This window comes from Coloeus monedula (genome assembly GCF_965178545.1).
Source record: "Coloeus monedula genome assembly, chromosome: 2".
NCBI lineage: Eukaryota > Metazoa > Chordata > Aves > Passeriformes > Corvidae > Coloeus > Coloeus monedula.
This window is the reverse complement of record NC_138782.1, coordinates 82,379,403-82,618,777: the sequence shown is the minus strand read 5'-3', so window position 1 is coordinate 82,618,777 and position 239,375 is coordinate 82,379,403. Positions and strand designations below refer to the sequence as shown.

The following is a 239,375-nucleotide window of genomic DNA, read 5'->3' as shown; positions in this document are numbered from 1 at the left end:
AGGCAGAGCGAACGCAGTAGTGGGAACAGGACTGAAACCATGCACATTTCTCTCGGGTACATCACAGATGCAGGGTACCACTGGCCTGGGCACGGGGCGCCAGCCACAGCTCCCAGCACGGGGCAGCTGCTCCCTCCTCTGCCCACATCCCAGAGTGTGGGCTCCTCTGGCTGCAGGGATGAGCCCACCGTCGACTGCAGCCCCTGCTTGGCTCCCTCCAAAACGGGGGGGAGTCATTTGGGTTTGTAGCCTGGGACGATCTCTGCTTCTAAGCAATCAATGAAATCAAACACTGCCAGTTGCCATTTCTATTTTGGGATGCTAGTTTTTTTCTGCATGCCCTTAATTAGCCAAAAGGGACAACAGTGGCACTGCATGAACCACACAGTGACTTTCACTTACGGCAAGGGCTCTGCCCACAGTCTCTTAAGTTTGTACAAGAACAGGAGTCATCTAACTGGCTTTTTAGCAGTTGTTTGGTTGGGGTAATGAGCTCATAAAAAGATATTTTTATTATTCTTTCCTGCCCAAAAGTGATTTTGTTTGCAAAAATGGCAATATTATCCATGTAATACCTTAAAATGCATATCAATAATTGACTTCGATATAAATAATACCTATCTTGGTGGAGTGTAGGAAAATACTGTACACTTAGTCTTTGCAAGTAATGCCATTAAAATTTTGAGAGTAAAGGGAATAATTATTCTACAGACCACCAACAATAGATCTTTTAAATATACACACAGTATTTGAACATATGCATATACACATATATTGTATTCTACAGCATCAGACCTGATGCCTGAGTCATAAAATACTCTAGGGAGTATTATAAATATACATATATGTATTATAAACAGGAAAATACACAAACACACACTCTGACTAGAATTATAGATGTATGTGTACATACATACACATATCTTATATATGGATGCAAAATTAGCTTGGACTGTGTTGGCAGAGACAAAACTGAAATGAAGTAAAAATCTGTTGAGAAAATTTCTAACAGGAAAGAGAGCAGAAATTCTTTATGTTAATAGTTTAAGTTTCACCTCACTTCTGATAAAAATAAAACTGCTCCATACTTAGCAGATCCCCTCCTTATGCAAAGATGCTGCTCATACTGAGCTAAAACTTCTCAAGGCAGCCCTAAAATAGAGACTTTTAAAATGATGTAGCCATGGGCTACAACATTCACCCAGAGGCACCTTCAAAATCATCTCAGATCAGGAAAAAAAAAGGTGGAAGCAGCACTCCATGCTGCAATGGTAGAGGATGTGAAGTGGAGCAAAATGTAAGCCTGTGGAAACCTGGCAAAAGTTCACTTTATCTCACTGCAAAATTCACTGTGGGTCTCCTATTCTGCAAGTGCACCCCTTGCTCTCTCTTCACCACCACAGCAGTGGATTACAAGACACAGGTGAGGATGTGGTGTTGATTCTGGAATTGCAACACTTCACCATGCTTTCTCCTCGTGGATCAGTTTTCATTTTATTACAGGATTATAGTGAGTCCAGCATGCAGATTTGTTTTATTTACTAGGCAATCATGAAGTCACATATTAAAAAAATTAAACATATATCTAGGCATTTTAACTTCTATGTAAGCACTCTTTAGGATACAGACTTGACGAAGTGTCGCATTCCAGATTAACAACCACACTATCAGAATTAATCATTTCTCTGGCAGGACTTAATCCACTTAGCAAAGTTACATATCTCATTCCCACTCTCCTTTTTAAAGAGAAGTAGCAGTTAGCATACTAATCACTGTGGCTTGCTTTTGCAGCACATTTTACTTCCTTGGGAAAAAAATAATACAGGGATTAGATCCAAAAATATAGTGCATCTTAAAAGCAGCATATACCCTTAGAAAGACATTTAATAAATTACTTGTACAATATATAAAATAATAGTTTTATACTGCAGCATCAAACTCTTGACGCCTGAGTCATCACGTTAGGAAGTCAGTGATATAAATACTGGGATCTCCTGATAACACAGCCAACATTTTTGCTTTTGTTTTGCTTGTTTTCTGTTTTGTTTTCCGTTTTGATTTTCCTCTCTCTCTCTTTTTTTTTAAAATATATTTTTTCACTACCTTTTTGTTCCAGAATCAGCTTGCAATGAGCTTTAATTGTGTTCAAGGCACCCCCAGAGAACGCAGAGAAACAAACACATTATATAGTGTAGTACTCACCTGACAAAGCATAACAAGCCTAAATGAAATGAGGTTTCCTGGCAATACAAGTATAGCAATAGCAGAGGAAAAGGAGGACTAGATACAGACTGGACAGAGCTCCAAGGACTCACATGCCCATGGGAGCAGTACAGTGCTCAGCGGGGAGATGGGGTCTCACCACGCCATTCCCAAGCAACGCCCGGCAGGACAGATGCTGCATGTATCCTCTTGGACAAATGCAAAGAGATTCTTAAGATCACAGTGACCACTGGCCAAACTCTTAAAATTCTGCTGTCAGATTTTTTTCGCTCTTCCAAATGATATTTTGTGGTCACTTGGTTTGTCTTTGTGAGAAAAGAATGGTTGGGTATGTAAACTGGCGTCCAGGTCTGAAACTAATTCTCCCAGTATCTTCCTTTTATGTTAGCCCAGTAACTGCTTTGAAAGCCACATGGTTCAAAATAGCAAAAAAACCCCTCAAAACAAAATAGAAACAAACAGCAACCACCACCACCACCAAAAAAACCCCACTGAAAAACCATGATACATGTAAATATAGGAAGCAATGACACAAAATCAGCCACTTCTAATGGGAAAGAATGAAATCAAACATCCAGAAAAGCTTGCAGGGGAGGGAAAGAGAGAGACGAGCGAAAGGTTGAGGAAGAGACACTTATTTGAGCAGTGGTTTTAAATATCAGTTCCCAAGGTAGAGGAAATCAAGAGACCCAGCACCAGTATGAGGCCAGGTCAAACCTAAGAGCTGCAGCGCAATGGGTTGTGTGGGTGGGTTTTTTAAACCGTTGGAATGAGGTCAAGAGTACCAGTTGCACATGAGTTGTTAGTAGAGTAAATCTTCATGTCAGGAAGCAAGTTAAAACTTGGTTTTATACTCATAAAACATTCTATCTATTCATATATATAGGAGGTCACTTAAAAATAAAAAAGGCAACAGAAAAACATCTTTAAAATACTGTGTCAGTTGACCCTTCCCTCCCGCCCGCCCCCAACCCCCCCAAGTAGCTATGACTCTATAATGTGATTCACATTTAGTTTTAAATTCTAGCTTTCAACATGGTCTCATAGAAACAAAACTTCTCTGCGAAGCACAGAACTGCTTTGCAACGTCAACGAATTCAAAGGAAAATCAAATCCCATCCCCCTGCCAAAGAGCTTCTCAGTGAAGTTACCTGCAAAGGATGGCTGGGAGGGGGTTCAGATATTTTTAGGTTAAGCTCTTCTAAAAAGATAGGACAACTCCTCCCCCTTTTTCAACCATGTGAACTAGGAGTTTATGGCATTTGTATATTTTTGAACATTTAAAGGTAAGGATTTTGTACAGTAATGATTAATACTTAAACATAAATATTTTCCTACATTATATACTAGTTTTTCTTTGTACATGCGGGGAAAAAAGTATTTTCAACAAACATGGCACATGCTATATGCATTTCCTCCTCAGTAGCTTGGCTACAATAGTTTGGATGAAGAGGATAAAAGCAAGACTTTGTGGCGAGTGGGCGACAGTCCATGAGCACAGTCTGAAGATGGAAGAAAGTGGAGAGAGGGAGCTGATTCCTCCTCCAGGGTTCAAGATGCTGATCTACTTGAGTGCCTCAAAAAACCACCAGCGCACACCTCTAGTGTAAACGTTAGCACAGAAGACCACATTATCACTTAGTGCTTCTGAGAAGCTGCTTCCCCACACTTTCTTTTTTTTTAACAGGTGTGAACAGCTGGTCATTTTTTTTTCAGCGAGAACAAACAATATCAGCCAATAAAGCACATGACAGTTGTCGTCGATAAAGCCACACAACCTGGCACACATAGGGCAAAGAACCACAAAATAAAAACTCAGTACACTTAGAATAGTAATAATTATTAAAAAAGCATTAGGAGGTTGTTCTTCTGTCTACACTGTACATACAGATGTTATGCTTGGAAAGCTGCTGTCTCACACAGTCATAACATGAGTCAACATTAAGATACAAGTCCAATACAGTTACAACTAAGCCAATTCACTGAGTAGTCTCCTTTGAGACAGCATTCTTTTAGCTGCAGCTTGTGCTGAGGGCAATGCTGCAGGATGAGAGGATCCTGGAACACAAGAATTTGATGGGTAAATGACCAAATCGGGTGTTGGCAAACGTATGTTTTGCTCTTAGAGGATACAGTGCTAGCTGGACTTCCATAAGGAAGCCAAAGTTAACAACTAGGGGTGTGATCCTGCAACTCTGCCTACCTAGGCAGGGTCACAGACTTCACCAGACCCACCTCTGCAACTTGGGTCTGGTGGGGAGAACAGGTAATGTCTGAGGACAGCTGAGGTCAGGCTCTGGGGACTAGCCGGAGCAGCAGTTGCTTCCATGAGTAAAGGATGCAGAGTGGGGCTGGAGAAAAAGCCCCCAAGTACATTGATGAGATCTCTGTTTGCCTTACTTCGTGGAACATATGATGAATTGATCCAGTTGTCAAATACACTTTTCTCTAAAGAGTGAAATATACTTTCCCCTATAAGACTCCAAAAGCATCATTAACAGCACTTAAACTTGGCTTGTGAAACAGAAAGAAGTCTAAATATAAAAATAATTCAAGCAGATTCTCTTTACAAATTGTATAGTGAATTCAGTATTTGGCAAGACCGTTTTTACTACATAATGAGCTCCTGAGTGTTTGTCTATTAGCTAAAAATTTTCTATTTCCTTTAAGCCATAAAGCAAAGAAAACCATATACTCAAGTTATTCTGAAGTCGTGACTTCATTTATGAAAAGAGGTTTGACCAGAAACTCAGTGCAAGTGGCAAAGTTGACCATTACTGTACAGTATCTGCAAGAAAATAAAATAACTCCACATTGCTCAAGTGGCACAAAATGGCTGTGCCAAAAAAATTGTCTATAATAAAATCTCAAATAAGTTTCCAACATTAAAATTTTATAAATAAGTACAAATTGAATGCTATTGCTGAACTGCGAACTGAGGAAAAAATTATCATGTAACAAGTTACCAAACTAGTTCTAGCATCGAAGACAAAAAGGAATGTTGGAACTTGTTTATACAATAGAAATGAAAGCTTCCAGTTTGTAGGATGAGAAAAACTGAGGCATGCAGGGACTCTTGCATATGGATATATATATTTTATATATATTATATATAATATGTACAGTTTAGCTATAAAACTTTGATGTGTAAAGAAGCTGTCTTCAATGAAAAATTGAACATTCAGAGGAAATTCCTGAGTTAGGGTTTTGTGACATGGGCCACTGAGAAAAAAGCTGTGGTTGGGTCCTCAGAGGTGTTATGTCCATCCCTGTTAAGATTGAAATCAACATACAAAAACAGACAGTGTTGCCACTGCTTCGTTCCCTGCCTGAGCAAGGGATAGCACCATTGTGAAGAGAACTCCTGCTTGTAGAGAGGAGGGAATACTTAAAAACAGTATTGCTGCTAAGACCACTGTAGTGTGCACCAAATACGTTCTTCTAGACAACAAATGAACACTGCCACTGGCTGACTGAAGAACACCTGACCAGGTGTAATGTTAAGGTTACGAGTCACTAGGTGTAATCTTTCCTAGGCTGCTCATCTGTTGTACATTTATCAGTCATTTCCTGACAGAAGTCTACCGTGACCGTTTGGCTGCTCTGCTCTGGTGGAAGCTCTCTCTCGGGGTAAGTACCTGCGTCGGCTCCATCCAACCCCCCGCCAGCTGAACAATTTTCTGAGATGTTGTTGGGCAGCCAAGGTGCTCCCAGTTGCACTGAGCCTTGCTCCGAGCAGCACTGCATGCTCTCCCCGACGCACTGGGAGGTCACCAGGCTCTGCTCCACACCAGCTGGGGCGGGGCTGATGGTGGTGACTGGCTGTAGATCCATGGGTCTGAGAACGGGGCAGTATCGGTGGAGAGCTTGGATCTGTTCCGGGCTCTGCATGTCTCTACACACTTCTTGGGAAAGACACGAGAAGTTGTCTAACAATTCTCCCATGCTTGCTTTCAGCTGGTTCCTTTCGGAGAGCAATTTCTCTTTCTCACACACCTGAAAAAGAAAGAAGGCATCTTAGGCTGGGAAAGGTACATCCACTGCATGCTCATTCTGGGCATGTATGAACAGAACCCAAGAACACCAACATGTCACAGTTGTTTTCATATGGCCAGAAGAAAAGTCACAAATACATCAAGTATTTGACCACCATGAGGTCTGCGTGGACTGTAGTTTGGGAAGCATCTGGAGAAAAACATTTGAACTGGAAGAGGATAGAATCACAAGTTATTCCCACAGAACTGTTCCGTGTATAAACTAAGGCTGCCTGACAGATGATACAAAAGAACTCTGAAAAAACCATTTTGATGGAGAAGTGCCATTTCCCATCTAATCAGCAAGAACACAGGGGTTAATTCCTGAAGTGAGGATAAGCTGCCAATGTTTGGTTCACCCCTGAACTGCTGGGTTGGCTGCTTAGGCTGGGGTGCACCCTCTGGAGCCCTGTTACCACTGAGAGAGGTGAGTTTATTCAGAAGAGAGGACCTAAGTGTGCTCTGTGGACTGCACCATGGCTCGTTTTCTTACGTCCTGGTGCTCAATGGTTTGGGCTTGATCTAATACAGATATTTTTATGATCTAATACAGATATTTTTATGAACCCAGCTTAAGGTTTCACCTCTAAAAAATGGTGTTGACTCAGTGTAGACTGACTGGGATGGTTCTGCTGCGTCTCCTTCTGTCTCAGGCAGGTGGGGATACTGCTCAAGAGAGTCGATGAGATTTTGTAGAGTACCAGAACTATTTCCAGAGCTGAGCTGGCCCCAAAAGCAGCACAGCCACGTATCTCACCTAGTAACACTGCTAAACCCAAGATGTCTCGGCATCTGAGGTGTGAAAGCTCCACAACTCAGATAATCCAGCTCTGGGTAGTTGTTGACAGCTGATAGTATTGTCCTGGGTCCAGAGCCCACACTGGAAGCATACAGCTGTGTGAATGCGAAAGAGAGCAGTGCACATGAAAAGAACGAACTGCTAAAATATTGATAAATCTATCAAGAAAGCATAAAAATAATAAAAAAATAAACAGATGCTCAAGTACATCTTGAGATGATGAATTATGGAGGAGAATATGCTGTGAGTTTGCAGGGAAAAAAGGGAATGTGAGTGGGTAGATGAATGAGTGAGAGAAAGCAGGCAAAAAATATTACCTATCAAACTCTGAGGATACAACCATTTCACTCACTGTCTGCTGTGAAACCATCTGTGTCAAGAAGATGGGTGACTTACAGTAAGTAACTACAGGGGGAAAAGGGGTCTTTCATAAAAAAGACCCAGCCAAGTGAAAAACCCTTAAACCACAGCACCTTTATATAATTCATGAGACTGGAAACTGCTGATCACAAAGTGAACAGAAGATAACAAAGGAAATTCCAGTGATCACGTATTGTGTGTTTATTCTTCTCCCTGTCCCTGTCTTCCAGCTCAGGGGGCTGGGTACCCAGAGAACAACAGGTCTCACTATTGAGTAAGACGGAGGCAAGGAAGGCATTAAGCACCTCAGCCTTTTCCTCCTTCTTTGTCACTATGTTTCTCCTGCATTCAATAAAGGATGGAGATTCTCCTTGGCCTTCCTTTTGTTACTGGTCTGTTTTTAAAAACATTTTTATTGTCTTCTACAGCAGTAGTCAGATTAAGTTCTAGTTGGACTTCTACCCTTCTAATTTTCTCCCTGCATAACTTCATGACATCCCTGTAGTCCTCCTGAGTCGCTACACCTTCTTCCAAAGATAATAAACTCTTTTTTTTCTTTGAGTTTCAGCCAAAACTCTCCGTTCATCCAGGCTGGTCTTCCCAGTGGCTCGTCTTTTGGCGCATGGGGTCAGCCTGCTCCCATGCCTGTAAGATTTCCTTCTTGAAGAATGTCCAGCCTTCCTTGACTCCTCTGCCCTTCAGTACTGCCTCCTTAGGGATTTAGTCTCCTAAACAGGCCAAAGTCTGCATTCTGGAAGTCCAAGGTGGCAGTTCTGCTGACCCTCCTCCTTAGCTCTCCAACAAGCAAAAACTCCATCATTTTGTGATCACTGTGCCCAAAAACGCCTCCAGCCATCACTTCACCCACCAGCCCTTCACTGTTTGCAAACATGTCCACTGGAGTGCCTTCTCTACTTGGCTCACTCACTGCATATTGCCACATATCCAAGTCCCTTTCGCTAAATAGAAAGTCAGTGTTTTTTTGGGAAAAATCCTGCACCTCAAATGGTTTTTGATTCCTCAAAAGCAGGGATCAAGCCCACAAGGCCACTCATATGCCATTCATTCATTCATTTCCCTGAGATGCATGTTTGTGCTGGGGAGAGGACTTAAAATTTTTATTTTCTCTATCCACAGTTGATTACGTCAGACAATAAAGGCAATGTCACAGGATTGCATGAAATCAATGAACCCAAATTAATTTTCAAGTGAAGGCTACAGGTTAAAGGCTGAATCACCCCTTGCTGCTAGTCCAGCCCTGGGAGAGCTGCTCCTGGGGCTCTGGAGAGATGGGAACTCCTCCCCATCACCAGCTCAGTGCAGAGGGACAGGCATGTGCAGCTAAGACTGGACCTGCTTCTTTTGACAACCTGATGAGAATCCATCTACTCTTTCACTGTGCGGAACCTCTGACTCATCCTGTACACACTGTGCATTATACTCAGCGCAGGAAACAGTTGCTCACTATTTTGTTTATCTTTGTTATGTTGTTTGTTTTGCATCAGTGGAGCACTACTCTGAACAATGTTTTGATTTTTCTTTTTTCCCCCCAGGGCTTCAGCAGCACAGCATCTGAAGGCTTCACAAGCCTTGATGATTTAAGCCTTGCAACCATCTTGCGAGGTCAGTGTCATCTCCCTGTTACAGACAGGAAGCAGACAGGCACAAGGAGCAGTGAGTAACCCAAAGTCACGCAGCTTTCTGCCATTTGTGAGGTGATGGCAACTCAGCTTCTTCCAACAGATCCCTGCTTCTTTCACACTATGTTTGCTACAGCTTGTGCAGAGAACAAAGCACCATGAAGCACAAAAAAACACACCTGAGTTGTCCATACCATGATTGAGAGAGGAATTTTCTGAGCAGCCACTTGGCCTCACTCCAGTCACCTCACTCCCTTAAAATGTGGTAGCACTGTCTTACTGTACATTCTGCTTATGAATGTACAAACTGACTGAACCCACTGAAGTCTGGAGTGGAATTGCTGTCAATGACCTGCAGGCTGCAGTGGGCTGAGCTGGGCTGCGGCGAGAGCACGGAACTCACCAACTTGCGGATTTCACATTCGAGGTTCTGAATACAGTCCAGTTTCCTCTTGCGGCAGCGCTGAGCTGCAATCCGGTTCTTGCTGCGCCGACGGACATCGTGGATGAACTCGAGCTGCTCTGAGGTTAGCTTGTGCATCTTTATCATCATCTGGAAATCATTCCTTGGAAGATCTGTGATTTGATCAACAGGAAAAGGAAGTTTCACCTAAAACAAACAAAGACAAGAACAAAGAGTCATATTTTGCTTGCTCAGTACAAGCTGAACAACAGTGAGCGGAAGGACGATCATCTTTGCTGCCACCCCCTCAATAAACAACAAACCAAGTTTTACATTGAGCAAGTTCTTAACACTCCCTTGTGGCACACTGTGGAGGTCCAGATGGTAAGGATAAGATGATAATTGTACTTAAAGCAGCAACATATACGAATCTCAGACAAAAATTTCATCTTTCAACAAAGCCCTAATAACTGATGTCATTGCATTAAAAGAAGGTTCTGTCCACTAGGAGACATGGCCTTTTGGAAAGAGTGAAGTACCTTGCTGCTATTAAATTCAAACTAGTTTCAAGGAAGGGGCTATTACCACAGCAGGAAATGTGTCTCTGGTTGGACTGCAGGACTGGAAGTTTGATTAAGTGTGAGGTTAAAAATGCAACCTGACACCTCAAGTGGATGAAAAATACTGTATTGCAATTAGGAAAGGTCACCTAAGCAGCATTTCAACTGAACAGTACACCACGTAAGAAGAAAGGGTCAGAGGAGTGTGATGCAGCGTATCCTACCCTGCTAAAATATATACATTTTAAAATAAACCAATATACGTTGACACTGTAATCTTGCAGATTTTAAGAGCACTGAAATTGTATTTCTTGAAAAAGTCAGGGTCTGGCTTCAGGAATCCTTCCAATTATGCATTAAAGCAGAGCAAAATACAAAGCTCCCAGCAGTCTGAAGCAATGAACACACACTGTGTCAAAAGCTGGAGAAGGGTGGATGTGCTCAAAGACTTTAGCTTTTTTTCCCAAAATCTATCAGCTTTCTCAAATCAAGGTAAGCACCTCTCCTTAGAAACCTTGCTCGATGTAGATGATGTAGAGCCTCGGACTGATAACTATCAAAAAACTGATGTTCCTCGGCCAACTGTTATATTTGGTGGTCAAATAAGAATCAGCTGACAAAGCAGAAGGAGATGCAGAGTAATTCAATTGACCCCTTCTTTTTATGAGTCATACCCTCACTGCCCAAAAGATGGCAGTAAATATTTATGTTTCTGTCCCTGTTTGGTACAATCGAACCTCTGGAACAAGGAGACTATTCTGCACACGGGCTATCAAAGAAGGTAAAGTTGCTCCAGCCAAATGAAAGATATGGGTTGAAAATGTTCCTTTGATATTTAAAACGTGCATTGTCTTCAAATGGTGCACTTCAAAATTACTTGGAGATAAAGAAAGTAACAACATGGATTATAACTAAGTTATCTTTATCAAAGAGCTGAGTTGTTCAAGCAGAACAGTTTGCTGAGGACACACGTACACCAACACACAGCGGTGGCCTCTGGCATCGACAGTCATGGACCCTCACCAGGCACCTGAACCTGCCAGTAAGCAGCTCCTCACCTTGTCTATGAGTGTTCTTGGGTGTTTTCTTGTACCCTCCTATCATTGCCCTGTGCATTGCCAAGCCTGAGGTATGTAAAGTTCCGTGCAAACACGTGCAAACACCTACCACATTCTTTCAGATGGCTTCATGCCCTGAATGTTCATTCATGCCCCTCTGCCCCATGTGTCCAGGCACTGCTTCATAACACACTACTTGACAGGTCAATTTATACCAGCAAGGAATGCCAAACACTGCCCAAACCCTCCCAAATTCTTGCTTGTACACACAAAGGCTGACCTTCGGCACAGTGATGTGGACTACCTTGTTTACAGACTGCCAGCTAATGACATGAAACCTGTTTGATTTCCCCTCCTGAACCTTTGGATGGTCAACATAAACTCAGTGTCACCTGCTTTTCTCTCAAGCTTCAACCAGGGTCTGAAAATGAAAACAGCCCCTGCTTTCCTCTGAAAGACACCACAGTTTCACTGCAAAACCAGCCCTTTCATGTTTCCAGTTTTTCCTTATTTTTTTAAGACCAAACCAGAAAGCAGCATTACCTTTATTTCTCCCTACCTCTCCCTTTCAAAACATATTTACTTGCAAGGAGGAGATGTGCTTGCAGCTGGAATGGGAATGAAAGAGAAGCAACTTAAATATGTCAGGTAGAAGTTGCTGAAGGGAAATGGGAAAATAAATAAAAACAGATTCATTAAAAAAAAAAGGGATTGAAAATAAAACCATCTACACAGCAGACCAGAGACTGCTATCAGTAATCCCAGCATAATCCCACTCATGTCACAGGCAGCACTGCACAGGATTAAAAATGTGAAAGGGAAAGTGGAAGTGAGTCAGACTCATTTCCTTCACCATTCACAGCATTTTTATTGCCTGTCTCCCTCTTCGAAATCAGCTGTCAACTGAAAAAAAAATACCAACCCACCAAGCTTTTGGCACGGACACAGTGAATAACTGCACCAGGGTGTTGCTGCAGCGAGAGGCTAAAGTGTTTTACATCTGCACAGGGCAAGACTCTCAGCTGGTATTTATCATAACAGAGTGGTGAGTCATTTTGCAAGAGCCTGCAACTGTGCAGTGGGTGGGATTCATGTGACTCACCCAGAGCTGCCTGAAATGATGGGTTGGGACTACCTAGTGTCTGGGTCCCTTCAGATGGCAATGCATCCTGTGTGGCTTCTCCCCGCTTCTGGCTGCAGAAGGAGTGGACTTAAGACTCAGAAAAGATTCTGCATCTTACATTATCTATAGGAGGCGAGAGAAACCTTACCTGAGGTGTCTGAAAAAGACAGTCTATCTTTTCTAAGATGCAAAAGAAAATCCCAGCGAGTACACTTTCTCGAAAAGTTTTCTTTCTAATAACTATGACTTTTTGGTTCAAACTATTTCAAGTTAAAAATATAAGAGGGATCCCTGCTCCTTCCAGGAGTTACTCCAGCCAGAGCTAACCTCACAGAGCTCCAGAATCTTCCCTTATCAGCACAATTACTCTTTCCATGCATTTTTACACCAGCAGCAAAAGCTCATTATCCACCACACAACAAACAACCTGGCACCTTCTACCACCACTGCAGACTCTATTGCCCCAACTCTGGCTGATGACACCCAATCCACCCTGGTGAAAAAGGAAATCTGGTTAGGATTTTGTGGCATTTTCCCCCCATATTAACATTAGGATACCAGTGTAAATGTCAATGCTTTGAGTGGCTAAGTCAGAGCAGCGATGTAGACAGACAGGGACAGTGACTGACTCAGCACTTGCAAGGCCCATATATAACCAATTAATTCCTTCAAGCTTCACTAGTTAGTGCCAGCTTGGATCATATGCTAGTTACTGCTGTCCTGCTCATCTACTGTACTAGTTACTGCTGCTGCTGCTGCTCTCCTGCCTCTCCTTTTTGTCTGGAATAAAGGAAGGAGTCTAGGACCTGTATTCACTCACATTAAAATATAAATGTCAACTGTTGGGAATTTCTTTATCCTATGCCTAACCTTAGCTTTTTCATTCTTCCTTTGTATCTATATTAAGACATCATCTTCCCTGAGCTGCTAAGTGCTAATAAAGGCAATGAACTTTCCAAGCCTGACTTTAACATCACAGAAACTAAAAGGACTAATATATTATCCATAAGACAAAGCAACCATTATGCAGTGGGCATGGGAAGGTGGAACTCATCGTACCAGTTGGTCAGGTGCTCCAGAGCTATAAGAAAAAAACCTGCTGCCTTAGTGCCCTCAAAACCTGAAAGCCTCTGACACTTAAAATTGCTGTCCTTGGAAGGCTCTCAGGACCCACCCAAGCCACCCAGCACAGGGGCTCAATCATACTGATACCTTTTTTATATGCAGAAATGGGTACTTTTCTTTGCACAAAAGAGCCCAAGATATCAGTGTTGTTTTTCCAAGTACTTTCCTTAGCATGCAAGTCTGTCTTCCACAAACACTCAAGAAGAAATTAATTCCAGGACAGGAGCTGAGGTATGTCCACCTGCATTAGGGGCTCAGTTGTCTACATGGTATTTCAGGCACCACTTGTGGTCCTACAGAATAGGGACCTATTCCTGTCCTGGTTTCACTTGGACAGAGACTATCTAAGAAGCACAAAGACAATGGGCCATAATTTGTGCAAGAGATAGCCAAGATGCCCTCCCACTCATTTTCTTATCCCGCTGTCTACTGGCACAGGTAAAGCCTTCAAAACACCTCCTTTTTCCAGGTGTCAACTACACCAAGATGGCAAAGGACTGCAAAAGGAGAATGGTGAGCCCAGGCAGTGAAGATCTACCGTTCTGTCAATAAACCAGGCTCTAAATTGTCCCATTTCAGATCAGCAGGTCCCACTGCAGACAGTGAGTGCCATCTGACACAAGACACCTGATGGCCCTGTAGTGGCATGGGGTCAACTCCAGCCTCACCTTGTGAGGGCCATGAGAGGCATTTGGGTCAGCAAAAGCTGCCTGAGAGGGCACTGCAACGGACCTAGTGGAGGCAGCCTGGGTAACCTTTTGATTTGCTACCTGCCTCACAGACATAGGGGACCAGGCTAATCCCATGGCTGAGTGCTTTAATGCAACAATCAGGAGATGTGGATGGGGTTCTCATCCTTTAGCCCGTGACTTGGACTTGTATTCAGATCACACACTGCTGGTGCTCAGAATGCTGGGCTGACCTCTTCCCATTCACGTCTTGCAGTGTCCCCAGCTTTCAGCTCTTCAAAGGGCACAACAGTACCATACTTCTGCCCTTTAACAGGCTTCTCTGAGACCAGGGATAGCACAGAAACACAGACAGAAGCCACAGGTGCACTTAAGAATGGAAGATCAGGCAGTGAAATGAGAGGGGTTAAAGTACAGTATTTCTCTGAAAGGTTTGCTTTTGCCGCTCAGGAACTGGAGTCCTTTAAAAGCTCATGCAAGGTCTTCAGATCAGGATATAAAAGAACTGGTTGTAGGGCTCCATGAAATAATACAGTGTTTAAAAGGACCCTCCTGAAATTTCAGGCTCTCGGTGTTGTTGTAATCCAGAAATTCTTTGCTACCAGTATGGAGACCATTCCTACTGAAGAGAGGAAAGAAAACAAAACTCCCATGAAGTTTATCTTACAAGACTGATGTTTGACAAACCCCATTTAAACAGACATTGAGAAACAATTCCCAGTGCTCTGCTGATGCCATCCTAGTCAGGAGAACATCTACCAGAAAATGATCTGGAGACCAATTTTTCTCACTTTCAAATTTGCAAACCTAGTAAAATCAGGAATGCTGGCATGACTGCTCATCAAATTCTGGGGAGGTATCACATACCACAGCAAATTAAACCCTTCACATGTATTTTTCTTGGTTGCCCTTCTTTCCGTGTAACATTCTTCACTGGGTAGGAATATTAAGCAGTGAAGCAGACTCAGATTAGGTAACTCAGCACAGTTCCAGTAGATTCCTGGTGGAGCAACATTGGTTTACTCTTTTCTGGGGCTCTGACTTGCAGTATTTTGCTAAGCACCAGCAGATGAACAGAGAAAGGGTGACTGCCTGTCACTTAACATGGAGGGGTTTTGACTCCGCTGAAGGTTATTTACCAACAATATCCTCAAAGGTCTAATTGCATTAGCTTTGCTTTTATGAAAATTTCCTTTGAAAAGTGAGTCACTAACCCAGGCGGGAAATTCTTTTGAAATATGGATGAAAAGACATTGAATGCAATTCTCTAGATAGTTCTTGGAAAACTCCACCTCTTACCTCCTCTTGCCCTTGTTTATTTTTTTCCTCAGAAAACTCACTTATCAGATTAGACTGAGCTGAGATTTCTTTTTAACTGGTTTAGTAGTACAATATTTTTTACAAATTTTCTATCAGAAAATTAAATACTCTTAAGTACTTGATGAAGAAAAAGAATACCAAGAAAAGTAGGTAGTGCAGAAGTTTCTGTTCCTAAGTAGGTTAACAGATTGACAGACTACTTCCTTCTCAACAATTCATTATTTCAGGGCTTATTGTTTTGTTGTTGCTATTTTAAGCAGGATTGTCAGAACCTGCCTGTAAGCACTGAGCTTTAAGTCTTCTCTCTAGTATTATATCTCAGTAATTGATTTTTCACAACCTGTGGAGGCCTGAGAGAGCTGAGTGAAAAGAGCAACACAAACTATTAAATATTTCTGTGAAGTCCCAATAGCTCAAGGAACAGCCCTGTTCCTGCAAGTCTGTACCATGGGTACACCCCACACTGCACTTGCTGCCTCTATCAGGAAGCCTTAACAAAGGGAGATTGCAGAAGAGTCTTGGTGGCTCCAGGAAGGGAAGCAATAGGCAAGCACATCCTGGAGAGGATTTACCAGTGGTGTTACAAGGACTGCCACCTCCTCTGACAGTTGTGACTGCCATCTGCACTCCCAATAAGACGGAGGCTCGTCACAAGGTGGGGTCACTTTCACCCACATGACATCATGCTGAGCCCTAGCACCCCATTTCTGGCACCAAACAACTTTGTCTATGTGCTCCTGAATAGCATCTGACTGTGGGAATGCAGAATGCCTGAAAAAAGCAGAGAGAAGCCTTTTACCTAGTTCTCACACAATCAATACATCAGCAAATGATGTTTTGTGACATTAATTCTGGCAGCGACAGCACTCTGGGAGCCAAATTAAGACCAGCTAGGTCCAAATTCCAGGGGAACTGAGCAGCCCTGTGAGATAACTGATGGTCAGAGTCCGCCAGGCTTATTCCCATCAGGCCATCCCACCCCGATGGAAGCTGACCTGCAGCAGAAGAACCTGCATGGCCACTCTCCAGAAGGGCAAGCATGTCACCCCCAGATATCTTATCAGGTGCTTTTTGAATAGAAGCCCAGAAAACACTGTGTGTTCTGATATGGAGGGGGAAAGGGACCCCATCTGTGAAGTCATCAGGACAGGAAGGGCAAAGCAACAATTTCAAGAATGGAGAAAGATTCCCATGCAGCTTGCAGAGAGGTGAAGAGCAGAAAGCTGTCCATTTCAGACAGCTGTGAGTCTCTCCTGCTGTTTTCATCACAGCCAAACTGCTAAAAGTACGTAGAGCAAGTTATACAAGAACTTCCTGCTGCTGTTACATATTTTCTAGTGTCTGGTTTAAGATACCCTTTACTGAGGTCTCCACAGCAGCAGATCTTGCAGGATTGCAGGATACACACCCCAAGTCACTGTGTAAATACAGTATTGTTTAATGAGGCTGCAGTCTGTTCTTGTATTGGTAACAACCTTCAAAAGATCATTTTTGAGACAAAATCTCTACCAAAGTACTGGTGTGATCTGTTTACCCTGGGCTTGTTCAGGATAGTGCAGTGCAACCTCATGGAGCATTAATTCCTCACCACATTTTTAATGCCTAGCAGTTCTAATCAAAATGCCCCGGGGTAAAAAAAAAAAAAAAAAAAAAAAAAAAAAAAAAAAAAAAAAAGCCTTATCAGCAGTCCCAGGGAGAAAACTTGCTCAGCACAGTTCAGAAAATCTTCCCCAGAGGAAACCAGCAGCAAAACCAGGAGTGGCGCAAACCTTTCCTAGCACTGTCTCAGAGCCAGATGTCTGCCTGCCAGCAGCACACCCAGATGGCCTCCTGTAGCTGCCTGTTTGCTCCTTCTGTGTCCTCCCTCTCATCCATGGTCTCCTGCACATATTCACATACCTTTTTTCTGGGAAACCACCACCAGTCCCCTATAACCCTCTAATTTCACTCTTCCAGGCTCATTTCTGCTGCAGCATATCTCTGCACAATTAGGTAATTATGACAGCTAATTAATTATCAAACCTCAAAAGACTCACCTCTGCCCTCTGTGCTGCCTCATGCTGAGCAAGCAGCACACATGGGTGGAGATGGATGGTCCCTGGTCCCTGCTGCCCTCTGCCCCTTGTAAAAGCAGGACTTCACTGAGAACCCAGCTGTGGCCAAACTGAGCTGCTGCAGAGCTTCCCAAATGAGATCTCCTGCACAGTATCCCAGGCAGCCTCCCAAAGAGACTCCTCTCCCTTCTGCATTGTCCCCTGCTTACGACATGGGGATGAAGAAGAACTGTCCTCTCAGAATCACTGGTCCAGTGTTACCAGGGTTTAGGACACCAGAGGCTCCCCAGGCTCTTCAGCCCTTCCTTAAAGCTAAGCAGCTAATTAAAGGAAGCACCCACATCCGTTGGAAAAAAAAAAGCCTGGAATGTAGCTGGAATAAAGACTGAGGGATAGAATTAAGTTCAGTCTTTTCATCCCTACTCCATAACTAAGCCCACATGGCTCTGAACTGGGTGCTCTGAGAATATGAACCCCCCAAAGTTGCACTCGTTTCTCCCCACACTGAAGCACAAGCTCTCAGTGGAGTTTTTCAGCATTATTAGAGGAACCTGATATGTGATTTCACCCAGATGTTCTCTAGGTCATGCAGTTTCCTAATGAAACCCTGTGAATCAACAATAAACAGCCCAGCCACTTTCTGGGCTCCACAAAACATCTCCTTGATTTAAGTCTGCCCTCTCACTAGTGACTTCACACAGACGGTTAATTTGGTTATGGTTAGCCAGTTATCACTGCAGCATCTTCAGCTGGCCCATCTCTAGCTTTAAAGAGGGCCCCTCTTTCTCCTGCCTCTCCTGGCAGAATGATATGGAAATTGACAGCTTGCTTTTCAGCCCCAGATCATTCTGTTGTCATTCCCTTAACAGTCCTGGAAATTAAAGGATAAGTTCTCTCTGAAACCATTTGTGCCATGGCTGCTAGAGCTCACCACCAAACCAAATGTCACAGGCCGGGAACATGATCTCAAGCTGTCACATAATAGAGGCAAAACCCAGTACCTGAACATGCAACACGCACACACACACACACACACACACACACACGAAGATGACTTGAATGCCATTCCCACAGCACAGGGTGGCCAGCTATGCAATTGTTTAAGTAATTTTACACCTCTGCTGGCAACATGCAGCATTGGCTCTTCGAGTAGGCTGCCCAATCCTCCGTGTCAGGAAAGGCACAGCTTGAGGTTGCTCCAACACACCCGCAGCAATAACGAGTGGAGCAGGAACCACCTCAGTAAATTAAGAATAGGGAGCAGTGCTTTGTGCCACGAAAGTAGGTGAGGGAGGGAGGAAGACAGAACATTGCTTGGAGACTCCTAAGCACATCAATGCACTCTCATCATTCAGCAGTTTGCTATTTTCCCATGCCCAAATTTTTACAAGTGCAGAACATCTCAGAGGTCAAGCAGACCTATTAGTCAACCATGTGCACTCAGCTGATGAGGGAACAACCAGAAGTTACTCTTTTCCTTTATAAACAAAGAAAGTGCTGGGGAAATGCACAGTCATTTGAGAGAATCAAGGAGTGATTAATTGGGTCATAACAACTGTGATATATGTACTTATCTTAAATCCCTACCTCATGCCCTCTGTCTTGCACAGGACATGATTCACTGTCTGCTTCTGAGAATGACCCAGACTCATCGCTGGAGTTTGTTCCATAGGATGGCTCACATTTAATCTGGGCTCGGACTGGGTTGTACAATCCATCCCCCACCACGCCGGGCTCCTGGTGCTCGGGCGCCAGGAATCGAGGGCCTTGAGAACAAGGGGAAGAGGAGAGCTCACAAAGACGCAGACTGCAGGGAGAGCCGCCGCTGCCATCCTCTGCGTACGAGTAGGAAGAGCATGAGCTGGAGGTCCTGGTTCTGGTTTCCAGAGGAGGAGAGCGAGGGCAAACTTTAATTGGCACTGGACAGCTGGTGTTCGGCCGCATTCTTCCCGGCAAGTGATCAGCTGTCAGTCCGCTGTGCGAATAGGTCTGAGAGCTGGGGAGAGACTGGCTGCCACCAGCCCACAGACCCTTTGGCACAGTCTCAGTGAGGTCTTTGTCCAAGCTGCTCACACCAGAATATGAATGCACTGAAGTGTTTACTTGGTCACAAGCATTTGAAGAGAATATAACACTCCTCCTGTCCAGTTCCCCTTCTTGCTTACAGAGAGTTTCAAAGCCGGGCCCCCTGAGTGGTGATCCCACTGTGAAGCTGGAAGCATCCTTCTGCATGGCATGGGACTGTCCATAGTTCCCTGTGAAAGGGACATAATCAGTTTTGTGGTCACCCTGAGTTGTCCCTTTTTCAAAAGGGCATGCTGGACTCCTGCCAAAGTGCTGTTGGGAAGTGCTGGGGAAGCCAACCAAATCTATGCTTTTTGTTCTGTTGAAGAAAGACCGCAAGCAAGAAGGAGAAGACCCACTTTTTGGCCTGTCAACACAAGTGGGGCTTGGCTGTTTCCTGTCCATTTCAACATCCCCTTCTTTATCCCTGATGTCAGGTTCATCTCCAGACAGGCAAAGTGTGATGCTTTCTTCATCGTTCTCTTCATTCTGAGGCTCACTTTTTATCTGCCCCATAGCAAGTCCTGATTTGAGGCCATTTCCAGAGCTCTCTTCGCTGAATGTGCTTGCAAAACCTGAGGTACTGATGTGTGATGTGTTGTAGACATTCTTGGTACAAGCAAGCTGGTATTTCTTGTATCTGGGGTACCGTGTTACTGCATCTTTATCCAAATTGTCCTTGCTATCTCTCAGCATGTCAGAGTCAGGCAGCATCCCTTCACCTTTTTCTGCTCCAGCAACAGTGGTTTCAAAATTGAAGGGCTCTTGGTGCATCCTCTCCCTTGGGCAAGATATTTTTGACGTCTCCGATTCCATCGTCTCCTCCTCGTCTCCATCGGAGTTCTCCTCATCGTGCATGCGCTGACAGGTGGTATCTTTCTTGCACAGAAACAGGCCATCTTCGTTGTTCAGCAGTTGTGTCTGAAGGAAGCTGAAGCAGGAGTCCTCCAGGTTGTGCATGCGCAGGAATTCAGCGCAGTGGATGACCTCCTGGATGTTTTCTCTGCTGAGTAACAGCTTAGCAGTGTAGGCGAACTGTAACAATGGACCAAATCCCCTGACAGTGACCTGCAAAAAGAGAGAGGGAAATTGCCAGCATTACCATCAGCTCTTGCTATCATCCCAAGTCCTTCATCATGTGGTTAGATAAACTAACAGATCTGGCATTCAGAAATAAATGCTGCTCAACATCAGCTGTTCTTCTGTCACACCAGCAATGATGCTACATCCAGCAACTAGCACTGCTCCCTTTATGTTGCTCCTGTACATCACGGCACAGGTTGAACAGAGCACTATTTTTCCCATGTATCTTGAGGACCTAGGAACTAAGTCTCTGCCCTAATAAAAGACTGACAAAACCAGCCTGGTGTGGACACTGCTAAGTCTTATGTGGATCTCATTTCAACTGTGCTACAGCACCCTACCATGAAAGCACCAGTAAAATTTTGATTCTTCTGCCCTGATGGAAAATCCAATGAACAGTGGTTTCAATCTTAAGACATCACTTAAATCCAGAAAGTGTTTTGGGAAGGAAACACTTAGTCTTACAGCAAAATTCAACATAAAGCACCTTTCTGCCTCTTTCGAAAGCAAACCATTTCCTTTTTTTCTTCTCAAATTTTTTTGCAAGCCATTGCTGAATACATAATAGGTAAGTACTGATTGCATAGCTTTCCTGCATCCCATGGAGATTATTCTCCTCATACTGTTCCTGATTTTAGTGAGCCTGAGGTACAGCTAACAGAAAATAAATTAATATTTATAGTTCAAATGATAGAAATTATGCTGAGTCCCACCTCAGTACTTAATTTTCCACCATTTTCTTTGTAGAAAGAGTAAAAACTATTTCCAGGAGAGTGATCTCCAGTCAGCTGTTCCAGGTCTGAGTTATGCACTGCTACTCATCTTGTTTTCTTACCATAGCATCTATGATTTACATTAATATGCCATATATTTAAAAATACACACTTTCTCCCCCTCCCCATTTTTTCAGTGGTATCTTTACATACAGCTATTAAATAAGTTGCCACATGGTAAACTAAAGATATTGTCTGTCTTTGACAAAAATGCACTGCCACTAACTTCCGTTAAAATTTTTTCTCCCAATGGGCATGAAACAAAGGGATTGGAAAAACTCTACTCTTCAGCAAGAGGCTGCTTCAGAACCAGAACTCAGCATCGAGGATTAAGGTTTCTGCACAAGAAAATTCAGTGGTTTGGCCACAAGGTTGAGATTTGGAAGACCACAACTCAATTTCCCATTGCACCAACCATCTACTACATGACCCTGCTAAATCACTTCAGTGTCAATTCACTGAGATGCTTTCTTGGCTTTCTTGCAAGTAGCACTCATTTATCCGAGTTCCCTGTGCTTTGCTTACCAGAGAAAGGCCTCTAGATGGGATTCAGCATGCCAACACCTGCATGCCTGTGTGAGGTTGGGATGCACGGCCTGCAACCTCCTTCTGGATGCAGAGGTCTCTGGCAGGCATCCCCAGCTCAGTTTCTTCTTTTAAAACAAACAGGAAGAGGAAGCACTGCTGTCTCCTTTTTTTGCAAAATGGCCTAAACACTAGCAAGTAGGAGACCAGGTCCCTTCCCCGGGCTGTGGGGACTGAAACTCCCATTTCCCAGCTCCTCAGAAGGGTGTATCTGGGATGGCATGGGATACGCTCAAGGTGAGTTGCTTTTTACTATTCTTCCAATTGAATTAATGCCACCGAGCAAAGAAGCTGCTCAAGAGGCTGGTGAGCCATGAGGCCACAAATTTGCGATGGTCTAATTCATGACTAGTGTGTATCTGAGTGAATAATTTGGTTCATCTCAATGAAAAGCCTATAAATCCCTATACTGCCTCAGGAACAGTGGTGGAGTTCCCAGATTTTTATAGAAAATCCTGACTTCCAGAAACAAGCCTTTGTTATTCATAGATCTGTACTTATGATGGCGGATTATGAAGACACCACAAGTGGTGCAGATTTTGATGGGGAGAAAAATATTTTAAAACACCTCTAAAATTGCTCCCACTAGCTATTCCATCCATAACATTACTCTCTATCTGCTATTTTAAGAAGCAGTGCATTTTCATGCACATACTTACACACTTGCACGTTCCTGTTTTACAATACGCCTCTGGTACAGAACTGCCAAGATTTACAGCTGGCTATTAAACCAATCTCTGCTTTATCTGTGTTACACTTTCTGCCTATTTGTTAGATTATCAGCTCACTAAAGGCCTATCTGCATTTTATCTATGCAGCATGATTAACAAAATTGCTCGGGAACTTAATGAGCTACTCGCAGGCTGATGGTAAGATCTTCAGTGTGGGGGCTTACATATTGCCGCATATCTTGTAAGCTCGGCAGCAGCATAGGTCTGCAGGGGCTCTGGAGCACAAACCCAGCTCTCCTGGCAGTGGTGTCACTTGGCCACTAGGTGGAATGGCTGGAAAGCAAATTAAAATAATATCCTGTGCTGGGCCAGGGTTTCACCTGCCTGCCTGCCACCCCAGCGCAGGCACTCTGCACAGCCTCGGGCTGACTCATACAACCCCACAGCAAGGCTGTCTCCCACGCTGACACAGGCTTTTGCTCCAGGTAAATCACCACGATAACAAACAGCAGCAAGGCAGCTGTTGGAGCTGCTCTGCGCTGGATGTATTGGAAGCAGAGCCTGAGACTGTGCCGTGGGCTCCCCACGATGCCCAGCAGATGCCTCACGTGAAGGACAATGAAAACACCGAGCAAATGTGTGCCTTGACTTCCTTAGGAGATATTACCCAGTGACACAACCTTCACTCTCACAATCTTCAGATCCAAAGGGAGAAAGTTTCTTTTCAAGCACCCGGCGCTTGTCATTGCCCTCAGGCAGAAATCTCTCAAGTGCCAATTCTTGAAACTGCACAAACAATAACTTTGGAAACAAACGGGTGCAAAGCTTGTTGCCAAGTGTGAAAGCCAGCGCAAGCTCTGCAGCCTGAAGCTGTCTAAATATTGATTCGGCTCCCGTGGCAGGTTCCCTGCCTCGGCCCCACCAGTTTTGGGACTGCTTGCATCTGATGTATTCTGGCAGGAAGGCTGCAATAGAGCCGCTGGAGCGTGACTATGAACACCGCACACTGGGAAAGAAAAGGCTTTGAAGCTGCATGTACTACCACCACACAGGCATTTCTCTAGGAACAGATAAGGACAGTCTTTTAAAATTATTTAATCTCACTGATGCATCCCAGTGAAAAAAGTTAGTGAAAACAAGTTGATCTACGTTTGCAGAAGGAAAGAGGTAATTTCTCTGATATAACAGTCTTCATTTACATGTGACAGAGAGTTTTGTTGGATGTGTAAAACCCATGCCAGCAACAATCCCAGGGTTTTTTTTTCCCTATTGAAAGTAAGATGTCCAAGAGTTGTTTGCTTTTAAACCTTATTTTCTGTCTAACTGATGTTTAAGCAGGCAGGTCAGTTTGTGGGAGCCTCCACTGGGCACCCTGTCCAAGCTCATATGCCAAGTCACTGTCTTTCAATCCTTTGCCTTATTCCAATTTCTAGCCATCTCTATTGTTTAAATGGAATTGACTGGCTACTAGAAAACTGGGCAGAGAAAACATAAAGCATACATATAAAACAATGCCCACACAGAGAGAAAAGCAAAGCAAAGATCACAGCTTCTGGGAGGTTTGATTTCTTTCCCTTATGTTTCAAGGCAGGGTAGGAGAGGACTTCTTCTGTGTTCTTGGAGCATTCCAAACAGTCCACCAAGACTAAGCATAAAGAACTTTATTTGTCTTGTTTCTGTCCCCAGCTGGTCTTGTAGGCATTAAAACCCGTCTAGTGCACAGAGAGCATGGGTACTGCAGCCCTACCTAAGGAACCTGGCACACCTCCTTGCTCTACAGCAATCTGAGACCAAGTCCATGTGCAGCTTCTGCCTCTGCTATGCTGCCATAGGTACGCCGTGCTCAGTGTGCAGCAGGGAGGTCTGTGTCAATTCAGCTTTGTGGCGATAACAAGCCTGACCACTGCTAAGGTGAGAGAAAACAACTCCTGCCCTTTATCTCCTTGTCTTTCAGACTGAGCTAGCTGAGCTGGGGGATTTGTGTTTTGTATGGCCATGCCCTTGTGAGTTTGTGATATTGAGGAACAGGCTGGAAACAATGCAATGATATGATCACCATCAAGAGATGTTAATCAGCATTAGCCATATTGAATTTACCAGCAAAATACAGACAGCAGCCCTGCAGAAAATAAGCACGCAAAGTCTATTTTAGTTCAGTTTGACATTGCTTTTCTCCTTACAGACTCCCGGGGAGTGCAATGCTCTGGTTAGTCCTAATTGATTTAAGTGACCAGACTTCCACTACTTCCTTTGGGAGATCATTGCCAGACTCTACTTAAAACCTCCTTGTGAGGAAATATTTCCCTTATTTTCCTCCATCATCTCTCATTATATTTCCTTGATGCATTCCGGGTAATGCTTTTTCCTTTTGGAGAAATAGTTGTATTGTTTTTAGACTCTCTGCCTTCCCTTTTTGGTTGGTCATTACCGAAAAACTGGCTAATTCAAGGAAAAGAATATTGATCACTGTCAGATGGGAGAATAAGAAGCTGAGAAGACAGTCAGCAATAAATGCTAGTAAAGGAGGCAGCATTACAGATGCAAACAGAGCATGTTTAGCAAAGCATTCTTCTAGTTCTGTACTATTCTAAAATTAGGAGGAGGGTTAGCTCGCTTCCACATTGGGAACAGCATCTTTTTGTAAGGGACTTCTAGGTCAGAAATTCTATTTTAAATGTTGCTGTACACACACAGGCACCGTGGGAGACACAGTACCATGGGTGAACTTCCTCTGGCTCCCCACTGTATCCGTGTCCTCAGTGAGGGCTGATCAGGCATGCCATGGAGGCCTCTGTGCTGTTCTGAACACACGGGATGTGGCCTCGGAGCACACGCAGAGGGCTGACATTTCTGCCAATGGGCCGGACTCACTGTGCGCCGCAGAGTTCATCAGTGCACGCTCATTAGTGAGCTGCCCAGACTTCCAGATGTCTCAAAATCCCAGACAAATAGACAAAATCCTCCAATTCTGCACAGACAGTATTTCTTATGGGGGGTGGGAGGGAAGGTTATTTCCAAAGGAAACACGGATGTCTGGTAACCCTGCTTGGAATGGCATCTGTATGAAAGGCTGCATCTGGAGCAGGGAAAGTCAACCCCTGCAAAATGCCAGCAAAGTCTGACTTCAATTTAAAGAGGGGAAGAGTGACTAAGGGCAAAAAAAGATCACTGTAAACATGTAGGAATGTAAAACTTGGCAAGGCAATATCTAAAATGGAGCAAGGGAATGTTTACAGTAATCTGATGCAAACTAACATCAAGAACAGAGAAGAACTGTCTAGTTTGCTATGGGACGCTATTGGCATTTGCAGTGAGAAGAAATTAAAATGTAGGGATTTTTTTCCTGACTCTTAACCTAACAGTCAATTCAGAGTGATCTTGGAAGGCTTTCCAGGGAAGATGATGGATACTTTATGTCTGAGTAGTGCAAAGGAAAACTAACAAAGCGCAACCTTGTTCTGGAGAGCTGGGCTCTGGGCTTTAATTTAGTAGACTTTTCCAGGGCTAATTTCCGTGCTAATGAGGGCACAGTGCCAATGATCTGCTAGAAAAGAGCAATAAAGTTCAACAGCAAATGTACACGCAATTGTTCCTTTCCAAATAAAGCATACCTGGGGCACATGCAAAGAACAAGCTCATTGGTGGTGGTGTGAGAGGGCAGAACCCTCTCCTCCCCTCCAGGGATATAACAAAATCTGCAGCACATTAGTTGCTAAATCCTACTGAATTGGGGGTAATTTAGGTGGTGAGACCTTCAGACCCACTGAGAATGCACAAGTCCTGACAGAGCAGCGCAGGCGCACGTTATTATCTTTAAACATATGAGTAGACTTCTTAAAACTCAGTAGGAGCACTGATAGGTTTGTTGTGAAGCACGCAAGCTGCTTGTAGGTTAATGGTTTATATTTTTAGTATTTTGGTTTTCAGGTTAAATTCACCATCAGGTGCCTAAGAACAGTTAGAAACCCTTCATCTCTAATTTCCAATCATGGATTCAATTAAGCCATTTCGTGGGGAAGGAAGAAAGAAAAATTGAATCAAACCTCACATGCTGAATATCAAATCTCTTAAAACAACTGGGTAGAAACATAGCAGAAATGTAACTGTTTCTTGCAGAACTCCAAATGAATCAGTTATTCGCACACTGTTTCATAGCAGGTCTACTGTGGCACCCCCTTTACTGGCCCTTTCAGAATTGCTACTGTAGTCTAAAGGCACGTGTAGAGCCTTTTTAATCCATCTCAGCCCTGACGTTGTCTAATATGCCCAAGCATGTAGCCAACAAACTACCAACTTCTCACTCAGCCAGCATGTTCCCAGCACTACAAGTTATATAATCAAACACATGCTAGAAAAATAAGAGATAAGATTAGTGACAGTTAACTGCTGCTATTTTTTTTCCACAGCCTGAAGAAGGTCTCTGGGATTAAATATTAACTCTAATCTTATTTGCTAAAATTAGCACATGGTGTATTCTTTTTCTTCTACAGCCAATTGCAAGTATAGCACAGGAGTTTTTTTCAGAGTGTAATCTGATAACCAAAATCAGTTGCCAAAGCTGTTATTCCATTAAGAATTAAGAGACTTCCTGGTTATTTACTTGGTTATTTTTACCTGGGATGGTGAAGCCTGGCTTTTTCCTAGCTTGGGCTTCCTTGGTTTTGGAAAACTATCTAAAAGATTTAAGTATATTACTAGGCTCAAACAGGTCAGTCACATGTGCAAAACCAACAGTGTTAAGACATCACAGTTTGTTCCTATATATGCACACAGGCAGGAATTGTTTTGAAACCCTGATCCTTTTACATAAGGTGGGAACATGCAGGATGCAGGAAAAAATCAGAAGAGATGATAAACAGCAGAGTACTTTTGTAAGGCAATGCTACATCAATATTTTACTGTATTTCCCCTCTTTGATTTAACAGCATTTAAATGTTCTCTCGCCAACAGCTTATAGATGTATTTCCTTTGTTTGCTCATAAGGCTGTGGAGCTCCTAAAGTGAGTGATCACTCTTTAAAAATTCCACTTGGGTGAGAAGCATCAGATGCTGGTATTTGTATTATGTAAGCTTTTAAACAACAAAGGAATGTACAAGTTGCTGATAGAGAAGACCAACAAAGAGAGGACTTTGTTTTCACCCTAAAAACACTTTTAAAATTAAGTGGATACCCTGCCAGCCCTAGTTTAACATCCTGCCTCTTCTGGTAGTGCATACAAATTTAGTGCAGGAGAGTAACCTGAAGTCCAAGTGGCAGTGTGGCCTCTCTCACATGGCATCACGTTGCAGGGGTGGGAGGCCACCACACCATCACCATGCATTCCCTGGGCATGAACCAGGGGAACAGAGAAACTGGACACACAGCTTCTTTCTTTAGGAGGCCCATTACCTAATCATTAATTTCAAAAGTCCCCCTGGAAAAACTGCCATCTGCAAAGCCACACCCTGAGTGGTCTAAGGGGTATCCTGGTATCTTTCCAGCGCATCTTCCACAACAGCCTCTTGAGGCTGTCAGACTGAGAGCTTCAAGAAGATGCTTACCTGCCCTTAGTGGTACTTTTACAGAATATGTCACACTGGAAGTGTTTGTCCAGCTTTTGATTTTGTGCTTTCAAAAGATAAAATCCTATGAGTGTCCCCCTCAGCCTTCCCCCCTGAAATCCCAGCTGCTGGCCAGACAACAAATTTACACTAGAAGCCCTGATTGCCTGTGTGAGTGTAGAGGGAAACCAAGTGACTTCTCATTTTCCTCTCTCTGGCATAATGAACACGTCCAGGGGCACCACGAGCACTTCAAAGAGCCTCCTCCCTCAGCACCCAAAAGGGCTGCAGAGACCAATATCCCTTAGTGCCCACAGAGCATTCCAATGTGGCAGGTGTGACTGCAGGAGGTGAGCCGGGGAGGAAGGAGAAGTCATTCATGCTAGACTCGCCTCGAGGATGGGAAGCAATAATTGCAAACTGTGTCCAGCGCTCCGTGAGAAGTGCGTCAGTGCTGACGGTGGGGCAAGTGGCTTGGAATTGATTGCCAAGGGCAAAGATGGTGTAAACAGCCGCTGGATCGATGACCATGTTATCGGTTATGTCAGCGTTCGGCCGCACGTGATTCATGGGTGGAGTGTGAGAGTTGAGGCACCCACATACTTGGGCTTGTCTGAAACAAATTCACCGTGGCAATGGCCCCAGCTTTGAAGTATTCTCAAAACCCCAAGGCCTTAAGCCTGGGGCCAATAATGTCAGAGGAACCAAAGGGGAAGAGAGAATCAGAACATATTTAAGATATTTAAAAAATAAACTAGAGTGTAATAGAAGTAAAAATAGTCTCTGATCCAAATGCAATGCTTATTTTAATCCACAACTTCTAGTTTTATTTCCTCTCAAGAGTTACTGAAGCCAAATTGAAATTCTTTCAACCTTTCAAAAGTGAGACTGGTTTCAAATCAAAGCAAAGAATTTACTTTTGGAAATTATGACAGTATCCCTGCACATTCTCAGCACCTCTGAAAATTCTGAGGGGAAAGTAATTTTCTGAATTTGCCACACCTTTCAGAGAATACACTGTTTATTGAGAAGGAAGGTAGAAATCATCAGGCACAAGCCTCAATGCTTTGCTGCAGACACATCTCAGTGCAGGAAACAGCAGGCGTCTTACCAAACATCGAGGAATACACTTGGAAAACTGAAAGGTTATGGGACTGGAAGATGCAGTGCTCTTCCATAGCAGGGATGCACTGCCTGCATCACATCTGCTCTGAACACTGGTCACTGCCAGATGCACCCACTGGGGAGCCCTAGGTTTTACCATTCACAGCAGTCTTCTGAGCAGAAGGGTACATTTGCCTGCATGGCTGCTCCTCTGGGCCACAGAGAAGCTCTGTCATGAGAAGCTGGGCAGCTAAGGGAGGCAGGTCTGTGCTTCACCTCCCTCTGCCACCTCACAGCAGCACAACACCTTCAGCAAAACAGCTCTTGGACTGGAGGGGGAAACCTCTTAAACTCCTGCAAGTAAACCTGCCACATGATACCTGTCAGAGTCCTTATTTTAAAATCTCACTCAGTAACATGTTTTGAAGTCAAATACAATTTTGTTATTTTTTCCTAACTAATTCTGTGGCTTGGGGTATGTTGTTGATGTCAGAGGATGTCTGGAGCATAACAAGAACACAGAAAATTCCAAGTTATGGCCAAGAGAGTTCTTGAAGGCAAGCCTAGGTGAAAAGGCTTTGGGAGAAGAACTTGGAGGCTGCTAAGGTGAGACTCTGGGTGAAGGTGTTAAAAAGAAAATTAGAGATGAGGGTGTTTCAAACAACTGTTTCTCTAAAGGGACAACATGGCCATATTACTCAATCAACAAAGAGCATGTAAAGAAGTGGCACTAATTAGCAGTTTAAACACTCACGCATGAACTGGAAGATAAAGAAAAGGGAGACATGGCTGTGATATCTGGCTGTTTCAAATACTTCTGTTTTTTCCAGTGCTACGTGCATCTTAAGAAACCTAGAACACAGTAACAAAGGATGACACAAGAAGGTGGCTCAGCAGAAATGCTGCCTTCTCTCCCTGGGAGCCTGTGCAAGCCATGCTGAAAACAGTGGGGAAGAAACAATCAGAAATGAACAGATTTTAACTGAAAAGAATCATCAGAATTAAAGTACAACTCTAATTTAAAATTAAAATTAGTCCCACATTTTTGCAAAAGGAAAATTAAACTGACCCCAAGATTAAAAAAGAAAAAAAAAAAAAAAAAAAAAAAAGAGAGAAAGTGTTAGCAGTAAGGAGGGGTGAGGAAGGAGTGGGAAAGCTTTCACAGAATATAAATTGTGAGAGAAGGGTCTGTGAAAGATCTGTTTAGGTGCATATCGTGAGCCAAAGGGGTAGAAAAAGAGAAAACAAAAGCAGTTTAAGAACTTTTAGAATGAGGAAAGAATCTCTAAAAGCCTCCAAATTACATTAGGAAATATCAAAATAGGCAGAAAATGAAGATGCATGTAGAAATTTGCTAATTCAGAAGGTGCTTAGAGGAGTGGTTCAGAGTTTTTGAAGCTGTAATTAATACACAAGTAAACACAACAACACTGAAAAATTACCAAGATTTGTAAACTTACCAATACTCCTCTTTCCCAGGCATAGCAGAATGTATTTATTTATGCACACGAACTATGTAATAGTGTATTAAATACACAGTGCATTAAATACACTGTAATTACTTTATAAAAACAAGGAGTACTTCACAGCAAGCCACCTCACTACAAGCGCTACTATTATACTCCATGCAGTGTAGGAGAGGAAGAAGCACGCTCTGTCAGATATGATTTAAAAAACCACAAGGTTGCACTCTGAGGAAGAGCACTAAATCAGAAGACAAAGGAGCTAGAGGAGAAGCAGGCTCAGGAGACCGGGCTGGGTAACATCCGAAGCAGCTCGCGGGTGCTCTGCCATGGTTTCCACGGGGCTGACAACACCCGTGCTTCTGGCACTGCCTGTCACCATGTGCTGGCATGGCACAGCAGATAAAATCACTGGCATCCTTACATTGGGGCAGCAGACAGTGCTGCCCAGCAAACACCATAACGCTTCAAATCCAGAGATGCTCTTGCTGGGCTGTGGATGGAAATGAATGTAAAAGGCTTTACTATTGCAATTCATGAGGTAACCAAGCAATTACAACTATTAACTGGTAGGCTGAAACCCTGTAAAAGTGACCCAGCTTCCTACAAGCACCTGATTTTTTAAAACAAAACCCTGCCAAATTCTGCATTTGTTCCAGTTTTCCTTCTCCTGCCCTGCCTTGCCATTTAATTTCCGGTATTCAGATGTGCAATTTTTCTGCCATCACCTTGTTTTTGTTCTTGCATGGCTACAACAGATCTGAGGATTATGGTGGCTTTTGTTCCACTGCTTGGTGTTCACATTTCATCAACGACATCTGCTCAGCTCAGCAATGCAGGTTTGCAAGGAGAACCAGCCACTGCTGAGCTGGCAAAGTTGGTCCCCTCCCATCCTCCACAAGGAGCAGTTAACTCTTCTCTCGGTGGCCCCAAAGGTTAACTAGGCCCTGTAAATCCCACCAGAAAAAATCATAGGCATTTGCCTTCTTGCTGAGATTTCATGTCTGCTATGAGCAAAAGGTAAATGGCTCTTTTAGTCCCTAAAGAGTGCAGGCTTAGCAGGAGTGACCCATAGTAAAGAGGTCAAAGGCAGGGAAAGATGGGAAGGTTGGGCAACAGCATCCCAGTGCAGCCACAACCTTGTGTCCAGCTCTAGGCTGTCCCTAAGGACAGGACTTGCCCCTTTCTGCTTCATACATGATATTTTTAAGATCTACGCAGAAGCCAAGGGGTAGAAAATGCCATCTACCCTAGAAGCCCCAGAAAGACTCTTCATACAGAAAAATTATGGCATTTCCAGCATGACTTCCTCAGAGGGTGGAAGGTGGGACTTCACAGCTATTTGTGTGTGTGTGTGTGTGTGTGTGTGTGACTACATATGCTCACGTGCACCCACGCATGCTAGTGTGAGAAAGAGACTAGATAACGTGAATGTGTGTGAAAGGGATTGAATTAGCCCCATCTGCTCTGAAAAGATCGTTTTTTCCTTGGATTTCTATTACCATCGTATCATTGCCACACTGGAGTGATTCTAAAAGGCTACAACTCTGGCAGCCAGCATCATTACAGCTGCTCAGATTATTAACAGCATAAATAAACTCTCAGAGACACTACTAAGAAAATATTAACTACAATTATCACTGTCTGATAAAATAATGTACAGCAAAGTGTTACTCTGCTGCCTCAGTCACCAGCGTGTATTTATGTGTGCTGTGAGCAACAAAAACCAGTTTATGTGCATACGGAAGCACTCTGGAATTGTTTCTTGCTATTTTATTTTATTTTACTTGTATTTTTCTAAAGATCAAGCAGCACAGGCTGAAGCTCTGTATTTGCAGGATTTGGTGTACCCCGCCTCCTTTCCCGCTGTATATAATCCCATTAATTCCAAGTGAACAGAAAGCCATGCCTGTAGCCATGCACACGTCTGTTGGAGGAGGGACATGGGCAGCGTGCAAGCTACCAGCAGCAACTCTAAAACCTCTTGATGGATTTTTACTCTTGGGCCTCGCCCTTTTTTTCCCTAGATGAGGAGCAAGGGCCCACACGATGTCAATGCTGTGTTTGGTGCATAGATACTCCTCACCTTCATCTTTTCCACTGGCCTGCACCACTTTGGCTTTGTGAGCTTGTTTTTCCTCCCATTCCTCAATAATACTCTTGAGTCCTGTTCTTTCTTGAGTGCACTGGGGAGATTTGGCTTGGTTTCTAATTAATAGAAATTATTAATTCCCTGCAAGCACTGGGGAAAAAAGTTTTTAATCGCATAGAAAGAAGGACATGGGAGAAGGAGCCTCTTGCCCCATGTCCCCAGGCTGGCCTCCAGCCCCAGCGCCCAAGCAACACCCTCCTTAGCAGTCATCTCATCTTCTTCACTGTCTGTTGTTTGTTGGAGCTCACCAAAAAGAGGAGAAAGAAGCTACTTGGTCCTGAAACCAGTCACTGTGGGGCAGACAGGGTGCTGAAGCTTCAGCCTGGGCAGATGGTTCTCATGGCCCCAGGGCAGGAGAGGCTGCCCTCTGAGTGGGATCCTGTGGGTCAGTGACCACCCTGCCCTCCGACAGCTTCGATGTCTTCCCAGGAAGGAAGGGTGATGGTGGCAGTGTGACACAGGAATAACAGGCATGCTACTGAGCTGAACACGCACACTGGGACCTTTCTGCCTGAGCATGTGAGGCCAGGCCAGGGTGAGAGCTTCTGTCAGACTCCTGGGAAAAGGGCCACATCCCTGCCAGGTGTGAAGGAAAATTAGAAAGATGATGGAGAGGGCAGCTGCAACTAAATACAGCTAGAAAGGAAGGCAAAACTGCTATGCTGGGTGAGAGAAAAGGGAAGGGGGAATTTTCTAAAACAGCTTCCCTCAATCTAAGACAAAAACATCATGCACTGTACCTTTAGTGTTTTTATCCCACTGCCCTTTTTAATAATTTCTGCAGCATCTCACACTCCTTGCCTGCTCTCTTTTTCTCCTCTGCAAGCCTTTTGTTCCACCAACCCCCACTCCAGTGCTTACTGCCAGCTTCCAGCAGCCACGGCGGGACCACCTTTTCATTTGTGCACCCCGGCGCTCTCCCTGCCTGCATTGCCACGACAGTGACAGATGAAGAAAAGTGGGGTGCAGAGGCAGGAGGAAACATCATCTTCGAGTGTCTCTCTGCCAGCTGTGAGGGAAGGACAGCAAGGAGGAGGTGGCCTTCTCCCTTCATAGAAATCACTGTGAGAATGAACCTTTGCTCCTGGGAGGGGAAGAGTCGAGCCACAGCCCTCCTCACTATTTTCCCTCCAGCATCCTCCCTCTCTTCATTCTCAGCAATTGGCCTCTTCTGGCCACCAAAGCAGGTTAGCTGTGGCTTGCCCTGAATAAGTGACCTACATTAATTTTTCCTCTGTAATTAAAGTAGTCTTCTGTGAAACAATTTATAAGAACTCTGGGAAAGAAAACAGTGTATTGTTCCATACACATTTTCAAAGACAAATTTGTTCTCTTCAAATGAACTTTGTCCCCCAAAAAGCCTCTATGGAAGGTAAAACACAGAGAATGGTAAAGGATTCGTTGAAGAAGAACTGAAGTTCATTTTAAATCAGTGTACCATGTACAAATGCTGTCTTACAAATAGGATTATTTAACTTAAACCTTAGATCTGTCAAGTTCCATTACTTCAAATGGAGCCTGTCATTTCTTGACTTCATTATAAATCAGGATTATATTACAATTTATGTTAGGTAAAGTCTCTGCTTCCATAGGAGACGGTGAAAAAAAGAAAATTACACAGCAGTCAGTAAATAGAGCAAAGTCACTGCACTGTTCTTGAAAGGTAAAAAGTCATCTTGCTAAATGAGGGTCCGAGCTGTCCTGTACCAAGACTGTTCCTAATAAATAAAAGACCTCTGGGAAAAGTGCTGAGCATACGCTGGATCTATTTTCAGCTTGCATCAGCAGCTGCTGCCCCTGGGATCGCATCCTTGCTCATACCCTACACCATATGTAATCACTCCAGTGCTGCAACCAGTAAGATAATGAAAGAGCATGGCATAAATCTATACTTGAGTGGAATGCTAAATGAGAAAAATAATACAAAAAAGGGGGAAATAAACCACATTTTCAAGTCATTAGGAAGAAAGACTTTGACATATGAAGTGTTGCAACCATTAATAGCACTTATCATATAGAGTGGAGACAAAGAGACAAATTAATCAAACTGACAGAACTGGGACATTTTATGCTAATGCAGGCTCCTGGGTTTTCGTTTGTATTCCTCTGTGTCTGGAAAACTGATACCATTACAGGGCAGGAAATTGCATGAATAACATGCAACAGATCATAAAAATTCGCACACCAAGTGCAGAAACACTGCCAAAAGCACTGTAAAAACAAGGGTAGAGACCTCAACAGAGGAGCTCCCAACAGCTAATGAATGCAAATAAGTATAGGAATATTTCCCATCCATGCATAACAATGAGACATAGGCTGTGACTCCAGAGTCTCCAATAGTGTAGGTAAAATAAATCCTGGAGAGCAAACATGCAGATAGCTGGGGGGAACTGCTGGCCAAGCCAGGGTCTGAATGTGTTTGCAGTATTGCAGCCAGCAGTTTAAAGCCACCAGGGAACTGGCACAGCCAAGTGTCGCCTCCATCTGAAAGTACTGCTATGTTAGATTTAATTTAATGTTTCAGGTACAAGAGAGAGGGAAGGAGAATGTAAGAGGAAATAAAACAAAACAGCACATAATCACACAAACCAAAAATCCCCCTGCCCCTGTGCAAATGCATTGCACACTGTAAAACCCTCACAGATAAAGACATTTAAAACATTAGTTTAGGAAATACAGAATGTGCTTGCTGTCCAAAGCCACAGCCATGTTGTAAGAGGCAGGAAATAGAAAGAACTACAGGAATGCTGGGCAGGGCATGGTGTAATGCAGGATCTTGCCAAGCTTCCTTCATTTGCTGTAGAGGCTTCCCAGGGACCTTTAAAAACCCCTGGCAAAGCAGAGCACTGCTGAAGTGCAGAGAACTCCTCAGCCATATAAACTCCAAAGGACAAATGCTTTCACTTGATGGGCAACCATGGCATTTCTCATGGCTGTTCTCTAAAAAACTGATGTTTCACTCTTGTACGGTAGCTACCGCACAAACCTAAAGCAAGGAGCAACTCTGGGGGGTAAAAGGAGTAAAGCTGATACCTTTTGGAGCTGAGTCATTTCCAGCACTGCTTTCACCTTCCCCAGAATAGAATGATATGCAGCTGACAGGATTGAGCAAGAGCATTTATGTGCCAGTACTATGTGCATAAAGAGGGTGTGGAAATGCCAGCCTGTCCAGGGGCTGCTTCTTTCCCAAGTCCTTCCCACATTTGGTGCTGGAGAACCCCATGTTCAGAGGTGGCAGGGTAGCAGCTGGTTCACCTCAGCAGGGATGGGCATGGGGAGCACACAGTACAGAGCCCAGCTCTCCATCACTCTCCAGCAGATCATTGTGGTGGTTTTACAGAGTTTTAGCCATGTGAACAGGTTTATCCTCAAAACTCCTTCTGTTCCTTTGGTCACTACTAGAGCCCCAACAGGGTACTCAGCATTGTACCAAAAAAAGGGCACACACACCCCAAAGCAAGCTAGTCCAAAAGCTCCCTGAGGACAATGACAGAGTGACCTTTGTTTTAGCAGGAGAAATCAGAAACAGGCATTCATCTTGTAAATACACACCCATCTGACAGATGGACAAGGGCTGCAATCTGCAAATGGAATTACTTTCTCCCTTAAATGTAAAAAAAAAATGATGGCACAGACAACTAATTACAGAAAGGCCTCATGAAAACCTTGGCTTTAAGAAAACAGTAGTATTAGAAGGAAAACAGTTTGGTCAAATTGTTATAACCATTTATATTTCTTCTGCTTTTTACAATAGCAAAGACACCTTTGAAGTCTCCTGAGGACATATATGACACTGACCTTTTCTTTTCCTTTACCCATAATCAGAGCAGTTTGGGAAAAGAAAAGCCTAGATATGAGTAAAACATCCATTCCTGAAAGAGAATATTTAGAGAGGTCTTTATTACCACCTTATCATTCAACCAAGGGGTTGAAAGCACAGTGACAAGAAACAACCATAAATTCTCACAGCCTTTTAGCTAAGCAATTCCTCTGCAGAAAAGCAGTTCTAAAATCAAACTGTAACTTGGTCAAGTAATTCAGATTAAAACCATATCTGAGAACTAAGATGAGTGCAAGAGCAGATGATGCAAACAGTCTGGTTCTCCAAGGCTGGGATTGACTTGAAACCCCCTGAAGAGCAGTTTATGTGTGCAGTGCCTGTCTGCCCTACAGAGCTGCTTGCAGAGGTCCAGTGCAGCTCCTGCTAGGATCACCATACCTGAATAACACCAGCTAAAGACAAAGGCCAGAAACACGATCAAATGTTTGTCTTTAATGATTTACCTGCGTAGGCCCTCTCAACTGAGTTTTCCAATTGGATAGTTCATGCATAATAGTGAAATAAAACCTGAATAAAAGGGAATAAAAGGGAAGGATTAGGCTCACATTTGAAAAGGAAGCAAAACTAAACCAAGTCTGAGGTAGCCCTTACTGGGTGGTCTTCTCAGTCCTCCAACTGCAAGATACATTGAAGACAAGGAAAGAAGTAAAGGAGCTAGTGATTTAAAGGCTTCTGCCACTACTGAAAGCAATTCTTTCTGCTTTTTGAACGCTATGATGACTTTGTAAATGTGAACAAGTTTCTTTGTAGAATGCCCAGTGCTTATATATGCCAGGGACATCTCTTCATTCTTCACTTCCTTGGACAATGGTATAGATATTATGTGACCTCAATGGCTACTGCTTATATAAATGGAGCAAAAATGACAAGGGTAGATGGCTCTTACAAAAGTCAGGCAACTCTCCATTTTTTGTGCCTTGCATTTGACAAATCAATTCTGACATTTAAAACATACCCATTAAAACGTGGTTTGATGTGTTCAGTCTCCTGAAAACTAGCAAATTCAAGGAATAGACAGAAACTGCTTGATTTGGCTTTATGTCCAAACAAAAGTGCCATATGCAGAAAGCCATCCATGGTACAACAAGAAAATCTGCAGTCAGACAAAAATAAGGTTAAAAGATAGTTGAATTCAACAGGCAGATGGAATGGCTGCAGACCTATCCACCTCAAGTCCAGCTTCCCCTTCCAGAAACAGAAATGAGCACTAGTCCTCTACGGAGATCAGACGGGAAGTTGTCAGGTTTTGTGTCTCCACAGCTTTTTCCTGTCTTGAAAGGTTACTGGCTCCAACATCATCCTTTGAAGGAAACAGGAAACAACTCAAACCTCTTCTGTTTTTACTTGACCAGGAATCCTCTGACAGGCAAATTTTCTCTGAAGGCTGCCTGTGTATCTGGGGAGAGAGGTGGCTAGGCATGCTGTGTGGTCAGAGATGGAAAGATATTTTGCTTTCAGAGTTGTTTAAGACTTGTTTCTTACTAGCTGCAGGCCCTTGAAACAGAGAACCACAGGTCTGAATTTCAAAGGTAAGCGAAAACCCAAGACACTTCTCAGATGCAAAAGTTTTCTTTACACAGTCAGAAATGTACTCTCAGCCTCCTAGATGACAGTCTCACAAAAATCCAGGACCACTTCATCAAAAGTATTTTTTCCAGAAACTAAGAACTGTACTGGTAAAGTTTGCACAGACAATCCTTTTTTCTTTTTATCTACTTTCTACACCTTGAAACATCAACACAAACTGCATTCCCATCCATTCTGGAAACATAAAGTAAGAGGTATATGCAGAGATGAGGAAATTTGGTCCTATCACAATTCAAAGCAAGCAAATTTCAAGCAGAGTATTACCATGTGTTTGAAGTACAATACAATGGATGCCCACGCGTCTTCGAACTATTATCCCTGTTCAGGTCCCTTTCTGGGCCAATTCATTTATTTAGATGGTCTCCTTTCTCTTTTACTACCCTCTTAAACCCACCTCAGCCCTGGCTTTGGGAAGCACATCTAACACTGCAGGAACAGAAGGAAGCACTGAGAACACAACAGCACCCATGAATCCATCCTGGCTCACACTTGCCAAATCTCTCTGCTATCCTTACAGTAAGTCTGTACACTTCCATTTCTCTGAAGTGTTGCTCTGAAATGATGAGCAGCTGCTGCAGGGAATGATGTGGACCAGGTGCACTATATACTCAACTAAATATGGTTCCTTCAACACTAAGAGAAAGATGCCTTGTTTTTGATGTCCTGAAAACCTACAGCTCCCATTTGCCAAGAATGATTAGCTCTTTTTGGAAGAGATTAAGTCTTGCTAGGAACCTGCTCACCTATTGTTTGGGATATATGGAATGGTCTGCAACTGCTGTGACTTAAGCAAAATTTCCTAATTAAGCATCCCCAAATTGTCCCTGGTGAGGGACAAGAAGCCTGTAGCAATTCACAGGCTCTTTCTGATTTGCTCCATGCCTCCAAGTCTACTTTCTTCTTGGATGTGGTAATTTCAGCAGTTGTTGTCAATGGCAGTGCACAGGACCTCAGGAGTGATGAAAGAGGAACAGACAGAGGACACAGAGCAGAGCCCATCTGTCACCCAGGACCAGTCACCCAGGTAAGGTGAGCAGCTCCATCCTATCCTGATCATCCTGAGAAATGCTGCAGCTAGTCCAACAAGATCCTCAATGCCTTGTACAGAGGGAAGGAAATGAGACTGAAGCTCTGGGTCAGGTGTGTGAGCTGGTCCGGGACCAGCAGCTGTGCCAGCAGTGGGTCAGTCTGTTCACCTCCATGTGAGGTAATGTGAACCAGAGCATTTAGAGAGAGGTAAACATTGCTGAGGGGTTCACGCAAGGTGATTTAATCTTCACTGACCTGATGCACAGACCTGTGCTGTAATTCCCATCTGATGCATCAACTCCCACTCCAGCATGTGCAGAGAGGTGATGACAGTATTTTATCTGGTCACAAGAGACCTCAGAAATCTACATCTGAAGGTTTTATATTACCATTATTTAACTTCAGAGCTGATACCTCTCAATTCCAGCTGTTTGGTGACACCTTGTTTATATATTGGTTTTACTGAAAGCTTTTGTATTGCAGTTTTCTGCCATTCTGAGTTCAGCTATGATTATTTTGACTGTGGACCCGCAGCAAGGAGCAGGGTGCCATTTCAATTACAAATCAACCTTCTCCACAACGTCTTTTAAAGGCTTCTAAATTAAAAAAAAAAAAAAAAAAGGGAAATATTTCAACTACTTTTGTGTGCGGGAAACAGACAATTACACTTGAATGCACACTTTGATGCCATCAGCTCTTAGAAGGTCAGATTAAACAAAGCGAGAGAAGAAAAGTTTATTAGCAAATCTGATCCATCTTCTTCTAGGATATTAAATTCCATTGAACTACATCAGTACTGAGCACCAAATTTCTTAAACGGGTGCCTAAATTTTGTCCCTCTCAAAGGCCATTTGCCTTACAGTTATGAAACAATGTGCAGTCATACATATATCACTGAACAGTTTGTTGCTAAAAACCCATGCCAAATTTTTCAGTTGATTTTAATCTGGCTTCAAAACAACTGCCAGTGGCTCTCTTGATATCTTTCCCCAGTAAATTACAACACGCTTCCTAGAGATATGCCTGATACTTTTTTTTCATTTAAGTCTTTAAACAACCACACAAGCCTCCACTCAAATTCTTTCAGAGAAATTAAAACTCACTTTTTAAAACAAACCAAGCCTGGGCTAGACAGAGCTGTAGTTTGACCAACTACAGCTGCTCCTATTTATTTATTTTATTAAAGTAAATAAAGTGCCCAAGGACAAAGCTTTTAGTAGTGTTAGACTGCACTGGGACTCAGAGGTGTTTGCTGGCTGTCTCTTGTCAAAATGGGATAGATGAAAATTCATTACAACACAAAAATCCTGGAATAAACCAACCATTTTGCTCTTCAGTTAGCATCAAATTTAACAGAAGGTGTGTGTTTACTTCTTCCTCTAAAAAAACAACCCTGTAAAACTCACAAAGAGCACCTCATTCCCACATCCTAGTACCATTCAATTGCCTTCTGCTCACCTAAAACCCGTACTTCACTTCCAAACTGAACCATACTTCCTAGGCTTAATGTTTGTTGACTGCTGCAATGCATCATTTGAATACATAGCATATTCCACCCCATAACATGCTCAATTTCACTAGTAGCTGAGAAAAACAGTCAGTCTGACAATATTCACCAGGGAATCCTTGTCAGAAAGTGCTGTATGAAGAGTAAAATTTTTTTTTTTTTTGGGTCTTGGGAACAAAACTTGGTATTGGAATCAGAAAGTCTCTTGAAGGTTGTGGTGTCTGATACTGTGAAGCTGACAGGTGTCTTCACTGGACCTTACCTGTCTGTTTAGTCAAATGCTCAGCCTGTATTTCTGGACTCTTTAAAGAGCAGATACCTGGTTTGAAGTCATTAAAGAAATTGAAAGGGATTTCTTGAGAGAGAGAAAGCAAAGGTAAGAGAATTCTAAGTGTAGAGGGAGGAGAGGGAGAGATCTTTCAGTCTGCAGGGCCAGAGTGCTCAGAGAGCTGAGGCACAGTCATGGCTCAGCCATCTCATTTTCATTAATATATATTTGAATACAGCAAATAAAACCAAAAAAACTAAAAAATCCCAAACACAACAAACAAAACCAACCCACCTCCTGTTACACATCCTTATTGCTTCTTCTCATGCCCTTAAGGTAGGACATACTATTCAAGATATCTTTTACAACTTAAATTATGTTTTTTATATTTGACCAAGAAAGTTTCCACGCTGCAAACTGTCTTTACACCAGCGAGTGCAATCACAGTCAATCAGGCCAATTGAACAGTAGAGGCAGGCAGGGGTCTAACAAAGGCAACAAAATTGAGTCCACTTATTGCAGTGGTGAATTTTGTTCTGCACATTCATCTCCCTATCTCCTTTGACAGTACACTTTTATATGCCTACTTGAATAAATAAACATATTGTACAGCTACTGCTGAAGGGGGGGAAAGGAGCTATTGCAAGATTTTCTCTACTTAACATGCATGTATACATGACTTCTGTTTTGCTTTTTGAAGCCTAGCTCTCACCACAACATAGAGGTTTTTTGCTTTTCTCCACCTGAAAAGATCAGAGAATGTTATAAATAGCAAGACAGCCCTCATCAGAAAATAATGGAAGTTACATTATGCAGAATGAAAAGTATGGGGCTAGTTTCTTCACCACACTTGAGGCATGAAAAATTAAGCAGTGCTGGAAGCCTTTGCAGTGATACATGGATGGAATTTCATATCACATCTTGAAGATCTTGTTTCTATTTTATTGCTCACCTGCTAGAAACAAAGTACATCATTTGCACCTTGTACGGTGCTACATAAGCATCACACATAAAACAACATCCAATTCTGCCTCATGGTTTCCCCTGAATTAGTGTCCTGTCATGTCAGACTTCAAAGAGTACCCAAATGCTCAGTCTTAGTCTCACTACTAAGATGACTACAGAGTCATCCCTCTGTGTGGTCAGTGTTGGCACTGTGAGGCAGCATGAAAAATAACACATTCCCTAGGAGGAATTTAGAAAACCAAAGACCCAACCTTCTATCCATATGGACTGACTGAAGTGGCATTACTGAGGTAAGGTTGAAGCATGAGTAAGTTTGAAGCTCGACTTTATTAGAAGCCTGATGGATATAACCCTTTGCCACTACAAAAAGCTCTGCAGATGAAGGGAATAATGGCTTTCAGGTTCTTGCCACCTCCTGAGCCAAAGCAGAAATAATTCTGGCCAGTGCTGCAATCTGTGAGGAACATCAATGGCCAATACAGTCATATAAAGAGAAAACCACATTACGCTTTCCATTCTCTAAGAGCTAGCCTTAGCTACTCCTAATATATCTCCAGGATGCCAATGAAAAAGGGTCTTTTGTTGTCCCCTACTGTGTTAAACATCCCTCCAGCTGGGAAAGAAACTTCTTGCCCTCTTGCTTCTCTTTTCCACATTTATCACCTCTTTCACTCTATGCTCCTGTGCAGAGCACTCCCAGCTCAGTCCCTGTACTCTTCAAAGATATTATATTTATATACACAGAGAATACAAAGAAAGGAAAAAAGACAAAGTAAGAGAACACTGTTTATTTTTAGGGAGATAAAAAGGAATAGTAAGTGCCTTTATCCAGCAGAGTATATAATAGTTGACCTCCTGCATCCTGCCTTTGATTTTCTCCTCATCACAATCATCTCTCGTTGGCTAATTCCCAGCATTTTTCCCTCAGGCTGGCAGGTTGGCATGGATGGTTAGCAGCTGCCAGTATTTCTCCTCCCTGTCAGCTACGAACCATGCTAATGTTAGATGCCTGGCTCAGTCCCACCCAGGGTGCTGCTGCGTGCCTTCGCTTCCAACATACTCAGCTTTTGCCAGCCTTGAATCCCAGATCTGAGGTCCTGTCCTGCCTTTCTCCCTGCAAAGCTTAACCAACTGTGTGAGGGAGTTAACCCATGCCAACCAAAGAAGCAGATGACAAAATTCACAGGACTAGACCCTGTGGGGAAAAGGGAGGTTTTGCAGCAGTAAAGGTGATGCCTTAGGTTTTAACTTTTATATTTTTCAAATCCTGTACTAGTGCGTAACTCTGAAGTTTCTTGGAGCCTGTTAACTTATCCTCTCTCATGCTGGTTAGACATAACAAAGCCTCTCCAAGCTTGCTCTCCAAGGACACCCAGATTGTCCTAGACCCAAAATGTGTAAACTAGCATCTTAAGAAGGGGGGTAAACTTGGGGAAATTGCATAATTAACTGAAGTTTTAATTGGAGAATTGATCCTGATATGCAAATGAACCAAACTAATAAAAGTGTGAAGCACTCGTGACGGGGGGTCCATCTTGGGTGTAGCCTTCTTGACTGCCCAGGGTGTACCTCTGAAGGCCCTTCAAATAAATACCTACCTCTGTTCCCTTATTCTTGTCTAGCCTCTGTTTTTAGGTGGCCACCCCAGGCATCAAAGGAGAGAGAACGTGGAGAAATTCAGCCTTTGGTGTGTGCTTACATCTACTTTGAACATCATTCTCTTAACAGCAAAGGAAAGAGCTGTGTGGATAAATCCCACAACCTCATCTTAAAAGAGATGCTGCTTCCTTTTGCCCCTTGGAAGGCTTGGACACCACAGATAGCTCAGTTTAATCCTTTTGGAAGAAAACATTTCCAGCAGACAGTTCATTGCACTAAAAAAAGGTCATCACTCTGAAACAGATTCATGAAATCTGAGCGCTACAGGTAAAACGAACCAACCTACTGGAGAAGCAAGTTTCTAAAACTTGAAACAGAAAAGCTGGTATCAGACCAGTGCTAAACAAAGCTTGGTCTGCTGTTTCAGAAGACTTTTGATTAGCTTCATCTGAGAGGAAGGCATTTGGTGCTCTCATGGATGGTGAAAGTTCTTTTCAATTGTAAGCCCCCAAATCAAAAAAATGCAAGCAAGGTTGAGAATCTCTGTTTCCAACCTGTAAGAATCTAATGCCACTGAGGAGTTTTACTTGTTGCTGTTTCTATTTCTGTCTTTTCACCATGTAACTGCACCCCCAGCTTTCAAAAGAGTGAGTGAATAAGGTGTTTGAACAGAAGATGTTCCCCTGTTCGGTGCCCAGTTTTCAGCTTGCCCATGCAGACTCACCGTGCACTTCCATTAGCAGAATTAGGCAGGTAATAATAGCAAATAAAAAGCCCATTCGATGAAGCACTGGCTCCTTCTCAAGTAAAGTTGAGTACCACTACAGCATGAATGACTCAATCATCTACTCGAGAGCTATTACTTGCAGCGATGAAGCAATGTTAATTGGATAACGGCCTGCTGCCAGCTAATATTGGCATGACCTACAAAACCCCTGGCTGACAGCCGTGTCTCTCTCCATCACACCTTTTTTTGTAGTCTGGATGGGAAGTGGAAACCATTAAAAAAGCCTCATAAGTGCCATTTAACTTCTTATCATAAATTAAAAACTTAATTAAGTGCCTTGTTAGAGGAAGGAAGACCAGTTTTTGTGATTAAATAAAACAAAACAACAGTTAGGGGTATGGAGTGAATAACAAACTTTACAGCTTCAAACTCAGTTCTTTGAAAGTATTAATTCTGGGTTGCGTTTACCAGCACCTGCTAGAGGAAAACTGCATAATTGCTGAAAAATACCCCGGGTGAAAAGCAGGCAAGGTTCTAGTTGTTTGGCAAAATGCAAATGAAGAAAAAAGCATAGAAGTTAAGAGCTAATGGGGCCCTCTTTTATGAGCTGTAGGCAGCTGAAACACTCCATTCCTCTAACTGGATCTGAGGGTTGATAGTTCACACACCACTCTGAGTTCACATCAGATAGTTCGCAAGGCCACATCTGAGCCCTTGCTATTATGCAGCTGTTCTGTGCAGCTTGTCTACACACTGAAATATGTTGCTTTAACAAAAGGTGTGGTATGAAATCAAATTACCAAGACCAGCACAGAAAGGTTTATGGAAACTCTTCAATCAGTGCAGAATTAGCTCCATCCTGACTTTGTTTAAGTTGATTAAGGAAAGGTTTGAACTGAGGCACATTAAGACATGCTTGAACTAACCTGAAATGTCTAACACAAGGTTTTGCAGTGGTTTAAAACCCTCTAAAATCCAACTAGTTCCAATTCTGTGTGTGCACAATATCTCCCTACTGAAATGACTGGTGTATTGTAAGGACTGCTCTCACTTGTAACTGGATATAAACAAGAAATAATGTAAAAAACATCTGTTCCCTGTTTAGCTAGACAACAGTTAACAATGTCTGGATGCCAGATTAACGAAATGACCCCAACATGCTGTGAAGTAAAAAAAAGTCTGCAGTTTAGACTTCAGAGGCAGATTTACTGCTTTGAATAATCAGAAATAAGTTATTTTCTTTGATGTTAAGCGTCCTCACACCAACATAACATGAATGTAAAAGCTTTATATATAAAGCTTTATCCAGATCCAACATGAAACCTTTGAGAAATAATAGTAACAACAGTGCCCTTTCTCTGCAATGTACTTCAACAGTTTTCAAACTATGCCAGAATTTAAAATACAGTGTTTTTGTGGTTGACTTAAAAACAGCTCTGTGAATTTATGAGCGATTGTCACCTTCAGAAAAGTTTTGAACAGTGAAGACTATATTTAAAAATTATTTTCAGTATCTGTTTTTCTATAATATTACACACCAACATAAATTGTGTCTAAGCACAAAAAAAAGTATTCACTCAGGATATTCACTTTCAACTTTTGTTTGAAATTTTTCCACTGGAAGAATAACCCCTACATGACAGAGTAAGTCAGTTTTCACAGATACCTTAAGAAATAACTCATTGCTGCCAGAGGTCTGCAGACCACAGACTGAAAACAGTAGCCTTGGGAAGCGTCCTTAGCTTGTGAACCAAAGATGACCCTGCTAACTTCTTTAAATGCAGTATAACTAAGATGGTGTTTCCTCTGTTTTTCAGCTCTTAAAAACCAGGAGTGTTTCAGTTCCTCTTGCAGGGAGCTCTGACACTCTTGGAGGCACTTCCCGTATCTCTGCACAGGCACCTACCGAAGCGCCCAGCGCTGTGAAGCCAAGTAACACTAGAAGCAGAGATGTGCATCTTAACCAAGAAGTAACTGAGAAACAGCAAGGTGCATCAGGCAGCTTTCCTTATCCCAAGTGACTAGCTTTGTGAGGAAATTATTTAGCTGACCACCTCACACACAGCTGTTCAAGTAAAGTAGCCACCAAGAAAACTAAGATGCAATGCATTTAGCAGCAATTAATTTGCATGTGGAAAATATCTGTACAAGTAAGCACTGGTAACTGTCATTATCTTTTTAATAGGCCAAGAGAGCTCTTTTCCAGGATGAGAAAGTTAAAGCCCTTGTACTCTGCAACTAATAGAAGCACATGGCAAAGTAGCAGTGGTGGTCTTAGGAGAGGCATAACAATTTCAGAGCTCTTGGAAAAAACATAAGAACTAGATTCACTACTTCTGCAACTCCATGAGCTTCACTGGAGCCATAAGAGCAGCCAGTGTAACCCTAAGTCACTAAAATGTTTTGATCTTTCATTGAGATGCATTCTAAAATGTAAAACTCCAATACTTCATTTATTCAAAGGGGATTTGCTTAAATAGAAATAATTTATGGTTGAACTGGAGGATTTTTTCTTAGACAGTATCTCATATAAAACACATAGAAAGACAAACCTTTGTATTTTAAATCTTTAGTGTCATATTAATATAGGACTGGGTGACCAAGTGCAGACACATCATGACCCCTCCACTGTCCAGCAGCTCAGCACCTCACTGCTGCTGAAATTAGAAATCTTCTAATTTTCAATCTACTTTTACTGAAAGCCAGTTGAAACCAATCAGTGCTTGAGTCAACAGTGTCTTTTAGCATTGAAGAGAAAATCCTCCATTCAGCTGTTTCAGCTCCTCTGCCTAACTAGAGCTGCAGCACACTCAGTTGTCATACCAGCAGTATGAACCTGCCATGGTCCTTTCTTCTCCTCCTTTAGGCCAGGCTCATTCTTCTGAACATCTCAGTCACTTTTCTACATGCTTATTTGAATTTCTATTATTTTTCTTTATGTAACAGGACCTGAATTATATATAGGCGTTTCACTAAGGCTTCGATAATCTCCTGCCATTTCATACCTGTGTACCCTTGGGCATGTTTTGTCATCTCTCTGCTCCTACCCCTGCTTTGTGGCAAGAAAGCAATGTGACACTGACTGAGACTCGATTCTTCCACTGGAAATTATTAGCGGACAGTGCAGAATCAAAGTGCGCATCCTAGTGTGTCCTCTGCGATATCTCTAAACTCCTTTGTCTGGGTTGAAGTGTCTTCATGAGTAATATCCAGTGTCAGGACTCATGAAGTCACAGCCAGTGACCTACTTCTAATGCTCTCCAACTTGTGCTGTGACAACATCACGATGCTGCTGAAGTCTCTGGAGAACTAAACCAGAGGGGGAAAAATGATGTGTGACACTTTGGGACCTGTCATCATTTAAAAACCCACCATGCCTCTTCAAGGGCATTTAGCAAATGATGGTGAAAAACCTTCTGAATGCCAGAGTACCTTCCCACTGAGCAACTGCTGTGCTGTGCCCTGGGTACATTGCTGCTCTTCTCATGCCACCTTTCCCAGCTGGAGACACCAGGCAGGCAGTGCCGAGGCAGCAGGTGATGGCAGCCCTAGCCATCAGGCATGCACCTCCCCTCTGTGGGCAACAAAGCCACCAGCATGCCCTACGGTAGCTGTGCTGTCATGGCTGTATGGCTGTGAGGAAATTACAGTGGGGGTGGAAGCCAGCCAGTGAGATTCTGTGATAAAATAAACTTTCCAGTGAGGTATGTGTTTTCTACGTCCCTTGGCTTCCTGCTGTGGGAGTCACACTGCATGACAAAACCTCTGCTTTCTGACAGACTGTGTTCATGGTTTCTCAGTGGAAAACACAGTTAAATCCCAAACTCTTTATGAGGGGAGGTGTGAGGAAGCCAGTCTGAATAAGGTGCAGGAGAGCGTAAAGAAGTGGAATAAAGATATGAGCTGCCAGAGAGGGGTGGACAGCAATGAAACTCCCAATAACATGACAGCTCAAATGATTTTTCAACAATAACCTGCCATGTAGCTGTCGCATCACTCCTTTTAAATTTCCTGTCTAGAAGAGCAGAGGAATATCAGGGTCCTAATACTGCCCTGAATGAGGCTATGGTAATTAAACGTTTGGGTACAATTCCTTCAGCAGCAGTGACAAAGGCGAGCTAAAGCATCTTAAAGCTTTGCCTCCATAATAAGGCTGGCGTGGTGTGAACACGTCCATCCTTCAGCGATTCGCAACCCACCCAAACACAAAAAGCACATCCTGAGCCGTGCTGGGGCAGCCTCCGACACCTGTGCCATGCTCCCTTTGGCCACCACGCGGGAAGAAGGGGCGCGTTGTTACGGCGGGGGCACGGCGACATACTGTACCTCTTCCGGCAGGCTGACCACCAGGTCATTTTCCGTCTGCCCTACCAAGGCCTGCAAGAAGTACTCGCTGCAGGCAGCCAGCACAGCCCGGTGGGCGCGGAACTCCTTCCCCTCCACAATCAGCGTCACGTCACAGAGAATGTCCTGCTTCCGCTGGTCATTTAAGCAGAGGAGAATATTGGTACAGTGCACCGTTGACTCATACACATACATGGGGGAGTCAGTCTTCTCATCCACAGACATGCCGTTCACACCCTGCAGGGGACAAGGGAGAAGAAAGCAGAAACAAGGCGGTGAGAAGCAGCACGGTCCCTGCGTGAATGCGGTATGGTGAGATTCAGCCCAATATCGGGATAACTCAGGACCTTGGCCAAGCAGCCCATTAATGCTTAAATCCAAGAAAGTTCCTAGGGAAAGATATCGCGATTGATACTGGTTTGATGCCACCAGATTTCACCCTGTCATGCTTGGATTACCTACTTGCCTCACCAACTTCCCCCCTCAAAACCAAAAAAGGGTTTGGACGGGCTGCAAAGTGCTTTTCTTCGACCACCTACTATGCGTCTCCAATTTCCAATTTAGTAATGGCAATAACATGGGGACATTGGAAATTTTAGAAGATTTTAGAAAAAAAAGAAGCTAGAGTTACTGTTGGGTTTTCTAATGGTGAAAAAAAAGGGCTTTGCGCTTGCTTCTGATATTTTCAGATCAAAGGGAAAAAGCCCTCAACCCCCCCAGCCTACTCTCTGAAGACCTTGGCTCAAGTAAAAGGCAAGGTGGAACTGCACCTGATGAAGACAAGCCAAGACTAACTACAGCAACTTAATTTCTCAATCAGAATTTTAGGCCTTAAGAGGGAGAGATATTTAGCGGCTCCAGAAGAAATCTGTTTCCATGTATGGCTAAAGCAACACACCTTCATCAGTAGCTTAACGCCGTTTACAGAAGAGTAGATGTTTCTGAATTCCACACCCACAGACCCAAGAAAATCCCTTGACCTGTATGGATGTCTGGCTCCAGGCAGCACATGGGTGCTGGGGCTACTTCTGCCTGCAGGTCTCCCCCTCCTTCTGACAGTAAAGCAGAGGTTGGAATGATGTAAGACACCCATTACACACCCATTACTACTGTCTGAGTCAGGGAAATTCTCTGCCTGATGTTCTGCAATTTCTGACACATGTAGAACTGGGAAAGCCTCTGAACACTGGGACTGGATTTGTGATGGTGGAAGGAAACACCTTCCCCCAATACCCCACAGTGCATGAACCCCCTTTGCACCTGAACACATTGAAGTAATTAATTTACCCAAAACTTCTTCCCTAGTGTTAGACTGAATCCTCTTTTCATTATTTTCCCTTTTGAACTTCTCTGAATAGGAAGGTGTAAAAGCCTGTGCTGTGACTGAACATACCATGTATCCCAAACCAAACCCTCTTGTTTTCAGGCTTACATGGGGAAAAGGATTATTTGTATGTATTACTCTATCTGTTGTTGAAGGGAAAGTTCTGCAAATGCACAAACCTGCAGTATTTTTAAGGAATTATTTCTCCTTCTTGAGAACAACAACTGCCTTCTGAGAGGTAAAATTCAGAGGCATCAAGGGCTAAGGGTAAGATGATGGTATTTTGGTATAGAATTGCTGCATTGCAAATATCTGACTACTGTATCAAGTAAAAGCAAAATTCCTCTTCTGCTACTTTCCAATGTGGATCATTGCAGCATTCTCCTTTGCTAGTGCAATATACAGGCACATTGCTAGACCCAACATGACTTCAAACTATTTCTCTTGCTGTGAGTTCAAACTAGGTTACCATTTTCCTACAGTGCCATTTGAAAGACACTAGTCATCTAGACAAGAATGGACTTAAGAGGACACACTTGTTACTTACATTTACTAGACTTCTCAACTGTAACTTCATCTTCCCACCTTTATACAAGTATTTTTAAGCCAGTGGCTACAATGACTCTGTACAAAACAGGTATTTTTGCTAACAGTGCAAAACTGTACTGTTACTGGAAGTCTTAATGGAATGCTTACAGATTCCCTTTTACTGGTATTTTCAATCTTTATGCTGACTCATGCTACACTTTTGAGCACTCAGCTGAAATGCTTACATGAACAGAAAAAACCCCACAACCAACCAGCACAGATTAGCCCTTCAACAACTTAACATCTAGACAGAAGATACATAGCTGCTAATTGATCTGCATACAGGCAGGGGAGGGAGACATTTCGGGGGGTGGGTTATACCAGCTGGATTTCTTGACTAGAAAAAAAATTTTTTTTTTTCTCTGTATAAATTGAGACTAATGAGGAGAATTGACAGCAATCATGTTATTAGCACTCCACCAAGGTAGAAAAGAAAATGACACTTAGCTCATCTCACTCACAGCTTTCTGTATAACTAAACCCCGATGCTAATGATAGCGCTATAATGATGTTCTAAGTGGTCACTCTTGCGTGCTATGAAATGAAAGAGTTTACAAGAACAATCTAGTGGGAAAACCTGAGAGTTGCAAATGACAATGCAAAGGGGAAAGCAGTAAGCTTTTTTTTCCCTTTATTTTCCAGGCATGTCTTATGCCTGTAATATCTCAGATGACAAAAAAAAGGACAAGAAACCTGAAACCCAGCAGATAATGAATAGAACATCAATTATATTTTCAGTGCCTTAGAAAAATCCCACCAAACCCCAGCTAGCCTGAAATTGCAATCCTCTCTTACAGTAATAGTGCAATTTGTGTGAATCAAACCCTGAATTACTTGGTTACTAATTAGTAATTTCTCACTTTTTAACTACAGCTCTCATCAAGTGTATTTTTTTAAAAAATTTGCTGCATGGGCTGTGAAGTGCTGAAAATACCATGATGTATTTCCCCGCTGCTGAGCAAGCCTGCCTTCTCTGCTAGGAAACCTGAGCGGTGCAGTCCTGGGCTGCTGGGGCTATAAACTGCACCATCCTCTCCAGCGGATCCCCACCTGCGCTCTCGGGAAGGACCTCCACCCAGCTGCCTATAACATTGTACTTTCCCAAGGCTACTGTTGTGACTCCAGGGGCTTCCTGAAGGTGGACCCATGCTGTTCCCCTTCCCACAGCCCCTGAGGATCCATGTGGATGCCCTGTCTGGCAGCTGCAATCTCAGTCTTCCACAGACTTCCCCCTGACCATGCCCCTGACCCCTTTAGGAAGCACCTCAAGCCCTGCATTGCGCACAGGGAAACTGGGTCTGGGCTACAGCTCAGGACCACCTATTTATCAGCTTTTAATGTTTCAACACAAGTGATTTACAGTCTTTCCTTTTCCACGATCTGCCATCAACCAAATGACCTCCAGACATGAGGTGTTTCCTCTCCAAGAGGGCTTTATCCTGAAGGAAAGGCGCAAGATGGTGAAACCCTTCACTGGGAAGTATATTGTTCATTTTCACAGGGAAACCGTTTAGAGGGCAAAGAGAAAAGGTCACTGTAGGACTTTGGCATGTAGTAGCACGAAAATTACCAGAATTCAACTCTTTTTTTTCCCTCTCCTTGGAAGAAAAAGACCCAGGGATCTGGTATTATCTCTGAACTCTGAGGCAAGCTGGGCTGCAAGCCTTTTACACAGTGTTAATTCAAACTGCATCATTTTTTGCTGAATTCAGTATTATGCTGAGTTTGCAGAACCTTATTCATGGAAATCATTGCTACACACTTGGTATTTCTTCAGACTGAAAAGAGAATGTCTTAGCAAGCCTTTCTCTGGCTCAAAAGAACATGCTGTGCATTTGTTTGCATATAGGTCACCATGCTGCCAGAAAAAGCCTCTATGAAACAAAAGTTTCCAGAAACTGGCATGAGCTACTGTGGGCAAGAAAAGCACCATTGAAACCTAGGCAGAAAAGTTGCTGGTAAAGGCCAGCAACTGCAGTGAAGTGAACTGAAAGGTTGCTTACACGTTCCTTCCAGGGTGATGGGTGGAAGATCCCACCAAACCCTTCTGCACAGGCAGCATGGAGGAAGCATGCAAAACCTCAGGAGACCAAAAATGTTGCTCATGGAACATCCGAATCACTCTGTGCGCGCTGTCTGCACTGGCTGGCGCTCATCCAAAACTCTCCAGGAACTCATGAACACATTGACTGAGCTGCTACCAAAAATACATTACCTATCACAGAAAAACAGCTCCTGCCTCACAAGACTGGAGCACACGCAATGTGGTGTCTGTTTATAAAGGGAAACGTGAGGGGAGAGAAAATCTTATCAAGACAGACCAGAAAGTCCTGCATTAGAACTGGGCTAATTATGTGAAAAGGTAAATCTCTATCATGGCAGAGCTACAGAGCACTTAACCAGGCAAATTATCATCGTGACAAAGCATCATGGCTTCTTCAAGGGGAAGTCATGTCTCTGATGGGCTCTATTAGAATTCCTGAAGTGTGTCAAATTAGCAGTGAGGAACACTGGTAAGTGTAATTAGTGTTGACTTTCAGAAATCCTTTGAAAAAACCTTTAAAAATGGCTGTTAGAGAAACTCAGTTGTCATAAGCTGAGAAGTTGCATCAGACTGGAAATCACTTAGGATAAACTGTATTCTACAGAGGAGGAATGCAGGGGCAATTTTCAGCAGGTTAGCAGTGAAATTTCTCCAGAAACTGGCTTACATCTGGCTGTGGTCACACTGTTCAACATGCCTGAGTTCCTCTGATCTCTGGAGCTACAGCAAGGCTGGGCACACTTAGCTCTTGCATGGCAGACTGCCTGTATGTACAGGCAGGGTCCTCACAGCAGCCTGCCCACTCTTCCTGCAATGTCATTGATAAGGTTGAGCCAGACATTGGGAACAATTTGAAACAACAGAGGTTTAGACTGAACATAAGGAAAAACTGAGGAACAGGATGCCTGGACAGGCTGTGATTCCCGACCATTGAAATGAACCAAAATTGTACCCTGTCCTCATAGCAGGATGCTTGTTTTGTTTTCCTTGAGAGTTCACAGTCACTGCAATAAACCGTATATACAACTGACCACTGCTGCATGTTACTGGGCAAAGAACTCACTGCATATGTCAAAGGATGAATTACTTCTAATAAAAATATCCAGAGCCACATTACTGAGAGTACAAGTTTACATGGGATGAATATTTACACGCTGCAGCATGTATATTCCACTGTCCAATATTCCACAGACAGTATTCCACTGTCCAACAACAAATGTGCTTATATTATCCTTCCTGACCTACTAACCAGGGCCTCAGAAACAAATTATTTGATGGATGTCAACGCAGATAAAACTCCAAATCGATTGTTTTCTAGACCTCCTCAACCCCTGCGTCCCCAGCTGTGGGAGACAGCAATGGCCATGCTGTCTGGTGCTCCCCTTTCTTGAACGGAAACTGAAGTTGTGTGGGACCAAGTTGCTGCAGGCAAGAAGTAGAAAACATCTGTCACCAATACCAGGGACTCCTGCTCCCACTGGTTCCAGCAGAGCAGCTGGTTTAGGACATGAGAAGCCACACAATGCTAAATTCAATTCATAAAATGTGCATAAACTGCAGCAGAAGCATCTTTGTAGTCTGTCCATGGCAAACCACCAGCAAGGATGGGAGAAAAGAGGGACCCAATGGCACCATCTCATCCCCCTCCTTGTCCCCTAGGAGATGTTAACAGGACATCACATCTACAACAGTGCACAGAGGACTCCCAACAACTTCACTGAGAAGGCCTAAAAAGGTTTATCCGTATCTCCTCATTATGCCTGTAATGCTACATTGTAATAAAGAAGCCAACAGATAATCACAACTGTGATTCCTCATTTAGGAATTGCAGTACCTGACCTGTTGTAAAATGAACCACAGGTTTTGCTTGGAAGCATAAGCTGGAGATCACATTTTATATTCTACTACTCAAGGTGACTCCCTTATTGCGTTAAGAGAGGATCAATACTCAACTGGGACTATTTTTAGTTCCAGTTCACATTCTCTCAATCATCTCCACTAACAGTAAAAGAAATATTCTTAGGAATAGTTTGAAGTGGCCAGCTTGAACACATCTAAGGCTCTTTGGTCAGCAGTAGCTGGAGTCTGCATCACAGATTTGCACGTAAACATCTCACAGAATTTCTGTTCAACAGGATTCAGGCAGAGAAGGTGAAAAAATGCTCTTTTGTTCTGACATTTTCTATTGTTTTTTCCTCCTAACAATTTAGCAAAAGGTACTCAGAAAAAAAATGGGGAGAATGATGATAAAATAATGAAAAAAAGTTCAGAGCAACTTGTCCTTCTGACAAATGGCAGCAGAAGCACATCAGACTTGACAGTTTTTAGGGATAAACATGCACTGTTTTTAAGTGGCAAGTGGGAGGAAAATAATTTTCCAGGCTTCCTTCACCATCTCCTAATATTTTTTCTACAAAAAGACTTGTTCTGTGTAATCAACACTTTGTTTTTAAAGAAAGTTATCAATAACTGACACTTCAGAGCTCCTAAAATGACCATGATTGTAATTGGTTATTACATTCTCTCAATTATAGCTATAACAACAAAGGATATGATTATATTGTCACTGCTTTCCTTTAAAAAGAAACTATTGAAAGGCCTAATGATTAATTCACCATTTTTGAGAGCTCATTGTAATGACAGCAGACTATATACAAAGGTCTCTTCAGTGAGCCCATTATTCAATTAATAAATGTTGAATACTGAGCAGTCATAGTCATATGAAACTCCCAAGAATTCTGTGAATTTTTAACCAATTAATTATCAATTACAACATCATAAAACACCAGCACAAAAATAGAAACAACGAAATTTAATTATAGCTTATTCTTCTTAGTTGCCGCAAATACTATACAAGACTGATTTTGATTAATAATTCATACAGCAATAAAGTATCAGGAAAGATAATTATACTGTGCCACAATTCTCACACTGATTTCTGTAATTACAGATTACAACAGTGTTAGCAATTTAAAAAGGTTAGGGAGCAGTAGTAATTTGCTATGTCATCCTCAGCAATATTAATGTCTTCTCCTCTGAGCACCCCAGATAATTGAAAATAGACTCGCAGGCCACCAGGCTACATGGACTTTCCTCCTGCCAAACATACTGTGGGTGCCAGGGCCATTAGAAAGATTGTCTTAAGAAATGAGCTCTTCACATTGATCAAGTAGCTTCTGCTGTAAAGCAGAAGGTACATGGACAACTGGAAAAGACACTGTAGAGCATTCCTGGCTGGCAGCTGCAGACGTGTTGCTGCCAAGAGTGATGGCTGGTGCTCCTGACCATAGTGCCTTGAAGCACGACCTTCATTGGACTGTGAGTGGGAAAGGGGACAGCTAAGAGAAAGCCAAGGGAGAATTAAACCACAGGCCTTCTAGACAGGCAGGTCTGGCTGGGCGCACAGCAGGGCCCTGCAGACATTTGCTAACATCTCCTAAAGGCAAGAATTCCTGTTGCTGAGGAGGCTGCATGGCTCCAACACATTGAGCGTCCACAGCCCAGGGAGTACCCTTGGAAATGCTGAGCAGCTGCACGTGGTTCAAGGGCCACAAACCAGTCCCCATGAGTTACACCACAGGGACTGAGCAGAAGCATCAGTGCCTGGGCTGGCTGCTGGGCTGGGCCATGAGCCCCTTTTCTGGCAAGCTTCAGGTGGATTCCAAATGGAGATGAGAACACTGGAAATTCCTTCCTTAGCTAAACTGACAGGAACAGGGATGTATCCTGCAGACTGTTTTTGAACAGCTCATATGCCATCACAGTGCAGAGGCTTTGATGTTGGAATTAAGTCCCACTGCAAAGTCACTCACTGCTTTTGTTATACTGGACCTAGACCCTACAGCACAACTGGATAGATACTGGGCAAAAAAAAAAAAAAAAAAAGAATAAAAAAAGAGGGACTCTGATCCTGCAGACCTTTAAAGAGAACTGCTGAATATAACTTCAATCTGTAGCATTTTGGTTACTCACAATGATTTTGCTATTGGCAGAATGCACACATGAGCAAAAATGTACCACAGCTTCATTTCTACAATGAAGGTTGTTTTTTTTAAAAGTACTGTCAGGATGCCCGTAATCTCCATGATGAATGTTTATTTAAACCCCAGGTGTCTACTCTAAAGAAATTGTGCTTCAAGTTGTTCAGAGATCGGTACCACAAGGAGTCAGGGATTCCCAGTGGAGGTTGCTTTGAAGAGTCCAAACAGATTTATGCTCCACATAGAGATAAAACCTATTTCTTGACTTCAGAGGGTTGTGTTGCTATTGTTTCTTGAGAGAGTAACCCAGATGAACAAGGTAATGAGTGCTCACGTTCTTTAGGGACTTTAGTTAACATGCAAATAATGCTTACACATGGCACATGCATTGACATATACATTCTATACAGGCCTACTAGGCAAAGAATACACATGAATATTTTTATGACTCAGTAAAAATTATATAATTATACTACTAATTTTCCTACACTGAGTGAATCACGCTTAGTTTAACATGCATTTTCAATGTTCTGTAAATAAACTGATGATGCCCTCAGGAAAGAGGCATGGTAGATGCGTGGAGGAAGACAGATTCATAGAATGGTTTGGGTTGGAAGGGACCTTAAAAATCATCTAGTTCCAACCCTCCTGCCATGGGCAGGGACACCTTCCACATAGACCAGGCAGGAAAACAGGAGGAACAACAGAAAAACTGTCCTCTATCCTTATTTCTCAGGAGCTACTTAACTGACATATATGAACATGGAAAATAAGAAACGCAGAACTCTTTCCTGACAAAATCTCCTCTCACAGTTTTCACATTGCTCTTTACAGTAGTTGGCTACGGTGAAGGGGACCGGAACTAAGTCTGCTACTCAAAATAGCTTATTCAAAGCAGAATGGGGAATGCCCAACACTGAAACACTGCCAGGAAACCACCAAGCACAACAAACAACATATTATGTTCTTCTGAAGCAGTCAGTGGTTTCAGGACCTTTTGGATTGTTCTTGGGTGAGCTGAATTGCCGGATTAAAGAAACTGAGAGGGAAAAATGAAGTAGTAATTTGTCTTTATTTTGCCTTCCAGCTTGGTAAACTCTCTGAGAAAGTTAAAGGTCTCCACACAAACAGGGGCTGGAAATTCTGGCAAAGGCCCACTACATTCCTTGCTTTAATTGAGTGTTTTGGGGCTGGGGGTTTGCTTGAGGAGTGATACAGTGTTATGGCTCCTCCCTTTTTCCTAAAACACTATATACTTTATGTGTACCTCTGCGGGCATATGTGTACATGATATTGCCCTAATGCCACCAATATTTGGAAGCTACAAATTATGAACAACAGCACTGTGCAGCTCCTTTTAGCAGCCTTTGAATGTCAAAGATCATGCTAACAAGTTATTTGAATAAAAGCTATTAATTCCCTTTATGTTCTCTTCTCAACTTTAAAGCTCCAGTGGAATTCAGTGCTGAAGCTCTGTACTTGAAATTTTGGTTGCTATCAAATGAGCATTGCTTTCACTTTTTAAAAAAAAGAAAAAAAACACCAAACACAAACACCCCCCCCCCCCCCCCGAAAACCAACAAAAAAACAACCCCACAAAAAAAGCAAACAGGAAAGTTCTCTCTCAAAATTGTATTTTTTTTTTCACTAAGGTGTACTAATTACTGCTTTTCCAGCCTATCTGCAGAACTGGTGGAAGCAGTTCTATCTGCTTGAGAGGCTATGGCCAAAACCATGCAAACATCTTTGACTACACAAATTGCAGAGGCTGTGAAAGCAACCCAATTCCATTTTCTCCTGTCATACTGCATAGCTGTTATGGGAAAAATCTGCTCTCTTTGTTTTACACCCTAAAATGCAAGCTTTTCATCTTTCCTGCAAGTTAGCAGGTGGTCAAAACATCCTTCATCTTTCCTTGGGACACAAACTGGCATGTCCTTTGGAACGTGTCTGTTGTGATTAATGTGTGAAGAGCAGGGACGCATGCAGTAGGTCACTGGGTTAAATTTGGGACAGACTTGTGTAGGGTGTAACTTCACACCTTCTGCTCTTGGGAAAGAATACAGGTGTTGCCTTCTCCTTGGAGAGTGGGACACTATCTGTCTGTGCAGCATTTTCCACAACCAAAGGGATGCCAACAATAATGTTCTCCTTTGAAAACTGAAGGAAAAATGTTTCTTTACAGCTAGATCATAGATTTTGACTGATCTATAACTAAGTAACTAAACAAACGAATAAATAAATATATTCTAGTGACAACTGCATTATGACCCCCAGATTTACACATCTGAATCTTGGAAGTACTATTAATACATGCAAAAAGCAATTTTCACGTGTTTTTCTAGTGATCAAATGATCAGAAGATCACTGAAACGACTATTTAGAAACTCAGAGCAAGTGTCAAGGGGATACCTGGATTACATCAAGGGATTCTGACTGTGGTTTTGATCCTGCAAAGATCTGAGAATTTCCCTTTTGTTATCAGAAGGTTTAAGCAGGAATTGCAAGCCTTTCCACTATTCTCAGAGTCTGACATATGCCTAGATGCCTATTTAAAGTCCCTTTATCCATGGACTGGCCCTTATTCTGGAACCTGACTGCCTTTCCTGTTGTAGACAATAAATCGTCCCATGGAGAAAGATGCACGGAAAGCAATCAATTCTGCTGCCAACACCTACCAGACTACAGCCAAGGTAAGGAGAGGATGTGAGACAGGAATGGGCAGTTGGACTCAGTACAATTGCAGTCTGAAGGAGTCCAGAGAAAAAGAAAAGATTTGATGTATTTGGGTAGTGGTTCTGAGGACAAGTAAAACCAATGTAGCATTTGCATCTGTAGTTTCTTTCAGGTCTGCAAAGACAGCAGAAGGCAAACACGCAAGCTTTCCTTCTCCTGTAAGATCCAGAGGAGCTTATGAAATCTTCTTTGCCATGGTAAAGAACAAGGGATTAAAGCTACAGAGACTGCTATAAGAAGAACTTGGATTTTATCTTTCTTTGAGAACACTTGTATTATTTGTTGAGCTTTTCATGAAGCTTCTCGAAGCTTGTTTTTTTCTTTACCCCCACAGAACTACAACGTACTCAAACACACTTAAAGCTGCAAAAGCCATCAAATCAAATCAAATAGGAGATTAACACCCCAAACTCAAAACTAAGCCATGCTTTATCCCAGGGAAACAGAGTGGTTTGATTATTTCTGTTTGAAACTCTGTCATGGGAGCTTTAATCTCAGGGCATTCCTTATATGGTTCACACACCCGAAAGGCAGAAAGGACCACCTACTCTGGCCTCCTAAAGGCAAATCAACCACTGCCTTTATCACACAGACTTGCAATCCTGACAGAGCAATGAAATCCAGTGGGTTTTTTTTTTTTTTTTGACAAGCTCTCTCTTCGACTGTTACTGGAATTATCTGTACCTTTAGCCTCCAAGTTCTCTTTTGACAGATTCTGAAATAGCTGTTCCACTATTTTACCCTGGACTGACGTCAAGCAAAACCAGCCATCAGTTCCCCGGGACATCCCTTTTATCTTTTTGAAATATTGGAAATACAGTTGGCAGCCCTCCAATTTTCTGGAATTTCCCATTTCCCAAGATTTATTATAAATTACCAGCCACTTAACAGAGTTTTTTGGCTACTTCCTTTAAAATTCCTGGATGTAAAAGTTAGTAGGATGTGAGAATGTTTAATTTCAACCACTCTTGCCTCTCAGATCCTCCTCTGCTATAAGCAGCAAACTTTCTCTTCTTTCCATATTACTGCACAGGATGGACATATCTTCTTCCACAGTTTCAAATACAAAAAACACCTGGGGAACACTTCTGCCTTTTCTATTTTCCCTTTTTGGATATTAAATTAGTAAATGTTTTATCATGACTTGTATTTCTTCATTTAACCAGAATGGCTTCTCATTAGAGTAACTTTTTTGTTATTGATGGCAGTGTAAAATCATAATTTTGAGAGCTGGCAGAATATTCTTCAACAATTCCCAGTGCGTTCAATGCTTTTTACTTTAAATGCAATGTTATGCCAACACAACAGATTCTAACTTTGGAAAACATCTTTTTCAATTCTGAGTACAGCGCATGCATAAATTCATAATCTCCTAGTATATGATGTACCCTGATTGCACAAGGTCACTGTATGGGATTTGAGACCCCGTGATTCATGTTATTTAAGACTGTCCACAAATAATACTGTTTGACAAATTGCTTCCCTTCTTGCTTCATTTTCTCATGCATCAAGTTGCAAAGTTGTATTTTCCAGTCCATTTTTAAGAGAACCACTCCCACTGAAAATCTTTTGGATTCCCACTCATGTACCACTCTCTCCAATGCCTCTGCTATAATGCTAGAAACCTGGCTAATAAAACGTCAAACAATGTGATTCTTGTGCAATCCTAATGGTTTAGACTTACATATACCGGTTTAGAGTTACACCAGACTTACGCAAGGCTGGTTGATGTGGTTGGGTATTCACTGATGTCACTCTCTCCCTCTATGGTTATTTACAGCCCCCGTCTGCTCATTTGTCTTCAAGAGGAATGTACTGTTGGTAGAGAAAGAGGCCACTGAAACCAGACATTCCCACAGTCTCTGCAGACCTTAGCTTGGAGATACACAAAATCCCAAGCCTTGTCCACCCTCAGCAGCATGGTGGGTGCCACCTGCTGCTACTTTCTCCCTTTCCTCTCCATTCACAAGGGGACAGACACTCCAGGACACCTTGGCTGTATCATATCTGAGGACAACACAAAAGAAATTAATGAGGTCCTTGTCTGCACAGTGGGAATCATCACTGCCACGCTACCTTCAGGACCGTGGCACATTTGGTCAGGGCGGCAGCAAGTGACCTGAGGAAGCTTTGCCTGGCTGATGAGATGTACGCCCATACCTACAGTCTGGACAATCTTTAAGAGAGAATGCTTTTTTTTCCTGAGAAGAAAAGTCTGTATGATTTTTCTGATGTGAATTGAGAAGCTATATTCTCCACAGATCTTGGAGACATGCAATTAAAGACTGTCAAATTTGCATGCACGCAGGATTCAATTGAAGGCTGAGCAGGCGATGTTATAACATTTCTCACTTGACTTGACAACCTTATATTCTTTTAACAGCTTTTGTGCATAATTTCCTTGCTTTAAACAAACTGAAGGTGCCATTGTATAACCTGACCCCTGAGCCCACAAGGGTGAGGATGAGGGTAGTAGCCAGGAGATTCCTGCTTCCCAAGCAGAACTGGCTGACAATCACTGGTCTGCAAAATCCCACCTGAACAGTCTGCAGCACCGCACCAAATGCAGATGGAGCAAGCAGAGCACAGCTCTGCAGGTCCCCCTGTTTTGTCAGAAACCTGACTTTCGAGAAAGAATTGAGCAGAAACTGCTAGCTGCCCTGGGCTTTCCTCAGCAAACTTTCTGGTTGGTCAGATGGATTTCCAGCAACGGCTGCAGCATGTCCCCAGCCCACTCTCCAGCTGAGATCTCATGTCTTTGCTCCACAGCATGAGGGCACCAGAGCTTTAGAGGAGCTCAAAAAAATGTTGAACATTGGGAAATCAACACATAATTTCAAGCTTTATTTTCCTTTTTATTTCCCCCTCAGCTGAAACATTTCAGCGGTGGTTTTCCAACGACAGTCTGAGCAAACATCACAGCAAGAAAACTACGACTCTGTGCACCTGAAGTCTGGCAAACCTGCTGTGGTTCAAGATAAGGTTTCATAGAGGGAAATTAGAAGACACGAGACAGCCAGTCCTGTTTCTGCTGCACACATAGAGTAAGAAGCATCAGGAGGTCTGCATGCAACGGGACGTAGCTTGCACATTCCAGCACTTACTTATGAAGGTGTTGAGTGCCATTAATCCACGCTCTTTAATTAGATTTGGGATCGCCTGCAACAAGTGGGATCAAGCCATAAAAGCATGAGGACAAGGAGATTAAACTACAGATTAATAATTATATAGTATAAACAATCTGGGATAAAATAAAACTCTTACACTCCACTGGAAATTGGCATATGTCCAGTTTAGGTATAAAGCAGGAGATCTATAAAGCTCATTGATTAGTATTTCAAACAAAACTAATCTAAAAGCATTACTAATTATTAACTGAAATATGTAATACAAACAGCATGCTAGGAAACAATCAATACTTCTCTGTGCTTGCAAACCCCTACAGCAATTTTTGTGCTATAAAGGGGACCAGACTAGATGGCAAGCTCTAGTGCTTGCCAGGGAGTTTGTCTCATGGAAAAGAGAACAGTCCGCAATGTAAAAACAAGCATGCTTTTTTCTTACTTCTTCCCCCTCAACTTCTGCCTAACCTAAATGTACCTAACCTATATTGTAGACTGCAATAAAAAAAATAAACTAGTTAAAAAAATCACTCCACAAGTCTTTCTAACTAAATCAATGAACTTTGTTTCTTGGACTGTCATAAGAATGCAATCATTGTTATGCAGGACCCAATCCAATCTTTTTAGACAAACTTGACCACATGGAGACATAGCTTCAGAAAAGGAAGAGACAATTTTCAGCTATCAGACTAAATGAAGATTTTGCCATTAGGACAATTCAAGTCTTGTAGAAATAGGCTCAGTTAATTTGTATTTATCAGAGGTCAAGATCAGGTAAGTCCATCCACAGATTCATGCCATTACCTCAAGAATTTAAAGTGCTAGTAAGACACAGTTTGGTTATATGTCCAAGGGAATGTCAAAATGCTTTAAATAAATACCTGTTGCTTGATGAAATACAGGACAGCCACCACTGGATTATGAATGACATGATGCTATTCCATCACAGCATACTGTTCTCCAATATAGTGTCTTTACAGCAGACACATATGTGCATGTGCCTATAGTTATAAATGTGTGTAATGCATATACACACACATATATATGTGCATACCTATATGCACACATATACACATGTATCTATATACCTGTGCAAACATATGCACAACATTCAATTGCTATCTCTTAAAAAATATGTATTATTATCATTGTGTGTTTCGTGTCACCTGGCATGAGCTTTTCAAACATTAAAAAATGACATGTCTCTGTTAAGAGTCCTATCAACAAAGCTACCCATCCTTACATCAAGAAAGAAGTGCTCCTTTTACTCTACAAATTAGGTGTCTCAGTATTATTTGTAGCCTTTATACCATGCATTTCTCACCTGAAGTACATATGCACACATGCATTCTTCTCTGCTACATGTGGCAAGAATTTTTTCCAAAAAGAGTACAAGAAAGAGAAGAAATTAAAATCCTGAAAAAGATGTTTGTGCAAATGTTTTTAGTAATAATAAAGGAGGATAGAGGCATGAAAAAACCCTCTGAAATGGGACAATGCAGAAGCGATGGTGAAAAGTTGAAAGGATAGGGAAGAGCCAGGAGCAACATCCACAAGGATGTTAAGAATTGTGTTATTATGGATGTATGGAAGGGTTCAAGAAAAAAGAAGAGAAAGGACCTGGGTTACTTTGGAGAAACAGAGTCCTGAAGAGGCTAGGGCTCATGGATCAAGAGCTGCTCAGACGGAAAGGCAGAGGAGGGATGGCTGGAGACGTTTCTAGGGAGAAAAGTCTGTAGTAAGGGGGCAGGAGCCCAGTCCTGGCTCCATTGCTTCCAGGGAGGCAGAGGGGCTGGAGTGAGAAGAGGGAAATGAATGGTGAGAAAGAGTGGCTATTGTACAGTGTTTTCAGTGAGCAAAGAGAAATTGAAGAAGCTGAAGATAAAGCATTGCATACTACAGTGAGTATGTAAGGCTGTTGGGAGGGAGCAGAAGAAAAGAGGGCGCAGGCGGCAGAGAGAGAAATGTTTCACTGCCCAGAACAGAGAGGGGAGCGACTGCCAAGGAGCTTGAAAGAACAGTGGGAATGAAGGCAATGCCGAGAAAGAAGATTCATGGAAATTGTCTGTTCTCCCTCTGGGAAGTAGGATGATGCTGGGAGGTGAGGGGAGAGAAAAGTCTCAGGCGCTCAGAGAAGCAAACAGGGAGAAGTGTCAGAGTGGAGAAGAGATGAGAGGGGAGAGGTAATCACTGGTGAGAGGCTAGAGAGTGGGTGAGGACACGATGCCAAGAGATGATAATCCATCTGATTAGAGAATTAGGCACAAGAGATGTCAAGCAAAAGGCAGAGAACAGAAGAGGCTACGGATGTGGCAAGAAGACCCTGAGCTTAAAATAAAACTGTCAAGCAGTCCAAATACACCAGCCATGCACTTCCCCTCTGCCTGCCCCCTTTCTCCATCGCACCATCAGGGATCAACTACCTTATTACTGCAGGGAACAAACAAAAATCCAGCTGCCCTCAGGCTGATCCTGGAGGAGCAACAGAATAGGAATGAGGAGAAATAAAAGCTGGCTGGCAGTAGCTGCCCATGGATAAAAAGGAGACCTTTATCAGAGCTGTGCGGCTGTATTTGATTTATGAGGGCTTCTTCTTGCAAAACAGAGGCACAGCAGTGTAAATGGCTTCCTAAAGAAAGCCTTGTGGACAGCACCTCCCACAGATCAGAAAGAAAGGAAACGCGGATGTCCTGGGCTAGCCCGGGATGGCTCGGGAGCTGGGGCTCCTGGCTCAGGCATTCAGCACAAAGCTACTGGCACTGCGCCGTGCCCACGCAGGAACAGCTACGCCCCACGGCACCAGGATTCGGCTACATTGCGCCCCCAGCACTTTCTAAGGCGGCTGTCACTATTTTGATTGTGAATGTAACATCCCCTTGTAATGAAAAGGCTCGGCTCCTCAGGAAAAGGACTACCAAGCACTGTAAAAATCCCTCTCTTTTTGACAAAGATGTCTGCTTCCAATTTAAGGAACAAAACACTGTAGTTTGGATTGCACACTACACATTTTTGTAAAATGTTCTTTTGTAGTAGCAAGTAATTAATCTTGTGTTAGCACCCAAAAAGTGCCCACGAGTTTTTGAACTTGCAACAGCTGGAAAATGCCTACTTAGCCTAGTGTGCACATCTTTGAGTAATTCCTATTTGTTAATTACTCTTCCAGAAGCTGCCAACAGCTATTCTAACATTTTTCTAACCAGGGAGGGATATCACATCACATAATCATGTGAATTAACAATGAGACAGTGGTGAAGCAATGGGATAAAAATCAGAGAGTTGAGAGAGAAATTAAAGCTCATTGATTTGCACAAAAAAAATTTGCAGTATATAAACACCATTTCAGAAACAAAGGACACTGTTGGGGAACAAATAAACAAAAGTGAAACCAGCATTTGCAGAAGTTGTCAGAGTAGATTCCTTCTCTCGGTGACAGATGAGATGAGACTTAAGCCCAGGACCCCTTACAAATGAGACTTGCTAGTACTCCACTAACCCACTGCAACCAAAGCAATATTCCCCTCTGCAACACAACAGATGTGATTCAAACTGGCAAGCCATGGCACATAAAAGCATGATGCCCTCCCCTGCTCAGTGCAGTTGTTTGCAATATTCATTGCAATGACCCAGAGGGAATTCCAGCTCACAGTGTGCAGAAAGCTCGCTGATGCTCCTGCACAGCAGAGTGGACCCCCACATGGCTGAAGGGGCACCAAAGGGCAACAAGCAGCGCTGTTGGAGGAACTACCTCGAGATGGAGCTGCTGATGAGCCGATGTGGCTCCCTTGGGCCTGTGTGGGAGGCGGGGGGAGGCAGAAGAGGAAAATCAAAGAGGTACCTTTAGATATGTGTGTTCACATTTAACTGTGGCAAGCTAATGCAGGATTTGCAATAGAACGCCTGCTCTGAAAATGGCAAAGGCAAGTTATTACCAGGATGAACATCCTTATTCACCATCTCAGGGGAAGCTCTGGCCATCTTCAAGCAAATGTCTTTTTCTTGGAATGCTGTTAAGCTGTGGTCATCAATCCTATTTAAGGAATGGGAGGAATGGCTTCATATCACTGCTTCCCCTCCTCACTCAATGTGACATAAAATACCAGCACATTAGAACAGGCAAAAGAAATGGAGCTTGGCTGGTAATGGCCACACTCGTGTATTTATTAAGCCGCTCAGGGAAGGAGGCACCAGGCTCAGAAGGCGCAGCTCCTTCATCGAATGCCTAGAGCAGCAGCTTCCTGCTACCAAGAGGTTCCTTGAAATCCCTCCAGAATCACTCTGAAACCCAAGTGTAAAAGAAGCCACTTGCTGTGCTCTGATTGCCCACTTGAACTTTTTGAGAAGGTTGTGTGTATTTACCGTCAATCTTCAGCACTGTGTTGCCAACTGACTTGTGGTGGAAAGGCCGCAAAACCGGATGGTTGCACTTACACGACCCACATGCTGCTCTGCCCCTATGCCTCAGAAGGGCATGTAGAGAGATGGGGCAGCACCCTCATGTGCTGGTGGGCCACAGGGGCACAGGCAAACCCCCTGATTTAGGAGCTTGTGCTGCCACTGCTGCGGCAGTAAGAAGAAATGATTCCCCTGACTTGGCTGCTCAACCAGATTGGCAAAATCTGTTAAAAGACAAGGTGATTTTCCTAATCACTACAGCCTAGACAGGAGCCGGAATTTGGCTCACATTGGCTGTTCAAATGCTTCACTACTGGGCACTGCTAGAGGGTTTAGCATCACCGCCTTCGTTATCTCTCCCTGGCTTCATCTTGTCTGTGCTGTGTATACATAAGGACACATGGACCATGAGACTCCCAATGAACTCTTGTAATACCAGCTGTCAGCAGCCACCTCAGAGTCAGGAAAAACATGCTTCAGCAAGAGATTGTGTCTATAAACATGGCAAAACTAATCATCCCAAGAAGGGTTCCCCTTCCTCTTAAAATTAGTAGTGTATACAGTCAGATAGCTCAATGTAAACACATCACTCTGAATTTCACCAGCTTCACTATCAAGCACTGTTGCACTGCTATGGAAGGAAAAATATGAATCCTGTAGGAAGTCTCTGCTATAACAGATACTAAATCTGACACGTGAAGAGTTTTATTGTAGTGTTTCTAAAGGAGTGAAAAGGGAGAGAAAACATGTGAAGACTAAAACCATCAACACACCAAAGGTTACAAGAGAACTGTTAAATGCGTGTCCCTGTGAGAAATGGAGAGGATAGCTGAAGCCCCTCCTGTGACTAAGGCAGTGGACAAGCTCCAGTGAAGAGTCCAGGAGAGAAAAGAGGAAGGTAGTCATTAGATAGGACATCCCAGGTTTGAGAACAGGAAGGTTTTCCAGAAAAACTGCTCTAGGTAATTTAAGCAATCATTTGTAAAACACAGGACAAGAAAGAGCCCCCAGGACCAGCCATGGTCTGAGGACTATGCAAGCCACATCTCTCAAGCCAGAAGAGCTCAGATGGTTTGAAGTAAGTATTTCAATTCTTACAGATATTCTTAAATCTCATCTAGTTGTCCCTTTTTCCAGAGACAAAAGCAAAGTACTACATTCAGTTAAGTATGGTTGTTCCTCAAACCAGTGAACAGGACCCCTCCCGCAGTGCCCAGTGGTGCTACACAGCTCAGCAGCAGCACCAGGATAATGGGATGCATACACCCTTGTATTCTATGAAGGAGCCTGTACAAAAGAGATGTCTTCAGTGACCACTGCAAGACTGGAGACCCCTGTAGCATGAAATAGGAGGGTGGAAAGAAGGGCTGAATGAATCATGAGCTAGGAAAAAAGGGTTGTGGCACACCCCCACACTTTTCCATTTCAAGTCTGTAAAATTCAGCTACATTGAGGTGATGCTGCTGACACCAGTGCTCAGAGAGAAGCAAGTCTGAATCAATCAGAATCTGTCTAAGACCTGAGCAAAACCCTGCAGCACAACAGAGGACAGAGAAGTTGTCATCATTTACACAGGAATAACAAAGAGAGGTGAGTCTAGCAACCTTACCCTGAGCAAAGGAATCATCAGGAAAGCCTCGCCCAGTGCAGCTGCTGAGAGAAAAGGTCAGGAAGAACACAGCCAGATTTCGAGCAAAAAATCCACTCATCTTGCAAACCATTTCCATGTCCATGGGTGCAAAGGCACTGCAAGCTTCTGCAGACACAGCCTGCCCTGGAGCCCCACTGGAGCAGAGGGGGAACATGAAAAGTGCCACAGGCCAGTCTTTCAAGCAAAGGAGCAGCAACCATTTAACGGATGCAAAGCGACAGCCTCAAACGCTCGCGCAACAACGAAGCATCAGCAAAAGCCAAATGGAGATGAACAGAAACATGCTCTCGTATCCACAGCCATCTGTCCCTCTTTGCTCGTTGTTTTACAAATTGACCTACTGTTCCAAATCCCAGATTTTCAGAAATAGCTCTGGATGAAGGTATTACCAAGAAAAACGATCAGTGTCAGCTAACCAGTGTAACTGAGGAGTTCTTTCCAGGAGGCTGAGGCAGTGATGACAGAAGCTGGAAAACCAAAATCCCAGAGAGGGGGAAGCACAAGCCACTCAGATACATAGGCAAGGAGCAACAGCAGCAACATTTGACAGTGCAAGTGACGTTCTCTTCCGCCAAAAGCAGGTGAGAAGCTTAACAAAGACCTTTTCTGTTTTCTGGTGCAAATGATGCATCTCAGAGAACAACCAACCACACTGGCCTTGGAGTAAAGGAGACCAGAAAACCAAGGGGATTCCTAAAATCTATTACTGTACCAAATACACAGCTAGCATTCTCCCATGAACTGAAAATCCCTTCAACTACTCCCAAACAACTACTGCCTCCTCATTTTGTACAAAGATAAATTTCCTCTCCAATATAATTTTTAATACTATAAGTAGGCTTGGTAACACAACCCCGTTAATTTAATATCCTCCGAGATCTTTACCATCCCTCCCTGTTGAGGTTTTCTGCAAAGCACCATCCTCATAATTTTTCAGTCTTTTGAGCCCTTAATTTCCGATTAACTTGGCATATTTGTACTGGCCTGACTGGTTTTATTGTGTGCTTTCACCAGTGGTAAGTGAATAACCTCCTCACATGGCTTTTGGGGGGGATTTCCTCCCAGCACTGCCAAGGGAGCCACGACTTGCCATGTGTCCTCCCCCACCTCAGCGCTCCCTCTCCCTCTGAAATGGGGAAAGATGAAAACTAGAAAACGCAACAGATGGTCTGAAATCCTCTTTCTGCGAAACCCATCACTACGGCACCGAGCTTAGGCAATATTTCAAATATTTCTGCATGTGCCAACAGCAGTATCCATGACTAGGGATGATGAGGAGACTGCTTGTGAAACTCCCCCATAGACACTGTTTGCAACAGCCTAGTCCTCTCGTTGAAGGCTCTCTTCCCTACTCCAAATCCAATGAGAAAACTAATCTTCTCCAGATTTAAAGCTGACAGGTGGTACATGCATAATTAAAGATGACCTAACAGAGAATGCTCTCATTTCTGGCATATTATCAGACACTTAAGCAAAGCAATTATCAGTAGGCAATCTTTTCTGTCAACAGAGATTGGATGAAACATTTTGCCAGTCAGGAAGATATTATAACGATGATACATATGTATTTGCAGATACTCCAGCAATATAATATAGACTTAAATCACTCCTGTCTCAGACAAATGTCTTCATCACCTGTGGAGGACCACATCTTCTCACATTTTCATGTTCCCCTGTGCCATTTCCACAGACTCACCAGACAAAGTACACAGACTCCACCTTGCTCCTACTCATGTCAACCTTTTCCTTCAATCCATCTGGACTAGAGGCCCTGCCACTCCTCTCCACCTAGGGAAGGACAGTCTTACTGTCCTCTCTAGCTCCTGCACTTTTTCCACCTGCACTACCTGGTAGATGGCTGATCTGTGGGCCAGGAAACCTTGTTCTTCTGCCTTTTTTCCCCTCCCAAAGCAAGCAAAACCCCAGGAAATGTGTCCTCCCCCTTTCTTACTCAAACACCAACAAGAAGTCAGCTCCTCCAACACAACCCATCCAAGCCTCCCCCAAATACCTTCTTCTTCATCCACAGGTAGCAGTCACCTGTGGCACATCAGGGGCTGGGCATGATATTGCTCTTTTACTCCTTGTCATAACTTTTGTGACATAAACACCTGCAGGGAAGGATTAGGGCCCCCATACGTCATGATGGACTGTGTCTGTTGTGAACAACCATGCCTTACTCAGGACCACAAGCTGAGCATCTTTATCTTGGAAGCTGTGAAGGTGGAAGAGATGAGTGGCCTTGTTCTCTTTAGCTTATAGAGGGGGCAAACACAAGAGGAGATCAGTTGGGAATTTTATGTGGAATCAACCCAAAAATCTATACTAGAACTAGGAATATCTTCCCTGCTTTTTGGTTAACAAGCAGATGGTATGGTCTCCCAAAATAGCAGTGTCACCCATGTAGTTTGAAAGAAGCAGAAACTTTTTAACCTAAACTCTTAAAATGCTTCCTTCAAGCAGTGTTTTGCAATGAATCCAGAGAGCGTTCTGTGCCTTTTTTTTTTTTTTCTTCTCCTGAGCAGGGATTTTAAAAAAAGAATATTTTGTGGAAGAAAGACAGGGAGAACAAAAAACAATTAGGAAAAGGAAAGCCTAAAAAGGTTAGTGGTTTTCTTAATTTTGGGAAAATTAGGGCTGTGAGAAGTATTATAAACCGCAATTACATACACACATGGGACTGCATTTTACCTTACGAAAGAGCTGCTCTTAGGGTATAAAATTGCTTTAATACTGCACTACGACAAACGTTTTTTTTTAAAAAAGGCTTATGATAATGGATTTTCAAAGCAAAAGTAAAGCTGCTTTTCCCTGAGAACAGGGCTTTAGAGAAGGGAAACTTCACAATGCCAGTGGTGTGCGTTTTGCTGCATTTCACAAGATCTCTCATTATTTAAATTCCGATGTATTTATGTCATACATGGATAAACGATCTTATTGTTCAGAACATGTCTTTATATGAACATCTCTGCTGTTAGAACTAGTGTTATTTAGCTGTTTTTTTTTTCTCTCTCCTTACCAAGTCAGAACAAAAGTGTCTTTTATTGCAGTTTTGTGAACTTCATGCAAATGGCAGTTTTTACACATCAATCGTCAGTTTAATAACACTAATGATAACAGGGGAATTGAAAGTAATAGGCTGATTTTTTGGCAAGCAAATCAGAATTTATAGAGAAGTTTCTACGATGTCAAACTTTATAGCCCTGTGTTATCAAAAGCACGAGGAGTGAGAATTAAGATTAAACCACTGACTCGTTAGCAAGCTACACTTACTAAACCACAGCCTTCCTGCACCAAGATTGATTATTCAGAAATCCACTGTACAAGATAGGAAGAGATAGGGATAGTCTTCTGGGACCTCAGGGAAACATTTATACAACAAAATACATTTGCCAGGGGGTACCGACCTGACTGAGCAGGCTCAATATTTCTCTCGGTTAAAACAATACTGTTCAGTCTCCCAGTCTTCTCTAAGGCATAGTTTGGTCATTCCTTCTCCTGCTCTATCCCACTCTTGCAATCACAACACTTTGCAGCATTTAAAGTCCAGTTTTGCACCTATCACTCATCCAAGTGGCCCTGGTGACTTCACAGGTGCTGGTTATAGGTTTTCATGCCACAGGACCAAGCATGGGAAGAGGAAAAAAGCCTCATATGAGTAGCTAGAGCTGTGAGAACTAATGGACTTTCTGTGGATTGTGGATGGATGACTACAAAGAACCACATTTTGAAAACACAGCTTGATCATGATCACAGGAGTAACACTAAATATAAGAAAAAAGCATTTGCTTTCCCAACATGCAAAAAAACCAGATGTGGCAAAATGCCAGTTTTTGACACAAAATACCACAGGAGAAGTGAGTGACAGCGGATTTTTAATACTACTACGAACAGGTGCTTAAGCAGGCATAGTAGTTTCCCATGACAGTGACGGTCTGAGGACAAATTTTATATCTCTAATGTCTGAATTCCCCTTTTTATCCAGACAGACAGACAGACACAGTCCTACACCCTGGACCACTCCGACCCAGTTCTAACGCAGGAGGTATAGACGGAAATTGCACTTTGCTTCCTCCCACTCACATTTGGCTATGATCAGGACCCACTGCTAAATTGCTCTACTATTGAATCCCATCCCACACAGGGCATCTTCTTTTCCACAGATGCCTGACTGCTTTTCCACATGGTCTGTGGGTTTGATGCTTTGGTTTCCAGCTACAGGCTCTAAGGGCTGAATCCTTTTCATGGGAGCATTTGAACTGCTACCTTCCTAGAGTCAGCACCCTTCAGTTTGGCCATATTTCCTGGTTAATGCTCCCACAACTTGAACCACTGTTTCCACATGAAGAAGCCTGTTTCATGGACTGCTAAAACTGTGTTCCATGTCCATCCTCCTGCCTTGTGTGGGCTTTGCCAAAAATCAAGTTTTGGAGAGGAGGAATGAAGCCTGCTCCCTTATCATTACTTATAGCATGTACTCTCAGTGATGTTTTTTATCAGTAGACAAGTGGGAAAATATGTTTTAAGAAGGACAAAGACTGCTACAGTTTTACAAAAAGCCCCAAAACAAGCAGAGCTTATTATGTACCACAGGATGAAATGCAGCATCTTCGGGGAACAGATGTTTTATCATCAAGCAGCAGTTTGGGAGGACTGTGGGAGCTGGGCTGTCTCACCCATGAGCAAACTAGGAAATTACAGGAGCTTGTAGGTGTTGTCTGTGTGTGAGGTCAGAGACAGAGAAGCAGTTAAACCCCATCTCTAAGGTACTGTCCCTGTGCGGGTGGATGTAGTAGGTTGTTACAGAGAATAAAATGGTGGGAAATAACTATTTCACTCAACACCATCACTGTGGCTGGGACTGGCATTAGCAGTGGGGTTTGGTGGGCAAAAAGCAGAACAGTGTGAGGAACACACTGCGATGCATTAGTGCATACATGTTGAAAGGGTAAATCTCTGGATTTTTGCTGTCTTGTCAGGATGACATCATGCTCCTACCTGCCCGCATCATGGACCTCACCACGCCTCTAAACGAGACCTTAAAGTTTGTGTCCCATGATATGCTGCTGCTCACCACAGTCCAGCCCCTCACTGCTAGTGAGAACAGTAACAACCCATGTCTCCCTACAAATTTATGCTAGAATTACCCTGTAAGGAAAATCCAGGCCAAAAAGGAAGTCCTCAGTGAAATGAAGCAATGCATTAAAAAACACTGTTTGAGCTTGGAACATGATTAGATTTTTCTCAAGTCTGAAGGAGTCCCAGTTCCTAATGGAAAAATGGGAGCTGTGCATGCTAACACCTTTTGCTGCAGGTTGGTATCCACTCCAAACACCATCTCAAAAATACTTTTGCTTCATCAATACATTTCTAATTCAACAAAAAAAAAATTAAAATAGCATCAGAAAAGCTTTGCATGGTAAACATCAGAAAAACACTGGTTTCCAAGCCTGCAGCCAGTTGTTCTATAATATCTTCTGCTTTGTGCTGACAACCTTTTTTCCCTCCAATCATTCAGACACAATGCCTTCAGGTCTGTCTAAGTAATGTAATTTACTGGAGTGGAATTCCCTTGATACCTTCTGCAGCACTCAGTGACAGTATCATTTATACTCTACACTGTCATGCCATGACACTGATACATTGGCTTTCATCCCTCATTCAGCACAGAGGGTGCAATTTCACCTTCCATTGTGCCCTTCTGCAGACTGCGTGTACAAATTCCCTCCATTCATTCCTAATTACAAACCTCTGCTGAAATACTCTCATTAGATTTATATTTCTCACTCCAAAGTGTCAATCTTATTTCAAAATTCCAATTTTCTGGGAGATTCATCCATTAGCAGCAACCTCCAAAGCATTCCTTAACTGAGTGCATTAAAAGTGAAGCTGGCAGAGCGGAGACGCACTTAAAATACACCATTACAGCAAATCTCCATTGCTAATGTTTTCACATTATTCGAGCAATGCAATAAGGAGCCTGTGACTAGCCAGCCTTGCTCCTCCAGCAGTGATGGACCGAAGCCCCCAGTCCACTGCTGCGTCCAGCTCTGCTTGCACGGTGAGACTGCACCACATCCCAAAGCATCTGCTGCTGTCCCCATCTCACAGGACCTCCAGTACAGCATGAGGTGGCTGTTCAAAGGACCCCAGAAGCTGAGAGCCACAGAAAGAGTTTATGACAACTGTAAAAAGGCCCGAGTACAGCTTGTTTTCTGTGGTAAAGTTAAAAAAAAAACCAACAAAAACAAGCTTGGGGTTTCCCAAGGTAGCAGTTCTGCTCTGCAACCCAAAAGGTTGCTAGAGGTCTTCAGCTGAAAATCTCAACCACATTGTTTGTGTCACTTACACTAATCCTAATTTAGTGGCCACATGTAGGACTGTTCCCTTCAAACTGTGTACAGGAAACACAACTTCACAGATTCCCCAGAGCAGCTCTACAAGTAGTTAAAAAAAATCAAAAGAGATCCTTCTACGTCTTCAAGAGAAAGTCAAACACCTTACAAACCTCATCACCATACAAGGGAAAAAAATGAAGAACACAGCAGGGGTACTGATAGTTGCACAATGCGCCCGATGTGCCATCGCTAAAAATAGCCCGTGTGGCGATACCCCTGGAAGAGTCCAGCACGTCTCATCCCGCTGGAAAGAGCAGCAGCAGTGATCAGCGCAGGAGTGCTGCTGCCACATGACACACGTGTTGCACTCTCTCCTGTCATTATCTTCAAAGCCATCAGGTTTGAACTCACCTGCAGCTGGCACAGCAGTAGAAAAGAAGGCTGGGTGGGGAGAAAAAAAACACCTCTACAACTGTACTGAAAAAGGGAAAATTCCACAGAAAAATATTACAGCAAATGATTACGCTCCTTGTCAGCATCTGGGCACCTACAGGACTGAGGCATGCAGGTGATTATAACAGAGGTAACCACTGTGGGGGAAACTAATAATTGCTGAAGTTTTGCCCGTTCCCATCTGAAATATTTGAAGCCTTGATTACCGCATCAGCTCTCTTGCCATTTGTACTTTGTATCAAGGCAAGAGCTGGTCCAACAAGCAGGCACAGATGTAAGAGCAGAAAGGCACATTTCAGCAAAAAGGCAAAAGTAAGGCAGCAATGACAGGCATGAGCCCTCCTAGGAAGAGAGGGAGGACTACACCAAGCTAATTTAAAGGGATTTCATATTGCCTAATGAAAGACTCACCATTGACAGCGTGACTAGTCCATGGAACAAGCGCGTGTGCTTCTAAGTGCCCCCAGCACCGCACATCCTCCTCACCACGTGGTGTTAGTCAGAGTGAAAACGTATTGTCTTACAAAGCCCGATTTTCAAGACCAACACCTCTGCTACCCTGCCAAGCCTGGCAAAGCTGGGAAGGTCATGAAGTGACAAGAAAGCAGTGATGCTTAAGCTGCCACACAGCAGAAAGCAAGTTTTCAGCCTCTACCTCTGGTCCTGCAGCTCTTGGATAGATGCTCTCTCCTCTCATCCATCACAAGAATGACATCAGACCAAGAAGCCTGACATGCACAGGCACACTCATTCTCTGGAAATGCCACAGCTACTAATGAGTGAAGCTGGGACAGCACCAAAGCTGACACCATGAAGCTACAAATTTCCCTGCATATACTGACATCTCTCTTTAATATTTCTATTGGCCACGAGCTGACATATCAATTAATGTGGTCAGAATACATTTAGTAGTTCAAGATACTGCAACTGGTTTAGTGGATTCCTAACCAGTGCAACTACCTGGAAAAGTATCAGACAGTGTATTTCAATAGTCACCCTAAAAAGCAAACCAAAAGGATTTTATCTGCCAAAAGTTAACCCTGAGAATTTGTTTCTCAAGCTCAGCAGATCTGTATAGATTTCCATTTTTTTTTCTCCTTCGCTTTTTCTTTGCTAGAAGATGAAATTCCAGATCAACAACTCAAGGTACACCAGTGAAGTTTTGAAAGTTTTAACTTTAAAGATCTTCCCATCCTCTCCAAAGCTGCTTTTTCCAGACAGCAGAATAATTCTGCTTCCAAAATTCTTTCATCACCACCTTTTACTTATGTACTATGCCTAACTACTTTTTCTTTTTTTTTTCCAGTAAGAAGTCGATGAATTAACACAGCCAGACCACACCACAAGTAAGCTCTGACTCTCCTTTCAACACAGACCCATTTACAAGCATTAAAACCTAGGACTCACCCACCAGACAGAGCCGAAGCTGCAGGCAAGTCAGTCATCAGAGCTAAGAGAAATATTATGCTTGCTCTACAAATGCTGAAGCATTTGAATCTTATTTTTAGTTGTACACAAAGGGCAATAAATGGAAAATCTTATTGTAACCACTGCTTTTTCGTGGCCACCCACACTTCCAACACCTACAGCAAAAGTATATAAATGCAAAAGCCCCAAAACTCATGGCTCATCTTAACAAGGGATGTAAACTAGCTAGTTGCTGTTAACTTTTTTTCCAGTTCATATCTAGTGGGCCATTATATTCTGTTAAACTTTGAAGACAACTTTCACATGCTGTGCGTATCTACTGTCCAGGACTCTGTTGGATTTTCATACAGTTTTCCCAGTACCAGCATGCCTGGTAAAGTCCTTCTCTAAGTTAGCTGACCACTGACTGATTTTCAAATTATGAAGTAGAGAAGGTCCTTCCCCCTAACTCTCAGTTTCTTCCCCTGCTGCCCAAACTACTGAGGTACAAGGAGTTAATGCTTCACTTACCTGTGAGAAATTATGCTGAATACTCTACCCAGAAACTGGCAATTAAAAAAAAATCCCTTTACACTCATAACAGTAGAAGAACTTCAAACAAATTGCTGTCAAGGATGATTTCATTGTGTTTAAATCCACTTTATTTCAAGTCACTTTGCAAATTACTCTTTAATTTTATACCTAAAACTCTCAGGTCTACTATGATGCCAGTTTGCTCTCCTGTATGTCCTATGCCTGATTCTTTCAATTTACAGAAAGTAACACAAGCGTGAACCTAATTATCATTTGAAAACCCGCAGAAAACTAATTCAACTGACTGAGTAAAAAAGAAATAAAGGAAAAAAGGTCCGTCTCAAGACCAGACCCAACAGGAGGGTGATGCCAAGTCTGGAGATGATGAGAGTGAACAATCTCATGCCATTAATCATCTTGCTGTCGCTGAATGTGCAGGTTATTATAGCAAGAAAACGATCCAATACAACGCTTTTACTTCTCAACTCTTTGTAAATCATAACAGGAAACATGTCCTACCAGCTAGCAATCAATATTTAACTAAATGATCGAAGACCAAGTGCTGGCTCCAGAAAAATGTACCTTTACCTGCCCTTGCTTATCAATTGCCCGCTAGACCCAAAAGCGCATCACCTTCCTGCAGCTCCTGACAAGGCAAAGGCAGAGCCGGCTGCTCTCCACGCACGCTGCTGAAATCAGGTGTGTGCTTTCCTGCCAAGGATTTAGGTCGCAGGACCTGTGTGCTGAACGCTGCAGAAGCGCGGGTATCTAAGTATTATGAAAATAAATGGGTCATACACCACTGAGCTAACAACCACACCACCCCCAAGCCGGGCACTGAATGACTGTGCAGAGCTCTGCCAGAGGGAGAGGAGAGGTTGAGCCAGCAGTGAAAACAAAACTGATGTGGTGAGATGGATTTTACTTTTCACTGGTTACAGAGAAAGTTGGTCTTGCTGTCACCATCTCTCAGGCTTTTCTGTGGAAAAAAAAAAAATAAAGCAATGTACAGGCTGGTAAGATGTCCTGTGCAGACAGGCTGGCATCTCACCCCACCGGGAAAGGGGAAGCGCCACTGGCCCCGGGCAGAGGGAGGGCTGTGACTCAGTCCCTGGGGCTGGCACACACACACACCCGCGCTGTCACCTGCCACGGCAAAAAATAAAAGTCCTCGCCACAACACGGCGGCCACATGGGAAACGCCGAGTAAACAGATCAATGACGCCGCGCGCCCACGCAGCCCGTGGCACCGCTGGGGTGACGAACAAACAAACCTTCGGCCAATGGCAACAGGCCGAGAGGTGTCACAGTAATTCGAGTTCATGTGGCACGCTACACTGCAACAAACACCGCTGTCCTTCGCTGCTGTTACCAGCTAAACATGAGCAGAGTGCTCTTCCTGGCCACACAGCCCGTGGTCATCGCGTGTGCTTGGATGGGGATGCCTCCAACACCGGGGTCTTGGTCAGAAACCTCCAGGAAGGGACATCGGCTCACCACCCGCACACATGTGCCCTGCCTGAAGCCACACCAGTGCTTTTCAGACCGTACATTTGTCCAGATACATATTTTATTTTAGAAAACATACACATACATATATATATAAGTTTTATAAATATTTAAGTTTCATTTTTATATATATACACACATCTGCACATATAAATAAAATTATATTTAGTCATCAGATGTACTTGTATCAAAAGCTGTCCCTGGCCACTCAGCCTGGTTGAGGTACAGAGGCACTGATGATGCTGAGAAGCCCCTGATCACATTGAGGGACTGACACAGTGCTGCTGGCAGTGATCAATGGAAAGGATGCCATGGGACGCTGTAAAGGCCCCCGAGGTGGGAGACACTCCACACCCTCTGGTGGCATGAGGTACAGAGTCCTGATACGCCAGTACCATAAAATGGGTAACAGTGTCTTTGCCCCTGTTGAGAACAGCACTCCAACAGGAAAATGTACCAGAGAAATCATGAAATGCAGACATGGCCACATCTCTCATGCAGTAAGATAAACCTGCCAATGTCCTCATTGGTCCTGGCACTTGGGAAGAGGGTTTGGTACTGATAGTTAGGAGTGTTAGATAAGTCAATGTCCAAAGTGATACAATTTTGCCTTCAGAAATCTGATTTCCTTCTGAATTCTGTCAAGTTATCTGACCTTTAAGTGCAGATTTTAAAAAAGATACATTTTTCCCAGGCTGTGGTGGTAGGCAGGTGACAGACATTTAACCATCAATATCTGTATATTTAAAATTTTACATTATTTACATCTGCCTAGAGGTGGCCATAGGACAGATTTCAAGAAATTTTTCTAAAATTTTTTTAATACTCTGAAGAACTCATACCTAGCAAATATGAAATTTTTGTACAGAAGTTTCTGACTTTTGGGTTGACTTATTCTTTCATCCTGTATAAAGCACTTATAGGCCCTTGCTGAATTCACAGTATTTGATAAGCAGTACAAATCTGGTCTTTTTATGAGATGCAGAAAGACATTAATTGGGATGTTATTTTTGCTGCTTTTAGAGGAAAACACACAGGGCTAAAACAAAGCAGGAAATGTGAGCAGAGTATGGACACTGCTAGGAATAGTCACCTGCCTCCTCTAGGATGCCAGCAGCCCTGCCCCAGGAGCTGCTCCAAGGCACAGCTCTGTACATTCTCTGTCATTCGTGATTGTTTGGGATAACAAATGGAGAGAGCCTCTCAGCAGAGAGCATAGCTTCTCCCCTGCTGCTGTATTCCCACACTACAGTACACTCAGTCTAACCTAGCCAGGATTAATTCCCTGAGAACCTAGAGAAATGGGTTTTTTTTTTACTATCCTGGCACATGCACCATAACAGGGTTTTGCAATATGGTTCATCAGAATGAGCAAGGGACTTTCTGCTCTGAACTCACATTTCAGTATTTTTATGGAAATTTTATCAATCAGCATCCAAGTAGTATTATAAAAATGAAATAATAAATGCAAGGGGGGGAAGGCATACTTGTTTATCTCACTGTACCCTGGGAAAAGCAACAAGAACGCAGTTGTTGCAGCTGGGTCAACCCTGTGCAACTGCTCTTTCCAGCAGGGCTAATTAACAAGTGAAAGTCTGCTTCTTTCTATGGAAATTGCTATAACAAGGTAATTGTTACAAGCAGTCTGTCATCAAAAATAGCCAGACAGTGGGAAACACTGAGAAATCAAACAGGCAATGAGCAGCTTGCCCTCATGTCTACCTGTGCCGGTGTGGATCTGCACACATGGCGGGTGCAACTCCAGCCAACAGCCTGTGAGGTGGTGCATGGGTTTTCTAGGAGCTAGAGTACACACCATGTTTTAAAAATGATGCATAGCTCAAGCACATAACCACAGTTAAAAGAGAAAGAAGAAAGAAAAAAATGGAAAAGCACATATTTGATGATGGCTCCTATATCCTCACACTGGTTTTCAAGTTCATTTGGTCCTCAGACTTGATTTTGTTCCTTGAAAAGGAGACGTGATCATACGGAGCACAACAAGAAGCAAGACACAACTTCCTATGCACTTCTTGGAATGAGAGAGGCTTTTTCTCCCATTTCTGTCTGCTTTTTCAAGTCCCTCAACAAGGATGATATTTTTGAAATTAGTTCCTCTGGAAGTGTTTTTAATAGTGAATTTGCAAGATGCCTAATGATAAGCTTTTCAAACATCATGAGAAAACCCTGCAAAAAATTGTGAATAAGCCTTCCAAACCTCATGGGAGTAGTGCTAAGTAGGACTAATGAAAAACAAGCTTTTTCTGCCTGCCTAGCTGTTACAACTCATATCAAGTCTTCTTCCCTTAAGACAAGCACTAAAAACAAATTTCAAGCTAGATCCAAAATTTTCCTGTAGTCAGACGATTCCTGCTAAAGGGGATTTGATTAATAACTGCACCAGATAATGCCAAACCCTAAAGGAAATGGCAACACTCTCCTTTTTTTTTTGGAAAATGAAATCAAACTCACACCCTGTACGGCCTCTTTGACAGTGAATTCTGTTACTACCCAGACTGTCTCCACTGCATACGGCTTCACCATTGTTTTTTCTGATACTCATCACACCAGAAAAAAAAATTTCCTCTCTTTAAAAACTGAATTTCCATATGCATTAAAGAACACTGTCCTCCGTTTGCAATAGACTTTTCTTGCTTTAAATAAATCTTTTAGCGTCACTCAAGCAAATAAAGTACTTCAAAAAAAGGTATATTTCTAATGTAAAAGCTTTGGTTCCAAAACACTCTTACTTTTTTAGAAGTAGTATTACAGATCAGTTTCTAAGATTAAAAATGGTGTTAGTAGGCATTCAAGAAAAACTGACCAGTAAGGAGTGCTGCTTCACTGACCTGTTCTGATTAAACTGCACCATATGCATTTGTCACTGCAGTGAACAAATACAGGCAGTAACATGCACAGTGCCACACTCTGAACCACAATTTCATATTATCTCCTTTTGCCAAGCTGCTCTATACCACCATCTCAAAGATAAAAACCTCTAAACCACAAAAATATTTGGTTTTGTTTTAAAAATTAATGAAATTAGGTTGTGCTCTAGCCTTTTCCCAAACGCGTCATCTCTGGGGTGTCCCGTCCTCCGTAGAGCACGGGCCATCACATCCATGCCATCCTTATAATGGTCCAGAAGCTTCTCCTATCTCAGAACACAGAATTAGGGTTAGAACTGCTGACAAACTGCAAAGGGTTAAACAAGCTTCTCCCCGCTGATTCTATGTCAGGCTGTGCTATGGAATGTTTCACAGGAAGACTCAGCCATCACGGGATTAGGGATGAAATACATGCACAGCACCATAAGCTGCTCCCCCTCTTGGGAGAAAAATCAAAGCACTACAAGCACTGGGAACTACTACCCAGGTTGAGAAGACAGGAAGGGGTCCCCTCAATCTGCTCCTAGTAGATGAGTGCACAGCTTTCTTTACCCTCCCACAGTCAGGCGGAGCACTTAATTCCACCTGGAAGGAGCAGGAGGTAGCCATGAAGATCCTGCTGATGCTTACAGAGCCTTTTGGGGCAGCAGGCTGAAGGACAAAGCAGCACCAGGGCTCCTCCAAGGGAAATAGCCCAGGAACCCGAAAGGAGAAGGATGTGGATTTCATCATGTGAGAAATAGAAGGGTGCCTGCAGTCTTGTTGGGCAGGTGATGGCCTCCAAGCTCGCACGGAGCACGTGCAGCTTTGGCAGAGCACACCAAGGTAAGCGTACACGCACGTAGCCAGGTGCTGAGGAAAACAAAGTGCAGTTGGAGCAGTGGGGCGAACAGAGCTATTTTAAGTACTTCTCGCTATGGTTTACTGTAGTAGCAGAACACTTAGGAAAGCCGTCAAAATGACAATCACTATTTAGGTTAAAAAAGCAAGTAACTACTTCAATAACAATTTATTCACCACCTAATGTTTGCAGTTGAATTACAGCTTTTACAGTGTTTTTCTAAAGTGTGATATTTACTGCCTCCACCTTGCCTCCCCAAGATCTTTTTTCTTCTTTTTTTCCTTTCGTTTTTTCTTTAAATAGAAAGGAATTGGAATAATAACTTACATGTAACTTTTCTAGGTTCTGTGCTGGCTAAAATGTTCTCACGATGCAGGGAACAGGATCAATGGAGAAATTAAGAGGCTGCAGCAATCCATTAAGAAGTGACCCTCCAAAATTCTGTAGGGCAGTGCTCAGGCAACTCAGTTGTAGCAACCTAAAACAAAATAAAGGCAAGAGTTAAAAAAAAATGAAGCACTGAATCTTCACAAACAGCTCTTTGTTTATTCCTTTGAATTCTAAAAAAAAATTGGGGTGTCTTTTTTATTAAATATAGATGGTCTTTATGCCAAACATGACAATTACTTTATGCCCATTTCACACTTCCTCCAAGCTTTAAGCTGTAGATACCTTCCAACAAAGACCATGCTTTCCTTGCATTTGTATAGTATGAGGCCCCTGAGAAGAACTGTTGAGCAGATAAACTAACACTCCTGTGATTATTTTACCAGATCATACCACAGACAGGCGCATCCTTATGCATACATACTATGGAATTCTTTACTGGGATGGTGGTGAGGCACTGGACCAGGTTGCACAGAGAAACTGTGGATGCTCCATCCCTGGAAGTGTTCTAGGTCAAGGTTGGATGGGCCTTTGAGCAACCTGGTCTAGTGACAGCTGTCCCTGCCCACGGCAGATGGGTTGGAACCAGATTAGCTTTAAAGCTCAACCTAAACCACCCTGTGATTCTATGAAACTGCACACCACACCAGAAAGGAGTTCCAACAAAACCAGCAAATTTATCTAGTGAGATTTAAATAATAATTAATACTGGATTTTGTCAAAGCTTTGCACTGATTTTATCAAGGAATTAAAGTTGGGAACACAAAATTTGTTCCTTTGTTTCTCCTTTTCTCTGGGGAGCTTCAGAGAAGAACCACCATCAGTGTAGTTTGGTATCCCTGGTTGATGTGGTGTGTGCCATAATCCTGCAGCCACCCTAAAGCAAAGCTACCTGTCACGCCAGTCCATGTCAAAAGAAAACTGGAGAGACAATAAAATGTTCAGCTGCCCACAGGAAATTCTTTGTGCTGTCACCTCTGTGCAAGGGGCTCAGTCCCTGGAGGGGAGGCACTCCAGGATGGGGAAGGCTGGTGAGAGCAGGGCTGGGGCCATGGGGCTGGAGGAGGTGAGATGAAACCCCCAGCACCCAAATCCCAGCATCGCCACACAGCCCAGATCCCACAGTGCACACAGGCCCAATCCCAGACTCCGGAAAACGCTTCCCCCATCTACCAAGGAAGAGGTCACACTCTGAAGCGGATGAGGAGAAAATACTTGTGGAAGGAGAAGTAATTAGCTTCAAGCTACAGAGGTTCTCAAGTCGAGGTTTTCAGGTTGCCAGCGCCCAACACTTTACTGTGTTCCTGGAAAAAAACGTTGGAATGCTTAACTACTATTTACTTGAGTAAAGTTGGCAACTGGGAGTGGAAAGGAAGATGGTTTTCTTTTGAACAGAAGGGGACAGCAACAGTACAAGCAGTGGCATGTATCTATCTTCACAGGATCACTGCAAAGGCTGTGTCTGCAGAGCTACCACACACTAAAGCTAGATAAAGGGGGAGGTGAGAAAGAGGAAAATAAACCCCTGAAGTTTAGATTTTTTAAAAACGCCTCTTATTTTTTACAAACTTGCAAAATTAACTCTTCAGTAAAAAGATCTGGTTTCCCAAGAGATGTCTGCTATGTCTATTTGTGACCAATGACTGTTTATGACTCTGTAAAAAATGAAAAGAATAATAAAATGCAGTGAAAAGAAGAGAAATTTGGTGGTTATTTTTCTAAGTATGCTGTGCTGGTAAAAAAAGTTCAATATTTTCTGAGCACTGATCCTACTGCATTTTACTCCAAGTTTTGCAGAGAATTGGTTCACTTATGAAAAGTAGGTTATTCCCTCTGGATGGCACCCTCCTAGATGGTTTACCAACAGAAGCTCAAACTCTTGCTACCTTTAAGGATTACCTAATTTGGTACTTGAAAAGAATCATGAGGCTATGCTAGGAACACAATGCTTGTGTCTCTTCAGTTTATACAGTTTTCTCCAATTGGGCATAACATTAATTGACAGACTGTAAGAGTACCAAATATTTATGGTCCCAAATATACATTATCTGAAAATATAAACTCTAAATCTGTTCAGTCAGAAATCACTGGGAGAACAAAAATAACTGTTGCTTACTCAATGGCCAAAGGACTAAAACCAGGCAAGGCTCTGTGTTTTCAAGGGTAAGTTAGTTTCCTGAGCAAAAATTTCACTTGCCACAATGTATCAGAAGAAAAAGAGAATAAACAGAAGTTGCGAATAGAGAAATAAGAAAAAAAAAAAAGGGGGCGGGGGAGGGAAAAGAAGATTTTCAGCACCACTGAAGCTTTTCTGAGAAGGTCTGATTGATGTTCACTGCTGTAGAACGCATGAGGCTGCATCCCAAACATTTCATTCCCTTCTGCAAATGTCTCACTCCATACCTCTCCCCACGTCCCCCAGATATTCTTGCCCTATGCGGGATGATCCAGCCAGCATCAGGTTTTACACATGATCTGAAAGACTAAAGCAGGAATCTCTCTGCCCAGGGGTCAGCTTAGGGTAGAATGAAACCTAACCCCTGCCCACGCTCAGCCCAAGGGCTTCTTCATGCTTTCCATTTGACAAAAGACTTTCCCTAAAACAGGCAAATTATTAAAGGCAAAACTATTACTACAGCTGCAAACTTACAGGAATACATAAAAATTGAGTTCATATGAAGAGCCAGCAGTGCACCTACTGAAGAGAAATTTCAGCAGTTTAACATGCTGATCAGCCAGGTTTACAGTATCGGGAAGAGCTGGATCTTAGGCAGGGGAAGATGCACTCTCTGCTCCAAAGCTTGCTCACATCAAGGTCTCAGCTCTCAGCACAGACCTGCACATGCGGGACATCAGTTACAGGGTCATGAGAGGCCACAAAATCACTGTCCTACACCAGCTTGAAGACCCAGCTCCTGGAGTCTTGGAGGTTGCAAGAAAACATATTTATCGTAAAAAAAAGCATCCCCCTTAACAGATTGCAAAGAAATCTAGAAAAATAACAATACTTCAAACTGCACTTTGTAAATCTGTTTGATTTTTTAAAAACTTATATTGTTTCACAACCTCTTGTACATTTTTGAACCAGGTTAACTTTTTTCTCCCCCTTTCTGATGGCTTCCAGTACCGCCTGGCAGCTGAAATTAGCACTGAGGAATGCAAGTGTAAAGGAAGACACACCAGACACCCTAACTGGCAGAAGAATGCATGAAGTTGAAAAACCATTTGCTTCAATAAAACATCTTCCAGTTTGGATTTCTGTTGTACAGAGAGAGCATTCAAAGGAGAAGTTTCGTTTTTAATAGAATTTTAATGCTTAAGAGGAGGAAAATTGGCAAGTTCTTCTGTTTGCAACGAACAAAACAAGAAAGGTGAATTGAGAAGGGCATGATGAATGTACCTGGGTATTACTCCAGTTATCATGAAAGATGTTTCAGACTGAAAATCGTGTAGTTGTGCTCAAGAAAACTGGAGATGCTGGGTGGGCCCTGAGGGAGGTGAACAACAAATACACAAGTGCGACAAATACATAGTGGGTGGTTTACCCTGACGTTCAGCATGGGTGGGTAAAATGAGGGCTAAGTAAAAGGACCCACACAAGGAGACAAGTTGGTGAACTTCTCTCAGATGTGGACAGGAGAAAAAGTATTTAAGGAACTCTGTGCACCTGCGAGCCAGGAGAGGTGAGCACAGGTGTGCAAACAGAGATGGTGTTTTCTGAAGCAGTGCCTCACTTGGTGGAGTGCAATGATGCTACTTACACAAATACGTGCAGAAATTGATCCCAGTGAAGTCAAGGATCCCTCTTTGTTACATGCAATACCATCAGAGATTAGCAAATGTGTTTTGTTTACGTTTTGTGTGTAATTTCTTTCTGGTTGAAATAGCTTCATTGGAACATTTGTAGCTTGAAGGGTTGCCTGAGGCTGGGAAGGCATTTGCAGTGTTCCTGACATCTAGTGCATGATCTAACCCTGAAATCTGTAAATTAAACCCAAGATGATATCAATACCTATGTCACAAAAGACACATGGTCTTCTTCACCCTCAGTGCATTTAATTTCCTCATAATAACCTGCGTAGTTCTTCTGAAGGGAAAGAACATGCTCATCCATCACTCCTGCTTCTTCCCACACTCACTGTTTAACCAGGGGCAGCCAAAACAGGAGTCAGAAGGACACAGCAGCTTCTTCCCCAGTGCCCAGAGGTGGGATGCAGAAAACCAACACAACCAAGGAGGTGTGGACCAGAAACAGGGAGGTACTCACCCATCCCAGGGCTGCGATAACCAGCTCTGCAGTGCATCCCTATCTGGGTGAGCTGTGTCAACAGTCAGAAGAGATGAGATTGAGCTGTTCCCACAGATGTGGGAAAATGGCAAAACTATGTGAGGAACCACTCTGGCTAGAAACTATGACTGAAGTCACCAGGAGAACCATAAAGACAACCATGGCTGGCTGGCTGGCTGCAGGGGAAGGCAGCTGCTGCTGCCCTGCGCTGGCCAGGGGAGTGCTCTGGAGTCTGCAAACTGGATTTTTACCAGCTACACTTAACAAAACCAATCAGGCTTAAAGAGAAAACCTTCAGCGTAGCTGGGGAATGTGCACAGGGAGAATTTTCCACCCCTCTTTGTCCTCTGGTTGCAGTTAGGTCTGTGACACACCAACCAGGCAGGACTAGGAGAGGCATAAGGCCGTAGTTCAAGAGTATTGCCACAGGAACTTATGAATCTTTTTATGTAAATCCTGAATGATTTTCTCATTGGAATATACTTGACTTAAAACCACCACCGAAAATATTTTATCTTGGGGTTATGACTCATGAAAGAATGGCTAGGTGTGAAAGGAAAGTTAATACATTCTGTGAGAAAAAAACCCTCCCCAGCAACCTTATGACACGAGTTGAATATTTATGTCCTATGCAGTAAAGCCAACAGCAAAAGCCACAGACTAATACTTTGTGTCAGGTCTGATGAAAATTCAGATACCTACCTTATTTCCCCTTAAGGGCTGGAAATTATGGTTAACACACATGCAAACAGGAGAAAATGAGATGGTGCAGTGATGAGGATGAAACTGCTGTCCCTTAGTCTGGCATGTTGGAAGATGATACCTGACTAGCCAGTGCTGGTTCTCTTGGACAAGGATGCTTCCCAGGTCATCATGAAATGACACCGCTCACTGGGTTAGTGCTCCAGGACTCCTGACCCAACACACGTGACCCACAAAAGCACACACTTGCCATGCAAAAAAGATGTTCCTGTGTTGAATGATTATCACAGTTAGACTTTTACTGCTAAATTCTTTTAAAAACTGCAAATTGAGAAACCAGTTAACATACAGAACGAAAGAACAGGCCACAGTCAACCACAGAAACTGCCCATAAGGTTCAGCATGTGGGAAAGAGATAAGTAAATGCTGCAAAAGATGAACAATATTTAAGTATTAACACAAATGTTTGTTTTGGGAAGGTTTATCTGGCATCTCTACCGGTTTTCCTCCAAGCTCTAATACAAAAATAACTACGTCTAACTGCAACTGGGAAGAGATGGCAGCAGCTCAACATTGCTCCCTTTTTTTTCTTCTGTACTCAGAAAAAAACCCCAACTATCTTACAATGTTACACAAACTAATTTTAAGGTGATTTAGGATGAATTCAGTCACACATTTGGAAGTTCAGAAAGTTCAGTCAGTGGTCTTGTTTTCATCAGCCCGTGGAATGAGGACATACATGTGCAACATAAGGGCAGGAGAAACAGTCTTGTTCCAGCTGTCCAGCTGGTCCCCCACGTTACAGCATGAAGTGAGGAAATTATCCTTTAGGTCGTATAAATTCTGGATGCAACAGTTGCTCACCAAACTATGAAGAGGTAGATGTGTACATCCATGTTGATGGAGGTACACACCTACCCTAAGCCTGTGAAAACTGATAGGGCTGAAAGTGGACAAGTGCTGCATCTCCCATGAAGGAGCTGCCTCTTAGCTTCTCTGTCTCCACCCCTTTCTCCAGGGGAAAGTCAAAAGACCCGAAATTGTTTTGTGGGTAACCTTCAGTGGTTGTTAAAAATACAAAAAGAGAAAGGCAGAATGGTGATGGGAAAGAGCTTCAAAAATATGTTCCCTCTTGGGTGAACTCAGCTCTGTTTAACAAGAAAAGCCAGAGAGGCCACGCACAGTAATGTTGAGAAAAAGGAAATGGTACTTCATTTTAGCCAGTCATAAATCTTACCAGCGAGCCTCTAACGGCAAACCGGCGAGCAGGGGAATTTTTATACAGATAATTAGTTGTGAGCTGATATCAGGTTTACTGTGCTGTACACTCTGTGTGTGCAACATGTTCTCAACCTGCAAAAACCCACACGAGGCTCTAGCTGCCTTGCTGCCGCTGGCTTTGCCAGAAGGCGTGCAGCTGAAACTCCCAGAAACCCTTAGGAAAAAGAGGTGAAGATGGAAATGGATATTTCTGCTCCACAGAAATCTTGTCTGTAGCCCAGAAATATTCTTTTGACGGGGAAAAATGCACCATGTTTAAAAAACCACACCCCTCTGCTACAGGGCAGATGGACCAACAGGACACCTTGTGCCACCATTAGCACCCTCGTCTTCTGGGATACAGACACCATTCACAGATCCTGTAGAGCAGGCAGATGGGTCAGGAAAAAAGGTTTATCTGTTGAAGTGAGTAACAAAATGTGGTGGAGGTAATTTATCAGCCAGAAAGAACCAGCTGTGAAGATGCCTCACAAGAACCAAAGTCAACGGGACATTCCCTCCACCTGTGCTGGGAGCAAGACAGCCCATCCGCCAGTGCTTGTTCCTCGACATTTTGCTCTATTTCAGAGACAGCAAGAGACTTGCACTAGTGACTGACATAAGCGAGGACTCCACCACATCTAATAGTCAGACCGTACTTCCAGTCTAAGAGAAGCCGCTTTTCAGTTTCTAGATGAGAGGGAGTCCAGGGGACACATGGCAGCAGCACGCCGGGTGTGCTAGGTGCCAGCAAGCATCCTAGCACTTGGGAAGCTACTTTAGAAGAGACCAGTTTGGTCTAGATGAGGGGGTCTGGAAGCCTTCATCCCCAAAAAATGGCCAAGCTAGGAAATGGCCCAGAGAGGCCAGACAACTTGCAAAGAGACAGCTCGATAAGAAAAGAGAGCCCACCCCAGTTGCACAAGGAGCTTTGAGGCTACTGGTCCTCACCGGCTACCTTGGTGCTCCCTACCTGCTTTCTGCCTATCCTCTGTTTTCTTTTTCAGCCCCAACCTAGTGCAACAGGACAGATACACTCACTGCTCGATCACACTCCTCTGCTGGCCCAAAATAGCTGGGGGCAGGTGGAGCTGGGGGCAGACCAGCTTTGTCTGCATGGGGTTAAAGCAGCAGGTCTTTTGTCAAAGGCTCATTTCGCCTGCTACCGTATGTTAAACTGAAAGACCAATCTGTATCTACTGTGCTGCACTGCAATTATGGGGGTTTTTTAATCATTCAACCTAATGGTACACAGCTGTCACAAGAATCTTTGAACACATCACTGGCTCTCTTTGATCTGATTAACCAGATAAGGAACCACAGCCAAACGATATGAAAGGATGAGTCCAAATTTCAAACTCTCAGCCGAGCAAAGAATTTCATTCAAAGGAACGTGCAAAATGAGGAGGGAGGAGGCTCACAATGCAAATGAAGGTTTTATTTACTACTGATGTAAGAAGGTGAAATACTCTCCGTTGTGTGGTTTAAGAATCAATGGACCCCAGCCTCAAAGTGGTGCAGATAGGTGTTACATCTGCTACACTAATCTGTGTGGATGCCAATATTTGTGTTATCCTTTTTCCAGACTGGAAATGAGGGGCTTTCTTCCACAGGGATGGCTTTTTATACTGAAGAAGCCTCCCTGTGATACTGAAGAGCTCCAAGGGCATGTCCCTCACATACCCAAACTGCTTCTGTTCAGCATGTTTCTTCAGATGGCATAGTATTTTTTTTTTTTAAATTCAAGACAGCTTTGTTTATTTGCTTTTATTTCTAGCATAATGTTTACTATCCCAATCAGAACATTCTGTAATCTCATCTAAATGTTTTATTATTAATTGCTGCACCCCACACCCCGCCCTTAATAATTATCCTCGGGAGAGGTAAACATTTCAACATGACTTACTCTAGTTAAAGCTATGAATATGCATTATTTATTTATTTAGGTAAACAGTAATTAAGAAAAATCACCAAACCGCCTTCTCTTTGAAATGAGCTCTACTTTACCAGCCTTGCCGTGGGAATTGCAAGTCTCTTAAACACATCTATTACTTTGTCCTCCTCCACCATGATTTACAATGATGGGCCTCAGATCACACTACAGCTGCCAGGAAAGCAGTCAGTCCTTACGCTGTCTGAGGCTGGGTGACAAGTCCAAAGCATCCAGACTCAGTCTCAAGGATAAGCAAGAGGTACCAAGATGTCAGCAGAGAAGAAAGGTGCAGGATGAGGAAAAGAATATTGCTATCTATCACTCAATACACTGATTTTTAAGTTTTTTCTCAGCAAGACAACCACTACTGACTTGAAAATGTTCATGACCCCCTTCTGCCCTCTCCCTATAGACAGAGGGCTATGTCCTGACAAACAGAGGGGCTTGTGACCACTGAAGCTCCCCATGCTAAGCTGGGGAGCAGCCAGCCCCAAACCAAGGAGTTTTTGGTTCCAGAACAGTCAGATAGCCCCATGTGCCACATATATATACACAGCTTATGCACTGGGTAATAAGCAGCTGAGTGACTCCACTCAATTCCCCTGGTCTTCTTCCTCAGTATTACATTAACTCAAATATTACAACATCCCATCCTGCCTTATACTTCCACCACAAGCCATGACAGAATATGGCAGCACCACAGGCAATGAAGACACTAACAGGGCACCCAATTCTTTAAACCAAAAAATTAAGACACACCAAAATAGTCCTGACACGGCAGATCATCCAGCCTAAGGATCGCACCAGCACTACAAGAGAGGAATCGAAATGTGTCCTAAAGACAAAGGGATTTTCACAGGTCTAAAACTGTTAGGTAAATAGATAAAACTGTGGTTGGGGCTTTGTTTCAGTTTTCAAAGCTAATTTCCGGCCACTGTTCAGAGAAATGCTTTGCATTTCCACTTCTGACTCACCTGCTTTAACAAGCGCACTCGCTGGAATTACTAAGCATGGGATCTCATGAAAACATTTCGCTTTCTGAATCAAAGTGCTTTTTTTACTGATGTGAACTTATCTATAAAGTTTACCTTGGTAACAACACTGGTGATGTGCAGGTACGAGTGCACAGTGCGATGGGTCAGAGGACCCTTCTCCCACTGGGCATCCCACCAAGGTACAGCAATGCCTCCCAAATTCTGCCCAGCCACTCGGAGCACGCTGACACCAGTGTCTCACATCCCCATCACAAAGTGATATGCGCTCCCAGAGACACATTCAAACAGCAGGTATCAATGAAAAGCATTCCTGAAAAGAACCTGTTATGAAACCGAAAATCGGAGATTGCCGCAGCGCTGTGCCCAAGTTGAGTCATCAGTTCCCTTTACAGCCTAATAATTGACACTGCCTTGATCAGAATGACTGATCTGAATGTTGCTTTGTGTTTGTATGTTTTTGTTGGTTTTTCTTCTTTTTAATTAAAAAAAAAAAAAAATTTCTTATGTAAACAAGCCGTCTGTCACCTTGCAGAAGTATTTGTATTCTTCAGATCATGGGAAACATCTGTCAAAACCAGATTTTGCTCTCCTCAGTCAACTTGATACAGTCTTAATCAGACTGTACTACAAAGAAATTAAAAACTGGTCTTGTTACAGAAAAAATTCGCTGCCAACTCTCAGTGGAAGCACTGATTTTATTGCGCTTTCTTGGGATTAAATGCTGCAAAGATTATTAAAAGAGTTCCCTCCTTCTCCTGCAGGATCTCTCCCCCAAAGGAAATCCTGGGAATTTACATGCTGCTTTTCTCCTCTCTTTGTGCACTTTTCCAAAATTAACTACCTTCCAGGAAGAGATACCTAGGAGAAGAATCAAGGTAAAGTGAAACTTCAGAGCATGCCGATTTCCCACCTTTTGACATGGGTACTTGGATAACGGAGTGATTCCCCTTCTGATGCTTTCAACAAATAAACACTCCCACGCGTCTGCATCCCGCAGGTCACACCTCCCCAAAATGATTCATTAAGTATTTTCACATCTTCTACATAGGGAAAGATCAAGTAAGGCTGCAACTGCCTCTAGCGGTGTTTTCTGAACAAAAGGTGACACAAAATAGGGTGGTTGCTACTACCAGGATAAGGGTGATGTTAGACTGCCATGCTGCGGAGTTTTCTGCCAGGGAATCTGCCCTGGAATAGCAAAGTCATTACAATGAAAGAAAAAAGAAGCCAATTTGAGAAACAATGTGAGATTATAACAGAGAGAGCAGGCCATTCCATTAGCAAGTAAATGAAGAGGAGATGACTGTGGCAGGAGGACCAGGATCAGTGGGTACCAAGCAGGTGTCTGAGCTGGGACTGTATGCAGAGCCCTATAAATGGACCAATAATTTATAGATTGAGGGGATAGTACTAGAAACATTCAATAGTGTATGCATGGTCTTAATTAGAAGTACACCCCTGGAGGGGTGAGAAATTAATGGCTATGTCTGTATTAGCTTTTACCCTTAGACCTAAACCATTCCACTGGAACCGTGTTGCTGATATGATGCCCAATTTTTGTATTTTATCTGGCAGTAACTCCAGCCTGGTGCTGCAGACTGAGCACCCACCAGCAGCTGGAGTATATCACCAGCACAGCTGGAGGCACAACTCTCAGCTTGTATCAGTAACTCATGGATTACACATCATGCCACTAATTCTTAAATACAAGGCATGAGATAGGAGAACCTCGGTATACTTTGGAGAAGGTGGAGGACGACCCATCTAAGCACTGTGTACTGAGAGTAATACAACAGCAGATTTTAAAACAAGAAGACAGACAAAATCCAAATCTGTGCAGGAGGAGAAAAGCTAAAACAAATGGCATAAAAGAGGAAAAGGAAATGATCTACTGGCTGAAGAAGACATTAGATTTTATTTCCCTTAACTGTGGCAGATAGCTGGACATGAAACCAGTATAAGACATATCTGCAAAATACTGTACTCTTTTGAATGGAGTGGAACTGTTCTTGAAAGTCTTGCTTTAAAAAAATCTTCATGCATGCAATTTCTTTGAAATAAGAAATTACTGCAGAAACAATCCTAGGACAATACTAAACAAGATGGAATTTCAACTGTAGTTTAGATATAATGTCCAGAAATTATATGGATTTAGCCCTGCTCAGCACAGAATCCAAGGAGTATCATCAACCTTGCAACATCTTGGGGAATCTTGCATTTTTCTGAAAAACACTTTTACCAGCTTCAGCTATTTTAGAGAGAAATGGACTGCCACACTCCCAAAATGTGAGGTGAAACACTATTTTGGCCAGATTTGAGAAGAGACTGGACCTAGTTAGCACTGGTTTCATCTACCTGACCTAAGATAATGCATGTTTTTGACCGTGACTTTCATAAACTCTTCAAAGTTTCATTTTATTATTCCAAGGTACGAGGGTGGCAATATAGACAGAGGAAGCAGAAAAAAACTGGATAGGAATTAAAAGCACTTTTCACTGTCGAGCCAGCAAGTGTAAGAATTGTATTTGGCTTCATGAGAGCACTGCCAATACTAACAAACCATTTGCTGTCTGCTGCTGCATACCAGCAGGTAATGTGCACAGGCTTACATTAGTACTTTGATGCATGCAAAGTGGACAAATTTTGAAGTGCCCCCTGCATTTGCTTTTTAGTTAATTTTGCACCAACTCTTGAATGTCCCAATGAAAAAAATAAAGGCATGGGAAACAAAGAGAAACAGGGTTTATCACCTCATAAAGGTAACCAAAACAGCAAAGACTATTTCAAATGTCTATTGAGTTCTCCCTGACAGCTCAACTCCAACTGAAAACTTAGACATGACATGAATTTCTTCTTCAGTTTCCTGTTACCTGAAAACAGAAGTTTAATATCAGTATTATCACCATCCCAGTTAACTATCACCTAAAGAAGTAGTAAGAACCAGCAATCATTAGGCCACAAGCAAAGCCAACTCCATAACAGAAAAAAAAAAAATTCTTATCAATCTCTCTTCTCTGCTCTCAAAATGTGACAGCAGCAGCTTCAGGAACATCCTGCACGGTCCATTTTCACCACTTGTTCCTGTAGAAAAGATGTTCTCTGCACCCAGTAATTATAGCTTAACATTGTCAGGTGAAAAGAGCTGCTTTCTACAGTTCACATGGCTTTTGGAGGTGGGTTTTTTTTGTTTTGTTTTTAACTTGTATGACAAAACCTACCTGTTCTGCCATTATTATCTTGTTTTATTACTCCCTGTAGTCCTGGCATCTGTTTAAAATGATGTAAAAAGTAGGCAGTTGCACAGAAAATTATTAGTACAGCACGTGCTGCAGCAAGCAATGTTACATATTTTATTGCTCATGAAGTCAGTGTACTGGAACTGGCCAAATGTGTTACTTCGGTGTGAAAGTACACTTTTCCTTTTCTGCTTGCACCAGGATAATTAATAACTGGAAGAAATAATAGTGAAAGTAAGCATGGTGTTAGGTAAGCACTAATGACACAAGCTTATGTTTGGATCAAGGATTCTTGTTTGGGATGTCTCTCTACAAGAGAACAACAAAGTTTTCACCTCATGTTTGTCACAAGGACACTTGCCACACTGTCTGCTCAGCCATCATCCCAAATTACTCGCTACCTGTGCCAGTGTCCTCATCCCACTTAAAAGTGCTTTTCTCTGAACCTCTGCAAGTGAAAAATTAAATCTAATGCTTCCCCATTTGTTCAGTGGCTGATGAAAACCTCATTAATGAATACTTGAGCAAAAAGGCTCTCTACAATTGCAGCACACCATCATAAAGCCAATGCACGATGGCCAGCAAATGTTTCCCAGTAGCAATTGGCTTTACACAGCTTCTTACTTGGTAAATAGTGACAGGAAATACTGAAAAAATATTTGTTTTCCTGTATTTATTTCTACACCAAGTGAGGCAAGACAAAAGGATGTTTAGGCACTGAACTGATTTCAGGCCTCGTCCTCTGTGAATGACTTGGCCTGCAATGTTATAGGGCTTTTAATCTCACATACCTCATGGATCCTAGTATCATCACCATCATAATGAAACCAGACATCGCTTACTTCCCGTTCCCCCAGCCTGCCTTAGGCTGGGCACATAGAAATGAGAGCATCACTCACACAGAGCTGACTGAAGAAGGCCACCCATCATTTCACCTGCTTGGCTTCACCTCCCCATGCCAAACAGTGCCACCTCAAGCTGCTCCTGCCAATGGGCAGGTCAAGGAACAGCGTAACCCAAACCATAAGGATCAGAAGACATCCAGCTCACCTTGTTCATGGGAAAGGCAGAAAGCAATCCCCAGGTGTTTCTATAATTCCTGTTGCTCTCAGCACAATTAGATTTTATTGAACTGTAATCCTAGATAAGTGTATTGAATCTTACAGCTGAAGCCAATTACACTGTGTTAAATAGCCTTCCTGATTTGCAAGAGGAAGAACACTTCTCTATAAAACTAAATTAGCTCAATAACTCATTATTTGTAGCTTGGGCAAAGGGTTGAAACAGCACTGGACAACTAAGCAGCTGCTGCATTTTCAGGCACTAATCCTTTAGAGCTGTAAGCAGACTGAATTCCCAGTTTGCTGGGGAAAGGGACAAGCACTGCAGGCAGAGAGGGGACATCCAATGTCAACAGCACTACATCTCAAACCGTCCCTGTTTCCTCATGGCAAAGGACTCTGAGCTGACCAGCCTCAGAAGGAACGAGACATTGCTTTTCCTGTACTGAGAAGTCCTCACACTTAGAGGTTTAACTCCCAACCCAAAGGAGATAAAAGGGCACATCAAAAGGCATGTGACTTGTCATTTCTGATTCCTTACTCAGAATTAGCATCAGCACCAAGTGAGAGTATATAAAAATCCCTTAAATGAGTATTTCTGCTTATTAGGGATTGAGTGGAGGAGCAGAGGGGCTGAAGGCCAGTGGTGGTGATGGGCTATGTGGACATCCTTAGCAGCCACACCTTGGCAGGAGTCCATGAGTGTGGCATTCCACTGCCTCGCACCACCTTCCTCAGCTGCTAGGGTCACTTTTGGTGCCCCTCCAACCAGTCTCAAGCACTCTTTGGTTTCTTTCTTACACACAACCATGTTTACGTGTTAGGAGATCTCCACGTAAGTTGGGAGACGACAGAAGCTGTGTTTCTGATCCCACTGGGTTGTGCCAGGTGCACGTATTGAGCAGACAGGAGTGACTCAAAGCCATAAGCAGACAGACTGAGCAGAGAAAGGTGAGAGACAAGGAATATTCCAAATGCCTGCTGCTGCACTGGGGCAGCCAAACTCCACAAAAAAATAGGCCTGAAAGACTTGGAAAGAAAAAAATCAACCCTTTTGAGATCTAGAAATAATTTCCTTTACTCCTTAACACAAAAATGCAAGCAGCATGGGTGACTATCCCCTGTGAGGAAGCACACCTCTCTCGCTCTGGTCTCCAGGGTGGCTCTTCCCATCGCAACATCCATGTCCTTCAGCAACATCAGTAGTCTTTGTGCTCACAATGAACGTGAGGAAGATAATCTCCACTGCACAAATGAGGAAGTCAGTCATGGGGCAGATGAAGGAGGTTGCCTGAGAACACACAGGAAACCTGTGACTGAGGCAGGGAACTGAACCCAGACCATGAGTTCCAGTTGGGTGCCCAGTCCAAGCTGGGTGGCTGACAGACCACCTCTTCTTATGGGGCTTTGAAATTGAAGTTTGGTGGGTTTTATAATGAACATTTTCTTTTTTTTTCATTTGTCTAGTCACTACGTTTCATTACACTCACACTTCTGCTTTGTGAAGGCTTTTTATCCTGCTTCTTTTCTGTTTTGGCTTAAAAAACCAAAACAGCTGAACATCAAATAGAATTTACCCTTGACGGTTTGGTCTTCTGCCCTACCAACATCGTCCTCTCCCTAGCGCTCAGTGTTGTGTCCTTTGTGCACCCTGTGGCTACCTGTGGCTTCACCAAAACACATCAGTGATATTTAGAAGGAGATGTCTTACTCGTAGCTTCACAGACTTACAGCAACTGCTTATGCGAACTGCAGTGCTGTGAGGCAGCAGAGCAGACCTGGTGGGAAAACCAGAGAAAAGAGATGCACAAAAAAGGTAAGTTCCAAAGTGAGTGTTCTGACGCTGCTATGCATCATGTCAATGTGAGCAATCATCTGAAGAACAGCTACCAGTAAGTCACAGTGTCAGACTGCATAGGATGCTTTACTGGCTTGGCTAATGAATCACTGGGAAAATGTGAGCCATGTGCTCACTGCCAGGGCAGTTGCCACAGTGGGTGAAAACAATGTCTCTTTCACTATCATCATGACCTGTGGTTTAATTGATAGTTTAAAATGTTTTAAGATCTTTCTGTGTAAGGCACATAATATGCACTTCTAAGACAAAATTCTTTGGTATTACACTATTTGCAAGGAGGTGCAACGAGTCAAACCACTATTTCATGAAATAATTCACACTGGCTGAATCCCTCACAGAATGTCTCAACATCTTGAAAAGGAAAAAATAACTAATTTCCACCTGTGTAATAACAGTGGGAAAGAAAAAGATTTCACATTTTTGTGAGAAAATGTTGCAAAACCACAGACTTTTGAAAGTGCCCAATATGGTATTTTCAGCTTATCTGGATGAAGCTCAAACTATCCACAGCTAACCAAGGTGCATCAGAAGATTGTAATCATTCCACTTCCACCACAGGCTTTTTGTGCCCACTGTGCATCCAAGGCTGTCAAGCCCTACAAAATAACATAGGACTTTCATGCTTAAAGCAGCCGAACAGCTGCAAAAATAACTCTGTAAAAATATTGAATCGTGGGTCCCACTCAGCAGCTGGAAAAACAATTACTGACTGAAAAATTCAGTGTTTGATATTACTTAATAGTTGGGGAAAAACTATTTGTGAATCATAATTAACGCTTATTTAACTATTTAAAAGCATGCATCTACTGTTTGAGGCTTCACAGAGAGCAAATATGTGGCCTTCTGGCATCATTAAACAGACTAATACAGTTAAAATGGAAGGACATGAGGCAGAAAACCACACTGGAATAGTGAATCCTTCAAGGAACTGGTGTAACTGATTGCCTCAGTAGTGTGCACACTACAACACCAGGTTTGAACCAAATCAGTAGCAACTATCCTGGGGTAAATTAAATGAATGCACAACTCTAGCTCCCGGTGCCAGAGCAATGCAAACATCATGACATAAACTAGATGAAAATCCATCACTAACAGTGATAGAGAAAACATTCCCCTTCAAACTGCCTCAGGGGTTGATGGACAACTCTATGGTGGCATCAGCCCAGGGCCAAGTGACAGAGGGGCTTCCTGCGAACAACTGCTGCAGAGCCCTGCAAGAAAGGAGCAGAAGTGCTCACCACCCCCAGAGGGGCCAGGGGCCTGCTTCCCATGCTGAAAGTGTGGCCAGCGGGACTAAGGCAGCGATCATCCACCTGTATTCTGTACTGGTCAGGCCACACCTCAAATCCTGTGATCAGTTTTGGGCCACTCACTACAAGGACACTGAGGTGCTGGAACATGTCCAGAGAAGGGCAATCACACTGGTGAGAGGTCTGGAGCACAAGTCTGATGAGGAGCAGCTGAGGGAGCTGGGTTTGTTTAGCCTGGAGAAAAGAGGGTTCAGGGAGGACGTTACCACTTTCTACAACTGCCTGAAAGGAGGCTGTAGCCAGGTGGGAGTCAGTCTCCTCTCCCAAGTGACAAGATCAGAGGCAGCAGCCTCAAGTTGCTCCAGGAGAGATTTATATTGGACACTAGGAAAAATTTCTTCACCGAAAGGATTGTCAAGCATTGAACAGGCTGCCCAGGGAAGTGGTTGGGTCCCCATCCCTGGAGGTATTTAAAAGCCACGTAGATATGGCACTTAGGGACATGGCTTAGTGGTGGACTTGCCAGTGCTGGGCTAGCAGTTGGACTTGATGGTCTTGAAGGTACTTTCCAACCTAAACAACTGTGCTTGTATGATTCTTAGTGATTTTATGGTTCCATGAAAGCAACAGTGGCTTAGGTCAGGATGTAAGTTACACAAGCAGATGAAGCATTTACAGGCATTATGCTGAAAACAAACATTATGCCTTGTTTTAAACTTCTAATTGGAAAACTGCTTGAATTCAGACTTTTCGAAGTCCTAATTTCCCCCAAACAATTCCCTCACTTGTTCTCTGCACATATGACATGGCTGAAATGTCCCATCACTGACAGCAACCAGTCCTTTCTTCATCTCATTCAACTTCACCCATGCAGAATTGGGCTGAGCCCCTCATGGGTCCAGCAGGCATGAAGCAAGGACAAAAGAGCAGTTACTGTATCTGGCAGACAACTGCAAGCAGGGCCGAGCCAAAGATTCCTGTCCAGCACAACCTCACCTAGAGAGTGACCCAGGTGTGCCAGTTCACTGTACAGAGTAAAGATTCACAAAAAAGAAACCTATGGCAAAAAACTGACTTGACCGCTGTGTTTGAAGGACTTGGCGACAGGTTTAGCATAAGTATATATATATATTATACACAGTATATGTATGCAAATGTCACCTGTAGGGAATAGTCTGTAAGGTGCTGAGGAATGTGAGCAGCCTGTACAAATAAATGTGCTTAACTAAGTGATTTGGACTCTAAGTGACCAACTCTTCCACCACTGCTCTCTCAAGTGACCATGGTATCAGAGGCCATTTCAAGGGAAATGCACTGCTTCTCATATCATACTTCTCATAACCAGCAGCAGCAGGAAAATGAAGGCAATATTAAAAAAAATAAAAGTTATAAAATTTCAGGAGACAAACATCCCTGAATGGATTATGCTTTCAAAACGAACTGCATAAATAGCATAATAAGGTTTTTTTGGTGTACATCTCAAAGTTTTCTAGGATGATGTTATTTGTTCTAAATGTAAACACATTCTCAATGCCATATGCAATGCAATTGGCTTGCAGCCTGAAATAGGGCCCTTTTCATTGAGACTCACTCATCACTAGGATGATCTCAATTTATCACTGTGGGTCCCCTTCAATTCAGGATGTTCTGTGATTCCATGATCACAGAAACAGATGCAGCTGACCAAATTCACCTCCATTCACAGCCTGCTGAGGTTTCCTAGCTATATCCCCTGCATGGTCAAAGGGACAAAGCAATGCTCTTTTTGGATCAGACAGGGCAACTATTCATGGACCATTTCAAACTGAGTTAGGCCAGACCACAGGTTACGAAAATCTCCACACAGCATTTGCTCTAGCAAGGCTACACCAGCATAGCTAAAATGCTGAAGTGCAGGCTGGGATGAGCACTCAAAAAACATGTATGCCATAGAGCTAATGACAAAACAGACCAATATGTACTCGGTCAGATTTCTTTCTAGGCTTCTATGTAGCTGCCTGTTCTCAGAAGTGTTCAGGTAGTATGCTGGGGAGTTCTAGAGCAATGCAGCAAAAAGCGTTGAACGGACCTTAGCTTTATGCCATGCACAGATACGAGGGTGCTTGAGTTCCCACATGCATTGCTAGTCTTACTAGATGTTAGAGTAAAAATGTGAAATTAAAAGAAACAACCAAAACATCTCAAAACCACCCCAAACCTGAAGAAACCACTTGATGATGCTTTTGTAAAAACACTTACAATGCAGTCCTGGAAGTGATTTCCAAGCAAGCCAACAGCTGCTCTAGTTTACTGGATGGTGTGGCTCAGCTCTTTCATACAGGCAGCACTTACAGTTGTATCTAGAAAAGGAAATATAACCAAAATTCTTTATGAGTAAATACACAAGTAAAGTCATCTTTCTCTTTAAAACTATGACCAGGTTAAAACTAGCTTTAGCAGGTCTCAGTAGTCTTGTGCCTAGCTTCACATGTGCTGCCTGCTCACAGGAACAAGCCCCAAGGTGCAGCCAAAACCACCCTACAGTATGTAAGCCAAGAGCGACTGTGCCTGAGGAAAAAACCCCACACCGAGTGCATCAAAGCAGCAAACAAATGCTCCCAGCTGTTTTTCTCATCTAGTTCTACTTAAAACATTTGCAGGAAATGCAAGATGAATTAGTGCCAAAAAAATGTAGGTGATTTCAGTAAGGCCAGGAATTCCAGGCACCAACCTCTATTTTCTCTCTCTTGAGTGGGTGTTCACTTGTAAATTGTAGACATGTTAGCAATTCAACGACTGAACGAATTAACATTCAACTTAACAGTCATTGTTAGGTTGGGAGGTTATTACTGCTTGTTCTGCTAAAGTGACAAGCTAAAATAGGTTTGTATCTGAAAAGTTGTTTTCTACAATACATATTCCCTGTCTTTTCGTACCAAATAATTTTCTTCCATCATGTCAACTCCTATTGTATGCACCATCACTGCCAGCTCCACCACAGCAGATGGGATAGGCAAGGAGAAACAGCAAGGGGACAGGTGAGGAGGAGAGAGCACTCAGCCCCCCCCATTTCTCTTTGGGCTGCCATATTAATTTTTTTCCCAGGCATTTTATGTGGTTGATTCAAGACTTCTCAGCAAAAGAGCATACTTGCATTTGCAGGATATTCTGCTTTTAAAGCAAGCAAGCAAAGGCAAAATCCAAGAGCAAAGAGAGGGCTCTACTTTACCAAGTCATGAGCCTGAGAAAGCTGGTTGTTATCAGGCACTCTTTGGGGCACAGAATTGAGAGTTGTGATTTCCCAGCCTTGCAGGTGATTATTATTAATGGAAAAAATAAGTTTTCAAGGTTGAGTCAACATACCACCACATGTTTAATTTTTGCAGACTCAGATCCATTTTGTACTAGTAAACGAGCTTGCATCCTTTCCTCTGTGCTTTTTTTTTCTTTATTTTTTTATTTTAGGGTAGCTCACAAGCTGCTGACAACTCACACTGTACTAGGAGCTGTTCACACTGCACAAAGTGTTTACCACTCACAAGTGATGCTAAAAATTAATTTACAGTACCGCTACAGCAAGCTTTGACAAATTGTCATGTGTTGACACAGTCATAAGTTGTTGGTTAAAAAAAGTAACACTTCCCTCTTCTGCCACTTCATGTTTGAGACCAGGGATGGGCACATTATGCAAAGTTTGAGGGTTTGTAAGCTTCACAAATGTTTGGGCTTCACAAAACAAGCTTGGTTGTGAAAGTTTTTTCTCTTACAGTTAGGCATGTGTTTATTGCCAAAAAGACTCTAGTAAGAAAAAAAAATCCTTTCCCATCTACCAAGATATGTGTGTTGTGCAAAACTAGAATAAAAGGCTGTAAAATAAATAACCTTGCACTATACTTGTTCTAGATAAGATCACAGCAGTGACAAATAGCCTGGATCAACTCCTCAGAGCTGCAAACACCACCCTCCTGTTGTAGAAAGGAAGGAAGAAAAATATAGCTACGAGTAAGAGTTTTAATTGTTCTCAGCTGTCACACAATGTTATCTTAAGTGAACGCATTTATTTCTCAATTCTCATATATAGCTCTATATGGAAAAGAAAGAACTCCAGCTGTGGCATTCATCAGACAAGGTTCAAATTGATTTCCGTGTACTCAAGATAGTAGGTGTTAGTCAGCACTCATGCCCACCAGTGGCAGCTCTTAAATTTTAACTCCTTCTCCTCAGGGCAGGACAAATAAACTATCTAGTTTACACTCTGGAATCAGTAATGGACAAAACAGTGCTGCCAGCTGACATGAGCAGTGTTTTGGTGGTGATGCAAACTTGAAACATTAACCCCAAACTAGCCTAAATCCAGGGAAAGAAACAAAGCCAAGCAAAATGAGCACTCACAGCACCTGCCAAATGGGCTTCACGAGGAGCATGTAAAAGCCACTGCTTTACACCAGTGTACCAGTGTACACTGTGCACCAGTGACCTGGACAGCCAGTGCTCCAGTAGCTCTCCCTAGGATGACCAAATCTCAGAGCACAGACCACACCAGAACGCAGAGTAAATTCATTCTGAAAATTAGCTTGGCAATACAAGGAATTAATTTTCTCTTTTTTCCCCACTCCTTAACCTCTGTACAAAGTAGAGATGCTTTGAGTGGTTCCAAAGTCCTGAGGAGAGGCAACGTTTTACCTTTGTAGAACTCGCCCTATGCCTGCATCAGTGCAAGAATGACCCACCTAATTTCTCTACGAAAGTCACAACATGTTACTTCAAGCAAAAAGAGCTCCTGCAAAACATTAGGGAGGGATGAAATTTCATACAGACTCTTCACTTGCTCCCACTTTACACACCCTGTATAGAATTTCAGCATCTGAGATGTTACTCTGATATACTCTCAGACAGATCTAAGGAAAGCAAAGGACATTTATATCATTATAGTCAGGATGGACATTGCCTTGTGCTGTTGACTGAAATTATATCATCCATGCTTAATTAGCATAGATCACTGTACATTCAGAAAAGCACTAAAGTGGCAACTCCTACTTTCCTCCCCCAAGCAACAAAAACTTATAAATATTTTCAGTGCATCATATGAAATGCATTATTTCACTAGATGCAGTTTAAGAGTCAGCAGGGTTGGAATAAAGATGATTCAACTATTAATTCAAAAACTTCAGCTGTTGAGTTAGCTAGAAGGCAAAACCAATTCTACCCCACCTTGGAAGAAAACAAAATCTTAAGTTTTACTGTAAGTTATCTCAACTGCCAAAGCACGATTTCTCCTGTACCTTTTTACTTCTTTGCTGTATAGAAGGGAACAAACAACTTAAATTCCCAAAGTTCTTACTTTGGGATGGAAAAAGCCCAAGATATCCAAGCCACTAATCTAGTTAAGAATACTGTGAGGGAAAAAGTGGGACCTGGGGTTTTCTGAAGTGTTTTTTAGTTGTTTTTGTTTGTTTGGGGGATTTTTTTTCGAGACAAAGTATCTGTTCACTTTTCGCAAGTTTTATCCTGATGGATTCAACTTGTGAGTGTGAAGAAACCACCCCCAAGCAGAAAGGCCATTCTTGCCAAAGTCCCTTGTGTGAGTTTGAGCTTGCTCTACCCAACACAGGGTCAATGCAGCAAGGTTCAGCATTGGGGAAATGCAGACCCAGGATCTCCTGTGGCCTCTGCATCACACCTCTCCACTCTGCCCTTCAGTTTCATCACAGAGAAGAAGGCAGAGTCTTGGCTGATCCCACAGCCACACTCCCTCACACTGCTATCTGCAGGGCATCAGAACAAAGCCATAGAGGTGACATTCATCCCAGGCAAGCCGTCACCAGGATTTCAAAAGCAAAAGGGAACATATGAAGGTGTCCTGATCCTTGATGATGCATGCACACAACTGAAGCGGTAAATTGATGTATTGAATAGTTATACCAAGTATGCACTGGGTAGTCACTGCTTGCATGGGATGCAGACTGTGAAACAAATTCCCCTGGCTAGAAATTAAAAAGAAAAGGAGGATTGCAGCTTCCTTATTCCATGGGGAGTGCTTTTCCAACCACTGAGACAGGACACTAGCCCAAAGGCAAGTGACACCTGTGAGTGCCTACACCATGGGCAATCTTCCTGTCCCAGTTCTACGCCTGTCTTCACTTTGCTGCAAAGGCCATGTCACCTCTGTTACACAGAGCTCTGCCACCTATGAGCAGTGGGGAAGCAGCTTAACTGCCCAACCCGGTAGGACCTCCTGTGAGCATTTGGGGGTGGGAGGAAACTTACCAGCTCCCCACTTTTGTGTGTGTGGGCACTTTAAAAGTGGTTCCAGTTCTTAAACCTTAAGAGATGCTCAAATTGCCTTGAACTGAAAGGATTTCAGTATTGGAATACTGGAGGTCTTTAAAAGATGTGTAGATATGGTGCTTAGGGACATGGTTTCGGGGTGGACTTGGCAGTCTTGGGTTAATGGTTGGACTTGATGATCTTAGAAGTCTAAAGATGCTGTTTCCTTCCTGACTCTCTATCCCCAGTGCAGGAGGGAGCAAAGGGAAGCAGTATCTCTGCAAGCATGAAACACTGGGAAAAAGCATTAGCTCTTTGCCTTCACCTGGAGCACACCTTGCACTTCCAGCCCTTTCAAGCAGAGGAAACCTGGTGGCCCCATGGAGAGCGTAATGACTTGAAAGCCAGCATCTGTGTCCCACTTTGTTGCTCCAGCAGAAAGGAAGCGCAAAGATCCCTCAGGAGGCAGTTCGGGAACTGCCTGCCCCACACAAAGTGTACTCACACACACATACGTGGGCACTCCTCTCCTTTGCCTTTTATTTTTTTCAACTGTATACACTAGTATATTTTTCACTACTCTCTTAGCATGACATCCATTGCATGGTATGTAACGATCAATGCCAACATTATGTCTATAGCATTAGCACAGAAACATGTAATTCATTGAAACAGGACTTTCTTCTTCCCCAGCTTCTCATAGCTGGTTTTGTTATATAAATCCATATGACTTCTTGCTTGATTTGGATCTATTCAGATCAAATCTTTACTAAACCCACAAGCATTTTGTTTTTAACAAATATATTCCCATCCTTCCAAATCAAATCTCTACTTCTAGCTGAGACAATGTCATCAAACTCTTACTGTAGTGTACTATTTCTAAGCAAATGAACTTAAAAATTCAGTTAAATGGCAATGTACAGCTAAAGGGCTCTGAAGGTTTATCTATCACGTGGCAAAAATCATTCTTTGTACAGCATCTGTGTAAATATCCATAGGATTCTCTAGATGTTTTTGAGCCACCTCAGGCCAGAAGAGTAACTAGGTAATGAAGAAAATCATGTCAAGTTTTATGAGATCCTTAGCAAAATGGTTTAAATTGAACCAGGTTGGCTAATACATCCTGAAATCCTCCTCTATATATTCCACATGGCAGTATCTTGTCTGTGCAACCTGGTTACAAGTCAGGAGAAGGAGACAGGTGAAAACCTTGCATGACCTTTTGATCCACAGTTATTTCCACAGGAGAAATCACTGCAGGAAAGGTACAAGCGAAAGTAGTTAACTAGTGGTGTTCACTCCACCTTTAATACCTGCTGATAATGACAACTCAATGAAAAGATGAACATATTCCCATGTCTTCTGAGGCAATTATTCTTTATGGGGTGTTCAAGGAACTACCACCCCATTTATACACACTTTGCTACTTCACCCAAAATTGCAAAACATCCCAGTTTCAGGAGCTGCTGGGCTGCAGTGAAGATGTGTTCAAAGTACTGTCTCTTCAGCAACATGGACACCAACACTGGCAACATAAACATTGAAGAGGCACGTGGGTATATGCAAAAATTTCATTCAGCACAAAGAAAAGCAACACTAGGACAGAAGGATCCGAAATTAATCCAGTTTCTGTCTTCCCACTGACTTCCCTCACTATTGGAAAGACTTTGGTTTGGATTTTAGTCAAGTCTGGTTTACAGTGCCCAACTTCGTGTGTCATAAAAAAACACCGACCCTGCTGGAACGCCTTACTCATTACACAGCCCTGCAAAAATTATTAGCTACGATATAAGGCATTTCCCTTTGGGGACCAGAAAGGGTGAAGAAAGGGGACGGAGAGTGACAGATTGTGGTTTCCAATGCAGCAGCAAAAAAATAAATAAGCAAGAGGAATTCAGGATATAACGTGTTTACATTTGTCAAAACAAGTTTCCTGGAGACATGGAGGGTCCACGCTGCTGAGCTGTCACTTCTGCTTGAAACTGCTGCCTCATGCTATCAGGAGGTCAGCCACTGACCTACTTTCTGATAGGACTGAATTAATTTGCTACTTCTGTACACAAACCTTTTTTGTTTTTTTTTAAAGGAATACTTAACAAACCCAGAAAAAGCTGCCTTTTATCCAACTTGGAGTTTCAACTGGTGCTGTGCAAGGCTATTACATACCCTGGCATGGGGCCCAGTGTGCTTGGGCTGCTTATTCTTTTGGAAAAATCTGTACAGAGTATTTTTAATGAGTTGACGCTGCAAATAACGTCTTTCCTTTTTGAACTCCTACACTACACTAATACCGGTGATTTAACCCCCTACACACAATAAGGGAGGCCAGCACTCGAATAGGCTGTGCTTTGTCTAGGCTGCTCCTGAAATAGATGCCTACCACTACAAGATTAGCTCCCCAAATAGACAGATGCATGGTGCGATATACTTACAGGATTAAAACATAAAGTTATTAATAGAAACAAGACGAGTAGGTGAAACTTATGAACTAAACACCTACCAATCCAATCATTCCCTGCACAGAGCCAGCTAAGCAGTGCTCACCAGGAGATGATGGTATGCTAGGAGCCCGTAAACTAAAAAGCATTCTTCTCAGAAAGGTTTATCAGGCAGAAGTAGCAGCAAAAGAGGTGCCACCTACTTCCCCTCTTTGCTTAATGTCTACCTACATGCACATAGCACTAATGTCCCTACACAAAGCCTTCCATTTAAATAAATCCATGGTGGAGGGTTTCACAGATCTTTCAAATACCTGGACTACCGAAATACGAGAAGTCAGCTCTTGAAATCCTCCTTAACAATGCCATCCATTGAAAGCTTCACTGCTCGGGTGGGCTCCTCTTCCCACGTCTCTCGTGGGTAGCAGCACTGCTGTTTGGAAACAGGACAGCCATGTACCAATCCGCTAAAGCAGAGCCATTCTGCTTTAAGGCTCTGGACTAACATTTGGAAGACGAGACCTCTTTAGCAACTTGGTCTCATACACTCACCTCACCCTCCATCTGCTAAGCAAAGATAAGGATCTTCTCCAAGTGCTTGGCTTGCTTAGTACCAAAACACTGTGGGTGAGACTCACACTTTCCTTTGCATTTCCCCAGGGTCCAATCTAATAATAGAGGAGGTAGTACTGACTACCGTAATACAAGACGACTATGGGTATCACAACAGATTTATGATCACTCGAGTTCCTGGACTTGATTAGGCTCACGTTGCCAAAGATAACTATGCCAAACCTAGCACTTGCAACTGCAAATGCATTCTTGTCAACCTTTTTAGCTTTCATCTGTGCATATTTACAAGCCCTGAATCTGATGTTCAAATAAATCCAGTAATTCACTCAAACCCACCAGGATTCGAACACATTAGGGAAGTGTCAAGATGTCATTGAGCTTGTTCTGCAGAAAAGAGTGCTTTATAGTTTCAGAAAGAAATAGAAAAGGGAGTTATTTAATGAGATGGTGGCATATTGAAACATGGATAGATAAGTAATTAATAGCTACCTTCTCTAAGTGAAAACTTTTCTGAGTGAAAAATCAGCTTATATGAAAAACTACAAGTCAACTGCTGCCATTTTTGGATGGATAAGAACTGTCATGCATGTTAGCATCTCCATTACCATGAAGGATTTTACTCCTTTAAGCAATTCACAAAGACTTTCACATAGAACAGCATGTGGGAAGCAAGGAACTAACAGAAGGAGACACCAAAGAAATGTTGATATTCGCAACTAGAATTCTAATGAAAAATGGTATCAGGAATACATGAAAACAGGAGAGAACTTCTGCCATGAGAAGCAGAAGCTTTAGTCCCTTAGGATCAAGAGTAACTACATAGTTGTATAGGTGCTATCATTAGTGTACAAAATATTGGCCAAATACCCTCTTTATGTTGGTATCTCAAAACATTTTCTTATTTCAGAGGTCCAGTATTCAACTAGGAGATCACCTTGTTAAGAACTGTCTTAACCCTGGTGTGAAGGTTTCTTTAGCAAATTTCTATACAGCTTCAAGTGGAACATATGGCACCTTAAAGTAAACAAAACAGGAGAAGGGGAAAAGAGTCATGTTCCAAGAAATAGGAAGTATAAACCTATTAATTAAGCATTTAATTCCTTTTATCCCTCATGTCTGTCTTCACAGGCTCTCTCGGCAATCAACCAATTTTAGGATTCACTGCTGTCATGCCAATCGTGGCAGTACTTCAGCTAAAAAGGCGCTGTCAAACATAATGAAGTTTCCCTTCAGCTTGTTCCCACACTGGTGCTGCGTACAGCACACACGCTGCCTGGCGAGGGGAGGTGGGGGTAAGGCTTGATCTGTCCTAGTTCCCAAAAACTGCAGACCCGTCCTAGGTGGCAATGGCACGACGGAATCACACCAATGGTTGAGATTATATGCTACAGAAACCACCTCACACCCTCCTATGCAACACACAAATAGCACCCAGTGGTGCATTTTTGTCCAACATAGAGGTGGACTTGGCAGTGCTGAGCTAAAAATTGGACTTGATGATCTTAAAGGTCTTTTCCAACCTAAACAATTGTATGACTCTTCTCCAACCTGCACATGCCTTGGACTGAGGCATTCTATAAACATGAAAAAATTTCCCAGCATTTCACTATTACAGCTCAGTCTCTCACTTGAACCATGGACACCATCCCCTGTACTTCAGCCAGTGATGCTGCACGCAGAGCACAGGGAAGAAGAATATGGCAGAGAGATTCCCCCTTGTGAAGGACAATATACACGCCTCTGTTTCTAACAGTTTGTTTTCAGCATGGTACTGCATTCCTGTGGGAACTGGTGTTGGCAGAGATCAAATTGTAGGTCAGGGCTTATAAGGCTTTGAAATCTATGAGGATAGTCACTGACAACGAGCTGCGTGTTTGTAGGTGCTGACTTGGGCAAAGAAGGTACTAGTGATGTCCTGACTATAAACTGCGTTTAAAATGCACATTTGGCTGCCTCACCTGAATTATCCCTGCTTTCTGTCCCTAGTAAGCTCTGGCCTGGCAGCTGATGCTCCCAAGCAGCTTGTGGCAGTGGCCATCTGAAGCCAGTGACCCAGGCTACTGGCTCCTGGGGCAGGGACTGTCACCCAGCACACAGTGCAGTGGGGCCCTGACTCGCTCAGCCTCTGGGCATCACAGCAGCATAAATGAGGATAATCTAAATGCCAAAGAAGGGCAGCTACTCAGCCCTGCAACAGCAGCACACTTTACAGCAAACACCTCATATCCCAGAGCTTGAAATAGAAATCTCTGTGAAAAAAACTGCACGACGTGAAAGTCTGTATTAAAAACCCAGCAAGCTGCACTGTTTGGCATCTTGTTTTTCCAACCCTTGTGAGAAGTCCAAATAGATCAAATGCAAATCTGTAATACTGCTCTCTGAGTAACAGCTATTTTAAACCAATTTTGGCAGACACTAAGAGTCGTAAGCAGGATGCCAGTTGTATGGTTCCTTGTGTCCTTCTCCCGGATCCAGCCAGCCAGCCAGCAGAGGTGAGGGGACACCCTCCTGCTCTGCTAAGGAAGCTCTGACACCTTCACCTTCCTTTCAGCCCAAGTGTGCGGGGTTCCTGCAGAAAGGAGAGCTTGCCTTTGCTGCTCCAAGGATAGAGGAATATCACCAATAAAAATCAGATTTTTCCAAGTTTCAAAAGTTCCCTTTCCACAAAACAAGCCTTAAAAAGAGAATAGATAATGAGCTGCAAAACATTTTTTTACAGGCACTCACTTGAGATGACCCACATAATTCACTTGGCCACTTCACATTTCCTAAGTTACAGCAATAAGTAGTATAAAAGCTTTTACAATCATGCACAGTCATATCCCTTTTTTTGCTTTATGTATAAAAGTGCCTACTGTAGTTTGTCTTTTATCAGCAAAAATTAACATCCCCACATAAATACATGGACTGTGATATCCATTAACAGATACCTGAACATCTAACACTTGCTGCTGATCCTGGTCACTTCCCTGCTCCTCTTTACCTTTCCCAACAGCCTCCTCTGAAATCTCCCAGCATTCACCAGCCTTCCGAGCACCAGCCAACCCAGAAGTGCGGCTGGTACACAACTTGCCATTTCGCAGAGTTTCCTTTCCCTCGATCTCCAGGTTGCATAAAGCTCCCATCCCAGACTCCTATCTGGGAATTCTTGATGGGGGGTAAGATTATGCCTTGTGACCACACAGCACAAGCTACAGTGCATTAAAGTAAATATAACAAAATATAAGTAAAAATAAGGAAAGGTCTACAATAAGTAAATCCCACTTTTTCAGTGCACACCACAGGAACATACATATCCCACAAAAGGGATTAGGTACTACGTCCATGTTGGATGGAGGGAGGTGGAGAGGTCAAGCCAGAAAACCTGCGAAGTAAAAGCAGAAATATTCAACATAGCGATGGCACTGAAGAAAGAAGGAATTTTTTTTGCACAACTGCAGCAAGGCTTGCAGGGACCGGGGGAAGCAGTGGGGGTGGGAAGGGATGATGTTCAAACAGCAGTGCTGGCAGAGCGTGAGGTCAGTCAAAGGAGGTCATGCCATTTCAGCAGAAAACCCTGCTGGAATTATCCTACTGGGCAAGAATGATCATACTCATGGAAAGACTGCAACGCGCAGTCTTGGTCAAACTAAGTAACCCAGGATTCCAGCTATGGAAAAACAAATCCCAGGAAGCAAGGCCATTCCCAACAAACTGGACACAGACAGACTGCAGCTGCTGAAACACATAAGCGGAGTGACATAATATTAAAACATATTTTTATGCTTACTAGGACAACAACAAACCCAAGCCTGAAGCTGTATTTTGGGCACACTAGCTCAAACTATCTTTAGACAGGAAAAGTGTGTGTGTGTGTACAGATGTTCCAGCAGGCACAGAGACCAGAGAGCTGGAAAAAGCATTTGCTCACTTCCGAACCTTATAAAAATCGTCTGTTGCAAATAAGGGTGGGGATAAATACACCAGGCAATGCTGAAACAAAATAAAAACAAAAACCAGGCAAGAAGCCAGTAGTTGGTCAGGGATTGGTGCGGTATAGTGGCTCCATGCCTTCTCCAGCTTTACTTCTCCCGACAGATGTTTCCAGGTGTTATCCCCTCCTGCAGTTCCCCCGCTATGTTTTACTCCTCCTGCCAGCTCCTTCATCCAGCTTTCTATCTATCTCACTTTCACAGCTGCTCTCTTGGAAGCACAATTGAAGCTATAAATTCACATCTGTAATAAAAATAGTTTTTCTAACAGCTATTCTTCTTCCCTATCGATGGTGACACAAATGATACAGAATCGCTGGCAATTCAGGGGTGTCACTGCAGCTTTAATCACTGATCAAAACAGAGAGCAATACTCTGTCTCACAAGGAAAACAGCAATAACTGAACTTTTAAATTTATTTATCTATCTATACATATATCTTGGAATTATTTCTATTTGTGAAGAACTGAAAAATACAAGAAATGGCCTCAAAGCTCTTCTCCATAGAGCAGCTATTATTTTTTGAAGTAAAACATAATTATCACCTTGTTCCAGAAAACACATCTAGATGCCTTCTCCTTTGCCCTCTTGGATGTAAGGGAATCCTTGGGGCCACAACCAAAGCAAGCAATGCTTTCATGGTCTCTAAAGTGACTCAAGCGAGCCAACAATACAAAAGACTCTGCTCATCTCATAACCTTCAAATCTTTCTTAATCTTCAGCCTGTGGAAAAACAGAAACCCCAAACTTTGTGCTTTGGGCATGATACAGAAGTGACCATTCCTGCAAGCAGTGCTTGTACAAGAAAACTGTGATTTGCATGGAAGACACATCTCCTTTGCACTCAACTTGCCTTTAAGGCAAATAAATCAGCCATGGGCAAGCATTGGGTTAATATTGGCAGGGCAAATTCCAGGCATGAAGCCCTAGGAGAAGAAGCATAGCTTTGGGTGATGGAGATTGGCCACCAGCCTGCTGTTGGTAGGGTAATGGAGGAACCAAATAAAGAAACACAAAATTGCACTGACAGGAGCAAAAAAAGATCACAAAGAGATTGATTAAAAAAATCCAAAAAAATGAGAAAGAGCCAAAGCAGGGAAGTTTGACAAACAGGGACAGTGTCTGTGCAAGAAGCTCTACATAGCATTTTTATAACAAGGGCAGGGTTTAGCACTGGACCTGGAGGGGACTGGTCCGCCCTGGTGACTGCCTCTTCCTCCAGGAAAGGCTGGGAGCTTTCCTAAGCTCCTTAGCACTGTGTGTGACCAGCACAACAGGGCTCTGCCTGCAATGAGTGTGCTGTGCCACTGCTACTACAGCGTGACAGCAGCTTCCCAACAGGTAACGGGGTGCCCGTGATTCCAGTGCTGCAGTGGTATTTGCTGTAATTTTTGTTAAGATTTTCATAGTTAGCCAAGCCACTATTGTTTTTATTGACATTCACACATGCACACAGTGCTTAAGAGAGAGAAGGGGGGCAAAAATAGAAGCTTAATTGAAAGTTCAGCTTCTTTCAACTTAATTTGTTAGTAGGTTCATCATCATTTTTTGACAGAATAATCTTTCCACGGTGAATTATTTTCACTGGAAAAAAAGAGGAGACCAACAAATTGCTGGATATAATTTGTGCTTTAAATAATGAAGCAATTAATGGCATTTTAGCAAGAACACATTCTTCTCCCCAGAAATAAAATCCCTATTTCATCTCATCTAAATTGCATGGTCAGCTTCAAATAAGCGCAATATAAATCTCCTTCCCATACTGCTGCTGTTATCTATGATAAAGGGAAGAGACAGAAAGTAATCTTGTGTTCTGTATTCACTGACACATCATTTTCATGCTACACTACACTGTAATTTATTTCTAATGGGATAAACCTCTTGTAGTCTCCCTGCATTGTTCAGCCACACACACATCCCCAACTGGTACCAAGATTGTGGGACTGGCAGGTGCAACACCCAGGGACCCCGCTTGGTGGATTTAGGATGTCTACTGCACATTTCAGCAAAGCTACAGCTGTGAAAATAAACAGAGAGACTGTATAATTAAGGTACGTTTTTCTTCTTTCCCACCCACTGCCTCCTGCAAGAAAGGCAGTCAAAGAGTATGACACTTTTCAGTACTTCTTGTAATTTCCAACTAAACTTTTCATTTTTTATCTAATCGGTTTGAGATGATGCAAAAAGATATGTGGAGCTGTGAGAGATTAAAGGGCATGGAAACCAGTTGAAAGTGAGAAGTCCTTATGGTTTAGCCACAGCAGAGGTATCGTTTCATACAAAGGAAAATATCTTTGAAGCTCTTTCCCCTGTCCTCATCAAGAGTTATACAACAAATGTATACCTCTTGCAATGTATGAAAATCAATCTGGGGCCATGAAGAGCTACATGTATTATTTCTGTTTGCAATGTTTTCATAGGATTTTGCAGAAGAAGGTAAAACCTATGGCTCAAGGCTTACAAAAACTACCTTCAAATTAAAAGTTTGGACTGAAGACCCAGTTACTCCTGATACAATACTGAAATGGATAGGTGCAAACAGAAGGCTACCTATGCTATTCCTGCAGAAATTAATATATTTTAGAGAACATCCCCATTAATTTGTACAACACTTTTCTCTGTCAAAATGTGCAAGACCACCACAGATACTTAAGCTTCTGCCAGTTAATAAACACGATCATCAAGCACCATGACTTAACGAGATAACAATCTCAGTTTTACTGCGCCTCTCACACCCACCTCTCCAGCTCTGCTGCTTACTACACTCACATACAGTGGACATCTTACAAAGTAAAATATCGTCTAATTAGCTGCCTACTATCTGGCTACTTCTGTGGCCCAATCACTCCAGCAGTCTACAGCAGGATTAATCCTGTCTGATTCAGATGCAATGTAGAAACTTGCAGCTGTGACAGTCAACTCTCCCAATTCCCTTTACTGTCAATGCAAAGTGACAGTCCCTTCCAGGGCACATGTCACACCACTGCAGGTACCCATCTTCGAGGCAGTGAATGAACCCCTTGCTGCCTAGGGAAGGCACTAAGAGCTCCACTGTGGCCACCTGCACACGGACAAACTCCTGCTCAAAGCGGCCTGGCGGCAGGAGAGCTGGGTCTGGTCTCCTGAGCAAAGGTCACTCCAGATGCTTTGCCATCTCCACCTGGACTGGGGTCCTCAGTGCACCCCATGCCCCTGGGAAGGATGGTGACAACAACAGCCAGTCTGCAGAGAACGGGCAGGAGGAATGCAGTCCCAGGCACCAGCAGCAGGGCTGCAGCTGCTTTATATTGCTTCTTGCTGCAGATTATGAATGTTAGCTCTGGTTTACCAACAACTCATGCTTCAAAAATTTGATAAAATACCCCAAAGGCTAATTCCTGCTGAACTCCATCCCTGCTGCCACAATCAATTTGTACTATGACTTTGTTCTGGGGATGTGTCTGCAACCAACCACTTATGCGAGGAGCCCAAATGCCTTGATCCAGCCCAGCCTAGGCAGGCAGTGCTGCTCACGTCCACATTGGGTCACGGGTGAAGGGAAGCGGTCCCAACAAGGCTGACTACTACTTTAACAGGGATTCCAGCTGAGATCCTGCGAGTGAAGCTCCTTGTGGAAACCACCAAGCAGCCCTGCCAGATGCTCCTGGGGCTCTGCAGAGCACTGGCCAAGGAAACCCTCGGGCAACCCCACAGCAAGGCCCAAGCTCTCACAACCGGCCTCTGCTGCATCCCTACCTACAGCGTTTGCTGCCAGTCTGTATTCTGATGTCTGCTGATGTCAAAATTTCAAATATAGCAGATCCTGGGTTCATTTACATTTTACTCATCTGAAACTCCCTCTTAAATGCAATCCAGATAAGCTCCTTGGAGAGGACAGTGACCCTTGCTGTCTGCAGCCCCACTTAGCAGACTGTTTTCAAGAGGGAGCAGAATCATTTTAGATAGACTGCCTTTCAATGTGGTTGAAAAGGGAATCCTTGATCATGCTCCTAAGGTCAGACCCTGCTTTCTGAGCATCTTTGGAGAGGGATGGCTGCATAACGCACAGCACCAGCTCAGGAAAGCACTATGTGGGACTTTACTGAGCTGCTTGTGATGCCTACCAGTTCTTGAAGGCAAAATGCAAGGCTTAGATCTCCCTGGCGAATAGGTGACTTTGTACTTTGTCACCTGGCCATAGACACAAAAAGATGGTATCATGTGAAGTGTGCAGGTGTGCCTGCACCTACTGCCATGGCTCACCCTGCTGCTGCAGAGGGGTCTGCTGCATGAAACAGGGCAGGCTGAAAGCAAACCCTCAAAAGAGACGCTTGGCCCCAGATTTGTAGTGCCTGGGAGCCACAGCTATCTTACAAGGCTACCGAGGAAGAATCGGAAGGGCTAAACCTGGCTAGCTAGGAAGTTCATGGTAAATGGTAAAAAATGCCTTTGAGGCAGGCGCAAGTAAAACAGCAAGCTTAAATCTGGGAGGAAGACATTGGGATTCTCACTCCAAACACAGCAGAAAGCTTTGGTTTGGATGCTAGAACAGTCTCCCTAGGCACAGGGCTGGGATCTTCTTGCCTCAACCTTTCAAAGCTAGGCTGAACGAAAAATAGTAAGAGTTTGGCTGGAAAAGCATGAGCAGATGATAGAATCAGTCTTTTTTGCTTTAAATTTTTAACTCTCTGAAAGATCAGCTTCTCATCCAATAGGCAGGTGACACTGCCACTAGGAATAATCATTTGACAGCTGTACCCCAGCACAGATGTCAAAAGAGAAGCAGCAGGAGTGATGTAGCACAACTGGTCTAGCAAGAGGGGTGCAAACTGCTTCAACCCTGACACACAAGGTGCTAAGATGCAGTGACAAAAGCAGGGAGAATGAATAGGGTCTGGTAACTTTTCTAAGAAAGCAGGGTTTGCATATGGGAACCAGAATTATAAAGAACAAACAACTGAAGATCTATTTGTACTATTGATTAAAAAATAGCATGGGATGTTACTTTTGTCCCTATGTTCTACAAACTGGTCTAAAATTCCAGAACCTAAACATTTTTTCTTTGCTCTGGTAACTGCCATCAGCTAAAACACCAGCTGAAATAAACTCATAAAACTGCATTAAGTCTAATGCACAGGCATTTTGTACATACAGTACGAAGCTAAGGGCTACCCTTCACCTCTGAAGACAATCTGTAACTACACTTACACCATCTTAGGCCATTTATACATAAAGCTACAAGCAACTTCTTTATTCTCAGTGCAGCGTGTGAAACATGTGGGTTTTTTTTTTCCATTTCCACAGAAATTTACTTCACCTACTAACCCCTCAGGACAGCTTGTGAAACTAGAAAAAGTAGTGTACTGTCCACTGCTTCTAATTAAAATCTTAGTCCTGTGGTGAGGTCACGTGATTTCCTTGAGGTCAGACAGAAAAAGCCCACTAGACCAGAGACGACAGATATCTTGGCTCGTCTATGCAGTGCAGCCCTCCACAGCCTGCGCCAGAAATGCTGCCATTGGGAAGCTCTGGCTCCTCTCAGTAACCTGACTTTAAATAGTCTAGATCTTTAAAGGAGAAAATCCCATGGAAAATCCCATGTAAAGTCCCATGCTCCGTCCCACCACTCCCCCGAGGGTACCAAGAGTAACTTTTTCCCCCAAAGCCTTCTTGCACCTGCAGATGTTGCTCTGGGAGTCAATGTGGCTCCAAAGCCTGTGCCAGTCTTCAGCCGCTCTCTGCAGTTTTTCTGTATCCTTGAATGCCAGTAAGCGTTCACACTCCAGCTAATATCTGGTCTGACCATTTCCATGTTCCTCCAGCTGCTTGAGAGCCCATCTGCTCAGACAGGCTTGCTGGCTTCACTCACTGCACACAACCCAATGTTTCCACCGCTTACCCTGGAGAACTTGGGGGACACACTGGTGAGGAAGTGGCAGATCTTTGCATTTGTGACACATTCACTCCGTCTGTTACCTAGTATTTTCCCCAGGTATTTACCTCTGGAGGCATGAGACGTCTGTGCCTCTGGTGAGTTTCCAATACTCACATCCACATGTTAAAATGGAAATAACATCTGAGTGGAAGACTCCTAGTTTGGTCTTTACATTTGTATTTTCAATGACTAATTTTGTTTAAGTTGGTAAACGCAGCTGTTGCCTTGCCAGTTGGTGACATTTCCTTTTGGACTTCCCCCCTGGTTGGTGTGTCTCTGCCAAGACATGTAAATTGACTCATTCCTTGTATTCCTTTGCCTGTTTATACAGATCTCTATACAGGTCTCTTGAGATTTGTTTCCTTAAATAATTATTAGCCCTGAAATGCCAGACAGTCTTTTCTTACATGTTTTCTGAATTGTCACTTAAGCATCCCAAGCTCAGGATGTTGGATTTAACTGATGTACCAGCTCATTATACTACATCCAGGTGTACTTTTTCTTATGGTGACTTGGTCATGTCACCATCTATTCAACAGCAACCGTAGAGAGGTGAAAGAATGCAGGTTGGTTTTACACCAGCATTATCCATGATGAACCATCCACTCAGCTTTCTACTTGGTTCAATGGCTTGAGCTTGTCAGTGACTTCACAGCCATTACAAATAACACATACTTGAAAAGAACAGATTAGTCTCCTGAAAAAGGTAATAAAAATATCCTCCCTAAGAGCTCCAAACAAACAACCGCATCAAACTGGCAGGTGATCTGCCTCAAGCCAGGGAGCAGGAGGCTATCCAAAATCTTGATAGCAGAGGCTATCCAAAAATCTGGCCATTGCTTTATCTCCTGAATTGAAATGTCTGAGCTGAAGCTGTAAGAGAAAAAAAACCAGAATCTCGGTTTTTCATTGTGGTTTGGGATTTTTTCATTTCTGATGATTGTACCAGTGAAAGGAACAGAACTTCTCTTCCACTCTTGCAATCGCTTGCATCACTTTCTAAAATACTTTATCCGGAATGCAATTTTTTTGTATCAGTTGGATTATTAATTTTTTCATATTCCTGGATTTCTTGAAGAGCACAACAACTGCTTATTCAATGATTTTTCAACAATGGTCTCTACCTCCAGCTACTCCAAATTGTGGTTTTAGAGAGCTTTTCACATCTGCCTTTGTACTATGAGACAGCATCTCTACTCTGGGATTTTCAGTTCCTTTGGCAAAGTCACAGTGCTCCTCCCACCATCATCATCCTTCTCCTGTCACTAAATAGCTTTCACTTGCTAACCTCAGACAGGCCTACTGGGTGGTAGAACCCAGCCTGCTGAGCAAAGGAAATAGCTTTTTCAGGAACTAGACCAGCTTCTTGGACAAGGCTATCTTCTTTATTTCTCTTGGGGTCTCTAGTCTTGTTCTGGAATTGATTTTCCTGCTGATTTTGCTGTGTGCATTCAAATGTCCAGTGTTGGCCTTGGTATTTCCATCCTTGGAAAGCCCACTATCTGGGATTGCTCAGCTGAAAACCAGTTACATTTTTAGCCACATATGGCATGTTCACTTCAGTAGTAAAACTAATTTACTAGTTCTTCTGCACTTTTTTCCCTTTTCTTTTTCTTTTTCATATTGTCACAAAAAAAGAATCGCTTCTATTGCCTGCTAAGATGTGCTAAAGATAAACACTGTGTTTGCCTCCAATATACTCAGACCACAACAATTCCACCAACTGCTGTGGGGACACCTTTACACTATGTCCAGGCATCACCAAGAGCCCAGAGAGCAGGCAGAGTTCTGCCAGGCCCCACGTTATTGCTTTGGAGACAGAAGATGACATTCGGCCATTGATTCCTCTGTTCTGTCATCAGCCTTAACCCCAAGAAAGAAGTCTCCCTTTTAGTAAGCAGATGTCAGGCTGAGAAATTTGGTCCAAGTCTGCTGACAGCTCTTATCTCATCGCAGTAGTTGTCTTTTGGTAATACAGTGTAATTGTCATTTCATGTACTGTGTTTGAAATCTAGTTCAGAGCAATCGACCACTAATTGGTTCCCAGTCTACAAGCTATTTTTCTGCCTTGGAAGTCATAATTAATGCTACTCCCTCCGAGTTATCATCATCTTGCTTCATGAATATATTATAGCTTTGTTTTCATTCTTAAGATTGCTCTTCATCAATTCCTGGTCACAGACAGTTTGCTTACTCAAAGGATTTTACTTACTCTATTCCTCCATCTCTTTCACCTGCATCTCTTTTGTTGTTGCAGACTTTATTCCACTGTTCCAGAAACCTACTTTCTGTGGTTAGATTTTTTTCCAAACCTTTCCCTAAAGAACTCTTCAGAGGCTTGCTTGGCTCATGGCTTTCACCAAAGCAGGTCGCATCATTTCACCCAAGACAGAATCTGCTGTTTACCTGGCAATTACTTTGCTGGAACAGCTATCTTGCCATCTTCCTCTAATTTCCTTTTCCTTTTAGGCCTCTTTTCCAAGGACAGATTTTTTGCCTGTAGCTGAGCCCCAACCACAGAGTGTTCTACTACTGCTTTTCATCACAACCATGATGTTTGACCAGTTTGGTTTGGGCCATGAGACTCTGCAACCTTGCCCTCAGCGAGGTCAGCTTGAGCCTTGATTTGGCCTCTGGGTTCAAGTGGTAGTTGTGTACTGCCAGCTGCTAAAGGAACGCAGCAGTTTTCCTGTCACCTACATTCTACTTGATAAGGATGCCTCAAGATGAAAAGATTCCGAGTACTCACATTTTACAGTAACAGCAGCCATTTCAATACCTGGCTTAAAAAAGAAACCACATCTTACATCTCAGAAACGGCCGTGCTCTGTCTCCAGAGCTGATGTAAATTTTTCATACCTTCTTCTGCATGACATTTTGCATTGCCTCCCTCCCTTGTCCCCAGCACACTAAATGTTAGTAGTTATCACCACCTGAATCTTACGCAGGTTCACATTAGGACTCCCTAAATACAGTGAAGCACAGAAACTTAACACCTACCAGAGCTGGGAGAAAAACATTCATAAAAATTTTTTTTTGGCTGCTGAACTAGCTCATATTCTTCTATACTTACAGAGCTATTTGGTTCAGCAGATGGAGAATGTAAAGGAAGGTCCCTTTTGCCAACAATTTCTACTACCTCACACGAGAAATGTTAGCTACACGTGGGCCCCACGTGACACAGTAATTTTGGACCTGACATGGGTAAACTGTTGGGAAGAGCAGACTTTGCGCTTGAATGGTCAAGCCACAGACCTGAAATATTAACATTCAAAAGTCAGGTTCAAGGGAGAGCCGAAATGGGCCAGCAGTGCTGAAAAGAACAGTTGGTCATCATTGCAAAAAGCCCAGTCTTTCAGGGGGACACACGCACAGAGGGGAAGGAAGTTTAACCCAGGGGGCCAGTACCTGGGACTTGCTAACTCACTTTCCCAGAGCAAAACTATAGTGGGTAACTACTGACCAAATGACAGCTGAAGAAGCCAAATCAGGATTTATGGGACTGCTCTGAAAATCTACAGGATGGACAATGGATTAGGTCAGTGCACTGAGGTCACCTGCACTGACATGTGTCACCTTTAGCACCAGCCACATTAGTGAATGGGGTGGGAGATGGGGTGGGGAGAGGGAAGAAGGAAAAACCATGGTTTGGGGTAAAAGAAAGTTTTCTGGCTAAAAAATGAGACCAAAAAAATGCTATTTCTGAGAAATTGGGAAATGAGTGTCACTTTTAATCATAACAGAAGACAGAAACAGGGAAGACAAAGAAGATATGTTCAGAAGAACATAAAACCCAGAGATGCCTTAATGCTTTTTGCAGATAACAAGCTCTCAAGTAGTATAAATACAGTCTGAGCAAGTGTAATCAATATATAGCTTGCTTTAAAAAAGACAAACCATCTGCATTTCACCTCTTCATGTTAACACACTGTAATAAACAAACAGCTATGGAAAGCAAACAACAAGGGACCTGAGCTGTGTTAAAAACTTTCTTGTATAACCTCAAGCAACTACTTTGTGCCTCAGCTTATACACACATAAAAGCTGTATATACTACAACTGGGTTTAATTAAAATTTGGCGGTTAAAGTACTGTTTTAGTGTATAACTTTTCTCAAAGTTATGCAATTTTTGCCATTTATGGTTATCTGGTACATCATTTCTCTCTAGAAAAAAAAAGTTTCTGAAACAGAAAGAGACTGGAATCCACTTGTTCAAATCCAGACTTTAAAATGACATAAGAGACACCCCTAGATGTTCTGGACCATCACACTGTGGAGTTACCTCCCGGCGAGAAAGAGTGATCAGCAAGAGGATACACTAACTCCCTACACCAAGTCTCCAGCAAAGGACTTCCAGTGTAGTTTTTTACTAGCAAAAGGCAGGTGTCTGAATAAATACAGGTGTCTGAAAACCTGTAGCTAGTAGGTCTCAGAGGAAGCAAAGAGAAAGCTGAAGGAAGACGTAAATGACTATTTCAGATTCCCAAGGGGACAGCTAGCTTCTGTTGCCCTAAGTAATAAGAATGTTGCTTCATTTGCTTTGATTATGAATTTTAATTTTGTGATACCTGATTTTCTTTGCTTGACCTCCTAATGGCTAGACAATTCTGTGCATGACTGTGCTTCAATTTTATTTCTACACCCTGATAATTAGCCCTCTTTGATGGAGCATGTTTTAATACAATCTGTAGATAAGTTGGGCTGCCATCAAACCCATCGAGACTGGGTTTGTTCTCAGCTTTTGATTTTATTACGTGCAGGCATGGAAAGGCAAGAACTGAAGCATTAGTCTCAAAAGCAAGAACTTTGAGGTGCGTGGGAACCCCAGGGAGCACACAGGGTCACCTTTGCCTTAGTTAAACTCCTCCACTTCTGTAACTCTCTTGCCTTCCATTTTGGCACCTGTTGAGCAGACAGAAGAAGAAATACTTGGGGAAAGAATGCCAAGGGAAGACTTCCTTGCAGAATTTTTGTTTCGTTGTTCATTAGCAGGTAGGCGACAGCCGTACATATCAACGTGGGTGAGCACATAGGGCTTTCATGGAAGACAGAGCGCCAACGTTCATTCCCAGGAGACTCATCTCACTTACAAGACGCCCACGTTCACACTGCAATCACAGCTGCACCAGCTACAGTCGTCTTGGAGGCTCTGCTCTCAAGATGCTGGTGAAAGGTATCCTAAATCGCAATGCCATCTCCCATTATTCCAAGTCTTCTGTCAGCAGACTCAAACTCAGGATCCTTTATAGTAATGGAGAGATTTACCAACACCTTTACCACTAATATAACCTGCCAAGAAAGCACTTTTCATTATCTGTTTTAAAATATATATAAGTCTTATGTATCACATATTCCTTATCAATTTTATGTAACAACAGCACTGAAGACCAGCGATACAGGAGCTCTTGATGTTTGCAACTTGCTTACAGGACCCAAATCTAAGAGACAGCACCACTGCATTTAGAAATGTCACATCAAGGTTTCCAGTAGCTTCAACATTTCCCATTTCATTAAATGAAAGAAGAGGTGGAGAAAGGAGGAAACCGTATTTCTGCTCCACTTGACAAATGCAAGAAACTGCATATAGATCAACTGACACAACCTCTCTGAATCTTGCTGAAACACACAAACAAAGCAAGATCAACCCAGGCAACTGGGTTGCAAAAAGAAGTTGCAGCCATGGTTTGGGCAAATGGTTTAAAACCCAGAACAGAAGGTTTTGGATACCTTGGTTGAATGCTACCAAATGAGTAACTGCACACAAGTATACCGTGGATAGCAGGTTTCAGAAATCAGCACCTATCTATCTACCACTTCAGTGGTAATCAACAGATTAACTCTGTATGACAATTTAGCTACAAGTCTCAGCCTGGAAGCACTTCCCTCCCCCCTACACCTAAGTCACAGGCAGAAATGCTCCAAAGGAGATTAGGGAGACGAGTTCGCCAAGCACAAAGTGCTGACCTAAATGTGTTCCTCTTTAAGTAGGTGGAGGTTCTAAATTTGACTGAAATGGCAATGTTCAGTCCAGCCCTTTTGTGTTTTTCAAGATTTGTATAAGCTTTTAAAGCCTCTCATTTCTTTTAAAGCAGGTTTCACTATCCCTAGAAATATTTTCTGCTCTTAGCCTTTTTGCTATAAACATACAAATTGCACATACACATATTCTGCTGAATCTAGAGAAATGACAGGGTTTGTGTTTCACCTGCTACATCTGAAAAAAGCTGCAGGTGATGCTCTGGCTTGTGCCAGCACTTGGTAGTGGTGTTCTAGTGTACAAGAGGGATGGCTGTTTCATCAAACAATGTGCTCTGTAAGCTTTTACACTGTAAGCAAGGAGATCCCAAAATATAGGCTGCTGCGTTTCTTATTTTCATCCATACAACACTGTTAAATCAATGGGATTTACATGGATTAGCAAAGGACAAAATTAGCCTATTTTAGTAATGGCAAAATGACATTAAGATTATAACCCATCTCACAGTCCCAAGATTAATTACTTCCCCACTCAATATATCAAAAGGTTCTTTCCGCCTAACAGAGTCGTGTCAAATGAAAATAAAATAGTGGGGTTTTTACTTTCTCTGTTTTAGACATGATGTATTTTAAAACTGAAAGAATTAATTGTTTCATTTTTTTTAAAGAGTGAAAAAGGAGCACAGGCTGCTATGCTGCTTGGTTAGAAACATCAGACTGAGGCTGCTGACAACTCACTGAACCCTGAACTATGACATCAGAGCTGGCCACAATGTAAATCTTTTTGGAAGATGAAGCTCTTTTATACACCTGTGAGGTTGCTGTTGCCCCCCACCTGGCTGCTCCTGAGATTCTCACACGTGAATAACTGTGCCTGTATGGGAACATTAAGAGAAAATGTCACTGAGGTTTTGAAATGATAACCAGAAAACACACTGTGGTATTAGTTCTGCTAAACAGTATAAGAGCTTAAATTTTAGTTTTTATTAGCTTCTGCAAGGCTGAATTTCCCAGAATGATGTAATTGCCATCTCAAAATCATCTGAAAATGTTTTTTTCTGTCCTCACACTACAGCTCTACATCTCCCCTCTGCTGAGCTACGTCTAGAACAGCTAATCTGAGATCAACTCACACATTGGTTTCTAAGGGACACAAATATAAAATGGGCTGAAGGATACCTAGGATGATGCAGAGAAATGTGTTTTGCACACACAGAGACACAACCACTTCAGCATGCTGTAAGGAATCATCAGCCACCAAAGGACATGTGGCAACTGCCTGCCCGCACGCTGGTCCCATGTGTGGCCTCCGCAAGCCAACCCGGCCCGGCCCAGCCCAGCCGACAGCTACAGAGGGTGACTCCATTGGTAGCTGCAGACAAACAGAAGAGTTACTTGCTGCTAGTCCAGTGAAGAGTATTAAAGGCAACCAGTTCTTAACACAGAGCCCACAAGGACACTTGTTTGACAGCTGCACCCCAGATATCCGGCCTCGAGTGCTGGTCGGGGGCTGTACCTGTGGCTGTGACAAAACCCGGGCAACTCAGGCTAAGGGAGTCCCGGTCCACACACGGCTTCATGATCCCAGGGTGGGCAACTCTGACAGCATCCCGAGCTGAACTCCTGGGGGTCGTACACCTAGACATGGCATTTTCCTCCAGAAGGCAGTTTATTCTGGCTGCTTTGCTTTAAGCTGCTTGAACCCATCCCTCCATCAGCAAATGCAGGGCTGGTTTACAGACCCTGTCCTGGGAGCTGCATCTCCTCAGGGCTGCATGTGTGCACTACAGTTTAAGCACTTTGGGACTGCTCAGAGTGAAATGCATAAAATGCTAATGTATTACTAGACTCCTACAATATTTTTAAATAGCATCTCTGGTATATAGAACTATTTTACAAGCAAGTCAGTGTTCCATGACACCAAAGATTTTTATTTTATCTTTTAAAGTTTAAATATCAGTGAAAAGTGGGTGTTGATAGGATCTGCCAGCAGCACAAACAAAATGTACGAATCCAGACTAGAAATGAAAAGATCTCTCCACAACAGGGAAAGTAAGGCAGCACAATGGAAAAATATTCCACAATACACAGCACCTTGAAAGTATTGAACAAGCAAGTAGAACAAAGATTTCAAAGCACATTTGGACGTGGTTCTTCATGCAACATGTCAAAACCACTACCTTCTCCTCCCCTTCTTCTTGACAGATGGTCTGACTGGGCCCGAAGCCACACCACCAAGCTGTGATCCTGGCAAAACCCACAAGGTAAATAAGGCTGGGCACAAAGTACAACTGGATAGGAGGCATGTGAGTGCTGAAGAATGAGATCCTGGCGATTCAGACAGCAGCACAAGCTCATCTGAAACAATGCTCCAGCACAGTGCCAAGAGTGCTCTAGAGGTAAACATTACATAGTCAGGGCTGTATCCATCTCCAGTTGATGAAATGTTTAAAGGTTAAACACTTTTCTGTTTAAAAGGTTAAACACTTCAAATTTCCTGGGCAAATCCCAACTATCTTCATTTTATTTCAAGCTACTGTGAAGAAAAAAAACCAAACAAAATCTCAACATTTATTGATTTTGGTTTTCTCCTGTGCTGCTAGAGTGGTGTAAAGATGCAAGAAAGTGCTACCATGCTCTTTTGCAAGACAGGATGTGTTTCATGGGTACCAAACCACCTCTATGTGTGCATTGTAAGATCAACTGATTCCCTCAGAGCTAAGAAACACTGAGAAGATGCCAAGTCACATAATTTGGGGAATTGTTTTTGTTTAATATTGTATATGGAACCATCTGCATGAGAACGAATCAATAATCAAAGCCAACCATGACCAGACGACAAATCCCTCTGCTTCTGCAGGTTTCAATGTCACATTACCAGTGCCATTTGAATTCTGGTTCCTTTTTAACTTCCGATCAAAGCTAACATAGCTGGGAAGACAATGCTTTCCACGCTCCACCTTCCCCCCTCCTCGCTGCTCTGAAATCATCTGTCTCAAAGCCAGAAGTCTAAATGGAGGGTAGGGCAAGTTCAAAACAGGGAGTGTTGCTGGGAGTCTACTGCCAATTCCACTCTGCAGTCACAGCTTGCTCCCACAGCTCCATTAGCTGCCTGCAATCAAGGGCGGACGACTCAGTCCTGCTTGCTGTCCAGGTTTAATAGCTTCAGCTAGTTAATGAGCAATGGCTAGATTGCATTCTAAGACTTCACATCATTCACAAAGCAATTAAGTGTACACTTCTTGGGCTCCTCCAGGAGCCCAAGAGAAGTGCCTTGTTCTACTGAGACGATAACTGGAAGGCACAATTTTCAAAATGGAGTAGCGTGACACAATGGGAAACTGTCAGAATATTCACCTTCTCCAAGTATCACACTGAATGCATCATTCCTTTACCACAGACCTCTCAAGAGCTCACTTACCTGTACACCCCTGGATTATAGATTGCTCTTGCTACATGAAACCAAGAGCTGTAAGCCACTGGGAAGCATCTCAGTGCATGCTCAGTGCTGAAAAAGCAGGCTAAGGAGCCATTGAGTTAACAAAGCAGATCTTTACTCTGAAAGCCACTGCAAAGGCAGGGGTACTTTTTACATGTATACTTTTTACACATTCTCACCAGACAATGTTTGCAAGGCACCTTGCAAACAACGGAACACTTATACCTAGATTTACAAAGCTCAGAAGCTAAGTGACTTGAGCCCTCAGGCATTCCTCACAAAACCAGGAGCATGTCCGCAGAGAACGAAGCTACCTCTGAAGGCAGAACTGGGGAAAAGCAAGCATTTCTATTGACTGACACATGCTCATTCACCCCCCATACTCTTGCACTACTTCACTGCTATTTACACAAGTACCATTACTGCTGCAATGCCCCTTCCACACGTTTGTGTATATTTAAACTCTCACTTCCAAGGCAAAGATCCTTCTGTTTGTTATGGGGAGGCAACTTCTCTGGCAGTACAAAGGTTATCCTGGACCAAAGCTGGATCTTCCACGGACTCTGAAAGTTCAACTTCTTACATCTGTGGGCTGTCTTTTCCATGCTGTTCAGCTGAACCTGAGGGAGAAAGGAGTCCTGCTGGCAAGGGCCTGCCTAAAAGACATGCTCTCAACAAAATGTTGAGAGCCAAGACCACAGAGCTAGTAAGTAAATGGCAGCCACACTGACAGAACATCCTCCTCATCCCATATACAGTGCTCACATATGAGACTTTTGAAAGCCCGGATACTTACTGGTTTATAACACCTTTACTAAAAAGGAAAGGACATCAAAAAAAACCATTCAAGGTCCCTTCACAACCTATTTCTGTAAAACCAGGAATCAGATTCCATTTTTCTGAGCATATCCACTACCTAAACTGGAGATGAGTTTCAGGAGGAAAAAAGAAAAATACCACCTCTTTACTCATTTACCAAAAAACTCTTCACTAAACTTTCAAAAAAGACTTTTGCAACAACACAAGACTGGTCTTTTTACTTTAAATGCAAAACCTTAGTATGGAAGGGAAGTACAATTGAAGGGTTATACAAGTTTTTTCTTCTATTATTCTCCATTTCCTTTGCACATGCCAGTCAAAACTATAAAATACTTGTGGGAGAAATGCAGAAGGCACGGTTTCACATTCCAAAAGATCTATTTCCATGTGCTGCATATGAGACAGTCGACCACCCAGGAAAGCCAGGCAAACACACTGTGGCCCACCAGTGCTGCAGTTGCTGACGAGCAGCCCTTCTCTATCAGGGCTTTGCCCTGTAGTTCCTATGAGAAATAAGCATCAAGCCTGACAAGCAGCCAAGCCTGTGGCTGAATCACCTCTAAGTCTGCCCTGAAACAGTACTGATGAGCAGACCTGCACTTTGTCCTCTTGAGAAGTGGTGCCAAGTGCTAAAATATTTTTAATAAACTGGCCACAAGAAAGAAAATAAAAAAGGAGTAGATAACCTTAATACAGAAGCCTGTAATATTATCGCCTGTTTACTTGTCAAACCCTTCCATCCTATCTCTTTGCCCTCCATCACAACACTTTCACCTCAGTTTTATTAGAGAAATGAGAGTGAAGATGGGTCATCTGTAGTCTTGGGAAAGGGTATGACCAGCTATTTTCTCCCCCTAAGAGCCATGGACAATGTTACTTTCTTCTCATACATCAATCACAGAAAGGTTTGGTAGCTGTTTCAGAGTCACTAAAAATTAATCAGTCCCTGAGAGGCCAAACTGGTTGAGAAACTGCTGGCTGGAGCAACAGAAGCAGGCACGACTTGCCGTCAACAAAGCAGAAGGAATTTGGTTTTAGTTAATGGGGTAAAGGGCAGTAAAACTCGGCCAAGTATTTATTTATTGCACTGGAGTGCCTGCAGCAAGAGAGGAGGTGAGACGGTGTAAAGTTTTTGTAATCCCAGCCTTGAAAGAGAGGTAATTGAACTCTGGTTTCACTGCTGGAGTAAGATAGCACAGAAAATCTTTGGTATGTGCTGTAGAAATGATGATTTATAGAAGCAATGAGGTGTGTGTGTGTGTGCAAAACCAAAAAAGATCTAAAAGCTCTAAAAGCCCTAAAGTATTCCCAAGATGATACCTTTTCGTTGACCTGTTGGCCATTACTTTCTGCCAGTTCAAGACAGTCAGGAACACGAGGAAGCAATAAACCACTAGTGAGATTTTTGCTTTGCAGAACGATGCTTTCAGTTCAGCAGTGGGGAATGCTGACTGTACCCTGGGCATCACTGAAGTGTACCCTTGGATCTCTCCAGTGTTAAATAAATAAATTTAACAAAAGTTACAAGTATTAATGAAGCTTTACGTAGTCTTGTCCCAAACCTCCACTCAGTGGTGTTGCTACTGGATAATACTTCAGTACAGGCTGATATATGGACATACCAGCTGTGACTTATTTGGCTCTCAGTCATGTCCCCCCACTCGGTGTGAGGGTAACATAACAGGGGTGGGCAGTGAGAGACCCCCAAATTGGGATTCATTTCAACTCTGGTGAACACAACTGACTTTCAGTTCATGGCAGAGCAAAAAACCATGGAGATCCACCTGAGGATGCTACAGAGGCTCACTGAGGATGCTAGCAGAGGTCAAGAAAAAACAATGAAGAGGAAAAATGGGATGGCCTTGAAGTGTTTAGCTGGGACTGTCAGGCAACAGTTAATGCTGAGGAATCTTGCAATTCTGTTTATATTCTTTCACCACAAGCAGGTGTTGGGAAGCCCAGGATGGGAGGGGCATGCAGATAAAAAAAAAGAAAGAGGAACCACTTTTTTTTCTGGTGTGCGTGATCTATTCAGATGAATCTTTTTTACTGACAGGCTCTCTTCCTGGAATTAGCACGGATGCCCAAGCGTCACTCCATGGCTCTCTGATAAACACACAGCATAGCTCAAATGGCTAGATTGTGTTGCCTGTTTGTGGTGGAGGTTTTGATGGGAGTTCTGGGGTTATTAAGTAATTTTTAACAGAAATATTATTAAAACCTCCCACCTTTTTAAAATTTAGATTTGTTTGGTTGAAGTTTTGTTATTTCCATACTATTATAGTCGTGTGCTATAATGCTTACCATCCGAAAAGTGAGACATAAAGGACACATATCCATTGACACACATCTCACTTCTTCCCTTGGACACCTTGAATACAGCAGTGCACATGATTCTTACTGCGACAGATTTTGTACAGAGGAATGCTCTAATCTGTAGATTTCCCTCCAGCTGCTGCTGTTCCTTGTCCAGTGCCACAGCCGCTTCTCTCCCTTTTTCTGCAGCTCTTTGTCACTGAACGCCAGTGTCACTGGCTGACATAATTGTTGTGGCTGACATTATGCCACTACTCTAAAGGAAACAGGCAGAGGGCAAAGGAAAAAAAAAAAAACTCAACCCAAAACCTGTAGCCACCTTAGGCAAAAGGAATCAGCCTCAAAGAGATATAACCAACCTCACTCTTTCCAGTTAAAGAGAAGGTCCTTGCACTGCAATAGACACATGTGGCATCTCAATCAGCTCCTATGCTTGGAAAATGGGTACCCTTCTGCCTGCCCCAACACATATCCTGGAGTGCTTCAGTTCTCAGACATTAAAGGCAAAGATGGGGGGGGGGGCTGAGGGGACAGAGTGGGATAAAATGGTTAAAACCAACCAAACAAACCAACACAAACAAAATAAAAAACAAACCACCAAAAAATCCAACCCAGCGTCAGACAGGAGATAAGGCCTGACCTGTGATTCAGCAGATTCAAATGCTCAGAAATACAACAGCCTGTGCATTACTGAAAGACAGCAGCAGTCCATTACACGTATGGATTTGCAGCACTTTGTCAGCACTAATGATGTTACCTCATTAAAAGAGATAAATGCCTTACAGTACTACCAAAAGCATCTGCTCCTTCCTTCTTCTCGCCTGTTCTCCATCAGGGCCATCAGCAGCAGCACAGGGAAAACAAATCCAAATACAACACTAAACTCACTTAGAGCCACTCGCTAAGGTTGCTTTTTGTTGTTTAAATGTTAACATTTTTATGGCATTTTTTTTAATGGGGTTATTCTGTGCTTCCTACCATGGGTACCTCTTCTCTTGATACTAAATCAGCATAGCAAAGAAAAACAAAGCCCTGTGAACCACCATGGCCCACCAGATTTCAAAGCACTTCCAGAAAATAAACTAATGTCTACCTCGAATAATTAATTCACCATTGAGTAAAATGATGCAACTTCAATCACAGCAGGTGAATTAGGCAAGGGGGTGACAATGACTTCTGTCTGTTAACACCCTCCAACATGTTGCCACACTCAACACAACAGTTTTCTTCCAACAGATTCCTCTCTACGTGCAAAGGTAGCAGTTTACTATAATGAATGTTTTATGCATTATTCCTTTGTGTATAGGGTCTCCCAAGTACACATTATTAAAGTCTATTAAACTCTCTATTTAGCAGAATTACCAATGTGCCTTTGGGGAAATTATTACAATGAAGCTGTACTGGTATTTAAACTCCAGTTGTTTAACAATCTTTTCCTAATCACCAATCCAGGTATCAACATTAAAATGCAGTCAGACTTCTTCCAGTGCAGCGTAAACCTGTCTATGAGCTGCTTATGGAAATTAATTTAAAAAAATGAGTATTTCAACTTGGCATGTTTTTCATAATTAGCCTCAGACAGCTTTTGCTTTAAAATAATAAGAATTCATTCCTGATCCTCTCCACCAAGCAGAGCCCTCCACAGTTAAACCTGGTTACAGAACCAACTAATTATTTGCAGCCATACAGTTTCTATCAGCATACCAGTCTCTGCAAGATACCAGCCCATTCAAGGAAAATCTGGCCAACAAGGCCCCATTCTTTACAAATGGCTTTTCTATGAAAAAAGGCCTATCCTGGGTGCAAGGGATGGAGAAGTCCAAAAGCTGCTTAAACCCAGTGTATGCCCAGATCCCTCCTCTGGTCCAGATAAAACTCAAAGAGTTGAGTATGTGAAGCAACAACAGAGCAGTTACTAACTGTTGTTTGTGCCCCTCAGATCAATTCCCCTTTTCATTCTGCACAATACAGCTATAACTAGCTACTCTCTAAATGTGCCTGCTTTTGTGGCAATGAGTCAAACTTGGTTCCAAATTTGTAAATGTGTGTCTGTACCTGCCGTGACAAGAGCAAATATTTTCCCAATAGGAAGAGTCTCACGTTTCTCAGGGGAAGAGGAAGTAAACTTCATCATACTAGAAATCAGAGGATTCAGCTTCCTGGGGTGGGGTAGAAGAGACGGAGGTCTCAACCTTTCAGGTTTCCTCCATGGCCTTCAATAAATCACTGGGTTCCTGCCTTCATTTTTCATCAGTATGAAGTGCTCAGGTTCTATCTATGGGGGAATCAGGCTCTCCAGCAAAGACAAAAGATGTCTTGTCCTTGCTACTACATTACACTAGCAGTTTTACAACTTCAACACCAGTTCAGTTCTCAGTCATCTTCAGTGAAGAAAACAGCATTACTGTATAGAAAAAATGCAGACAACAATCTTACGAAACCAGTGGGCACAGAAACAGAACATAAATAACGGAGCTGAGAAACAGGGCTTGACATCTTATGAAGATGCAAAATTTAGGCCATCACACATGCATGTTTTGATATGCCAGAATTCAAAGTTTATGTGCAAATACAGATAAAAGGAGGGCCAAAGTCATCACTGGAAGCTGGTATATATACTAAAGATTCCTCTGACAAGTATGAGTCAAATACTGTCGGCTCTTTTTGTCTGTAAGGCAGGCCTGCACAATGAAGTTGTTTCCACCAGGACCAAAAGTCCTTCAGGGAACAATTCTTGGGAAAAAAGCACAGCAAACAGGTGGGCATATTTTAGCCATGCACTAATTTCCATAAAAATCAATGGACAAAAGCTCTTCCTTTCTCCAGTTACAAGCCCAGAGCCAAAACACCTTCTCTGTTTTACAATCTCATTGATGTTGCTCAAATTACACATGCTCCAGAGCAGGTTTTGTCCTTGGGGGCACTGGGAGACCAAATCTCCCGTAAATAAGAAAGGAAACAATCTGTTCACCTTAACTGAAATGGGATGAGGAATATCCCCTTTCACCTATAAAAGGAGACATATGTCTAAGAGACAAAGGGAAACCACCACTAATTTCACTTCTTCAGTTTGCCTCTCCATCAGGAAAGACTCTTACATACTTAAAAAGTTTTTCCAGCTTTTAAGGCTACTTTATGCAACTGCAGATCAGAAGCCCTGAAGTATACCAGTTGTTCGCTTAGAGAAGTCTCTGGTGCCTACTTCACTGCCTTCCATCCTATTTGATAGGGTTGATCAAGGCTGCACTCTATACCCTGAATTTGCCAGTCCCTTTTCCTATTACTTATTTTACCTCAACACTAGTTTCACAACCGTGAGGTGAGATGCTGCTGCTGAGCTGCACAAAATCCAACCACATCTTCAGCTTAGTTAATTGTTGACTGGCATCACCCCATCAAGCATGTTATGGTCAGCTTCACAAGCACCAACACTGGCACACAAGGGAATGGGGCAAGTCCTGGCCAAGGACAACGTAGCAAGAGAAAGACAATGAGCAGTCATAACTGGGACTGGTGTAGGCTGCCAAAAAACCTCTAGTCCCTGACATGTACCAAAGACACTGTAGGAAAACACGAGTGCGCGTTGTGGCATTTGACACGGGGACATTGCAATATGTGTGTCTAATGTTCCCATCCTGTTACATCATTGTGTTGATCACACCATACGACAGACCTCACAAAAGCACCCGGCAATACAGTGTCACGTTTATTCCACAGTACTGGGCGTAGACCTTCATTTGTTACTGCGGCACGTGGACCAGCAGCTATCCCAGCCAAGCTGTCACTTTGTCTCTCCTGCCACCTACTGTACTGAAAACCAAAATATGTGTCACCAACTCACGGGCATTTCCACTTCTGTTTGGAAATACCAACCTTTAGTTCTACTAGAAGTGGAACTACATGCATATGGGAACTCCCTGTTGCCACCACTCCTTCAGCAATACTATCCAGCGTTTCCTCACGAAGGCTAACTGCAGCACTTTGAGCTCTACTTAACTCACTGATCTTTCAGGGTTAAAATTAGCATTAAATACTAAAAATTTTCCAGAGTTTAGGGCATGAAATCCTCTCCCCCTTTGCCCCATGGAGAATTAATCACAGAAGATTTATTCTAAATGGTGAACAGGCTATGATACCCCTCTGCACCTTAACTGGTTACGTCCAATGACAACACTCATAGGGGGCAAAACCCAGCAGAAAAATAACTTCCCATTGGGCGTGTGATTGTCAGCCTGTGGGCTGGGGCGAAACTCTTGCTACACTTGAGCTGCGAAACCAAATGAGTGTCACCCAAGAACAGACCTGACAGAGGCAAGAGTCTGTTTCAGACCGTGGTTTACCCTTGTCCTTTTAACCTCTCGTTCACACCGTGCCAGCTGAGCAGGCCTGGCTGTGCCACCCGTACCCTCAGCAGTGCAGTGCTACCCATGACGTCCTCCCTATGTGGTCCCACTGCCTACAACATCACCGACTGCAAAAAGGGCTTCACTGATGCTTGTGTCCAAGTGGTGCATCCCAGGAGAAGAATTCTTTAATCATAATTATCTGGGTTCTGCCATCTCTCTGGACACCATTAACCACAGTGAACACCATGGAGAAGGGCAGCAACAAGTCTGAGCTGGTCCAGACTAGTCCAAGCCCACCACAGGGGCTTCAAACCTATTCACGGTACTATGTGGAAGCCAATTAGCAATCAACCCAAAACCAAATAGACAGACATCCCATGTTAATTACTTATGCCGTTCGCCCAGAAAGCATGACAAGTTCATTTTCCAGTATTTTATTATTAATTTTGAAAAAGTATTCAAATAGAAAACAACAAGCTGAATTTTCTAACATAATCTCATTAGCTTCTACTAAGAAGATACCTTGTGGGTGCTGGTTTATTTTCCTATATATGGCATTCCCTTTTACCTAATCAACAGCTTGGGGCTCTATGACAGCAGCTGTCTTTGATACAAGGAGTGTTCTCATGAAGGAGGAAGGCATCCAACATTTGCATGATCCAGTAAGCAATCAAATATATTTATTTATGCTGTGACCACAGTAATCAAGACGTATTAAATGCGGAATGGAGCACCAGTTAAGTGCATTTTAAATCTGATTTTTCACTGGTTGCAGTAAGGAAATTGTTGACTAGCGGGACTCTTTAGGGTCTTTACAGGCTGCAATTAGCGAAGCAGATACAGAAGATAAATTACTCCACTCCTGCAAAAGCAAGTCTTACTTTTGCAAGTAATAGTGGGCCTTTCATCTTAGCACTTAGAATTTGATCAAGTGAGAAAAAACCATCAATATAATTCCACTCACTCCCAGATAAACTTCTCTGAAAAATGAGGACATCTCTTTTCCTTAAACAAATCTGACAAGGTTATAACTAAAAATATTTTTGTAACAGACAGAGTTCAGTATGAGCACAGGAAAACAATTGGCAAGAGCAACTGGAGTGTCTAATCCCAGCTATTTAGCCACCAAAATTCTTCAAGAGCTGTGATACATCCACTTAAAAGCCAAATATGGCTCACAAATAGCTATTAAACATGAATGAACTTATCAAGAAGCAATAGTATGTTCCAATTAATCATACAAAGGCTGCAAAGAGGTTAAAAAAAAATATTTCTACAGTATCTGATCAGAAGCGGCTTTTGCTGACACCAATTTAATTTATAACAAAATCAAGGCAAAAAACGAAAGGATCACATTAGCGGTTAGTAATGCTACAGGAACTATCAGTGAAAAGCTAACTAAATGAATAGAGCCTTAAAACAACTTGGTATTTTTTAACACAGACTTGAAAACTTGCTACTGCAAAGGCAGTGGGAGAAGGGGCTTGGACATCCTCATTAACATCTTTCAGACAACTCTCAAGGTTCCCTAAGGATGCTCCAAGGGAATTCAAGATGGCAATTTTATACACAAAGTAATGTCTGGATTGATGCATCCCTTAACCAACCTGCAAAGTTTAATCTCCAAAAGAACTTTTACCTCTGCTGTGCTCGACCACATGGAAGGCTAAGAGATTTAAGCTTGTTTGGTCTATGGCTGACAGAGACTCTCTAACAGAAATGGAAGTTGGATGATAAGCAGATAACAAGCTGCTCCCAGAGTTTCCCTTGCTTTGAGAAGAGTGAAGCCACTGGGAGATTTTCGGAGCAGTTTCTACAAACAAGCTGTTAAGAAAAGCCGCTATCCAGAAGGCTTGACAGGAGGAAAAAGGAAGCAGGGAAATCACAGTAAATAGGATTTGGCCGCATCCAGAAAACAGCTAGGTTTTGAATACATTACAAACAGTCCTGTACTTCACTGCTGCACCAATTCATTGCTGGATGAGAAAATTTACACAGATTTAAAGCTCCACAGAAATTTAGATTAATCTGTTTAGAACAAATCTTGCCTCTCCCCCTGAAATGCCCTCCAGATGAACACATGACAAAGAGGAAATTGCCACCACTACACTATAACTTCTATAATTTTCTGTTAGGAGGAAGGCAGGCTAGGGATTTATTTATTTTGAGGTTATTTCCCAGAGCATCTCTCCTTGGCACAACATAAGAAGGTTAAGCAACCTCAGCAGAAGATTCTCAGTGCCTCCCTTACCAAGCCTTGGTGGGGACCTCCTGCTCATCCTCCAAACTAGGATGGAGAGAATTAGTAGTTTAAAGCTACTAAATGAAAGAAAAATTGCCACGGACAATGTCCTCTACCTGTGCAAACTAATGCCAAACACAGGACATGATTCAACATGCATGAACTCCATACTTATCCCTCCTCAGATCCCAAAGGAGGCAGCGCCACAGTACGTGCGAGGAGGGAAGAGGCCAGCAGCGGCAGAGAAATTTCTAGTCTAATCATGAGACAGACAGAAGAATGGAAACGATAGGAGAAGTGAGATAAAAGAATTAGGGGACTGATAGCATCAGCACACTTTTAGAAGAAGGAGAGGAAGTTGAGCGGCTGTGAAAGAGGGGGAAGGAAGAGTAAGGCTGATTTTCCCGATAGACAGGTCATGAACAGTTCCCGAAACCTGCCTAGTCGGGCTGGTTGTCTGACGTAAAGACGCAAAAAGCAACACATGTGGCATCTTTGAAGCGGAAAAAGGAGACGTTGAGGAGTGGGGCACTCTGTAGGGGAATGAAAAACCTACAAGTCTTCTAAGTGCCATAAATAGAGACGAAGCTAGAGCTTTCAACCTACAATGAATGTGAATAGTTAAATAGGAGTTTTGCAGAATTGTCCACTAAGACAAAAATCTTAAAAACTGGCTCTTCACAAATGCTTTTTCTTTTGGAAATCCCACACCCACTGCTGGGAGATTAGCTTTACAAAGTGAGAATTTAACTGGAATTGCAGCTCTGGGTAACAACAGGAAATGTTGCTCACAGCAACAGAAAATGTAGGATGATTAGGTTTTTGGGGAAGAAGGGAAAGAAAGTTACAGTAACTATGCAAACAGAATAAATAACAATGCTGTCCTTCTCCAGGACCTTTCCGAGGATCTGGGAGCAACCTACAGCCACTCCCCATTAAAGGCTGCTGTGCTATGGCCACAGCTTCTTGCACCATCTAGGTCCCAAGCCTGGCTGTACTCCTTATTTTTACACTTCTATCCCTCTGCAGATCCTCACACCAGACATCAGCTGGTGGGCAGGGACCCATGGCAGGTTTGTGCAGTGCAGGACCCCAGCTGGGACTTGGGGTGTTGCCAAGTACTCCTTGTACATAAGTAATGAGGCAGCCTCATCAAGAGACAGAAAACACAAAAGGTTTCCACCAAGTGCGAAAACCTGTAAGCGCGAGAAGGGAAGGCTCTCCCCACACCGAACGTGCTGTGCTCAGTGGCGCAGCCCAGCAGGGCAAGCAGGCTGGGAAAGCCAGCCATCTTTCAGACAAAAGTGTAAAAAAAGAAGTAGGAGGAGAAAAAGGGAAAGACAAGGTCAAGGTTAGAGGGAGGCAGGCTCCAGACAAACCCTCCCCAGAGGAAAGCACCTCAACAGACATTGCTGTGGAGACAGCAATGCAGAAGATACTACTCAGCAGGGGAGAGGGTCATGGTAAAATACAAACCCTTGTTTACATGCTCCCCCAAGTTCCTCAACAGTTGCTGAGAATTTTAGGAAATACTTTGCATTGGACTTGTTTTATTGCATGTTTCCCAGCAATTTCCAGTTCCAGTTTCTACTTTTATTCTTTATTTTTAATCACCACTGGGACAAAACAGTAACATTCAGATACTGCCTTGCTAAGAAAACCGGAGTAACTGGGAGTTATATTAACAATACTTAAATACAGTCTATTTAAAGGTTTGAACGCATCTTGTTAGAACACTGCATAAATTAACCCAACCTAATTCTCTAGGATGTAACAAGATCTGAAAAGCTCCAAGTTTCATGTTCTCTCTTACCACCCACTTAAAAAACCAAAACCCAACATGCTGAGGTTAGCTCAGGTTGCAAATGAAAACAAAATTCACATTCAACTGAACAAACGCAATTTACTCCTTGATGCAGTGAAGATGATGCACAACCAGCTCAAAACCAAAGCAAGAAGAGGTTCTCTCCCACCCCCTCCATGCATATCTCCCCTCGTTTTCACTGTTAATGATGCCCCCCCAGTCTGTCCGCCCAGGATTGTTAACCATTCCCTCCATCCCTCCCCACTGTCCGAAACCATCCCTGGATGGAGGGAAGCTCGCCCTGCTGCCGCTGGGCTCCTGGTCTCCCCCGCACCACTTGCACTGGCAGCCAGACAAAGCAAACTCCAGTTGCATCACGGAGCAAACTCATTTTCCAGCAACCTCCCAGCCCGGAGTTTACCGCTACTGTAATCCAGTGCTGTCAACAACGCCGCCTTTGTTGCGCGCCCGTGTGCGCCGCTTGCTTGCTGGTTGCGTTGTTGTTTTGGTTTTTTTACTATTATTATTTTTTATTATTATTATTTATTTTAAGGAGGATTTTTGTTTTAAATGAGTAATCTGTTTTCGAGAGATTTCTCCTCCGTGCTGGCTCCACCCTGTACTGTAAACGAGACATTACCTTATACAAGAATGAATCTGCTGCATTCCTCTGTCTAGCTGCCTCGCAGCACATTTCCTACGCTCGCAGCAGCCCCGGCAGTGCACGCTCTCCCACCCCTTCCCCCCCACCTTTTTCTCTTTTTTCTTTCCCTTTTTTTTTTTCCTTTTCACTGCCTCGCTGTGTTTTTGTGTAAATGATCTCACATGACTCAACAAATCCATCTGCCTGGAGCAGGCCAAGTTTGGAGCCTTCCCAGGAGGGAGGAGAAGAATTGCTTTGTGGAAAGGACCTGGAGCTTTGCCCTTTCTCTGGCTCAAATTACCCGCCTGTCAGGCCTGACGGATTTGGCTAAAAATAAAAGGAAGCGGGCCGTGAAAAGGAGATGAATGAGCTCAGCAGTTCCTTAGATAACATGGGGTCTGGTGTCGCCCAAAGATCCCAGAGCAGGAACTTCGGATGCCGGACATGTAAGCGTGGTGCTGCAAGCCTCAGTGAATTCAGCTGCTTGAGGACCCCAAAAAAAAGGCTCAAGAAAAGGCAAAACCAACTATACCCTGTTGGAAATAAATGGTTTAAAGACACTCAGAGCAGGAAAACTGCCTGCTGTACGATTTGGGCTTGTAAATGGGGAGATTTACAGGGTTTCCAGAGGGGAAAGGGGGCGTGGGGGGGTGTGGCAGGGGGCCGTACGTGATGTCAGCTTCCCATCCTGACCGGGGAGCCTCTGCATCCTTCCTGCAAATGCCTGCCCAGCGCCCGCAGCGGGTATTAAGCACTTAGCTTGGCAATGTAATGACACACTGCAACAATCTGTAATGCGAGGCAGTCAGCAAAGCCCTGGCTCGAAAAGCTCTTTCTCCTAACCATTAACCATATGTTTGGCTCCGCCGCCGCCCAAGCGAGCGGGTGTTCCAGCGCACCATCTGGTTTCTATCCACACAAGCAACTGCAAAGCACAGAGTATTTCCCTCTGGAGCTGTGTCTTCCTCCCTGGCCCCCGATCCCCAGCCGGCTCCCCACTCCTCTGCTCCCCATCTTCCTCCTTCGTGCCTTTCCAGTGGCAACTTTGCCTCCCTGTCCCACTGATGGCTCGAGGCGGTGGAGACCACAGCCACCCCACCACAGGTTCACCAGAAGAGCAGGGATGCTGCGTTGTTCTGCCCTCCGTGAGCTGCCCATGTGTACACAGACGGACTGCATCCCTCATCACCAATGTCTGGGGTATCACATTAAAAAATAAGTGTGTTCTTGAGTGGTCCAGGAGCTGCTGCAGTGCCCATCACATCTTGCTCACGCACACATGCGCACAGGGAATGTTCAGTTTGGATTACATCAACTCCATGCCGACACTGCAAAAGGACCTCAGGAATGTACCTAACAACAGGAGGACCATTAGCAGTGTTATCTCCTGCTCTCATGTAGGGCTTTCTATGCACATTAGGTGTTGGTCCCCTGTCCCACCAAAATAAGAAGGCTCTGGGGAGAAAAAAAAAGAAGTAAAAAAAGAAAAGGAGAAAGAGGAATGGAATGAGAGTGCGCTGAAGAAAAAGGAATGAAAATATTTACTTTTCCTGTGATAACTAAACAAGCTCTTTCTGAAATGATAAAAAAAGCTTTCAAGTGTTATATTTTAGAAGGCCTTGTACCATATGTTTGCTTTACGATTTTGTGAATTCTAATTACTATTTATGTTTTTAAAGCACTTCCATCATTCCGTTTGTTTCTGAAGTACCTATGGGACATCAGCAGTAATTTTCCCCTCAGGTTGGCCAATTTAAGATTAATCATGACCCATTACAAGTAAGTATTCAGGGATGCAAGCAATAGGATATTCAGCAAATCCAACACTTGCTCCTTTAAAATAAGTTTATACTCTGCAATGACTCACACATACAGTGTTTATCCAAGTTACCAGTGCTACGAGGGAAAAAAAAAGCCCATTACATTTGCAAATACATACAAAGCACAGCTGTAAGCACCCGACTGCTTACACCAAGACTTGTTTCTATGACTGGATATTGATTTTTTTAATAATGTGTCATTATACCAATGTTGATACAGCAACTAGCTTCCTGGAGTATGCAATTTAATACTAAAAAGAAGCTGGCTTTAGGAAATATCAAATCCACACCCCCTCATATCCTTTTTGGTCATGACTACAGCAATGCAAAGCCACAACTGCTTTTTTCTCCACCTTGCACCTAATGAAGAAAATGCGCTTGCCAGTTAGAAACAGCTCAGTCTAAGGCAATGAGCTTCACTGATCTGTGTCTCAGTAAAATACTGCAGAACCTCTTCAACCGTTGCTGGAAACCAAGAGTCTGTGTTGGAAAAGATGCATATTTTTCAAACTTGCTCCATATGAGAAATCAGTGAACGAAAAAGCACACTGTAGGCCCTTATCCTAGAATCAAACAGGCGTGGGGAAAACCATATGCTTGTGAAAAGCCTGATGACTTCACTAGGATTGCCTAAGAAGCTTGAGGATAGGATCTGCTCCCAATTACAAATGTGGAGTGCAATTAGCACTGTAAACTCCCCCTGCCTTCATTTTGCACTCCCCTTCAGTGAGGGAAATAAATAAAATGATTTAAACCATAAGAGAAGCATTTTAGCTAGCAATTTACTTTTCCTACAAAAGAGGATGTAAATATGTTAAAGTCCATTATTTTAAGATAATATGTTGCAAACATTAGTGGTATGCTCAAACATCACGCACCAGGTTTCCTACAACCATGCAATGAGAAATTGTCTTCATTCACACAGAAAACAACCAGCAGTAGTTCTCTAAAGGTCTGTGTCTGGGTCTTTCAGCAGATAATGATCTGCTCTGATCCAGAAATCCTTTTAGAGGGGGAATTCAAGGGAAATATTCATAGATTCAGAGTTCTGCAGTCTGAAGGGACAGCTAATCATCTGACCTTCTTGCATGAAACAGGCATGGAGCTTCCCCACCTACATCGACGCAGCTGTAAGGGGTTGAAGGAGAGAATCTCCTAGGCTTAAAAACAAACCCATGAAAAAAACCCCAACAAAACAAAAAAAACCAGTCTCAGATTCACCAGCCTGACATAAAGAAGGAAGCTACTGCAGCCCCAGCATCACTCCCCTATTCACCAACCACCAGCGCTGTGGGAACACCCACACCCTCTCATCTGGTCTGAATGAATTAACAGCCAGCTACTGGGTCTTGTTATACCTTGTCACCTTCCTCTACTCCTCGGCCTCTGACAAAGGGCCACCGGCAGCCTGAAACCCAGCCAGTTTTTAAAGCAGAATAAAATATGGTGTCACATTATTACCTGAATCCACCAAGTCCTCCTGCCAACAACGATGTTTATGCAATCACATTTTTCTGTTTTTAAAAACTTCTCTCTTGCCTCATTGCTCTGTGTGAAAAACAACACAAAAGAGAAAACTGATTAACTGGAAGCCATTATCTATTATTTGCATTACAGCAGTTTCACAGTAGATATTCAGGTCTTTTGTTTTCTGCCTCATCTCATAAAAACATTAAACAAGAAAAAGTGCTTCCCCAAAATCACTCATTGATCAAATAGAAGCAACAGATGCCAGTTTGAAAAGGCAGATGAGATACCACAGCCCATCACTTGTAGAGCTACACAGGAGAACACAGCTCTCCTATGCCCACATCCTCTGCCCTCCTCCCAGGGCATCCTGCCTGGCAGCACCAGGACCAATGCCAAGCAGACAGTGCCACCAAAAGCAGAAATACGGAGGGAGAGAAAGCTAATTAAATTTCTTTCAGTATCAACAGCAAATACACACCACTAATAACCACAGCAGTGATGTAAAAATAATACTCGCAAAATTGCATTGATGGTAGATTACTTAATCATAAAGTTTCCCCGTACTCTGTACCTACAACATTATTTAAGTAGTGATTCCACTTAAAATTCTCAGAAGGGTCTTTTAGTGTCTGTGTTTACTCTTTGCTTTCCATATTAGTAGCTTTAAGCTTTAGTGTCAAATTCTCCTGCCAATACACTTCATAGAAGACATTTCTACATTTAAATAAGGAAGAAAAAAGCCTATACAGTAGAAATCCAACTGAAGACACAACCTCAACCCCCCACTCCCAACCTCCCTGAATAGCCAGAAGACACATCATAAGTAAAGGAAACTGGATTTTCAGTACTGGAAATGCCATTAGTGTCAGTATTTCACTGCTTTCTTTGAAAGCAAACAAAACAAACCCCTTCACTTAAAGAGATGCAACTCAACCACGTGCACATGATCCCTTGCCTACTTTCACAAGGGCATACACAATGAAAGCCAGACACACAGCACAGGGTGGGGAATATGGCTGCGATAGCCTTCCTGCGTTTCAGGGCTCAGGCATTTGGCACACTCTGTCCATTGTTGACATGGATGACTGACAGAAAGTTTTGTTGCAAGATTTTGGTCATGGTCATGTCTGATTGAGACATTCCCAAAAAAGTGGCTGGAAAGACCAAATTCTGGCAATCTCTGGAACAGAGTTTAAACCTGGTTTTAGCCTGATGCCACATAAAGCAAAGAACACAGTCTAGTCCAGGGCAGAGGAGAAGAGAGGCGACCTTTGCCTCTGGCATCTGCTGCCAACCACAGGGCAGGGCCAACTCTCAAGCAAGGAGGGTCTCCTGATCCAGGTGACCTCTCTCCTGCAGCCTGGAGTCACATATGCTCAAAACAGAGCAGCCAAGATCTGGGCCAGGGGACGGCAGGGAAAAACATGTCAAAACAAGAAATTTCACTTAATGGGAACAGAAAATTGGAGGTAGGATGGGGAGAGAACAAGAATTAGGGTGAGGCAGGGAGGGCTGCATGGTGGCTGTGCAGCTGCAGCACTGCCAAAGAATCACATTCAAGATTCTATGATGCCAGTGGATGCTGCCATTTGTTTTCTTCCTGCAAAAATCTTTGGTGTACCACAGGTATGTTGCAAGAGAGAACATGGATGAGTTCAAGCACTCATCCCTCAAAAGGGAGGCAAATGTGGCAGGTGAGTGCTGCCTGCTGTGGCTGCCATCACTCTTGGCACATGGGATATACCTGAGCTGAGCATCAGGGCTTCAGGATAAGAGTGCATGACAACTCTAACAGCTGTTGGCAGCAAGGATGGCAGCCACCCTGACACTCCCTGCCACCCTCTCAGCATCCAGGCACATGAGCTGTGCCTTGGAGAGCTGCCACGCAGCTCCAGTGAACCACTACACCAGTCATTTAAACTCAGTATCCCTCAAGTGGCCATTAACAGTGAATTCCTAACCAACCTGAAACCCTGGCTTCTCTCAACTAAAAGTAATGAACAGTCACAGCAGAAGCGAACTTTATTTCCAGTGCACAAAGTACTATACAGTACAGAGACATCTCAGCAGCAAGGCTGTAAGATCCTCAGGATGCTTTGTCCTCTTGTTTTAAGTCTCTTCCTGTAAAGAGAAGTGGCGCTTCCCAAATCATTTGTCAAATCCTGAAGCCTGACACTGGTAAACAGAGTAAGATCGTGAGGAAATTACAAACTTCTTCAGTAGGATTTGAGTACTGTGCCATAAATAAAAATTTGGGCCAAACAGAGGACAGCAGGGAAAAAACAAGATGCTGAATAGGGAGTTTGCCCAGGGCTTGCAGCTACTGCTGGCAGTAGGCAGGCAACTTGCAGGAAGAGAAGAGTGTGATATACTCAAAAACTGTCTATGCATTTACAAGATCTGCAGAAATCCATTTTATATCAGAGTACCACTCTGAACTTAGAGAATCATAGAGTGCTTTGGGTTGGAAGGGACCCTGAAGATCAGCTGTAATGTTGCAATGTATTTGTGTATGAAAATAAAATTAACAGTAAATAGCTGAAACTGCCTTGGATATTACGCTACCTTAGACATTCATAGCATATAACGGAACACAGGTCTACAGTCAACCAAATGCACAGCACAGGAAGATAGACCTTAAAGGTAAATAATTCAGGACTTGAATTCTTTAAGGTAAATAATTCAGGGCTCTAATGAATTCACTGACTGTAAATAGGGAGTTCCACTGTGAGGAACCCTCCAAACTGCCCTACATCCAATCCTCGGGAGTGCAGAGCAGAAAACCATCAGCAGAAATATGTCTCAAACATCCTTGGCTATGCCAGCAAGGACTTTAACACAAAAGGAGTCTTGGACAGGAAAAGATAGCTTCACAGACTGCTTCCAGTACTCCATACTGTGACCATGAGCTGCTGAAAAGGACATGCAGTTTCAGAAACACTACTTGGGCAAACAGTGAGGTGGCTGTGAAGCAAGGAAGCTGACCCATGTTGCATCCAACAGAAGCATTGGAAAAACCCTTCAAGGATAGCCAACACAGCAGGTTGGTCTAGCGGTGCTAAAACCACACAAGACTATGGGTGAAGCTGTCAGCTCTTTGTTAAATATGACAGCCCATAGATGGAAAGAAACCAGACTACCCCTCAAGTCCTCCTCACTTCACTATCTCTCTTCTCTATCCTCTTCAATTGACTATTGCCAAGTGCTTTTATCAACACCTGGGAATTCCTGTGCATCCGTCAACACACATTTCAGCCAGCCAAATCCCATCAACAAACCACAGAATAAATCCTCATAAATTCTTAAACTACCAGCAAGTGTCAGTCTTCCCAGCTTGCACCCTCTAGTTCCAAGGAGGTGTTTTACAAGCAGCAACTACTCCTGACCAAGCAAGGAAACTGTATCAAAGTCAAGATGCAGCAAATTGTCAGTTATACAGTGTTGTTGCTGCAAAAAAACCAAACAAACCTACAAGGATTTTTATGCTGTCTCATACTCTAAAAGCAGTATTTAACAACACTGAAGTTGCCTCAGACCCTCTTACGAGACCTACATGAAACCAAATGGTGGAATGAAATCCCGCCTTTTGCCGCCAGACAAGGGCACGTCAGCAGCAATAGCCAAGGCGCTCTGAGGAGCCTGGAAACACTGCATGGGAACATGCCCGCGAATCAGCAGCAGAAAACACAACTGCTGTTCTCGCTCCGTGCCCAGTGGAGATAGAGATCTCATTGCCAGCAGAGATCTGGGTCACCACCAGGAAGCTGGAGTTATCCCAGCACCATCATCTTTTAGGTAATGTTCCCAAAAGAGGAAACAAGTATGTGGCAAGGTTTCATTTGACAAGATGCTGGTTGTAAACAAAAACAACAACTGGGGGTTTCCTTGCTCCCTGGTGATATCATCCAAATGGAACAAAACCCCAACGAATATTGCCTGGTGTCTTGTATCCAAAGTGCTTTGCAGAAGGAGTTTTCTGCAAATGCAAGGTTCAGATTGCAGTTTCTCAAGAGCTGGCAAATGCACCTCGACTGCCAATGTCTGCCTCCTCCTATACACCAGGCTAAAATGTATTCATTTGCCTATCTTGTACTTCAAAACTGGGGAAGAAAAACACCAGAAAGACAACATTCTAAACATACGATGTTTATGAAAAACAAACATTCTGAGTCTCCACACAATCAAGTATCTGACACTTATCCAGGTGCAGGACTGAAAACCAGATCAGCTTTCTAATCCCTGCTAACCAAAACTTTTGCAACCTTCCTGTATGCCGTTTCCTTGTTTACATCTCATGGTACGGGAGTTCAACTTTTGGAGAAACATGAATGGTAAACCTAGAAAGTGAAATGTGATATTATTTACAGAATAGGAGAGCATGCTGTTCACAAGAATTCTAGGCACACACATCCCAACCCTGTTCCTCAGTTCAACACCCACTCCTGAAATCCTGTACCAACCAGATTAGCCAATGTGCACATGCCTGCACTCTTGTGGAAACAATAGTCTCTTTCAGTCCATACAATCTTCTGAAGAACCAGGCAAAAACGTCATGGGAGAAGTTAGGAAATATCTGCAGAAAACAGCACACAAGATGAAAGGCAGAACAAGCCTTTTAACTTGCACAAAGTACATAACATGGAGGATAAGCACGGAACTTGGCTACCTAGCCCCTCTTCCAAAGGGCTATTTTCTTCTCCCCCCCAGGATGGAAAAGGGGATTGTTGAAACAACTCTAAAAAGAAAAAAACCACTGGGATAGTGGAACAGCTCCCTTACAAACAGACCATTGCAAGCAAAATTCAGCTCCAGGAGCTGTGGCAGACCTGGGAGAAAATACACGCTGCCCTAAAGTGCCAGGATCTCTGGCAGACAGCAGGGATCCTGGCTGGCATGATGAGCCCTCCTGCCCCCAGTGCACAGCACTCCTTCCTCCATTCTCCTCCCAAACACTGTTGCTGCAGAAGGCACAGAACTACTTTTTAATTAATCCAGCACAAAGTTGGAGCTGCCTCAGGGTTAAGCTAAACATTTTCTGTCTTTAACCACTACGGCAGAACCAACTACAGTGAAAAACACTTCACCATAAGGCTAGGGAACTGAGGACAGAAAAGGAGCTGCAACAGAGTCACCCCTGACCTCTCAAAATTTTGCCTCCAGAGCATGCAAAAATAAGAAGCTGAATTTTTAATCATCTGGGAAATGGAGCAGGGAGACACTCTTGGTAAAATTATTGTTGTGAATATCACATAAAAGGCCTTATGGAGTTTTACCATCCACCTTCTGTTCCAAACTGTAGGCCTCCAAATAACCTATCAGAAAAAATCCAACTACCCACACTATCAGGAAAGCACTAAGCACTCACAGACATTTAAAAAGGCATACAGTTCTACAAATCCTTGTTTCTCCTCTCACTAGGGGCTGTAACTCCTGCAGGAAACACATGCTCCCGTAACAAAGCAGGTATTCTCTGCATGTACTCACGCTGCCTATTATTTTTTTTAATCATCTGGTATGCATCTTTCTAGGCATGCTTATGTTAGAGGAAATGCTAGCATTAGGTCTGCAAAAGAACATTGACTACCTGTTCTGCATGAACACTGTGAAGGTTAATCTCTGCCTTGTGCTGAGCAGTCCATACAACCACTGGCATCTTAACACACGTGTGCTTCCCCTCAACTCGTGCTCACTCTCTGCAGGATTTTACTACACAGTTCATCAGTACAGTATTTTTTCAAACTGTAGGAGCAAGTCAAAGCATATTTTGATGTGTCTGATTGCACAGAGACCATATGAAAACATGTAAGTCAGTCACAGAAGAATACAAGTTACTTTTTCATTTCACAGCTCCAAGAGTCAGAAAGGGTAAGTAGAACCCTGATAAATACCAGATGTTTTAAAGTAAGGAAAAACTGGTGTGGACACATTTGTCCATCATGAAAGCTTCCTGAAAGTTACCAACTGGCCTTACTACAGGGAGTAGGCTTGTTCTGCCTGTGGAAGATTACAAGCCTAATGCAATGGGAGTATTCACAGCCTTCATGCACATGTATAATCCTACTGTCTTTTCCTGAAAATAAATTTAACAGGTCCATCACTGTGATGTGAAAAAGGGCTCAAAACAGAATCATTTTGTTACCTACACAAAGAAGTTGGGGCTGGAGCATATCCATGGTTTTGCCAAGCACCACACTTAACCCAAGAAATCAAAGAGCAAATTTTTTTCATTTGTTTCTAGCAAGTCTTGAGTCAGTTTCCTTTAGAAAATTTTCTTCTGAATTTGTGTTTGGATATTAAAAAAAGCAAATTAAAAAGGCTTTCACCTCAGCCACAACCCTCACTGCACTCTACAAATACATATGGAGACTTCACATCCTGAAAAGACAAGTTTCACCTTGTCGTTAAAAGATTGGAGGTTGTTTTCTTTTCTATTTCAGTAAAAGGGAAACTTCATCATTAAAACAAAAGGAAAAGAGGAAGAAAAAAAAAAGGCAGCCCTGCAGAAAAGCATCATTTCAGAGTAACAGGAATATGCATCTATCACTTAAATTGGCCCCTTGGGTAAAGCCCATTGCAGAGATCAAAAGTCTTTCCACAGACTTGGGAGAAAGCCTGGAGAGTTCAAAATACTGATGAGAGTGGACATCACTGTTCTTGACTGCATGGTGTAGGGGTGCATGAAGGCAAAACTCCCACAATGGCCATAACACTTCCCAGTACGAGAAACCCCAGGGACTTTGGGTACCACAAAAGCACACACTCTCAAGAGCTTTCAGACAGCACAGTGATACAACTCACTGATGACATAGGAAGGCTGATAACATTTTTTGTTGGTGACTCTGCATCTCCTATTTCCACAGCCCATGCTAGTTCAAAGAACACCACAGGACACACACGGCGGAAAAAGGAGTATCTCAGGCCAGAGTCAGATAAATACACACCAAAGTGAAGCAAGATGACAGCTGGGATTGCTAAGGAGTACATTCAGTGCAGGTAGCTCAGTCTGAAAGCTGCAGGCTGTGCCCTGGGTAGCAGGAGCACCAGGCAAGAGGCCACAAACTGGTGCTGTTGACCCCTTGCACAACAGAAGGCACAGGGACCAGTGGTGCCAGCCAGGTGACTGGCACTCAGAGACACAGCAGGAGCCAGTGAATCAGCAGGAAGACTCTAGACTATCTTGCACATAGACTGGAAGTGTAAGAAAGCCCAGGGTTTCCTTTGTTTCTGTGGGGCTCCTGTTTCTGTGTTACTGCACCATGATTAAACTGTTTAAAGATCCAGATGTCTGGGGAAACCTGGTGCTGAGCTAGTAAGGAAACCTCGTTGGACTGTGTGAGTGTGTTGTGCGTAGGGAGGCATGCAGGGCACTGGTCAGGTCACTGGAGCTGCCTGCTGCGAAGGGGCTTCAGTCCCAGCAGTGGTGGTGGGACTGTGCCTGCCACCGTGCACCCTGAATGATCCCACAGGAACATCTCTCGAGCCTCCCATATCCAACCTAAAGCAAGCTCTTCATGAACACTGCCTCAATTCTTTTTCTACATATTGTTTACTGTAATAAAAAGAGGTTTTGGATATTTACCTAGGGCTTGTGAGGTGACAGGATATTTTTCTCACAATACAGTTAAATAGCATCGATATCTGTTGTTTTCTTTTCATGTTCCCTTGTGCACATACCCTCTCCTCTTCTTTCAGCCTGGCTCTGCCTGAGGTGTAAGCAGAATTGTCAGCTCCTTCAGCACTAGGAGGGAATCACTGCCTCAGGCTCGCACTGAAATCACTCCTTTTCACACAGGACTGTGGAGATAATCCTTTGCCCAATAAATAGCCCACTTTCTTCCTTGTTGCTCCAGACAGATATGAATGAATGAATCGTACTTTTTCTGAACACCACCTTCTGCTTTTATTGAGTACTTCACTCACTGCCAGCTGCACCTCCTTGCCCTATGAGGCATCAGTTAAGGTTGCTGGGTCTGATTTCCAAGTCCCCTGCTATAAGTCTCTTTGAGGGAAAAAAGGTTGGAGGCTACTAGCCCTATGAGAAAACATGCATTTAGTCCATAACCAAGGCTCCTGAAACACAGCTGTTAAGCGCAAATCCCAGTTTCTGAAATTTTTTTTTCTGCTGCCTCATTATCTTTACTACATGCCAGCAGAAACCAGAGTCCCTGTAGGCTGAGGGAGGAAGTCTTTATGCTTCCAGCTGCATCTAACTCTGGCTAGTCAACCAGATGCAAAATATTGCATCAACCTGATGTTTCACTTCAAAGTTTCAAAATTTTCCTCTTACAGCTGGGACTAGGTGCTTGTGGTTTCAGTTACCACTGGGGAAATGGAATCTCACAGCCAACACTTCAGATTACTTCCCAACATTGCTGGGCTGCCCTCAAAAGAAAAACGACCAGAAGATGTCAAACAGACACTTAGAAAATGCTCTGTAACACACAAAAAGTTAAGTGCAACTAATTGAAATAAAGATTGAAGCTCCCTGTAAATCATCATTTTAATCTTAAGAGTCGGACAGGATCCCTAAAAAGTAGCCCTGGCCAAGACGTTCTGACCACTAAACCAAAGCCTGCAGGTGCTGACTTCATGCCATAATTGTCTTCCAGCCAGGCTCATCCAGTTAAGCAGACGTCAATATTTTCATCAGAATCCATAGACTGAAACTCCATTTTTTCAGTATAGGCATGCACAGGAAAAAAAAAAATATCAACTTGCCAATGAAGAACAAAAATACCAGATCAATGCACATACAGTCTTAGAATAAAACTCTAATCCCTCACTTGCTAAGAAATCTCTTTCAAAGAAATGTTTATGTTAAAATTTAGAGTTGTGTTCAACATTAATCCTAGGGAATTTTATGACAGAATGTACCAATTTTGAAAGGATTCTACAGCCTTAACAAATTCCTGGAACCCATAGACAGAAATTAAAGAGGGGGAACCTACAGTGTTGGCTAGACATATTTCAATATTTGTTACCATAGAAACAAGTCAGTAGATTTAGGGTTTGGAGTTATCCTTGCTATAAAATATTAAACTTCTTACAGTTTTTGCATATGTATATTATGGCAAGAACACTGTCAATCCTGATAAAGCCCAAAGCATCTTAATTATTTAACAGGATTTTAGCTTTTTTCCCCCCCTTTTTATTAACAGAGTATCTTTTAATTTATTTTCTCCTTGATACACTGTATTTTAACATCTTCCAATAGGAAACACTTCTGGCTGACAGAATAATATACAGGAAATGAAGACATGTTTTTCCTCAATGTTGTGGATAAACGGTAGATAAAAGGAACGCACACATAATCTAATAAACAAGATTCAACAGTAATTATAAAAATTACACCAGTTAGCACTTGTGTTACCAGCTAAAAGTATATTAAATTTTATACTTCTTTAGAAACACAGTTCATACTTCAGATTTGGTGGTTTTGTTTTCAATCTTAGCAACGGAGAAATGCTCAAGTACAAAAGTGATTGAGATAACATCTCGATATTTCAACAGTATCAAATATTTCAGGCAGATACCTGAGAAACAAAACAAATGCATTGTCCTTTCATGCTTCAGAAGAGCATCAACAGTTGCGTTCAACACAGTGCAACCTGTGGGCAAAAGGATCAGCAATTGCAACAAAGAGGAAGGAAAGATGCTTCCTCCAGCAACACTCCTTTAAAAAGTAAGAAGAGCACTCTTGTTTAGACAACTTGAATGGTGAAGGGGACCGACAGCTCAGGATACCATCCAAGCAGGAGCTCAGCCAGGAGCAGTGGGGAAGGTCAACACTTGGGCAAGCCCAAGCCCACTGCCCCTGGGACTGGATGTATGCAAGTGATTTTGACCCTGATGATTTCGCAGCCAAAAAAGGCTCCACTTTGCAACCCTAGCTTTTTGTTTGGATTCAAGAAAATCTGTTTACAGAAGGCTCAACACAATGAAAAAATGAAAAACTTCGGAGTAAAAGCCATAAACCACAGAGTTGTTTCAGTATTATATTCCAGCACTGAAGTGGACAAGGAAAAACACCAACAAAAGCAAAGCAAACCAGAACAAAGACAAAAACTGAGCAAGACTGAAACACCCTCTTCTTCCAAGAATTAAACAATACTTTTTATGAAGTGTAAATATAAGCAGTGGAACTGCCATTTCCTAATGCTTCTGAGGTCAGTCTTCTAGCGCAGCTTCTCAAATAGCCAATTAAATGTACACAGTTCTCACACTTGCATGCATGCTATCATTTTTAAAAACCCTGCAGCTCAAGCCTTTAAAAAAAATAATGGAAAAACTTATTCTTGAAGGCCTGCAAGGCAACCCTTTAACTAATGGAAAATCTTCAACACTACAGAAGAGGAAAATGGTAAGATGGCTTAATTTTAAATGAGTAAGAATTTAAATGTCACTTCCTGCATGTGACATCGATTTGAATAACCTTGCATTTTTGTTTTCTTTGGTGCGGTTAACGGTGGAATCTTTGTAGAGTACATTTCTATGGCACTTACAGTTGCATGTTTATGTTCAGCAGCTCCTTTGCATAATTCTGAACACAAATAATCAGAAAGTGATTTTTCCTCTGTAAAGAAAGAGATTGATCTAAAAAGTAGCACGCTATAGGACTTTAAAAGAAGGAAAGGCTGGAGAAAAATTATCCCAAAACTGAAGGGAAAAATGCACAACTTCCTTTAACTGACAGCTGCAGTGAGGTACAATGAATTTATTTTATCTGAGCGGTTTTGTACACACACTGAAGGTAGAGCAACACTATGTACTCTAAAGGAGTTCACTCAAGTCCACAAAGGGCACCACTGTCAACCTGCAGTTGAGAAGTGGGAAGTTATTCACATGTCTGAGTAAGTCATGGAACAATAAGAGATGCTGGCAGGACACATTGCCAAAAATAAGGCATTGCATGCACGCATTCAACTCCAGAGCTATAAACCCCCTTGTCACACCCTCTTGTAGGCTCTACAGGCCAGGTTTGTACCATAGGAAGCCCTACTCCACTGGACACAGGAGCCTCAGGTCTTCCCAACTCATGCTGCACGTGTCAACACCTCAGCACGCCCCCTCATCCTTTCCATGAAGTGTTTTTAAGCCAGGGGCTGGTTGGGAGAATCACTTAAAAGACATGATGTGACTTTTATAAAGTTTTCTGTAGAATTCATAGATATAAGTAAAATAAAGCAATCTACATAGGTGCTGCAGGTGCATCTTGGAACAAAAGAGCTCTTATTCAGAGATCATAGAATGGTTGGGGTTGGAAGAAACCTTAAAGATCACCTAGTTCCAAGTCCCCTGCTATGGACACTTTTCACTAGACCAGGTTGCTCAAAGCCCTATCCAACCTGGCCTTGACTATTTCCAGGAATGGGGCATCCACAGCTTCTCTGGGCAACCTGCTCCAGTGCCTCACCACCCTCACAGGAAAGAATTTCTTCCCAATATCTAATCTAAACCCATCCTCTTTCAGTTTAAAGCCATTACCCCTTGTCCTACCTCCATTCAAGAAGGCCACTCAGCTGATAGATATCTCTACCTTGTTTTGTCAAAAATCCCCAAAGAAACCCCCCAAAAAACAAACAAGAAATGCATCCACACAGTGGTGGACTTTAAGTCATTTGACAAACACCTCTCCAATTTAAGCAGCAGTTTGTGGTGCCACCAGGGGTGGCGTGGGTTGCCCTCCTGTGGTGGCAGTACAGCACAGGACCAGTGCCTGGCCAGCCCATACCTGGGCTCCAAAAAGGGGCATTCCAGCAATGCATGATCCAAAAAAGGGGAGACAGCAAAACCTATGCCCTAGTACTGTTGAGAGGCAGGAAGGTGTGCTCCGGTTCTGGAGAGCATGCTTCATTTGGTCTGCTCAAAATACATGTTTTAGAAAATAAACCGGGATGATTAACCAGGAGATTGTGTTTCTTGTAACGCAAGAAGAAAATAAATTTCACCCAAATAAAAGTTCAGTATGTGAAAAAAATACCCTATACAACATGCAATTTACCCAAAAGTAATTCATTTCTCTTTATACCAGGCGGGACAAAAGCCCATCTGGATTAAAAAAGAGAATGGACATGACTTTCCCATCTCAGCAAGACATGGAAAAGAACACAAACATCTCATGTCTCTCCAGTCTTGACCCAATAACTAAGGGATGAAGATACCACAGGCTGTCAGGATGTTGTATTTGCCATTCGAGGTGGGGCAGGAGTACTGCTCCTTCGTCTGGAGCATCTTGTTCCTGGTCACCCAGACAAAGAGAGGAAATTGGGGCATATGGACAGGGATCTGAACTGGCACAGAAATACATGCATCTCTTCCAGTGTTGGAAGATTAACGTGTGAGAGACTTGATGAATGGGAAGGATTAAATATAGAACCAAAAAATAAGCAAAATTATTAATTCCTATGAAAGGAAACTCATGATTTATAGAAGAAAAAATTTAGTAAGTCTTGGGAAACCGAAGGGAATAAGCAGCAAGTGAGCTGCAGGGTGGGACCATCTGGTGCATAGTGCCACGGCAGCTCAGGGCACATACCCACAGCTTCAGTGCCCCTCTCGCCTTCTCCCAGACTCAGTGCATGCAGAGCAGACAAAGCAGAAATAGGCAGTGTTTAGAGGTTAGTGGATGAAAATAACTGATTTTAAAAACAAGCTGAAATTGGTTTTAAATAATATCTTATAATCTGAAAAGAAAACGTTCTCTTAATTAAATGTTTCCATGCGGTCTTGCAGTGGCCTGGTAGCTGTCACACATGTCCTTGCATTCTAAGCTTTCTAGAAATTTCTAAGAATAACTGGATGCCTGTTTAACACTGTTTTAATTTATTTTATGAAGAAATTGAAGGCATTTTTAGCATATTTATTTTTTATTTCTGGGTTATAACATCTCAACAGTAACCCATTCTTTTGATCCTGTGCTTCTTTATTTTGCGACTATTAAGATAAACGAACTTTTTCAGTCAGCATGCAACGAACAGGCATCCCAAAACAGCATAAACCTGAGGAATAATCCAGCACCTTAAAGGTTATTATGATCAGTCATTTGCTTGGTGTGTTCAATTCACTTGCTTTTGTGGGGAACAATAACACAAAGGAAGAAAACAGATATGCTGTGAAACTGTAAAAGCACTACATGTTTCAGCATGGCACCTGCTTGATTTTTTTTTTTTAACTTAATGCCATTTTAAAATAACTTACAAAAATACTTTTTTCAGTTAAAAAAAAAAAAAGATACAGCCAATTACATCCTCTTTGGGTTATGCCCATGAATGAGCTACTCACTGCATTAGAAACAAGCACCTGGACCAACTCATGGGCATCCAGCAAAGTCCACTGGTTTCCTTTCAAAACACTCATTTACAAAAGACAGTGTCAAATCCCAGCCTGTGAGTGGCCTTGTTATTAAATACAAAATCTCAAGAGTGGAAGTGATGAGTGCAGGATGCAGAGGGGCTGCTCACCACAGTGGAGCCTGAGGCTCCAGCCCAGAACAGCTGTGCACGGGCAGGAGACCACTCCCCGCTCTGGAGAGGGTATTAAGACACCAAGGCAAATACTTTTCATACTTTTCTGAAGGTCCATTACAACATACTGTACCACAACCCCATTAAGAAACAATTCTGTGCTATCTCTGGGAGATCTTGCATTTCCTCACACCAGTCTTTGTGTGCACATCCCCTTTACACCAAATACTTTCTGTACAGGGTAAACAGCAGGACCTGGATTTGCACAGCCAGCCAGCCAGGAAAGAAGTGATCTGAGACTGTGGGGAAGCATCAGCACCTCTCAGTCCTAGCACAGTTGTCTTATTAAACAAAATACCCCAACACTGCAGCAGGGACCCTTCCTGTCACCCTTCATTTCATCTGGTCTACTAGCTCCCACACATCCTAGGAAGAAGTTTCCCATCCTTCACTTTCCAGAGGGAAAGGACACGCTCAGAAGAGCTGTCACTCTGTCACCAACAGATCCAAGGGGAATTCAAGCTTTTGTAAGTGGGCTGAGATAAAACTTATCACCATCTATGCAGCTTTCTTTGCTGGCCGCTCCCTTCTCACAGTCCCCTGCAACTTCCAAACTTTGCTCTGCCCCCTACATCCCTCAGGAGTTGTCTTTGGGATGAGGACACTCAGCAGTGTTTCAGAAGGACTCCAGCAGCTCCCCCTGCCACTGAAGAAAGCACCACACAAACTTCAGAGTCAGGGACACATCACCTTGATGCATTTTTCTTGCTGAGGTCCAGTTTCTCTCAGCCTTTTGAAGGAGAACATTTTCATACAACAAGAATATGAAGATGATTCTCTACCCTTTTCCCTATACAAAGGCTAAGATCTAGGGGAATAGCACATGTCATTTGCTGTGGTGAAATTCTGCGTGAAGAGCAGTAATAAAATTTTTTGAGAACCCGATATATAAAAAAGAATCAAAATACAAACTTCAATTTTCAAAAAATGCACCATTCTCAGTTTAATGCTGTAGGCTACAACAGTCTGTTTTACAATCAGTAATGCAACACAGCCTCCCTATTAACTAAATAAATTCCCATCTTTGATTCAGTGGGAATCTGTTGTTCTAAACAAAATATATAAGGCAAGAAGGTTTATTTAAAATGCCAAGTATTTAAATGAAACTGACAAGAAAAATAGGAACAGGCATTGCACATTTCACAAAAGGGCAGCTATAACAATAATTTACGCTGAAGTGGCCAAAAGATGAAGCAATAGAAAATTGGAAGCAATTAACATGTAACATTCAAAAAATATTAAATACATACTGAAGACTCAATACAACATTCACACAAAAAGATGTAGTGATGAAAAGCAGATACTTTGCATAATAAGCAATGAGATATTTCAAATGTGGCCATAAAAACAGAGGAGACTTGTAATGCCACACTGAGAAGAGCTGGCTGCAGAACTGCAGTGCTGATAACATAAGCAGGGAGGGATGGGGCACAAGCACATCATCCTCCCCACCAGGAGAGGAGGTAACAGCCCTGCAGCCCTGCTTGTATGTCAACAGCACCTGCTTGCTACCAGCCCAGCTGGTACTTATGGCTTTGGTAAGTCCTACTCCTCTGAAAAAACAGCTCTGGGTAAAACCAGGAGAACCACAACCTGTGCAACCAGGAGAATCACGGCACCTGATCCATGCCCACTCTTGCTGCCCTGGGAAGCCAACTTCACCCTCTAGGTCTGTCTTGACCCAAGTAGGTATCAACACCGGTGTCTCTTCTGGCACCTCCTGAGGTCACGCTCTCCAATGGCTTCCCTCAAAACAGGATATTACAGTGCAGTTTCCCTCTCTCCACAGACCAGGACCATCCTCTCAGGCTGCCAGCAGCTTTAAGCATACAAATGCTTAGCCAGAGTTCAGACCTAACTCCGTGTCCACAAGTTTAGTTCGTCCAAGGCACAGATGAGGGACCCAGGCATATGGGTGGATTTTATGTAGGCTCTAGAAACCATCTTTTACTTCAATGAGTACGAGACTTGTGTGCAGCCAGGCAAACCAGCAGTTCTGTCTACATGCTCCACCCTTTCTTTCAGCCAACACAGAGAAGGGCATAGTAAGCACTCTAAGGGCATCGCTTGTCTAGAATCACAGTGGTGATCCTCTGTATCAGGAACCAATACCACCTGCCATCCAAGCCCTACTTCTTGCTGCAACAAGCCCCCAGGCCTAAGTGAACCCATTTACAACAGAATCGCACCTCACAGCTCCTCTCTGCCCCTATGCAGCTCCTTGCGCATTCTTCCAGGATCTCTGTGAGCTGGAGGTTCCCCGTTTCATGGGGAAAGTAAGGAGCCTGCCAACTGCTCCAAAAAAAAAGACAGCAAGAAGCCTAATGATAATGAAGTGCCAGGGTTTTTCTGTCACAAGTTTAGGTAGAACTTCAAGATGACAAAGGAATCATCCACCCATCACAGATGCAGATGCCAAGAGAGGCTTTTCCTTTGCTTTTCTGCTATGCTAATATTTCAAGAGGATGACATTATTTAATTTTTTTTTAAACTGAGCTGTCATGGTCTTTGAAGTACCACCACACTTACAGCATGGGGCCTGGCAAACTCAGATGAAAATGGCTAATGAATTTCAGATTTTTTGTTTTGTTGCTCTTGTGTTTGATGTTGAAACCTAAAAATGTTGGAATGCAATTGTTATTCTTGCATGATAAAGGCTGTTTCTATCACAGCCCTGAAATACTGCAGGGGTTACACACAAAATGCACAATTCTATTACTTTATCATATCAAGACCATGAAGTTGTTACCTGCAGAAAATCAATTCCTACACAGTAGTTATTACAGACCATTAATTTGTACAAGGAGAAGTGTGTTCTCCCTGGATTTATAAAATTTTCTTCTAATATTACAGCCTTTTGTCTGCTTGGGAGGGATGAGGAGCATTAAAAAAAACCACCACCAAAAAGTTAATGTGAGAAGCCAGCTGATTTTTAGTGTACAGATCTAAAGTCCTCTGGAAGGCAGGAATGCACTTGGGCATCCCTTTGTTCTGCAGAGTGTGGGAGCTCACTGTACCCCAGTTTCAGACACTGCTTTATCTGTTGGGGATTATCCAGCCCAACTACATGGAGTTAAATCCCCAAGGAGGCTGAAGGGAATAGGCAGGAAGGAGAACCAGTCATGGCAGGGGGGTGAAAGCCACCAGGACCCTTCAGCAGATGATGGGGAAGCTACTGATGGGGAGAGCAAACAGCATTGGGTTGCATCCCTTCAACAGAGTTCCCCTATGCTTGGCACCGGTGAGGCCACAGCTTGAGTGCTGTGTCCAGTTCTGGGCCCGCCACGACAAGACAGACATTGAGGTGCAAAAGCAGGTCCAGAGAAGGGTAACAAAGCTGATGAAGAGTCTAGAGTGCAAGTCCTAAGAGGAGGAGCTGAGAGAGCTTGAATTGCTTAGCTTGGAGAAAAGGAGTCTGAGGGATGACCTTATCACTCTCCACAATGGCCTGAAAGGAGATTGCAGCCAGGTGGGGGTCAGTCTCTTCTCCCGGGCAACCAGTGACAGGATTAGAGGACATAGTCTTAAACTGTGCCAGGGGAGGTCTGGGTTAGAGAGATTGAAGAAATTCTTCACAGAAAGGGTAATCGGATATTGGAATGGGCTGCCCAGGGAGGTGGTGAAGTCACCATCCCTGAAGGCATTTAAGGAAAGACTTGGACGCAGCACTTAGTACCATGGCTTGGTGGTGTTTGGTCACAGGCTGGACTCATCTCAGAGGTCTTTTCCAACCTAATTGGTTCTGTGAACACAGAGGCAACAGGGACTAACAGGAATGGCACAGAGCTCACAAGAAAGAAACATGCTCAGCTGAGCAGGAAGAGCCAGGTGAACATTTGCTCTCCCAATTCTGCTACATAAGGTTAACTTGTCATGAATTAGGTTTTGACTTAGTCAAGCAGAACCCAAGCATGGTTTTCCAGGTAAACACCAAATTTGTGCAGGATCATGACAAGTGATGAGGCTTTCCTGACCTTGTAGGCTTTCTGGGGGAGGCCTGGGGCAGGGTGATGGAGTCTGAAGACAGCAACCCTCAGCCCACGGAAGGTGCAGGGACCTGCACACACCCATGCCAGAACCTGAGCTCACCCAGCAAGCCCAGCACATGCAGGTCCCTGGTACAGTTCATTTTGCATAAGCTGATTAAATCCAACAGGTTTGTGCTCGTAAGCACCAAAACACTGTGGGTATTTTGCCTCTGCCTGTCTCACTCTGCTTGCTTTAAAGAGCAGGCTGCGTATGTCCCAGCAGGGCCAACCAGCCTCAAGGAGCTCCGGTATCCCTGTGGCCACTAGTGGCCTTCCCTTCACCCCCATGCACCCACGCAGGGACTCTCCTGACCCTGTCCTCACCGGCTGATGCTCCTCCCTCTCCAGGAGCACCCTGGTGCCTTTCTGCCCCCATCTCCATCAGAGCAGTCATACGTCACACCACCCTGCTTAGTGCTTCTCCTCTCCAAAGCTGGCTGTAAGGAGTAAATAATCCTCTCTAAGCCCCGGGGAAGGCAGGTAGTGTCCATTTTACACATATAGAAACAGAGGAAGGGGTGAAGAGGTTCAGCCTGTTTCTATCAGTAGATCCCTGAAGATCAAACACGCCACTGGTAAGCGTTTTAACTTAAGCTCTTAGGCAACACAGGGTAACCTAACAAACAAACCTAACAAGCAGGCACTGAATGTTTATGATCTGTTTGTTTACGTGACACACAAAAAATTTACTCTGGGCAATTTCTCTGGGTATGTTCATTGTTGTGTAAGCTTGTGTGTGCACGTTTGTGGCTGTATCCTCTCCTCTAATCTTCAAGCTAATTTCAGCCAAAGAATTGACTGGAGGCAACAGGAACAATCTATGAGCTTCCTCCAGAAACATTTGAGTGGACTACACGAGCCGTACTTCCCATTCTTCCAGCCTAACTGCTATACGAGAAAAGCAGGAGGACAAATGAAAGCTGAAGAAACCACAAGGTAGTCAGTTGCAAACCTCTCCAGCACAAGCAGTTGCTAGTCCACTGCCAGCATCGCACTGGACATCCCACGGATTACCCACCCTCTGGGTTTCTCACGCGCGTGGTTATTATATAAGGTCATATGATCTGACACATGTGTTCCTCGAAGTGATGGGCTTCCTGGACTCCATCCAGAGGATCAATGAGGATTCTATGGTCACCAAGAGCTTTGAGAGAACTCTGCTGTTCAGTCAGTTGTACCCTGCTTGGACAGTTAAAGGGGATGCCTCTACTTTTCTAGGAGGTCCAAGACCTCAGTGGAATTAATTAACGTGGCAGAACTCCACACCCACATTACATGTTACAGAATGATTTCCAGTACCAATGCTGGTAGGTATTACACAGGTGGAATACAAAAGTTGCTTTAGAAAGACAAAAGCCTCTTACAACCACTTCATAATGTTAAGATTTTCAATTCTCTGCAATAAATGCTACCTGCTAACAACATTTAAAGTGGGCAGCAATCCTGGTTCCAGCATACTTAAGGCTTTGCATCAGAACAAAACTATCATAAATTGGTTAAAAACCACAGTGATACACAGTTGACACCCATGTATGTTACACTGGTTCCCAAGAACAAATGGTATGTGTATACCTCAGTATGCTCCATGTGTTATTGCTGTTAAGAATAATGCAAAGTACTTAAAATCTAAAGCAAAGTATAATGCAGTTGGAAAAAATGTGTAAACTTCTCTTGTGCAAATAATACAATTCCTCTACATTCTCTATGAAATCAATATTGTTTACTAAAGCATTCTTTGTATAGATAGCAGACGATCAACAAGAGATCAAACAGTGGTATATAAATGAAAGAATAGTTTAAACTATGTTGTCTCCTGTCCATTCCCCCATATGTCCTTATTGTAATACACATGCTGGAAAATTAAAAGAAACATTATTTATAATTATCATACATGAACATAAAAATGCCAACTGAAACACAAAGTATTAAGCTGACAGCAGTGGTCTCTGCATAACAGTAATTCCTTTGGATATTCAAGTAACTGCAGTAACAGGAAATCAGCTAACAAAACCACCATGGTCAGGACCCACTGTCCTAAATGGCATTAAATACTACGAATGTGAAAGAGTGGTACATCATATAAATCTTTCCTCTGTTTTTACAAAGAATGAAGTGCTGTCTGACTCCTCACCTGGAGCTTCACAATACAGTTGTTCTGACTGACAAACTCATCTGATTTCCAATCCAAAATTTGCTTAATCTCCGTCTGAGGAACTGAACAGATGCTTCTACCACGAAAAATGACATCCAGCCTGCTGCTGACACTTCGCTAGTAATCCCAAAAGCAAGAACTAGGGACCCACTGCAGTTTAAAAAAAAAGATGTTTTTCTGCTGAAACCCAAGTATTGGTTCTGACAAAGTCCTACATGCAATCATCCCCCCCACTCAAGGAAGAGAAGCTCTGCAGGCTTTACCCAGCCCATACCCCACAGAGCAGCCGAGCAGCTGCTTACCTGCTGGTGCATGGAATCTGCTCGGGGAAGGGTTCCCTGTTCTTACCTGCCTGCCAAGAGTTGGCAGAACATCACTTGCTTCTTTCAGTACTGGAGAACAGCCCCTCAGCAGAAGGTGCAAATAAACCCTAAACCCTCTTCATTATTTGTTTTTCTTTTGTAAAACACACTCCAGCAGGTGATGCTGCCACTAAATTTCTCAGCATTTGAATTATCTGAAAACACATTAGCAAAATAAATGAAGGTGAAATGGAATTTCAAATACCAGTTTCCCTGGTCTTTATTCTGCCACAGAGGAAAATTTCACTAGGGAAAAATACGTCAGTTTTGGAACTAAACATTTGGACTAAGGCTTGAAAATAAACTTGGACATGAAAAAAAAAATCTTTTCATTTAGGAAGGGAATTGATTATTAGCTTGTATAATCCCAAATTCTCTGGGTAACCAAGACATTCAAGACAGAGCATAGACAAAAACCAGTTACCTACATGGATTAAAAAAAAAAAAACCACAGGCAGGAAAAAGAAGCTTTTAGGAAGACCATATTAAATGCATATAAACCCCTTTTTCTCAAAGCCTAACACTAATTTTCCCTGCATTTATTTTCCCACACTTAGCAGCTAATTTCCCTAACACCCCTGAAAATACCAGCACTAATTCTAGGCATTATTAATGATCACAGGCTACATCTCCTAACTGCAATAATTCTAGGCTGAACTTCATGTACTAAACATTGCATTCCACAGACTGATGAGCCAGCTCTCAGATAAACATGCTTGGTTAAGTATCAAGTATTAACACCCTATGGCAATCTGAGTCCATGCACAGTGACTCAGTGCAATTATTCCGAGTGTAACAATAAGTGGGCAGTCATGCGGATTTGCAACTTATTGGTTTAAGCATGAAATTAAACAAGCAAGAAAAATTAATGAAAACTATTCAATTTTAGACCAGACTGGGGACAAAATATGAGTAAGTATTATAAACATGACATAATCTCATTTAAGGAGACTGTGTAACACATAGGTTTTACAAATAGTTACAGACATTAATCTTGTTAAGTTTATTTCCAGAGTTTTATTCAGTAACAGGATTGATTGGTTGAAGAAACACAGGCTCAGACAAAAAACTAGCTGAAAGCTCTATTTTTGTCAGAGTGATGGATTCTTTTCTTAAGTAACTTGTTTTGTTGTCTTTTGTTCCAGGACTATAAACATTATTAGCAGTTCTCCAACTGGCAAGAGAGGCTGAGATGTTTTGTCTTCACCATTCTGGATTGCTTTTTGTTCTCTTACACAATCCAAGAGTTGGAAAGAGGCAACAATTTTGATTTCCCTTCCCTGTAAGATCACCTTTCTTTTGCTCACAACTGGGTCTTTCTGCTGAAGCAGTGAGGATAGAACTGCTCCATGTCTCACCCTTGCTCTGGGAAGAGAAGGGTTGCAGATCCTGATAAGCAGAACTATTGCAACCTATGAGCTTACATATCTGACAACCAACATTACCATCCAGTTCCCTGTTGTTAATTTGCTTCCTATCATCACTGACTTCCCACAGCCAAGCCTCTGCATGGCTTTCATGTGGCTGCAGTTATTTCTGTTTGCACCAAGAGGTCATTTCATATGTTGCTAGCAGAAGGGATACTGCTTTCTTCTGTGACTTTAGGCAGCTTTTAGGAAACAAAGATTTCCTGCCCCCTTTCCAACTAGAGGCAAAGGTCAGGGAGTCTAACAATGAAGCACAGTGTTGCAGCTCAATATTTTAGTGCTAAAAAATTTACCCACAAAAGCAGAGAGGACAATTGCTATATAAAACTCCATGCACAAATATATCCCATCCAAAACACATGTTTGTAGCCCAAGCAAGGATTTGTGCCCTCTAAAACAATGCTATTATGTATAGATTTTCTGGGAAAGATGGTGTTACTAAGCAAAGGTCCAACACTTTAAAAGCGGTACGTCTGGGGTTTTGTAAGAAATGAAAAGTACAATCCATGAGGTATGAACAAAACAAGATACCTTCCTTGCTGAACTCAATTGCTAATGGTCACGTTCACACTTTGCCTCCATGCTGTGACCTGTTCCAGACTATGCCATCCCCTTGACCTACTGAAAGCATTTACAGCCAAAGGGTGATTTCTTTAAATCAACATTATCTTCCACATCTCACTAACAAGTACTGATGTACCATTCTACCCCTATGATATTGCTTGTATTCAGGATCCAAGAGGAAACATATTGGAACAGCTTTGCCATACATTTTTCAGAGCAGTATAATACTGCCCGGAGCACCAAGGCCTCACTACATATTTATGAGCTGTCCATTTTCAAACAACATCCTTCCCAGGCAAAGGAAATAATCACCAAAAACCCACAGTGAAAACTGTTTCATTATTTGGATCACAGCTTGTAAGCATGATCTTTGCTGTCCCATACAGGGAATGGCTGCTTTTATGTTAATGTTCACTACAGCTCTTCTATTCCATTTGGAGGAGATGGGACCCTAAATCAGCACAGGTCAATGCGGCACCTCCCATCAACAGCAAGCCCTTTATCTATTTCACTGGATATTGGATAGTGGTCTGCTGGATGTAATACACTGATTTAGTTTTGCTCATTTTCATTTCTGTAGAAGCTAAGTGTTCCCCACAGAGTAGTACTTTTTGTTTACATTGTTTACAAGACTCCCAAATGCATCATTCAGAGGAAATACTGTCAGTATAATAGTTTATACTGTACACAAGAAAATGCCTTCTCAGATCACACTCATGATCTACCTCACTATCAGCTTCAGGAAATAAAGCTACAGAAGCTTCAGGGCAAGGTGCAAAAAGACTAACACTAGTCAATCACAGGAAAAACTACCCCATCCTGTCTCTTCTGTTCCCCTTGCCATGCTGGAAACCAAGCTCTGAGGAGGATGCCTTTGCCCCAAAGCAGAGGGCTGTCAGCTAGCAACTTTTTCCAATAGCTTCTATCCTGGAATGCCTCACTCTTTTGGGTTACTCACCAGGATAGAGAAAAAGCTCATTCAAACCTCTAAGTCTTCCTCCATAAAAATGAAGCTGAGCCACTTTCTCTGCCCCAAACGTTCAGGCACACTTTCTTCTGCAGCCTCTGCGATGATCATCCAGCCACTCACGCAGGTGACAGAACTCACCATTGAACATGCTCATCACAGCACTTCCCAAACTAGTCAAGCATGGGATGGAATAAGGACATATGCAGAATAGAAATCCAGCTGCTTTTCCTGAATGGCTTCAAAGAAATTAAAATCCTCCATCTACTTGCTGACTTCCTGCATTTAAGACAATTAGTTAAATCAACACACATCTATCACTGTAAAAACCAGGTGTGTTGTATCCAGGGTTTGGAGAAAGACAAAAAATATTTACTATGTAGATAGACTAGCTGTATATGAACAAAACAAACTGGTATAGACTGAACTCACTCATGCATTAACAGCCAAGAAAAAAAAAAGAAAACTTATGGTTGCCTCTTCAGCTGGGCAACAGGCAGGGCTTCTGACAGGTTGATTAGATGACTTTTTTTTTGACTACTCTGAGTAAGGAGACAGGCAGGAAAGGAAGTCTAAGTCCTACTTACAGAGAAGCAAAAGCATGCTCTTCTCATGCTCCAGTCCCTGGAGACCTATCGCCTGCTCTGCAGCACACCCTTATTTTTCAGTAGTCCTCCATCTCCCTGCTCTCGCTCTACAGAGACACTGGCTCATGCTCCAGCCCTCTGTCCCCACATTTCCTGCCCACCCCCTCCACACCTTGGTCAAAGTTGCAGAGGAAATGACATGGATGGTTTCAGAGTGGCATCCAAGACTTATTCAGTCTTGGACCTGACAACCAGGAGTCCCTTCTCCAGCCCAGGTGAGCCACCACAGAGTAGTAGCATGGGTTCCCTGAACCACTGGAGTGCCTGCCAGCCTCTGCTCCAGCACAGCATTCCTCTGCCTAAGGGAAATCATTTCCCCTACAGTGATTCACTGATTTACAGCTGGTTAGATACTACCCCCACCTCCTTGGTGAATGCAACATACACAAGCACATGGTCTGCAGCTGCAGGGACAAACCCCAGGGGAGACAGAGTGATTGATGTGCCATATACAGGCTGCCACCAGTTGAGAAAGCTCCCATCTGAAAGGATAAATTGCTTATCTTCAATGTCAGAAGTTCCTCACACTGTCTTAGATGAAGGATCAGTCCCATGTCTAAGCCAAACCCCTCCCTATCCATAAAATTCACACAAATCCATAGAAGAAAAACTCCTTTCTCATGTGAGTACCAGCAACCATGTGCTTTTATGCGGTGTTTTTCCTTTTTTGAGGGCAGAGAAAGGTAGGTGAAGGGCAGTTCTTCCTATGGGTCAGTGTTTCAGTGTGGGACAGGTCTGCACTGCCATCACGGCAGCTGTAGTGACTGGGACCACCAGCCTGGTGTGCAGGGGTGACAGCCTGGGCTGAAATTCTGACTCTCCCCTGAGCAGCAAGTATTGTGGCCAGAGTCCTGGTACCCAAATTAACCTCTTCTCGGTTAAGCCAAACATTCCAATATAACGCTGCTCCCCATCATAACCCGATCCTGTTTACGAGGTGAGGGTGACGGCTTTATGTGTTACAGGAACTGTTTTGTACCAAAGCAGAGAACAAAAGGAGGGATGGCAGGAACAGGACAGAAAAGCTACATGAGTGGTGGACTGCATCCTTGCAGCCAAGGAGACACCGGCTGGTTGAGGGTAGATTCTCGCATCTCGGGAGAGACTACTGATGAGAATGCCAACAAGACAGAAATGTAGTAAAAAGCTAGGTCAGTGAGACTTCTAAATGCCAAGAGGCACAAAAAAACATATGCAGAAAAGCTCATTAATCATAAAATACCCTCCTGTGCCTTGCATTGGGGATCCAAAATAAACACTGAAGTTTTAAACTCTTTTCAAGAAATTACACCAAATGACATGAATTCTGGATGTGTCCATGTTTGAGTTTCTAGGCAATAAGGCTTCAGTATAACTCTATTCCACGCCAGGTACTAGTTTTATAATGGAAGTCAGACCTCCTTGACATGTGATGGTGGGAGGTCTGAGATACTGCACATGACCAAATAAGCCTACTTCTCTGAAGACACTGTGGGATTCCCCCCCACACTTATATGAGAGGCAGCTGCTTCTTTTTGCTGGCGGTGTTGGTGTGTTTTTAATGTAAATGCATTTCCCCTTCTCCAGAAAATGGTCCCAGGGTATTGTGGCACCCTGACAGTAAGTCTTGCATGGCATCTTGCTTGAAAGGAAAAATGAAATTTTCTCCTGCAGAGAACTGAGGAGACCCCAGAGCCAGGGTCCTCCCAGAGGCCAAGAGCTCTGAACTGACCTCAGGTTTTCCAATCTTCTTACCTAATAACAATGCTACACTACCACAATACGTCTCTTCAGGTTTGAGATATAAAAACACGGTCCCTACAATTAAATGCTAAAGTAAGTTGTGGTGAATAATCTAAAAATTATGACCCAACTACATCAGATTTTTGGTAAACTGCTCAACAAGGACAGTTCAGGTCCAATTTTAAGGTACGACTGTCATATAAGGGTGCAAGAACAGTTTTCTCTCTCGCTTTTGCCATCAATGGAGACTCCATGTGGAAGGTCATTTTTGCTGAGGACCAAATGACATTGCTGCAGACTAAGAAGAGTAAACAAAACTGGAGGATGGAGATCCTATTGTGTGTACGTGCAGCAACTCCAGCTCAACACGTGTCCATCCTCCTCTGTCTCCTTGACCTCCTCTACTGGAATTCACTGACCCCTTACTTCTACCACTTATGAGAAACACAGCTAAACGACTAAGTTTGAAATGTCTTTGAAGAAAGTTGTCTTTTTTCTTTTTTTTCTCTAACCTGAACATTCCATTGAGAAGGGTTTTACCAGATCACAGCATTGCTTAGGTTGGAAAAGACCTCTAAGATCATCAATTCCAAACACTAAACCAGCACTGAACAAGTCCAACACTAAATAATCATGTCCCCAAATGCCACAGATACATGTCTTTTAAATGCCTTAAGGGATAGAGCCCACCACTGCCCTGGGCAGCCTGTTCAATTCTTGATGACCCTTTCCATGAAGAATTTTTTCCAGTTATCCAATCTACACCTTCTCTGATGCAATTTGAGGCCATTTCCTCTTGTTCTACTGCTTGTTACTTGGGAGAAGAGACTGACCTCCACCTCTCCACAATCTCCTTTCAAGTAGGTGTAAAGAGCAATAAGGTCCCTCCTGAGCCTCCAGGCTGAACAACTTCAGCTGCTCCTAAGATATGTATTTCAGACCAGCTTTGTTCACATCAGCCTTCTGTTGACACATTTCAGCCCCCCAACCAAGCACTTCTTGTTGTGAGGGTCCCAAAACCAAACACACTATTCAAGGTGTGGCCTTACCAGTGCCAAGCACAGGGAGACAATCACTTCCCCAGACCTGCCATTAAAAGCTATTCTGATGCAGATGGATGCATAGTAAATGTTTGTAGAGAGGAGAGGGTAAGCCAGTAGCCTTGAGATGAAAACTTGGCAGTCCTCTGGAGAAGCCCCATGTGAATCCATACTTTCAGCTCAAGTTACCAGCTACAGATGACTGCAGAGCCATGAGATTTTGGCTTAGCCAAACAGGAATGCAACTGCCCTACCTATTGCTTTACAGCAGCAGGTATGATGGTGACACAGTCTAATACAAGGCATGCCACAGTGCCCCCAGAAGAGCAATGTGTGTGATGCTCTTCCCTCCAGCTGCTGCGTAAGGCACGGACCAGTGTCCTCCGACCAAAGAAGTGCAGTGCAAAGAGGTGGACAGGCTTTTCTTTCCTTGCTGGAAACCAATCAGAACAATAACCACCTCACAAAGGGCACCACAAAACTTAGCATGCTCATTGCTGATGTCTGCAGTGCCACACTTCTGGCTCCTAGTGCCTTGTCCATTCGTATTTCAGATCGGGCAAGGGGAATACCCTCATTTTAGTGACAAATTCCGTTATCATAACAGGCATGTTCTCTGTTCACCGTAAGCCTCCTTTGTATCTGATGAGTGCATCTGGGAGGAGAGGGAGTAAAGGGAGGAAGATATTCTGCATTTATGTTTCCATTAATTCAGCATGAGAAACAGATCAAATGTTCATTTATTCCGCGTTCCAGGACACTTCTTCCAGACACTATATATAGTTTCTCAGATACCAGCATCTCCCTCACCTACATATTCACACTAATCCATACAAAAATATGAGTCATTACACAAAGTTCCATCCAGAAGAGTAAGCCATTCATCCCTTGGGGGAGGAGGAGAGGGGAAATTAAGAGCTGTTTCCAATTTAATTGGCAGACTTTACATTTTTGTTCTGCTTCCATTGGAAAGTGTGGTGCTAATTTTTCTGCCACAGCTTGCAACCATGGTGAGATCTCAATCTGCTTCATTTACATCTACCAGCAGGACTGCTAAAAAAATAAAATAAATCAGAACTGTATTTGCCATGCCTCTGGTCAGCATGCAAGTTCTATATGCTGAACTTCTGCTTGTGTTATTTCAGGGAGTCAAATGTTTTAAAGCTCCCTGAAACTGCTAAGCGCCTTTTTCAACTGCTCAAACCTTGGTGTGGTATTTTTGAGAGCACAATACCTTCTGAGCTCATTTTGAAAAAGAAAGAAAAGTACCATGGATTTACTCACAGTGCTCTGCAGCATACCCTTGACTTTAAGTTTTATACCATAAAGCACATTTATGCCCCACCCTGTCTTTTTACTGCACCTTCTAGTCAAAAACATGGTTTCCTGTAAGCAAGCAGCTCTTTTTGGGCTAATTTTTAAGTGAGGTTACTTAGGAAGCAGCAAATTAGAACAGATTTCTGTTCTGATAATTCCTACATTATCTACTTTGAAACAATTATGTCTTTCCCTTTCCAGTGTGACAGAGTACTGGACTTCGACTGTTTTCTCATTTTTACTCTTTGTATAATTCCTGATTTTTTTCTCAGATGCTTCTTGGCTTTGCATCTTTTTCTCTCTCATTTTCTAATCCAACAATTCCAGCCTGGCAGCTGCACATAACATTTATGACTATTTCAACTCAACCTCCCTCGTCTTGTTCCTTTTTGCAAACAGCCCTTAAATCACAGTCTTTGCCTCACGAGCAATTCAGGAGCCATTCCCACTGACTGTATTACCCGAGAGGTGTGAGTGTTCCATTGGTGCAGGGACCATCCATCACCCTGCAGCGTTGAGTCGGGTTAATTCCACAGGCATTGCTGAGCTCCCAGGACCATCAGCAAGGTAGCACTGAGCAGAAAATCCTCTGGCAGAGGACTGGAACCTTCTACTTGAGCTGCTTCTGGACCTCCTGCAGTGCTCAAGGAGGAACACTTGGGACACCTATCTATCTATACATGGATTTTGGCAAGTGGATTGTAGGATTACAAAGAACGGCAACCTGAAGTCCAAAGGAAATAATACACAAAAGACACCAAATCTGTAGCCTTTCTGCAGGAGATAAGATAAAGCCACACTGCCATGGGATTTTCAGCACCTTTTTCCAAATTAAATTAATTTATTTCTGTGTGACTTTGGTAACGATTCACAGATCTTGCTACGTCTTTGTGGAACATTAGATTTCCCTGCAGTTGCACCCTTTCAAAACATGTATCAAGCCTTAAGGCTTCTGCATCAACATACGTGGCTGTGTACAACAATTTCTAAAGTGTCAAACACACAGAAGAGAACTACTGTTGGGTCCTTCAGTACCCACCTCAGTTGACAAGGAGACAGGACGTGGCACAAACATCAGAAAGACTGTTCTGCACCTCTGATACCTAATACCTACATTTGACAGTTCAGCTTGCTCAAGCTCCCCTGCAGCAGAGCATTTGGAGCTCCTGTCAACCAAGCTGATGCCAAATATTCCAGGTACCTTCATGGGAAAACCACATTTTTCTTCATAAAAAAAGAGGAGTATGTAAATTATATCCTGCTCCATGGCAGTACAGGACATAAAGAGAAAAAAAAAAAGAAAAAATAAAACAAAGGAATCACAGGCACTAAAGCAGCACAATCTGCTAAGAAAGAAGAATGTTACAACCAGCAAGGTGTGCATGTGTATGTCTGCTCCTTTCCATTTCCACCTCCTTCCCAACCTAGCACGTGCAATTTTATCCAGTGTAGCCTGCTGGGCTATAGCATTCCATCTGAAATGTAAGGGAATATGAGCCACATGCAACACATTCAACAAATATTCAAGGCATTAAGAGGCACCTGAACAGTTCAGGAAAATTACAAGCCCTCAAGTAAAGACTTCAAAATTAAAAGGAAACAAATCTGTACTTGCAACTGTTAACACCAAGCTTCTTGGGGTATGGCTGCAAAAAAAAGGCAACTAATCTACAGAGAGAGTGTTTCCTCACAGACTCCAGGTATTTAAGCTTTCTATTTCGTTTTAAGGCTCTCCAACAGTTTGTGTTAGGCATTTAAAACTTACAAGCCGTAAAATTATTTAGTCTCAAAAAGTGATCTTTGAAAGGCAAAAATGCATACTCTTAGCTGATGAGTAATCAGGAAAAATTTCTTTTCTCTTTTAAAAATGAAGTTATGCTTGCCCTATAAAAATTACGGAAACTTTTAAAGGCAGAAGATGCCATGGAGGGGAAAAAAAAAAAAAAAAAGAAAAAAGAAGAAATGCAACACTAGATAATTTTAAACACTTCGCATACCTAAAAAGGGCATATTAAACCACAACCTTAGTCATAAACCTCCAGTAAGTGCAAAGACAAAGTACCGCGGGCGCGACATGCAGCCGCTTGGCTGCCGGCGAGGAGCGGCTTCGAGTGCAAAACACACGCCAAAGGAAATGGGTGTCGTACCTCGCCTGCCTCCAGCATCTCCTCCTCCACCCCCACCCTCCCGACCACCTGTAGCACCCTCAGAGGAAGCAGACATGCTCCCACATACTTTCCAGCTATGCTGTGCCAGCCGCACAGTACGCACGCAGCCAGCAGCACATGTGGGGAAATACATGCATGGAGTACTGGCATCGGGTCTCTCTGCTATGATTAACCTCCTCTGCGGGCCAGCCAGAATTACTTTCTCTTTTTTTAATTTAAAAAACAAACCAGAAAAGCAGCCCAAGGAGCAAAAGGGACCCCCTCCATCACATTCGTGCCCTTTCCCTTTCTCCCCCGCACGCACACCTACCCACACCTACATTGTGCTGGAAAAAGGCTGTAAGCATGGCATTACCACTATTGTGTCCTGGGTACAGGGAGCTGTGGTTTTGAGATTAAGCACCCAGTAAAGAAATTTTACCCTTTTGACCAGAATTTTCCATAAGCAATTGAACATTGGTTAGGAAAATAAAATAGAGAAATGTCTAAATTTCCTCTCATGCTCAGATGCGGCTATATGGTTGAGATCACTTCCCCGCGATGAGCTAAAATTAGGGCAAAAAGGACATACACCAAGTGCCTGAGAGAAGATGCCTGCAGAAGATGCCTGGCCATGGGGACCGTGCTACCGGGGACGCTGGGAACTGGTGCCAGAGCAGCACCACCTGGTTTGGGGGCTCTCCTTGCAGGTGCCAGAAGGGCACCCTGAATCCACCAGCTTCAAATACATTGCTATAGGTATCTTTTCATCAGTGGTCAGTCTTAAAGGAAAAAAAAAAAAAAAGAAATCATGTGATATCACCGCTGCCCTGAAAAACCCAGCAGCCACAGAGAAAGAAGTTTTACCCCTGTAAACCCCAAAGAAGAAAGGAGCAGAAAAAAGATGCAGGGAAAGCAACTTGTTTTCCAAAGGTCCTCTGGAAACTCTTGGGGTGCTTTGCCTATTCTGCTGCAACGATCTTCTCTCTGAGCCATTTCACGTTTGCCAATACGCTGGGGGAGGGACCCATGGGTGGGGAGGGAGTTAAAAATAAAAACAAACACTGAAAAGCTATTTGTAAACTGTTTCACCCCAGCGAGCCCTTCAACTCGCGGTTTCTCTAACCGACTGCACAGCACACCTGCAGAGTGAGTCGGGGCAGGAGATACCCCTCCATAAATACCCGGGAGATCCCTCACCTGGCTGTGCCTCCTTGGGCACCTCTCTGTGTGGGATGATGGCACCGGGTGCCCATCTTCCTGGGAATAGCGTGAACTTTACAGTCAAGTGACAAATGGTAAGTGGGCAGGGGACAATACCAAATAAATATATATATATATATATTTCCTCAGAAAAAAAATGCCCTGAATATAATTTCAGCTTTGCAACAGTCAACACTGCCCTTATCTGGGTTTCAACACATACAAGATCTCAGGCACCTGGTCATCTCTCCTTCACCCCACCATTTCTGACTAGCCAAAGAAAGCAGCTGTGCCAGGTGTTACCAAGTACAGCTGTAAATCCTGCAGTCTCCTCTGCCCCATCCAGGTGACCTGCAACCTGAAGTGCCAAATCTGGCAATTAAGCAATCCCCCAAACCCTGCAAAGTCCCATGAAAGCCAGATGCCCATCTCCTCCAGCATCAGTTCTGTGCTCCAGGTCTGTTGACCAACATTGACCACTGCACATCTGGAGCAAAATTCTAGGAGCAAAGACATTCCTCACAGTTCTGGTTTACTCATAGTCCAACAAAAGGGCACTAATTCTCACCTCTGGGTGGACTCCTACTTTAAAGAAACAAACAAAAAACCACCAAGCAAATCCCAAACTACCTTCAGGCAGTGAATCAGGCATTGCTTGAGTCACGCATGTACAGCGTGAACCAAACTCAACTGAGAGCTGCACCACCGACCTCAGCCTTTGCTCTTCTCTGCCTGCCCACCCCCACCTCCACCCCAAAACTAGCAAGGAGACAAGCTTGTTCACAATGCTCTGAAGGTTTAAATCAGAAATCTGCAAGCAATGCTAGTGTGGGCATCGACATCCTGTGTGTGGTGGGGAGTGCATTAACACTGCTGATGCTGGGAAATGTGCAAGTAACCAGGACGGGCAAATCCCAAAGGCTGGCACTCAAATAAGCATCCCCAGTATGGCTGTTTGTCCAAAGCTTAACCAAACTATCCAAACTCGCTGATGTGCAAAGTTAAGACTGGAAGGGAAAACCTTCCAGAAGCCCTAATTCTTCACACTAGAACATAGCTACAGGATATTTTCAGTATATACATGGAATGGAATTAGATTCTAGAAATCCAGTCTGGGAAAACGGAAGTTCTTCTATCTTTTCCTCAAGACCAAATCATGTTTGTCTTATTTTGACAACAGCTGAGCACAACAGAGCTCTGCTATGGCCCCATCACACTGCAGACCCTACAACCAAAGGCTATTCTGTCCTCTCTGCCAGCTTTTGCATTGCTTGTTTACAGAACTGTGGCACTAGGAAAACCCTGAAACCACCTATACCAAAGGACAGTCAGAGGGAGGACAACTTCACTGCAAGAAACGGACTCCAAATCGTGGGGGAGGAAAACAGGCACTTGGGGAAGTAGAAAGGAAAAGTGTGGGGCCAAGAAAACCACTTTTGGCATTCGTGTTTACCACTGCCACCTTGCCCTACCCCCCTGCACACCCTCTCCAGAGCACTCAAGTGTCATCTGCACTTCAAATTCCTTTGCTGCAGAGTGCAGTAGTCAGCCATTTCATGTTATTTTAGAGCAGACTGTAAAGACTTTGGTCCTATAAAGTTCTCCTGTGACATTACTGACCTTGTTGCTCTTTATGCTACTCCAGTTTCCATAAGAAAGAAAAAAGTAGTTAAATTCTCAAGTGATTCAATCAAGTACTGTGTTCATCTTCAGAAATAACTGGCATCACTTTGAGATCAAAATATCTACCCCACTTCTATAGAAAGACTTTATAGCTTTAAGTTCTATATAGATAACACTTCAACAGCACAATAATTTTTTCTCTACCAAAACTAATCACAAAAAGCACCAGAAATATTTGTAGCAGGCAGCTAATACCAATTACTACTTTCCTTGCAAGCTATTTTGACTAAATTAGCCTTGATAGCATCACAATTTGTTGATGTAGGAAACAATAGAAATTAACAAGCCACGGCAGTCGGGGCAGGGAAAGAGAACCACGGAGGCAGCATTTACCCCTTGAAAATAGGATTTGCAAAGAAAAACTAGAAGCATTACACTGACTACATAACATGTGGGTTGCTGTACAACAGAACTTGTGCATTGCATTTGTAACCTTGTGTTTGGCTTTAGTGACTGCGGCTAGACAAAACAACTGGACTGTAGCTGTACAACACCACATGGCAGACCTCACTTTGATCTTAGAAAACGGTAAAATATTTCTAGAGAAAGTTTGGAGATGATCTGAGTGACACTCACAGCTTTTTAAGCTTGGAATTTGCTGGTTGGTGCATAAAGCATTACTCACTTTCTGAACAAAGTGGAAAGTTAACACAAATTGGCAGATGACTAACTGTCCAAGAAAGAGATTACTGAATGAATCACTGACTCTACTTTTAGTCTAATAATAAGACAAATGAAGAGGACCAAGAAGGGGAAAAAGACAAACAAATAAATTTCCTTGCAAGTGTTTAAATTCGCATTGCCCATGATTTTCCAGCTATGACAAACTATGCATAGATTTCATAATTTACCATGAGTTTTACATTGGGGTTAGCTTACTGACATGCCTCATGATTATTTCACACCATCACTTAATTTGGATTTCTGTAAGAACTCTGCTCCACACTTTCCCTTGATACACATTTAATAAATTACAGGAACAAATTAAGGATTGGAAATGAAGTTAAATTGCTGAGTTGAGTCACAAGCACTTGGCAGGGTACAGATTCCACACACAGAAGTACCTCAGGCACAGCAGATACCTGAAGCAGAATTTAGGTTTCCCAGAAGAAGGACCTTCAAAGTTTCCTGACATTTTCATCTTTGCTACTCAGGTTCTGGTGAAAAGTTTGCCTAATGCACAACCAGCATTCAGCTTTGCAGAAAATGACCCCAGGTGCTGCTCAAGAACACAGGAAAGGGGCAGCAGTGCCATCCCCCTCCCAAACAACAGCCATCCAGCTCTAGCAACCTGGTGGAGTGAAGCTACAGACAGCAAATCTAGGAGATCTGTGTTTGCCCTCAGCAACCTGCCCACCCACTGCTCCCCCTGTCTTTCCCACATTAGCTCTGCTGCTCTTTGGACCTGTGGTCTTACTCATCAAATTGCCTATGAAAATTAGCCAGGGTAAATTGATGTGTACTAGGCTGAAAGGCTGAATCAGCTCAGCAAAGCACAAGCACATGGCCAAGCAGGACCTCTTACTCTCACCCAGTGGCACAAGGCACTACCAGCTCCTAATTTCACCCTCTTGTTTTGAAGGATGAAGTTAGACTCCCTCCCTCACCTGAGTAAATTCAAGTCACTCGGGTCATCTGCTGAACCTGTTACTCAGCATTGCTTGCCATCATCCCCAGAGTGATAAAAGGTTGCGGGAAGACCCAAGGGTTTTGGATTGCAGCCACATGGTTCAGAAAATTCTCCATAGTCACCAGGTTTGCTCATCTCCTCCTATGCAACAGATTTAAAATTCTCAAGAGCTCATCACATCTGGGAGATCGGTGACATGACCATGTTGCATGAGGTCAGAAGCCAGAATCAGGTAGGAATTAGAATAGTTACAGAATTACAGAATAGTTTGGGTTGGAACGACCTTCCGGATTATCTAGTTCCAAACCCCCTGTCATGGGCAGGGATGCCTTCCAGTGGACCAGGTTGCTCTAAGTTCCATCCAATTTGGCCTTGAATACTTCCAGATTTGGGGTATCCACAGCTTCTCTGGGCAACCTGTTCCAGTGCCTCACCATCCTCACAGTAAAGAATTTCTTTCCAATATCTAATTTAAACCTACCCTCTTTCAGTTATTTGAACATTTGCAGGAGATAGTACTTCTGCATTTTGTTAACATTGAAGACTCGATCAAATGAGTTCTGCTTTCCTCTAACTTTTTTTCAATTGTCCATTGCAGATACAAGATGGAAATAAATATCCCAAACCTGTCATGCCCTGGGAAGCAAGTTCCTACTGCCAAGCTATAGGTTAGGCTAGGCACAGGCTGCTACTGGTTTTCTGCAGAGCCACCACATTGCCAGAGGAAGACAAGAACAATCTCCAGGAGATGGGGCCTGGTGCAGTGATGGTCAGTGCACTTTGGGGAGCAGATGTCCCATGGCCAGCTCTAAGCCTTTTAACAAGCTGTAGTTTAATTTGATGCATTATCCAGGTTCTTGACAGACTCCACAGCAAACTTAACATGCACAGAACTAACCCTACACATCGGCTGACTAATTTCCTGCCAATTTAATTCTCAGGGCTGGCCCACTGTGGGAAGAGACAGGTGCCAGGGCAAGCAAAGGCAAGGAGGAGATGCTGAGCAGAATCACAGTCCCAAATTTCAGCAGCAACACTGTCAGCTGCCCTTCACAGGTCCAGCCTTCAGTGATTTTGGACACAAATCCCATTTCAGAGCCAGCAGAGCTCAAAACATCAATGAGGTTTAGACGCATTATTCATTTGCCATGATCCAACCTTCACGACACTTCTGTCGGCATGATTTTCTAAAGACAAGTCAGAATCAGAGTGCTGGACCTATGTCCTCTTGAACTCTGAATGACCACTGACATCTTATTTTGCAGTCTTTACCAACTACTCTTCTGTGAACTTCAAGAAGAATTGTCCCTAAAATCCTTTAAGTTGGAATTTGGCCTTTTATGCTATATCCATCTGAAAATAATAAAACCTGTCTTATTGTTGCCATGTAACAAACAATTGGATTTCCACATGTTGCAAAGTTTTATTTCCACAGGCTTCTGTTCCTCTATTTTCAGTGTACCTCTCCCAGTAAGAGGCTACAAGACAAAGATTCTCCATCACAGTCTGGTGACACAAGAAACTGACAAACACATCCAAGGTATTTCAGCACAACCCAAACCAACCACATAAATATATTTAAATATTTAGTGGTAAAAGATGCCTGCTGACAATGAGGGAGCTGGGATGAGTCTAGATTTTGAGAATCTGCCCCTGAACAGATTTTTTAAAAAGCACACTCTGCTTTTAGAACAGAATAAGAAGAAACAAAGAACCATCACATCCTTACAAGGAATAACTTACTAGTATAAATATTGCAACAACAGAGAACGTAATCATGGAGGCTTCATAAATGTGGGAATTTTCACTCTAACAGCAAAGAAAATACTAGCTCTGCCTCATGTATAGTCTTTAAACCTTGTAACAACACAGGCAACTTGAAAACAAATCGCAACAATAAATATTAATGCAGCAGATCAGGAGACACTGACTGGACTACCATTAAACGTACTACACCTTGAACAAAAGAATTAAAATTTGATATACTGTAACACCATGAAGGGCATGATCTGCTTACATGGAAACAAAATAACCTTGCATTCTACAAGGCACACCTTCAAAAATAAAAAAAAAAAAAAGCAGGATGTGCTAGAGGTTGCTTCACTGCACTGAACACAGCACAGAATCTTTACAAAAAGATAAAAGGGTTTGAAAACTATTACTTTTTAAGAGAGAGAGAAATAAAATAATTTAAAAGATCACTTTCTGATTTGCACTTTTTTCAGTATCACTTTCAGTACTGGAAGATGTGCGCTTCCTTCCAGGTAGCGACAGACACATCCTACCGTTGTCAGTTATGTTTCAACTCCTATTTTCTGTTTACTTTCCTCTCCAGATCCCCTGACCCCCAGCTGAAACAGCAATACAGGTCACTCAGCAGTCTTACTGTCCCTCTCTTTACCAGATTGGAAAAGAGGTAGAGAACAGCAGCTCAGCAAGAGGAGGTAGTGTGCCAAGTCTTCCCCCACTCGACATAAATACATTATATTTTCCAGATGTGCATCTCTGACATCGAGGCTAAGGATCAGCAATACTCTACGGTGAAATGCAAAATGCTGAGAAGGAGACAGGAGAGGCGAAGACTTTCGCACTGCAAGCAGTGGTATAAGTAGGTTTTCTTTGGATGGTACAAGATCACAGCAAATCACTAAATCTTCTGTAAGTTTAAAAAAAAAATCTCAAAGTAATATTTTCCAACCTTTCACTAAGAGTAGGGGCCAAAACCACACGTTTTAAAGGTCTTCCACAGTTTTATTATTAGAAGTAGAAACCCTACTGATACTGATGAGTCATTTGTATTGGCGGAAACCAAGAACACCCATTTTCTTCATGTGTTATAAAGCTCTCAGTGTGGTTTTCTATTCATTACTGGTCAAAGTAGTTGACTAAAAACAAAACAAGTGACAAGAACTCACCTTGTTATTAAACCCTGCTCTACAGCAGCTGATTTTATTTATCACACTTTCAAAGACCGCTTATTTTTCACCCTATTCCACAAGAAGAAGAAAAATACACAAAAGACAGCTACAAATCTAAACTCCCTGACAGTAAATCCTGAACTGCAGATGGCTAATTCACTCCACTTCTGCAAAGGCTTTTGTGATCAGCTAAGAAAGAAAGAAGAAAGGAAAAAAAACCCAACCCACAACAAGAAGATCAGTTAAAAATCATCAGTCAGCAGCAGCTATCATTTTAGGATCCTTATGAGTAATCAGAATAGAGTCTGTAAATAAAGAAGCAGTTGTACAAGAGCGTGAGCAGATGAAGGAATCCTTTCATGCTAGCAGCCAGTGATACTGCCACACAGGAGGTAAAAACCAGACTAAGAAATAGCAAAATTCTGAAAATTAAACACAGGTAAACCAGGTTTTTTAAAGTTTAATCAGAATTCCTTGCTGGCTTTAATGAAGATTTCTACCATAAAAAGGGGTGGAGAGTAGGAGACTCCACAGCACAGCCTGCATTTGGAAAGGGAAAACACAATTCATAGGCTAGACTTGCCATACCCAAATTTAGAAAGATACTCAGGGGGATTTTTTGGTAACATCCCAGTCACAAAAAAACCCAACCAATCAAACCCAAAGTAAACCAAAAAAACAACACCAACAAAAAAGAACCAAAAAAAAAAACCTAAAAAAAAAAAAAAAAAGAAAGAAAGAAAGACAAAAAGTAAACCCCAGAGGTTTATCCTCCTGAACATCAGTAGCGCCAGAATGCACTTGGAGCGCAACCTCTGCAGCGGCACAATGAACTTCCACTTTACCCTCCGCACCTAGAGGAATGGCAGCCTGGCAAAATGACAGTGTGTTTTGATGTTGCTGGGGAAGAAAACCACAGCAAAGCAGTGACCGGAGAACCGAAAATAACCTTTGAACAGTGGCTCGGCACTGCTGGTCTCTGCCCGCGCCTCCTATTGTGGATAGTTTATAGCCAGGGTAGCTCCAAGCTGCACCAGACACGTGAGTCAGCAAGAGCGGCTCGTAAGAAACTGCTGACATGTTCAATTGCTCTCACACACACCGAACACACCTACCCACTAAATAAAAAACAGCCTGCATGCAAATCGGGGTGAAGGAACACCTCCACACCTACAGTTCCTGTTTTCCTAGTTCAGGTTTAAATTTTAAAGCGATCAGTAAAGAAAGAAGGAAAAAAGAAAAAAAAACCCTCAGTGAATGTCAGCTATAATGAGTAGCTGTGATTAAGTCTCAAGGGTCATTTTGTTTATTTAAACTGCTTTTCCTCTCTTCAAAAAACAAAATTGGTGCTCCACAGCCCAGAAGCCCTGTGTGGTGACAGGCAGCAAACAGTTCCTGTTTTTCTTAGTGGGGAGACTCCTCTTGAACCTGTGCACCAAACCCCATCTACCCATCACAGCCCAGCTGATTGTTTTCAACACTCAGGAAAAAAGGAAAAAAAAAAAAAGAAAAAAAAAGTCAAAAAGGGAAAAAAAAAAAAAAGCTTCAGGCTTCTATTTCAATACCTTCTAGGGATGAACTGGAAATTCCCATGTCTTTTGTTCCTAATAGCTTTTCAAACATCTTGTTCAGTTGAGATAGCAGAGACAGTTGTATGCAAATGATAGGTCTTAGGAATAAATCTGGGAGGATCTGACCATCTTAGGTCACCTTTCAAACTAAAAAGAAGAAAAAGGCATAGCTCAGGTCCCCGTGCCTCTTGCCCCTGCAACCACCACCTCCTCCTTCTCCATTTCCTTTGAGGCACTGAATCCGAAATGCCCCAGCCGTCTCCGAGGGCAGGTTTGTACCAGCAGGTGTAAATAGCAAAGGGGGAGCAGACACGGAAGTCAGGGAGGGCCAAGGGGTTACACACAGAGGGGCTGCATGCCTGGCGGCCCCCTCACCCACACAGGAGCTGCAGTTCAGCCCCCACTGTACTAGGAGCTTTTACAGACAGTCTTTTTCAAGCTAAACAGGGACCCATCTTTTGATCTGCTGAGATGCCAGTGCAGCACAGGTGGTGTTCTTCAGATTGTTGCTGTGGCTCCTTCTGCAGAAAGATCAATACAATCGAGCAGAGGAGTCTTCTGAGCCCAATTTTTGACAGATCAAAGTTCTGCCACACATGTAAACTTTTAGCATAAGGGTTTTCCTGAACTTATTCCCTTGTTCCTTTTTATTTGCCTGTTCTGAACACGTGGTTGCTCTTTGATCATTAGTTCTAGTAACTTAGAAGCTGCAAGTCCATCACTGGTCATAGAGGCATTTGTATACATTCCTTTGCTTGCCTGCTTTAAAATTGTAATTCATAGTCTAAGAGCGGCATAGTATGCAGTGCTCTTTTCAATCCACTACAAAGATGTTTCTGCCTATCTGAAAAGCAAGAAGAACACATTGCAACTCAGCTGGCTATATTCATACATTTTACATCTTCTTGATGCAAGCTTCAAATAAATGTAATATTCAGACAGCTGCCAAGGTTAGTATCTTTTGGCTGAATTTAAAGGAATGATGATCATTTTTTTTAACAACCTGAATGAGTACTTTGAGCACTATTCCGGAAATCCTGCAGGAGTTACTGGGAGTAGAACTCTACTGCCCATTCATCTACCACATCAAAATCATTTGGGCACCTACTCAAATATCAATAAAAAACTGCAGTATCAGAACAACACTCTCTACACATTCTCTTAAAGCATCTATAGTCCGCAGAAACACTGAAAGCAGCAGGACTAACTCAGATTTAGAGAAAGCGTGAAGTTTAAATCTGAATTTTCTTCAACTCATCAATGGAATGATTAGTGTATTTCCCCTAATAGCTCAACTCAGAAAATGATGATATACAACTATCACACCCAAAATGAGCTGAGCTGAAAATTCAGACCTGAAGATGAAAGACAAAAGCATGCATGCCTTCAAATCTAAGTCAGACCTGTTCAACGCTACAGGTATGTTCTTAGTGTAAACTAAGAAGCCATTGAGAAAGTATTCCTTTGAGTAAAAAGGCACATACATTTTGATTTGAATATATAAAACATGTTCATACCACCTAAATTAAAACCCCAAGAGACTCTTCACGTCACACAAAAAATGCTATTCAATTTTACCAACTGTTTATTACGTAAAAATGTGATTACAACTGAAAAGATTACTTCACATATATTAATTAACGTTACACATATAATTTTTCAGCATAGTACCATAAACCTCTCTTCACTATGGTCTGAGAGGTCTCCTCTTTATCTGTGCATATGTGAAGCCCTACCCATGAAGGGTCATTGTGTGCCTGTGTGTGTCACAGGCACACAATGATGAAACATCTATTTCTATTCTTAAAGGAAAAAAAAAAAAACACTTGATTTTTTTCCATAACACCTTTTTTTTACAGAAAACATGAAAGAAAATAACTAATTGGCAACCATACTGCAGCCTTATTAAGAAAAACAGCTATGGCACTTCAGAACTGAAAAATCAAGCAACGAAAGTTTTAAAATAAGCAAAGGCAAGCAACTTCAGCCACATATTCCGCACTACACATCATCTCTACAGGGTTTTATTTTCAGGTCTCTTTGTCTTTTATTATGCACTTGTAGAAAGAGATTTGTGAGATTTTATTATTTCAATGAGTATCTGAAGACTTTTACAATGTCAAAGATTTACCAAAATCTCCTCATAAACTCGGTTTTATGCTTAACTTTCCTTCCTGCCCAGCACAGAAGAGCAAACAGCCAATGTTTTCTTGCTGCAAAATGAATGACTGAAAGGCAAGAGGAAAAGAGAGGAAGGCATCCCATCTGCATCACCAGAGCAATCTGCCAGCATGCACATTACCACCGACAGATGTTCCAGATGTACCTCTGGATCAGAAAAAGACTAGGAATACCTGTCCTAGCACTGCTTCCCAGTGTGAGATACCTCAGCATAAACAATTGCTGTTGATTAACAACTCAGGATCTGTCGGCATGTGCATTAGTCATGTATTTGCTGCCTGCATCTTCCCCATCTACTCTCCACAATGGTAAAAGTTCAAAAAAATTTTAGCTGTTTAACCTCAAGTCTCACAGCAGAATTGCCCAGCATTGCCCAGAAATGCACACTCTGCTTCTGTGGAACATTTCTACAAATGATACCTAAATATCTTGAGAACCACCCTACCTGCAAAATCACTAGGGACCTTTCTTGTCCGCTTGACAGCTGTGTACTGGCATACATCTGTTTGAGTGGTTCGCCCAGCGTTACAGAGGAAACTAACAAGAAAACTAGACCTATGATCCTGATTTTTCAGTTCTCTACTTTTCCAATTAGTCACGGCTTCCTTCCATTCCTTGCAGAGCACCTTCAGAACAGCCTTTGAAGCTGGAGGGTCAAACGCGAAAAGCGATGCTGAAAGCACAGGTTCAGTACACTGCAGGGAAGTACAACGCCGATCCATTTTGCTGCACAGCTGCCCAGATCCCAGTGACAGGGGGCAAGCGGGTGGACACAAAAGGCAACAAGGCTTTTAAAAGAGCAAGCCCACATGAGAGGTGGAATTTTATTTCTACTTGTCAGATGTAAAGCTCCTAGAACAGTGGTTTAAAGCTGTTGTCTATGGGGCTGTTGCAGTAAAAGTCTAATACACCACCTTATCGTTTTATTTTACCCATCTCATCTCAGCAATTACCTCAAAATTCAGTATTTACACACCTGAAAAAGTCAATTTACCCAAGCATCACCACCCTCCCCAAACTGCAGAGCATTCCACCAGCTACAGCAGAATCTCAGACAATTCCCGGCTCAAAAAAACCCCAACTTGTTTTCAGCTCGAGCCTCAGAAGAAAAAATTAAAATATGCACAAGTTTAGCGACAGTTCCAAAGTCTCTGAAAACGGGCTTTCATCACGAAAACACTGACACACGGCTTCAACTAGAGCAAACAGGAACGCTGTAATTTCCCAATCTTTCCAACATCTTAAGGAGTATTTTTAATCAGACGTCGTCCCTGCCTCACGTTTATTATTAAAGACTGAAACACGGGGTTTACTCCGGAGCCTCCGGGGCTTCAATAACAAGGGCACAATGATCTCACTGCAACTGAAACGATTTAAGCAAGACACCCGCTGCATGACCAAAATAGCCCGCTCCACAAAAGGAGAGGCACGGTTTCACACTTAGCCTCTTTCATGACAGCCAGCGTCTCCGCGGCGCGCTGCCTTGCCCGCACGCTGCGCCTTAATGATCCCAGAAACTGTTACCGGAGTTCGCATCCCGAACCGAACCGACGGCACCGGGGGGACCGGCAGGCACGGCGGGACGCGCTGCCCGCCTGCCCCGGGAGGCTGCAGGTGGCCGCGGCGGGGCCGGGCAAGGCGCGGGGCCGGCGCTTGGCGGAGGGGCTGCCCGGGGCTCCCGGCCGTGCGGGGCGGCGCGGAGGGGAGCGGAGGGGAGCGGGAGAGCGCGCACGGACGCGCACGGACACACGCGCACTTGGGCGCCCGCCGAACACTCCCCGTTACGCAACGTGCGTATTTCCCACTTTAAGGAATAAGCACTAAGCGCGCCTGCACAGCCTGCGGAGCTCCGGGGGCGGGGGTGCAGCCCCCCGCCTGACCCCGCGCAACAGCTGCTGTTCCTGAGAGGAGGAGGAGGAGGAGGAGGGGAGAAACCACGCTGCCCCCCGCCCGGCCAGCCTCCCCCCAAACTTCGCCCCCCCCGCCCGTTCCCCTTCCCCAGCGGGGCTGCCGAGCCGCGGAACAGGCGCACTCACCTCGCCTCCGCGCAACTTTCGGGGGTCGCCCCTCTCGCTGCAGCCTGGGCGGGAGGTGGGGGAGGCAATGGGGCGGGGTGGAGTGGGCCCGGGGCTGGGGGGGCTGTTACGGCTGAGGAGGTTTGGGGAAGGGGGAGGTTGCTCTTGTTGTTGCTGCTGCTGTTGTTTCGGAAATTCTTATTAGTATTTCTCTGCGGTCAGAAACCTGCACCCTCCCCCCCCCAAATGAAAAAAAAAAAACCCGACCCAGGCGATCATCACATGGCGATTGCTTTGAACCAGCTGTTTCCAGAGCCAAAGTCTTGCGGAGAAAAATAAAGGGGGAAGGGAGGGAAGGAGGGGAGGGCTGGCAGGGGGGCCGGAGGAGGAGAGAAAGCCGCAGCGGAGGGAGGGCGGGTGGAGGGAGGGCGGGCGGCGGGGGGGAGGGGGAGCAGCACCGCGGCGGCTGTGTCGCTGCCGGAGCGGCACCCGGGGCCGGCGGCGGTGGCAGCCCGACCGGTGGAGGCGGAGGAGAGAAGGCGGCGCTGCTGTGCTGCTGCTGCCGCGGCCGCTGCTGCTGCCCGGCTCTGCCGCCCGCCCGCCGCCGCCTCCCGCGCCCTGGCCCAGCGCCGCCCCCGCCCCTCAATCGCTACATTGTTGACATTCGCAGGCTGACGTCACCCTCCCCGCCCCGCCGCGCGCTTCATTCACAACAACGCTACGCCAACGGCGCAGCGCCCGCCGCCGCGCCTACGCCCGCCTCGGCCCCTACGCACGGGCAGCGGCGTACGGCCGCTCCGCGAATAGCGGCGGCGGCGCCGCCGGCGCTCCGCCCGCCCCGCCCCTCCGCCAGCGGCCGGCGCATGCGCAGAGCGGGCTCGCTCGCTCCCTCCCGCGGCACTCTGCGTGCGTGTGTGTGTGTGTGTGTGTGTGTGTGTGTGTGTGTGTGTGTGTGTGTGTGTGTGTGTGTGTGTGTGTGTGTGTGTGCGCGCGCGCGCGGGGGGAGAGTGGGTGCGTGCGTGCGCGCGTGCCGCCGGACCCCGCGCCGGGGCTCGCGCCGGCGGCCGCGGGGGGCTCTGGGAGCCGTAGTCCGTCGCGAGGGGCAGCCATGGCGGCGGGGGCGGCCCGAGGGGGCCCCGCCGCGACGGCTGTGGCGGTGGGGAGGCACGGGGCAGGGTGTGACGGGCAGGGCAAAGAACACCCACCCCGGTCACCCCTGGCTGCCGGCAGGGCAGCCTCGGTGTTGATGTCTGTGTTATTTTGCGCGCTCCGCCCCCCGGAGAAACCTCATCCTACTTAGAGTGCCGACCGCAAGAGCCCAACAGTCATGAGTCAGCCGTGCCGAACACCGCACGGGGAGATGAGCGCTCCCGGGACAGAAAACAAAAACAAATCCCCGACAAGTGTTCCCGGCGCGGGAGCGCTGATTGTTCTTCGCCTCCTCTCGGGTGTGTGTGTGTGTGTGTGTGTGTGTGTGTGTGTAAAGCGCCCGATTCCGAGCCCTTTTCCCACCCCAAGGCTTGGCGCCATGGTTCCTTTCGCCAAGTGGAAAGCTGTGATTCCTGCAAATTATCCTGGTGCCGGCAGCCAGTGCTTCTGAGCGAGACCCCAAATGTCAATGGACGTGAAACGCAGTTGGGAGAGCCGGAAAATGAATAAGCCGCATTCTGCAAGCCCGAGTTACTCAGCCGAGCTCGGACAGAAAGACATAAAGATGAAAGACAGCTGATAAAAAGGAAAGTTGGAGAATAAATGATTCACAATAGGGGCCATGAGTGAGATTATCTCTGGAGACATCTCTAATTAAAGGGCGTTGGATAACTAGAGGGTTGCATTTTCCTGGGTCAGTGGTCTTGAAAAAGAAACTGCAGTTGCAGTAAATGTCAATAAAGAATGATGGTGACCTACTGCTAACAAAAGCACGTTCAGTAATTAACATGTGCATGTTTGTTATTTTTTCTGCGTTTGTCAGTTTTCATTGTACATTTTCATCCTCTGTTTCCCCTTTCACTACAGCCAGATGATATGCTGTGTTTTCTGAATCTTTTAGAGAGGAGCGAGCTATTCCGGTGAAATTTTCTCTATGATTTCTTCTCCTGAAATTGCAGCAGCTTCATCAGGCTACCTGCATTTTCAAAGTCTGCTAAACGACAGAAAACTATGTTGTCAAACTAGGTTCGACTCTTTGTATGTCAGGGCAAGTATATAGTCACTTTTCCAAAACGTGATCCTTCCCAGTTTGCATTTTGCACTATAGTCTGCTTGTGTAAAGTGGAAAGCCTTTAGTTCCTTATAGCATTTTGCCCCTACTTTTCCTAGCTACATGTGGCTGCAGAACAGCACCCCAGTGGTGATTTTGACTCATAAACTTCACTTTCTCTTTCCAAATAATGTTCATATAAAGCCTTGCTCACCAGTGCAATTTAGGTTCTGGTTCTGCAGACATATATGGTGTTAAGCACACGAAAAAGTCCCACAGGGTGTAAGGAGACTCATCATGTTTATACACTGGTAGGGCTGAGTCTTCGTGTTGCCTTGTTTTTCCCTGAGACACAAAAATAATTTTGTATTGGCATGAGAGATAAAAATGCTATAATGAGAAGGACAGAGAGATAAAAATAAGCCATGCATCATTTGTAATGCTTTAGTTAGCACGCTACGTGCTCGTTATGCCACTGCATTCAAAGTGCACGTATTCTGTTGTTTACAGCACACTCCAGGAGATACGGCTCCAGGTAGTCAAAGCCATCCAAATTGAGAACTCAATAAAGCACGCTGTGTACGCACTGCCCATAGCACAATAATTGCCATTTACCTTACTGGCTGATGTTTTAAAATGAATGCTACTATTTGCCTAAAAGGAAGAGTAATGTGAAAATGTCCATTTTAGATTTTATTATTCAATTTACGCTGTGATAAAATTTGTAGGGGCTTCAGTGTGAATCAGGTCGCACTTGTGCAGGACAGAGATATTGGCACAGAGTGAAAGAAGGTAGAGCTAAGCAGGGTCTCTGCACAGAGGCTTTTTGAAAACTCACCAAGTAGCTCTATGCAGCTTTTGGTACCCAAGTGCTTTTAATCATTTTGTGATCAGCTCATAATGCAAGACAGAATTCACATTCCTGTATGTCACTCAGATGATGATTTTGTTGTGGTTGCTGTACCTCTATATAACACTAGAAAACTGGGAAAAACTGACAGAGTTGATTTCCGAATATGGAAGGAATATTATACTAACCAAATGAAGCCTACTGTTTAAAAATGCTATTTTTGTATCACATATTTTGCATTTTAATGCCTTGGCTTCCCAATTCATTTCCAAACTGCTTATATTCCAGCAACAAATCTATATATTCCAGCAAAAAATCTGATCCTGTTTCCATTGCAGTCAACTATCTTCATGCCTAAATTTTTGTATATATAACTATTTCTGGACCATTTTTCTTGCAGTGAAGCCAAACATATATTCCAGACAAATATGAATTATTTGAAGAGGCATCATGTATGGTCTCTCAAAACAATCCCCAAATTGTCAAGCAAAGACAACAAAATAAGGTAAGAATGAATGTGAAGAGGTACAATTTAGAAGTTGACCCAAGAATAGTTAAAGGATGACTTGCCATGAATGCTGCAACGCATCCTCGAGAAAAGGCTGCATCCACACATTCAACAGCATGCATTGCCTCAGTACTACGGACAAATATACTAGTTGTGTGTTACCTTTGCTAAGATATTAATTAGATGGTTTCTCCACACTGCCATGACTTCATCTCTTTGGAGAGGACTGCCTGGTTGAGCTTATGGCGCTTGACCTACTTTTCAGTGGTTCCTTTTTGGTTAACACAAAACTTTCCAGAGTAGCTGAATTATGAATATATATTTCAATCATATTTCATATGTAAATTTAAAAGATTTTAAAGTGAATCCAATATTGTAAAACATGTCCCAACATCCCTTTCTGAGATCTCATTTGCATATCAATCTCGTTACTTGAATAGTCTTAATAGTGCCACTTGTTGGAGAGCTCTGTGTATTGCAAGGTATTTCAGTCACGTATTTATAAAAACAAATGGCTTTTTCCTAGTGAGAGGCAATTCCTAATTTAAAGTGCTACGGGAAGACAAGTACTGCAGTCTTGGCTTCAACCACGCTGACTCAAAGACTATGAATGAGCAACACGTTAGTGGATCTTGTGCAATTTGATCTTTACAATGGAAATGAAGGAGTGAAAAGGGAAAAATAAGGACAAATTTTGCAGGTTTTAATTCAGGAAGTTGTCATTTCCTTCTGAAGTACATTTTGCCCTGCAGCATTTGGGTTGAAAAATACCAGTTTTCCTGGGTAAGCCCTGGTCCTGCTCAGAGATCTAAGTCATTATTGGTAATTATGCACATATTCTCCTGGGTTGCACAGGTAGAATTAATGACATTGCATCATTTTCTTTGCCGTGATTAAGAAATTCACAGTTGATTACTGATTATACTACAGGCACCATATGTCTTTTCGCAAGCAGAGCCTAACACACCCCAGGTACATTACGTTTCCTGGAGCACTGACAGTACTAACAGCACACCCTGAGTCAGTGGCGGTGACAGCTACGAAGGAGACATTGTCATGGTGCGCGGTATCAAAGATCCACAATGTAGTGTCTCCGGAGCATGGCTTGACATCACATCAAAAGTTCCACAAAGGAACATTTGTCATGCACAGAGCTTCAGATCCCTGGCATGGTATTTTGAGGTTGTGGTGGGATATAATATTGGAAATATATTGAAGTACCAATGAAGCACTGCTGCTGGGACTAAAATTATAGTGTCAGGAAGCAAGGTAGGAAAACATGGCAGGCACTGACCTTTAAAAAAATTGATGCAGATAACATAATAAAAAGGGAATATAAGGAACTTTTTGTACGGCAAGAAACAAAGGGCCAGGAATCATTAAGGTTTGCACAATATGTCCAAAAACTGTTCTGTGTTCACTGAGTGGATTCTCTGGTTTTTGTCTTTAAAAAAAAAAAAGAAAAGAAGTAAACTGTTCACGTCACCTGCTTGCTGGGATCACCCGACTTAAGTTTGACATAGTTTAATTTGGCAAAAGTAATTGCGACACCTATGCTAGACAGGTAGGATGAATGAGCTAAAGATTATTCTTTCCAATGGTTTTACAGGAGATCAGAATTTGTCGGCCCCAAAGCAAACACAGTCCTAGCAGCCCGCTGGTGCTTTGAAGTTCAGTGCTGTGAAAAGCAGCGCAAATGCAGCCCACAGCAAGTCCTGGAGATGGCTAGCCAGGTTAAGTCTTTGTCCTTCCTCATTTTGTTTTAAATCAGTGCCATCTGCTGAGAATTTCCTCAGCTCTACTGCTGCTTTCAGCTTTTTTTTACTTAGTGTGCTCATTATTATTTGCAAATTGTGAGTTACATTTTAGAATTTGCATTTAGAGTGGTATTTAAAAATATAATATAAAACTTATTTTTTTTAAGAGTTCTAAAGGTCAATTCTGTCAAATTCCATGATTTTGCAGGTCAGGATGATCCCAGAGTCTGCTTCTAAAAGCAAGGACATCTGAAATGACATACTTAAATCTCGGTTCACATGTTCTCCTATCACTAAGAATCAGCACAGTCAAATTGTTTGAGGGCAGTTGTGGACAAAACCTTGTTTTAGTTCTGCTTGCTCAAAAGCCTCGTAATCCATTTTTTCAACAGCACTTGGTCTTTATAATTATTGTATTAAGAGTATAGACATTTGGCAGAAATTAAGCCCTCTTGCTCTCCAGCTAGCCCTGAGATCAGAGGCGCTAGGTGTGGCTGAGTTTAATTTCTGATTAGAACCAGTTTGACACTGTAAATCCAGTTGCTTTCATTAAGGTCCCAGGTGCACAAATAGTTTGGGTTACACTGTTAGTCTGGTCTCCTTCACAATAAGATTCACAAATGGTGCAGTGTGCCAATTCAGCACTGTTGGGTTCAATAGAAACTTTCACAAACACGGTTTGGTTTTTTTTTTACAAATAGTGCTGTTTATTGGGGCTACGTGTTATAGGTTCTTCCTAGATTGCTGGTGATAAGTTCACTACACCTGCGAAATACTAGCATGTAGCACTATGTGTGAGCATTCCCAGGTATACTCCGATGCAGTCAGAAGTACAAATCTTACCAAAAATGCATCCCTGGCTTTGGGGAAAAGGGAGGAGAAAGCCCATTGACTTGTCTGCAATGTGAGGGATTTCAAATGCCAGTTTCCACTTTGGGGGAGAAGTGGAGGTAGTAAAATATTCTGTTACTGCTGTCATAATTGGGGGAGGAGAGCAGCCACTTCAAATGTAAATGGACAGTTACAAAGAGAGAGGGTGCAAAGACTGTGGGTCCTGTGCAAGGCCAGCACAGAACCGTGACACCTTGGTACCACTCCCTCTTCCATTTGGCCAATTGATAAGGGTCATCTGTCCTCCTGATAGGTTATTCCCCCATCAGCAGACCATCATGTCCATGGTAATTCCTTCACCACTGTCTCATGGAAATCCCTTCACCGTATCAGTTATGGCATAGCTCATGGCTGTAGGCCTCATTCCTAACCCCGTTATCCAGAAAAGTGAAAAAATCTGCAGCAAACTGTGAGACAAGGCAAAACACATGCTTTGTCCAGGCTGTCCTGCTGCAAATCAAGGGATGCACAAGAGGATTAGAAAAACACTTCTTTCTCTTGAACAGTGCTGAGGGAGGGAAAACATCTGGGGTTGGAGAACAAAGAGGGCACACAGAGGTTAATCTGGATATGACAGAGTGGTGTTTGTGTTCTAGATATTAAATGTCAGGCTGGCGACTTTTTTCCATTCAAGAGCTCAGAGACATTTCTGAGCAGTCTAGGTCGCAGTTCTGACATGTCACAGGACACCAGTTATTTGGCAAGATTTAATTCAAAGTCATGATTTTGGGAAGGAACAGAAGATAGGTAAGAAGAAAAGCACCGTTCTGTGGAGAGAAATTGCTGTTTCTAAGGTCTCTTGTACTCTACATAGTCTTCAACATCAATGAGAGCTTATACACATGAGCCAATGGCTGACTAGACTTAAATCCACTTATTAAGAGTAAAAGCCTAGAGGTAATTACTACTCACAGAGGTACTGAGTTGGTAACAGTTGTGACCTTCTAGCACCCATGATTCTGCTTTCAGTGCATACTGTAACAGGGGCTTTTTCTTTCTTTCCTGGATGGGCTGTGCAGCCACAGTAGAGGATGTCTTCAGAAGTGGCAGTTCTGGTGGGTGTCTGACTGGATGTATGGCTACCTCTTGTGCCTCTGGCACTGTCTCTCTCCGTCTCTCTCCATCTGGGCTGCTGTCGTGGTGGCTGTGTACTCTCTTTGCCTCTGCTGGAGAAGGAATACTGAGCACGCTGCTGCTGGAGAGGTATTTCTGGTGATGAGTCATGCAGGATGTAGCAGATGGAGCCATGGAGACAATGCAGTGCTGGTGTGACTGGGAGAGAAGCCTGGAGCACTGGGGTTGGGCAGTGGAGATGGAGGGGAGGACAAAGCAGAATGCAAAGCCACCAGCTTTGTCAGAGCCCAGCAGCAGTAGACACTATTGTGTCCTTCAGAGGGAGGGGTGGGAAGTGACACACAGCAACACTTGGGAATGTAAAATTTAAAAGGCAAGTCTGATGGTCATGTAGTTTAATAATAATGTGTGCTTCATGAGGCTGAAACATGACTGGAGCATAAGAAGGCTTGTGGAGGTTGGGATGGCTTCTGGGTGAGCAGAGACTGGAGGACCGGTGGGAGTGCTGGGGGCGAACATGGAGGATGCAGATGTACTGGCCCTCAGCGGGCACACACTGGCCCTACTGGCATGGTGCCTCCCCCTGCTTCTGATGGCCTTAGAGAAGCCGTTGGAGTATTTTGGACTTGTTATTGAAGGCTAAATCCCTGACACACTGCAGTTCTGAGAGGCTATGGGGGGGTTGGAGTGCTTCAGTGCTACACTGACGGCTTTGGCTTTTGCAGGGTAATTCATTTTGCTTTTAGCTTTAATACTAACCAAAGACTTTTGACCCCAGTGAAACTGTGGGTGTCCACTGACATATGTAATTATCTGTTTGATTAATTTACTTTTCACATTCATTTATTTTGCTTTTATCAAGAAGGTACCTTAAGCAAGGACCGGGACAGAAAATATATTTCTGTAAGGATGAAGATGGCTCTTTCCACGCAGAGGGATTTATAAGCTGCATTCAACTGTTTTTTGATTAATAGATAGTATTGCTGAAGTGTTAACACTTAAGGCAGAAGTCAAGTCTCTGTTATTTTTCTGTCTTAGAGGTGAAAGCAGAGTGTGTTGGCTTGCAGCGTGTGGTGTTTTTTGGGGGTTTTTTTGGTAGCTGCAGCAAATAATTGTGACCCCTGATTACGGGAGTGATTTGAAACTGCTCTTTGCTATGTTAACTTGAAGTTGTGAACTACAAAGGTTTGCAGCGAATAGCTTATGAATAGAAAAGGGACTCTGTTGGAACTCGCTATTATGTTTGAAGTTGGTAGAAACTAGAGATTGAAAAGACCCGCTGGTTCACTGAATTAATTCATTGCACATGCAAGACAGAAACTCCTGGCACACTGATATCCTTCCTATGTTTCTCAGGAAAAAGAAAACATGTTGAGATGTTTCTGGACAAAATGCTTTGACACAAGGCAATTCATTAGGATGTCTACATTTTGACCCAGTCTGCCATCTAGTTAATTTTTACATTAAATTTTCAATGTCAGTTGCAGAACGACTAAAAAAAAAAGCTTAATGTAGAAGAATGATGATTTACTATATATTTCTCTTTCTTGCAATGAAAGGAAATGCTATTATGTAGCTGTTTCTGTTCTAGTTTTCTCTGAAGAATTGTCAGTTTAATCTAAATGTAGATGTTGTGAAAACATACATGAAACACAAAGCTGATAATGTTTTTATTTTTGTTGGTTTTTTTTAATATAAGTCAGAACATTTTTTAGTAACTGGCAACCCGTGAGTTTTGAAATCCAGTAAGGGTACAGTAAAATCTTCTAAGCAGTAAGGAAACAAACTATTGGTGATATTTGGTGATTATGCCAAGCAAAAAGAAAAAATTAAACAAAGGCTGTAAAGAGTGATGAGCAAATTCCATGTGAAGAAATGTGACTTGTCTAATAATTGAACTTAATTTAATTTAACTAGACATGTAGGCCAAGAAACCTTTTCCTTGTTTCTTTTTTTTTTAATGGACTTTTATAGGATGTTGATAGAATTCCTCAAAGGAATAGACTTTCTAGCTTCAATTTGCCTATGGTACAGCCTACTTTTGTCTTTAGCTTATGAAATTTGGTCTATTTTGTCATGACTACTTTCTTTGTTAAAAGGTAAAATGCACATTGGGCAAGTGTTCTATGGCAATTTGCATAAAAAGTGATGACAAAGAGCAATTAATTCCTCATTATTATGCAGTGAAATGCTACTTTGCTCCTAAGTGACTGTAGAGGAAGGTTTCTTCCCTGCGTGTAAATCTGTTGCGGCATTGTTCTAAAAATAGTACTTAAGAGCCCTCTGCACTCTTTATAAATCAGGGTCTTTGACACTCCAGTCAGTTCTCCACAGAGAGATTTTTCTCACACATGCTGAACACTACAAGTATTGCCCCAAATATTCATCACAATAATAAGCATCAGAATTTTGTTAGATAAGGGAAGATAGAGTAATTTAGTATTTTGTCAAATTAGATCTCTATCCTTTTTATCTGGAGATCAGTATTCAAAGTACACTCAGATCACACACAAATAGAAACATATTCCTACCACACACAGTTAGTCTGTACAGAACAAAGACTCAAGATATCATTTTCTATGAAGGCTTGATTCTGAGTACAGATTTCATTACCAGCTCACCATAGGATAATGAAATTCCTTCGGGGCAAAGATGAGGTACATCAAAGAGGCAGCATGGAGAGGCAGACTTTGTTAGTGCATGCTCTGTCACCTGCATTACTGGTCCTTGCCTGCCTTTAATTTGTAAGGAAATGCTAGTAATTCAAACCCCTTTATTGGAGCAACTTATATTTATATATGTATGCATAAAAGTATGTGTATACACACACACACAGAGAAATATGTATTTTTTGACATACAAAACCTTCTGGAAGTTGTTTGGCTTTGCAACTGAAATGGAAAATGGAAAATAATTAATTTCTTGCTAGCAAAAAATTGCCCATTCAGGTCTTAAAAGCATCTTTGTATTTATTAAATAAATGCTGTCTGCACCATGTAGATAAATAACCCTTCCTGCAACTTTGCCTTTTTATTTCTCTAGCAATTCAGAGTGACTTTAGTGCCTATGGAAATGAGAGGACAATGTTCGGCAAGACTAGGAGCTGCTGAAGACATGAATCACTAAAGCTTTCCCACAAAGCTTTGCCAATATGGGAACAAAAGGATTGCCCTACAGAAACACATCACGGGTCTATCTAGTCCAGCATCCTGCCTCTGGCAGCGGCCAGTAACTGATGCTTCAGAGCAAATCAAAACCACAGCAAGCACCTAGCTAATTATGAGATGCTATGCGTAGAGGGAAAAAAAAAAGGTTGATCCTGACTCACAAGAGAGCAGTTTATGCCCTGAAGCGTGAGGTTTGATTTCCCTTGTATCCGTTTGCTTAACTCACACAGTTGCAAATACTATTTATGCTTAAAAGAGTTTCTAATCCTCTCTTGGATTCTAATCAACAATCTGCCTCAATAACCTGAGAGTTACCAGGAAGTTCTCGGGGCTGAGCACACACTGCGTGAAAGCTTTGTGCTTTGCTAGTTTAGGGAAAGTTTTCCAGCCTTGGCCTAACACCCACTGCCCGAGGATCAGACCTAATTGTCTAGATAAAAAATACCCAAGCTACCACTCCCCTCCCCTTGAGCCCTGCCTAACTGAAGCAGTTCATTCTTTCCCAGCCCCCACTTGCGAAACGATTGCTTTGGAGAGATTTCTTTTGTTGGCACTGGGCAGTGGCTCTCCCTTTCTATCCTTCTAGGAGGTTTGGACAGGTTCCTCTGTGTCTCACCTCTGTATGTGAGAGGTCTGCCAGCAGTCAGAGGATGATGCCTGGCCACGCTGCCTTCCTCCCACTGTTTCAAAGGAGAGGGCAGTGGCAGGCAGAGGAACAGGGCATAGGAAAGGTTCACAGAGGGCAGCAGTGGTGCCAGTTTCTTTCTGCCCTTTCAGTATTTCCTCATGAAATAGTAGGAGTTCCGCTTGAGCTCCTCTGTGTAAACATGCAGTGCCTGTGAGACTCCCTCTCCTTCCCAGCTTAGTCCAGATTTTCTTCTCTCCTGGGCAAGAATGCAAGAAATGCTTTCAAATAATTCTTTGATGACCTTGCATGACCTTGAGCATCACTGCAGCGTGATCCTGGCTCCATTACATCAGAGTGATAATCCTCTCTGCACTCTCTCCATTGCATGTGGTTTTCTTCTATGTACATCGCAAAATGGTTATTCAAATCCAGCACATGGACCTTAACAGCAATCTCAGAAGGTAAAGGAAATCAAAAAAGGCTTAACTACTCCCCATGGGGCCTAAGTGCTCAAGCCTAAAGGTGTGACCCTGAGCTCCTGAACAGAGGGGTGCCTCCTAAACAAAGAGGTGCCCAAACTCTGGAGGTTTTCATCCCAAAGTTTTGCCTTTACAGCCTGAGGCTGTCATTGCTGCACAGGTGAAGACCTCAGTTTTGAGGTGGCCAGCAGACTGGTGCCTAAGGGTGTGCTTCTGAGACAGCTCCAAACGGTTCTCATGGCGCTACTGTCATGACATCCTCACCTCTGGCTGTGTTTTCCCATCCCTCACACGCTACTTGCCCCTAAGTCAGGCACTGGTGTTACAGTATGCCAGTTTGGGACCTCAAGTGGCTGTACATTTCTTTGCAGAATTAGTTTTCTGCCAGCCTAACCTTCTGAACCAGCTGACAGGAGATAGATAAGACCAGGATGTGCAAAGGGAGGAGAGGGAGTGGGAGGCTGGGGACAGGGCAGAGCACCCCACATCGATGTGAATCCACTGCCTCAAGAGTCCAGCAAAGAGGCACCTCTGCCCCAGCCTGGCACCCCACAAGAGGGTGATCTGCCTGCTTGATGCTCCCCAGCATGGAGGCTCCCCAGCATGTGACCAAGGGCACAGATGGCAGCACTTCTGTGTTTTAGCGAGGCGCAGTGCTGAGTCCAAGGAGAGGGGCAGGTTGGTGCGGCGGGGAAGGGAGGAGGGGAGAGGACATGGGGTTCATGTAGTGGGCTCAGACAGTGAAGAAAAAATGATGGATCTGCTGGCCCATTGCATGCTTGGAATGGGGAACTCTCGAGCCTTGTGTGCCCCTTCCATGCGAGGCAGAGACACTGGGCGAGTTGGGAGTGCAGCAAGGGCTGGGAGCAAGCTGCCTGCATGAGCAGTGGGGGTGGGCATATGTGTATTTTGCTGGCTAATGTCCATTCTCCTTCATGTCTTCTCCATAGCTAAAGTCAGCCATGCTTCTGTTTCCACCAGCTTTCCCCAGGATCTCTTCAACTGCTGCTTCAGCTATGGCAAACAGAGCAAAACCCAAACCAGAGCCCTTGTTCAGCAATGATCTCCACACAGAAGCAGCAGCCTGCCAAATAGAGAGGTCTGAAACTGCCTGCAGTGTTTTGGTCTGTTTACCTAGCATGGCTCATGCTATTTTATTTGGCTAAGTGTAATTACGTGCATCCTGGGAGAGGTGGGAGGAATGCCTTCTGCAACCTGTACTGAATTTTTCTGAAAGCACGATGTGGAGAGAATACCATTTCATGTCAAGAATCTGTTATTTCACCTAGGAGCATGTTATTTTGTATTCCTCAGACTACATTTTACATGCCTGGGGAGTATACGTGTGATCTACTGAAACCACTCACCATCTTGCATAATTTGTGCTGCTCTTCAGTCTTAGCAGCATGCATAAACTTCAGTGACACTTTGTCATTCCTCTCTAAATCATTTTGAAAAATCATTTGAGGAACAGCACCAGATCCATGGTGTTCTGTGTTTCTCCTGCTTCACTTTCCAGACCAGGTTCTGATGTAGCAGGATGACATAGCAGAAGAAAAATCACAGCCAGGAAGGTGTGAAATATTGTCCCAATAGTAAGAAATTGGAATGCATAACATGGTACCAAGAACTTTGGCATAGCTATTCAACCTAGCAATGTCATCCCAGGGGTGGCGAAGGCAAGGAGAATCCAGCTGAAAGAAGACCCTCCCCTTTTTCTTCAGGCAATCTCTTAACAAAACTTCACAATGAACAAATAAACATAATGGAAAAGGGAAGATGTGAGGGGTAACCTTTAAGACACTAGGGGTGTAGCATTCACTATTGTCTCACAGGACTGTACAAAGATTATTTGTTTCCTATTGCTTAATCTGTTCATAATGCAGTGTACTAATCCACAGTTTGTCATTTGACCCACTGCTCTGCCAGCAGTGCTGGAGCTCTGTCAAAGGATTTTGAGAACCTGCTGACACTTTCTGCTTCCTTAATTTAATGGGACTCTTTTGCAGGTTTGAGGGAGAGAGCTGCAGCTCACCTGGCCTGATCCTGTACCCCAAAGTAACAATGTCTGTGGTTGCACATAGTGAGCATCCTCGGTGCTGGGGTTGATGCTGCCTACGTTCCTTTCTGTCTCATATTTTGGAAGAGAGAAATTCTTTTGTCTTGGAAAACACCATTGTTTTTGCACATGGCATGCTCTTGCCAGTCTCTCTGTTCTGAAGTTTAGCTTCTGAACACTCCTGAATTCTTTTAACTTCATCACCTTAGGTTTTCTTAACTTGCTCCAGTACCTCTTCTTCAGAAATATTTATCTTCATAATAGCACAATCATCATTTCAATAAATTTCAAAATCCCCCACTACAGTGAGAACAAATGTAAATAATAAATTCAGCTTCTTGAAAATGTCTTAATCCTTGTTAATTGTGTCCTTAATTCCGTAATGACCCGGAGGGCTTACAGAGACACACATGCAGCTTTATTTTTGTTTAGTCTATTTGAATAATTATGTATTGTTTATCTTGTTATCTTTGGTTGTTTGCTCCCTCTCCTCACTCTGAATTATTGTCTATTTACAGTTTACTTGTGCTGAGCTGGTTCAGTCAGAATTTCTAACATGTCTATGTGAAAGCTCCCCCAGTGCTGTCCTGGAGCCAATGTCTCTGAAGTTCACAGCACCACACTCTTCTACTACAGCAGCTTCTGTCTTGAAAGAGCCTTTAAGGCTCTGAAATTTTTTATAAAGGTTTGTTTGTCTCAGTTCAGTGTGATAAAGAAGTACAATGGGATGTTTCAGTGAGGCATTTGATTTTTTTAATATTGTTATCATTAACAATGATATTAGCCAGAAGAGCAACTTTAACTTAAGGTTGTCAGATACTTACCTCCTGTCAGCTGCTTATAAATCCCTCATTTTAACCATTGCAAGTGGTTTCTTCTAGGCTCTGTGTCAATCTCATCTATTAAAACTGACTTTTTTTTGAGGAGTGAGCATTTTTGGAAGTGAGGTGGGCCAGGAGGTGAGGGAGGAAATGAGAGTGGAGCTGAATGAGGAGCTGGTAGGAAACTCGGAGACTACCTGACCCAAGGACCACGGCTGAAACACAGCACTTACACACACCCACCTCTCTTGGCTGCCTGTGGGGGTGATTTACAGCACTGCCCTCTTGGAGCTTGTGATTTGTACAAATGAGGCCCAGGATAGGACCACAAACTTAATTTGTATGTCTGATGTAAACTAGCAGTGAGGCAAACCTGTAAAGATGCACAGCTAGTTCACTACCTTACCCAGCCTTTAATTCCAAGTAATTTCCATTTTTACTTATCATTGAGAAGGCCACAAGAGAAAAACTTTTGACTGAGTAATCTTTGCTTTCTTTTTACAGCTTTGGCACAAAATGGATTAATTAAAAAGGAGAGGAAAATAATCTCTTTCTTTCTCTTGTCATGAGAACCACATGTGCTGTGTAAAGTAGAGAGTGAAAAGAAGCAAGTGCTCTAAGTAGAGGATTATTTTATGTATTTCAGGGGAAAAAGTTGTTCAGCTCTTTTCAAAGCAAATGATGCCTGCCGTACTTTAAAGGGAAGTAGGAGGAAATGATAATAATTATATCTGAACTGGCTTAGGGCTAAATTCTGCAGATGAATATGGGTGTGACTGGGCAGAATGTTGTCTTGATGTTAACCTGAAGGAAAAATGTACCTATCAAGCTCAGATTCATATGCAAGAAGTGTTATGTGTGTTATTGTCTATTCACAAAAATATATTTGATTTTTAAAATTTTTCTTATCTGAATGTGCAAATTAGCCTATTATTTCTTAGCCTTTGTAGGAGCATACTTGTATACAAAAGTGTGACAATTTAGTTTCAGTATTTCAGTCTTAAAGATCCCAAATAGCCAATGCAAATATTAGTGAAGAAAATAAAATTTTAAAAATTTGGCAACTTGAGTATTTGTGGATTTTGCTCAGAAGTAGGTGGAAAAGTGAGTAAAGACCAAGGAAGGGAAAGACCTGTAAGGTCATCTTTATCTGTGGAGTTAGTGATCTCTGTAGGGCAGATGGGATTATGTTATTGATCAAAGCCAATAGCCATGTTCATAATGAGTAATAAATAAGAAAATTATTAAAGGGAGCTTATGACAGGAAAACTTTAATAAGTGGGACATTATCAACAAATCAAGGAAGCACTAAAGGATAGAAGAGTCCTCTGTGGTGGAAAAGAAAGCTCTGCTAAAAAGTGTCCAGTCCCATGTGGTGGAAAAGAGAGCTCTGCTGCAGCTCTTAAGTGCAGCAGTCCTGGTGTTAATGAAAAGCAATTTTTTTTCAGCATCCAGAAATGTATGGGTTAAAAATTTTTTCTCAAGTGATAAGAGCTCAGCTAAACAGATCAAAAAGAGAAGGAAAACCAAAACACAAGCTCAGAAGTTGCCTTTGCCTTGTACCTGGAGTCAGAAAGTGTCAAAGGATGTGTCATATCTTAAAAGGCTAAATGAAAAGTTATAGTTCCTCAGTACATGAAGAAAGAAAAGCTTTATTGAAATAGTTTCTTTGTCACATCCTATAAAAATATTATGAGGACAGCATGTATAAAAGAGTAAGAAAAACAGAGGTTACTGGAAATTCATGTAAAGACAAGTTTCTCTGTTTTATAGCATAACAAGAGAAAGCCATCACTCCCAGTACAAGTGTTTCTAATTATATGGAGGTTTGGGGGTTTTTAACGTTTCTGGACTTTTCTGCTAAAAACCTATGGCACTTCCTGAAAACTGACTGTTACAGATGTTACCAGAATTAACAAACAAGTATATTCATATTCTCCAGAAATGTGTTCTCTGAAGTGAAAGGCTGAGCTTTTTGCTGATGGATTTTGACATAGCATCCGCAAGTAGTGCCATACCAGGGGCTGTTCCTTCAGCAGTGCTGTGCAAAGCGCCCTGCCTTGCCACGGGATGTGACTGCGGCTGCAGAGCTGTGTGGATGCTCATCCACACTGGGGCTGCCACTGCTAATTCTGGACCAGTTTTCTGTAGAGTCAGACCTTGAAAAGGCTGGAGAAAACCAGTGCCTCTGGCACATACTGAAGTTTCAGTAGTTCCAGCCCTTTGTCTTTCAGTCCCATTCACTGAGCTGACTCCTCCTGCCAGGTCTGGATGAAAGTAGTTGACAGAGTTGGCCTGTACACCATTTCTGTAAATCTGGGAGATTTTCTTATTCTACTCCTTGTTCCACTGGAAATACCTGAGTGGGACTGAAGGAGCTGAATGAAACTACTACTTTTTTCAGGGGCAAGCACTGAAATATTTCCCCTTAAGACACAAGTTGCAGGTGTGATCTAGAACATTTACCCGCAGCTGATGTGAAACTTAGTGGAACTTTGAATGTGTGCTGAACAAAGTAAGTGGGAACTATTTAATTCTAAATACCCCAACTGAGTCTAGGCCTTCCTTCAAGACAATTTTGGATGCTGCTTGAGGCCTAAGTTGCTGAAGAACTCTGGTATTCACCCTGAAAATCGTGGTGAGATGAAAATTACAAGGAGGGAATACTCGGGTGGGTTTCTGAGCCTGTTTAGGGCTGCGCTAATGATGGTGAGGAGAATGGCCATTGTCTTTGTGCCCGGTGTGACAGACTGTCCCCTGCCAGCAACCTCCACATCCATGTGGCACAGTCAGAGCTGGGTGGATGAGAAGACTTTCAGTGTTTCGTAGAAAGAGCCCAAGGGTGATACTAGAAAGACATGCAGACTTTGTAAATTGCAGCAGCCTAAGTTCAGATTGAATGCAAACACAGTAAGGATTTTGGGGAGTTAGAACGTGGGCATCCTCAAGAATCCCAGCTCAGATACAGAACAGCCCTTTTTCCTGACCTATAGTCATGTTGAAAATTAAACACGGAGAAATTCCACCTTCAATTAGATTAATTCTACCTTCAAATTTTTCATGGCTTTTTGCATGCTTACTCACTGATACCAGCATAAATCATCTGTTAGGTCACTTCTGAAATGGGAATGATTTGTATGAGCCATGCACTGGAGAAATGGCTTTGCAGCCCACTGGATACCCTGTCCCATTGACTTCACCAGCAGTTACATGACTGTAGTTGGGACTGTTGCTGACTCCAGAGACCTTGATAAACACCATCCATTTTCCCATTGACCATTACAGTTTTTGCAGCAAGACTAGAAAATGGGATAGGCACTTGTAAGGATGTATCCAAAATGCTGTGTTTCTCCTCTTTTTCTAAGTGCTGCAAGCTCTCCTTCTCATCTTCTTCCCAGTCAAGGAAATATTGATCTATAACTGAATCCAGGTATTTCTGACATTTTTAGGCGGCTGACATGTACTCTGGGAGGAATTGCTACATATCCTTCTCCCAGCTGAAAGCCAAGTAAAAACAAATATTAACCATAATACTGATTAATAACTAGCTGTGATTTCTGTTAACAAAGCTTTTATACACACACAGTGGAGAAGCAGCAGACTGTGTGTTGTTAGCAATATATCGTCTTTGCACTATTGTTAGAGAGGCATTTCATCACCTCATTTTATTTGTTCCATCTGTTTCATACTGACTTTGCTATAATGCTACTTCGAGAATACTGTGATCATTTGCTTGCATTGGTATCAGAAATAAATATAAAATGTTTTTGAAAGCACCATAAGGATGGAGAGTTTGATGGGATTACAGTAAAAGCAAGCAAGCTGTGAACAGAGACATAGATTGCTGCAAGAATCCCTGGAAGAAATGAGTTAGAGGTTATTAAGGGAGAAAGGAGAAGAAAGATGTTCTTGTGACTAGGGCACCCAACTGATATTAAAGAGGTCTGGTCTTTGCTCCTGGATACGTTATTGGATTCCTTTGTGACCTGTGACAAGTCACTTAGTCTCTCATTGCCTCAGTTCTTCACCACTAAAATTGAAGTAAATAAAATTTCTTTACCTCACCAATCTATTTCAGAGACAAATCCATTCAAAAGTTATGAAATGCTCAGCTGTTAAAGTGATGAGCACAGGGTAAAATGAGTAAATCAATGAATTCTAATTCTGCTTGTGATGAGTTTAGTGAGACATTTCTTCAGCTGGTGAACTTGCTATGAAGACATACACCGGCTTTTTCCTAGTCAGAGAAATATCAGCGACCAGTTTTGTGTGAAGTCATAACAAAGTCTGAGATATTTTTAATGATAATGTATCAGTAAAGGAAAAAAAAAATGAAACCCCCTTTTTTCTTATTACATCAAGGAAGAAAAGATCCAAGAGAGGGAATGGTAGATGTCCTAACTGTATAAAATGAAAGCTTGAATAGAGAAAATGTACAACTTTTCTATCACTGGGAAACTTTTTAAAGATTAAAACATACATGAGCTTGACTTTTCACTTCCAGGCACGTTGCACAGTCAATTACACCCACTAATGGTGTGAATAAAGTGCTTCACATATGGCGGGTTGCATTTTATATTCCCCTTGCACCATGAGTGACCACACAAGGCTGTAGGCATGGAGAATCCATTTCCCATAGATTTCCAGTATATCACAACCTGAGGATGTTGCTTTATTCTTCAGTACCTTGTTTGTCACCAAAGCTAGAGAGATATGAGGTAAATTCTATCTGTGAATCACACCCAGAAAGCTTCCTAATCCAAGATAACTGCTACCTGATGCCATATGTGTTTGGAACTGATAAGGAAATCTTTTAAATTTCCTATTATCTTTGATTAGATATGGGTTTCGGTTTTGATTTAGTGTTGGGCACCTACTGTGAGGAACAAAGGAGGTGTCACAGATAACAGAGAGGTAATTGTTTTTAAAAGTGAGATCCCTAAGAGAATAAAAAGCAGGTTGTTGAATTTCTTCTCATTTTATTGATTATCCTTTCAGTATGATTATCCAGCTGTGGAAATATATGCTTTCAAAGGAGATAATCTTATCTGTGAGATGACTAACATGCATCTAAATTTTCCATTGTTACATACCACTGACATATCTTTGAACTAGATCCTTCTCCTGAATATGTCCAACACCAATGACACTGACTGGTTTTCCTTTAGGATGAGGACAAGCAATTTTCTTTGAATCACTGTGTTCTTCCTTCATGGCTCATGTGTTTGAAAATTATTTGCAGGCAGATGCTGACAATTTCCTGAAGAAACTTCATGGTTCATTACCTCCCTTTATGATAGCAGCAAAATAAATTGCTGTAAAGTCAGTTAATGTGATAGAAAATGTTCACATTTCCAATAATAATAATAATAAAATCTCAATCCTGCTTTCTAAACTCTCCCAAAATACTTTCCGAATCACCTCCCCTTCTGCTTTTGCACGCAGATACTGAGTGTTACTTTGTGCTAAGTAGAACAAAGGTTGTCTCAGCGATGCAAATACTGCTGGTTTATGATGCTGCTTAAAGAGATTCTTCAGGAAAAACAACGTGCATTATTTAGTGTGGCTGCTGGATGAGCGGAGGAGGAACAAGGAATGGAGCTTATTGCTTCTGCTGTGTGCTGCTTGCTAAGTCCCTAACATGAGCTGGAATTACAGCAGGCAATAGAATATTGGTTAAATACATGCTCATGTTTTCCCTAGAGAGGGATGGGTGTAATATAATGAGCATATAACTACTGTGTGTATTCTGGTGATCATAAAATGAGTACTGGTGGTACAGTAAATAAGACAGAACAGACAATCAGGCTTTGCCAAGTTCCAGTGTCTTTGCTACACTTGATATTAGCACTATTTGAAGTAGCTGTTTTGGTTGCTATTTTCCTGAATGGTCTGATGGCCAGGTTTTCAAAGGGGCTTTAACTGAGCTGACTCTCATGTTAAGAGGGAAATGATATTTGGGTGCTTTGGGGTTTGCTTCTGCCAGTCAGGAGAGGGATTTTCTCCAGGACCAAGCTTGGATTCTGGACTGTGTTGGCCCAGCCTTTGTGTATTATCATGGCTCATGACTCTCAAAATGGCAAAATGAAAGGAAGTGGATAAAAATATTTGCTGCAAGTGGGGGTGGGTGGATGGGGAACCTTAACTAAAGTGGATTCTCTTGATCAGCATGGAAGATGCTGCCCAAACAAAGGACAAAAGTGGTGTAGCCAAATGTGACCTGCCCCAATAAAAGAAAATTGTTTTGAAAAATCAGTGCTGAAGAGCTTGCATGGGAGTCAAACAGATGATATCCCTCTAATTTGAATAATAAAAAACCAGATTCTGTGAGTAATTCTGGCTGCACCCAGGGTGGGCAGGTAGTTATGACCTCTGCAATTTATGTGTGTGTGGACAAAGCATGCAGGTAGCCAATCATAATCTCCTGGTGAGCAAATCATTCTAAAGAGGAGATTTGCATCCTAACAGCACGCCCTAAGACGAAAGATAAATCTTCCAAAGCCCATATTTACCCCATGTAGCACATGTTTAACTCTGGGTGATGTGATTTCACATAAGTTGAGACTAATAGCACAGCTCGGACTCCAGGGGTATGCAGAGAAGAGCAGTGTTTCAAAGTGTGGATCGCTGGACTGGCTGACCATTTCAGATGGAAGAAAGAAACAGGGTTTCTGAGGATTGGATGAAGCCAGGGCTTGTGTCCTCTTTCTTATTTTTTCCATTAAGCCTGATCAGTACATAAAGGGATAGAATCGAAATGCAGACCTGTAAGTTCATCGCTGAGATGAAAGAAGACACTCAGCATGAAGGCACAAAGGCACAAGAAAGAAAGACAGGGAAGTAAAAGAGGAAGCAAAAGGCAAAACTTCAGCAGAAAAATCCAAAGCATCAGAATGGCTGATTTCAGCTTCAGAGAGTCGCCCTGAGCATATATTAAACTGGGTTCAGCTGCTGTATGTACCATCAAATATTTCATATTAATAATTAACTAGTCACTGGCTGTCAGAGCAAGATTCAAATGGATGGAAGGGGAGTTTGGGTCACCTTCCCTAGGACTGAGAGTTTTAATGAAGGGATAGCTTTACTACACTGTTGAGGAATGATGAAATACTAGGCAGAAGGATTAAGGGATATACATCTTGAAGGATCCTTCCATGCTTGCTCCCCCATAGGACAGTATTTAATTTTCTCTTTTTATTCTTCTCCTTGATACACTGCCACTGTGCACACATAAAAGGCTTGGTCTCACCTGCCAAAGTGTGATGTACCCCAATTTACATGTCTGGAAAATCAGCTTACATATATGTAAAGTCAACAGCAAAGGCACTGTGTATCAGGAACATGACTGCATGCAATGACTGTTATAAATCAGAGTGCTTGGTGTGTCTTTGCTGGACACATTCTCATTTATCAAGGTGATTTTTAAACCTGTGCCTAATTCCCATGTGTGAGAAATGGGAATTCACTGAAATCTCTTGCAATGCCTTGTTCTGGCTTTAGATCTCCCCAACACCCCTGTTCACCTTCAAACCTACTTGAACATGAACATAAATGATTGACTACGAGGCATTGGGTTTATTGCCTTCCCATCGATCACTGACGGGCAGTTACAACTCATGCCATCACATGAACAGCTCGAAATGGCACAGTCAAACCCCAGGCTTGCCTTGTTCCTCTCATGAAGGGGAGAGCGAGTCCAAAGAGGCACCAAAAGCCCTTTGCAGCCTTAGCTGCAGGACCCAAAGTGACCACGGCTTCAGAGAATTGCTCCACGGGAAGCAGCAAGCAGGACTTAAGAGAAAAACTGAAGAAACAACAGTGTCATCATATTCAACTGGAAAAGTTTATGAAGTCAGGCTGCCGTTTGCATCTCTGGCTTGGGGTGAAGAATAAGCATAAAAGCTATGCAGAATTACCTTTTTTCCAGTCCTACAGAAGGACAGACAGACACAATGACAAACTCTGAAAGCCCAGAAGAAAAAGTGGCACATTTCAAAGACCTAATTACAATTTCTTTCCCTTAGAGATTAATCCACTGACTGTAATTAAGCTCCCTCTATTTTTGAGATCTTGGCAAGATCTAAGAAAAGCGAGAGCAAATGAGAGAGTGCCCTTGCTAGCCAAGCAGATTTTTTCACTAAGCTCTATCAGTCCTAATTAATGGACCTTTGTGTAAAACCAACGAGAAATCAGATTTCCAATAGAGCTGCATCAAATGGCCCTGGCTACCTCTGCGCACACAATTTGTTAGGAGCCTGGCCACAGCCAGGATTTACACATTCAGAGGATGGAAAGGAGGCATAGGGGGGAGGTAGGATGAACGAGCTCTGTCTGCCCCTACTTTTTCTTCTCCTTTGCTGCTGCTTTGTTCTGTTTGTAATCTTACCAGATGGCTAAAGCAGCCTAGAGAAGAGATTGCCTGAAACAGGCAGGTGATGAGGCCGGCAGCAGGGACTCTGTCAGCGATTGAAGAAACTGATACTGCTCTCTAACCCTTGCTGCTAGCAAAAACCTTTGTTATTCTTTTGCTCACAGTTATGTTGCATTTTGGGCCTTTCTGATGGACAAGAAGGATGCCAGAAGCCAAATCCTCAGCTGGCACAGGCAAGGTAGCATCACTAACATCCCTGGAGCATGGCTGATCTGTGCTGGCTGCAGCTTTAGCCCTTAATTGCTGCACAGCCCAGCTCTACTCTTCTCCTTATGGCCTCTCCTATGAGTATGCAGGCATGCTCCTCTCAGAGCAGGGAGGGCCTAGCCCTTTCTGACATCTGTACCTGGCAGACAACATGTTTTTCTTTCCACCCACACCAGGGAAATGCTATGGGCAAACAGCGGTGCAACAGAAACTGAACTGGGTCACAGAGAGCACTCAGAGATCCCCAGAAATCTCTAGAGACAGTATTGACTATGCCAATACCAACCTCAAGAGCAGACTTGACTGTTTTCCATAATGGGAATCTGTAAGCACAGTGTCTGCCTGGGCTCAAGGTGTGCTCTCTACAGCAGCTGCAGGGATTGTGCTTGCCTGAGCCTGCTCTGTGGGCTAGGATGCTCCCAGGTGCATCCAAACAGTCCAAGAGGAAACTGTTTGTGAGGCAGCTGTATGGACTGAAAGTGGGTGGGATGTGGGGCAAAATATGTTCACAGCCACTCTGGGGCTGGTTTCCAAAGCCACCAGGTCTCTTCATGTTCAGTGATCCTTTGTAATACAGATCAAAACCATGGCGCTGCCTGTAAAGGTTGAAGCAACTCATTCTCCATTTCCACTGTAGCTCCCAGCAATTCAGTGTGAAGAGTTAGCCCTTTAAGAAAAAAATAAAGAAAACAACATCCAACCTGTGAGGTATTTAGTTCTGTACAATATATTTTCTGACCTTACTCTCATAAAAGTTAACAGTGAAAATTGAATGGGAGCAGAATTAGGTCCTATTACTGCACTGATTAAGGTGTAAGAGCATAACAGGGCCCACAATGCTTTCCAGTTATTGTACAGTCAAAGACCCAGCTTTGTCAGTTCTTTGCTTTGTGGATCATAATGACATAAAGTACATTATGTGCTAAACAACAATAGAAACCTTGTCTTTGTAGGTAAAAAAACAAACTGAAAGCTACAGAACAAAAGGTGAAATATCATAAAAATAAGGTAAGCATATTTTTCATAGCTAAGCTTATATACAGTATAAATGTCTTTTGTCTGTTTTGGTGGGTTTTTTTGTTTTTTTTTCTTTCTGGAGAATTAGGCATTGAATTAAAAAAAAAAGAAGGAAAAATATTATTTCTTTTCTTAACCCTCGTTATAATTATCTTTTAATCCCTTTCAAAACTTTTTTTTAATAGGACCTTAATCGTATCCGTTTCTCATTCTATATCATTGCCAAACGCCGCTCAGACTTCTTGTATATCTTTTGCAAGTGGAAACACTTCTACTCGAAATGTAGAAGTGTTTATTTGAGCAAACCACTCTTGAAAAAATATGAAGTTTGAGCTCAGGCATCTAATTTAGGAGGTTTTTCTCTGGTAGTTTGAGAGCTTTCTTCTACAAATGCAGTGATCAGGATTAGAAGAGCACTACCAGTTCTTTTTACCTCTACCACATCATATTTGTTTCTTACCTGTGGTTGTCTTGAAGGAGGAGCTACAAGATCTACAGAGAGAAGTTAAAGGTCTTAAAAAAAGCTGATCATCTCACAAAAGGCCGGAAATACAATCACTCTTCTAAAGTTTCCTTGATCTGGCCAGTATTATGGCAAATCTTTCAAGCTTTGGGAATGGAGATAAGTTGCGCAGGGAACATGAGAAACAAAGAAAGAGTTTGGCAATTTGTCATGATCAGAAGCAGAAGAACCGGAATCTTATCGTCGCATCAGGAGGCATCGAGTCACCACTAGGTGCTGAATCAGACATCTGCAAAGAACCTGCAAGAACCAAGAGGGAACATACAGGTGGTGGAGTGGGAAACTGTGGAATCCTGTTTGTCTAAAGCCAGAGGAATCTCAGAAAAGCCCATAAGGGCCTCCCAGCTGGTCCCAGTCAACACAAAAGATGCAGAGAGTCATCAGTCCAAGGGGGCTGGCAGTGCATATGGCTCTTGGAGGAACAGGTGGATCCCACAGCAGTTTTCTGCTTTCCAGAAGTGAAGGACAATGTCACAATAATAAAGGACACTGATGTCGGGCATCCCAGGTTGATATATATGCTGGGGATCTGCACTAGTGACATTAGCCTCACCTAAGGCACTGTCCATTAAGAACATCAGTACTTTTTAGACCATTACAGATCCTAACCAGCCTCTCTGAAAGGTTATAGGCTGCACTTTCAAGCAATGAATTAAAGACATGTTGGTGTTAGTGAACATTTATTAAAGTGCATCTAATCTTACGTGCTCTTAATCCTTCTATATAATGTGCAGTAAAACTGCATTATCACATACCCCTTTCTCTCAGGACACACTGACTAGACTCCCTTGGCCAGCAGCAACATTTCCTGAGTTTCCAGAAATGACGAATGATTTCTTAATGCAGAAGTGCTGTGGCTTCACTGCAGTCACAAAAGCAGATTAAATTAGTATTGACCTTGGTGCTGCAGTAGCCATGCGGGTATCAGGAGAACATATGACAACTCCGCATACTGGTTCTCATTCTGCTTGAAGAAGATGAGATCATCACTGACCTAAAAATTGGCAGCTGTGCCTGCACCAGTGAAATCAGCCTGGTTTCATTGACCTTGTAAAGAAAGTACCAACATCTATCATGCATATTTTGAACTTCAAAAGGGAGAGTTTTCCAAAAACTCAAGCCTCTTGCTGACAGAACCGATTTGTAATATGGGAACCATTACCTCAAGCTGAGCATTTGTTTCGTGCTGTCCTACTGGCATCCCTCAGCCTCGGTTCTGCAGTCACATGGGGAAGATGTGCTGCCGGAAAGATTTCCAGGCTGAAAGGGTGGATGAACAGTGAAGCTAAAAACTGTAAATAATGCCCAGTGATGGGGAGAGCTGAAGGAGTCACTCACGTAGCTTGGGTCTAAATGGCTAAAGTCAATAAGAAGGTGTTTTTGTCATATTAAGAAATAAATTTGTAGGTCAGCTAAGGCTCCACTGCTGCTTGCAGACGGTGGGTGTGTGAATTGGATCTCAAAAAGGCAGACATTTTCAGAGAGATTTTTGTGTTGTAGGTGGGGTGGAGCAGGAGGATATATCCAGCTCGGATGAAGTTAGAGCCGGGAGTAGAAACCTCTGAAGTACAGAAGAAGGTTCACGAAGCAGCATCTGCTAAAGATCAAAATTTTAAATCAGCCTATTCAGTTTACACATAGCCAAGAGGATGAAAGGAGTGAGTCAAGGTGCTCAGAGCTTGAAAAAACTGGATATGTAGGCAGGGGGCGAGCAGTGTAATTCAGGGAAATTTGACACCCTGGTCAAAATATTAGAAGACTGAATTCAGGAGTCTATAAACAATAAACCAATCTGTAGTTACATCAGAAATGATAGCAAATGTAAGTCAGTATGGTTTCAGGTGTAGCGTGTCTCATCACACAAACCTCTTGCCCTTTTATGATAGGATTACTGGCCCACAGGGCTGCATCAATATCTATGCTTATACTTCTCAAAGCCATTTGACTTCATACTGCATTATCTTCTGATTGAAAATCTTGCACAGAATGAAGAGCCCTTTCTTGGAAAGTGGTACTGAACAGAAGGACACGGGGGTCGTTGCAAATAATTACCAAACCACAAGCACTTAATGCCGTATGGTGGGAAAAACTGGCGAATGCAACCCATAGATGTACAATAAAGGAATATGAAGTAGAAGAAGGAAAGTGATTTTGAATTAATGACAGCTATTACTACACTTTGTCCACTTCTCATTTTCATGCTTCAAGGAAGATGTGAAATAATGCAGGAAATTCAAACGACAGCTACGGAGATGACCCAAGTGGTGGAAGGCAAGTCCCAAAGACAAGGCTTATGCAGGCTGAGAGGTGACTTGATCTGTGTTTATAGATATTTACACAGAGAAATGAGACCTAGGGAGATATTTTAATGCCATATATAAAAATATAACAAGATCCAATATCTGTAAGCTGAAGTTAAATGAATTCAACCTTGAAATAGAAGCCCCTTCCTAGCAGTGTTGGTAAAAAGATATTGAAACAGCTTACCACAATGGCGATGGCCTTGACACTGCTTCATGTCATCAGGATGAGATCAGTTGCCTTTCTGAATGATGCATCTTTATCCCACTGCTCTCAGAATGCCTATGGTGATACAGTTGTTTCTGGCTTTGTGAGGGAGGAGGCTGAGCCCCACACCTGAGATCATCCAGAGCTCTGATGGAGGCAGGGTGAGGAGGGGTGCAGCTCTTGGGTAGCATGAAGCATTGAGTGCCAGGTTGGTAACTCAGGGCTCTGCATCAGGGACAGAAGTTTGCTGTTAGGAACATCTGAACATTACCCCCTGATTGCTTTCTGTCTACAGTGGTGGCCACAGACATTGCAGGAAATAGGTATTTCTCCTCCACTGAGACTGTGCCTGGGAGTTCCAAGGCTTAATTTTAGTTTTTAGACCTTGTTTTGCTCACATTACTGAGGCTACCTAAGGTTTATATATGGGACAAAAATTATTCTTGTTATAAAGAAAGTTAAGGAGCAAAATGAAGGTAACTTCTAAGTGATGATAGTTTATGGGTGAAAGTTTAAGTAAATATAAAAAAAAGTTTGACAACTATCTGTAAAGAATGAACCTGTCTGATTCAGAGCAGAGAGCACAGTGGTTTTCACAGGCTGGCCTGAGGCTATGAAAGCCCAAACTCACAGCCAATATCTTAGGAATGCTGTCCTGTCTCTGGCTCTTTTTGGTCCCACAGCTTCCTTCACTGCCACCATCTGTGTTTGGCTGGCCTGGCCCTGCTGTGACCTGGCCAGGTCAGAAAGCCATAGGAAAACTAACCCCAGAAGAAAAGGTGTGTGGCTCCCTGGCTGGTTCAGCTACTGTACTGAAGAATCCTGACCTCATATGAATGCCTGGAGGAAAGAGGACAGGAACAACTCATGGGGATGATGATGAGGTGAAGGACTGCTCATTTTGGTGATGGTTTGCCTTAGGTATGATGTCAGGTTATGCTCAAAAGCCACATGGGTTCCCCAAGCCACCTCCTAACCTCAGAAGAAGACCTTGCCATCATAGGAAACATTTAAAGGCCCACAGTTCAAGGAATCACAGAATGGATAAGGTTGGAAGGGACCACAGTGGGACATCTGGTTTAACCTCTCTGCTCACACAGGGTCATCCTAGAGCACATGACATAGGATTGCATCCAGACGATTCTTAAATGTCTCCAGTGAGGGAGACTCCACAACCTCTCTGGCCAATCTGTTCCAGTGTGTAGCCTTCTTGTTCCAGTGTGAGTTCTTTCTGATGTTCAGGTGGAACTTTCTGTGCATCAGTTTCTGCCCATTGCCTCTTTTCCTGTTGTTTGGCATCACCAAGAAAAGCCTGGCTTCATCCTCTTGGCACCCTCTCTTCAGATCCCTATATACATTGATGAAGTCCCCTTTTAGTTGTCTCATATCAAGGCTGAACAGGCCCAGCTTCCCTTAGCCTTTCCTCATAAGAGAGATGCTCCAGTCTCTCAGTCATGTTTGTTGCCCTCCACCGGACCTGCTCCAGGAACTCCAGGTCTCTCTTGTACTGAGGAGCCCAGAACTGGGCACAGCACTCCAGGTGTGGCCTCACCGGGGCTGAGTAGAGGAGCAGGATCACCTCCCTTGACCTGCTGGCAATGCTCTTCCTGAAGCACCCAAGATTGAGGAGAATTGGAGTAGGTGATATCATCCTATCCTTTCCAGTCCAACTTGGTGTGCTTCTGCAGTAATGATGGAAAAATGTCATCTGACAGGAGGACAATGAGAGCAGAGACAACAACATGTTATGTTGGTCTCACATCAAACATGGAAATGTTTAGCCCCAGCTCTAGGAAAAGGTACAAAATAGGGTTTGTCTTGGGCTCCATTGACTGCCACGTTTTGGACAGTGCTGGTGCAGCCAGCTGGGTTCTTCTGGGGTGTTTCTCAACAGCTCTGCTTTCTTCTAGGAATTCTGTGTTCACATAGACCAGGTCAGGAGAGAATCTAATGGTTCTAGCAGAGATACAGGCTATCAGACATAGCCACAGTTGGATCTGCTGTGTTTTTCAGCAGTGTTTATATGTACATAAATGCCGGAAGACATCTTACTCCGAGATTTTTCTACCAGGATCATACATTTATATTAGAGTACGTTTATTATAGTCTGCTTTTCTTGTCATGAAAATATCAGAGTATAATTTAATCCTCCCCTCTTGCTGCCTCTCTTTTCTTTTTCTCTCCTGAAGAGAAGAAGCTTTCAGTAAATAGTGGCCAGAAGGTGCCCTGAGGAAAGCATGGGCCCCCATAAATAGGAAATGAAACAGAAAGCTGCAATCATGAAAGGAAGGGCTAGAAAAGATTTTAATAACATTCTTCAAAAGGTGTCTTGTGAACACTCACCACAGTGTAATCCTCAAGCATTTAAGTTCTCCTGAAACACTGCATCTTCTAAAGGCTAAAATAAATATTGTTGTCCTGTAGTGTTACTAAACCCCTGTGATTTTTTAGCAGTATGTTTACTTATAAAGCTAGTACGTGAGAAAGGGAAAACAGGTCAAAACCCTTGCAAAAGCGTACCAACACCAGCTGATATGGTTCACACCAACACCATCCCATGCAGCTGTTATTAACATTCCCCTCCCAAAGTCAGTGAGAGCAGCCCTCGGGCACTGACTGCTCTGATCCGAGGGGCTGACTGGGACACCAGCACAAGGCAAATGTTGCAGGTTTGGCTGTTCTACAGTTTGCTGGTAAAGCTGCATAGAACCATATGATGCCTGCAGCTATGACCAGAGTTGCTGAGTAGAGGCCTTCTGTCTGAAAATTTACCTTCTAACCCTCAGGTTGACACTCTCCCAAGGACAGCACAGGCTGGATTTGAAGTGGGGGAGGCCAGTAGGCCACAGCACCTTTCTCAGCCCTGAGGCAGCCAGGAATCTTCAGCAGGAATTGCCCTGGAAGCTGGACTCTGAGCTCCTCAGCACCCCTCTGGACTCGCAGCCCTGCAATGCTGGCCACTGCAGGAAAGAAAATCCCTGAACAAAAGGCACACGTTAAAACATCCTAGTGAAGAAAGACATTCTGCAGCACAGGAAGCAAGCATGTACTGGTCAAAGAATTAGATTACTCAAGGTGGTGACTCACCCAGTAACTATTCAGTATTTGTGGTTGAAAGGGAAACCTTTGCCAGAAAATGACTAAAATCCATTGGCACACGCTCTAAAGGAATCATGACTGGGCCTAAATGACTGTGTACACAAGTGAGTTATTTTTCCACTCCTTTCCACCGAAGCAAGGCAGAGGATAAAAAAAAGAAAAAACACCATCCCTGTTTACGTAGGTTATTACAGTGCTGGAGTTGCCTCGGGGGGCCTTTCCAGCAGCCACTGTCGCTGGGGCCAGGTTCAGGCTTACATTTCCCTGTTCAGGCTGGGCTGTGATTTTTGTGTTCATTTTAAAGGCTTGACTTGGCAGTGTACAGCTAGCTCGGGGGCATTAATTCTTGCTTCACTGAATGGTATATAGGAGGAGAAAGAACAAATTCCAGGATCTCGCAGTTTTGCCACAGAAATGGAAAACAGAATGACTGGCTTTTGCAGGCTGCGCTGAGATAATCTGGGACTAATCTCAGCTCGATCTCTGCAAACTGCTGAGTGTGGCTGTGGCTTGTTGCTCAGCACCTGGCAGGATCAAACCAAAGTCATCTCAAGTAACTTGGAGAAAGTACTGCGAATATATGCAAAAAAGCTAGGACACGATGTGATCAAGAGACAAATGAGATGCCTATTTTTCTTCCTACTGATCTCCAAAGTTGTTTTCATGTTACCCTTTCCTTTGTTTAATTCTGAGATCCTCAATGCCCTGATTTTTTCCCTCCCTGCAGCCTAGCAAACCTTATTTACTGTCTTTGTCAAAGGTCAGTGAAATATTTCGGTGGCAAGGGCTGTCAGCAAACATGCTTAGAAAAACTTGAGTGTGTTTGGTTGCTTTTGTCAGTTTTTTGTAACTGTAAGGGAACTATGCAGTAAGGCAATAGCCTGGCATGCACGGATGTGTGTTTGCCTCCAGTGAAGGTTAAAGCACAGCCCTGGCATCATTTAGAGAAGCCTTCCCGCACCTGCTTTTCATTTCCTTTTGCTATTTCTGGTAATGAAAATTGGAAGTGTTGCCATAGATTTGGGATCTAGAAGGCCTGCTACATGTTTTCTTGTTCCTTAAAGGCAAGCCTGGAATTAAATCAATGTTTAAGACTCAAAAAGATGAAACCAGGGAATTTCTGGAAGGAGAAGAGAAGGAAAAAAGCTTTGTATCCGCTATTATTTTTTACTGTAGCTGGGAAACTCAAGTTGCCTGTCGTTCTTTTCAAACCTCCACTGGTTTTGCACCAGAGAATCCACTGTGTGCTGGAGCTGCCCCTTTCTAGAGTTTAACATGGAAACAGCAGAACTGCAGTCTGTTTTATGACAAACCATTGAGCTTCCTGTAGCAACAAATTCCTTTCCAGCACTTTCTTCCCCTGCTCACCAGTCTGCCTTTTGTTCTCTGTCTTTCAAAGCTTGGCTGTGCCGCTTGAAGGAAAGGGGCTGGCCCAGCCAGATGCACTTTTTTGCTGCTTCCACACTTCCCCCACCCTGACTGCTACTGAGAGATCCCCATAGATTCTGGCAGCAATTTGGGTGCTCAAAATCCTCAGGGAGATCCTTGATCATGTCTTCCCCTCCACTATCATCACCTGGCTTCGGCAGGATCTTTGGGTGTGTTCTGTTTTCCTGGGTGGGATTTCTCAACCCCCTTAGGGAGAACAGTACCTAATTCCCACCAGCCCTGACAAAAGAAGCTGCTGCTTTAATGTCTTTGTAAACAGTGCAGACAAAACCCTCAGAGCAACACTGCATGTAAGTTCCTATCTCACCTGTGTGTTAAGAGTATTTCCCCAGCACACACAAAGCCCAAGCTTAACTCTTGTGCTGCCTCGTTTGGCACTTTGAAAGCTTGCATTCCATGGGATCCTAACTCTCTCAGCAGGGTATGGGCCCTTACAAGTGGAATGTCGTCAAAAGAGGAAGCTCATACTCATCCAAAGTGTTCATAGCTCGGCAGTGAGGGCAGCTCGTGTTCATGGTGAGTGTCCTGCACTCACAACCTGCTCACATCAAGTGTATGGGGCTGTCAGCACAGCTGCTTTCCCAGCCAGTATTGTGTCTGTGGACTGATGGGCAGACAATGCTGGGACAGAGCAGGAAAGCTCTTTGCCTCCTATACGAAATGGCTCGGCAAGTTTTGGCAGCCAGCTCCAAGTGAGAATTCCAAATGGAGCAAAGAACGTAGCTGTCTTTGAGGGTCTTTGCCCAGTCTGCTCTGGGAGCTAATGGCCACCTACTTTCACTCCCTTCTCACCCTGCCAGTGTTTCAAGAGCTCACTATTTGGCTTTTCATCCTCTGCACACATCCTGTGGGGAATGTGGGTTTCTGCCCTGCGGCTATGATTCCTATAGATCCGAACTGCTAAGTCAGGCAGCACTGAGACTGGAGCAGACTTAGCCTCGGGTGTGCCAGCACTCTCAGGCATGTTTGCAGATCTCATCCCGTGATTCCAACCTCCTCTTTTCCGGACAATGCCTTTGGTCCTCCACAGTTTTTGGTCAAATGATAGTGATGTGATGTCCGTGTCCCATTTTAAATATATGCGAACGTGTAGATAGGAGTGTTTCATTTTAAGATATGGCTGAGACAATCTCCAGAGGTTCCTGCCTACCTCAGCACCTCTGTGTTATTCGGGGTGTGGGATTTTATCTGTGAAGTGACATTACTGCTCTTCCCGCTCTCTCTGCTTTTAAATCCCTTTTGGTGCCTCTCTATGCTTTTGCACTCCATTAAGGTTATTAGCAGACACTTAGGAAGAGCATAGTTTGGCTTATCCGCTCTGAGAGCATCTCATCTAAATGAGAACTTTATAGGCAGGTTTCAAACCCCACAGGTCAGTGTAGTGTTTTCCAGACACTGCACGCTCCCTTTTAGCATTCACAAAGCAGACTCCATCACTATCTCACAGCTTGGGAAGGGATTCTCTCTGCTAGCTAATATCCTTATTTTAACATGTAGGACAGAATCCCAATTGCTGTATACAAAGAGTGAAACTGAAGATGACAGGCCTTGAAAAAATGAGCAGGATCTGGTCCCCAGTTAAATACAGCACTGTGTTTAGCTCCAGGGAAAGCAGGAAGGATGCAGAAAAGAGATCTCCACTGAGGAATTCCCTTACTATGGGTTTTGTAGCTCATCTTTATTCTCTGCCAGGGTCTCCTCCACCTTCTTTAAACCACAGTGGATTGTGTGTGCTCCTTTGAAAGAAATATGCAATTGTTATTCAGTATTTCTGATGCATAAGGGAATATAACGGCAGAAGCTTTTGACTTTGGCAGTATCAAATTGTCCCGATTTACTCATGGTCTTGTTTTTTTTGGTAATATACACTGAAAGTGCTCTAACATCCCCCATCACCCTAAGGATTCAGACTTAAAACAACAACCCCATCCTTTCTGCCTTTGGTACTTTTTGATGCTTAATCATCTGCTGTCACCAAAGTCATGGTGAGAATCATGTGCTCTGCAGTGCTGACTGAGCAGGTGACATTTGGCATTACCAAGCCACAGAAATACCCAAAGCAGTGTCCAAACAAAGCCTGGAGCCCCAGACAGTCTATCTGTTGCAGGCTAGGCAGAAAGCTGAGGGAAGCACCAGGAACCCCAGGAACTGTGAAGGGCTCTGGTGATGGTGCCGCTGTCCACCTTGTCTGTGCTTCCCATGTTTTCCTCATGAAGTGCCCCATGTGATTAGTCTTGCTTTGGTTCAAACCTCCTCAAGTGTTACTGGGATATGACATCATCTCCTGTGTTCAGCCTTTCAAACAAATGACATTCACAGGAAATAATTGCTGGGAATATAAGTGATGTGTTTTTTCTAACCTAATTTTTTAGGAGGAGAGATTACTGAGTAAATAGCACTTGGTCGAGAACACACATTTGTGCTGATGAAGAAGCAAAAGTTTGAAAAAGCTGTGTTTGAAAGAGAGCTGACCTCCTGCAGCAGAGTGTTGCAGCTCCTTTCCTTCAAGTGCTTGTTGATTTTCATTTGCTGTGGCACTCTTAACTCATTATTTTCCACAAGAAAATAACTGCCATTGACCTAATGATGGTAGTCGAGACAGAATAATAATAATAACAACATCACATCCAGCACACCATAATAATAGATTACATAAAGGCTTTCATCAAAAAAGACCCCCAAAAAGAACATTTACTTACCCTTTTTTTTTTTTTTTCTGTTTAAATACCACACACTCAACTTTGAAGAATGCATCTGAGGGTGAGACATATGGATGTTTCACTTGGACACCTGCATTGGCTCACAGATAAGGAGGACAGGAATCTGCTCTGTACTGCTCTGGCAGAGTGCAGAGGACACCAACACCTCCTGACTCTGGGCAGGAGAAGTTTTTTCAATCCCAAATACGTGACAAGAACATGGACCACACCTGGGTAGGGCTCCATTTCATCAATCTGCTCTGATACCAGTGGTCTCTCCTGCTGCAGGAGAGCTTATTAGGACAGCTTATTTAAACACCCATACTTCAAGACTAAAGGCCCTCCACCACTTTCTGCATGAGGCTGACTCGGGATGCAACTGGCTTTGGATGGAACCGTGGCAGCAGTGTAATTATGTGCAGAAAAGCAATATAATAAACTGAGACTAGAAGGGAACACTTTCCCCATGCTTGAAATTACCATGAAAACTTTAGAAAAAAAAAGAGTAGCACCTTGTCGTTGGAAACCTGACTCAAGCTCAGCCTTTAACTCCCCTAGTGAAAGTGTATTGATGGCCCTTTTTCACTTTCTAGTTAGCTCTTAACAAGATGCCTTTTGCACTCGGGTCTCTATCTAAGTGATTGAGATCTTATCCCAAAAGCAAGAAAACAGAAAGAAAAGAAACCAGCAGTGCAATCCCAATAGGTGGAGAACATAAAAAATCTCCATGAAGTTTTTAGTTGGAGACAGAGCCCCAGAACATATGATGGGATGAGCAAATGCATGAGAAAAACTTAACACATTCCCTGAAGCTAAAAAAAGAAGCTCACAAATTTTAAACAGTCCTCCAGTACCCCCAGTGCTCCTATTTAGGATCAGTGCATTATTTTGCATTCTGGTTAAAAACCAGGCACGGCTGGGTAGCTGTAAGGAAGCCAAGCAGCAGGGACAGCTCCTGCATTACTATACAAAGTAGTTGTTGCCATTAGGGGATAAAGAGACACAGCAATTGCCCTTAATTTAGGAACAAAGAGCAGAGGGATGACTAGCAGCTGAGGGAGTCCGCATGCACATGCACTAACACAGAATCTATAGCATGGGGGCAAGAGGATGCATTTCCAAGATGACATGGAAAGAACCCACTTTGAAGTTCCCAGACTGAGTAAAATCAATATCTAAATGTTTCAGTGAAATGTGTTTGATGTTGTCTACATGTAGAAACCCAATAGAGGCCACTTATTATTGAATAGTACTAGACTGAGCAAAGTAGGTCATATTACAGCTTTGTTTGAGAGGCAGCACTGTACCTGCCAGAACAGCATCCTTAACGCGTTGTATCTGGCACTGGAGAATAGGTAGGGTACGCACCCAAACCACCTGCAAGAATGAGTACAAAGATGAACAGATCTCATCTGTGATTGTTTTCTGAAATAATTACTGGTCAAATTGCCAGAGTCTGTCAAGTGGCTACTTGAAGCCATCTCACATACCAAGCATTTGCGAAGTCTATTTATAGAGTGACTGTGACTGTGGTGGTGCTGAAGGTCTGTCAGCATTTCCATTACAGGCTCTTATGACTTGGCAGTACCATACCCACTCCAGGCTACAGCCTGATGTGAAGGATGGGCTCTTGTTTTAAAACAAAAAATACTTCTCCTTACCTTTGGGTTTATTTCCCTAAATGCACTAAAATTTGTTGGTATCCATTAGACTTTTTTGTTCCTGTTCCTTAAAAAAAAAAAAGTATATATATATATATATACTTTTTAAGCAGGATGTCCAAAGATCAAACTATGTTTTCCTGTGGGGAAAACAGAGATGTCTACAGAATTGGAAATGGCAAGTTCTGCCCCTGTGCATTATTAACACGGTTGCTGGCTGATGGCTGAATGTGACGTGGGGTTGTCATGTTCCTGTGGAATGTGTGTGACACTCTCCTCTAGCCATGTAAAGGATTGTCAGGTGTTCCTCACAAGCTATAGAAAGCTGCTTCACTGTTCTGCTTGACACCTTCTAACACCATCACATCTTTTGGGGCATAGATTTTCAAGCACATGTGAGTCTGCCCACACCTGAGTTTGGGCATGGTCCCTGCCAGGATGGACACATCTGTTTCTGAGTTCAAGGAAAAGGCTTGCCATTTCTTCTCTCATTCCTCAAAATCCTTTGTATCTCACTTCAGGGAGAGCCTGGGAAGAAGACAACCCAGTCAGTTTGCACAGGGGTAACTCCACCCGTGTGTGCTGCCTGAATTGGGGGTGACCCCAGCTGCGGCACGAGTGCTGTGCTCACAGCCATGTTGCATGTGTGTCTGTGCATCAAGTGTGGCTGGACACCCCTTCTTTACAAACAGGTGGTAGAATGGTGGGGCAGAGTGTGCAGGATGCCCAGGGAACTGCTTGTTTCCACAGGAGCTGTTTTGCTGGTGTGCCTTTAGTTGTTCACTGCCTTGCTCTTGTTGTCTGGCCCAAGAGGGATTGCAGTGCCTGGCAGCCCCAGCTCCTCGCCTCTTGCATGTGGAGTCTGGATGTGTATTGATTTTTCTGCTTTTCTCAGACTGCACTCATCCGTCATTTTATATTACTGGAGATACCATTAACAATAAAAAAAAAGGATGAAAGGTACAGAACCCATTAGAGTGCTTACTTCATGTGTATGAGGAAGTGAGTGAAACAATTAAAAGCATATCAGCTTATAAACATGATGATACAGTTATTAGCACAGTGAATAACACTCAGAGCCTGATACCAGGGGATTGAGATGAAATCTCCCCTTTTCCTTCTCTTTCCCTTCTTGGGAAGAAGAGAGAGTGATCTGATATTTCATAACCACGCTGAATGTATTCAGCCATAGATATCATACATGAGCAAGATAAAAAGAAGATTAAATAATAAAATAAAGGGACATTACACAACCACCAGTCCACAGTTGGCTTCTATGTCAATGAATTTCAGACCCACAGTGGTAAAACTAGAGTGGCAGGAAGGTTAAATGTAAAAGGAAGACATAGCAATTCTGTGCTGGAACTCGTTTCTAGTAAGCAGGGAAAAGCTTTAGGAAAAAAATAACAAGCTTGATTATTCTCATTCATGGAATGATTTAACCAAAACCCTTCTAAGAGCTTGATACCCTGAAAGGATGATACAAGTGAAAATAAAATGTGTGAAAATATTAGATAATAAGCAGACACTTTATTTTCCTGAACACTCCAGTGTCATTTGCAAGGAAAAACATCTGCTGTGTGTGTTTTACAGCTTTTGTTTTTATTATCTGCCCTTTTCTCTCAGCAGCCTCAGGTGACATGTATGGCATCTGGAGCCCCAGGTAACATCACTCCAATCACTAGGAGTGAGCACACCTTGTTGATGTTGTCAGGTCTCACACTGTGGGGTTTAGACCCACTTACTCCAAAGGGTTGGTGTAAGTTTGGTGTCTCTGTGGGCCAGTGGCCCAACTGCAGATAGTCTGGCACTCCCAGATAGTGTCACAGACGGTGCCCCAGAAGGTTGGGCCAGGTTAAGACCAAGCCATTTTCCAGGCTGACAGTGCTTGAGAACTTGTGTGGAACAGAAAGTTACCAAAGAGTTTCACTGCTATTTGGGATGGGAGCTTTTTTGAATGTTTTTTTTCACGAGGTCAGTGTCGAAATAGCATGGACTTTCTGTATTTTTATGTTTCTTTTCCTCTTCTCTTTTTAGTCTGTGACACTGTGTAGAAAAGAGCTCCCACTGTGATGATGTCCTGGATGATAATGTGTGGATGTGGGGTGGGTGAGTCAGGCACGACAGGGGTGCAGATGTGACACGGTTAGCCCAGCTGACTGCACCACGTGGTGGGTGAACCTGTCCACAGCTGCTGATGCACCTTCACCTTTGCACTTTCCCTGCCCTGGGGCACTCTCTCCTTGGTCAGAGCCTGCAACTCTTGGTCCTGTTGATCTCTGTTTCTGTGTTCGTGTGGCTCAGAGCTCATAAGAGCTGGCAAGCCAGCTGAACTCAGTAAAGCATGAGTTTACAAGTTGTGTGGGCAGATGCTGGTGTCCACAAAGTGCTCTCTGGGGCAACCACCTTCAGTCTCTCTAGAAAAAGATACATATGAATATGGATCTCAACTCTGCAGAAAGCTGGTTGCTAGACATTCAGGAGTTTGTGCACACCCAAACTTCTGTAAGTTCAATTGCATCAGCGCAAACCTCTCTGGGCTGACTTAGGATGTGGTTATAACCTCTTACCTTACTGTTCGTGTAGAAGCCTGAGTGAAGACCTGTAAGGGATATCCATGTACAAAAATCTACGCCAGGTTCAGTGAAAAGATGTATTCATGCTGATCAAAACCTGCTTAGTATCTCACCTAGAAGCTAAATGAAAACAACAGTGTGTTTACATCAGGCTCAATAACTCTCTATGGAGTAAAGCCGTGGTGTCCCAATGCATGAGTGTGTGCTTGACAAGGATATGCATGGCAGAAGTTAAAGGGGTAAGAGAAGAGAACAAAAATGCCCTCAAAGTTAAAGTTAATAGTTTGGTAAAGGGGGATCTGCTGTGAAAAAAAACCCAAACTCAACAGCAAAACCCAGTCTTGTGTAGTATTTTAATCCTGCTTTGAACAACAAGCACTGCAATCCTTTAGGCTCTGATTCAACAACATTTGGAGCAGAGTTAGGCAAGACAGTATGAATCCTGCAAGCCTGAGCGTGTTTTGAGAAGACGCCCAGTGTCAGGACATTTCCATGTCCCCGGGGCAGATGGCAGGGTTGCAGCACACTAGGAGTGGTGGGAAGGCTCTTGGTTCCCTGGTGAGCAGGAGACAAGCATGCACAGGGATGGCAAATCTCAGCCCTGGTACACACATACCTTGGTTCCTGTCATGGGATCAGGAAGGAAATGCTGACTAACAGAGGAGCTCTCAACAGGGGGGGGCGTTGTCACTGATCCCCCAGCACAAAGCAACAGTGATTTTTTGATGACTGACTCATTTCAGATATCCCAAGAATGGAAAAATAACTGAAAGATCCTAAATCTGTCAGAAAGCTCCTTTTGATTCAGATATTTGCCTACCCAAATATTTATATAGATCACATCAGAACAGCTGCATGCCTCAGTTTTTGTTCTCAGGGAAACTGCCAAATGCAACTACAATTTCCCTTTCTTGTGTGAAGAAACAGCACCCAACTTTTTGGGTCATTAGGCCGTGAGGTTTACCACTGTGTTAGACAGAGGTGTGCTGTGCAGTGCCTCCAGTTGTTTATGGCTCTGACAAGGTCCTGGGGGTACTGAGTGTGTTTCCCAGGGGAAGGGGCTTTGAGAGCCAGCTGGGCTTGCCCAGAGAACTCATACAGCAAGATCTGAAACAGCTGCTTTGCTGGGTGAGCAACTGGGTACTGGGTTGAGTCAGATAATTTGGGATGACAAGAACCTTTCGTGTCTCCTTGGGATGTTGGGATCCCTCTCTGCTCCAATGCCATGGCGTGTTACCCCATGGCTGTGCAAGGGCTGTGCACTCATGAGAAAGGGGGTGGCAGCAGCTGGCTGCTCTTGTTGTCAGTGGATTTGGTCTGCTCCTTAGGATATCTTGGAAAGGGAGTGACTAGGCCACGGGATGCGTGATGAGGCTTGTGGTCAGTCATCAGGGTGTTGCTGATGAGTGGGCTGTGCAGAAAGGAACACACAGGTCCTGTTAAAGTGATCAGCACAGATTCCCAGAGGGGATTTCTGTGGTGCCTAACTCCCAAGGGCTGAAATACCTTGTTTAACTGAAAAGATCCATTATTTACATTAGCTTATTTTTCTTCAGAACAAGTAAGATTGTTGGAAATAGAAAACTGCTGAAAAAACCTTGTGAGTGAGAAAATACAGAATTAGAAACAATGAGAAGTATAAGAATAAGCCAAAGCCACTCAGCTCTTTGCTTTGCCTCAATTATTTCCTGACCTATTTATTACAGTAAGTGCCCATTAATGGGCTGACTTGAGCTCTCAGATGTGTGAGCCTCTTCCCCAATAGTTATGTTGAGGTAAAACCAAAATTTGAACAACCCCAAACCCTCCACAACCAGTTCTTGGCATTCAAAGAGTTAGCAAGTGCTAATGTAGTAATTAAATGTACCCAATGCTTTCTGACTTCACAGATGACATTCTGTGGTTTGCCTGCCCACCCAAAATGCGTGGGAGGGCAAACCCAAGTCTTAGAGCTCTAGCTGCACTAAGTGTCTCATCACTTTCCTTATCAAGATTTTCGAAGTCACTGGGAAAGGGTTGCACCCATCAGCAGGAGACATTCCAGTGCAGGAGACAAAATGACTTTCCTACAATTCAAGTTGCACAGGATTCCTGCATAATCATACTCCCTATCTCATCTTTTTCTGCTGTGCACCTTTTCCCTCCTGTGAAGTTTTGCATCATTTCTGCATCTGAATATCAAGGAAACTCAGGAGAAAGCAAAAGTTTAAAGCAAAAATAAAACACCACAAAACACTACTGCTCCATGGACTCCTTAGATACATGGCTGGGATTGTTCTACAGTGATCCTGAGTACCTGCACTTTCAGGAAGCCTTTGACAAAGTCCCTGACAAAAAGTTCGCAGAGGAGCTAATTACAGGACCAGGGGTGTTGTATTCGATGGCGGGGAGGCGCAGGGCAGAAGTAGGCTGGCAATTCTCAGTGGCTAAGTGCTAACAGGAAGAAGCTTCCAGCACCTTATCTAGAGCAAGTGTTTGAAATATGTCACTCTGGAAAGGAGGGGAAAGCACTGCAGCCACAGATGTACACAACCCGCCCTGGGTTCGTGACTCAAGAGAGGGCAGTGAAAGGCAGCAAAGAGGGCTGAGACGACAGAGCGAGATGGCTGCTGGCAGCAGTGGTGTAACACTTTTGGAGGCTTGGCACTGCTGGGATGCTTGCCCAGCAGCTGTATGGAAAGGTGAACTTTTCTTCTGCATGCCCTTAGCTTTTAGCAGTCAGGTAGTTTAAACAGTATTTCTGTCTTTGGGTAGGTGTATTTTGAAACAGGTGCATCCCAAACATCTTCCTGTCTACTCCCTGGGGGTCCCCTGTTGGCTTGTAGCTGCTGACAGATGCCATCTCATTCCTCTTCTCTCTCCTTCCTCCTCCTCTTGCTGCTGTTGCCAACTAGGACTCTCACCCTCTTTCTGACATGGATTTTCAGGCTGACTGTGCAGCTGATCCAGCTATCTGATCCATCAGAATATGCCCTTTGTTTTTGATGTTCATTTCCCTCTCATTTCAGGAGTTGATTCAGCTCAGTGAGAGTTCCAAGAAACACTGGTGCTGCAGGATGGGAATAAGTGCAGCTGCATGATGGGAATGCAGAGGTGTTGTGAGGATGAAGTGGAGCATCACCTCCTGGCAGCAGTGATCCTGTCTGACTGTGGCTCAGTCAGGGTGCCCCACTAGAGCTCAACCTCCTCAGTGGCCCACGACCAGGGAGAGGCTGAGCTGAGGGTTCAGGTCACCAAGTGATCTAAGGCTCTAGCAAAACTGGAATTTAAAACAAAGCAACAACCAAACCAGAAGGATTTGTTAGTGTTTTTGTAAACAGGAACAATCAAGACACCACATGCTATACCATAGCTATCAGAAAACAAGCAACGTGCTTCAGTCAATTAATAATTGAGTGAGGTGGTACCATTTACATCTGCAAAATCATTGTAAGTCATGTAAGGTATGCTCACTGAGAGTTGGGATAGTCTTTCTAGAGATGCTACAGAAACTTGGTGATAAAACAACTAAAGAGATGGGAGATTTCTTGATGAAAGGTTGACTAAAAGGGCTTGCTCATGTTAGATGGGAGGTGAACAGAAGGGGACAGAGCATCCTATGGCACACAAACAATGCATGTAACACTGCCTCGGATAAAACAAAAGTGAAACTGAAAGATAACCACTTCCAGTAAAAGGTAAATACTTTTTCAACAATCTATCATGTTCATTGCTATAAGATATGAAGAAAGTAAAGGGAGTGCTAGGCATTTAGACACTTACATCAATGAAAGAATATGTGTTGTTAGTTTATGTAAGATATCTGAAAAAATTAAGGCGATAAATACCTTGCAGATGATAAACTACTTTCTCTTCCTAGTGCAGGTGAATTGGAAACTGTTTTGAATATCACACTACTCCACAGCTGCTTAATAAGATTCTGGCACCTTTTCCCAAAACGTCTAGAATTGGCCAGTTTTATGTAGGACAAAAAATATTTTAACCTTCTATGGAAATCCTCCTATTCCTAGCACAATAATGAAACCCCATGTGAGCACGAGTGCAGAGGATGTTGGGAGCTCATTTTTCTGACACTATGAACCAGGAATGTTTGAAGGAATGGATAATGGTGTGACCCCAGATGCCCATCTCTGCCTCCAAAACCAGTGATTATGAGGTGCAGTGACAGCCTCTGAGCAGCCATGTAAAGGCATTCAAGGCAGAGTGCAAGACCCATTCCCTCTTCTTCTCAGCTTTAACTCAAGAAATATTTAGCAAATGGTGTAACCCAGAATTGTAACAGACTTTCTCAACAAATGGCACTGTAGGCCTGTGTGATGTGAGTGTCTACTTGCCACTGAGGCTAAGAGAAGAACAGCACTCACCCGTGAGCAGCATGTGCCAGGAAACTCAAATTAAGAAGCCTGTTCCATGTTAGATTAACAGCTCTTAATGGCTTTCTGATCTGCCAGTCCATATGAATTTATAGTAAAGAACTAACTTGATTTGGATCCATAAATAAACAAATGTTGGACCAGATAATCTTGCTCCTCCATGGAGAGGAAGATTTTGCAAACCTTTCAAAAACATCATGTCTTGTTGAATTTGGGGAGAGAAGTTAAAGTTGCCTTGAGGCAGCTTTAACTTGTGTGACCGACACTTACAAAGTGAATCACAGTAGGTTTTGCTGACCTTGGCAAAATCAGAGGTCATATTTTCACAGATACGCCCTTTTAGACCTATTCCCCTGATGTATTCACTGAGGAAAGGTTTCTTTTTGTACCTCTACAGACTGTAATGCATGTCCTCACTTTCATTCTTCTCTCTTCAAAGTATTACTGAGGCTATCGAGAAGGAAATTAAGTTCCTTTTAGAATATTTCAGTACAATTATTCAGGGCAAGTTTCTCTGCCATGCTCTTGGGTATTTTTATATTTATGAGCTCTCTTTAAGGTTTTAATGGGGCAGCATCCACAGTAAGATGAACCAAACAGGGCTCTTATAGACGGAGTTGGTACGTTAGGGGGAGATTTGCATTCTTATTAGCCTTGTAATTTTTAATCCTCTAAACAGTGGCAGTGATTGTGATGTGACCTGTACTTGAGTGAGGTACAACTTAGGGTGAATCCAGTCTTCAGAATCTGTCCCTTCCTGATTCCATGAGAAAAGCTCAGATCAAATGGCAGTAATTGGCTAATAAAAGAGCTGATGGAGGAGGGAGGTTATTGGATCAGCAGATCTTCATTTTCTCTATGACATTTCAGGTAAAATAAGGATGAAAACAAAGCATGGAAAAAGAATAAGGTCCATAGGGCTTGAAAAAGCCTAATACAGAATATTCTGCTTCCCTTCATGCTTTCTGTGAGTTGCCCCTTTTAGTTTGAAGTAAGAGAGCACACGATGCCGAGGCAGGATGGAATAGTACCATGACTGTGTGTGCTCTTGTAAATTTATGGTAAATCTGAAGCAGCTGATGGAGATTGGCTTTCAGTCAAAAGTGCTAAGCTCGGTCACATTTAGCAGAGCCTGAGATCAGTTCCTACAGCTCAGATGATGCAGTATGAGGGGGCTGTGACCACCCAGACCAAAGCCCCAGCTAACTTGGTATCCTGTCTCTGACACTGACTGACAGTGTATAGGAAAATGGTTTTGGGGTGCCAGCGATACAGGTATATTCCCATTTTCTGACAATCTCTAACCCAGAAACTTCCTGAGCTGTAGGTGGCATCTTTATGCAGAACAGCTCAGGATGGTCTTTTTCTATGACTTTGTTCAGCTGCTTTTTTGAACCCATGCAAACTTTTGGCAGTTACGGCACCCTGTGGAAATTAATTCCTCAGTGTATCCTTCTTGCTGTGAAAAATTGCCACCTTTGTTTCGAAACTACCACCTTGTAGGTTCAATATGTGACGCTGTGTACTTCCCGTTGTATAGAAAGAGTGAATAATCATTCCCTATCCAACTAGTCCATGCCATTCAAGGTTATCTTCCATCTCCCTACTGACCTCTCTTGGTGTTAAGACTCCTAGGTTGTTTACTTGCTTCATGAGTATTTTCTTTCATACATTTAATCACTGGTGGTGTGTGACTATCCTTTTTGTAACTGTATCCTTTTTTTTTCTTTCAAGATTGATGAACTCCATAGGTGCTTCAAAATACAGGAATAACAAGGATTTTGGGTTCTGTTCCTTTCCTAAGAATTCCGACTGTACCAGTTACTCCTTTGGTGCGGCTAAACCCTGGGCTAACGTGTTTGTAGGAAACGCTGTTGTGAGACCACGATTACTTTTCTGAGGGTTAATACATAACTTATCTCTGAATTTAGGGTTGCTTTTCCTTATATGCATAGATGTTGTGTTCATGGGCACCAATTTTTGTCTGACATCTTATTGCCCTGTTGCTTTGTCTCATACACTGCATTGTGATTCTGCACAGTCATCACTCGTTTTTAGGGCTTCAGTGGCTCAGTATCATCAATAAACCTCATTAGCTTAGTCTCCATTGCCATTTTTTGGTGGTTAGTGAATGTGCTTAATGACACCAGCAGAACAGATCTTCACAGGACTTCCAGGTTTATTCCTCCTCTTTGTTTCTTTTAACTTTATTTCATGAGAGAACTTTCCCCCTAGTTTAGCATCTTTATGAGCCTTTGGAAAGGGATATTGTGAAACCCTGCTGTAAATCTGTTCCTACTTTATCAACCAAATGAGCTACATCTACATGTTTGTAAACTCCTTTAGAAAACTCTGCTGAATTTGTAAGACTACTTCCCTGCACAACATCCTTCATGATTCTTCTCTGTCACATTTTTCCATGCATCTACTTGTTCTATGCTTTTAAGAAAGTTTCTACTGATTTTTTTTCAGGACAGCTGACTGATACTGAGAAGGCAGCTCCCAGTTTGCCCTGTCTTTACTTCATGAAGCCACATGCCAACCAGTGATGCCTGAAACATCATGAGGAGCAGCCTGGAAGACAGAGTCATTCTGAAATGTCCGAGGGATGCCATTATTGCTACAAAGACATTTTCAGGCCTCCTTCCTGGAACTGCCATCTGCTAGAAGATATGTGAGCATCAGTTGCTATGGTAGCACACAAAATACTATGTCCAAACCCTGGAAACATGGAGTACAGGTCTAGAGCTGGGCTGTGGACCAAGAATCTTTGCAAGGTCTGGAGGATGAGCATTTTATCCCTTTCCTGGCCTTTGCAAAGAAATGGTTTTACTGCTGTATAGTCTCACAGCTGCCATGAATTCAGCGGCAGACTTTGTCGTCCTGGTTGGGGATGACAATATGCGGAGCTTCTTGTAAAACAAGCCTTACTTTTGTTTTGCAAATCTCCCAGTGGAGAGGCCTATAAGGACCAGCAATGTTCTTCAGTGAGACATTTTTGTGGCTGTTTCCCATTAAACTTATGCAACATCCATTGTGCTTGTGCAGCCTGTTGCAAAAAAAATGGATGCCATCCCCAGAATGTTGGCTGAATATTGATTTAGCAAATGGTGAGAAAAAAGGAATGAAATAAAAGCCTTTTGTAGCTGGTGCTGCATATAAATAGCTGGGAGGTTAATTTATGTTATTTATGGAAATCTGGAATAGTGGGAATGCTCTAATGCTTATCCCAGCTAGACTATTAGTGCTGTTCTTATATGCATGCATCACCATGTTATCTAAATGTCGCTAAGCCCTCTTTAAAAGCAGTCAGGCAAGGCTTTAGGCAGACTAGAAAGGGACTGTGAAAAAAGTATCATTTTCTGTAACTATTTATAAACCTAAAGAGATGCGTGTAATACAAGTACACGTAAGAAATGCTTTTATTTACCAAACAATAGATAAAAGCTGCAATAAAAGAAGAAAAAAAGAATCTCCCTCTCCCAAAAGAAAGACAGCTCAGGGTGATTTTTAAAAAAAAATCATATATATAGTTGACTTGTTTTTTAAAATTTTTTTTCTGCTGAAAGGGTGCGCATATGACTAGAGGAATCTCTCTGAACAAAAGAAAGCCCTTCAGACCAAATTGTGTTCAACGTGGATTTGCCTTGTACAAAACAGACTCCTCACTCCTTTGGCTATGCAAATAACATAAATTAAGGAAAATGCAAATGGAATATGTATCTCATCTCTTACTGCAATGATAACCACAGCACTCCTATGATGGGCACTGTGTTTTGCTCTCAAGCCTTCTCTTTTAAAGGCTTGTGGAAAAGGTGTGACAAGGAGATCCAATGGTGAAATCACTGTTCTACATCAGCTAAAAATACTCCCTGGTCAAAGCAAAAAGTGGATGGGAATGTGCCAGAGGTGGGGAGGGAGGCAAGCCTGAAATGTGTATAAACAAATGCCCCAGCGACAACTGGAATGTATACAAAGCCATTGTTGGAGATTTCCTTCACCTTCAGGGGCTCATTCTTCTGCTGAGATGCACAAACATAGATGCTTTTCTGACAGGGTATCTCAAAGAGTGTAAAAGCAAAAGCCACCGCTAAATATAGAAGGCTGTCACATGCTGCCTTTAGTCACATTTCAATTCATTGTAAACTGCAGCATGCCTCACACCGTGGTTCTTTTAACCTTGGCGACGTGTTTGAGGCATTTTTCATGTGGGCACATCCCTTTCTCCCCTCTAATTTGGAAATGCAAATGTAGATGTGCAGTGGATAATCAGGCAGTTTGGATGGTCCTGTTGAGCTTTAAAATGTACAGGCATGTTTGAAACAACATGGGAAGTGGTGGTGAAAGGGGGAGTGAGTGGATGAGTCACTTTTAAAGCAAAGCAGGCAAACTGGGGAAAAAATAAAAGAAAAGCAAAAGATCTGTGTCTTGACTCAGTGCCCAGACTCTTAAGATGATGCTTCACTGCAGACTCTGAAGTTCAGCTTATTTTTCCTCTCATTTGTTCTTTTATTTTTATGTCTTACATAATGGAGCTTTGATTCATAGAAATCTATTTATATAGTCTAGGATTTGGGCCAAACTCTGAAGTCCTAGCTCTGTCTTTCCTGAGGCAAAACGGCCATTGTGGTTAGTGATATGAATGAGGTTTGCTAGGATTGTGTGTTCAGGTCTGGACTCCTGGGGGGTTATTCTTGTTCACCCTGTAATTTCTTATATCCTCACTGAAAGAGTCATTTCATGTAATGAACTCTAGGCTGTATTGCAGCTGGGGGAAAAATTTCCTGAAACAGACAAAATATCCCAGCTCTCGCTGGTGAGGCCAGTAGGAGCCTGTGCTCCATCTGCATGCCCAAGAACTACCAGTCAGCACTTTGGGTCCCAGCTTTTGCCTTCTTCCCCTCTCTCCACATTAATCCTGCTAGAGGAGAAATGTGGAAGCCACATGCCAGCTGTTTGCTGGGAAAGCCCTGACATGAGGATGGGAGTGTTCTTCCCCTTCCCGGGGCTCCAGCTCGGGATATTTGCTGTGGAGGAGGAATGGCTGGACCAGGAGGTACTGGCATGGCCCTGCTGCAGTGTGTGCTTTTGAGGACTGCACTTGGCTTTTGTAATTGAGGACAGGCAACTGAATGGGATCGTGGAAGCGGAGAGCAGGAGCTGGCTTCCTCCAGGGCTGCTTTGCTTGGGGCAGTTGGGTGTGAGCAGAGGACCCCACAGGGTGGGTCTGTCCGAGGAGCTGGCAGAGCCAGCTGACCTTTTATCTGACAAGCTGGCAGCAAGGAGACTGCTGCCAGAGAGAGAGCTTCCCGCTGACATCAGAGTTATTCTTGGGGCTAGATGGAAAACAGCGAGAGATAATGCTCTTCGCCGTAATGATGAGGCTGATTTCAAATACTTTGCATGAAAATAGCAGCCCAAGCCCAACTAAGTAGGTCAGAGGAGCAGAACTGAGGGAGATTGCTTTGCTGTGGCACCATGACCAGGGGCTGGAGTTTTTCTCTAATAAAGTATGAACTCTAAAAGAAGTTCTTTCAGGGACCAGAAATGTCCAGGAATATTCTTAGTCATCTGCTAATACCTCAGCTCATTATCCAGCATCTCTTGCAGTGTAAATGGTCTTATAATCTTGTTTGTTTGTTGGGGTTTCCTGGTTTGTTTTTTGGTTTGCTTGTTTGTTTATGGCTGCTGGTAAGAATGCAATATCTATGATAGTACTACCTCTTGGTCATATTTGATGACACGATGTTCATATTTTTAGCCAAACTAAAAGAGATCACTGTAATGATTCAGGGAGAATCAGGGAAAACGTTTTCAGTATATGTTGGAATACACACACACACACATATGTATATATAGCTCGCTCTCTATATGAAAATTTTTGTCTTTTGACTGATTTGTCACAGTCCAGAATGCAAGAGCCACAGCAACAAGTATGCCAGTTTTTGACAATACCAGAGTAATGAAATAGCCAAACAAGCACTCCTTAGCCCTTCACTTCCTCAGCTATTATTCTTTGAATGCTGGAGATAAATGTCATTTGTAAATCCCACTCCTTGCTAACATTAGTACTATGCATATGCACTTCCTCTGACAAGTAACCCTGCCAGTGAAATCTGCAAGGCAGCAAACTTTAAAGTTTTCTTTTAAGCATGGATAATTACTAATTGGGGGCATCTGTCTCTGCTGAACACCCACACTCACTCTTCTTTAAGTGTTCCAGGTTGGTGATTTACATCAAAGAGCCTTGAAACATTTGACATCCTTTCTCCTAAGTATGAACTTTGTTATCAACTTTCTCTGCTGGAGTGGCTTTTCCCTTCTTTCCTTTTCTCTTTCCTTTTGGAGCACTAGCTAAGCTTACAGTCCTTGGCTATGCCTCTTTTTGCTTACACCCCAGCTAACCGAGCTGGCCCACAGGGTACAGGACAAATCTGAAAGAGTCTGTTGGCTCAGCCACTGCTTGGGCTCCCACCAGCTCTCCAGCAGCACCACGCAGCAGAGAGCAGAGCCACTCTTGTACGATGCTGTCTCACGTCAGGCAATCTGAGGACCTCACCTGTGTGTGGGAAATCATCCCTTCTTCACAAGAAAGGTGCTGTTCCTCAGAAGCCTGTTTCCTCCAGATTGAAGTTTGTGTCTGGTTTTGTTGCCACAGGAGGTGCCTTGAGGGGTATAGCCTGTGGAGATAAATCATCCAGTCCAGTGGGCAGACCTGCTCAGTCCCTCAGCCCAGAAAGAAGAGCTGCATTTTCTCCCTGTGGTCCTCTCCCTGGCTTTACCATATCGAGAGGGGGGCTGATAAGCTACCTCAAGCCAGTGTCGCTTGTCTGCTGCTGTGCTGGAGCAAAAGGGCTCCGAGGACATTCCAGATCTGAAGTCTCTTAAGGTCCCATGGATTGTCTTCTGGAGTTGCCTGTATTTCTCCACTGACTACGGACAGGTCCTTGGCAAACTGGCCTCTGAAGTCAGCCTAGAGAGGAGGCAAAACCTGGTATTTGTGAATACCTCTGTCCCTTGTCCTTCCCAGGTATCCTGCCTTGAAGCCATTGATAGTGAGGAAGGGATGGAACCAGAGATTTTTGTGAAGCTGTGAATTAAGTTTTCTTACTCTATATGCTTTCCCCTTTTTCTTCCACTGCTGCTGCATTTTTGTTTTACCCTGTTGTATTTGCTACAAGCTCATCTGTGTTCCTAGTAGTTTTTTCCTAGCAAGAAGTTGTTGGTACTACTAGGAGGAGAGAAGGTGCTAAGTTGTTTTTTGGGGTAGGTAGAGAAATCCCTGCTGGGTATTTAACCTACATTTGTTTTCAATTTACAGAAGAGTTCAGGTTTTAAGTCTGCTGTTAAAGATGAAATAAAGTAGCTCAAGTAATTCAATAGGATTTAGCTGAATTACTGAAAGAGCTATACTGACAACATCTGTAGTGTCTTTTCACGGAGGTCACAAAGTCTTGAAACAGGGAGGAGATTACTGGACAAGTTAAATTTCCATGGAGCTGACAGCCATACCTTTCTCCAGATAGCAGCTCATTTTAATTGTAAAGGAAGATATTCTCTGTTCAAAGCTCAGCATTTGACTGACGTATCTAACACCACACTGGCAACATTAGTCCCTGGCAGCCCTAGGCAGGTTGATGAGAGAAGCAAATTCTGCAAAACAGGGAAACAAAGGCAAGTGGCAAGCCACACAATGCATTTCTTGTCTGCACGTATGTGAAGTTCATTGTCAGAAGCTATCCTTTCCTCCATCAGTAGGAGAAGGCTGCAATTGTGGAAATTCCCAACAATGGTTTTGAAGTAACAGAGGCTCTAGCGCGTTTGGGCAGAAGTACTGCATGTTCAAAGGGACAAAAGGGAAGGGCCATTAAAGCCCAAGAAACTGTAGCAAGAAAAGATATACACATAGTTTCTCTGTGTAAAGCCCTCAACTGAACAGCTTCCTTTGTAACTCCCAGCACTGTTCTGGCAGATCGGCTGTATCTTCATTCAGTGTTGTATCTCCTAACACGGAACTGGTTAAAGGCAGGGCAGTCTTTTAAAGTCCTGCTAAAGGATTTTGCTGAGAACTTGTCTTGGAACATTTTTTTTTTCATGATACAGTGCTGTTTGTGCTTTCGCTGTGAGTCTGTAGTTTCACATCTAGTCTGCAAGTACAGAACCTCTGTAGGGCCATGTATAAACAGTCACATAAACAGCTGGCAGTGGACAAAGGAATCACTTTGTTGAAGCAGGTAATTGATGGGCAAGTTACCCAAAAGAAAAGCTGTCTCTTCTTCCCTGAGAAAGGCCTAACAGGCCTTCTGGCATAAGGATTTTCAGATATTAGTGGAAACATTTTTTTTCCCAACCTAAGTAATTAGTATTTTCTCTTAAAATAAACATGCCAAGTTTATGCCTCAAAGATTTCTTGTTAATACTCTATCTAGATATAATGTTTCCTGGATGGCTGGCTGGCTTCATAGCATCTCAGCATCCAGCATCTTAACATTTTTATTGCAGCAGGAACTTTGCTGCAGTGGTCATTTCCTTCGGCCATTGCTTGGACTACTCAATCATCACTTTTTCTTTGCTGGCTCCTTTCTCTCTGTGGTGATCACATCCCTGTGCTGGCTCTCATCTCTCTGTGATATCAGGCAGAAATAATTTCTCTTTGCTTGCAAGCTCTAATAGCGCCTATCCCCACCCTGCCCATAAACCTCCATTCACTGTCAGGAGGCTGACTTCCACCTTCATCAGCCACAAGCAAGCACCTCTGCATTTTCTCCTCGGGCTTGGGTGGAGTTCCTGATTAAAAATGTGCAATGCTCTCTGCCTTTCTTTCAGCCCCTCTTTCCAGAAAGGCTCTCATTTGAACACTGCAGGCCAAAATCTTGTCCGTAATTTGCTGGACCTGCAGGGTGGCTAAAATTGTCCTACGCTTTGTTGTGTCTCTGGATCTAGCTTTTCATGTTTGTGTTGTAAGCAAGGACTGTGTTCTTGTGTACTGAATAGTGCAGTGGGGATCCCAAGTCTGTGACAACCAGCAATGACTCATTGCTTGGGAGCGTGCATGGGCAGAAAGAGAGGAAGGGAGGGGAAGGTACACAGAGATTTTAAGAAGCTCCTTTCTCTCCCTTTAAACACTCTCTTTGATACACCTCAGCACCATCCCTCGGGGGGAATGCTGTGTAAACCTCACAGACCTTTACTTCAGTCTCTAGCTCTGGCCTGGCTTTCTCCAGGAATGCAGGGAGCTACACAGAATGCTTTCACATATTGCATTACAGTCTGAAACCAAGGCAGTGCTTTCGAGTGGAAAACCCAAGTCAGCCTCAAAGAATTGGGAATTTGGTCGGTAGCCAGCTCCTTCTATGTAACTCTGCTTTTCACATCAACCCTGCCCTCCCTTTTCCTTTAGGCTTGGTCCTGGGGAGAGTTAAGTTCTTCCTTTCTTCAGGAGTTTTGCTATTCTAAACAGTGCAGCATTTTACTGTCAGGTGCATCCTCCCTCTGCAGCTATCCCTGTGAGGAGAAGCAGCACATGCAAGAGAGAAAAGAGAGTTGTGAAGGACTGTTTATAAATTACTCCAGTGAGGCAGAGTGATGTGTCATTCTGGCAGAGAGCCCATTAAAGAGGAAGCACTACTCTTGAATGCATTCAGCCGGGGTTTCTGAGAACTCCTTTATACCCACTCATTATTCGTTTCACATTCTAGAAGTGGATGGTCATGTTTGCCTATGTAACGCAGATCTTAATAGTTTTCTGCAGTACTACATCATTTAGCTCTCAGCTAATACAAGCCCAAGCTAGTAATTAGCATTAAATGCTGAG

General features: G+C 43.1%; 1 protein-coding gene across 3 annotated transcripts; it reads right to left on the bottom strand.

Annotated features, from left to right (window-relative positions):
• Positions 1-3,212: 3,212 nt before the first annotated feature.
• Positions 3,213-187,158, bottom strand: BACH2 (BTB domain and CNC homolog 2). 3 transcript variants are annotated; one of them, XM_082302287.1, is made up of 9 exons: positions 186,606-187,158; positions 143,479-143,565; positions 101,708-101,808; positions 82,827-82,977; positions 61,080-61,179; positions 48,675-48,929; positions 18,976-20,520; positions 9,460-9,666; positions 3,213-6,219 (listed from the first exon to the last, which is right to left on the bottom strand). In XM_082302287.1, the coding sequence occupies exons 6-9, from the start codon at positions 48,915-48,917 to the stop codon at positions 5,740-5,742; spliced, it is 2,475 nt and encodes an 824-aa protein (XP_082158413.1). In that variant the 5' UTR covers positions 48,918-48,929; positions 61,080-61,179; positions 82,827-82,977; positions 101,708-101,808; positions 143,479-143,565; positions 186,606-187,158; the 3' UTR covers positions 3,213-5,739. The 3 variants fall into 3 exon arrangements, with proteins under 3 accessions (XP_082158413.1, XP_082158412.1, XP_082158414.1); XM_082302286.1 differs by lacking the exon at positions 61,080-61,179; XM_082302288.1 differs by lacking the exons at positions 61,080-61,179; positions 143,479-143,565; positions 186,606-187,158 and adding exons at positions 108,468-108,583; positions 108,706-108,751.
• Positions 187,159-239,375: the final 52,217 nt, after the last annotated feature.

Excerpts from the sequence above, each read along its gene's own strand:
- BACH2 (XM_082302287.1), bottom strand. The coding sequence starts at position 48,917 with ATGTCTGTGGATGAGAAGACTGACTCCCCCATGTATGTGTATGAGTCA. Across the intron at positions 20,521-48,674 it reads TGGTCAGCCTGCCGGAAGAG|GTCACTGTCAGGGGATTTGG; the intron begins GTACAGTATGTC and ends CTCTTTTTGCAG. Across the intron at positions 9,667-18,975 it reads TGCAAGACAGAGGGCATGAG|GTGAAACTTCCTTTTCCTGT; the intron begins GTAGGGATTTAA and ends TGTTTGTTTTAG.